This window comes from Globicephala melas, chromosome 10, assembly GCF_963455315.2.
Source record: "Globicephala melas chromosome 10, mGloMel1.2, whole genome shotgun sequence".
Classification (NCBI taxonomy): domain Eukaryota; kingdom Metazoa; phylum Chordata; class Mammalia; order Artiodactyla; family Delphinidae; genus Globicephala; species Globicephala melas.
The window spans coordinates 17,951,811-18,205,725 of NC_083323.1; the positions used below are offsets into that span (position 1 = coordinate 17,951,811).

Below are 253,915 nucleotides of genomic sequence, written 5' to 3' on the forward strand. Positions count from 1 at the left end.
GGAAAAGAATCTAAAAAAGAGTGGATAAATGTATTTGTATGACAGATTCACTTTGCTGTACACCTGAAAGTAACACAAAATTGTAAATCAAATCTACCCCAATAAAAATTAAAAAAAAAAAAAGCAATTGAAGCCAGTGCAAGGTTTTTGCAAAGTGAGGGAGTGTTAGGAATATAGGGTCCTTCATTCCTCTAGCATCATCATCACAAGAGATTTCTCACACAGCATGCTAAAATCATCTTGTATATCCAGAGTCATGAAGGAGCTCAAAGAACCCTTTTTTTTTTTTTTTTTTTTTGCAGTACGCGGGCCTCTCACTGTTGTGGCCTCTCCCGTTGCGGAGCACAGGCTCTGGACGCGCAGGCTCAGCGGCCATGGCTCACAGGCCCAGCTGCTCCGCGGCATGCAGGATCTTCCCGGACCGGGGCACGAACCCATGTCCCCTGCACCGGCAGGTGGACTCTCAACCACTGCGCCACCAGGGAAGCCCTCAAAGAACCCTTTTTTGACTTCATTTCTATTTCTTTTTACTGTATTTTGAGCTCTCAAACGGACTGTGAACTCCCAGGGGCAGGGGACTTATTTATTCTTTGTATCTTCAAAGCATCACAAAGAGTGCTAGCTGTGCATAAGTGCTCTGTCAATGCAGGAAGGGTGAGGAAAGTGGATAAACAGTTTCTTTCTGGGGGGTTACACAATTTGCCTGGCTTTCCAACAGAAGTGATGGCTCTGGTCCAGGCTAACAACATTAAAAGAAGTGACCTAAATTGTATTTTAGCCTATTGAGAACAGTAATTTTTAGGTCACTTTATTTATTTATTTATTTATTTATTAGGCTGCATTGGGTCTCCGTTGCTGCGCATGGGCTTTCTCTGGTTGTGGCAAGCAGGGGCTACTCTTCGTTTTGGTGTGCAGGCTTCTCATTGCGGTGGCTTCTCTTGTTGCCAAGAACGGGCTCTAGGCGGCACAAGCTTCAATAGTTGCGACGCGTGGGCTCTAGGGTGCAGGGGCTTCAGTAGTTGTGGCGCGCGGGCTCAGTAGTTGTGGCGCACGGGCTTTGTTGCTCCGTGGCATGTGGGATCTTCCCGGACCAGGGATCGAACCCATGTCCCCTGCATTGGCAGGCGGATTCTTAACCACTGCGCCACAAGGGAAGTCCCTAGGTGACTTTTTAGATATCAGTTTGGATTACAGATTAATGACATTAATTGCTAGCTTGAAAATTTTGGCACCTGCACCTTCCTTAGTCTTTTATTATTACATTTAATCAATGTATAGAATACAGTATAATCTTCCAAGGGGTATAAAAATAGTGGGCTTCCAGCAATGATCATTCAGATTTTAATTATACTCACAACATTTTAATGCATGAGATTATACTAAGCACATATGAAAATGGTGGATTTGTGAGAGGGTGATAATCCTAAAGTTTGTTTCTCCTTCTGATCACATTTTCATGAGGCATTTATTCAAAAGTGAAATCTCTTTCTGTTCAATATTTCCTTGAAATATTTCCTCATCTCCTTTCAGCTTCTTTGATCCAGTTTCAAGAACAAATCTTAACCTCCTGAAACTGCTAATTCTAGAGATTTTAGTACTAATCCTGACATGAACAGAGGGTTTTTGTGATGTATATTCCCTACTACCTCTGACAAAGACCAATCTTTTTTTTTCTTCTCCTTCTCTGATAAATGCTTAGATCCGCCTACTGGGAAATCATTACAGTGGGAGGAAAAGGCAGAAATGTGGCTTTTCATATTCTCTTCTATCAGCTGAGGGTTCTATACGGAATTGTTTATTTTGGATGAAGTATGGTAGATGAACATTATTTTACTTCCCTCTCCCTGGGATTCTTTCATAGAAGACATATCAAGCATTTCAGTCACATGTAGAAGGAAGAAATTAAACAAAGGCTCTACAGGGTGACTTTCAGTGGGGGGAGTCAGTCCTTTTCTCCTCATTTGGTTTTAAAATGCTTGTCTCAGCCAGAGTCCTCTTCTCTATAGCAGGGGGTTCCTTAATCCAAAAAGTCAGCTAAGTGATACGGACAAACTTCACATTTTCATTTTAACTTAAGCATATATATGTAATTCTTTACCTAAACTTAAAAATTTGGAGTTAAGATCTTTGCTTTTAATGGGTCCTCTGATTGGAATTGGATGTCACCTTTCTCAAAATGCATCACACACAATTTCTAGTTTTGGTTTCTGTAAGGTAAGAACTTAGACAATTGTGATGCTTCTGGGCAGGATACTTTTTTTTTTTAACATCTTTATTGGAGTATAATTGCTTTACAATGTTGTGTTAGTTTCTGCTGTATAACAAAGTGAATCAGCTATATGTATACATATATCCCCATATCCCCTCCCTCTTACGTCTTTCTCCCACCCTCCCTATCCCACCCCTCTAGGTGGTCACAAAGCACCGAGCTGATCTCCCTGTGCTATACAGCTGCTTCCCACTAGCTATCTATTTGGTAGTGTATATATGTCCATGCTACTCTCTCACTTTGTCACAGCTTACCCTTCCGCCCTCCCCATATCTTCAAGTCCATTCTCTAGTAGGTCTGTGTCTTTATTCCTGTCTTACCCCTAAGTTCTTCATGACCTTTTTTTTTTTTCCCTTAGATTCCATATATATGTGTTAGCATATGGTATTTGTTTTTCTCTTTCTGACTTACTTCACTCTGTATGACAGACTCTAGGTCCATCCACCTCACTACAAATAACTCAATTTCGTTTCTTTTTATGGCTGAGTAATATTCCATTGTATATATGTGCCACATCTTCTTTATCCATTCATCCAATGATGGACACTTAGGTTGCTTCCATCTCCTGGCTATTATAAATAGAGCTACAGTGAACATTTTGGTACATGACTCTTTTTGAATTATGGTTTTCTCAGGGTATATGCCCAGTAGTGGGATTGCTGGGTCATATGGTAGTTCTATTTTTAGTTTTTTAAGGAACCTCCATACTGTTTTCCATAGTGGCTGTATCAATTTACATTCCCACCAGCAGTGTAAGAGTGTTCCCTTTTCTCCACACCCTCTCCAGCATTTATTGTTTCTAGATTTTTTGATAATGGCCATTCTGACTGGTGTGAGATGATATCTCATTGTAGTTTTGATTTGCATTTCTCTAATGATTAATGATGTTGAGCATTCTTTCATGTGTTTGTTGGCAATCTGTATATCTTCTTTGGAGAAATGTCTATTTAGGTCTTCTGCCCATTTTTGGATTGGGTTGTTTGTTTTTTTGTTATTGAGCTGCGTGAGCTGCTTGTAAATTTTGGAGATTAATCTTTTTTCAGTTACTTCATTTGCAAATATTTTCTCCCATTCTGAGGGTTGTCTTTTGCTCTTGTTTATGGTTTCCTTTGCAGTGCAAAAGCTTTGAAGTTTCATTAGGTCCCATTTGTTTAGTTTTGTTTTTATTTCCGTTTCTCTAGGAGGGGGGTCAAAAAGGATCTTGCTGTGATTTATGTTATAGAATGTTCTACCTATGTTTTCCTCTAAGAGTTTGATAGTTTCTGGCCTTACATTTAGGTCTTTAATCCATTTTGAGCTTATTTTTGTGTATGGTGTTAGGGAGTGATCTAATCTCATACTTTTACATGTACCTGTCCAGTTTTCCCAGCACCACTTATTGAAGAGGCTGTCTTTTCTCCACTGTATATTCTTGCCTCCTTTATCAAAGATAAGGTGACCATATGTGCATGGGTTCATCTCTGGGCTTTCTATCCTCTTCCATTGATCTATATTTCTGTTTTTGTGCCAGTACCATACTGTCTTGATTACTGTAGCTTTGTAGTATAGTCTGAAGTCAGGGAGCCTGATTCCTCCAGCTCCACTTTTCGTTCTCAAGATTGCTTTGGCTATTCGGGGTCTTTTGTGTTTCCATACAAATTGTGAAATTTTTTGTTCTAGTTCTGTGAAAAATGCCAGTGGTAGTTTGATAGGGATTGCATTGAATCTGTAGATTGCTTTGGGTAGTATAGTCATTTTCACAGTGTCGATTCTTCCAATCCAAGAACATGGTATATGTCTCCATCTATTTGTATCATCTTTAATTTCTTTCATCAGTGTCTTATAATTTTCTGCATACAGGTCTTTTGTCTCCTTAGGTAGGTTTATTCCTAGATATTTTATTCTTTTTGTTGCAGTGGTAAATGGGAGTGTTTTCTTAATTTCATTTTCAGATTTTTCATCATTAGTGTATAGGAATGCCAGAAATTTCTGTGCATTAATTTTGTATCCTACTATTTTAACAAATTCATTGTTTAGCTCTAGTAGTTTTCTGGTAGCATCTTTGGGATTCTCTATGTATAGTATCATGTCATCTTGGGCAGGATACTTTTGATTGCTACCTTTTCCTGCCTTAAATCTTTTATGGTTTTCTTGTTTGCTCACCAGTTGAAAGAATTCCAAAGCATTCAGCCTGTTTTTCATAGAAAACAACTCTTTCATTTCACCCTCATATCTTCCTAGTTTGTACCATACTAAATTCAATTACCAAAATTAGACTAACAAATTCAGTTGACTCTTGGTCATGCTAGAACCAATGCTAGTTAGGAGCAGAAGTATGCCAGCACAGGAGGGATGAACCTGCTAGCTGCAGGCATTTAGTGTGCCCTGGGCATCAGGTAGAAAGTTTTGCAGAGGAAATAGCGGGCCCTATTTAATAAATAGAGGGTTAATCCAGCAGTCTATTTTATGGCTGTTAGCAGAGCTTACTTTTAACTTGTTGTGTGTGTTGGATAATTTTTAACAGGTTATGTATTTGTAAATTCTCTTGGTTGCAGGAAAATGTCAAATATCCCTTATAAGCTTAGAAAACTTTTAAACCTGGAAGGTTTAAAAGTAATCTAGAGATTACTCAGCTATCTTAAAGCTGAGGAAATAGCAGATATGTCTTATGACTTAGCCCAGTACAGGTGATCTGAGAATCCTATCAGTTAGATAATAGAATCATTGAGGCTCAGAAAGACCTAGTGACATTTCAGAACTTTGCAGTTAGTAAGTAGTAGACTTATGGCTTGGAACCCAGTCCTCTGACCCTAAATCCTGTGCTCTTTCTACCCTTCGTGGGCGCCAGGAGTCCGTGGTCTTGTTGGGATGATAAGCACTTAAAAGGGAACTGAAATCCAATGTGATATGCGTGGTGACGGACATTGGTAGAAGGTGTGGGGGGCATATAAAAGAGGCAACAAGTAAGCCTTTCCAGAGAAAGTGACCTGGCCTTGAGTCCTGACAGGAGTTTGTCTGGTAAAGAAGGTGAGGAAGAGCATTTCAAGCAAGAAACAATAGCATGAACAAAGGCGAGGGAGGTGAATCAGGGGGGTGTGAACCTCTGGAATGGGAGGGTTGGGAGGTGATATTGGAGAAGTCAGCAAGGTTTCGGGCATGGCAGATCTTGTCTGCCATGGTAAAGGGTTCATCAGAGGAGGTGCTGTAGAATTTCCAGCACTAAGGGTGGTAGATTAGCATGTTTTTTGTTTTTTTTTGTTTTTTTTTTTTTTTGGCCGAGCTGTGCGGCATGTAGGATCTTAGTTCCCTGACCAGGGATCGAACCCATGCCCCCAGCAGTGGAAGCACAGAGTCTTAACCACTGGACCACCAGGGAAGTCCGTAGATTTGCATTTTAGATCCAATACTCTCGTGGCTGAATAGAGGATGGAATTGGTCGAGAGGAGAATGGAGACTCTGCTGTGTTAACTAAGAGAGGACAAGACAGATGGAGAGAAAGTGGTGTATTTGCGATTTAGTCAGTAAATCCAGCAGTGCATGATTGGGTAGCAGGGGAGGGAAAGGGAACAGTCTGAGGTATTCCCCAGTTTATGGCTATACCCACTGCCGGTGCAACTGGGTGGATGGAGCTGTCGGCAGGAAGCACAAGGTTGAGAGGTGGGATGGGAGCCATGATGAGCTAATTTGGGGCCTGTTATCTGAGTGGAGGTGTTCAGTAGGTAGAAGAATATATGAGTCTAGTGCTTAGGAGCTAGAAGACTGAGCTGGAGAAAAACATTCGGGAGTCCTTAGTATACACATGGTGGCCAAACCCTGTAGAACAGTTGGAAGAGCCAAGAAGAATAAACGACAAGAAGATGGCAGGAGATAGAACTTGGGAGAATGCTGTGCAGTATTTAAGGGATGGGCAGTGGAAAAAGTTGTAGCAAGAGATGAGGAATGGCTCTAGAAGTAGGCAGAGCATCAGTAAAATCATGGAAGCTAAGAAAGGAGAGGGCTGCCCAGGGATAAACTCCATGTACCTATGGTCACCTCATCCATGACAGAGGAGGCCAGAATATACAATGGAGCAAAGACAGCCTCTTCAGTAAGTGGTGCTGGGAAAACTGGACAGCTACACGTAAAAGAACTCCTAACACCATACACAAAAATAAACTCAAAATGGATTAGAGACCTAAATGTAAGGCCAGACACTATAAAACTCTTAGAGGAAAACATAGGCAGAACACTCGTTGAGATAAATTGCAGTAAGATCTTTTTTGACCCACATCCTAGAGTAATGAAAATAAAACCAAAAATAAACAAATAGGGCCTAATTAAACTTAAAAGCTTTTGCACAGCAAAGGAAACCTTAAATAAGATGAAAAGACAACCCTCAGAATGGAGGAAGATATTTGCAAACGAAGCAACTGACAAAGGATTAATGTCCAGAATATACAAGCAGCTTATGCAGCTCAATATCAAAAAAACAAACAACCCAATCAAAAAATGGGCGGAAGACCTAAATAGACATTTCTCCAAAGAAGACATACAGATGGCCAACAAACACATGAAAAGATGCTCAACATCACTAATTATTAGAGAAATGCAAATCAAAACTACAATGAGGTGCCACCTCACACGATCAGAATGGCCATCATCAAAAAATCTTGGGACTTCCCTGGTGGTGCAGTGGTTAAGAATCCGCCTGCCAATGCAGGGGACACAGGTTTGAGCCCTGGTCTGGGAAGCCACATGCCATGGAGCACCAAAGCCCGTGCGCCACAACTATTGAGCCTGCGCTCTAGAGCCTGTGAGCCACAACTACTGAGCCTGTGTGCCACAACTACTGAAACCCGTGCACCTAGATCCCGTGCTCCGCAACAAGAGAAGCCATCACCATAAGAAGCGCGTGCACCGCAACAAAGAGTAGCCCCCGCTCGCCGCAACTAGAGAAAGCCCACACGCAGGAACAAAGACCCAACACAGCCAAAAAAAGAAAAAAAATCTACAAACGATAAATGCTGGAGATGGTGTGGAGAAAAGGGAACCCTCTTAACACTGGGATGTAAATTGATACAGCCACTATGGAAAACAGTATGGAGTTTCCTTAAAAAATTAAAGATAGGGCTTCCCTGGTGGCGCAGTGGTTGAGAGTCCGCCTGCCGATGCAGGGGACACGGGTTCGTGCCCCGGTCCGGGAAGATCCCACATGCTGCGGAGCGGCTGAGCCCGTGAGCCATGGCTGCTGAGCCTGCGCGTCCGGAGCCTGTGCTCCACAATGGGAGAGGCCACAACAGTGAGAGGCCCGTGTACCGCAAAAAAAAAAAAAAAAAAAAAAAAAAAATTAAAGATAGAACTACCATATGACACAGCATTCCCACTACTGGGCATATACCCAGGGAAAACCATAATTCAAAAAGACACATGCACCTCAGTGTTCATAACAGCACTATTTACAATAGCCAGGACATGGAAGCAACCTAAATGTCCATCAACGGAGTAATAAAGAATATGTGGTATATTTACAATGGACTATTACTCAGCCATGAAAAGGAACGAAACTGCGTCATTTGTAGAGACGTGGATGGACCCAGAGAGTGTCATACAGAGTGAAGTAAGTCAGAAAGAGAAAAACAAATATCGTATATTAATGCATATGTGTGGAATCTAGAAAAATGGTATAGATGACCTTATTTGCAAAGCAGAAATAGAGACGCAAGTGTAGAGAACAAATGTATGGATACCAAGGGGGAAAGGGGTGGGTTGGGAGGAAATGGGAGACTGGGATTGACACGTATACACTATTGATACTAGGTATAAATTAGGCAACTGAGGGGAACATACTGTATAGCACAAGGAGCTCTACTTCATGCACTGTAGTGTCCTAAATGAGAGGGAGATCCCAAAGGGAGGGGATATATGTATATGTATGGCTGATTCATTTTGTTGTGCAGTAAAAGCTAACACAACATTGTAAAGCAACTATACTCCAGTAAAAATTGATTAAAAAAAAAATGGAGAGGGCTGAGAGCTGACCACCAGATCCAGAACAGACGATTGCTTTTAGCAACAGAACGGTCACAGGGAACTATCGATTTTGGTGGAATGGTAGGGACAACAGCCTGTGTAAGAGAGAACAATGAATCTGTTCCCTCTACCCAAAGGTGGGGTCTGCAACGGCTCAGCCCCTTGAATTGGTAGAGTGAGCTCAGGCAGTACTGGGGGCGATGACAGAGGTCATCTGCAGCCAGGTCCCTCTGAGCAGACTAGCCGATGGTCTCAGTGAAGAGGGTGAAGGGAAAGAGCCATTCCTCACCCCCCCATAACCTTTTATTTTCTGTAGGGCAGAAGTTGAAGACGCATGGAAACATCCCACTGCAACCTTTTACTCCATTTGGGACAATGATTGACAACTTTCTCCCTCCCCAGTCTGTTTATAGACACACATTTATTGAAAGAACGAGGAAACAAGCTTAATTTCTCAAACTGAAGGACTTCTGACAAACTTTAGACATGGCGTATTTATCAAAGAAAAAGAAACTTGCAACAGAGAACCTTTAAATCCTGCATAATCCTCCTTCCTCATTACACATTGGCAGCCTGTCTTCTGGATGGAGAATATAGGCTGTGATTGTCTCCACTTCTTTACCCATTTACTCCCAGCACAGTGGGGAAGCTCATTGTTGGGCAGGGTCCACAGAGTCTGGACTCATTCAGGGACACTTCCTGAGGCTCTCCACCAACACCTGCGATTTTCCTTGTTACCTGGTGACAACAACCTGAATTATAGTTGTGGGCCCTGGGGAGGAAATGAACACAGGACTGGCATTGTAAAAATCTACCTGTTAGTTGACAGCAAATATAATACGAAGCAAGAGGAATAGGCTTACATTTCAGTAGAATAAAGATTAGACAAAGTTGTACTTTAGAAGATTACTTAAAAGGGCAGTGGACTGTCTTTGGATAAAATATCTTTCTTTTTCCAGAGGAAATAATAAAGATACTACTTTATTTTTTAATATTAAGCACTGAAAAAAAGGGGTAAACTAGGAAAACTTACCATTTAAAATCTGAGAACACATTTTTCAAGGAAGTTAGTTAGTGGGACCTTCCCTCATTCTCATCCCTGATTCACAGTACCTTGGAAATAGGGTAGGTGTGGCTGTCCAGATGTAGAAAATGGAAAAGATAACAGATGGTTCCTGTCTAGCTGTGGTTTTATAGAAAAATCTCCTAAGGAACCAACGTGAGAGGGAGAACAGTGTTCTCGTTTCCCACCTCTAGAACTTATGGTCCTTGGATCTAGGGACCTGGGTTTAAGTCCCAGTTCTGCTATTTTCTGGGCTTGTGGACATAAACTCTCTGAGTCTCAAGTTTCTTGGTAGCCAAAAGGGGATAATAATCTCTGCCTCTAGGGTTATTCTGAAGATTTAATGAGATGTTATATGCAAAACAACCAACAGACTCTGCAATTAAATATTAGGTTCCCTCCTCGTCCAGAATGAAGATTTGAAGTGGGAAGGAGGTTCAGTGACCTCTTTCCTGTGGAAATGAACTCATCCTGGACTTTCCTTTTCTCTGGGTTGAAAGGACTGACCTGGCTGGGTAGTGCTGTCCAGCTGGTACCGACCCTGAGGGAAGATGGGGTGGGCTGGGGTTGGCCTGAGCTAAGAATGTCCTTTCCTGGCAACTACTGTGCTTTTGCTGCCAGAAAGAGATAGGTTGTGTTCAAGAAAGTGCTGAGGTCAAAGCTATCAGTACAGGTCCAGATGGTTCATGAGGGTGCCAAGAGGTAGTGTGGGGAGCACAGGCATGAAATAGTGTCTGTGAAGGGCATCAGCAGCTGGTCTGGGTGACAGTCTCAATCTCCAGCAAGTCAGAGCCTCTTAAAGGGCCTTCAGGCAGAACGAACAGTCTGCGGGCCTGGTTATTGGCATCCAGAGGAACTCTGAGAATGAGTTCCTGCCTAGCCAGACCTGAGACATTCTGACTCTATTCTTCCCCACTTTACCTCTTAAAGCCTGTTAAGGCCAATGCTACGTGGTCATCCTGAGCTGGGTAATTCACAAGTGCTTTCTGCTGAGTTATGTTGGGGCAACTGAGAACCTCATAGAGAGTCATGAAAATAATTCACACAGAAGAAAAATAGCCCTTGATTGCTAAGTGGAGCCAACAGCTGGAACTCCCCTTCAGATTTTCAGCAGGTGCTGTGGGCAATGTGAGATCTGTGCTATGACCCATGAAGCAGAGCTACAAGAGAGAACATCTCTGCAAACAGAAGCCGTAGCGTGGATCCTCAGAAGGACAATCCAGTATGGGGTGAAGAGGCAGCCTAGCATAGCAGTAAAGGGCATGGGCTTGTGGATGAGGCTGACCCAGGATCGTTCTACCACAAACTGGAGTGACTTACTTGACCTCTTTCAGTTTTCTCATCTTTAAAAGTCAATGAACGTGCACAAAAAATTCTCTGGAAGGATACACGTTTTAGAAGAAGACTGCACAGATGAAGACCAAGATGGGAGAGACAGTTTTTACTTCATACCTTTATACATTTTCATTTTTGAATCATGTGGATATGCATCCTATTAAAAAGAATAAATGACAAAAATAAAAGACAAGTGATGATAGTTTATACCTTTCAGGATAACACAAGCCTGATAGATAGTACTCAGCTAATTTGCAGTGTTTATTATTATTAATATTAATACAGGGATGCTGGGTCACCTGCCAGTGTTTTTTACCTTTAAATACCCAGCAGTCTCTTATCATGTATCCAGATTGATGCCCTACATGCACGGGGCTTACATTATGTTTATAATCAATGGTATAAATTTAGCCCCTTAAAAGTCATGTACGGACTTCCCTGGCGGTCCAGTGGTTAAGACTCCACGCTCCCAATGCAGGGGACCCGAGTTTGATCCCTGGTCAGGGAACTAGATCCGCATGTGGCAACTAAAGGTCCAGAAACTAAAAGATCCCGCAACTAAAAGATCCGGCACGTGGCAGTGAAGAATGAATGAATGAATGAATAAATAAATAAATATTTTTTTAAAAAGCAGTCTTGTAAATGGGTAAAATGAGTAAATGAGTGCCACTTGCAAATTGACTAATTTTTTTTTTTTACTTTTCACACATTTTAGAGAATTACATTAAATTATTGACAATGGCACATGGCACTGTATAATGAACACCTATATACCCTTTATCTTTAGTCACCAGCTGTTAACACTTTGGTCATACTTATGTTTTCTTTCATATACGCACACATACACATGCATACATATATATTTGTTTTCTGGACTATTTGAAAGTTAGTTGCAGATGTGACACTTTTATCTCTAAATACTTCAGCATGTGTCTTCTGAGAACAGGACATTCCCCTACATAACCACAGTACAATGATCAAACCCAGGAAATTTAACCATTACATAAGAGTATTATCTAATGTACAGTCCATATGCAAATGTTCCCAAGTGTCCCTCCCAGTAAATGTTCTTTATAGCTGTTTGCTTTTTGATCCAGAATTCTGTTGAGGATCTTCCACTGCATTTGGTCGTCTCCTTTAGTCTAGAACATTTAAGTAGGGCTTGTTTTGCCTTTCATGACACAGTTTTGAAGAGCCTAAGTCAGTTTCTACCCTACCCTCCCTGCCCCAATGTGCTTCAGTTTGTATCTGTTTTTTTTTTTTTTTTTTTTTTTTTTTGCGGTACGCGGGCCTCTCACTGCTGTGGCCTCTCCCGCTGCGGAGCACAGGCTCCGGACGCGCAGGCTCAGCGGCCATGGTTCACGGGCCCAGCCGCTCCGCGGCATGTGGGATCTTCCCGGACCAGGGCACGAACCCGTGTCCCCTGCATCGGCAAGCGGACTCTCAACCACTGCGCCACCAGGGAAGCCCTGTATCTGTTTTTTGATAATTAGACTCAGGTTAATTGTTTTTGGCAGGAATACTACAACAGGTGATGTTCCAATGCCACTTTTATAAATGTTTTTTATCCTTTTAAATGTGTGAAGCCAGGAGTCATTTAAAAATTTCTAATATTCTTATTTTCAAATATCCAGCAGGTCAATTATTGATAAGTGACTCTTCAAGTCGTGATGGAGGCTGTGGGCTATTTGTACAGATCACTTGATTTAAGGGCCACCTACCTGGGATCTTCTCATTCATCGATCAGTGGGATCCTGCAGTGAGTTTCTATTCTATGTCTCAACAAGAAATAGGCTTCAGGTTATTCATGTTCTATAAATGACCTCTTGACAACTTTTGATCCTTTGCAGCCTCCTGAGGGACACTGAGTGGATCCGGGGTAGGAGATGTTGGCCTCAAGGCATGAGCCAGCAATATTCTGAGGGTCCCAGGAATGGCGCCTCATTATGGGAGGACTTGATTAAGTTAAACTATCACAGCGCTCAGAGTTCTGACACGGTGAGCTCGGCAGTGTGCACCAGGGCAGATAAGCTACAGGGGGCTAAAAGCTTGGACTTGGTGCCTCATACAATTTCAGATAAATCAAAATATGCTTCAGGACAAGGGAAAAAGTTCTTGAGACCCATTATTTCCGTTTCTGCTGAGGAAAAGACATGACTGAAGACACAAAGTAATGTTGCAATATGGCATGAAAGATTGTTCCTCTAAGATTTTATCTTTGGGTAAAATGGATGGTGCAGTAAAGCTTTCACGGCAAAGGATTTTGTCAGCTAAAAGCGAGAGTGAAAAATGCCAAATTACCGCAGTTTACCAGCATCCCCTGCTAGGGTCTCTTAGCACAAATAATCCCTGGGAATCCTTATATGAGCTCATCTCAGAGAAGTGGCTTTTTCATAGCCCAGATTACAGTTCAATTTCTCAGAAGTGTTTTTTGCAGAGAAGATCTCAGTTTGAAACAAAATTGATGAAGTCCTCAAATGATACTAATAAAGAATAAAAATTATCACGGGCTCTTCTGTGTCAGTAATTTTTTTCTACTTGTCTTTATTTAGAACTCTTTTTTTTTTTTTTCGGTACGCGGGCCTCTCACTGTTGTGGCCTCTCCTGTTGCAGAGCACAGGCTCCAGAGGCGCAGGCTCAGCGGCCATGGCTCACGGGCCCAGCCGCTCCGCGGAATGTGGGATCTTCCCGGACCGGGGCACGAACCCGTGTCCCCTGCATCGGCAGGCGGACTCTCAACCACTGCGCCACCAGGGAAGCCCTATTTAGAACTCTTTGATGAGATATTTTCTAATCAAGAAAATAATCAAGGTGATAATCAAGGTTATTGGGATTTTATTTTTTAGCCACTTAAAATATTTTAACCGATTATAGCTAAAAAGAACAATTTTTAAGTGATTCATATTTCTGTGGTACTAAAACATAAAGTAAGTTTAAAGTACTAGAGTCCATGGATTTGATACCATATCTGTTTTAAACATTGTAATTGCCTCTCTTTTATCAGTGATTTGTAACATATTACCTATTAACTGTTGAGGATTACTTACTGGCTTCTTTCTTATCACCCAACTAAATCCTACCTATTACTTTAGGAATCCAAGTGGAAGAATGGACTCAGCTGTGTGACTTTAAGAATGCTATGTTGGGCTTCCCTGGTGGCACAGTGGTCAAGAATCTGCCTGTCAATGCAGGGGACACGGGTTTAAGCCCTGGTCTGGGAAGATCCCACATGCCACATCTCACGTGGAGCAACTAAGCCCGTGAGCCACAACTACTGAGCCCACGTGCCACAACTACTGAAGCCTGCGCGCCTAGAGCCTGGGATCTGCAACAAGAGAAGCCACCGCAATAAGAAGCCTGCGCAAAACAACGAAGAGTAGTCCCTGCTCGCCGCAACTAGAGAAAGCCCCCGCGCAGCAACGAAGGCCCAATGCGGCCAAAAATAAATAATAAAATAAAATAAATAAATAAATATATATATATATGAATGCTATGTCACTTCTCTTAGCTTTAGTTCCATCACTTATAAAATGGGAGAAATTATGGTGCTTACTTTTTAGGATTACTGAGAGGACTGCATGAGAAAATGCACATTGCAAGCCTTCAATAAATAGTAGTTACTGTCTGTCATGGTCTAACCCAGAGCCCATCTTTTTCCATGAAAACATCTCCTGATCCCTCCAGCCCACAACTTAAGCATACAGTAATGCTTTGGGTTATTTGTCTTAAATCGTGCCCCACCTATTTCACAGATGGCAGTGTGGTCTCCCAGGCAGACAACCAGCCTTGAGGGTTATTCATTGCAGTCCACCAGCGCCCTGCTCCACCGTAACCACGGGGTAGCTCGGCAAGCTCTCGCAGTCCAATGATTCCCAGACGGGTTCTGGGTGGGCCGCATCAGACTTTCCCGCAGGAGCCAAGTCTGACTTAGTCCATGCAGAAATGTCGCGTGGTGGGGTTTGCTGTTTATTTGGCTTTGGTGGAATCATAACGCTCAGAACGGGTGCAGCCTCTCAGGTCTGAGAGAAGACAGGTGCACCGTGCTGGTCAGCTTGGGCATGAGCAGGGGGAGTGGTGTCCCGAGGGCCTCCCTCGCGAGGCAGAAATCTCGGGAGGGGCACTGGCCTTCCAGGCTGTGCAGTCGGGGTGCCCTTCAGGCACATCAGACCACATGTGGGTCCTGGTCCTAGCTGCTGGCTCATCCGTGGGACTGGAAGGATCCAAGTCAGGGGCCGGGGGACGTCCCAGACCCGCCCCCGCGATCAAGGGGAGGTGCAGACTGCTGAGGCCATTAATGCGGAGAGGTCGCCTCCTGGAGCCGGAGTCACAAACACCATGTCAGTACAGCCAGGGTGGGGGGACGGTCACAGACGGCGGGAGGAAGGTGCTGCGGAGCTCGGCGGGCGGCCCCAGGGTCAAGTCTCGTGGTCCAGGGCCAGCAGAGTCATCCTATTCCATGTGACCTCTGCTGACGGGGCGTTCGCGCCACCGCACAGCCTCCTTGGCGCGCCACACGGTCAAGAAGCGGCTGTAGCAGGCTCCGCGCGTGGCCGCGAGTGCCTGGGGTGCCCAGGCCCTTGCTGCCCCGCCCACACCGGGCCCGGCCTAGGCCCCGCCCCTCCAAGGCCCCGCCCCACCAAGACTCCTCCCCACCAAGACCCCGCCCCGCCAGGACCCCGCCCCGCCAAGGCCCCGCCCCCGAGGCGGCCGGAGGGGGGCGGGCCGCGCCGCCACGTGCTCCTACGTAGGGACGTCCCGCCGAGCGGGCAGAACGCTGGCAGAGCACCTACCGGCAGGCGCCTCTCGCGGCGGGCGGCGGCAGGCATGGCTACGGCGGCGGCGGCGGCGGCGGCTCGTGGGACTGGTGCAAGGGCGGTGGCGGCCCTGCGGAGCGGCTGCCGGACTGCGGCTCGGGGGCGGTCGCGCGCGGGCCCCGCACGGTCCTTATGCACAGCACCTGGGACCGCCCCGGACATGAAGCGCTACCTTTGGGAGCGCTACCGGGAGGCGAAGAGGAGCACGGCAGGTGAGTGAGGCTGCGCCCTCTCGCACCCTTGGTACGTGGGGAGGCCCCTCCCCGCCGGGCTGGGGCTCCAGGTCCCGTCCCATATGGCCATCGAGGAAGCCGGCACCCTCGGACCCGCGTGGGTCCGCTGCTGACCTCCAGAGCCCCCCATCGTGACCCGCGGTTGTCCCCAACCACGGGCGACATCGCCTCTGCAGTGCGATTTCCGGGAAACGCGGAAAAATGCGCTTCCAGAAACTTTACAACTCTTGCCTTTCTCCTGTCGGGAAAGCCGTTTTATAAATTCCTGGGATTTTTAGCCAGAAATCTGCATCGGAAGCGCTTTGGGCTCTCCTGGGGGTTCCACGGACATCACTTGGGAGACGGTCACCCCCAGGCACCGTTCGGTATTGTTATTAATAAACAACAATAATAGTAACCGCCGGAGTCCGGCAGGCGGCGGGTTACCGTGGATTCCGCTGCTGGGCAGGTGGCAGTGTCCGGAGGCTGATTTATTTTCCTTCTTTGTTTTAGGGGATGGGGTAGGATTTGCTGCTCTTGAAATTGGAGGGGTTCGGTTGAGAGTGTTCTGAGTTATCTACTAACCTCAGCGAGGAGGTGATTCCAGGGAGTGACCACTTAGTGGTCAGATGAACATAAAATGAGTTGGTTTGATTGTTGGTTAGGGAAACAGGGAGGGACGCAAAGAGGACCCAGTACATACTAATGTCAGACACATAAATTGTCTCCCTGAATTCTTCCCCATATCTAGGAGGGAAGTGCCACATGCCCATCTTAGAGATGAGACAGGCCAGACTCAAGTTTAAGAAGCCTGGCCAAGGTCACACTTTGACCTCGGGTCTGTCTCAGCCCCTAACCCATCGTCCTGTTTCCTGCACTGCCTTGTAGTAGCAGCTGACTGTTTGGGAACTGGTGTAAAGGGCCAGTGATAGTCCCTTGGTGCTGCTTTTTTCAGGGAAGATTTAGAATAGAAATTTTTATACTGATATATTTTTTGGGGGGGTGGTGGTGGTAGAGGTGGCGTGGAGAGATAGGGAGAGAATATTTGGTGGAGAGAACATTTGGTAGAATCACATTTTACAGACAAGGTTTGCTGCTGCAGGTTGTGAGACTCTGGGAACATCACAGAGCTCCAGTTTACTCATCTGTAAAATGGGAATGGATGCTGGTGATACCAACATCATAGGGTTGTGGCGAGGAATGAGCGAGTCCATCCATGAAAGGTGTTTAGAACAGTGCCTGGCAAAGGAGACAGTTGAAGGGTTGGGTGATAAAGATCAGCTTCAGGCCAGAGTTGGCCTTTGGTGTGGGATAATCCCAGGGGGATTTTGGAGAAGGACAGCTTGAGGGAGATTTTGAGGTTTGTTAGCTCTGTGACTTTGGTGGCAAGTTACTCTTCTCTGACCTGAGTTTTCCAACTGTAATGTGGGGATAAATTGAGGATTTTTAGTGTGGGCTTAGCATCCAGCAGATGCTCAGGAGATAGTAGCTATTGCGGCTGGTTATTCAATAGAGACACGCTTAGTAACGGTGGAGGTGAGTTAGCACTAGGGTCTAGGTCTCCTTTAGCTTGGGGCAGTGCCACATGTGGTGCTGAGCAAGCCACCTAATCTCTTCAGTCTTCTTTCTGTAGAGTGAAGCCACTGAACTAAATAATATGTGAGCCTTTTCAAGTGTTACAGGTCTGAGAATCAGTATGCCAGGGTGCCGCATCCTGTCTCCACGCCCCCAGCCCATGCCCACGCCCACGTAGTCCCTGTTTCACCCCTGAGAACTCAGGGACTTTTTTCCTTCACCCTATCTGGGGCTGCACCACCCCTCCCCTCCTTTAGCTGAAGTCTGTACACATGCCCAGCTTGCATTCATTCACCAAGCATTTATTAAGCACGTACCAGTGGGCTTAAAAGCTGTTGATTCACAGATGGACGCATGTGAGAGGGAGGGGCCCACAGTGGCTGAGCGCCTGCCCGGGCCAAGCAAGAGGGGCCCGAGCTGCACAGATGGGGAGGCTGGTAAACAGATAAGTGACAGTCCAGCTTGGGGAAGATAAATAACGGTCCCAGGGGATGCAGGAAATGCTTGACACTGTGTTCGTAGGAGTGAGGGCTCAGAAGTACTGATGCGCATAAAAAAAATACACAGGTTTTTTTCGGTTTACTAGAGGACAAAAGAATCTTGTTTTCTCCCTTCCTGATTATTGCTTTCTGGTGTTTGATCTCTTGCCTTAATCTAAACAATCCCTTCAGGTGTCTTCTCTTTGAAGAGGTTCCCAGAATGAAGCCTGCTCAGGAAAGAGATGATTTTTACTCTTTGTTTTACCCTTTCTCTCCCACCCTCTTTTTATGTTTATTTTTCAAAATTAAAAAATTTTTTTTAAAATAAACTGTATTTTTTAGATCAGTTTTAGATTTACAGGAAAATTGCATGTTTCTCTAAACCCCATATGCAGTTTTTCCTCTCTCATGACTATGGGACTGTGATATTGAGATTTATAATCAGAAATACTGCAGAGAGCTCCTAAAACCCTTGGAATTTCCTAAGTACAGTACAGAGATGATAAAGGTGTCTTTTGTTATTTTAATTGGGTGACTTTCGGAATACCTCAGGGCAACCACAGGGTGGGGCCTGGGTGCCGGGGAGCCCAGCCCTGTGATGAGAGAGTTGGCACTTTGTGTCTTCTGACCCGCACCCCTCGGGGAGGGGAGGGGGGCTGGAGATTGAATCGACTGCCGATGGCCAATGATTTAGTCTTTCCCTGTGTAATGAAGATTCCGTAAATGCCTCCATAAAAACCCAGAAGGATGGGGTTCTGAGGGCTTCTGTGTTGGTGAACACATGGAGATTGATTTGGAGAGAGTGGTACACCCACAGAGGGCATGGAAATTCCTTGCCCTGTCCATGTACTGTGCCCTCTGCATCTCTTCCATCTGGCTCTTCCTGAGTTGTGTCCTTTTATAGTAAACCAGTGATCTAGAAAGTAAAATGTTTCCCCGAGTTCTGTGAGCCACTCTAGTAAATTAATTGACCCCGTGGAGGGGGGTCAGTGGAACCTCCAGTCTGTAGCCGGTCTGTCAGAGGCACAGGTGACCAGCTGGACTTGGAACTGAAGTTGGGCAGGGGGCAGTCTTGTGGGACTGAGCCTGTAGCCTGTAGGATCTGATGTTCTCCCCAGGAGGTGTCAGAAGTGAGTTGTGTTGTAGGACACCCTGCTGTGTCGAAGCATTGGTGGCCTGGGGAAAACACTCTCGTTGGAATTGGGTGCTGAACCCTTTAGGTACATTTGTCCCAGTTAACCAATATTGATACATTGTTGGTATGTATCAGTATTAACCAAAGTCCATATTTAATTCAGAATTCCTTAGTGTTTAACCTAGTGTCCTTTTCTACTCCAAGGTCCCATCCAGAATAGCACACTGCATTTAGTTACCATGTCTCCTTGGGCTTCTCTTGGCTGTGACAGTGTCTTAGAGTTTCCCTGTTTTCCATGACCTTGACAGTTTTTTCCTTTTTTAAAACAATTCTTTTTTTAATTTTTAAATTTTATTTATTTATTTTTGGCTGCATTGGGTCTTTGTTGCTGCATGTGGGCTTTCTATAGTTGCGGCGAGCGGGGGCTACTCTTCGTTGCATTGCGCAGGCTTCTCATCGCGGTGGCTTCTCGTTGCAGAGCATAGCCTCTGGGTGCTCGGGCTTCAGTAGTTGTGGCACGCAGGCTCAGTAGTTGTGGCTCGAAGGCTCTAGAACGCAGCCTCAGTAGTTGTGGTGCACGGGCTTAGTTGCTCTGCGGCATGTGGGATCTTCCTGGACCAGGGCCCAAACCCATGTCCCCTGCATTGGCAGGCAGATTCTCAACCACTGCACCACCAGGGAAGCCCACCTTGACAGTTTTGAGGTGTACTGCTCACATACTACGTAGAATACCCCTCACTTGGAATTTGTTCCTTTTTTTTTTTTTAACTTGAGATTTCATGTAATATTTATGTATCTGGTGATAGCATCCAGGGATTCCTGATAGAAGCAAATGCAAACTCTTCCTGGATGAATAGACCTTCAACCTAGCCCCAAAGGGAGAGCAAAGAAATTGGTAGACCTGTGAGTAAATCTAAACATACATTGACAGTATAGAAATCAGTCCGAAAGAGAGCAGGAGAGGAGGTAAAAGAAACTGAGAAAAAGCAGGAAATACCATGAAGGATGATGGTGGAAATAATTCCAAATATATCAGTGATCATGATAAACTCAGATTAAAAGATCGTCAGATCAGATATAAGAAACACAGTCTAGCTAGGTGCTGTTTAAAGAGATACACCCCAAAACAAAGATGTAGAAAAGGTTGAAGTTAACAGAATGGGAGAAGGCGTCTCGGGCAAATGCAAACCAAAGAAAACCAGCAAGTATGAGTATCAGACAAGTACCGAAATGGCATTGAAAGGAAATAATGTTTACTATGGGAAGAGTTGCAAATTACAGTCCACGGACCAAATCTAGCCTCTAGTTAGGTTTTATCGGAACACAGCCACGCTCATTCGTTTCCATGTATATATTTTTTGGCTCCTTTTGTGCTATGATGTCAGAGTTGAGCAGGTGCAACAGAGACTGTATGGCTCGCACAGCCCACAGTGTTTACTAACTGGGCCTTCCTAGAGGATGTATGTTGACTCCTGAACTTAAGCTGTGCTTATATATCAATCAACATGGCTGAGTCTCACAAAAGCAAGACTGAGTGGAGAAAAGCAAGTTGCAGACATATACTAATTATAAAAGATTTGAAAACACAAAACATACTGTAGATCACTTGTAGGGATACACATGCATGTGGTCAAAGTCTAAAGAAATGCAGGAAGAATGTTATACACCCAAATCAGGGTAGTGGTTACCCCCTCTGCAGGAGGAGAATGCAGGTGACATCTTAGAGGGTTTAGTTCCTCAGCTGCATGGTGGGGCTGTGGGTGTTGTTTGTATTATATTTATACCTTTCTGTGTATCTTAGAACAGTAGCCTGACACATTCTTTAGAAACCTTTTGTTTAGGTGTGTGATATTGATGATCCATGGCTATAGGAAAAAATAGCAAAAGGGCTTAAGGGAGAAACATGCCACATAATAATTTTCACGTAGGACAGACGTTCCTAAAATGGAGAACCAGAGGGGCCGCTAGAGGTCATGGAGTCCAGTCCTCTGCTTGGAGAAGGAATCCCTTTTCCATAGCCCTAGCTAGTGGCCACCTGGCATCTGCTTGAGTTTGCCATGTGATCACAAGGCTGCCAGTTTTTATTTTGGATGGCCTGAGTCACAGAGTAGGTAATTCCAAGAAGATGGTGACGGTGTGTCATCCCAGCTCTCCCCTTTGACTTCATTATTTTTGGAAGCTCGCTTTCACATTCACTCGTGTTTGTTGATATCCCTTGTTGGTACTTGGTCCTGACCACAGGAGGCCACATGTGATTCTACTGGTTCAAAGTGGAGGGAAGCAGTGCATGGCATATGGAAGGCACTGATGTTTATTCTTCTCTATTTCCTCTATGCTTTGATGAAAAATTGTGATAGTTTTGCCTAGTATTTGATCTTTTGATATGACTAAATTTTCTAAGATTTTCCCTTGAAACAAATGTACTTTTCTTTTGAACAGTTGTTTGTTTTTTATTAAAATGACTTAAGGGCTTCCCTGGTGGCGCAGTGGCTGAGAGTCCGCCTGCCGATGCAGGGGACGCGGGTTCGTGCCCCAGTCCGGGAGGATCCCACATGCCGCGGAGCGGCTGGGCCCGTGAGCCATGGCCGCTGAGCCTGCGCGTCCGGAGCCTGTGCTCCGCAACGGGAGAGGCCACAACAGTGAGAGGCCCGCGTAGCGCAAAAAAAAAAAAAAAAAAAAAAAGATAAAATGACTTAAGATTATGATGTCATTAAACCATTACTGTATATAATTTTATTTCAAGTGCAGGTGCATATAATTTTATGTTTGGAACTTTAGGAAGCCTGATGGATTTTTATGCAGCAGTCAGAATTACAGATATTACAAAGTAATAAGATAGAAGTTTAACTTTTAGTGGGAGTAGTATAAATGTCATGTGTATTATTATTTGGATGACTAATTCTATTTGTCACGGATTGCTTTTCCCTGGAGACGGTGCAAAATATCTAAAGTCTGGGAAAAATGAAAACTTCTTTTGAGATGAATAAACGCAGTAGAATGACTTCCGCCCAGCCCGGTGTTAAGTTCCTCTTATTTCTTGGTCTTCCCCACTGCCTGCCTTTGCCTTATTATTATTATTTTGTAATAATCCCTCTACAAGCCTCTGTACAGTGTCTGGCACATGGTGGGTGCTTATTGAAAAAATTCCTGAGGGTTTAGTAAGTGGGAAAATCAATGTACAAACATATTACACATTGTATGATTCCCATTTATATAAAGTTCTAGAAAATGCAAAAGAATCTGACTGAAAGAAGAACAGCGGTTGCCTGGGGATGGGTGGGGATCGAGGGACTGAGGGAGAGGTGGGATTCAAAAAAGGTGTGAGGAAATGTTTGGAGATGTTAGATGTACGCTTATTGTCTTTATTTTGATGATGGCTTTGTAGGTGTGTATGTATGTCGAACCTCATCAGACTGTATGCTCTGTGTGCAATTTATTATGTATCATTTGTACCTCAATAAAGCTATATAGTAAAGACAAAGCAATGAGGGAAGGACTGTGGTTTATCCTGGCTTGAGGTGGGACCCTGGAAGTGGCCCAGTGCAAGTCAGGTGTTCTAGTCTGAACAGCTGTGGCTGGAGGGGTGGGGCAGTGTCCTGGAAGAGCCCAGAATGTGTGTGTTCAGAGGTGGGGGAGGGTCATTGCTTATCCGAGGGTTGGGGCGTGCTGGGCAGGGAACGCTGTAGATGTTCACCTTCGTGGAGGAAAGGGTAGGATGCCTTAGATACTTGCTTTCATCTTGGCATCTTTCATTGGGCTGTTGCAGAAGTAAAAGTGGGTAACAACTGAACGGGTTTTGGAGATACTGGGGAAAACAGTTTCTGGCTAAAAATAGTTGCTTTTATTTTAGTAAAAAATTCTTTTTAATTGAAGTATAGTTGTTTTACAATGTTATGTTAATTTCTGCTGTACAGCAAAGCGATTCAATTATCTATCTATATATCCATCTCTCTCTCTCTATATACACACACACACATTGTTTTTTTCAACATTCTTTTCCATCATGGTTTATTACAGGATAATGAATATGGTTCCCTGTGCTGTACAGTAGGACCTTGTTGCTCATCCATTCTATGTATAGTTGCTTACATCTGCTCACCCCAGCCTCCCACTCCATCCCTCCCCCACCTCTCTCCCTCTTTGGCAACCAGGGGTCTGTTCTCTATCTGTGTGAATCTGTTTCTGTTTCATAGATAAGTTCATTTGTGTCGTATTTTAGATTCCTCATATAAGTGATATCATATAAGTGGTATTTATCTTTGTCTGACTCACTTCACTTAGTATGATCATCTCTAGTTGCATCATGTTGCTGCAGATGACATTATTTCATTCTTTTTTATGGCTGAGTAGCATTTCCTTGTATATATGTACCACATCTTTATCACTCATCTCTTGATGGACCTTTAGGTTTTTTTCATGTCTTGGCTATTGTAAATAGTGCTGCAGTGAACATTGGGGTGCATGTATCTGTTTGAATTATGGTTTTCTCCTGATATATGCCTAAGAGTGGGATTGCTGGGTCATATGGTAATTCTATTTTTAGTTTTTTAAGGAACCTCTGTACTGTTCTGCATAGTGGCTGCACCAATTTACATTCCCACCAACAGTGCAAGAGGGTTCCCTTTTCTCCACACCCTCTCCAGCATTTATTATTTGTAGACTTTTTGATGATGGCCATTCTGACTGTTGTAAGGTGGTACCTCATTGTAATTTTGATTTGCATTTCTCTAATACTTAGCGACGTTGAGCATCTTTTCGTGTGCCTATTGGCCATCTGTATAAAAAGAGCTGTATTAAAATCTGTAAGGTCTGATAGTAATATGCTCTTATGAATTGTCTGATCCCAAGTCACACTTGCTCCTCAGTTTTCTTTCCCTGGCTGTAACTAATTATCAGCAGAAAGAGTATTACGTGGACATAATCATATCCAATAACATTTGTTGGCACGAAACAACAGTCTAAATATACATGTGAAACTTGTGTTATGGTCAGATCGTTCCCTAACATATCAGTTGCGCCAAAACAAATTCACATTTTTCAGAGAATGTGAAATTGTCAGTGGCAGAACTGACTGGCCTTTGCCCAAGTGTTACTTCACAGAAGGAAGTTGTAACGTGGTGAAGTTTGCTAAGAGAGAAATCGCCTATAGTGGGGTTTGTCTTTTTCTCATTATTTTTTAATTGACAGTTATAGATGAGAAGTTTAAGGGTTTAAAATTTGGCTGTGGAATCTTGAGTTCACTTGTGGAAACAGTCGGGGAGATGTAAATACTGCTTCACCTTACATACGAGTCCCTACACTTTTATTTTTCATGTATTTTCAGTCTATATGTATACTTTTTTAAAAAAAATTATTTTATTTATTTATTTTTGGCTGCGTTGGGTCTTCGTTGCTGCATGGGCTGTCTCTGGTTGCAGCGAGCTGGGGCCACTCTTTGTTGAGGTGTGTGGGCTTCTCATTGCGGTGGCTTCTCTTGTTGCAGAGCACGGGCTCTAGGCATGCAGGCTTCAGTAGTTGTGGCACAGGGCTCAGTAGTTATGGCTCGCGGGCTCTAGAGTGCAGGCTCAGTAGTTGTGGCACATGGGCTTAGTTGCTCCATGGCATGTGGGATCTTCCCGGACCAGGGCTTTAACCCATGTCCCGTGCCTTGGCAGGCGGATTCTTAACCACTGCTCCACCAGGGAAGCCCCTATATGTATACTTCTAAAAGAAATTTTGAACCTTGTTTTCAATCTACATGTGACCTTTAAAAAGAGAATTTGAATCTGTGTTAAGTGAATATGAACTAATTCATAAAATATTTTGAATATTAATATTCATGAAATAGAGGAGGGTTATGAAATATAAGCAGAAGTTAAGATTTGATCAAATTAGGGAAAATAAATATTTGAAATCTGCTCTAACTTTTGTTGATGTAGGAATGTAGAAATATGTCACGAGCTAAGAAATGTGACCTTGAGCTGGTAACCTTGTCTCATCTTCATTTTTCTCCTGTAAAGTGGGGATAATAACTAGTGTCTCATGCTAAGTGGGGTCCATTCACATTGCTTCATATGGTGCCTGGCACATTGCAGATGCACATAATTACTAGCCACTAGGATAACTTGCTGGTCCATTGAGACCTGGGAAGATTCAAAGAAGGCTTTGTGGTAGTATAGTCATTCCTAGGACCCCGAGGACACCAAAATCCACGGGTGCTCAAGTCCCTTATATAAAATGGCATAGTATTTGCTTAGAACCTAAGCATATCCTCCCATATACATTAAATCATCCCTAGATTACTTATAATACTTAATAAATGTAAATGCTGTGTGAATAGTTGTAAATACAGTGTAAAGGCTGTGTAAATAGTTGCTGGCATGTGGGAAAGTTTTACTTTTTGGAACTTTCTGGAAAAAAAATTTGGGGGGGAATGTTTTCATTCTGCAGTTGGTTGAATTCGTGAATGTGGAACCCAAGGATATGGAGGGCTGACTGTAAACGGGGCAAAAAGGAGGCTTTTCTTCTGTTTTTTGAAGCTCTAAAATTCTCTGGGAAAAAGTTTTTTTCCCCATTTTTCTCTTCTTCCTTTTCTTCTTCAGGGGCTTCATATCTTTATATTCTTTTTCTAGGAGAACAGCTTGATGTCTACAGCATATTCCAAAAAGAAAAAGTCTACTTAATTAAAGAAAAATGACATCTTAATGTCTCTGAGACTGTGGCTTTTCCATTACCAAAAAATTAAACTTCAAGGATTTTCAAGTGCATTTCAGCTTTTCTGTTCGAACATTTTCCTGTTAACATGTTTGGTTCCTGAGTTCAGATATCTGAGATGTGTATGTTTGGGCCTCCACATGGAGCATGTTTTCACCCAGGTTTTGCTTTCTAATATAACTGCAGTGAAATCTTTGGGTATAAATCTTTATCTGCATCTCTTGGTACTTATTGCCACCCTGCTTTCCGGAAAGTTCAAACTGATTTATACTCTTATTAAACATCAAGGAGTGAGGCTGCCCATTTCCAGCACCAGCACCCACTCTATGTTCTATCATTAAAAACAAAAAGGGTAGAAACCCCACCCCCCCCAAAGAAAACCGCATACAAATAACAGCAACAACAGCAACGAAGACACCACTGTAGTCTCATTGGAAAAAAATGGTGTGTAACTTTTCTTAGCCAAGTGACACAAGCTTATAATAGAAAAAAGTGTAACTGAAATAAAAAACAGTAAAACCATTGATAATCCCACCTTTCAGAGAGAGCTACTCTTAACTGTCTAATTGTCTTGTTTTTTAAAAAATGAATTTATTTATTTATTTGCTTTTGGCTGCATTGGGTCTTTGTTGCTGCACGCGGGCTTTTCTGTAGTTGCGGCGAGCGGGGGCTACTCTTCGTTGCGGTGCGTGGGCTTCTCATCGCGGTGGCTTCTCTTGTTGCGGAGCATGGGATCTAGGCGTGCGGGCTGCAGTAGTTGTGGCGCGCGGGCTCTAAAGCACAGGCTCAGTAATTGTGGTGCACGGGCTTAGTTGCTCCATGGCTTGTGGGATCTTCCCGGACCAGGGATAGAACCCATTTTCCCCTGCATTGGCAGGTGGATTCTTAACCACTGTGCAACCAGGGAAGTCCCTAATTGTTTTAGTTTGATTTTTTAAAAAATAATTGGAATGGTTGAACGTTTATTAGCCATTTAATTTCCTTTCTTGTGAGATATAGTCTTTATCTTTTTGTTTATTGGGTTTGTATGGCTTTTTCTGTTTTTTTTTGCGGTACGCAGGCCTCTCACTGTTGTGGCCCCTCCCGTTGCGGAGCACAGGCTCCGGACGCGCAGGCTCAGCGGCCATGGCTCACGGGCCCAGCCGCTCCGCGGCATGTGGGATCTTCCCGGACCGGGGCACGAACCCGTGTCCCCCGCATCGGCAGGCAGACTCTCAACCACTGCGCCACCAGGGAAGCCCCGGCTTTTTCTTTTTTTACATTAAGGATATTAGTCTTTGCTGTTTATCTTTTAATTTTGTCTAATATAACCCTTCCCCCCCAAATTTGTGATACTTTTTGATACACAGATGTTTAAAATTTTTATATTGTAAATCTGTTGATATTTTTGTTTTGATTTATTCTATTGCTTTTACATTTGGAAAGTTATGTTCTATCCTGAGATGAAGTAAATAGTAGTCTATATTTTCCCACCTTTTTAATATTTAGAAATAAAACTTAAGTCTTTGATTCACATGGTGTTTGTTTTGCAGCATAGTGTGAAGGAACATCTTACTTGACACCCTTTCCATATAGCTAAGCAGTGTTTATTTAGTTAGAGAGATAGACTATTCCAGGTGAATTTTATTCATCAGTATTCAATTACAGTATGTTCTGGAGAACACAGAGTAGTAGATTGCCCACCTTGTTGAAAATAGGGCATATGAAGGAGGATTTAAGATTGGGAAGACAGACTGAAGTCTACGTGGGGACTGCCTTTGATGCCATGTTAAAAGTTGAAATTTGTAGGCAGTGAGAATTTTGAGTGGCTGAATATCCTTGAAATGAACTTTTAGTTAGGAGTCCTTCAGCTGCAAGCAATAAAAATAAAAAAGCCTGAGTCAAACTGATTTAATTTAAGCAAAAAATTGAAAAGATATTTTATGGGCTTGTGCAGTTGAAAAATCCAGAGGTAGTACCAGCTTCAAGCTTGCCTTGATCCAAGTTCAGTTGATGTCGTTGGGTGGCTTCTTTCCGTCTCTTGACCTTGCCCTCCTCCCCACTGGCCTCTTTTTTAGGTTGCTAGAGGTGGTCCTTCATATCTCCAGATTTATATCCTCTTAGGTCCATGTTCGGAAGAAACGAATGTCTCTTGCTTGAAATTCCCTTATAAATCCAGAAATTTCCTTGATTGGCCTCATTGGTTCTCTGTGGCTACAGGGGACATATGAGGATAATTGGCTGGAGGTACCTGCCCCAGATGAATCGTGTTGGTGAGGGAATTCAGGGGTTCTCGTTGGCCAGGTTTGGGTCACATGATCTCCTCCCAGAGTCAGGAACAGAACCTCGCCAGGACCACATAGTCCGAATGTTAGGGAGGGGCGGTTTCCCAGAGCAGTTGAGCATACTGGAGAAACAGGTGTGTCAGTCAGGTTAGGCTAGCTTATGCTGCAGTGACAAGCGACACCAAAAATCTCAGCGGTTTAGGATTAACAGCTATAACCACAGTTTATTTCTCACTCCTGCAGTTTCCTGGGGCCTCAGGCACTTCTCCAGGACAGCTGCCCTCAATGTGGTGGCCTAGCCTTCCAGGCTTCTCCATCTCGTGGTGTCTCCATAGCACATGTGTCCATGATTGATACAGCAGGGGAGGGAGTGTGCTCTGGTCTGGAAGTGACTCGTGTCACTTCTGCCCACAATCTGTTGGCCAGAGCTGGCCAGAGCGGGACTGGGGGTGGTTAGGGGTGAAGGGGGGGGGGTTGTAGTCTTCCCCATGTGCCTGGAAGGAGAGAATGTGAGTCAGCACGAGGTGGCCCAGCCACACTGGGTAGCACACACGCCCAGGGCCCACAGTCACTGCCTACCACAGGCTCCCTCGAGGACCTCAGTTGGTCTGACTCACCCCTTATGCCTCTCCTCCTGACTTTATCTGACCTGTTCCTGGGACGGTGCTGAGAGTAGGGCATGTATCCCTTTAGAGCTCCCCAGTGTGGTGTCCCCAAGGGCCGAGGGACAGTCATGTTGCCTTTCTGAGGACATTAGGAGTATTTCTTGACATGACTCAGGCCATGGATTTCTACTCGGCACTGTCCCCACACACTGCTCCATTAGTCTGGGGGCCTTTATTAAGGGAGAGTCATTGTGCATTTCTGAACGTTACGGGGAACACAGTACTTATCAAAAATTGTATTTCCCAAACTCAGATCTTTACACGGTTTAAAAATCTTTCCTTGAATAGGTGGAAAAATGTCTGACTTCTATACCTAAGTTCTGATTTCATTCATACTCAGAAGTAAAGATAAAGTTAAGGCAAGGAAGGAATTCTTCTGTGATGACCTTACAAAAACAAAAACAAACTCACCAAAAAACCAACATAACAGAAAATGGTGTAGTGGCTATGGAAAACAGTATGGTGGGTCCTCAAAAAATTAAAAATCAGGGGCTTCCCTGGTGGTGCAGTGGTTGAAAGTCCGCCTGCCGATGCAGGGGACACGGGTTCGTGCCCCGGTCTGGGAGGATCGCACATGCCGCGGAGCGGCTGGGCCTGTGAGCCATGGCTGCTGAGCCTGCGCGTCTGGAGCCTGTGCTCTGCAACGGGAGAGGCCACAACAGTGAGAGGCCCGTGTACCGCAAAAAAAAAAAAAAAAAATTAAATTAAAAATCAGGTTACTGTATGATCTAGCAAGTCCACTTCTGGGTATATACCCTGAAGAAGTGAAAGCAGGGGCTCAAAGAGGTATTTGTCCATCCACGTGCATAGCAGTTTTATTCACAATAGCCAACAGGTGAGAGCAACCCAAGTGTCCATGTGTCATCACAGATGAATGGATAAACAAAATGTGGATATACATGCAGTGGAATATTCTTTAGCCTTTAGAAGGAGTGAGCTTCTGACACGTGCTCCGACATGAATGAATCTTGAAGATGCTCTGCTAAACAAAATGAGCCACTCACAGAAGACCAGTACTGTGTGATTCTCCTTATGTGAGGTCCCTAGAGGAGTCCCATTCCTAGAGACGGAACATAGAAGGGTGGTTGCCAGGGCCTGGGGGAGGAGGAATGGGGAGCTGGCGTTTAATGGAATGGGTGTGGAGTTGCACTTTCGCAGGATGGAAAGAGTTCTGAAGCTGGACGGTGGGGATGGTCGCACAGCAGTGTGAATCACCTTAATACCACTGCACCGTACACTTAAAATGGTTAAGATGGTAAATTTTGTGTTATGCGTATTTTCCCACAATAAAAATAAGCAAGCACAGAACCCCAGGAAGCTTACAGATGTTTCCTGTAAGGGGTCCACTGCGTGTCCTAGTGCTCTGTGGGATGAGCAGGTAACCGGAAGCTGGTGCGAGTGCAGGGGGCGCCCAGTCTGCCGCCTGATCTCAGGAAAGGCGCTCACCTCCCAGCTCAGGGTGGCCGCCTTGGAACCCAGCTCTGGTCGGAGCTCTGGGCAGAGCGGCAGAGCTGTCTCTCCATGTCTTTGTCCTCGTTGTGTAGTCTTGCTGTCATCATCCGTTAGGAGCAAAAGGAATTCGCTCTCTAAATTCGTACCCAGTCTTGTGCCTGCTTTGGGGAAGTACATAACTGACTAGTCAAGGGCCCTTCTGTTTATACTTGGAGTCCTCAGTTTAGACAGACCGTATTTCCCTGAATGGTTGGCGTTCTTTCCTTTTGCCTTGTAATGACTCGCGTTTATCCTTAGCACTTTTTTGAAGTGATTGCGTAGGATGTTGAGATCCTTTTAAGCTGCTGGTGCTCCTTGTGTTTATTTCGAGTGGTGACAAATTAAACATGCAAGCTTCCCGGTGATGATGTTCACGTGACTGACACACCTTGAGCTTTCCCTCCAGTGGGGCGTACGCTCCTGGGCAGCTTCTGGAGATGTGCTGATCGTCAGCACCATGTTCCAGCACAGTCGTGTTTCTTGAGGGCTTCACAACTTCTTCTCAGGTAGCAGAAAGGGACGTAGACTTCACTGTCAGCACCTTTCTAAATAGAAACTTCTAAGGTCAACAGGCCATGAGAGCTTCCTTGGAAAGGTCATTTGTGAAAGAAGAGCTTTTGGTCACTCTGTAAGCGATCCCGCTTTACTTCATACAGACAATGCCATGTGGTCCTGTTTGGAAAATGACATCCTCTGCGGTGGCCCGTTGATGATGTAAGGCCAGATGGTCTTCAGTGTTGGATGCTGAAGAGCTTAGGACCACTGGCTTCTCCCTTCCTGAGGACTGGTTCTTGTGAACTGTCTGCCTTCAAGTTTCTTGAAATGTTACTGTCTTTCTTATCCTCAGATGGATCTTAGTTGCAAAAAAAAAAAAAGAAAGGCCAAGGTTACCATCTCGTTGATTTTGACAAAGGGAACTAAGAAGAAATGGAATTGTTGGTGAATCTTGGCTATTTGGATTTTCAGTAGACTTGGTCATATCTAGGTTGTCAGTGGGAGAGAAACTTGGCATCTTACCTGGTGACCATGAATAGGCTTCAGGGGTCAACCTTCCTGAAGTTTTCCACAAAATTTTGTTTGTGTTTTTCTGTGGGGAGAGGATTCTATGGCTTCTGTTAGGTTCTCAAAGGGATCCAAGCCCCACAGCTATAAGGAGCCTTCTGAAAGGCTCAGAATACGTCATTGTGGCTGGCACGGTGCCCCGATTGGAGTTGTCACCCTGTGAAAGTACTTTTTGGGTATTTCAGGTGGCCCCTGAGAAGTGAATAATGTGAGAAAGAAGTGAGCAGAAGGGAAGGAGGAAGCATTGTAGACTCTATGGTAAGCATTGAAATGAGGAAGGATTGACTCCATTGTATTGCGAAAATAAGTGCACCCTTCTCAAATGCTTGTTGATTCCCATAGTCCTGGAGAAGAGCATTAAGAGCGCAGATTCTGAAGCCAGACTTACCAGGTTCAGATCCCAGCTCTGCTGTTTAGCGGTTGTGTGTCCTTCAGCCAATTGTGTAATTTCTGTGTGCTTCTAGTGTCCTCATACATCACGTGGGGATAGTAGAGCCTTCGCCTCATGAGGTTGTCGTAAGGATTAAATGAGGTGATAGAAAGCGCTTCTGAGCATATAGTACGTGGTAAGTGCTTAATAAATATTAGCTCTTACGACAGAGCCAGGAGGTGGCCCTTAGTAACGTCAAGAGTGGTAAAATACAGATAGTTCCATTTTAGTAGTAAGATGTGGACAGTTCACTTTTCGTGTGTGTGCGTTACAGGTGGTTTTGTACCTATATCTCCAGGAAGTCACCTGCCTTCAGCATTCGTTTACTGATGAGTTGTTTCAGGTAAATTTTGGTGCACAAACATCATAAAAGGTGAGAGAATGCTGTTACGTATCCTCTTAGCAAAATGGGACGGTCTGTGTTCTTGTTGCAAAATGTTGCACGATGAGATTCTTTGTGTTAAATGACTACCTGTGAAATGACTGGATGAGAATATTGTACTTCCTTTTTGTCTTTAGAAATATATTGTGCAATCTCTGTCATTACCCGACTCTAGAGAGCTGCTTTCTGTCCCTTTGCATTTATCTTCTGACTCACCTAATAATTGTGAAATGTCTTCTTCTGTCAGTTTTATGCTGGAAAATAGAAAATTATGAATTCTCAACTGTGTTCCATGAAAGCTAAAAAAATGACTTCAGAGATGGTATCTTCAGACTTCTTTGATATACCTTCCTGAAAATGATGTGATAGTTCGGGCAGGGCAATGAGGAAGCTGAAGGATGACGTAGCGATGATTTGCTTCACTATTGCAACATCTCGGGCAATCTCCTGTCATACCCTGCTTTCTTTATTTAGTCTTTTTTTAAAATCATAGGTGAGAATAATTGCTAGATAATGATGAAATAATGCCTGCAATGATAAAATAGCAAAATGTTTCAAGATGTTGGAAACTAAGGTCACTAACCTCCCATACTGCATCTTAGATTTTTAAAAGGATCCAGTGGGCTCATGGAAGTTGTAAGGTAGGATGAGTTTTTGGAAAACCTCCAAGAAAGAATAAAGATCATGAAAATAGCAATCCTCACAAATAGTCAGAACTGTTCAAAAAAGAAGCTCAAAACTAACATAGGATCCAGGGGACCCTGATGGTATCCTGGGGATAATCACATTTCTAACAAATCATCTGAAAGGCAAAGATGAACATCTGAAGGTACTTAATGCTGTTTTTCTTAAACAGGAAAAATACCTAAGTGTGTAACATAGAGTAAAAGGTTGATGTGGCACAATATACCAGAATCTTATATAATGGGTTTTTTTAAAAAATTAGTTTATTTATTTATTTTTGGCGGCGTCGGGTCTTCGTTGCTCTGCATGGGCTTTCTCTAGTTGCGGCGAGCGGGGGCTACTCTTCGTTGCGGTGCACGGGCTTCTCATTGCGGTGGCTTCTCTTGTGGAACACGGGCTCTAGGCACGCGGGCTCAGTAGTTGTGGCTTGCGGGCTCTAGAGTGCAGGCTCAGTAGTTGTGGTGCACGGGCTCAGTTGCTCCACGGCATGTGGGATCTTCCCGGACCATGGCTCAAACCCACGTCCCCAGCATTGGCAGGTGGATTCTTAACCACGGTGCCACCAGGGAAGCCCTATATAATGATTTAAATTTATATTCTTAGAAAGTCTGTAATGATAGAACACGTTATGATAGGATATTAAATTTAGAGTGGAGCACAAAGCTGTGTATATCGTGTGAGGTCAACTATGTAGACTACATACACAGAACAATATGGGCGGCAAATACAGGAAATGTTAATAGTTTTTTTCTGGGTGATGTTACAGTGGGTGATATTTAATTATCTACATGTTTCTCTATCTTCTAAAATCTCTAACTGGCATGTATTCTTTTTTAAACAAAAACAAATCTTTTCGTGATGTCGAAGCAAATTTTTTTTTATAACAGTCTTATTAGGATGTTATGTACATACCATACAAGTCACCCACTTAAAGTTTCCCATTCAGTGGGTTTTAGTGTAATCAAAACAGCTGTTCAGCATCACCACAATCAATTTTAGAACATTTTCATCACCCCCAAAAGAAATTCTGTGCCCATTAGCAGTCATTCCCTTTCTCCCCATCCGCCAGTTCTAGGCAACCACCAGTCTATTGATACTTTCTGACTCTGGATTTGCCTAGTCTAGACATATCATATAAATTGAATCATACAATATGTGGTCCTTTGTGACTGGCTTCTTTCACTTAGCATAATGTTTTCAAGGGAAGGCTAATCCCACTTGCACTTTAATTTACTCATTTTGTTTCGAAATCATACTAACCTTTATTTATCATAGGGTATAATGTATTTTTTCCCTTTACTTCTAGAATTGGTTCCTTCAATTATGAGCAACTTGTTGAATCCAGATGCCATCTTCTCAAACAATGAGATGAGTCTGTCGGACATTGAAATCTATGGCTTTGATTATGATTACACCTTGGTGTTTTATTCCAAGCACCTCCACACACTGATATTTAATGCCGCTCGGGACCTTCTCATCAACGAACACAGGGTAAGAGCATGGGGACATCACAGACCTCCTCCCCTTCCCCTTTGGCGTTTGAAGACTAGCAGTGAGCTGACCTGGCCTCGTGCATGGTACCATAGACATCCCTTAGTAAATTGTTGCTGAATGAATGAGTAGATTTGGTTCCGTTCCAAATGACTCCATCTGGAAGATAGTTTTTTTAAAAAACCACTTTATTGAGGTATGATTGACACGTGAAAGGCTATATGTATTTAATGTATGTAACTCACTGAGGTTCAGGATAAGTGTGTGAAACATCATCAAGGTCATAAACTATCCATCGCCTCCCAAAGTTTCCTCCTGCCCCCTTTATTATCATTATTGTTATTTGTGTGTGTGTGTGTGTGTGTGTGTGTGGTAAGAACGCTTAACATAAGATCTACCCACTTAGCAAATTTTGGGTATACAATATTGTTAGCTATAGGTACTATGCTATATAATAGGTCTCCAGAACTCATTTATCTTGTGTAACTGAAACTCTGTACCTGGAAGATAGTTGTTTGTTTAATAAAGAATCTTTAGATGTCTCTGACAAAGAGACTGTCCCAAGTTACTCATTAGTGGAGATTCAGCCGCGGACGTTTGCCCTCTCCTTTCTCATGGAGCAGTGACATAGGTTCTCCCAAAGCCTGATGCAGCGGCAGACTGTTGAGTTCTGGTTGGAAGGAATTCTTGAAATCATGGGCAATGTTTTCCTCTCATCACTGAACGGAATCGCGTTCTTAAAGAATATTTGACTGTCTTTTGATGTGTGGTGTTGTTGAAAGCTTATAATAAGGAAGGAAGAAAAACACTCAAAACCAAACGTGGTTTTCTCTAGTCTAGTTTGAGTACATATTTCAGGGACCAGGATGAGAAGCATCCTCAGAGGTCGTCTGGACCAGTCCCCTTTGAGAACCCCTGACAGCATCCCGAGGAGTGTGCCTGGGGTGCAGGTGTTCTGAATTTGGGGAGATTCTTCCATGGGTTGAACAGTTCTGCCTTCATGCAGCTTTTACCACTGATCCCTCCTCTTCATTCATCCCTTCACACGTTCATTCTCCCTTTACTCAGTCCTCTTCTGTGCTAAGCTCTGTCATAGAAGCAGGGAGGATGAAGGTGAGTAGGATACAGGTGCTGCCCTTGGAGAACCAACAGTCTAGTGGGGGAGTCCATCCTGTAGGCAGGTAAATTAGGAAGCCTCTGCCTGGTGGAGCCCTACAGACATCTGAACAGAGAGCTAGGCGTGTGCAGAGGATGGTTGGAACGACTTTCTCTGCCCGAGGGAATTGGGGAAACAACGAAGGAGGTGATATTTCAGTGGAATCTGGAAGGAGTTTATCCACAGAGGTGGGCTGGGGGTGGGGGAGGTTGGGTGTGAGTAACCTAGAAACCTAAATCATGAAAACTGATGCTTTATACTTGACTATTTGAGTAATGGGCTGGGTGTAATAGGGACCATTATGCCCTCTAAGACTTCTTTTACCTGTTGGATCATTCTTAGTTTTTCCAGCCATTCTCATTTGGCGTCTTTTCTCATCTTTTCGTCGTCTTGGTCACCGTCCTTTGTGTGTGCTCTGGTTTATCCCTCTCAAACGTGAGGCTCTGAACTGAAGATGTTACTGCAGATGGGGTCTGACCAGTGTGGAGCAGAGGGAGCCCATCACCTTCCTGGTTCTGCGTGTCGTACCTTTATAAATGCTGTTTGGATCCTCACCGTTTGGTGCAGTGTATTTCCTGATCCCCTCAGCTTTTGGTTATCAGTGGATTTAATAAGGAACTCATTTGTCCTTATTCAAAATGCAGAAATGGTACTTGCCAAAAATAACATTCCCTTCAGCCACCGAGCTTTCTTTAGTTATGGCCACTTGATCAGATGCAAACCCATCTAGCCACTTGCCATCCAGCTGCATTTCTCCATTTGTTCAAGAGACTCTTCTCTTCGGTCTAACCCACGGTCCTTTCCCTTCACTTTGAGGATGGAAGCAGGATGAGGGCAAGGTGGTCCTGCTCTTGCCCTCCTGTATGTCGGCTTATCCCATCTCCCCACCACCCCATTGGAGAGCGAGCGGAAGGGCTCTTGCACTGGTGCTGGCATTCTAATCCCAGGTCATCTGCAACGTTTGCTGTGACTGATGCCACTTACAAAACGAAGGTCATTATACTAACACACCAACTGTTGGTGGTCTGCTTAGTGCCGAAAGCACGGGTTCTGGAGCCTGACTGCTGGAGTTTGAATCCTGGCTTTTACCACTTACTTCTTAGGTGATCTCGAGTAACTGACCTAATGTCTCTGAGCCTCAGTTTCCTCCTCTATGAAATGGGCACAGTACTTTTCTCACATGTTATTGTGATAATTAAAGGAGTTAATTTCTGTAAAATGCCTGGCACATAGAATACACTCAGTACAGGTTAGCTATTACTGCTATTATTTCTGATCTGCGTGACAGCCCTGCAAATGGCTATTCACTCTGTATTACAGAGGCTTACGGAGTTCAGCTAGTAGTTCAAGGCCACAAGACCACTGGAGGCAAAACCAGAATTTGAACTTAGATTTGTGTATTTCCAAGGCAGAGATGCTCTCTTGTTTGTTCACGTTGCCTTTTGTGGGATTAATAACACCTTTTCTTTTACCCTGTGGGTTTGTTGTTCATATGAAAATAAAATATTCATGAAGATTAAAAATTTATGAACTTTGGAGAGAAAAGGGAGATGAAATAGATGGGAAAAAGGGACAATCATTATGATTAGAAAAGCCTCTAGATTTAAGATATTTCATTCCCATTATGTCTGTTTGTTGCTTTGATAAAAGAACTATGTCCTAACACTAATTATATCAAGCATATTAATAGAGGCAGTTATGCTAATGCAGGTTTTTCTCTTGTTTTGGATTGGAAAATAATTCTTCCAAGATGCTGTTGGAAGCATTGAGTTTGGTGCCATTTTTTCCTGCCAAAGGCTAAAAGTACTTGTGGAGATGAAAGACATCTGCTTTCGAGACGCATAGTAATAGAGCATCTTCCCCAAAAGCAAATGTAAATATCCCTTTCGTAATTACCCTTTCTCTTTTTTTTTCACGAGAATAAGTTTTTACAAAAATTGAAATAAATGTTGGGTAATAACTGTATCTATATTTTCATTCGGTACGTCTGCCCCAAGGGATAGAAGGACAGTGTTAGAAGAGTTCTTAATTTCACTTCCCAGATTTGCACCCTCATCAGTGTTCCTGATTATTAATGGTTACCGACGTTCACCCGGTTTTTCAAATCCAAAGCCTAACGCCAGCCTCTGCTCCTCAGTTCGCCTCTGCTCCCCCTCTGATCTCTCAGCACATGCTGTCTCTTTTTTATAATAAACTTTTCCGTTTAGAAGAGTATTAGGGTTACAGAAAAGTTGCAAGGTAATACAGAGAGCACACCCCATGACTGGTTTCCCCTAATGTTAACATTTTACATTACTCGATGCATTTATCACGGCTGAGGAACTGATATTAATGAATTGTTATTGATGAAAGTCTGTACTTGCTTCAGGTTTCCTTAGTTTTTACCTCACGTCCTTTTCCTGGTCTAGGATCCCGTCCAGGACACCACATTGCATTTAGGTGTCACGTCTCCTTAGGCTTCTCTTGGCTCTGACAGTTTCTTACAAGTTCCTTATTTTTGGTGACCCGTCGATGACTTTGATGGTTGTGAAGAGTCCTGGTCAGTACATTTTAGCATGCCCCTCTCTTGGGCGTTGTCCCCTGTTTCCTCATGGTTAGACTGGGCTTGTGGATTTGGGGAGGAAGACCATGGAGGTAGAGTTCCATTCTCATCACATCCTCTCAACGTGACTCACTACCGACGACGCTGGCCTTGACCATCCGGCTGAGGCAGTGTTTACCAGGTCTCTCCACTACAAAATTACTCTTATCTCCCTTCGCATACTGTACCGTTTGGGAGGAAGTCAGTCTCTACAGCCGTGAGCTCTCTTTTCACTCCTTCAGAATATGTCCTGCCTGCCTCTATCCACTTCTCCCCTCCCCCGCTGCCTGCACCCTGGTCCAAGCCGCCATCACCTCCCGCCCGATGGTGCGGTAGCCCCCTGACTGGTCCCCTGGCTTCTGTTCTTGCCCCTTAGTCTGTTCTCCATTCGGCAGCGAGAGTGAACCTTCAGACGTTAGTCATCTCGGTCCTGGACCCAAGGCCCCCTCGAGCCTTCCCATCACACTTGGAGTGACAGCAGAGGCCTCTAGTGCTCCTGGGCTCCAGGCTTCCTCACCAGCCTCCTCTCCTCTCCCCCTGCCCTCGCTCTGCTCCAGCTGCCTCGCTGCTCCTTGAACCGCCAAACACGCTCCTACCTTCGGGCCTTTGCACCTGCCAGTTCCTCTGGTGGGACCTCCTGCCTGACTCCGGGCAACCCGAAGCCATGCTCCGCATTTTTTTTTTCCCCCTAGATCTCTGAACCCTTGTACTGCATTCTTTCTGTAGTACTTATCACTATGAGGCACTGTACCATGTGTTGGTATGTTTATGGTTCGCCTGCCCACCACAGAATGGAAACTTCTTAGGGGCAGAGGCGGTGTCAGTTGTTTTTTTTGGTTTTTCAGCTGCGCCCCGTGGCATGCGGGATCTTAGTTCTCCAACCAGGGATCGAACCCGGGCCCCCTGCAGTGGAAACGTGGAGTCTTAACCACTGGTCCGCCAGGGAAGTCCTGACAGTGTCAGTTTTGTTCACTGCCGCACTCCTAGGCCCTGGCACAAAGTACGCGCTCAGTAAATACTTGACGTGTTCATTGGATTCCACCGTTAAGTGAGAGTGTATAGTGCTCGGTGTAGAGTCGCCTGATGCAGGTCCTTTTGCCTTGGCTTCATGTTTCGTGTGGATTTTGGAGAACTTTGTTTCTATACCCTTCTGCGCAGGAGGGAAATAGCACTGAGTGATTCCTTGGCACACGTGGCAGGTGTTAGATAAATGAGCCCGAATGTGACATTTGACTCAGCGCTTTGTGCAGCTTGGCCGGGAAACTTGCCGCGTGAGGGTCAGCCTGGTGGTTCCAGGAGATGTTCTTGCACACGCGTGACCCTGGCCGTGCACTGGGAGGTAGCTGTGCAGCCATGTAGAGGGGTTTCCTGTGCCCGTTGACAGTTGTGTAGGTTTTTTACGTAAGCAGTTCACATCATGATTGGGAGATCCTGGGGACACAGCCTCCCTAGTCTCAGAAGTCGATATTCTGGCCCGCAGGTGCACGCTCTGCGGGCAGGGGCAGTGGGGAGAGCCTGACCCCCCGCCTCACCACGCTCCGTGCTGTGTGGCCCAGGCCAGGTTGTTTCATCCGGAGCCTCTGAGGTCCCATCTGTCAAATGGGCATGGTGGGGCCAGCTGTGCAGAGCAGCAGACAGTGTGCTCGGTACGTCGGTGCTGCCAGCGAGGTAAATGGTGTTCCAATTCTGAGATCTCGGGAGAGAGGGAAGGACTTGGATGCCGGGTGCAGTGGATAAGGAGGGGATTGGGACTTTTGTGTAGTAGGAGGGACAGGTTAATGATTAGGAAATAGCAGGGGAGCCAGGCCGTGTGTTCTGAACCAAAGTTGGAGCTGTACCCGGGAGCCGGGTGCTGAGAGAGGGTGTCTCTGGCCCGAGTGGGAGGAAGGCTGTACCGACGGCTGAGGGGTCCCTGCAGCTGAGGACAGGGGAGAGTTAAGGCCAGAGAAGCCGGGGGGCTGAAGAAGCTGGGGGGCTGAGGCCTCTCCTGTGTGTGGGCAGATAAACACGGAGTAGGGCGGAAGGGGTGCTCTGTGGCCTGGCAGCGCTTGGTCTGGAAGCAGAGGGCAAGCTGTGGCCTGTCCCTTCTGACCCCAGCTTCCCACCCAAGTGCACGAGCCGTCTCAGCCTTCGTACAGGGGCCATGTGTGGATGCTGTCTTGAACTTAGTACGTTGCTAGCTAAAACCGGTTCCTTTCTTCCTTCTTAGTATCCCGTGGAAATCAGGAAGTATGAATATGACCCAAACTTTGCAATCCGTGGACTGCATTATGACGTGCAGCGGGTAGGTTGAATTCTCATCCTTGTTTACAGTTACGCATGCTCGGGAGTCAAATGTACTCTTGATGCTTTTCTTTGCTGAACGTGTAAATTGATTTTAAATTTTGTTCTTTGGGGCTGAAGAACTAAATTATCCAAAACATCTTTGGATGAAGTCTTTTTCCAGAGACTGTATTGGAAGAGCATGAATGCATTTAGCCACTGGGAGATACTTGCTTATTTCCAATAGTCATTCATTTTCAACATAATGAGGACAAGGTGGTTGTCATATCTTTTTTTGCAGACAGGCCGTTTCCTTAATGAGGAACTCGGCAAGCAAAGCTTTCAGAAACATACAGGATGCTTCTTTGTTTAAGACAACTTGATGTTGATAGGATTTATCATGACACCTGGCATTTTCATTAAATATGCAAATTCCTCTGCATCATTTACCTGTGTGTGTGCTTGTGTTTTTGAAGGCAGTCTTGATGAAGATCGATGCTTTTCATTACATACAGCTGGGAACCGTCTACAGGTAAGCGTGAGAGGAAGTAAATTTAATGTACCCGAAGTAACCGTGTGGCTTTGGGTTTCAAGACCCCCTGAGTGTTTAGTGATGGGAGGGCTGCAGTGTGTGTATCTGGGAACCATTCACTCATTCCCCCACTCCCTCCCTCATTCAGGAACATTGATCAGGCCACTACCATGTTAAGATGCTAATGGTTTGGCTTGCGAGGATGTCTTCAAGGAGCTCGGTACGTAGGTTGGAAGCCACACAGGTAGACCAATGAGTGCAGTCCACGGTGACCCAGGTGATGATGGACGTGTGCTCAGCCATTATGGAGCACTTTGGAGGACTCTGGGGAGGACGGGCTCTCCAAAGGCGATGGTGGCCACCTGAGTGAGGGTCCTGCAGAGGAGGTGTGGATGGGGAGGGATGGTGGGGGCAGGTTGTTGTTCCCACCATGGTAATTGAGTAGTTTGGATATTAAGACTCTTTTCCTCCTGTTTGTTTATTTATTTATTTATTTATTTTTTGCGGTACGCGGGCCTCTCACTGTTGTGGCCTCTCCCGTTGCGGAGCACAGGCTCCGGACGCGCAGGCCCAGCGGCCATGGCTCACGGGCCCAGCCGCTCCGCGGCATGTGGGATCTTCCCAAACCGGGGCATGAACCCATGTCCCCTGCATCGGCAGGCGGACTCTCAACCACTGCACCACCAGGGAAGCCCTCCTGTTTATTATTGATAGAATTAGTAGAAGTACTGAGCTCAGTGAGAAATCTTTGTAACTTTGAAATGAAGGGTTTTGCCTTTTCTAATTCTTAAATTTGTGGGTGGGATTTAGGAGTGTGGTTTGTATTTACATATATATTTGGTATTTGTCTTTCTGCTTCTAAATGTGCTTACACTTCTGTTTCCTAATTTATTAGTTCTGGACATTGTCCCTGCTGTGAGGGCTGAGGCTTTGGCTCTCCTGCGCACGCACCCCCTTCTCCAGCCTCATCCTCCTAACCCTGTTGAGATCTCTCTCGGATTGTTTCGCCGTTTGCAGTATGGCTCTAGGTCTTGTTCATTCTGAAGCCAAGTAGTGCACTGAGGTCGTTTTCTTTTACAGTGCTTGGTTTTTAGGTTTAATAATAACCTCATTTTTTATTTGCTTAGTTTTCTAGTTAGGTATCTCTAGTTTTTTCCTTAATGTTCCATCACAGATATCCAGCATCTATTTATTTCCTCACAATTCAAGTGTGTTACATAATGTCTCAGTTACTTTTCTTTTTGACTACCTCCTCCTGCTCTCATCTACTCTGATTGTTCATTCTGGGACTTCCATTTGCTACTTTCCCTGTTTCCTGGTTCCCATCTCTTCCTCTTTCTGGCTTTACTCCCTCATTTTGCTGGAGCACATCCTCCAGTAGCTTCTTGGCGCTGGATACGGCTGATTCTGGGGATCTGTGGTCGTTCATCAGTTCCTCTCGTTGGTGTCCCCATGCAGGCCCTGTTCTCAATGTTGCTCAGTCAGGTGCCTCCTTCTCACCAACTGTTTGTTTTCCAAAACCATGTAGAAATGTCTTATCTGCTGATGTCTTTGCACTCATTTCCTTTGATTTTGAGCAATTTGTCCTTTTGCTGTCACTTTAATGGTGTTTCAAGAGGGAGAAGAGGTGGTGGTGGTGACGAGAAAAATAATATTAGTAATAATAAATAGCAACTAACAAATATTGAGTTTTGCAGTGAGACAGATACTGCCATAAAGGTTTTGAGTTAACTCATATGATCTTCCAAATAATTTTATAAGGTAGGTACTATTATTGGTCCCAGAGATGTTAATAGGTAACTTGCCCAAGGCCACACAGAAGTAGAATTCAGACCCAGACAGTCTGGCTCCAGAGTCTGTGCTCTTGGCCTGTGTACAGCAGGCATTTCTGAATGTGTGAGGGTTAACTGGAAGTCCCCGGCAGATCTTTCAAACCTGTCCCTCCAATTATGTTTCTACCCTCTGCTCCTGGACTCAGTCGCTTAGCCCATCTCTCCAGGCTCTGTGGTGTTCTGCAGTGCAGTCCATCCTGGACGTAGTTGCTAGACTGACCTACCTAAAGCATTGCCTTCAACAACCCCTCTCTCTTCTGAAATCCTGGATGGCTCCCCACTGTCTGAAGGATAGAGCCCAGATCTCTTAAATTTTCCATCAACCTTCTCTAAAACCCTTAGCTTCCTCTTCTGCCGTACACACCTCCTTTACTTCCCGGATGGGTTAAGACTCTTGGTTGCAGGTGACTGAGACCCAACTCAAACTGGCTTTAAAAAAACCCCAGTTTGGGCTCACTAGTTGTGTAGTCTAGGGACAGAGCTTGTTGCAGGTGTAGCTGGCTCCAGGGGGCCAGGTAGTTGTTGTCAGTCCTCTTTCCGTCTCTTGGCATTCCTTCTCTCCGGCTTAGCTCACAGCAGGCCCCTCCGCGTGGTGACCCCTGGCAGTACCTGGCTTCCAGCCCCAGCTCCAGGTCAAGGGGAGAAGGGGAGTTTCTCTTCCCAGCAGTTTCAGCCAGTCTCAGGGAGCGGATGCCGCGCAGGTGCAACAACACAAATATTCCTTTCCTCCGAGTTCTCCTTTCGCACTGCTCGGCATCTGTTCAGGCTGGTGTTCTCCCAGGATGTGGTTTTCCTTCTCCTCTGCTTCTTGAAATCTCACCCGTCCTTCTGCCTGGCTGACTGGTGTTGAGGCCTCTCCTCGCCCTCTCAGCCTGACAGGCTCTTCCTCTCCTGTGGTCCGTCCCATCCTGTGGCTCCTAATTATCTCGTTCCTTGTTTTGTGGATAAATCATCCATCGTTTTAGGGGTGTGGACAGGGCTAGGCTGGAGGAGCTGCTGAGACATTTAAAGGGGAAGGAGTGCTCAGGCTGAGGTCCTGGGAAGGTCGCTGGGGCCTCGGGGCTGAGAGGGGGTGTGGTAGCCAAAGCAGCAGGGGTGCATGTGTGGCTCTGGAGTCCCACTTCCTGAGTGTGAACCCCAGCCCCACTGCTCACGTGTGTGCGACCTGCTCAAAGCCTTGGTGTTTACTCCTCTGTAAAATGGGCATGATTCCAGCACCCACCTCCAGGGCGGCCGGTCATTTGGACTAGAGCATGCTTGGGACAGCCTAGGCAGGCAGAAATGTCACTTGTCTCCTCTCTCCCCTCCAAAGGGGTAACGAATGAGCAGCTGGCGGGGAAGAAGGCTTGTGTCTCAGCCTCGTCCCTCTCTGATCCCCGCAGGGTCACTGTGTGTGGGCTGTGTGCCTGAGCACCGCTGGGCCGAGGGGCGGGCTGGCTCCCCGCCGCAGTCCTGTTTCATACCCATGTTTTCAGATCTTAACTGGGAACCTTGCGAAAAGCTAGGATTGTTCCCATCGTAGTCACAGCAGCAGGACTTGGAGAGCACTCACCGCATACCGGGCGCCGTTCTGTTTATAGCAACTCGTTTAATCTTCTCAGGAGGTACCACCAGGAGGTGGGCACTGCTATTGCCCTGCCCCCCATTTAAAAAATGACACTGACACCCAAAGAGGTTAAATTACTTGTTGCTGCTCTAGGTCATCCCCCCAGCAGGTGAGGGAGCTGGGACTTGAACCCAGGGCAGGCTCTTTCAGGTCTGTGCTCCTACCCTTTCTATCTCTCTGACGCACACAGGGCCACGTAAAGTTTTATTCTGATTTCAGTGCGGTTTAGGCCGCATTCGGGTGCGGCAGGTCTGTGTGCTGCTCTGTCTGCATGTTTTGAGCTGGCATTTGGCTACGTGGGCCTTAAAGATGCAGCTTTTGTGGCCACGGGCCCGTGAATGTGTCTTAGAGGTGGCAGTGGCTTCCGAAGGACCAGGCAGCCCCTAGGGTGGGGACAGAAAAATAACTCCCCCGGCAGAATCCCTTTACTTTGTCTATTCCCTCTCTAGGTGTCAGAGCCTTAGGGGTGTTCACTGCTGACTGCCGCTGCGGTAGCCAGAGCTGTCTTCCAAGGTCACTGTCTAGAACGATCTGGTTTAGTCCCAGTGTCTTATCTGATTTCTGGAGCAAAGATAAAGGGAAGTCCAGTGCTCTTTTGTTTTCAAAGGCCAGTAGTTGTTTCAAGTTAATCAAGATCAGAGGCAAAATATCAATGAATCCCCTTGGCTAGTTTTAAAATTAAGATAAGGGTAGAGAATGGAGGAAAGAGGCTGAAGTGATATTTTCATTAAAGTTACACGTCACATGTAAATTATGTTTTATACGTAGTTTAATATCGGCCAAGTGTGATAAGCAACCTGTGTGTATTAGTAACCGGTGTTTCCATCATTCACTCTGTGGTTTCCTCACCATTGGTGTCTGTTTCCCAGGTGCCTTCTCCTCTAGAGCAGGGGGTGGGGACAGATATTTCCCTTCACAGTTCTCTAGAGGGGCTGTTCCAGGGGAGGAAGTCTGAGACCATTAAATCCCACGTGAAACCACCTGCTCACAGCATGGGCACCAGAGACAGGGGTGGCATCCCGGCCAGTCAGACTCCACAATCCTTTTTTCCCTCTCTTTGGAGGAGTTGGATTCATTTACAGATTCTGTTGCAGCTCCTGGAAGCAGGCAGATGGGGGACGTTACCTTGACTTTTTACACATGGGGAAACTGGCCTTCAGTGTGTTGCAGCATTTGGGGTCATTCCTCCCAGAGGTGGTGTCAGGCATCCTGATGTGGCGTATAGTCCACTGGAGCCTGGTGTACGACTTTTTCTGCCTCAGCGCTCACCTTCTTAAGGTAGAGTATCAGAGGGCAGGAGGATGATGGGGACAGACCAGCCTCTCTCTCCCTAATGTATTAAAAACATTAAAAAAAAAAAACCCAAAACTCACCCCAAAGCAGGTCATTAGGAGGCCATGTACCTTGTTGAGGGAAGCCGTGTGATGTGGCGGTTGAAGAGCCTGGGACCCAGTCCTGACCCACCACTTTCTACTTTGGTGACCTTGGGCAAGGTCTGTGACCTTTCTGTGCCTTGGTGGCTTCTGCTGGAAAATGGGAAGAATAATAGTGCCTCCCTCCTAAGATTGCTGAGAATTAAGTGAGTGACTACGTGGAATTCATTTCTGGCATTCAGCAGGGGCCATGTGGTATTAGCTATTATTTTTCCTGCTCTCGTTACCAGTAGAATGGTAGTAGTAACAGTAGCAGCATCATGCCTGGTATTTACAGCAGCTAGCGGTGGTACCTCCTGCCTCTTTATGACAGCAGCGTCTTGCATCCCAGTTCAAAAATGCCAGCAGTTGTCAGAGGTCTGAAAACTGTTGCTGTCTCTAGCTGATGCTAACTGCCTGTGTTACAGTCAGTTAAGTGTGCGTGTAAATGTGTGACAGTTTTTTCTGAACACAGGTTCCATAATCTTTTGTGTTAACTCCCTAGTCTTAATGCCACAAAGTCATCTGTTTTACCATGGCTGTATTTTTATTATTGAGAGTGCTATATGCTTACTGAGCCAGTTATTCTCCAGTAACTTTGTGAATGCAAAAACATTGAGAGAATTAAGAACAAATAATGGAGTCATTATTTCACTGATCAAAATCACTGCCGCCTGTGATTTTCCCAGAGGCCTCAGCGTGGTCCCTGATGAGGAAGTCATTGAAATGTACGAGGGCTCCCACGTGCCTTTGGAACAGATGAGCGACTTTTATGGGAAGGTAACGAGAAATTATTTATTTAATTCAAGCAACCTGTCTTTTTCCTTTTCGAAACATGGCCTGGTAACTTTAGGATCTTGACCTACTAGACTCTCTGCTTATAGGGAATCAGCAAGGACATTTGGGGTTGTGTTTTGAGAGACCCTCGATTTGAGAGAGATGGGTATGTTAGGGTCTCTCCTGGGTTCTTCCATGCTTCTCCTTTCTCAGCCCTTTCCCCCCTACCTGGCGAAGGCTCTGTATACCTTCCTTGTACCCCCTCGCTTGCCACTGTCTCCTCGTGTGTGTCCCCACTTTCTGGATTAAGTCACTGGGGGCTATTGTACAGCAGCTGTTGCCTCCCCTGAGATTAAGGGCAGCACGTCACTTTGTGCCAAAGGGAAACCTCTGCTTTTCTAACTTTTGTGGTCCTCTTTGCTCTCTGAATTTCTGCTTCTTGTACTATTAGATGCGCTCTTATTTGCATGATCAAAATGCAGGGAAGATGCCCAATCAGCTGGTAAACTTAGTCTTATAAATCACAGGTGTTCAGAGAAAGGCTCTTTTCCAAACTCCCATGTGGGCTGTGGGTGCTCAAATTTAGGAGAGTTAGTGGCTTTTTATGCCATTCCATGGGTAAGAATCAATTTGCTGGCTTTCCTCTGTGTGTGATGAAAGCGTGTGAGCTTTAAGATGTATGGAGCCAAAGGAGAGGAAAGGGAAGGGTGGTTAGACTTTTGGGGGGAAATCAGGGCATTTCCTTAGAAATCCCGAGTGAGACGTCGGCTCTGCCGTGAATGACAAGAAACAAGGTGAATGTTTTTACTTTTCCATTATTAGAATTTTCCTTTCCTTGTGGGGAGGGAGCCAGATGTTGACGACCAGAATCCCCTGGGTGAGTGTAAAGTCTACTGTGGTGTTGGCTCCCTTGCTGAAGCCTTCCTCCCTGCCTGCAGAGTTCCCACGGAAACACCATGAAGCAGTTCATGGACATCTTCTCCCTGCCCGAGATGACCCTGCTGTCCTGCGTGAACGAGTACTTTCTGAAGAACAACATTGACTATGAGCCTGTGCACCTGTACAAAGACGTCAAGGTGGTGTGGACGTGGGTTGCCATGACGCCGCACCTCTTCTAGCTGCTCAGCAGAAGTAACAGAATCCCTGGCCTCCCTTGTCGGCTGGGTCTTTGAAATCATCCTTTGCTTGGGATCTCTTTTATTCGTGGTTTAACCCTGAAAAATCCTAAGAAAGATGTTATGTTAGGAGAATTGGAAGTGAGTCAAATTGGTTGTTAAAAGAAGAGGGTACTTGCTATCTGGATTTCCATGTGCGTACATACACACATCATTTACATGACTTTGTGTTTATGTATTTTAATTTACATCCATATTCACATTGTCTATAGATATATTCTTTAAGCTGTCTGAACTTTTTTCAGTACTTAAAAATATGTTTATATATTGCTTATTTAATATATATTTTTAATACATATTTCTAAGCATCTATTATTTAAATATCTGTATTTTTAAAAGATCCATATGTACATACTACAGTGTTTTTATTATGTATTCATGACTAATTTTAAGTATTGACTGCCCTGAATCATGGGTTTTAAGAAGATATAGGATGAATGAACAGTTTCTCAGTATCAGTCTGGTGTTATTTGAACTAAATTTAAATATTTAGTTTTGGTTCTCTGTTTTGCTCACACAAATACTTCATCTTTAAGAATCACTGGTAGTTATGTAACCCTTAGCATTCATGAGGAAAGATGTTTACTAGAAAGTTCAGTTTTTACTGTGAAGTATTACTACCACTAATAGTGAACACACGTGTAGAGTTTACTGTGTTCCAGGCACTATTTTTCTGAATGCTTTATGCATATTAACTAATTAAATCCTCAGAAGAATGCCCTGAGCTCTTATCACCTCCCTTTTACAGAGAGAGAAATTGAGGCATAGAGAGGTTGAGTAACTTGCCCAAGGACATCCAGCTAGTAAGTAGCAGAGCCTGCATTTCAGGCCAGGAGGTTGGGCTCCAGCTTACTCTTAACCACTGCCTTCTGCCGATGCGCAGTTGAAACAGGCCTGTGGTGGAAGATAAGTGAGGTTGAGTTTACAGTCCGGAGGTGCTCATTCCCGACGATAAGCACCTACCAATTTTCTAAGGCTTTTGGCCCAGTTTTTCTGCAGCCCAGTCCCCTGCTACAGACTCCAGAAAGTTTCCATGTGCCTCCAGGAGTGCCCGTCTATGTAGTAGACCTGCTTAGAGCTACCTGAGAGCGGGGCTGTGCTCTGAGACCTGCCAGGCATGACACCTGCCAGTGGCTTTTCCTCACGTCTGCCGGCTGGACCACATCTCTGCCCGAGTTCCGAGATCCTTGACAGTTCCTTGCCTCTTCGGTAGCACTGAAGAGAGGAGGATCCTATCATTGTTCTCTGCCCAACAGAACCTGCTGCTGGGGTCCAGGGAAGGGAGCAAAGATGAAAAGACCAGTAATTCCCTTTTGTTCAGATGACCTGGAATTATTTGATCATGATACTGCATATAAATGACTGTTTATCCTGTGGGACTTTATTCAGAATTGTTCATACAAATTACCTCCTCCAAGTGGCTTTTTTGAAAATTGCACTGGAAACTGCTGCTATCACCATGGCAACTTAAGTTTCTTCCCAGGGGCCACCTGTGATAAATGGACCAGAATTTAGATTTCATTTAGTGCTTGGGTTGCCAGGCTTCTGCAGACAGACATTATCCTGAAGGCCATTTCGCTTGTCCTCTTACTCAGACTGTCTCAGTTATACTCTGACTGATTAAAAACGTATCTTTTGACAGGATTCAATTCGGGACGTGCACACCAAAGGAATCATGTACAGAGCAATTGAAGCAGATATTGGTATGTACTGGATGTTATCGTGAAGATCAGCCTTTCCCTTTGCTATGTAATTACGCAGGTATTTTACTCTCACTCCAGGTGCTGAGCAGGGGCTGTAGTACCTCTTCTGAGTGCAGTGCAGGGACCTTGCATCCTGACGCCTTAGATGTCTCCCTCCCCTTTGTCTCAGAACTTGACATAATCCTGACTGGAAAGGAGAGGAGCTGGTAGCTGCAGCCACTTAGGTTTTTCCACTTAGACTGAAGAGGCAGGGTGTTGGTTACTGATGCACCAGGTACCGATATACTGCCTCGAACCAAGCTTCCTGAAGGCTTTTCTCCCCTCAAGTGCCCTAGACAGTGCTGGACCCCATTTAGGAAGTGCTTGCAGATTGACTGACTTCACCCTGAAACTCTGTGTGCATTTTTCTCTTGCTCTTTAGAAAAGTACATCTGCTACCCTGAGCAGACCCGTGCAGTGTTGGCCAAACTGGCTGATCACGGCAAGAAGATGTTTCTCATCACCAATAGCCCCAGTAGCTTTGTGTAAGTTCTTCTGTGATTCCTGGCTAATTTCTGGCTCACTTCCTGTATTCCATGTATTTTGATAGTTGGAAATTCGAAAGAAAAAGTTGCAAGAATAGTTAATCCCTGCAGTGTTAGACTAACCTGGCTGAAATATTGTTCTAGGGACAAAGGGATGAGGTATATTGTTGGAAAAGACTGGAGGGACCTGTTTGATGTGGTCATTGTTCAGGCGGAGAAGCCAAACTTCTTTAATGATAAGCGGAGGTAAGTGTCTGTCTTTTTAGGGACTAGATTTTATTCATTTGCTGCTGCGAATACTTACATAATGTGTCTTGGTGAAATCCAGTTGGAAAATCACAAGCATCTAACATCATAGCTTTTGATTTTTAACCCTCTAGCAAGTAATTGCAAGGAAGGTGGGATGAGTACATAGCAGACAGCTGACACCTCTTGAAACGGTTGTTCGGGCTACTTCAGTCCCATGAGTCAGGCTTTAAGAGAACAATTGACAACAATGAAAATTCCAAACTTAGCATCACCTAGTAAATTAGATCTCTCGATGCAGATGCCTTGTGAAGCATAACAAAACAGCAACAGCAAACCACCTGGTGGGTATCTCTTTAAATAGAGCTCTAAATGGTCCACTGACAATTGCACTTAGATTTTGCAGAACTTCTCTGCAATACAGGTTTTGCATCAAGTGGAGTAAATCTAGACCAAAACTTAAAGTCTTTCTGCCGTATCCTTGAGCAATAGAGGAATGGGAAAGTTTGGTTTGTGAAGGTGACAGGGGTGTGCTCTTCGCGTTTTGTGACAGAGGGTCGGGGGTCCTAAAAGGTGATTTAACGTGCGGGGCAGACCGGTTCACCAAGAGTCATCCCCCACAAATGTCAGTAGTGTTGAGAGTAACCGCACTAGGATTATAAAAATAATTCGTATTTGTATAACAGTGACCTATTTTTGAAACACTTTTACCCACATTTCTCTGTTCCGCAGTGGGTAACCATGCAGCCTTTCCCTCTCTGCTAGGTGATTTAAAGCATAATAATTCGGTGCCCTGTAGTGATCAAAAACAGCTGTAGGGCTTCCCTGGTGGTGCAGTGGTTGGGAGTCCACCTGCCGATGCAGGGGACGCGGGTTCATGCCCCGGTCCGGGAAGATCCCACATGCCGTGAAGCGGCTGGGCCCGTGAGCCATGGCCGCTGAGCCTGCGCGTCCGGAGCCTGTGCTCCGCAACGGGAGAGGCCGCACCAGTGAGAGGCCCACTTACCGCACAAAACAAAAACAAAAACAAAAAACAAAAAACAAAACAGCTGTAAACACTGGCTTGCTGTTTGGTCAGTGATAAAACGCTCTCCTGCATTTTCTTATTAGATCCCAGCGGGGTGGAGTGGTCAGGGGAAGGGCCCCATATCTCCTTTCACCTCCCTCCTTTTTCATGTTTATACTCAGTGGCAGGACCCTGTCTTGGATTAGATTTTCCCAGCACAGCGCTCTTCCTTACTCTGGGTGCCTGGATTAAGAATTCTCTACCCCTGTTCATCCCCATGTTATTTACAATGTTGAAGGTTAGAAACAACCTAAAGGAACGTCCATATGAGGGGATATTATGCAGCCATTAAAAATGAGGTTTTTTTTTTTTTTTAAATGGCAGTGAACATGTTTTACAACTGAAAAAAATGATGTATGAAGGTTACATAATCACATGGGAAATTGCTCACAGCCTTGGAGAGAAAAAGATACGTATTAGTATCCTCAAATGATGCTCATTTTATGTTCATAAAAAAGAGAAAGATAACAGATACATAAAGACTGAAGGATATCCACTGAAATGGTGTGTTTCTACCTGGGTACTGGCATTATGATTTTCCTTTTCTTCATTGTATTTTTCTGCATTTTTCCAGATTTTGTTGCAGTGAGTTTGTATTTTTATAACCAGGAAAGCAATCCAAATAAGTGTTACCTAAAAAAAAAGAAAAAGGACAAACAAACCTTGTGTTTTTTGGACTAGCACCCCCAGGGTGAGGAATGAGGCCTTTATTCTTTTTTTCCTATTTTTCCATCATAAAATAATATGCCCAGTTCTCTGATCCCTGATGTATATTGTATCTAGAGTGGTTGCATTTCAGGTACAAAGCTGGATAAATATACTAAGCAGTATTTCTATAAGCTTTTTTTGTGTGTGTGAAAAGTTTTCTACACGGTTGAATATGTTTAGAAAATCTGGGCTAAAGAGAGTTTCTTTATAGGAGGGCTTTTCAGAGCCATCGGTAACTTTTAAGGAGGAACGGGGATAGTGGATAGTGGATAGTGTGTTCCAAATATATTTGACCCTGGAGTTCTTTTTTCTCACTAACCTTTGGATACCGGTGTCCGAAGTTTGGGGTGTATTGCACGAGGCCCGGGAACGTGATGGTGGGGTCTTGGTTTCGGCTGGCTCCTTTCTGTTCTCAGGGGCTAACCGTGGAGTTTCTCATATAGCACACAGCCTGCACTGCTACCACACATCATAATGTTTCCTGTTTCTGTTGTTAGACCTTTCCGGAAGGTGAATGAGAAAGGCGTCTTACTCTGGGATAAAATCTACAAGTTGCAGAAAGGCCAGATTTATAAACAGGTATCTCGTGACCCATCTGTCCTTTTTGTTGCTGTGCTTTGTGATCGGTTATAATGATAACAGCTGACATTCGCTGAGGCTTGCCATGTGCCAGGCGCAGTCCCAAGGGCTCTGCTTCAATGGACTGTTTATAACTTAGTGGCAGAATTTAATCTTAAGTCCATACATTTTCAATGTGCTGTGTGTAAATTAGCTCAGAATTGAACAGTTTTTGAAAAAAAAATTTTAAAGCATTTTTTCCATAGGATATGAAATTTAAGATGCCAGTAGTAAACCTTGGAAATTTCTCTTTAGTAAGTGTTTAATCACATGACATCGCACCCAAATTGGTAATTATTTCCTGATGAACTGTGTTTTGTGTACAGTTTTGATGTATTTCAGTATCATATAAAGCTCTCTCGTGTTTGAATAAATGATTGAATTGCTGTCCAGTTTTGTGTTACTGAAATTAGGTTTTTTTATCTTATCTTTAAACGTTTTTATATGTGTGTAATATTTATAACATAAAATTACAGAACAGTACTATACAGTACTATACAGGTTTTTTTTTTTTAAAGTACTGATACATTCCTGTTGGATATGTAACAAACTGCTGTATGTGGCCCTAAGTATATTTTTTAGGCCTGAAAGATCAGCTTTGAACAGCCCTCAAAGTCTAGGAAGTGAGCCTAAGAAAATCATTAAGATGTAGCTAAAGCTTTGCTACAAGCAAAGTATCATGAAGTTACTTACAAAATAGATAACAAGGTAAATGTCCAGCCTCAGATAATTGGTAAAACGAATCATGGTAGGTCTCAGCTGCTAAAACTACATGGCAGGCAAATATTTATTGACATGGTCACAGAACGTTAAGCGTGAAAAAAAAGATCATTACAAAGATATTTAGTATGAAGCCCTTCTGAAAAGTACATTTGACTTAGAAGAAAGGTCTAATAGATTTCACATAAAAATGTTTTTTATCTTTATATTTAAAATAAATTGTAAAAGCGAAAACATTTTTTTAAGTTTTAAAAGGTAGATATCGGGACTTTCCCTAGCAGTCCAGTGGTTAAGACGCCGTGCTCCCAATGCTGAGGGCACGTGTTTGATCCCTGGTTGGGGAACTAAGATCCTGCATGCCGCATGGCGCGGCCTAAAAAATAAATAAATAAATAAATAAATAAATAAATAAATACTATAAATAGAAATTAAAAAACAAAAGTAGGTATATTGGGCCATGGGTTATACAGGTCTCTTGTTTGTCATACAATATAACACCTATATTTTTCTGTTATTGCAGGGTAATTTATATGAATTTTTGAAGCTTACTGGATGGAGGGGATCCAAAGTGTTATATTTTGGTGACCATATATACAGTGACCTGGCGGTGAGGAACCTTTTTTCCTGTTTCTTTGTTGGGGACAGTGTTAGGCCCACTTATTGAGGAATTTATCTTTTGTTTAAGACCATTTTCATACTTTCATAAAAGTGAGGAGTGGGCCACATTTTCTTTTTTTTTAAAAGTCCCATATTTTATGCAACAGGGTGGATCAGAGTCATGAAATAGATTATTTTTTTTGGAAAATGATGGAAATTAGCAGTTTACTCAGTTTATCAGAAAAACATCTTTCCATTTAGGTAATGGTAAGAAATAAATGTCCGTGTTCTTTCCTTTCCCTTTTATTATTAAGCATCAGAAACATACAAATGCTTCGTAAAATCTCATAAACATCAGTCAGGGTTTCTTTTTTTGGGGGGGGAGCTCACGGGCCCAGCCGCTCTGCGGCATGTGGGATCTTCCTGGACCGGGGCACGAACCCGTGTCCCCTGCCTCGGCAGGCAGACTCTCAACCACTGCGCCACCAGGGAAGCCCAGTCAGGGTTTCTTTTGCCAGCCAGTCATTTTGAAAGAGTACAAAACTGGCATTTCCAGGAAATAGCTATTATGTGAAAATGAGGCTTTTCGTGCCCCTCGAATGACTAGAGTGTCTCAGGACTTGAATTATGATTTAATGTATAATTAGCGCAGGATTGAGTGAATCACATCTGTTACCACACTTGGTTCCTTGTGGAATGAATTTATGTTTGTTAAGTGATTCCAGGCGAGGTTGCACAGCGCACATTTTGCAAAGTCTGAATGAAGCTTGGTGTCCAGGAGGTAACAAGAGTAGGTCATGGCCGGCTGTCAAACTCCTCTGATATTTCTGAGTATTTTGATATTTCTGAGTATTTTGGCCCACACTGGATTGGCCTCACATGTGTGCACGTCTGTGTCGCTCTTGTACTATCGAAACGGTGACCTTTAATGGCTGAGCAGTAGGACCATCTGAGAAGCATTTCAGAGCACACGTGCCTGAGCCCCACTGAGGTGTATGGAGTCAAACTTCCTAGAGGTGGTGGAGGTAGAGGGTTGATTCCAGTGTCTGTGTGTAGTGACACCCTTCCCAGGTGACTCCAGTACACGTGCTGCATAATCATGTCTGTCCAGTGGGTTGAGGTCTAGTGGCAGGAATCGTGGGAGAATTGGAAAACTGAGGTTTTCATCCCATCTCTGCTCTTTATTAGCTGTGTGACCATGGGCACATCCCTCAAGCCTGGATGTCTCCATTTGTAAGAAGAGTGAGATAAGCTAATATATACAAAAGTGCTTAGTAAAGTAGAAACAAAGTGCTCCCTTCAGGATGTTGGCACTCCCAGAATGTCCGGCCAGGTGACGTGGCATCACAGCATGTACCTCTTGCCGTGTGGCCTGTGGGCCTTGAGGATATAACTAACTGTGTGCTACCCCGGAGGCATGTAGGTACATGGCCCCATGAGGTGACACACACACAGACAGGCCTTAGCACTGTGAGAAGTAGTTTGTCAGGAATGCAGTAGTTTGTCAAATGTGGTCCCCATGACATCGGCATCACCTGGGAACTTGCTGGAACTGCAGATTCTCAGCTTCACCCCAGACCTCCTGAGTTAAAAACTCTTGGGGTGGGGCCCAGCCATCTGTGTTCTACACAGCTTCCCACACTCAAATTTGATATCAAGATAATGCTGGCCCATAGAATGAGTTAGGCAGTGTTTCCTCTTCTTCAGTTTCTGGAAGAGTTTGAGAAGGATTGGTGTTAATTCTTCTTTACATGTTTGGTAGTGGAGCCATCTGGTCCTGGGCTTTTCACTGTTGGAAGGTTTTTGATTCTCGATTCAATCTCCTTCCTAGTTAGAGGTCTATTCAGATTTACTGTTTCTTCATAATTCAGTCTTGGTAGGTTGTGTGTTTCTAGGAGTTTGTCGGTTTCATCTAGGTTGTCCAGGTTGTTGGCATACAGTACTCAGTTCGCAGTACTCTTTTATAGTCCTTCCCCCGCCCCCCGTAGAATTGCTGCTAATGTCACCACTTAGATTTCTGATTTTAGTAATTTGAGTCCTCTTTTTATCTTATTAAAGGTTTGGCAATTTTGGGATTTTTTGCTTTTTTTTTGAAGAACCAATTCTTGGTTTTGTTGATCTTTCTCTGTTGTTTTTCTATTCTATTTATCTCTGCTCTCATCTTTATTATTTCCTTTGTCCTGCTAGCTTTCAGTTTAGTTTGTTCTTTTTCTAGTTCCTTTAAGGTATATAGTTAAGTTGTTTTGACATCTTTTTTTAATGTAAATGGCATTGCTATTAATTTTCCTTTTTAGTATTGCATTTGTTGCATCCCATAAATTTGAGTATGTTGTGTTTGCATTTTGTTTCAAGGTATTTTCTAATTTCCCTTGTGACTTCTTTGACCCATTGGTTGTTGAAGAGTGTGTTGTTTAATTTCCACGTATTGTGGAATTTTTCACTTTTTCCTTTTGCTGTTGATGTCTGGTTTCATTCCTAGTGATCAGAAAAGATACTTTGTATGATTTCAGTCTTTTAAAATTAATTAAGACTTGTTTTGTGGTCTGAAATACCGTTGCTCCTGGAGAATTCTCCATGTACACTTGAGAAAAATGTGTATTCTGCTTTTGTTGGGTGGAGTGTTCTGTATTTGTCTGTTAGGTCTAATCGATCTCTAGTGTTGTTCAGGTCCTCTGTTTCCTGTTTGATCTTCTGTCTGCTTGTTTTATCCATTGTAGAAAGTGAGCTATTGAGTTTCCTGCTATTATCGTAAAGCTGTCTTTTGTTCCCTTCAGTTCTGTTAATGTTTCCTTCATATATTTTGGACCTCTGATGTTTGGTTGATATGTGCTTAGAATTGTTATATATTTTTGGTGAATTGACCCTTTTATCATGACATAATGTCATTCTTTGTGTCTTGTAACAGTTTTTGATCTAAAGTCTATTTTGCCTGACATGAGGATAGCCACTCCTGTTGCCTTTTGGTTACTATTTGCTTGGAATATCTTTTTTAATCTTTTCACTTTCAACCTATGTGTGTCCTTAGATCAAAAATAAATGTCTTGTAGACAACATATAGTTGGATTCATGCTAAAGTTGGAAAACCACTGTTTTAACGTGATCAGACCAATTCATTAACATGTCAGAAGTTATGTGGGCAATGAACATTACCCTTCAAAGGAATCTCTTGAGAATGTAGATCCTTTAATATTGCTGCCGTTTTTCAAAATACATTTAGATGCCCCTTTTGGATTATATTTGAGAGCCAATTTGAGGCATAGGAGAAAATTAGTTTCATTATTATTAATTTATTTTCATGTACTTTAGTCTTAGGAATGTTCCAAATGATTTTTTAACCTATTTTCAGAAATAAGATCCACCTTCAAAAGTTTGTCACCACTGGGAATATTTAAAAGAATGTGATGTATGTAGTGTCTCATATATTATAGGAGAAAGAGAACTATTGAAAGGTTTAAAGAAATTCAACCATTGAAGAAGGTAGGCATCCTTAGGACAATACAGAACAGAGATTCTAGCTTTAGGTGAATCGCAGAGTGAATTTTCAAAACAGTAAGCCACATACCACTTCTCTCCTTAAAACCCTTAAAAGCTCTCTCCTTAAAAGCGCCTCTTTCTTCCTCAGAGTAAAAGCCTGATTTCCTATAATTGCCCTCAAGGCCCTGCTTGATCTCTCCTTCCCCAGCCTCCCTCTATGAAGGCATCTCCTGCCTCTGCCCTCTCTCCTACTCTGCTCTAAGCTACCTGCCTTGCTGTTTCTTAACACACCTTCCTCCCAGCCTGTTCCTGCCCCAGAGCCTTTGCACTTGCTCTTTTTCCAGGCAGAATTTTTCTTCTCCCACATATTTGCATACTTTGACTCTCCTTACCTTCAGATGTATTAGCCTTGTCTTCCTAATCACTCTATATAAAATGGTAACTCCTTTTCCCTCTTATTCTGCTTGATTTTTGTCCATTGTATTTCTCACCAGCTGCCACTGTGTATTTACTTGCTTATTTTTTGTCTCTATTTCCCATGAGAGCAGGGAATTGTTAGTTTTGTTCATTACTTTATTGTCAGTATCTAGAACAGGGCCTGGCAAACTAATATTTAGTAACTGTCAAATGAGAAAATTAACAGCCATGCATTATGGTGATTGTGTATCTTAGATTTTCCAGGACATAACTTAGATATTCTGGCTTATTAATGTCATATCATGGGATTACAGTATTTGGAATGAAAACGTGATCATATATGTTGGTATTGTGTGATCATTCCAAGTCTGAGATTCCCCATAACCCAGGAGGCTTGGTATGCGGTGGGTGTTCCCCAGTGGTCTGTGGATGAATTGAACGAAGACCTTCAGTAGCATTTCAGTTGACCCTCTTTCTGCCCCTGACCTAAATGTGGTTTTATAGACCATGGTTAATGATTCCAGATCCTGTGTTTCTGTGGGGTCTGTGATTCACCGCAATTATTTCCGGAACAGAAACTTTCTTGGGGTGAAATGGTCAAAGCCTGAGGCTAAATTTGTTTTAATTAAGTGTAATTCATTGAATTTAGCTTGGTTAATAACTAACATTACACAGTTTCTCCTGGCGGTACAGTGACTTCAAGTATGAGGTCCTAGAAATAATGCAAAGCAGAGGGATTTTCTCAGTGCAGCTCAGACAAGGGCAGTGAGGCAGAAAGAAGTCCATGGCATGCTGCATTGGCCAGAACTGTGTTCCGGAAGCTGCTGGAGAGCTGCAAGCTCTCCCAAATTAAAACGTAATTCAATGAATGTCTGTTGCGTCGGGGAAAGGTCATGAAATGGTTTAAATTCTGTTGAGATTAATGTTGACTTCTTGTGATCTTTGCATTCAGGACTTGACCCTGAAGCATGGCTGGCGAACGGGTGCAATTATCCCAGAGTTACGATCTGAGCTCAGAATTATGAACACGGAGCAGTACATTCAAACTATGACCTGGCTACAGACCTTGACTGGGTTATTGGAGCAGATGCAGGTTTGGGATTTTTTTTCTCTCCTACTTTTTATTTAAGGCTGAGGTTAGTCCACTGGTCAAAGTTATTTTCAGGTATTTTTATATTGAACTGTGGTCCTGAAGTATGAGGCATAAATTATCCTGCAGAATAACCACTGGGGTGATTTTGCCCCTAAAAGAGTCTTGCCATTTTCCCTAAAGAGAATTTTTAAGATGGCTCCCAAAGCCATTTGGAGAAAAGTTTTGTGGGGCCCGTGTGGGAAATCTGGTGTCCTTACTTCCCCACTAAAGCCCCACTGGGAGACCAGTGGGATTCAGGAACCTCTGCCAGTGTTTGGGTCCAGTCCTGCTTCTGTCTTTAGCCTGCGGTGGGACTTCTCCGTTCGGGGCCTCCATTTCCCATCTGTAAAATGGAATGAACGCTTCAGGCTGGGCACCACGGCTTGCTGGGAAGAGTCTCAAAGCAAGAGTCGAGATCCCTGTGTGCAGCCTCCCTCTGATTTTGAAGATAACACCTACAGTTGGCTGGCTCACTGGAGTTCAGTGGTGTGTTTTTCTTTCTGTAAGTTACATAGCCAGTTTGGGGCGGTTAGTGAGGAAAGTTGTTTCAGCAGTGATTTCCTGGCCCGTGGAAGCTGCCCTGTGTTGCAGCTGCGACCCCTCCCCAGTCTCACGACGCACCTTGCTTTCCCCCCTGGTTCAGCTGGCCTGGCCCGCAGCTTCTCGGGGTGAGTGAGTGCCGACTCCTGTAGGTTAAGGGGCATGGATGCTTGCTCTCCTGGCTGCGGGCTCCGGCCATGGCCTGGTGCCCACGGCCTACCGGCCTGCTTTGTAAATGGGCCGGGAGCCGCCTTCCCTGGCCCAGCTGGCAGCAGACCCGGGCAGGGCTGCGGGGAGTGGCAGGTCCTCACTCCAGGGTGCACCCTTGCAGGGCGTGGGGCCTCACACGTCGCCCAGGCCTCGCTTCCAGCGCGCTCTGGCTGCGTTGCTCCTTGGCTCGTCTCTCATGAGGACCGGTTCTGTTTTCCTTCCTGTGCTTGTCTGTGAGGTGACCGTCCAAAAATAAAAGGCATCAGTTCTGGGTTAACGTAGCTTTAAGTCTGCGCATAGGTCATACGGTAATAATAGCTGCTCTTCAGATGCCGGGCATTGTGCTGAATGCTTGCTCTGCAACATTACTTATAACTCGTCCCAGCTGTCCAGTGTATGCTTTTCCACCTTAGAATAAGGAAACTGAGTGTTTGAGAGGTTGGGTAATATGTCAAAGGTCATAAAATGACAGAGCAAGAACTTGAACCTAGGCTGCGTGGTGCCCAAGTCCCTGCTTTCAAGTGCTGCACTGAAGTGCTTCTTTGCTGTGCGGTTTAGAGCTCTTGGGTGTAGCCAGACCCCTTGCCTTAGGTGCGGTCTCTCTGTGATGCAGGTAGCTGGTCAGCTACACAGATGCAGCCTGCAGGTAGATGGTGTCGCTGCATTTTAGCTTTGAGGACAAATTTATTTCTTGTTTTCCTGTCTCTGACCTGTATAAAAAGTTTAATGAATAAGGAGTGTATGTTTTAGAGAAAGGAAGTGCTGGGAAGATTTCTGTGATTTATAGAATTAATTGTATAAGGCGTCGGGTTAGGGAAGGAAGAAAAGGGAATTGACATTTATGCTGCTGCCCCATTTTACAGGTGAGGAAACAGGCTGAGAGATAAGTAACTTTTCCAGAATCTCAAAGTTAGTGACAGCGGAATCAAGTGATACAGAAGCAAGGACTTACTATGCTCCAGACGCCAAGGGCTTTACGGGCCTTTCATTCAACAACAGCTCTTGGAAGCAGGCACTGACATCACCCCCACTTTACAGATGAAGAACCGGAGGCAGAGAGGAGAAACTAACTTGCTGGGCTTAGACCGGGCTGTCTGGCCCCAGAGCCCTCATCTCTGTGCTGTGTCACCTCGGTGTCTGGAACACTTCCGTCAGGGTGGATTCACTAGGACATAGAGGAGGGTGGCTGATAATTAAAACAGTATCCAAATGAGCATCACTTCTCCCTGTTCCCTATCTACTCTCTCCTCTGCCTCTGTGCTCACCTGGAAAACGATACATTATTCCAGTGATCCCGTGTCAAATGTTTCTGTAGCTCCCCTTTTTCCGATGGTACGCACATAGCATATTATCTGGACTGTTTTCTGAGGAGAGAAATTTGTCCTCTGAGGTTGGCTGTGATTTTTTTTTTTTTTTTTTTGAAGCCAGCCGTGTTGTTTGGAGCCCAGTCTGATGAATTCAATGCCGGTGTTGAAATTTTGGTTTTAAAAAAGTAGCTATGAAGAATAATTTTTGTTCGCTAGCCTTGAAGTGCCCTCTCCAGTGGTATGGCTCGTGGCGGTAGTACCGGTGGATGGTGTGGTATATAGTGTAGAGGCTTCCCAGGTAACCCCGTCGGAGCCACGATTAACCCCGGGTGGACAGGCTTCTGCGAAGAGCCAGCCAGTCACCGTGTTAGGCTGTGCGGGTCCTCCGGTCTCTGTTGCAGCTACTCAGCTGTGCTTGTAGCACCAAAGCAGCCTTAGGCAGTATGTAAACCACCGGTTGTAGCTGTATCCCTGTAAGTGTATTGGTGGACACTGAAATTTGAATTTCATATCATTTTCACGCATCATGAAATTATTTTTCTTTTGATTTTTTTCCAACAGTTTCAAGAGGAAAATCCTTTCTTAAGCTCATTAGGCCAATAGAAGAGTGGGTGCTGGGCTGGGTTTGGCCTCCCCTGGCACAGGCTGTAAGGCTGCTGGCTAGACTGCGATATCGTGCTCTCACAGGGCTGGGCCGGCCCGTACAGCACATTTGTGTAGATTGAAGTCATGAAGGGCTGAGATGCTAACTAACGAGTGAGGCTAAAGATGGCTGAGGTGACTGTAGGATGAGCCTCTGGTGTGGGCTTCTGCTGAGTCTTTTCCCGTGCTAACTACCCACCCTTGAGGACATGGTATCCCTTAAGGGTTAATTATAACTAATGAATACCCAGTCTTTGAAGTCTTTTCAAGTAGATTGCAGACACCTGAGATCACTGTTGTACAGAGTTTGGCCTTGTAGGGGGGTCAGAGCTGGAGAAAGGTGTGCCTCAGGAGAAATTGTTTTCTTCTAATGGGAGAGCCTTGGGCGTGATGGGAAGGCGCTGATGGGAAGGGTCCATTGCTGATGGGTCCATCCAAGGAGGTGGATCACATGGGAGAGACGATAAATGCTAGAGAAAGGGCAGGTGGGGGGGGGTGCGGGGAGGCCTTGGATGGGAGGGAGCGAGGGGAGGCTGGGTTAAGGTGCACACCCCCCGAGCTCATATGCCCTCTCCTCTGGGCATGCTCCTGGCTCCGATCTCTGGGGCGTTCCTCCTTAGCATGTCCCTCTGGCAACCTTGGGCTTCGCTGGAGATGATCTGCCATCCTTGGCTGCCCCCCATGCTGGAAAAGCTGTGCTGGAGAAAGTGCCTTGGACTTGGAGACTCTTCATGTCTGCGGGGGCGCCCACCTGAGGGGAGAGTGGAGAGAAGCGTTCACATGGCCTGTGGCAGCTGGTTTCCAAAAGGAGGGAGCAAGTAGATTCACTCTGGTCATTTTTCTTCTGGTCACTAGTCAGAGAATTCTCCCGTCCTGCAAGTACGGGAGAAGCTTCTCCTTCATACTGGACACAAGTGCAGTTCGTGGGCCAAGAAGGGCATATGGGCAGAGGTGGGAGGGAAACTTCCCGCCCACAGGCTGATAGCCCATCCTGTGTGCTGTCGCATTGTTTTGTCCTGATCTGTGTACCCCCCGCCAGGGCTCCCTCTTTTCCTCGCTTACATCTTCAGTAGATAGCACAGTGCTTGCCACACAGTCGGTGCTGAATATGTATATGGCCACGTGTGTGTACGTGTATGCGTGTATATCTGTGTGCATGTGTGTATATCTGCATGTATCTATCTATATAAATAAATTCCTTGTGGCACCCTACAGAGTCTTGACCTAGTCTCATGCTTTGTAGTGCCTGCGTTCTATAGTGAGTCATTTGTTGATCTAAAATGTGAGCGCTGATTGAAACCACACTCGTAGGACCTACCTCAACACCTCCAGATGTGCTGGACCAGTCTTCCGGTGCTCCAGTCACACACGGCCAGTGGTCATTCAGCGGTGGCTGCTTCCGGCTGGTGTAGGCAGCGGTGCTGGGCCGGAAGTCCAGATGACAAGCTCAGGGTTTTGTCTGAGTGGCAGAGGCCTGTAGCAGGTGACTCAGTCAAGCTGTTGACCCGGGCATACGTGATAAACAGAAGGGCCTTGGCCGCCACGTCAGAAGCAGATGGTTTGCGTGTTCGGTGTTTTCCTCCGGGTCCTGAGGCTGCCCCTGTGACCATGGTCTCCAGGGAGCCCCATCTGGCCCCCGTGGTCCCGTGTGCCTCTGGCTGCGCTCGAGAGTCCCCGTTCAGCCTCAGGAGCCTTGGAGAGAGACTTGTGGGAATCCGTGCGTTAGGGTGCGCACGGTCGTCATTTTCTTTCTGCCTTTTGCTCACGTTTCAGCCCACCCAGAGAATTCTCTGCTTCTCTGTCTGGGTGAGGTGCTCTGCCTTCTTGCCTTTTATAAAAACAATTTTTTCTTCCTTAAACACTTTAAAAGATAATATTAAGGAAAAAGATTAAAGCCAATTATAATTCAACTACCCTTGCACAAATTAAGGAAAAATTTCCCTGTCAATTTCCAGATATATGCACATGTTTTTTACATGCTTGTAACTTGTGGATGTAGTTACACCTGCTATTTCCACTTAACTGCCGTTTGTGTGTGTGTGTATAATACGTATATTTATGATATATATCAATGTGTATTAGGTAGCCTGTATTAAGTGTATGTTTGTGTGTGTAGTGGATAATCCATGTGTAATGGATACATTACGCACGTATAATACACGTATATTTTATGTGGATGCATATGCATTGTGCTTATACAAAGCCTTTAATAATACTTTAATATCTCTAGTTTAATGGGAGCCTTGCTTAACGGCATCATAATATGCCACGTGCACTTGGTGGAGAAGGGCAGATGGCAGCTGGGAAGTCTGACAATGTATTATGTCCTGCAGGTGCCTGCCTCTTAGACCTGAATAAAATTCCTCCCAGAAGAGCTGCCCATTAGAAAATTCTCATGACCTAATAGGTTTATTCATACCCAGAACCTTCTCAATAATTGGCTTGTGTCCTGCAGGTTCACAGAGATGCGGAGTCACAGCTGGTTTTGCAGGAGTGGAAGAAGGAGAGGAAGGAGATGAGGTAAGAGCGGCCTGTTTTGAATAGAGTAAATCCCCCACCCTGGCCACGCTCACTCAGCCCACATGCCTGGCGCAAGGCCTGCCTGAAGCAGGCTTCGAAACAGTCTTTCTCAGCTGCCAGGGGTGACTGTGACCCCCCAGCATCGAGAACGAGCCAGCTGCCATTAGTGATGAGTGACATTTCCTCGAGGCAGCAGTGAGCTCCCTCACACCTGCTGCCTGCCCTCGAGTTTGTTGTCTGTCCATCCCTCCTCCCATCCATCCCTCCTTCCAGCCCACTTAACTTCCCCGTTTGGGCAGCCACTGGTCCAGTTGCTGGCAATGCCGGTGGCCCAGCGTGGCTAGTGGGACAGTAGCCACCGAGCCACAATTAATTCTTGGGGCTTCTACAACCCTGGTGCTTGTTTGTAACACTGCTGTTTTAGGAATGTGCAGTCACTCAGTATCATGATGTCTATTGGTGAAGAAAACCCATCTGCTGTCAGAAAGTTTGGTGGGTGTGTGTCTTAAGGGAACGGTTATTCTTGATTTTTTTTTTTTTTATTAAACTTGTTGATTTACAGTATTGTGTTAGCTTCAGGTGTACAGCTTCAGATTCTTTTCCATTATAGGTTATTACAAGATACTGAATATAGTTCCATGTGCTCTCCATCCTTGTTGTTTATGTTTTATATATAGTAGTGTGTATCCATTAACCCCACACTCCTAATTTATCCCCTCCCCTCTCCTTTTCGCTTGTTTTCTCTGTCTGTGAGTCTGTTTCTGTTTTGTAAATAAGTTCATTTGTATTATCTTTTTAGATTCCACATATAAGTGATGCCATATAATATTTGTCTTTCTCTGTCTGACCTACTTCACTTAGTATGATAATCTCTAGTTGCATCCATGTTGCCGCAGATGGCATTATTTCATTCTTTTTTATGGCTGAGTAATACTCCACTGTATATATGTACCACATCTTCTTCATCCATTCATCTGTCAATGGACATTTAGGTTGGTTTTAAGGGAACGATTATTCTTAAGAGACCCTGTGGACAGTTGTGCTCTCCTGTAGAAGAGGATGGATGCTGTGCATGTAAACACTGTTGATGTGACCATTTCTGCTCTTGTGGTTCCCCCCACACCCCCCTCCCGGGCACAGCTGTCCCTAAGGTTTGTTAGTAGTGCTCACTTCCTGGGTTCTGGCCTCTGAGCAGTGGGCAGCCTCGGGGGGGGGGGCTGTGGTGTGTGTGGAGAGGGGCAGAGTCCATCCCTCTGGGCAGCAGAAGCCACGGCTGTATTGAATCCTTCCTCTTCCCTCTCAGCGTGCTGGCTGTTGGGGGCTTATTCCAACGTGATTATTGGTCTAAAATGTTGGGTGAGAGGGTGATGGGCATATAATGTCATTTGACTCTGGGCCCCTTGCCCCTGAAGGCCAGATCTGAGTCCTACACTCCAGGGACCTCAAATTAAAGAATCGTTTCACCCGGCAGATTTTGTTTTGAATTCGCATCTCTAACAACCTCACATCTCAATGAGATTTTTCAGTAAACGTTTGAAAACCATTTATGTTGCTCCACCTGCAGACCTAATTGAGGTCTTCCAATTTTCTTCTTTTTATTGTTGTAGCATCTGCTGTCACCATATGACGAAAGAAGGCCTCTACCAACTAGTGGCTTTTATCACACAGTTGTGTAAAGGATTATGGGTTTTGCTGTGTTTATAACTGATTTTTTAACAGTCAAATGGCATTGATCCAGTTTGCTGGAGCAGTCTGTGTGTAGGGGTCCTGGCCATTGGATTGGATGGTGTGCATATCCCGTGTATGTGTGACGGGGTGTTGTTTTACACACAGACACGTGTCTGCACACCTGCAGGGGCTTAGAGCCGGGGGTAGGGTGAACAGTCTTGCAAGATGCCTGTAATCCAGGCTTTGAGGAGGTGCCTGAAGCTCTGTAATGGATGGTAGAGATGTGTTTACATCACTATAAAATAATCCTTAATCTCTCAGACATAAAGTACTTTTGAGTTTATGATATGCTTTTATTTCTCTTTCCTCACTTAGTTCTCAATATAACCTGATGAAAAGGGGGCCTTTGTCCCATTCTGTAGACAAAGGAAGTTTGGAGGCTCTGAGAACATTGTGTGTCTCTGTGGACCTTCAGAAGCAGCTCCCGCACCCTCTGTTTTTGTTTGGGAAACGGGGTGTGCAGGTTTAGAGGCTCACGCGTTGCCGCTGGAGCCTTCGGCAGTGTTCTCTCTGGCTGGCCTAAGTGGGGAATGTGATCAGAGCCAGTTGATGGATGAATGGACAGACTGTTTTCTCGATTAGAAATCGGAGCTGCTCTAGGCTAATTTGAGTCCTGTACGTGTGAAAGAGTGATCTAAAAAAAAAATCTTTTTACTGACGTATGGTTGATGTACAATATTACATCAGTTTCAGGTATACAACATAGGGATTCACATTTTTTATAGATTGTACTCCATTTATAGTTATTATAAAATACTAGCTATATTTCCCGTGCTGTGCAATATATCCTTGTAGCTTATTTATTTATTTTAAACTTTTTATTTTACATTGGGGTAGAGTTGATTAACAATGTTGTGTTGGTTTCAGGTGTACAGCAGAGTGATTCAGTTATACGTATACATGTGTCTGTTCTTTGGGAAACGGTGATTTTGATTTTATTTGATTTCGGTAGCTAAAAGCAGACCTTTTGCGAATCACTGTCTCTTGCCTCTTCAGAGAAATGACCAAAGGTTCCTTCAACACCCAGTTCGGAAGCTTGTTCCGCACAGACCAGAACCCCACGTACTTCCTGCGGCGCCTGTCGCGGTTTGCCGACATCTACATGGCGTCCCTGAGCTGCCTCCTGAGCTATGATGTCAGCCACACGTTCTACCCCCGGAGAACCCCGCTGCAGCACGAGCTTCCTGCCTGGTCTGACAGGTCCCCGGCCACCAGGCTGCCGCTCCTGCAGGAGGCCCAGGCCAAGTAGCCAGCGGCCCAGGCACCCTGGGCACGAAAAGCCAGGACCGGCGGCGGCCCCGCACCGGGCAGACTTTGCATGGACGTGACTGTGCTTACGGACATGCCTTGTGATACCTATTTTGTACATTACGGAGGATACCCCCCAGCTCGTGAAGACAGGAGCTCGCAGCCCAGGGGGACTGCCTTCCTGTACATGTGGGGACAGCGGCTGGCTTCCTGTCAACACCCTGTGATCGCCCTTCTTGTTTACTAAGGTACCGCGACCGGCGTCAGATTTTCTGGGACGGGGAGGCTTCTTGATACCATCTCTGGATTCCAGCAGGTGACGTTTTGAAACTCTTCTTGACTCTTCCATGCAAAACGCACGGAAAAAGTGAACATTCACAGGCAGTGAAGGGGACCAGTGGTGTGCACCGGTGAACTTCTCACAGAAAGTTGATGTTTGAGCGAGCGCTGCGGTAGCATACCACTGTGTCAGCGGCAGAGATGGTCCCCAGACGGCAGCCGGTTCCCAGATATCTTCTGGTACTAGGGCTTTGGCACTCTGGTGCCTCACTTGAAAGCAGACTCAGCCTCTCTGGAAGTCTTTCGTGAGAAAGAACAAGGGGAGTTGCAAGTCCTTGGCCTTGATTGTCCTCAGTATCCGTGTCCCGTGTCCTGCCCCCTGCTGGGGAAGGACCATTGTGCCCCAAGTGATGGGCAGGTTCACTCTTTTCCCCAGAAGAGGTGGGCAAAGAGAGAAGAGCTTCTGGTTAAATTTCCAGCCAGCAGAACAGACTTTGTAGAATGAGGCTGTGAGAAATAAACAGGTCAGAAGACAAATGCCAGTGCATTTGTGTTGGGTCTCCCAGGAATTTATTTTAGCTGAAACTGCTACCTGTACATTGCTTGAATGTGATCGTTGGAGGACGGAAAATGAAACAAAAAAAAGTCCTCGTAATGAAGAGCCACGCCGTGACCCCTGCTGGCTGTGTTGTAGTCTTATTAACATGTGTATTACCAGAAACCGTCCTTGTTGGAGGGAAACGAGCAGATGCCTGTCTCTCCTGACTTGTCAGCCGAGGAGAGGGGCTTGAATCTAGCAGGAGGGGAGGGAGGTGGCCCTCTCCTCTTAGCCATCTTCCACCCTCTCCTCCTCTTAGATTGCTTTCCTGCCATGTTTGTATGTCTATTTGGGGAGTTTGGGTGGTTTTCTTTAGGTGTCTGTGTTAAAGGTGGGAGAGGATAAAGGACACTGAAGCTAAGAGAAACAGAGTTGGAAATGACCTAGCTGGCTGAGTGTTCCCATTTCCTTCTGAGGACAAGGCAAGGGACACGCATCCTTAAACCTAAAGGATGCAGGTACAGGAGGAAGGGGGCTTGTGGAGAGAGGGCTCGCGTATTCAGCGTTTTTAATGGATTCGTGTACGGAGTCAGTTGTTGATGAAATGCTCGCTTGGCCTTCCACAGGATACCTGCCGCAGTGTGGAAATTAGGTGAGTCCCATAGCACGCATTGTAATGCTGCTTGTTATAATGGGAGTGTGCTTGTGATATTTTCTTGTATTTAACTAAAATAGTGAAGGTGATTCTCTAGACCCAGTAGGCCCAATTAGCCCCCTTTTTCCTTCTAAATTTTATTTGAAACACAGCAGTCCGTTCCTTTTTCAGACAGCAGGAGGCATTTCGTTTGCTGTTTGTTAGCGCTCAGGGGTTTTACGCATCCGAGTGCATTGGAAGACTGGCGTTTCGGGGGTGCAGGTGGTGCCCAGAAATGTTCAGTGTTGGGGTCCTCAGAGGATACACTGGTGCTTTGGGCTGCTAGTTTCTGCTTTGGAGAAGCTGAGTGAGGAAGTAGGTATTATTTTAAAACATTTTCTTAGTTTTTATCAGGTATTCATTAGATATCTCCTAGGTGCCAGTGATAGGGTGTCTTGTTTACTCAAGAATGAAGTACAACTATTTTTGCAACCTGCTTTCATGTACATCTAGGTTAGGTGACCCAAGCCTGGGGGGAAGAAATAGATTTTCTGGGTGTGAATAATGAATTTTACGACTTATTACCGATGAAGGTTTCGGTCTGTGGGCCATGGTACGTGGCGGTATTGAGATCTCTCTGCGCAGGGCCCAACCGAGCACGTGCCCGGCAGATGTGAACCCGCGCTGGGGCCAGGACAGAGGCATTCTTGTCTGTGCTCAGTCTTAACTTGTCACTGTTGTGACTCAGCTGGTTTTCAGCACGATGCACTGCATTCTGTTCTTCCCGGTTTGTCCTCTGGTGCACACGCTTACAAAGGCATGTGGGTACAAGGGAAGGGAGTCTATTTTCTACCACTTAAAACATCAGTTTGGAAAGTGAACGGAATAAAATTAGTTTGCACATTAAAAAAATATTTTCCATTTTTAGCATCAGTTAGACTGATTTTCTCTGAATGATGTGAGCAAAAATTCCCAGCCCAGGGGCAGTCCTTGCCCCGCAAGGCTCACGTACCTGTAGCTGGTGGCCCTGGAAGGAACCTGCACAACTCGTTTTTCCAGGGTTGTTTTTAATAGATGAAACCTGGCTTTTAATATATTTTAGGAGTTTGTCTTAGAGCTCCCACTTTCCTCCTAACATGGCCTCTTTTTTTCTTCCCCCTTTTAAAAATTCTCTTCAGCTCCGTTAATGCCATCCAACGTAAACCACATGTTACTGATGCAGGCACATCTCAGACTGAATTCCTAGTCGCTTTGAAGGCATTGGTCCTCTTAGTGCAAAGGAGAAATGAAAAGTAATCTTTCTTCCTCGCTAATTTAGCTTTGGGTGACCTCAATAGCTTTCCCTCTCTTTTTGTCCCCAAAGGCCTCTAAAGTGGTAGAGTGTGTGCTAAATACTGGAACTGGATTCCACTCAGCGGAATGTTCACCTGCTGCACGCACTTGGGAGCCCTTGTCTCGAATGTGCTCTCAGACTACATTTGGCCAGAGGCAGGGTTCCTTGATTGCTCTCTTCAACTACTAGGGAGCCAACCCATGATCTGCCCTCTTAGTATTGATTTCCTTTTGTACCAGTTTTCTGCGTTAGCCTATGGGAGCTTGGTTCCAAGTTCAGCTAACCTTTAATACCCTAGTGGATTGAAGAAAAGAAAGGAAGTGAAGTTTCCCTAATGCAAGGTTCAGCAGACTTTTCCTGTAAAGGGCCAGGCAGTAAATACTTTCAGCTTTGCGGGCCATTTTCTGCGGCCCCTCTCTAGGACTGGGCCTGCCTGTGGTCCAGTACAGCATGGCTTATGAAAACAGGCTGCAGGCTGGATTTGGCCTTTGGGCCGTGGTCTGCCGAGCCCTGCTCTGATGGATCGTGTTGGTGGCAATGGCGAGATGACCTTGCTGAAAGCACGCAGATGAAGCAGCCCACAGTTGGGTGCAGCCAGTAGAAAGAAGTTCTGTAGGTAAGTGCGCCATGTTCCCCTACGAGCTACTCTCTGGGCATATTTACTTTTATGGCCAGTGGTAAAATACTGTGTTTCCAGCACACGGAACGACTGTCGTCGTGTAATTGAGCTGCCAGACTCGGCATTCATTGAATATACCTCTCACTGCCCTCATCTGTGATTGTGCTAGTAGCGTGTGATGGGCTTGGATGCCCAGAAGACCCTTCAGGACCGAAGGGCTTAATCCCCGCAGCTGCTGGGTGTGCTGCTGGCTTACCGTCTGCAGCTGTCAGTCCTCCTTGGGAGCTTCCCCTGCTGAAAAGTCCTGCCTCGGATGAGGATGTGGTCAAGCTCCCTCCCTGGAGCAACTCTGAAGGCCTTTCAGCTCCAGAGCTGTTGGGAGGGCACACAGCTGAGGCCTCTCTGTCTGCACTGCAGCCCAGCTTCCTTCCCATCCCCTCTCCCCTTCCCGGGTGTTGATCCCAAGGACAGTCCCTATCTCAGTGTCTGCTCTCCAAGGAACCAACCCACAGCAGTGCTCTGTACTTTTCTATACTGCAGGCTTGAACTCTGACTTAGGAAACTGTTTTTTTTAGTAGAATGACAGATTGTGCCTGTTTAATTAATTTCAGGCACAATGAATGCAAATTAGATAGACTTACTGTTTATTCTGAATGTGAATTTGCTATTTATTCTAAATGTTGATTTTACGTCACATGACTTTGAACTTGTTGCCAAATAAAAGTTTGAATTGTATTGTCCAGTTTATTCTAAGTCATCTGTTTTGTGTGCTTCAGTCAGTGGCAAAGCTGTATCACATTCTAATGTACCCCAGAAAGAGTATCCCTGAGAGCAAGGGTGAAAGATTTATGGTTCATTTCTCACCACCCTTGTTCTCCCACCCCCAGCAAAGCACACTTGCTTGTTTTCAGAGCTTGAGGACCATGTAACTAAGCCACGGAAGGAACATTGGTATGCGTTTGGCCTCAGGTGGGCAGCAGGTAAGCCACCTGGAATTTCTGTCTCTCACAGACTGTTCCCTCCTTGAGAACAAGGAGATGACAGTGAGCCACCTGTTTGTCTGCAGTCAAATTACCAGGGAAGCTGGAAATTGGAAGCAATGTTTTTAAGGGAAGAAAATACTGCATAATACTGAATTAGGAGTGCACGCTGTGAAGTCAGTTCACTGCTGGGTTTTGGATAAATTTATATTTTGAAGAGCCTTCTAAAAAACCTGAATTGTGTGTGTGTTTCAGCTTAATGTCCTTGACCTCTCCTTGTGCCAGGAACTTCATCTCATTCACTCCTCCCACGGATACCTGCTGTTTCTCCTCTTAATCACGTGCCTCTCTGTCCCTCTGATGGTGGAGTTGGTGGACTCACTAGTGAATCGGTCCCACGTTCCTTCGGAGAGCGAGTTTCTGGAAACCTGGCGTTGCCCTCATCACGGCACGTTGTCCGAGAGGAGGTGGTGAGTTGTTCCTGTGCCGGCCACGGGGGCTTCTTCCCTTTCCTAGAGTTGTGAGAAAGCTTCTGAGACCCTGGGGCTTCTGGACTTTGGACTTGGCTCAGCAGAAACCCTGATGATGTGGAACAAAGTCGTTTGGGTTGCGAGGGCGACGGAGAGGAGGGTCTGAGGTCTGCTCAGCCTAGAGCAGGGCTTCTCCATCCCCAGCACTGGCTCCTGAGCATGGCCAGTGCTACCTCCAGGGACAGCTTGGAAATGGGTGGTGGGTGGGCTGGAGGGTGCCCGGTTGTCACGGTGATGGCGAGGCCACTTGGGGCCTTTTGAGGGTGTGGTGGACATCCTGCCTTGCAGAGTCCTGCACGGTGCAGGCCTGAGCCTACACATCACTTGTGTAAAATTCCAGAACGTTTTCATACCCCCAGAAGAAACCCCGTACCTCTTAGCAGTTACCCCAGTCCCTAGCTGGCAACCACTCACTCACCTTTCTGTCTCTCTGAATTTGCCGATTCTGGACATTTCCATGTAGATAGAATCATACGGCATGTGGTCTTTTGTGTCTGGTTTCTTTCACTGAGCGTCATGTTTTCAAGGTTCATCCGTGGTGTTGCATGTGTCAGTACTTAGTTCCCTTTTAGGGTGAAATGCTATTTCATGGTGTGGCTAGACACACTGGTTATCCATTCATAAGTTGGTAGACATTTGGGTTGTTTCCACGTTTTGGCTGTTATGAATAATGCTGCTGTGTACCTACCTCTGTCATTTGTTGTGTGGACATGTTTTCACTTCTCTTGGGTCTGTACCTAGGAGTGGAGTTTCTGGATCACACGGTAGTTCTGTGTTTAACTTTTTGAGGAGCTGGGGGCCCCATTTTACATTCCCACCAGCAAATCAGGAGGGATCCAGTTTCTCCACATCCTTGCCAATACTCGTTATTGGCTGTGGTTTTGAGGATGGCCATCCTAGTGGGTGTGAAGTGGTATCTCAATGTGGCTCTCATGTCTTCTTCACACAAGCAAACAAAACAGAGTTAAGAAGCGTTCCTAAGGCAGATGGTGGCCAACTGAAAAGGCCCTAAGAGGCCGCAACAAGTTGGTTTTACCTTCAAAGTCTGACCCCTCCTGTGGCGAACAGTCGCTTTGTTTCCCAAAACACTGGATCTGTTTCATTGACTTTATTCTGTAACCAATACGTCAGCACATTTCACGTGCCAGACACTGTGCTGGGTGCTGAGATATAAAGACGAATAGGGAGGTCCCTGCCTTGGGGAGCTTACAGTCTAATAGGGAAATAAGACAAGGTCACTAGAGTGTTGGTCACTAAAGGGACACGGGAAGGACAGAAGAGAGTCAGGGAGGGAGCAGTCTCCGTGGGTTGGTGGGTGGATTTAACATGGTCCCTCACCCACAGAAACAGAATAATCCCCCAGATCAACCAAAGAGATGAGGTACGGCTTGAGTGTTTCATACTCTGAAATGTTAAAGGACCTTACTTTTCCCACAGGCAACTGGGGCTGAGGATTCACAGTTGACGGCCTTTCTGAGGCAGCGCCAGGGGCCCAGGCGGCGGCAGGTGATGTCTGGCTGGGGCAGGTCCGGCCCTCACAGTGCCCCCAGGGGGTCAGTGCTGTCCAGCTGCTGGTCTTCAGGGTCCTGGAAATGAGAGGTCTGTGAGCCACGCAGAGGGTGCAGGCCTTCTGTTTGTGAATCCTCCCGGGTCGAGCATTCTTATGGCTACTGGTCTGAGGCCTTGATGGGGTTCGGGACACGCCACCCCCAAACAAAGCACCTTGGCACATTAAATGTCTTAAACTGAAGGAATTTTTTAAAAATGGCAGAAGCAGGAAGGTCACTCCGACTCCCCTGCCCTACCCCCTTGCCTTTCTTTCCTGAAACAGGTGATAGAATTCCCACGTGAAAGATGCCCTCCCTGTACCAGGAGGAAAGAAGACACCACCACAGATGGGGAATCAGGGGACTAAAATCTGTACAAACAAACCTTGTTCACTAACCCTTATCTTCCCAGTGACTTCACCATTCACTACCCCTAGCGCCAAACCTCTTTCCCTTGTCAATTCCTCACACATCATCTATTGTCTAAAAGGTACAAAAGCTTCCTCTTCTGGTCCCTCCTTTGGGTCTTTGGTTTCTCCTGAAGGCTCCCAATGTACATGCTTTTGTCCTGTGAGTCTGTCTTTACCAGTTTACTTTTCAGGCCCAGCTAGGGAACTTAGGAGGGTCAAGGAAAACTTCTTCCTCCCCTACAGCCTAAAATATGATTCTTCCCTCAGTGCCTCGTGGACACACGTGTTGGGAGCGAGCACGGCTTCACACTGCTGTCCCACGGCTCATGGCATGGAGGTGAGGGCCCCGTTCCGGGTGCAGTCTCTGCTGTTTGAAGGTGTGTGGCCCTGGACAAATCATTTGAACTGTGCTGTAGTTTCCTCAGCTATAAAGAATCCTAGTAATATTTACCTGACAGGGAGGTGTGAGGATTAAATTAGATACTACATTAAGGAAGATTAAAAAAGCACCCCACAAAAGGTGGCTGTTACTCTGATTACAAAAAAAACTTTCCAGTTGAAAATTCATCCTGAACTAGGGTCTAATCAGAAGCCACAGTCCAGAGGCAGCCACTCTGAACCGTCTGCTGTCTGTGGCTCTGATCAGCACTGAAGTTTTATTAATTCGCATCATGGATGTTCATGCTGTCTAGATTGACGCCAGATAGTCTATAGGCAATGCCCGCTCCCTCAGTATAAAAGGCATGAGAATCAAGCACACTTGGGGCTGGTATCCTCAGCTTGGGATTCCCATAACTGGAACATTTTTGCCACCTGGTTGAATGAGAAGGGTTGAGCTGAACCCTGCATCTGGGATACTCTCTCACCTGCCTCCGGCGGGTCTTTCATGCACGGGGCTCATGGAGAGCATTGAACAGGATGTGTAATTTTTTCCCCCTTGCTTTTAAAATGAGGTTGATTTCAATATCACAAGGCTTACAGAAACAGACTATCAGTAGATGCAGTTTAGCTGAACTTGCCCTTGCAATTTGGACTGGAAACTTTTAACATGGGTTTGATTGAAAAAACAGAATTTATGATCTGGTTATTTTTCAATATTGCAGACATATTAAATCTACCACAGGCACTAAGAACCATGGGATATTTGCATTTGGTTCACTGCAGAAAAATAGTAACAAATGTTGCACTCTACATGCTTACAGTGGTGCAATAAAGTACTGTAATGTTTCAGTGCCAACTTACAGAAATTCAATACAGCTCCTGCCCCGTGGAGTTGGGGTGCGTCACCCTCCCAACGTGGATGTGTTCACCACCGTGTAAGCTCCCTGAATCCCCTACTATTGGGACTTTATGGATGAAGATGGGAGTAGAAGGATGTGAGCTCACCTCTTCTTATGAAAACACCAAAATCGCAACTAACTGCTGAACAACCATTGACAAAAAAACACTGGAACCTACCAAAAAAGATATCCTACATCCAAAGACAAAGAAGAAGCCACGATGAGATGGTAGGAGGGGCACAATTGCGATAAAATCAAATCCCATACCTGCTGGGTGGGTGAACCACAAACTGGAATATAATTATATAGCAGAGATTCTCTCATAGGAGTGAAAGTTCTGAGCCCCACATCAGGCTCCCCAGCCTGGGGGTCTGGCAATGGGAGGAGGAGCCCCCAGAGAAACTGGCTTTGAAGCCCTGCAGGGTTTGATCGCAGGAATTCCACAGGACTGGGGGAAACCAACTTCACGCTTGGAGGGTGCACACAGGACCCAGGGGAAAAAGCCGTGACCTCATAGGAGCCTGGGCCAGACCTACCTTCTGGTATTGGAGGGTCTCCTGAGGAGGTGGGAGGCGGCTGTGGCTCACTGCGGGGACAAGATACTGGCGGTGGTAGTTCTAGGGAGTATTCATTGGTGGGAGCCCTCTTGGAGGCCGCCATTTTCTCAACCAAGACGTGACGCCACCCAACAGCCCGTAAGCTCAGCGCCTCTGGCCCGACAACCCAGAGGGTGGGGATACAGCCCCACCCATCAGCAGACAGCCTGCTTAAAGCCTTCCTGAGTGATAAACACACCCTCTGACATGGCTGCGGCCACCAGTGGGACAAGACCCAGCTCCACCCACCAGTAGGCAGGAACCAGTCCCTCCCACCAGGAAGCCTGCACAGCCTCACCCAGGGGGCAGACAGCAGAAGCAAGAACTACAACCCTGCAGCCTGCGGAATGGAAACAGCAATCACCCAAAGTAAGACAAAATGAGACAGCAGAGGAATATGTCCCAGATGAAGGAACAAGATAAAACCCCAGAAGAACAATTAAGTGGAGAGAGGCAATCTACCTGAAAAAGAATTCAGAATAATAATAGTAAAGATGATCCAAGACCTCAGAGAAAGAATGGCGGCACAGATTGAGAAGATACAAGAAATGTTTAACAAGAACCTAGAAGAACTAAAGAACAAACAGAGATAAACAATACAATAACTGCAATGAAATATACACTAGGAGGAATCAATAGCAGAATAACTGAGGCAGAAGAACGGATAAGTGACCTGGAAAACAGAATGGTGGAATTCACTGCTGCAGAACAAAAGAAAGAAAGAAAAATGAAAAGAAATGAGGACAGTCTAAGAGACCTCTGGGACAACATTAAATGCACCAACATTTGCATTATGGGGTCCCAGAAGAAGAAGAGAGAGAGAGAAAGGACCTGAGAAAATATTGGAAGAGATAATAGCTGAAAAATTCCCTAACATGGGAAAGGAAACAGTCACCCAAGTCCAGGAAGTGCAGAGAGTTCCATACAGGATAAACCCAAGGAGGAACATGCCGAGACACATAGTAATCAAATTGACAAAAATTAAAGACCAAGAAAAACATATTAAAAGCAACAAATAACATACAAGGGAACTCCCATAAGGTTGACAGCTGATTTCTCAGCAGAAACTCTTCAGGCCAGAAGGGAGTGGCATGATATATATAAAGGGTTGAAAGGGAAGAACCTACAACCAAGATTACTCTACCCAGCGAGGGTCTCATTCAGATTCGATGGAGAAATCAAAAGCTTTACAGACAGGCAAAAGCTAAGAGTATTCAGCACCACCAGACCAGCTTTGCAACAAATGCTAAAGGAACTTCTCTAAATGGAAAAGAGAAGGCCACAACTAGAAACAAGAAAATTATGAATGGAAAAGCTCACCGGTAAAGGCAAACATACAGTAAAGGTAGGAAATCATCTGCATACAAATATGATTATCAAAACCAGCAATTATGAGGAGAGGAGAGTGCAAATGCAGGATACGGGAAATGCATTTAAATTAAAAGATCAGCAACTTAAAACAATCTTGTTTATATATAGACTGCTGTATCAAAACCTCATGGTAACCACAAACCAAAAATCTACAATACACACACACACACACACACACACACACACACACACACGGATTTTTTGGAGGCTTCCTCACGTGGGTATGATTGATTATTAGCTGTTTCTAGCCCCTCTCTCCTCGTATAAGGGTGAAGGGTAGGGCTGAGAATTCCAACCTTCTAATCATGGCTTGTCTTTCTGGTGACCAGCCCCCATCCAGGAGCCCACCCAGAAGATCGTCATCACAACAGAAGATGCCCCTAGTGTTCTTATCACTTCGGAAATTACAAGGGTTTATGAGCTCTGGGGCAGAGACCAATATACATTTTCTCTTATCTCCCTCCTAGCTTCTCAGTCCAGACCCGGTGATAAATTACAGGCAGGGCAGTATCTTCCACATTCAGCGTGAATGGGGTGCCCTGCCATGGGGTTAACGTCGGTGGAGGTTCCGTCTAAGCTCAGGCGTCACTAACTCTAGAAACAAGTGGTCCTTTCCTGGAAGACCAGAGCAGAATATGCTCCCCGAGATATAAAAGACCTTATCAAAGAAGCGTAGCTCCTAAAGCAAGCCGCAGCTCTGACAACAGGCAAGAGTCCTGGGCAACATTGTAAATGTTGAAGCAGTTTATGTCTTAACTTTGCGCCTGCTGCCTCGTCAATGTTTGTGGCAGAATTTGGCCCAGGATTTCTTCTCCTTGTGACCTCTCACCTGGTCACGAGGTAGGGGTTGGGCAACCCCTAGTTCTCCCCTGCCTCTAACTGTTGGACGCCTCTGCCGTCCACCCAAGAGAGCTCAGAATGCTACACAACTACACGGCTTCACCCAGCTCACAACACTCGATTTTAGGCTTGTTGCCGGGAGACACGTTCTAGTAGTGAGAGAGATTTCTTGGTGCAGAGCTTTCCACTGAGATGTGCTGAAAGACATCGTTCCCCTGCCCCCCAGCTGAACCTGTTCCTAGATAAAAACACACACTCACCATGAAGGGGTCGTAGGAAGGTTCTGGGGTTGCTGAGGCTGTGTTCTCGTACATGGGGTTCGAGATATTCTCGGGCTGCTGCTTGCCGAGAGCTGCCACGTCGATATCCTCTTCCGACTGCTCGGAAAGACAAGCACAGGGCTGAGCACCACCGAGTCCCCGAGGCAGGAGTGTCTCTTCAAAATTGGGGGGTAAAGCAAGCCACCCCCCGCCCACCTCCGGGAGCTTTTTCCTTTTCCTTTTATTGAGATCTGACTTACATATAATATCATGCACCAATCTTAAATGTTCAGTTCAATGACTTCTTAATACGTCCCCCCAGGTATGACCACCACCCAAGTCAGCATATAGGGCATCTCCATCCCCCCCAGGAGGTATCCTCATGCCCCTCGCCCGCCAATATCCGGTCCCACCCAGGGTAACTGCTATTCTGACTCCTGTCACCTGGAGTGGTTTTGCCTGTCCTTGAACTTAGCATAAAAGGAGTCATACAGCACGTGCACTTTTGCTAGATGTGATGTTTTATAAATCATGTATATGGTGCTGATAAATACACAGGCTGTCTGCCAGAAGGAAGTGACCTGCTGCCTGGGGGCTGCTGGTAACCCTGGTCCCCAGTGTCTCCCCAGGGTCACCCCACCATCAGCCGAGACCCGCTGACCTGGATGTGGGCTCAACAGTTCAAAGAGGGCCAATGCGTTTCCCTGGCTGTGGCGTGAGGCCTCTGGCTGTGTAGGTCCCTACCCTGTCCCCACCCTCAGAGTCAGCCTCGAAGCTCAGATCAATCCCGGTGGGTGCCTGTCTTGTGAATCCTCCAAGGTGAGTGGCCTCCTGGGCCCCTGGTGAATTTGCCTCCAAGCCAGACCCCTGGCACGAAGGGCCATTGGCAGCGCATCACCCTCCTCCGTGTCCTGTCTCGGCCAGGGAGCGGGCCTTGGAGCTGCCACTGCTGCTCTCTTAGGGGCAGAGGCCCCACCCAGGAGACGGGGAGTGTGTGCCAGGCGCCCAGCTGCCGGTGAGCTCTCTGAAGCAGCCCAGAGCCAGGGGCTGGGTTTCAGAGAGGACCCCCGTGCCCATGTTCCCGTTTTTCTCCGTCTTACCTCAAAATGCTGAAAGCCAATTGTTCTCCGGTTTAATCGAAAGTAAGAATATGCAGCCAGAGCGATGGCTCCAATGACCAGGATGATGGCAAAGAACATCCCCGTTCCCAAGCCAGCGTGGCCTGAAGTCTGAACACAGAAAGGGGAGCGGTTGTTACTCAAAACTGTGACTTCCCCAAAGAGGTGTGCTTTCTGGAGCCTACCCCATTCTGGCTGGCCTGAGGCATCTTGGTACCAGTCGGGATAAAAATAACGATAAAATTGTTAACATGTATCTAGCCCTTACTATTTCCAGGGTCTGTTCTAAGCCCCCTTACACAAAATAATCCATTTAAATGTATAATAACACAAAGAGATAAAAACAATTTTTATTGTTTCCGCTTTCATACGGGAGAATGGAGACACAGCGGGTAAGCACTTGCCCAATATCACACAGCCTGTGAGTGGTAGAGGTGGGCTTTGGAAGCCAGCCTGGCTTTGGAACTTATGTGCTTAACCACTAGGCTGTGGAACTTCCCAGCAGCCAGCTGTGCTCGCCCCTCCCTCATACTTTTAGAACAAAGTTAGAATACTAACATCACCACCACCAACCAACCACAGCCGACCAACTCTTATATAGCATGTACTATGTGCCAGGGACTGTCTTCATTATTTTATATTAACTCGCCCTCCCAAGAACCCAGGGAGGAAGGCATTACGACCTCGATTTTGCAGATAAGAAAAATGGGGCTCAGTGATGTTCTGGGACTTGTCTAAGGTCACACGGTTACGAAGTGGAGATGCTCAGGATTTTCACTCCCTTTCCAGTGGTTTCTCCATTGGCCCATCCTGCCCTTTTCATTCAGCAGATATTGATGGTGACAGGTGTTATGTTGCTAACACACCGGGCGGGGGGGGGTGGGATGCAACAGGGCCGGCATCCCTGAGGCCAGCTGCCGTGGATGGGGGAGGCGCCTCCAGTATCCGGAGGCGGGGTGGACAGGGCTTCCGGGAGTAGTTTGCTTCTTGGGGAGTGGACATTGGGATTCCCCCTGGCCCCTCACCAGGAACCCTGGATACTCACCACTGGGGTGGGAGGTGCTTTTAAAGGCCTGGAAATGACATGAATAATCCCATTGGAGGCAAAGATGTCCCACTGCAGAATGGCTCTTCCATCAACGAACCTGGTCTCCTAGGGGAGATGAGAAGAGGCTGGTGGAGATCTCTGACCACCTGACTCTTACTCTCCATGTGGGCAGCCCTTTCATGGAGGAAAGTTGTCCAGTTTTCCCTGAGGTCGTGGCACCTGGGCTTCAGGCCAGTCCTCACTGACAGGTAGCTTAGGACTTGCGCTCACCCTCTGGACAGCCCAAAACACATTAGTAGCTCTTGTGCCAATAAGCTGATCTAAGAGCTGCAGAGACCCCAGGAGGTCATTCTGTCCAGCCCACTCGTTTAACAGATGAGAGTTCAGAAGGAAAATGGTATGTCCAAGATCACCCAGGTCGTAGGTGGCAAATCCCATGCCTCTGGATTCCAGATCCACTGCTGTGAACATCACACCACACTGTTAGAAAGGGATTTTAAGTGATCTAATTCCTTGCTAATCAAAGTGTGCTCCACTGGCTTGTGGCGTGGACAGTCACCTGAGAGTGCTTAGAAGTGCAGAACCTGAGGCCTCACAACCCACCCACTGAATCACAACATGCATTTGCACAAACCTGTAGGTGATTAAAATGCATAGTAAAGTTTGAGAAGCACTGGTCTAAACTACTGATCGTCGGTAATAAAGATCATTTATTAGGTAAAAATTAAAAGTAATTCATTTAGCCCTTGCTACATGTCAGACACTATTATCACACGTCGAAAGACTTGAATCACTGAATCTCCATAAAAGCCTATGATCTGACAAAACTGCAATGAGGTATCACCTCACACCAGTCAGAATGGCCGTCATCAGAAAGTCTACAAATAATAATTGCTGGAGAGGGTCTATCCAGCAATCCCACTCCTGGGCGTATATCTGGAGAAAACCATAATTCGAAAAGATACACGCACCCCAATGTTCATAGCAGCACTATTTACAATAGCCAAGACATGGAAGCAACCTAAATTTCCATTGACAGATGAATGGATAAAGAAGATGTGGTACATATATACAATGGAATATTACTCATCCATAGAAAAATGAAATAATGCCATTTGCAGCAACATGGATGGACCTAGAGATTATCACACTAAGTCAGGCAGAAAGACAAATTTTATCATATGTATCACTTATATGTGGAATCTAAAAAAATGATACAAACCAATTTATTTACAGAACAGAAACAGACTCACAGACAAAAAACAAACTTATGGTTAACGCAGGGGAAAGGTAGGGAGGAGGGATATATTAGGAGTATAGGATTAACAGATATACTCTACTATATATAAAATAGATAATTAACAAGGACCTACTATATAGCACAGGGAACTATAGTCAATATTTTGTAATAACCTATATGGGAAAAGAATCTGAAAAAGTATATATATAATTGAATATATATATAACTGAATCATTTTGCTGTACTCCTAAAACTAACACAACATTGTAAATCAACTATACTTCGATTAAAAAATATATTTTTAAAAAAGCCTATGATTTGAACATCATGGTTGTCATGGTCACATTACCACCACCACTATCACTACCTCTAATATCACTACCACCACTATCATCCCCACCGTCATCCATCATCATCATCAGAATAATCATCACCACCACCATCATCAACATCAACACACCACCATCATCAAAATAATATCGCTATTATTACCATCATAATTATCATCATTACCAACATCATTAACACCACCATTATCAAAATATCACTATTACCACCATCATAATCATCATCACCGTTACCACCACCACCATCATCATCATCATTAACACATCACCAACATCCCTGCTTTTCAGATGAGGAAATTGGGACACTTAGAAGTGAGATAACTTGTCTAAGTTCCTAGAGCTAGTGAGTGGCAGAACTGGTTTTCATACGAGGGTCATTTGACTTGAAGGCTCACATGTTAACACCTAGGATAGGCTGGCAATCTGACAGAAATAAGGGCAGAGAATCAGACTGCTTTAAAATGGTTTCATTTAAAGCTGGTTCACCAGCTTCTGGGGCTGGCGGTCACCAATGGCTTATTTCCCAAAGGGTAGGGGTGTGTTCTGGTGCGCAGCTAGTACCGCTAACTGCAGCTTTGGAGTTTACTTTCACATTATAAGAGTTGCCATCTATTAAGCACCTACTCTCTGCTAGGAGCTTGGCATATATTATCCCCACTTCCCCCTATAAGCCCAGAAGACTTTTCATACCAGTTGGCGCTGGTCCTGGCTGGAGGTGATGAGCAGCTGGCTTCCCAGCCTAGTGTGCAGGACGGTACCGTTGACAAGGTCATTGTAAAAAAAGATGCTGACGTTGGCGAGATGGTGCTCGATGTCCCGCCCAGACAGAGTCTGAGAGCAAAGAAGAGACACGAAAACGGTCTTTAAAGGCCAAGCAATATCTTCTCCTTTTAATGACGAGGATGACCCAGGGAAAAAAAATCACTTCGCAAAGCCTTGGTTTTTCTGCCTCCACTTTGAAAGTCATTTTTATGGACAAAGCAGAGCTTCCCAGTGGTGTCCTGGGAGGAATGGGTCTTGAGTGGGTAACAAGTGAGCAGAGCTATTGCTTCTCTCAGCCCTCAGTGGGGTCTGGGCTGTCAGAGCCCGTGGGTGGGCTGAATAAACACTGCCAGTTCCTCTGTGTGCCGTGACATGAAAAAGGTTGATGTAGTAGATCAGTTGCCCCCATGGCCCTGGTTCTTCACCCCTCCCCGTATCCCTGCTCTTTACCACATCATCTGAGGGCCTCCCACTCTGACTTTGGGCTCAGCCACATGACCTGTTGGGCCAGTGGCATATTAGCAAATGTGACCAGACGGGGGCTTAGAAAGCACTGGCAGGACTGGGCTTGCTCTCACCACAAGCCCGGGCTAGCCTGCTGGAGGATGAGAGCCCTGCGGAGCACAGCCCCAGACAAGCCAGCCTAGGTAACCTGACGGCCAGCCCGGCTTAGACACACGAGCACGCCTGGCCTGGCCCGGAAGAACTGCCAGCCGGTCTACAGCTGTTGGAGCTACATAAATGTGAAGCCACTGCGTTCTGGGGTCGTTTGTAGCCTTGCACTATGGTGGTGATAGGCCGCTGATACTGTCTAGAAGCGCTAGCCCAAAGCACAGACGTCAGGAGCCCAACTCACCTCATTTTCCCCCAGCCCGCTGTTCTGTGGCACAAAGAGGGTGCTTCGGATCGACAGGTCAGTCAGGTGTTTCAGAAACGCCCGGCCTCTGGCTGAGCTGTTGGAATAGGCCAGCACCTCCTGGGGAGAGGAAGGAGGTGGTCAGACGGGTCAGCCTGGTGTGCAGGGACCGGGGTGGCTGGAGAGGGTAGCATCACCCCTCTGGGAATATTCCTGCTGGTCGTCCCAACTCAGGCTGCCACTCGTCCGCTCTTCTGTCTGACTGCCCCTTGAGAAGACTGTAGGAGGATATTTCCTTTCCTCAATAAATCCTATGGTCCCAAGTCACGGCCAGATCACAGGCCATTCTCAACACGACAGCCCGTGTGGTCTTTGAAACATTAAGTGAAGTCTTGAGTCTCCTTTTGTCAAAACCCTGCAAGGGCCCCCACTTCTCCCAGAGGAAAAGCCAAAGTCCTTACAGTGGCCCGTGAGGCCCAAACCATCTGGACTGTTGCTCCTCTGACCCCGTGCCCGGCTGTCCTCTCGCTCACTCTGTTCCAGCCACGCTGGCCTCCCTGACGTTCCTCAAGCTTGCCCAGCACTCTCCTGCCTTTCATCCTTTGCCTGGTTGTTTCTTCTGTCTGGCAGATTCTTCCTCCAAATCTGCACGGTTAACTTCCTCTCTTCTGTTCACACTTTACTCACGTGTCGCCTTCTCACTAAGGCCTTTCCTCATCACTCTATGCAAAATGGGAACCCTGGGCTTCCCTGGTGGCGCAGTGGTTGAGAGTCCGCCTACCGATGCAGGGGACATGGGTTCGTGCCCCTGGCCGGGAAGATCCCACGTGCTGCTGAGCGGCTGCGCCCGTGAGCCATGGCCGCTGAGCCTGCGCGTCCGGAGCCTGTGCTCCACAACGGGAGAGGCCACAGTGGTGAGAGGCCCGTGTAACGCAAAAAAAAAAAAAAAAAAAAAAAATGGGAACCGTGTGGTTCCCCTTACCCTCCCCACCCCACCCCCCATGGCCTAGATCATCTTCTAGCTTTCAATACTATTTATTGTTTATTGTTTGTCTATTTTGTTCACTGATATATCTGAAGCACTTTGTAAGTACTCAATAAATACTCACTGAACAGATTTTAAAAAGTCACACTACCCAGTTCAGCTTTGTCATTGTGCAGAGAGTACCGCTGACACCCAGAGAAGATAATTTGCTGAAGGGCACGTAGCCAGTGAGTTTTGTTCTACACCGTCTTTTCTCTGAGATGCTGTCACAAGCCAGGCTCCCATGCAGCACAAGTATTGGTTTGGGTGTTTACCTTTAGAGTATTTACGGTAACGCTGAAGTTTTAGACGAGTTAGGTGGATACCTTTGGTCTGTGGAAAAAGGCTCGCCATTGTGGGGTCCTTGGTTTAGCTTCTGCCCTGCTCCTACAAGCCCTATACTTATGCTCAGTCCCCTCGCCTTGGCTATGTCCTTGACCTTGCTAAGCCTCAGTTTCTTTATCTGCAAAATGGGAATAACAGCAGAAGTGACTTCATAAGGTTGCATGAGGATTTATTCCTTCTAGCAAGTATTTATTGAGCACCTACTATATGCCAGCCACAAGGCAGAGAAAATCCTTCCCCTTATGGAGCTTATGTTCTATGAACCAAGTGAAAAGGGCCCTGAAAGGGCTCAGTACAATGCCCCGTGCGAAGGAAGTGCGTAAGAAATTTTAGCTATTGTTATTAAAATTATTAGCTCAGTTCTTTCATCAGTCAACACCAATTCCTTCTCTAACAGGGGCTTTCTCTTCATTGGATGTGACTTGTAGAATATTAAAGTGACTTTAAGTGCAGTGCAGGAATTCCCTGGTGGTCCAGTGGTTAGGACTCTGCGCTTTCACTGCCGAGGGTGTGGGTTCGATCCCTGGTTGGGGTAGTAAGATCCCGCAAGCCGCATGGTGCAGCCGAAAAGAAAAAAAAAAAAAGTGCAGTGCAAAATGCAAGCTGACCCCGTGTGGAGAATCTGGCTCACTGGGTGACCACCAGGTAGACTTAGCTAACTGTGCCCTACCCTGTCCACAAAGATAAAAGAGCACCTTACTCCTCCAGGGCCGACGCTGAAGCTGCTGTAGTTGCACACAGAGATAAGAATACCAGCTAATACCAGTACAGCATTTTGCATCTGCTGGCCACAGGGCTAAGCACTTTATAAATATTAGGTCATCTATTTATCACAGTGCCCCTATGAGACTGGTGCTATCATCATCTCCATTTTACAAATGAGCAAACTGAGGCTCAGAAGGGAAAGTAACTCATGTAAGGTGATGCACCAAGTGGCAAACCTAAGCTTCAGACTCGGGCAGTGAGGCTCAGTGTCCACGCCCTTTCGGGACTTTTTTTTTTTTTTTTTTTGGCTGCGCCACACGTCATGTGGGATCTTAGTTCCCTGACTAGGGATTGAACCCGCGGCCCCTGCATTGGAAGCGTGGGGTCTTAACTACTGGACTGCCAGGAAGTCCCTTTTTTTTTTTTTTTTGGTCAGTGTCCATGCTCTTAACTATGACTGTGAACCTCTGTCTTCTTTGAAGGACTCACCTCTCTAATACCTGCTTTGAGGCGACCCCTCCACCCCGAGGCGAAAGCAAACAGACATGGCACATACATACCGTCAGGAAGTTTGTGAGCGAGGGGAAGGACATCAGGACCTGCAACAGATTTCCACTGCACGAGAAGCCATCTCCCACGTAGCCTGCCTTGCAGGTGCAGTTCACATCTGGAAGGCAGGAGCACACGGGGGCCCGCCCCAGTGAGGCAGGGGCCTGGGCTGCCCCATCTCACCCTGGGAGGTCGGCTGGCCAGGCTGAGGATTGCTCAGCAGCTGCATGGCCTGGAATCTAAAGGGGCGTGTGGGCCGTTACCTTTCATCCGGTAGCAGAAGACATCCCACATTTCACTCTTGTTGTTTCTTGTTCCGTAGTCCACTATCCCAATGATACCAGAGCCACAGTTCTGGGAGGAGTAGGATGTGGGGTAGGCTACTCGCCCACTGTCCAGCCAGCCTGCTGAGCAGAGGTGGTACTTGGCCTGTAGGGACACAGATGTGGCCATGGGTCAGCTGTGATTTCATATTTGTTGTGGAGTTCTTTGGGTAACGTCTGACTCCCCCATCAGACTGAAAACTCCATGGAGTTTGGAATTATGGCTCATTTTGCCTATTGTACCCCGTGCCTGGAACATAGTAGGTGTTCATTAAATTTTTGTTGATTGAGCCATTGGATGGATGAAAGTGGTGCCTTCTCTTTCCTGTAGGTGCCCGGGTCCTTCACACTCATTTTTCTTCCCTCTGCTCTCGAGAAAGGATTTGCAATCAGCTATTTTTTCCCTGGGTGCAAATTCTTCTGCTTATGCGTTGATAGAACTGTAACCGATCATCAGTCATCATCCTCACCATCACCATTCACTGTAACACTTATTGAGAGCTTATTCTGGGCCAGGTTCTGTTGCAAGGGCTTTTCATGTGTCAGCACCTTTAACACTTATATCAACCCTTTGAGATAGAAACTTAAAAAAAACCTCTATCATATAATTGAGAAAATAGAGGCAAAAAGGGTTAAGTAACTTGCTCAAAGTCATACAGCCAGCGAGTAGCGGAGTTGAGATTCACACCCATGCAGTCTACTCCAGAGCTCTTAATCTTAAAAACTGAGTTCCTACTGTGTGCCAGTCACTGTACCATATTACCTTTAGTCCTTATACAAACATGCCCGGTGGGACAGAGGTTTCAATGGCTTGATCAAGGCCATACAACCAGCAAGCAGGAGAAACAAGAAATTCTGACCCTCCAAGATGCTGGGTCCTGGCATCAAAGGCTTTGCTCCTTGGTAAAGAAACGTCAGGTCTGAGGATCTGGTAGTGATGGAGGTTGGAGGGCAGTAACATCATCCTGATGGACAGTGGTCTCCTCTACTCCCAGTGAGCAGTCACTAGCAGGTCACTCAAAGTCGCTGACGTTTCCTAATTGGCTTCTGGTTTTAGAGGCTAAGAGAGTAGCCCTGACCAGAGCTCCATTTCCTCCCTGGCTGTGGCTGAGAGCTGGAGCACTTCCCATGTCCTCCTTTCACAGCCCCTCCAGACAAAGAGAGCCCCAGCTATTCCAGAAAACTCAGCTGCTTTGTGGGTTCAGGGAGACCCTAGGCTTGTGGTTAACTGATCTCTTTCTGGTTTCCATCTATGAGGTACACACTCCCAGTCTGTGCCTCTGCCTTGGTGGTTGAATGTCATGATCGAGAGAAGACTTTTGGAGTCAGGGGTACATGGAATGCTGGACCTGCCACTTCTTGGCTGGGTGACATTGGGCACATTACCTTTCAGAGCCTCAGTTGCCCTCTCTGTAAAAAGATAGGAATACCTACCTCCAGGGATGTTGTAAGAATGGACAGCAATGTCAGGGAAGCACCCCACACTGTGCCTGACACACGGTAGACTCCCGGTGGACATGACGAATCGTTATTGCTCCAGGAGCTCCCTGAACTCCCCGCTCCAGGAAGGCAACAGCCTGAGTCTCCCCTGTGTCCAGAGGAAGCTGCATCTCCTCCCCTGAAGACCCTGCCTGCACAGTGCCCGCCAACTGGGCCCCACCTTCTGGGCGTAGGAGAGCTGGTTGTAGGTTGCCATGGTTGCAGCTTCCTTGGTACAGGCCTCTCTGGCTTTGTCAAAGGTCAGCTTGTACTGGCCCAGCGGGGAGCGTAGATGGAACACTCCAGCGGTGGTATCTAGAAGGGGGAGGAGAGGAATCGTCCAGGCCAGCCCCCCTGGCTGGCAGTGCTTTCATCAGAGGTTTTCAAAGTGGAAGGCTGACCGTATCCCAGGGTTTCTTGGGATGCCACTCCCCTTTGAGATGTCATTTAAAATACTTATTTCTTTTCTAACTATGAAAGTAGCACGTGTCTGGTAGAAATCTGGGCCGTACGGAAAAGAAAAGAGAGGAACAAAAATCACCTACAGTCCCGCTCTCTGGAAATAATCATTACTCCATGGCTAACATTCTGATGTACTTCCGTACAGAATTTTTATTTTTGTAACTTTTAATTTTGATGTAATTTCACCCTTCCAGTCTTTTTCCCTGTCCGTTTACATGTCATATATACCACAAGTGTGGCAGTATGCTGCATATTTAGTTTTTAGAAATCTTTCTTATAACGTGAAATCACGATTATTTCCCAATATTATAAATTTTCTCTGGCAACATAATTTCCCCTTGACACTTTTAGTTGAACACTTTTTGTGAACTTCACAGCCATGAAAAAAAAATACATAAAAATGAATTTCTGCCAAGGACCCCATGTGTTTTCTGATTGCCACTATGCCTTTACAAAAGCTTTCTAGCCATTTTCCCCCTAAGATACTAGAAGATTTTAATCCTTTTTAAATAGTTGGTATCTTTTTTTTAACCAGTTAATGCAGAGACCAATGCATGTGACTTCAAGAAACAAGTCAAATTTTTATATTGTCAAGTTCTTTATCAAATGCCACTAAAACGGTACTTTCTACCCCCAAAAGAGCGAAGTTTAAGATTTTTTTTCTTTCTTTCTTTCTTTCTTTTTTTTTTTTGGCTGCCCGGCTTGCAGGATCTTAGTTCCCTGACCAGGGATCGAACCTGTGCCCCCTGCAGGGGTCCTAACCACTGGACCACCAGGGAATTCCCAAGATTTTCTTCTTTGACCGCAGACAATAGTATATTCATCCACAGGCCATGTAATCTTGTCAGCCACACCTGAAATATAAACACTTACCAATATAACAGCTTGGGGAAGGACGGAAAGGTGTTTAGCCTTGTCTCCTTCCCAAGTCAACACGATTCTTTTTTTAAAATTAATTATTTTTTGGCTGCGCTGGGTCTTTGTTGCTGTGCACAGGCTTTCTCTAGTTGCAGCGAGCGGGGGCTGCTCTTCGCTGCAGTGCGCAGGCTTCCCTTGTTGCGGAACACGGGCTCTAGGCATGTGGGCTTCAGTAGTTGCAGCACGTGGGCTCAGTAGTTGCAGCACATGGGCTCAGTAGTTGCAGCGTGCGGGCTCTAGGGTGTGTGGGCTTCAGTAGTTGTGGTGCGCGGGCTCAGTAGTTGTGGCTCGCGGGCTGTAGAGCACAGGCTCAGTAGTTGGGGCACATGGGTTTAGTGGCTACGCGGCATGTGGGATCTTCCCGGACCAGGGCTCGAACCCGTGTCCCCTGCACTGGCAGGCGGATTCTTAACCACTGCGCCACCAGGGAAGTCCCCACAATTCTTAATAGTGCCCTTGAGTGGATATAACAGTATATTTGATCATCCTTTACTGTTAGATATTTGTTATTTCTAATTTTTTGTGATGTTAGGTAATGCTGGGATGGTATGTTTCCCGTTATTCAATTCTTAGATTATTTCAATAGGATGTGTCCCTTGAATGTCATGAGGCTCTCTGCACACGTTGCCGAATTGGATGCCACAGAGGCTGTGTGAGTTTGCCCTCCTCGGAACTGTGTGAGAGTAGGCACTTCCTCCTGAGTGTGGGATGCCTCCGTAGCCTGCCCACCGGGACAGCTGAGGCATCCCAATGCCATCTCGTCTTCTTAAGGGTAACCACTCAGCCACAACAGAAGGTGGGTCCAGTGTGACGCTCAGTCACTTAATATCACTACCATCACTGTCTCAGTATTCATAAAAAGTAGAAGAGAAAACCCCCCTGGAGAAGATGGGCGATGTTCCACGAACTGAATAGATTCAGTGAGTTGTGGGAACAGGCAGGACTGGCTGAATGAATCGTGCCCTAAAGAAAAAAGCCAAGCACCTCTTGACTCCACACTCCTCCTGGCAAATGACTCATGAATCAACGTCCCTGGTCCCAACTGCTCATTCTTGACCCCATCCTAAATAACAACCGCCTACAGAATCTCCCTGCTTTGAAGTCCCACCATCACCTTGAAATAGAACTTGGAAGATCCATCATCACCTTGAACATAGACTGTCCCGAGCAAAGCTTTCAAAATTCTTGGGCCCCCCACTCCCAGACTGCTTTAACACCACCACTGGGTTGGTCTCTCGAGATGGAAACCTTACATTATGGTTGACCCTTTCCTTTTCTTCACTCTCCATGTCCACGGTGTGCCCTTTTCTCCCTCATCTTACTCCTCTTCCCCGCAGAGATCCTGTTACCTTGGGGTCATAGCCTTGATACTATGCTGTCCCTCCCACCATCGCCTCGTCCTTCTCAGCTGACCCCTGATAACTGCTGTCCCTGAGTCCTCCCAGCAGAAAGTCTTGCCAGCTCTTCTGTGCATAGCTCAACTCCAGCATCTTTCAAGCGTCTACTGTAGCCCCAGGCCTCTATTCAGCTCCCTGGGATTCCCTCTCTCATCCCACCCAGAGATCCTTCCCTTCTCTATTCTTTTTTAAAAAAAATTTACTGCGGTAAAATACACATAACATAAAATTCGCCTCTTGACCACTTTAAGTGTACAATTCCGTGGCATTAAGTACATTTACATGTGCAACCATGACCACTATCCATTTCTAGAATGTTTCCATCATCCCAAACAGAAACTTTGTACCCATTAAAGAATGAGCCCCTCTCCCCACCCTTCAGTAACCTCTATCCTTCCTTCTGTCTCTCTGAATTTGCCTATTATAGGTACCTTCTGTCTGTGGAAGAGTACAATGTTTGTCCTTTTGTGTCTGGCTTATTTCGTGGCGCATGTTTTCAAGGTTCATGGACGCTGTGGCATGCACAGAATTTCATTCCTTTTATAGGGTGAGTAATGTCCCACCGTATACTGCATTTTATCTATCCGTCCATAGGTTGAACATTTCAGTTGTTTCTGCCTTTTGGCTGTTGTGAATAATGCTGCTGTGAACGTGGGTGTACAAATATCTGCTTGAGTCCCTGCTTCCAATTTTTCTCTAACCAGCTTGCTCTCTCCCTTCAGTTGTACCATCAGCATGAGATAAATCGCTATCTTCTGTCTTATTACCTTTCTTCCCCCGGTCTTATTGATTAAAAAATGTCCTCAACTCCATTGGGAATCTCCTTGCAAGAAGAGACAGTGTCATATATTTGTCGTATCTCCTGTGTATTTCTCCTGCTTATATTTCCTCCACTTCATCCCCAAAATGGACTTGAGGTGTCTTAGGACTTGATGCGTGATAGGGACTGAATGTCTGTGTCCCCCACAAATTTGTATGTTGAAATCCGAACCCTCGATGTGCTTGATGTCAGCCTCCACTGGGTCCTGGGCAATGCATGGGCTGTTCGGTCCCAGTTTGTTTTTTAAGATTTTTTTTTCCTGATGTGGACCACTTTTGAAGTCTTTATTGGATTTGTTACAACATTTCTTCTGCTTTACGTTTTGCTTTTTTGGCCTTGAGGCATGTGGGATCCTAGCTCCCCTACCAGGGATCGAACTCACCCCCCTGCACTGGAAGGCGAAGTCCCAACCACTGCACCACTAGGGAAGTCCCTGACCCTTTGCTCTTGCAGAGGTCCCTTCCCCATGCCTGAGGCCAGGTGCTTCGGGCCACTGACCTTGGAAGTGGAGGTCAGCACAGTCAGCGTCGGCGTGGCACTGCCCATTGTCCTGCAGGCAGCGGTCGATGGGCAGCTGCTCCAGTTCACAGTCCAGCCCGTCTCCCACGTAATGACGTTTACATTCACACTTGTGCTTGCCCTGGGAGGGAAGAGTGGGAAAGATGAAAAAGGCCCTTCTCTGGGCCCCCAGAACCCCATGTGCTCCGCGGGCCACCATCCAGCACAGGAGGTGCTCAGAAGGGTAAGAAACATGCCTGTCCAGTCCGGTGGGGACTGAGTTACTGCTCCGTCTTGCTTTTGCACAGGCTCAGGATGGAATGTCCTCCTTTACATCTCAGCTCAGATGTCGCTTCCCTGACTCCCGGTCCCTTTTTATCACACTGGCCTGATTTTTGTTCCTCCTGACTCTTGGCCCTCTCTGAAGGTATCTTGTACACTCATTTCTGTACTGAAGATGCCCCCTCCCCCTACTCGTGTATAAGCTTTTGATCGCTACATCCTTGGCAGCTACAACAGCACAAAGTAGGTGCTTGATGACCGTTTGTTGAGTCAATGAATGATCCCATTTAACGTCCACAACAATCCTGTGAGGTTCGCAGTATTATGAGGCCCACTTTGTGAATGAGGAAACTGAGGTTCAGAGAGGTTAAGCAGCCAGCCCCAGACCACACAGCGTGTCAGGCCAGGAACAAAGACTCAAAGGCTGCCTGACTCAGAGTTCATGTCTATAACTATAATATAATTGACATCATCTCCCACCATCTTTCCTTCCCACCAGAGAAATGGGGCAACAGGGCACTGATTCCATTCTAGAAAGACCTGAGTGAGTGCCCAAACTGCACTTTTCCTGCCACCTCTTACCAACTTTTTTGGTTTTAATTAATTTTTATTTGGAATAATTTTAGATTTAGAGAAAAGTTGCAGAGAGAGAGTCTCCTTATATCCTCCACTCAGTTTCTCCTAACGTTAACATCTTCCAAAACCATAGTTCATTGTCAAAACTAAAAAGTTAGTGTTGGTGTATTATGATTAACTAAACAACAGACTTTATGTGGACTTCACCAGCTTTTCCAGTAAGGTCCTTTTTCTACCACTTCGTATTTAGCCTGCCGACTTAACAAGAAATAGACTCACGTGGGAAGAAGGCTTAGGAAGAGGCCAACGGTAACCCGAGTAGAGAAGCAAGGCTGAGCGAGGCACAAGGGCTCCCCACCCCCAATTTCCCCGGGGAGATGAGACTCACCGGGCCGGTCATCTGGCACGTGGCATGCTCATGACACCCGCCATTGAGGCCGTCCGCACAGGGGTCTATCTCCGTGCAGCTGTGGCCATCTCCCTGGTAGCCCTTCTGACAGCTGCAGGAGACCTTCGTGCCCTTCTGGGAGCACTTGGCGACCTTTGCACACCCCCCGTTGTTCTGTTTGCAGAAATCCACAACTGCAAGAGCAGAGGACAAGGGCTCAATGAACCACGCTCTGTGTAACACAGGCTTCAGATGGAGGTGTGGGTCACCCCAGGACCAGTGGCGCTGGGCGAGACAACGGGCTCCAACATTGCAGTGCCTTCTCTCCCTGTGCCTGGTGGCCTCTGTGCTGCATTTGCCAACACTAGTGTCCTGTGGCGAACACCCTCATAGACCAGGCCTGGTGACATCTGTCTACCTCTGCTCTTTTTTTTAATCACATACTTTACTTTGGTAGTAGTTTTCTAATGAGTTTGGGTTTTTAGTGTTAGGACATAGTCGCGTGCGCACGCGCGCGTGTGTGTGTAGGGTTAGTGCACTAGTGAGCACCTTGTGACATAGACATTGTTACCCCCATTCTGCAGATTAACAAATGGAAACTCAGAGCTTAACTGACCTGACAAAGGCAAACCAGCTACAACGTGGAGGGGCTGGGATTTAAAGCCAGGTTGGTTTGACTCCAAAGCCTGCACTTTCCCCACTGTTTTGTGTGCCCCTTAACCTTTGTTTTCTTGATCCCCCAAATTTCAACCTAATAGTAGATTAGCTCCAGCCTCAGGAGTAGCTGGAAAGCGCTCTGATTTCTCTCGTCTGACTTTTTGGCTAGAGTGGTGGCAGCCACTTGAGACCCTGAGAGCATGAACATGAGGACAAAAGGCCTCGGCCTAAGGCTGGCAGAGCAGAAAGACAGAACGTGGGTCTTTGCTGCCACTGCTGTTGCTGAGCTACTTCTAGACTGCCTCGTAGCAGATCACAGAACAACAGGTATAGCAAGATCTCAGTTCTGTAAAGAAAGTATATATCTCTATATGAAGATCTACTCATGAGAGCAGTTAGAAAGTATGCGTGCCCAGGACTAGTAGCTTCCCCCCAGTACCTATTGTCTTCTTTTTCTATAGTAGTAGATTTTCAGCTGGGCTTCATGGTTGTCCAACTGAAGACTACATTTCCCAGGCTGCCCTGTCCTAGGTGTGACAGATGATGAGGTTCCAGCCAATGGGGTGGAAGCAGACAGGATTTTAGCCTCTTCTAGGTGTGTCCTTAAAGGGAGGAGGTTTGCCTCCTCTCTCTCCCCCTCTATCCTGCTGCCTGGGATGTGCTTTGGTAGTGACCATCTTGGGCCAGGCAAGTGAACGATGGCAGAGCAACAAGATAGAAGGAGTCTGGGCCCCCAGGTGACCTTTCAGAGTGAAACCCTATGTTAGCCCTGGATGCCTCCATGCAAACTGCTATAAGAGATAAAAATAAACATTTAAACATCTGCCTTGTTTGTGCCACTGTTCATTTGGGTCTCTGTGTGGCTGAACCTATATTGTAACTACTAGAGACAGAGACATTTCAGTGTTCAAAGTGGTTCTCACCGAGTGGTGAGAGCACGTGTAGGTTTCACTGTTGTTTTTTAAATACTGTAGTATAGTTTCTCAATTTTTTTGAAGTAAGACTGGATTATCTGTAAAGTCACAGAAATACCATAAAACAAAGTGCATCACAGTTGGCAAAGCAGTTTCAAAGTCATGACCTGGGAAGTGGGCAGGTCAGGCATGAGCAAACCCATCGAGGAAAACTGAGTCGCAGAGAGGGTGGGTATTGCCGAAGCAGTCCGAGCAGGAAGCAGAAGGGCCGGGATGGAGCCCAGGCACCCTGACCAAGAGCCGCTCTGCTCCTAGCACCTCGCTGCTATTCCACCCATGCACGGATGGGACCTACCTGTACACGTTATTCCGTCCCCTTCATAATTCAGGTTACACTCACACGTGTTGTTCTCCTTACAGGTGGCATGAGCAGAACAAGGAGGCATGCACACGAGGGGCAGAACTGCAAAGAAAGAGGTCACCATTCATTCCACACCATGATGTGAAGGGTTGGGACCCACCTAAGGCATCTTCCTGAGACCCCATCTGGCCTGCCACTGTGTTTCAAAAGTGGCCCCTTATGGCAGGTGGACGGGGTGATTTGCTAAGGTCCCTCCCAGCCTGGAGATTCTGAGATTCCGGAATCACTCCTTTGTATTATTAAGACATTACTTCTGAAATGTTATCCAGATTAAAATGCAAATATGTTACCATTAGGGGCAACCAATGAACACTTTATACCTCAAAGTCCGCTAGCAAGGGTGAACTTAGCAGATTAGCTCTTTGGCCCTAAGGGCATGGGGTTCCAGAGGAGATGGTTAAATTGGAGGAGAAATTCCAAGGCCTTCTGTGGGCGCTGCAGAGCCTGGGAGAAGTCTGGGGCTTTGGTGGCTGGAAGGGGCTGCAGTATCAGGAGGCAGCATGAAGCCACGGGAGGAGGACAGGGGAGAGAAGAGGGCGAAGAACTGAAGTTAAGGGGACTGCTGGGCTGCTGGAGCTTCAGGTTGCTGATGCCCACAGGAAGAGCTTGGTCCTGCCCTTCTGCCCCCAGGGAGGATGAAGTGACAGTGCTTTACATTGGAGGATTCAACCTTTGACCGGAACACGAGGCTTGGGCTTCAAGGGAGGCCTCAGAAAACTGACAGCTCGGTAAGGACCAAGGTCATGACAAGGATGACAATGACGGATGGTGATAATGGAAGCTACTGTTTCTGAGTGCCCCACATGCACCGGACACCCCGAAGCCATGACCCCGACCCTCACAACAATCCTCCCCCGAAAGCCGTGCAACAGGCTCTCTTTCTTCGGACGAGCATCAAGCCTCGGAGAGGGTGGCTTAGCTGCGGCCGTTTGTCTAATACGCAGCTGAATCAGGGGTCATATCCTGGACTCCAGGGAACAGCACGTTTGCTGTGAAACCCTTCACCTCTGTGTCTGCACACATCTGGGCCTGGACCACGATCCCGAGGGACCCTTCCTGCCCAATCCCGTATACTTTGCTTGAGGTGGGTCCTTCCATGATTGACAGGACTGCATGCTGGTTTCATGGGTTTGAGTTAAATCGTGTCATCTAGTTTCCTTCACGTCACCAGATCTCTGGACCCTGGGGCCACACAGCCAAGTCATCTATTCCTCGTGGAAAAGGGAACCCCGGCTTTGTTGTTTCTTTCCGATGTCGCTAAGACCCCCACCCTCAGTCGGCCGCTCTCCGGCAGGGTCCGCTGCAGCACAGGGCTGCCGGCAGGTGGCCGCCCCCAGGACAGACCTGTCTGCGTGTCACAGAAGCGGCCCGTCCACCCCGTTTCACAGACGCACTGCCCAGAGCCCGTGATCCCGTCGTGGCACTGTCCGTGGTCCGAGCAGCCACAGGCTGTGGAGCGAGTTGGAGTGTGATCAGTCGGCAGAGGTCAGGGATTGAAACGCAGTCAACCAAGCCCACCGACCACATGCTGGCTGTGCTGCTGGTTCGGAAGGCACCGTGTTTATCCACGTCCATTCACTCATTCATTCAGACTTTCAAAAAATAACCAATTCAGGGGCTGTCATGAGGCAGACACTCCCAGGCAATGAGGTTACAGCAGAAAACCCAAGACATAAGGTCCCTGTTCTCAGGGAGCTTACAGTCTAGCAGTACCTGGTTATCGAACACGTAATTATAAATACAGTGATTGTTGTAAACACAGAAGTAGAGGGTATCATGGGGTATGTAACTGAACAGTAGGGGGAGGGAACATCATCTGGGCCTCCTAACAGAGAAAGGGACTGAATGGTCAAACCTTCAAGAAATATACCAATCCTTCTGCTTCTTACCACCTCCAGCAGCACCACTCTAGCCCACGGCATCACCGGCTCTCACCCAGAACGTGGCATTAGCCTCCCCAAAGCTGGCCCTGCTTCTGCTCGTGCGCTCCCATGGTGCACTCTCCACGGGGCAGCTGGGGTGGTCCTTTCCAATCTGCTCAGGACAACCCCCCCGCCCCCCATTCACAATCCTTTACTGGCCGCCATCACACTTAGATTAGACGCTGAAGACCTGTCTCTGGGCAAGAAGCTCCTATGTTATCTGGCCCCTGGCGACCTTCAGATTCCTTCTTCTCCCTTTCTCCCTCTTCTTTGCCCACCCTGCTCAGCCACCTTGGCCGCTCTGCTGTTCCTTGCAAGCCAAGCCCATGCCTGCCTCAGGGCCTTTGCACTTGCTTGTCTCTCTTCCAGGAAAGCCATTCCTCTAGCCTGCACTGTCCATCAGAGCAGCCGCTCATCACACGTGGCTATCTAAATGTAAACTAATTAAAAAAACCAAAACTCAGTTCCTTAGTCACAGGTTTTGAGTACTCAACATCCACTTGTGGCTAGCGGCTACCACTCCTCGTGGCGGAGTCACAGAGCATTTCCATCGTCACTGAAATTGGACCGGACAGAGCTGCTATTGACAGTCCCACTCCTGGCCCCCTCACCTCTGTTAGGTCTCTACTCAAATATTTCATGAGATGTCTTCTGGACCAGTGCCTCCTTTCTATCTCGACTCCCTTCATCTGCTTCATCTTCTTTATGCCTTTCTATCTATTTTTGTTTCTGTCATCTTTGTTTCCTCCCTTTGAATGTACACTCCTTGAAAGCTGGGATTTTGAAAGCTAAGTTCTATAACTTAGAACCATTCCTGGCTTTTGGTCAAGTCACTAAGCCTCTTTGTGCCTCAGCTTCTTCATCTGCTAAGTGGGGATGATAAAGAGTACCCACCTCAGAGGCTTGTTGTGAGGATTAGATGGTACAACATACCTGCCTGGCACATAGCAGGCACTCCACACACATTAGCTGTCAACATTAGTAAGGACTCAGCATATATGTGATAGTTGAATGACTGAATGAGTGTTGGTCGGCCACAGCTTGCCTTGGTGGCTGCAGGGGTTGTGAGTTTCACTTCTAGAGGGGAGGCTCTTTCAGTGGATGGAAACTGGGAATATATCCAAGGAGGAAAAAAGCATGTGAGGGCAGGCAGATGGGAGGTGGGTGGCCAGGAAAGAGAGGAAGAAGGATGCTTCCAGCTCAGGTGGATGGTGTGCATTGGGGCAGGGAGCACAGAGCCGAATGACAGGCAGGAGCTCAGGGGAGTGGGTGCCACATACGCTGACAGTCAGGCCCGAATCTCCCTGGCCAGCACAGCTCACACGCTGTCCCGTTGAAGCCGGTGTTGCATTTACACTGTCCCGCGGGTGAGTACTGATCGAGGCAGACACCCCGGTTGCTACATGGGGTATCTGGTCCTCCAGGGCAGGCTGGAAGAGATGAAACAGCAGTGACTCAACAGCCTCCCCAGACCCAGAGCAGCTCAGCGCCTTTGTGAACATGCTGCTAAACCGTCCTCAGCTGTGGGTTCTGTCCTCTGTGGCCCCGGGGACATAGCCACATAGTGTCACTGGATGTTCAGAGCAACCCACTGGCCTATGGCTTAACTATATCTGATAGGGGGGCTTCCCTGGTAGCGCAGTGGTTGAGAGTCTGCCTGCCGATGCAGGGGACACGGGTTCGTGCCGCGGTCCGGGAAGATCCCACATGCCGCGGAGTGGCTGGGCCCGTGAGCCATGGCTGCTGAGCCTGCGCGTCCGGAGCCTGTGCTCCGCGACGGGAGAGGCCACAACAGAGAAAGGCCCACGTACCGCAAAAAAAAAAAAAAAAAAAATCTATCTATCTATCTATCTATCTATCTATCTATCTATCTATCTATCTAATAGGACTGGCAGAGCAATATACTGAACTGTGCACTGTATTTGGGGGTCAGGAGACCTGGATTTGTGTTGATCTGGGCTGAATAATGAACTTGCTCTGAGCTTCGGTTCTCTTAGCTCTAGAGGAGGAGGGGGAGGGTGATGACAGAGTACCCACTCTAAGGATCAGATGAGACACTGTAACCAAGAGCATTTGAAAATATAAAGCGCTGAACAAATGTAAGGGATGACACTGACTTTTATCAATGGTCTGTGCTTTAGTGATGGACAGTGGAGTGGAGGCTGAGTGATTGCGTGGACTCCCAGCCCAGAATTTTCTCAACTGGACCATGATGAATGGAGTATGCATGGTACTTAAAACCATGGCTTCTGGAGACATACTATGGGACCTTAAACGTGCTTCTTATCCAATCTGTGCCTGATTTCATCATCTGTAAAATGGGGATGACAATGGAACCTACTGCTTAGGGGTTGCTGTGAGGTTCAGATGTTCCCATATATGGGAAGTAGCACTCAATACATGTGCCCACTTAAATCAATGCATGGTGGATGAGAAGTTCTATGGCATTTGTTATGCTTTTGCTGCTGCGTTATTGGCTAGAAGTCGTATCTAGACAAAGGGGTTTCAGGAGCCCTTTCCTGAAAGGGTGAGATGAGGGAGGGAGGGCGATGTTACACATAACGGGAGATTTCAGGAAATAATGGCCCATTCATATCACATTGGTATAGCAACCTGCCAAGGTAGATGTCTTTAGACGCGTTTAAACTAGCATGCTTGTCAGTATCATAGACTGGTGTCAGAAGTGAAATACGGTGTTTCTAACCCCATGGGAAATGTCTTATGCTATAACGTCAAGCAGAAAAGCATGACACGTGATTTACAATCTATGCACAGTAGAATCTCAACTCTGTAAAAACCAAATATGACAAGAAAAAAAAAAAAAAGGAGAAGGAAAGCTGCACAGCTCTTCAGAATAATTGCTTTTGGATCTTTTCTTAGCAGAATCATGAAGAGTGATATACTCCCCTGCTCCCCGTGCCCCACCGCCCCCGGTCCCCCATACAGTACTTTCAAATGCTCCACAGTGATTGTACAATCATTTCAGAATTGCAAGGCAGTAAGAGGCTCCCTTACCCTGACAGTCTGGCCAGAAGTAGCCCTTGCAGCACTTGGGGAGCTGTATCACCAGGGTGCACTGCTGCTTGCAGCCTTCCAGGTTCCTCCTGAAGGGCAAGTCGTACAGACACTTCCGCTTCTCACCCTAAAGGAAGAGATTGAACCATCCCTCCACCTTCCATCCCCTTGGGCTCTTGGGCTCTAGTGCGCCCCCAGTGGGAAATCCCGGGTACTGCCCAAGTAGAAAATGGGACTCAACGGTCATGAGCCCCGTACAGGGAATTCTCTTCTTAGGGGTGCAGAGAGACAAATGAATGGGGGAGGGGGCAGAGGTGGAGTCCACAGAAAGAAGATTTCTCCCCATCTTAACCCTTAGAGCTGTTTGCAGAAGGTGTGATTGCCTGAGAAGGGAGTGGGGAAGAGGTGGCTTTCTATCAGAAGAGGGGTCTGGCCTGGCTCCAGGAACATCAGTAGAGAGGGTATGGGGCTACAGTTCATTTTGTAGGGGTGTTTCTGTGAGAGGGGTTACTGGTAGGGTAGAAAGAGCTTGGCTTTGGAGTAAGTACTAAAACTAATACTTAATGAGCACTTGCTCTGTGCCAGGCTCTGTACCCACATTTAAAAACTTACTTTTCCTAATAATCACACACAGAACTGTTATTAGCTCCATTTTGCAGAGGCAAAAACATATAAAATGACTTGCCAAAGATTACCCACGAGAATTTGACCCCATAACTGTGGACCCCAAATTTCATTGGCTTAACCATTACTCTTACATTGCATGCTGGGCTCTAATCCTAGCTTTGCTCCTTACTAGCTGTGTGGCCTCAGGCTGATTGCTTATCCTCTCTGAGGCTCATCTGTTGTAAGTGGAGGTAATATATTTTTCTATAGATATTATAATGGGGAATAGGGATAATGTCAAAGGGGCCAGCACAGAGCCGGGGACATGAACAGCAACTAACAAAATACAACTATTATTTTTATAATTATAATTATCTTTGCAACCCCTTCTAGGTCTGTAATCCCATGACTCTCCTAGACAGTTTCTTAAAAGATGGATAGTGGGTTGACAGGCTGCCTGGGCTAAGAATGTTCATCTCTAATCCCACTGGCCTGACTGTTGAAAGAAAGACATAAACTAATTACACACAGTTATAACACACTTGCAGATGCACACGCATGCACACGCATAGCTACCAGGAGACTGGGGTCTGATAGGGAAACAAACCTATCACTCTCCAAACGTTATCACTGTGTTCATAATTACCTTTGGTTTAGTCCACCTGGGGCAGCTGGGAGTATGAACACAGCTCCCACAGTTCCCCTAGTACGCAAGAAAAGAAACACTTAAAAATCCAGAATATTGGGAAACACAAGGAATGCCCCAGGTTAATGCCTTGATTATGTGACTAAGAACTTAATGAATCTTAAGATTCTGGCTATGATCAAGAATATAAAAGCAAACACTCTGTAACTTTGCCATAGAGAATTCTGAAGGTATGTCGTGGACCTCAATTCCTTAGTCTAGTTCTTTGAGGTAAAAATTCCCTGTTAGATGGTGGTGGACCAGGGCGGGGTCACACAGGCACACGGTATAGCAGCAGTGGGAAACGTGGATGCAGGTGTCAGTTCCATTATAAATCAGCTGTAATTGTTCTAGCTAATCACATTCTTTGATGCTTAGTCTTCTGATCTATAAAACAGGGATAATAATTCTTGTTGCTATTTGATTTTCAGGGGATTGATGGGTGAGGAAAAATGATTAACTGAAAAAACTGTCTGTATATATACTTTGAAAGTGAAGAAATTAACAACTGGTTTTTCATCTCCTACTCTGGCTGTTATCCTAGTAATTTGGGATATTTATTGAATGATTACAAGTTGCCCGGTACAGAAATCAACTGGTGACAGACTTTGCCATGTAAGTCACTTCACCTCTTTGAGACTCAATTTACAAGTTTGCATAATAGAGCAGATGATAACTGCTTCTACTATTGGATAGGGGTAAGATGAGCATTGGATGGATGAATGTGTGTGAGATGTACACACGCCTCATACAGTGCAGGACCCGGGACGGAAGTTCAGCCAGTGTTAATGAATGAGCAAATGAATGGAGGGATGGTGGCATGTATTAGATCGAACCATATGAAACTGCCACTTTTGTAGTCATACCCTGTCAAGTACAGCACTTCTCATGGTTTTTTCTGGCAGAGGCTCAAAAAGTGCTTGTAGAATGGTTAAGGGAATGACTGTGGGTGGGCGGGCTTGAAAATGGCTGGTAGAACAGCGGCACACAGTTGCTTCCCAACAACTGTTTCCTTAATGGCCGGGGGATGGATGGATGGGTGTGTGGGTGGATAAATGAGCGCGGGCGAGGCTCGTACGGGACTAAGGAGACGTTAATCTGAAGAGCACTGTCGGGCTTCCCTGGTGGCGCAGTGGTTGAGAGTCCGCCTGCCAATGCAGGGGAAACGGGTTCGAGCCTTGGTCTGGGAAGATCCCACATGCCGCGGAGCAACTAAGCCCGTGCGCCACAACTACTGAGCCTGCGCTCTAGAGCACGCGAGCCACAACTACTAACGCCACGTGCTACAACTACTGAAGCCCACGCGCCTAGAGCCCGTGCTCTGCAACAAGAGAAGCCACTGCAATGAGAAGCCCGTGCCCCGTGACGAAGAGTAGCCCCCGCTCGCCGCAACTAGAGAAAGCCCGCACACAGCAACAAAGACCCAATGCAGCCAAAAATAAATAAATAAAATAAATTTATGAAGAGCACTGTCATGTGGTGCTCTGATCCCTTGGGTCCTGTGTTCACTGGGGACCAGCCCTCTGTGGCTTCACAGCAGGGTCCCACAACCCATGAGGGCTGTTCCTTGACCCAAGGTTCCCTTACTACAGTAGTGTTTTTAGGACTGACCGAGACATCGAACGTGGTAAAAGTGTCACAGCGGCCCCCCAGGGTGGGGTCGATCAGTAGACAGTCAATGCCGTAGGCCACGCCCAGGTCAAATAAGAGCTCCCGCTGCACAATTCTGCACATTTGGCCGTTCAGGAAGAGCTCGCCCTGTGACAGAGGGAGAGAGAGCAGGGGAATAGTCAACAATCCTCAGACTTCTCCTCTTCCCAGGCCATGGAATGTGGCCAGCACCTGCTAGAGTCACAAAGAACTGCTACGTATCGACGGCCAACATCTTCATCTCAGACACGCAGTACGTATTACATCCGAGTACTGTCCTTCGTGCTTTACCTGTGCAAATTCTTTCAATCCTGACAACATCCCGAGGATGTGGCTACTCTTGCTGGTATCCCCATTCACGGATGAAGAAACTGAGGCAGGGAGTGGTTAGATAACTCACGAAGGTGACGCAGTCGGTAAGTGGTGGTGCAGGCGTTCACGCCCAGGCTGGCAGCCTCAGCCCACACCCCTGGCCACTCGGCAACACTGCCTCTACCAAAGTAGAAACGCTGGCAGTGGGGGTAACAGGGTGGGGTAGGGATGGCCTGGCCGTGGCCCAGGATAAACCTGGTTGACATGGCCACTTCGCGTGCAGTTACCCGGTTTTCATATTTAGTGCCAGCACCTAGCACAGCTACCGGTACAACTTCCTTTCCAAAATATACACTGATGGGCTTTACCCTTTTAACGATAACTTTTTCACGTATACTAGGCATTGTCTAAACTGTGCTCTAGATACATGATTTTGTTTCATGCTTGCAACAGTCCTCAGGCTTTCTTTCCTAAGGTCCACCCAGCTAGTAAATTGATGGATATATTTCCCTCCCAGGAAGCAAATGCTTTTAGAAAGTTCCACGAAAAGAAAAAGATAAATCTCTCTCTAGTGTTTGATGGGATGTACACTGTGTAACTCAGTGGAAAGGACACTGGAAAACTGCAGTTGAGTCCCCCCACTTCTACTTATACACTGTGTGAACAAGTCCCTGAACTTTCCTGAGGTTTAATTGTTTTTACCAGGTAAATAGGATTAATGATTCCATTGCATAGAGTTGTTATAAAGTTCCAACTAAATAGTACTCTGGGGACTTCCCTGGTGGTCCAGTGGTAAAGAATCCGCCTTCCAATGCAGGGGACGCGGATTCCATCCTTGGTCAGGGAACTAAAATGTCACATGCCGTGGAGCAACTAAGCCCGTGTGCCACAACTACTGAGCTCGCTCGCCTCAACTAGAGAGCCTGCATGCTGCAAACTACAGAGCCCATGCGCTCTGGAAGCCACACACCACAACTAGAGAAGAGAAAACCCGCACGCCACAACTAGACAGAAGCCTGCGTACCAAAACGAAGAGCCCGCACGCCGCAACGAAAGATCCCGTGTGCTGCAACTAAGACCCGATGCAGCCAAAAAACTAAATAAATAAAAAATAAAAAAAAATAGTACTCTGAGTACAAAGTGCCTGAAAGTTCTATTAGCACTCAGGATGAGCAGTGAACATTTGTCTTCTTCTTCTTTGATAAATGTCCAGTTTGGTCTATGGAGACAGTATAGTTGATCTCAAGAGAGTACGTACATTAGGATAACTTTCCAGAAGTTGGGATGTAAAGATGCTAACACTCTTCACATTCGGTAACAAATTCAATGCAATTCCAATCCAATCACCAAAGGGATTCTGGCTTGTCAGAAGATGTAAACAGAATGTTATCTGGGACTTCTCAGAAGGCTCCTTGAAGGTCATCAACTCAGCTTGGAGCTGCATCCCTTTTGCCCTTTCTCCTTTCTACTGCCTGGAAAGTGGACATGATGGCTGGAGCTCCAACAGTTATGTTGGACCTTGAGGTGACTGTGAGGCTGGAAACATGTGCTGCAGAGCAGGAAGACAGAAGGAGCTCCCCCAGTGAGCTATCATACTAGCTCTGGATTGGCTACTTCCAGATTTTTTTTTTATAAGAGAGAGAAACCCTTACATATTTAAGCCACTGCCATTTTCCATTAAATAAAAGATAGAGGATGTAGCTACTATTATCCCATCAGACCCATTCATCACATGGAATTACAGGAAGGTAATATTGTTAAGGAGCTAGCCAAGGAAGGTGAAAATTGCAAATTTTCTCTTTGTTGGCCTATCTAGGTAGATGTAACCCAGAGCTGGCTCTGACATGCTCTGAGAGGGCTGGAGGGGAAGCTGCAGTAGGGCTGGGAAGGAAGGAAAAGGAATGACAGTGTACTTTCTTGCTTCAGGGAAGCGTCTCACACTGGAAAATAAATCTTCCCCAAAAATCAACCAAAAGCTGCTCTCTGCAAGTGTCAAGGGAGGCTCCCTGACACCTGGTGAGGGCTTGGGCTGGACAGGACTTTTCAGGTTTTTCATATCCACTTACTCAGGGGAGATAGCCCTGAAGGCAGTGAGAGAAAAGAGCTTGCTGTCAACGTGGGAAAAAATGAACAACTCCTGGAAGGGGCAGTGGTTGGAGAATGCACTCCCAACTTCCACTGGGTGACGATACTCACGATGTCACTGCCAGCTCCGCACTTCACACTCAGCTCGGAACCTTGCAGGGTCTTCCAGGTAGCAGACCTGGGGAGATCTACTGCCAAAACCTGTAGGAGTGATGATGCCACATTAACACCCCAAATCTGGGCTGAAGAATGGCCCCAAGGAGCTTCCCCAACAAACCAAATTCAGACACAATTTTTCTAAGAGTTCTAATAATTCCAGCTTTAAAATGACAGTAGATATAATCAAATGCAAGAATAAGTGTGGGCTCTCTAGGAAGTTGGACATTTTTTCTGTGGGGAAAGTCTCCTCTAGCTGGTTTCAATCAGCCTTCCATCCCCATCTATGCTCGGGAGTCCATGGAAGATGGTGCGTTGGTGTATGAAGCCTGTGGCAGGATCGGAGTTAGGGAGATGGCATAGGGCGCTGTGATGGGTTAAATTGTGTCCCCTCAAAAGTTTTACTGAAGTCTTGGTCCCCATTACCTCAAAATGTGACCTTGCTTGGAAATAAGATCATTGCAGATGTAATTAGTTGAGATGAGGTCATACCAGAGTAGAGTGGACCCTTAATCCAATATGACTGGTGCCTTTTTAAGAAGAGAGGAGAGTGCCACGTGAAGACACAGAAACACACAGGGAGAAGATAGAGAGCCATGTGGCAACAGGGCCAGAGACTGGAGGGACGCACTACAAGGCAGCGTTGCCAAGGATGTCTGGCAACCACCAGAAGCTAAGAGAGAGGCAGGGAGCAGACCCTCCCCCAGAGCTTTCAGCAGGAACAGCCTTGTCAACACCGTGATTTCAGGCCTCTGGCCTCCAGAGCTCCGAGGGAATACATTTCTGTTGTTTCAAGCCACCCAGTTTGTGGTAATCGGTTATGGCAGCCCTAGGAAACCACTACAGGTCCTACGAATTCACCAGAGGGAGGGCATTTGGCCTTCCTGGATTAGGTGTCTCATTCCTGGAGGGAAACAGGGTCCCGGCTGAGGACCCAAAGAGACAGGGTTTTAGCAAGAGCTGCCATGTTCCCACAAGATCCTGCTTCCCTGATCACAGAGGATCGGCTCAGGAGCCAACAGCTGGCCACAGCTGGATGAATCAGACCTTTGCCTAGAAACTCTGGAATTGGGAGAGATAGAGTCATTCTGGGAGAAACCTGGGGACTGTCGTCAACGGCCACTTTGCCATGTGAACTAGGGCAGGGAGGAAGCTGGTCTGCAGTACAAGAGGGGAGGGATGCTCTTGGGTGTTGGTTAAAGTTGGGACAAAAACAGTGGCCAGTGGGAGAAACAGAACGAGATGTGCTACACTGCAGGGGTCAATTCACCACAGGCAGTCAGAGGAGGACACAGTGGGGCAGGGGATGCTCAGGCCACCTTCGTACCATGGGGGGGGGGGGCGGGAGATGCATGGACAATTCCTGGATTTGATCACCCCAGGGGCACCCCTGCAACTCCCGTCTGTGTGAAAACAAAATACCTTGGAATCTCGGATCACGTGGAACTTCAAATATTCCTTCAACTTGTCCTTGTTGTCTTGGTTGAACAGGAAGTCCTGTTGTTCAGGGGGCAGGGCTTGGAGGGCTTGGTCGCTGGGCCAGAAGAGAGTGACCGGGGTGTGGATAGGGTCAGTGATGACACTCAGCAAGCCCGAGTCCTGAAACGCAGGGAGCTGGTCACATGCGCAGCAGAGCCCAGCCAAGAGGCACAGGCTCTCCTTGAGGACCAGAGCCAGCCAGCCTGGGGTCCCCTCCGTGCCTGCCCTGGGGCTTCTGGGGACTCTGGCTGGTCCCTAAAACTAGGGGCCCATCAGACTCCAGTCATCCTGAGCTTCATTTTCTTAGAAAGTAAAACAGAAAGTCAAATTCTGGGCTTTTGTTAATAGGGAAACACTTTAGCAAGTATCTCTCCTTCTCTCTTTTTTTGCCACTACTCTCGTCCAAATATTTTAATTTCTGGAAGACCCACTTGGCACTTTTCTCATATTTCATTAAAAAAACGTGAAACCTATGCAATATTGAGATACTCCTGTATATTTAGAAGACTTCTAGATCACACAGAGTCAAAAAAAGAACTTGCCAGATGAATGGGTAAGAATCATTTTGAGAACCTTCTCTAGCAGGGGTGCAGCATACCTTTGTTTTCTTATAATTTTCCCAACAACATTATGAAGTAGGCTTTATTATTCCCTTTCTTTGAGCCCCAGAGAAGCTTGCTACCTTGCAATAAAAGCCTGTGTTCAAGCAGACCTGATGTCCAGGTATGGGGGGTAGTATAAGGTTTAGGGGCTGGGTGCGTGGGCAAAGATACTGGTCTGTAACACCCCTGGAGAGTCTCATTAAGAACACCTTCAAATCTCCATTTCTAAAAAGCTCCCCAGAGAACCCGAGCCCCAGGCCATTTTGGAAATCACTACACCAGGTTTGTTGACTGCGCCGTGGGAGCCCCAGGGTTCTTAGAGCCCTCCTGGGACTGCTGGGGTTAGGTGGCGGAGAGGGGTCTTGGAGAACCCCGCTCCTTCCTGATTCTCCTCCGAAATCTTTGAACAAGAAGTTTCTCTACTCAATTCGTGGGAGTCACCTCTGAAGTCAGAAAAATGTGGTTTGAAATGTAATTTCTGCCCGTCTCATCAGCACAGACTTCCCATCTCTGTGTCTCAGTTTCCCCATCTTGGTAACAGGGGTGATAATTCCAGATGTGAAGCACCTATTTCAGGAACGGGCACATCCTAATTCCTTTCCCTCGCTCCAGCCTCAAATACCTCAATTTCTAACTCAGCCAGGGAACAAACCCTACAACATTTGGGGAATGGAGTGGCAGAGAATGACTTTGTTCTTCAGAAAAGTAGGACTTTCCCAAAGATCCCACAACAGCTGGCTAGTGCCGCAGACAAAAACCACACAACAAACAAAAAACCCTCCAAACACCAAACCTCTTTAGGTAGGTTATATCCCCTGAGGTAACTTTCCTGCTAGGTTTTTACCTGTATCAAGTTGCTAAATTTGATGTAGCCATGGTTTATTGCCACTGTTGTAAGATTTTGCTGCAAAAACAATAAGAATGGGAATGAAACTTTTCTGCCTACAGTTCACAAAGCACTTTAACAAAAGCTCAACTGAATAAAACGAGGGGAAGATAGCGTGGCAGGTACTGTAGGTTGGCTCGTCAGCACCCACCCCAGCTCCACTGTACCCATGCCTTCCTGCTTTACAGAGGCTGGATGGCCAAACACTGCATTTTCCCAGACTGCCTTGCAGCTAGAGTCCCATATGTGATATGGGATACCCCAGGCGGAGGTGCTTGTGCAAGACTTAGAGGTGAAAAGAAACAACATGAGGTGGTGGCGGCTGCTAGCAGGAATATCAGATCTTCTGACAAGCACAGGGTGGAGGCATCTGGTATCCGGACTCTCATGTCCTAGTGATGAGGCTGGAGACAGGTGGCATGGGCGTAGCTGGTATAGGACAGCCCTACGGTGAAGTCAGGTGTCCTCCCTTTGTAGGTGTCCCTGGGCTGCTTTGTTCCCAGCTGTGTAGCATCTGAATTAGGCTCTTTGGTTTTCTAAGAGATTTAGTGATATACTTAATATCTTTAGAAACTCTTCTTTATTTAAGTGAGATATAGTGGGTTCTGCTGTCTGCAATGAAGAACCCAATACTAATAAATAACAAAAAAGTTGAAATTGTCTTTTCTGTCAATTGAGAAGACATTTTACTCCTGGTTCAGTTTTAGTGGTATCTGTCTATCTACCTACCTATCACCTATCTATCTATCTATCATCTATCAATCACCTGTCATCTGTCTCTCTCACACATCATCATCATCAACCATCTATGTAATTTCTCCATCTTCCAAATCTATACAAGACCACCTGCCCTTGTGGACACTAAAGAAAAACGTATAAAATCCATTCACTTATTTAAAATAGCCTTTTGCCTATTTACTTCTTACTAAGAATGGTATTTATGAGGTTTTTAATAGTAGCTTGAGATTGAAGCAGCGAAATTAAAACGTCTTGAAACAATGCCTCAAAATCAGAACTGAGGTAATAAATGATGAGTATTGTGAGTCATTCCACGCTGAGAGCCTGACAATGAGTTCACCCACCAGAATCCTTCCAGAGGCATCTTTAGGGGTGACAAGCAAGTTTTGGGGAGATAGCAACTTGTCTATGATGTGGATGATTCCGTTGGTACTGATGATATCACTGGATATGATCTTAGCTTTATTATTTATCAACACTGTGTCCTGAAATCAATCAAAAAAGAAAAGAAAAAGGAAATGAGCACGAGGAGAAACAGACACAAAATCACTTTTTTCAAAACGTTTCACGAACATGTTACATCATCGTGAAAGTGAGCACTTGCGTAGAGCCGCGGGAAAAATCTGAAGATACAAATTACTTGAGCACGTTTTTTATTATGATTATATTAAAAAAAACTGAGACAAGAATGTAATTTTCACCTGGAGAAGTTAATAGCAAATAACCAAAACAGTCACTTCACTGTGATCCTCAGCTATGAAATAAAAAGCAGATCAAAATTGGCTTCTCTTTCACATGTGTTCTCTACACCACCAGCCCCCCTGCTGACCCCACTACACACTTTTTTCCCTTTGTAATGGATTCCACAGCCACCATTCCTTTCTCTTTGTGGGAGGGAAGGGATCAGCAGGGTCAAATGCTTTGAACAAAAGCTTTCATCCCTCTCCAGCTTCTGACCAGTGCTACCAAAAGCAGATCTCTTGACCACCTGAGGCTGCCTTGCCTCTGAGTTTCAATTCCAGCTCTAATATTTACTTGCTGTGTGACCTTGGAAAAGTTGCTTAACCTCTCTAAGCTCAGTTTCCTAATTTGTAAATTGGGGAAGATAGTAGTGTTTTCATGAGGGGAAATCCCCTACATGATGGGATTATTTTGAGGATTAAATCAGTTAGTACACATAAGATACTTAGGGTAGTACCTGGCATATAGCAATCACTCCACATGCGTTAGTTGTTATTGTTATTATTCCTCTTACTACCCTAAGGAAGAGGAAAGAGAGAGGGCCCAAGGAAAACGGGCACCTTCCAGAGGTGGCCTCTCTTACCTGAGAGACGGAGATGACAATCGACTCCCCTTGGAGGGAAGTAGCGTTGGGGGTCAATTTCAGGTTTTCCAGAAGCAGCTGGTGGCAGGCGATCACATGATACCGAAGAACCTGGGGCATCAGGCCCTGTTTGTCCCAGTCCTTAATCTGCCGTAGATCAGAGGGTTCCAGCCAGTGTCAGAAGCCTTCTGCTCCAACTTTCCCTTTCGCTGTCCTCTCCTCCAGACTCTCCCCCATACCTCTGTCCCCACCCAGACCCCGGGAAGTCGGCAGTCGGGGTTGGCTTGTAGTCAGGGTTACGGTAGAGATTATTCAGGCAAGAGGGAGAAGGCAGCCCTAGTTCCTTTCCTGCTTCCATTGTAGAATCTCAGAGTAAAAGGGAACTTGGAGTTCCTCTGGTCCAGCATTTCACAGCACATGTGCCAAGGACCCCAAGTCCCGTGAGACACTACTCGAAAAACAAGCGCTCTTGTGAAAAAATGCCGGGTAATACCACGTAGTACAGCTCCCTGTTGCGGAGATGCCTGGGCCAGATTTACACCGTTAGCATGGAGAAGCCCACCATGCTTCGTCATTCGTAAATCAAACGACAAACAATATTAACCATAAAGTCAGTGTGATAATAAAGCCCACGAGGTTATCAACGTTTCATGATAACTCTTTGGTGCTTAAAAAAAATCAAATGTCAAATTTTTTCCAAAAACTATTTCTGTGTCCCTGCTTCACTGGTGTCCAAAATATATGCATACAGAAGCAGTGTGGGCGGGAACGCAGGTTCTAGAGTCATGTCTGAGTCCTTGCTCCACATTTTGCTAGTCGTGTGACCTGGGGAAAGTTACTTCTCTCAATGTCCTCAACTGTTAAACGGGGATGATAATAGCATGCAGCTTACTGTGTTGTCATGAAGACTCATGAGTTAATCCATGCCAGGTACTAGAAACAGTGTCTGGCACAATCAATAAATGTTTGCCACATTATTATATATTAATAGGTAATCCAGCATGAAGAGTCCAAGTGAATGTTAAACAGTAAAGGCTCTGATAAGTCCTGCAAGAAAAGAACCTATTTATATCCCATTAATATAGCATTTCTTTTCATTCCTTTTTTTTTTCGGGGGGGGGGTGGTCGCTGGGAGCTTTGAATTATTTAAGAATTGTTGGTCTTCTCTAACCTCCTACCCTATTCAGGAATGTCCTTTAGAAAGTCTCTGGCCAGTGTTTACCCCAAATCCACTTGAATGCTTCCCCTGAGAGGGGTCCCTACACTGAGAGGCAGCCCCTTCCATTACTGGTCAGCTCCAGCCGATCCTAGATCTACTGTCCAGAAATGTCTTCAGTGTTGTCTCCAGGGTAATGCCCAGAGACTGTGTTCCAATCTCAAACCTCTTTCACCTGTCTCTAGCTTCATGCTTACCTGGGGTTCCTCGTCAAAGGCTGCAGATAAAGGTGCCAGAACAGTGAAGGGGCCAGGACCAACCAGGTCTCGTACAGAATGCTCCTGTAGGAAGGAAGGTGGGGGCCACGTGCCATGTACTTAACATAAGTACAGGCAGGGGCTCAAACAACTAGCAGAGAGTACATGATGGCAGAGGGGAGAGAAAACTGGATAGGGAGACCGGTGTTTTATTTAGTCTTAGATTCAGAGTCATTCAGATTCTGAGATGTTGAAATAATGTTTATTTTTATCTGGGTATAAAAATAACATATGCTGACTGTATTAAAGATTTGAAAATACAGTATAAAGAAGAAAATAACTACCCATAATCCCACCATCTAGAAGGATCTCTGTTATTTCCAGATAATTTTTTCCAGTGTCTTTTCCACATACTAAATGTTTTCTGTTTGGGATAACAATACAAATATAAGCAATAAGATGACTTACTGTTCTAACTGTCTTCTTGCCAATGCTAAGATCCTACCGTTACTTATATTTTCTTCTAGGTTTTATGATTTTACTCTTCTAGATTTTTATCCTTTATTCTTCAATATATCTGGAATGTATTCTGATGTAAGAGGTGCAGAAAGATCTAACTTAATACTTTCACCGGGAGAATTAGTCAATTGCCCCAGTAATGCTTCTTGTCTCCACAGGTATGATGGCAGGTTTTTTTTATAAACTACATTCTCACGTGTGCAGTGGGCTAGTGCAACATTTATTCCACTCTTTTACGCTGCCCACCTGGGGCCTGAGAAGTTCACAAATGACCAACACAGAGCCTATTCCAGAAATGCAGTTTCCCAGATTTATTCTAGTCTCACCTACTCTGGAGGTTACAGATTTATCCCATATCTGGCTTGAGACCCAACTCTTCTAGTTAGACAGACACACACATTCTTACCAGCAACTGGAAGTAATACTGGGATGTTTTGGGGTTCTTGGGAAGCTCCTGGAAACAAAGACAAGGAAGGTTCACTTAACATCTGTGAATTACATACCAGAATGTCATTGGAGGACAAATTCTGTAAGATTGAGAGTATCTACCATCATTTCAACTGGAAATCTGCCTCATCTATAGGCTCACAGTTGATGTTCAGAACGACTCATTTTTAAAAGTTCAATATTAAAAAACTCAGTTATAGGTTTATGGCAGATTTAGTTTCTTTATCAACAAGAATATTTGATCAGCCAGAATGCTCTAGTCCCTCTTTAAACCAAATAACAGGATGTTCACGTTGTAATAGGTAGAACTTTACAAGTATCCCAAGGCTTCACCCTCTCCGCCCGAGGGCGTTCACACACACACTCCAACAACAATCCACATCACGGCGATGCCTTTGAGGTACTGTGTGCTCTGTGCCCACTACACACATTATCTCATTGAAATCTTATAACAACCTGCTGGGGCTGGTACCATGGTTATTTTCTTTTACACGTTAGAAAACAGATACACAAAGAGGTGATATAATCTGCCCAAAGCCACGTTACTGACCGGCAGAGCTGAATTCAAACCCCGGTGTTTCTGCCTCTAGAACTGTTGATCTGAATCACTGAATTCCCACTGCGAGAGAAAATTTCTTTTCATTGTCCATTTATATGAAAATAGTCTTTTGTATTTTATAGTTTTATAGGTAACAAAACCCTTGCACCCTCCTTAGCTCCCTGGATTCTTGGCACGGGGAGGAAGGTGGAGTTTACTCTATGGAAACATGCCTCGTGTTACCTGATGGATGTTGCCACGGCAGGTAAGCCCATCCCCAATGTAGTTAGGTTTGCAAGTACAAGTCCTTTCGTCTTCTCCGGTGTGATTGCAGAGAGCAAATTCACTACAGCCGCCATTTTTCTGGTAGAATTTCCAAGGAGTGGGGGATAGGAATGAGACCAGTTAGTTTGCCAGCTCTGCCAATGTTCACGCAGCGATTCTGTATTGAAATTTACTTTTTGTCTCACTCTGTAACTGACCGGCTTGCCTTAGTTGCCCTTTTCCTGAACTTGCCTTCCAACTCTCTACAGTTATAAGGGCCATCCCACTCCTGCAGCCTTACACAGGCGCACCTTCTGTTACTGCACTTCGCAGATAATGTGGTTTTTACAAATTGGAGGTTTGTGGCGATGTCAGATGATGGTTAGCAAGTTTTAGCAATGAAATATTTTTAAATTAAGGTATGTACCTTGTTTATTTATTTATTTTAACTCCTAATGTCTTTTGTTTTTAACTGAAGTATAGTTGGTTTACATACATTGGTCTTTTAGACATAATGTTATTGCACACTTAATAGACTTCAGTATAGTGTAAATATAACTTTTATATGTATTGGGAAACCAAACATTTTTGTGACTTGCTTTATTGCGACGTTCATTTTATTTTGGTGGTCTGGAACCGAACCCGCAATATCGCTGAGGTATGCCCATATCTCAGGATGGCAGCCCATCCCAGCAGATCTCCAGCCCTGAATAGCTCAGCCCAGAGCTGCCAAATGGGAAATTTCTCAGCACCTGGGGGTTAACTAGAAAGGCAGCAAGCATGTTGGATACTTCTCAGCTTTAGGCTGAACTCTAATCCATCATAGCAAAGGGAAAAGTCATCAGCTGGAAGGCAGTCAGTATGAAACAGGCCAGCACGGGGGACAGTAGGGACCTCGACTGGAGAGGAAGGGCTTTAATTACGGGCTGTCTGTGCTGTACTCACGCCCACAGCGGGAGGCTCTCAGGTGGGCAGTGACATGAACGAGGAAGGAAGGTGTATGAACCGGGCCCCGCGGGGGATCGGTGCCTCGCGGGAGGAACAAGCACCACGCGCCACGAGAAGTGGTCAAGGGTGTGGCCTCTGAGTCAGACAGGCGTGCGCTGAAGTTCTGGCTGTGCCGGGCGCTCGCTCTGTGAGCTGGGGCAGAGACCTCTGTTCTTCCTGCTCTGCGGTGGGTTGAATCGTGGCCCCCTGCAAAGCTACGTCCATGGCCTAAGCCCTGGTATCTGTGAATGTGACCTTGTTTAGAAAAGGAGTCTTTGCAGATGCAGTGGAGGATCTCGAGATGAGATCGTCCTAGATTAACCAGGGAGTCTTAAGACCACAAGCGTCCTCACTAGAAGAGGAGACACAGACACAGAGGGGAAGCCATGTGAAGATGGAGGCAGAGCCTGGAGTTTCTCCAACACTGCAACTGGGACACGAGGGAGAAATGGCCCAGAAGCAGCTCTGACAGGGCCCACCTCAATGCCCTGCCCCTAGACGCGGAGAAGGGGGCACCGCAGGCCAGACCTCGCGGTGGGGGGCCGTACTCACGGTTAAGCAGACGTTGATGAGTGTGCAGACCTTCCCATCTCCAGTATATTTTGACAAACAGTTACAGGCGGCCTGTCCAGGAGGAAGGGGAAATGGGTCATTTCACAGAGAGGTTCTGCTGGCTGTCAGCTCTGGTCATCATCCAGTTTCTGACGTATGCAATTTCCTGCTCATTCACAACATGACATGGACTGAGGGAGGCACAGCCTGGGTCCCCGAGCCTCCAGCTTCCCCGCCTGAGTCTTCTCACCCCTCGACCTCCCCCTCCTTTGTGCTGGAGCCCTCACATTTCCCCACGTCCCCAAACCTGCTCCCGCGGAAGGCGCAACGGGCACAGTGTTGGGGAATATGTGGCTGACAGAGGCCTTAACACCGTGATCTTCTGCTGTGGCACATGCATTTCAGAGCCTCAAGACAGAGAAAAATGGTAAGATTCTGGGCATCAGAAAGCTGAACGAAAGGAGAGCATTGCTGGAGACCTTCTAGGTGCTTCTGGAACCATGTGGTGTTTGCAAATGCCACTTCTTCCCACTCTAGGGAAGGCCCTTCTCCCTGTGCACGCTTTGTCCCCTGCCCCTCTCCCCTTTTCTCCTGCTTCCCAAAGAATGGCCTCCCGGGGAATTCTTCCAGAACCTCCTCTAATGTATTTATTTCATGCTGCTGCTCCCTAGAGGTCTGTCCTCAGCCCTTGTCCCTCAGGCCTGGGTCTAACTACCCAGGAATTTGCTCCTAGGAAAACGCAGGCCCCCGCGGAGACACAGCTCACCTGGTTGGGTCCTGTTTGCGTGCACTCTGCATGCTGGTGACAGCCACCATGGTTCTCCAAGCACGGGTTGATCTCTTTAAAACAAAAAGCGACACCTGGCATGAGAGTCAAGCCTCATTTTTTTTTTTTTTTTTTTTTTTTGCAGTACGCGGGCCTCTCACTGTTGTGGCCTCTCCCGTTGAGGAGCACAGGCTCCGGACGCGCAGGCTCAGCGGCCATGGCTCACGGGCCAAGGCGCTCCGCGGCATGTGGGATCCTCCCGGACCAGGGCACGAACCCGTGACCCCTGCATCGGCAGGCGGACTCTCAACCACTGCGCCACCAGGGAAGCCCAAGCCTCATTTTTTAAGTAAAAAAATGCCTTGAGGTACCAGCCAGGATGGCTAACTGACCGAGGGGAGCAAGTGTCAAGGCGTGATTCGGTTTTCTGACAACGCTGAGGCAGAAGTCACCCAACAGGGAGGGCACCAGCTGTGGTTTCTCAAAACCAGCTCCTCAGGCATGTCTGCGGGCTTGACGCAGTCCCTCTATTGACTGAATATGAGTATTTGCAGCCAGGGACTCAAAATAATAAAATTTCGGAGTGCCACTTAACGTGCTGTGAATGAAGAGATGTAGGAATTTAAAACATATACCACTTGTCACCATCACCGTATAATTGGTTCAGAGAAGAACCATCAGTAGGTGCTAAATTCAGGAGGACTTTTTGGGGTGGAGCAGGATATGTGCTTGGTGTTAAGCGTTTCCTAGACGATTGCTTATGGGCAGCAAAGGGGAAACAAGTCAATGTACGGTGGAGCAATCAGACAGCACCTGGACCGAGGGGTCAAAATTAAAGGCAGCTGGAAATCGCGGGTGAGGGATGGTACCTACCTATGCACACGATGCCATCGCCAGTATAGCCTGCCTTGCACACACACGCCCGGCTTCCTGGGGTGGTTCTTTTACAGACAGCCCTGCGAGAACAACCTCCATTGCCGATCTCGCAGGCGTTGATTGCTACAGAAGAGAAAGAGGACACAGAGCAGGGCGGGGGGGGGGGGGGGGTGGGGGAAATCGATGCGCTTTTACTTGAATCATTGAGAAATGGAAAATACTCCAAAACGGTAGGCACTGGATTAAATATGGATGGCTCAAAAGGATGCAAAGCACCAGATGCCATTGGTGAATTCTACCAAACGTTGAATAAATGCCAAAATTTCACATACTCTTCTAAAAACTGAAGGAGGAGGGAAGACTTCTCAATTCATTCGGAGACCAGTATTACTGATACCAAAACCAGACAAAGCCATCACTAGAAAAGAAAACTACAGACTGATATCCTTTATGAATATAGATAGAAAAACCTCAAGAAAATACTTGCAAATCAAATTCAGCAATATATAAATAGGATTATACACCATAACCAAGTGGGACTTATGTAGGAATAGAAGATGGTTTAACATCCCTAAATCAATTAATGTAATATAGCACATCAGTAGAATTAAAGACAAAAACATGATCATCTCAGAATGAGCAAAAACATTTGTCAAAATTCGATACCATTAATGATAAAAACACTCAACAGACTAGGAATAGAAGGGAACTTCCTTAACCTGATAAACGACATTTTTCATTGATGAAAAAACCCACCACTAAAATCATGCTTAATGATCAAAGACCAAATGCTTTCTCCCATGATCAGGAGTAAGACAAGGTCTGCTTTTGCCACTTCTGTTCAATACTGTACTGAAGGTTCTGGCCAGGGCAATTAGGCAAGAAAGAAAGAAGAGACATCCGGATTGGAAAAGAAGTAAAACCACTTCTATTTGCAGATGCCATGATCTTGCTATGGAAAATCCTGAGGAATCCACTAAAAACAATTAGAACTAATAAATGATCCTGGGTAGGACACAGGAACAGTAGGCAAAAATCGTATTTCTGTACAGTTGCAATGAGCAAACTGAAAATGAAATGAAGAAAACAATTCCACTTACAATAGCATTAGAAGATGGACTCCATTTAACAAACTATAAAACACTCTGAAAACTACAAACATTGTTGCAAGGAATAAAAGATGACCTAAATAATGGAAGGACATTCCATGTTCATTGATGGGAAGAATTAATATTGTTAAGAAGGCACTACTCCCCAAACCTGATCTACAGATTCAAGGCAATCTCTGTCAAAATCCTGGCCGACTCCTTTGCATAAATTGACAAGATTATCCTAAAACTCATTTGTAAATTCAAAGGACCCAGAATAGTCAAAACAATCTCGAAAAAGAAGGACAAGGTTGGAGGACTCACGCTCCCTAATTTCAAAATTTACTACAAAGCTTCAGTGATAAAGACAGTGTGGAACTGGCATAAGGATCTATGTGGAATTGAATTAAGAGTCCAGAAATAAACCCATACACCTAGGGTCAATTGATTTTCCACAAAGAGGCCAAGATGTTATTTCAATGGGGGAAAGAATAATTTTTTCAACAAATGCTACCGAGACAACTAGATATCCATATGGGAAAGAATGAATTTGGACCTCACAATATATACAGAAATTAATGCAAAGTGGATCAAAGACCTAGATCCATTTGGAGACCCCAAGATGTGCGTTTGAGTGTTGGCTTGGCCTTTGTTCACCGTGTGACTTTGGACAAATCACTCAATTAATAAGAACTTTGGGATCCACCTGTATAGGTTTACTTACAGGTTTGGATAATGTATATGAAAATGTTACAGAAATGTTGGTTGTTATATTGTGTCCTCTGCTTTTGTTATTTTTCCCCAAAGCAGGGGGCAAGAGAAACATTACAGTTATTTGCCTTTCCAGCTGTTTTCACTGGCGTGCTGTACACATCCTACTGCAGGGTACATCGGGGACAAATTGGTGCGGTCATTGTCTAGCTCCACCACAATCTGCACTGAAGCCCGCCTGGACACAGTGCTAAGTGTTTCCATTTTTCTAGCACCAAATACGTGTTGGGCACCATGAGAGTATTAGCTCACATTTATCGAGTGCTCTGTGCCAGGGATGTTCTAAGCACTTCACAGGTATTATTTAATTCAGGTTATCATCCAACAATCCAGTGAGGGAGATTCTCTTATAAGCTACAACTTACAGATGACAAAATGATGCAAAGAGCAGTCAAGCCACTTGCCCAAGGTGACACGAACTATAAGAACATAGATTCGAACCCAGGGAGTGTAACGCTGGGGCTGTTTTTAACAGCTGCCTCATTCTGTTGTTGTACGTGGAGAGGTCATTTCATCCCCAAACTACTCTGCGAGGGGAGAGAGTTTTACGTTTACTTTACAAATGAGCTAAGGGAGCCCAGGGTAGTTTAGAGACCCACCCAAGGCCATGTGGGGATTGGGGGGAAGAACCAGGGCTCAAGCCTCTTTCTATCCCCACTCCGGAGTCCCCCCACACAGGCCACATCCTAGGTCAGCCACATCAGTGGTTTCTAAAGCTCTCCAGATGATTCCAATTGTGGCCAAGGCTGGGAGAAAAGAACAGGGGCGGTTGCCCCACACATTCCAAAACCAACACGCCCTATCCGTGAACAGGTGTCCTGCTCCCCGGGCACGATCAGCTGCCCTGTTACGTCCAGTTCACCAGCAATGGTTGGCAGCAGCTGCCCGTTTAGTCTGCAGGAACACAGATCCCTCAACAGCTCATGCTATTCTCCTCCTAGCAAATTCCTTCTTGACTTGCCTGTGCAGACCGTCCCGTTCCCTTGGAACCCTGCTGCACATTTGCATGAGGCGGCGACATCCGGACTGAGAAGGCAGCTGCAACAAGAAAGGGCAAGTGGTGTCCGTAGAAAAACGCACAGCACCCCACCACGGGACTCACAATACGCTTCACCCCTAGCATCCCAGCTCTTACCCCCATGAGGCACTCTGAGGTCCCCGCCCAAGGCTTGGGTGGAGAGTCCATCCCTAGCATGGCGCTGCCACAAGCAGCTAAAACTGGAGTCAGTTATCAGGCAAACTACAGAGTGTGTATATGTAGGCATTGGCCCAAGGATAAGGAGGGTAGCTGCCCATCTTTAGAGAGCATCCTATGTGCTGGGAGCTGTGCTTCACACATTATTTTATGTAACCTACACAATATCCAATAGCCCTAACAGGTAGGTATTATCATTATTCCCATTTTACAGATGAGAAAACCAAGGCTTGGAGGCATTAAATAAGTGACTCAAGGTCACACAGTCAATGGAAATGACAGACGCTGATTTGAACTCAGGTCTAACTCCAGCTAATGGGCTCTTAATTAATTAACCCATTAAACCCCTCTGGGAGTTAGGAGTATGAAGTTCCATTATAAAGAAGGAAGGCTTGGCTGTGAATTGCAAGTAAGGTTTGATGAAATTGAGGCCCACCGGCCTCCCTCTGCTTCTGTGGAAGAGTCCCTGTGGCTTGAATGGGGGTAACAACGGGCACTCTGCCAGCATGTCAGGTAACTCAGGTGGCAGCGTGTTCAAAAGGCTGGACCTGCAAGCTGATGGTGGCCTCATTTTTAGTTTCGTACTTAAATTAATCATAAATCCTCAGAAATGGTCTCAGGAAACTATTTCCCTAAAGATAAGGCCTGGGTGGACACATGCTACTAGGAAAAAAAGCCCCTTGCATTTTCTCTTTCTGACTATTCTTAAGAACCTAGGGGCAGGACAGGAATAAAGACGCAGACGTAGAGAATGGACTTGAGGACACGGGGAGGGGGAAGGGTAAGCTGGGACGAAGTGAGAGAGTGGCATGGACATATATACACTACCAAATGTAAAACAGCTAGTGGGAAGCAGCCGCATGGCACAGGGAGATCAGCTCGGTGCTTTGTGACCACCCAGAGGGGTGGGATAGGGAGGGTGGGAGGGAGACGTAAGAGGGAGGGGATATGGGGATATATGTATACATATAGCTGATTCACCTTGTTATAAAGCAGAAACTAACACACCATTGTAAAGCAATTATACTCCAATAAAGATGTTTAAAAAAAAAACCCCAAAAAACCCTTGCATCGCCTCCAAAGGAGGCTAAAGGGGACGTACTTGGCACTGGTGTGGCAGGTCCCATTGCATTCATCTTTTGTGATCTCTGAAAAAGAGAACCAAATGCTGTGTCAGCCCTTCTTTACTAAATCTCACTCAAGAACTTTCTTTTAGTACTTGATGCTAGGAAAAGATTTACTTCCTCACAAGTAACTGGTATGCATCACGTGAACTATGTAAAACTATGTGACCATGTAAATCTTTTTTTACCTTGGCGTCTAGGAAGCTCAGAGCCAAATCTGAAGGTCAGTTACACCAATGGAGTGTCTCCTGTGTGCCGGTCCCCATGCTAGGTGGTGAGGATGCACATCCCTCCCCGGAGCTTAATTTTCTATTTTATTTATACTTCCTATGTTCCTTATTCTTTCTAATTTTTCATCACCTTGTTACAGAGTGATATAAATAAGAAATACTAATTCTAATTAAGATGAAGTTGTTGTTATTGTTTTGCATGTGCAGAAATAGTGCAGAGCCTGGCATGCGGCAGGTACTCACCACCTATTTGCCAAATTAGTTCCTAAATTTCCTGGAACAGCATAATGTTTTTACCCTGGATGCCCAGCTAACAGATACTTCCTGGCAGGGGAAGATCCAGAAAGAAATTGTTAGAGATGAGAAAAAGGACCCACAGGGTTGCTTGCTCAGGCTAAGAGCTTTTGAGAAAGAAATCTCATTAGGCCTGGCCAAGAGAAATCTCATTAGGCCTGGCCTGGTTGTATAGAAGGTCCTGAAACAGAGACCTGGCTGCGAAAGTGGTCTGTCTTGTGTCAGAGGGAACATTTACAGGCTCCAGTGGGCTAGAGTAGATGCAATGCAGTTCTGTGCCTTTATGTGTGCTTTTCCTTGAGCCTGAAAATCTCTTTCTCTCCATTCTTTATCTCTGAAATCCCAATCACCTTTTAGGTCCTCCTCTCTGATACCTGCTCTAAACCTTTGAGCCAACTTCACTTAATTGGAAGTGACTACATGGTGTGCTCTTTTGAAAAGGATGTGGTGCCCCTATCTGACCTCAGAGGAAGGAATGCAATGATCGATGAATGATGTCTGACATGGCTTGGGAGTGGGGAGTTTGCATGCGAACAAAGAACAGTCTAGTCTGGTCTAGAGGCGCTTTACTCTGCACTCTCATATCGCAATTTTCTGAACACGATTGAACATTTATTTCCATTACTAGACTGAAGCCCCTTAAGCAGAGTGTGCAGTGGAGACCAGGCTGGAAAACTGAGTGAGTGCCAATTGGTGAACAGCTCTGTACCACACCTTGCTAAGGTGTGTCTCCTATAGGCAGTGAAGTTCCTCCTACTGGAGGCTATAGAGAATCAGAGCAGGTTGTCAGGTACTGGGGAGGGTGGGTAACAGTGCTGCTATAGTCCAAATGTTTATGTCCCCACTCCCCAACCCATATTTTGAAACCTAATCTGCAACGTGTTGGTACTTAGAGGTCGGGCCTTAGAGAGGTGATTAGGTCATGAGGGTGGAATCCTCACAAACGAAATTAGTGCCCTTATAAAAGAGACCCTGGAGAGCTCCCTTGCCCCTTCTGCCATAACATGAGAAGACGGCCATCTGCAACCCAGAAGAGGGCCATCACTAGAACCCAACCATGCTGGCACCTTGATCCTGAACTTCTAGCCTCCAGAACTATGAGAAATAACTTTCTGCTGTTTATAAGCCGCCCAATCTACGACGCTTTGTTACAGTAGCCAGAACAGACTAAGATATCTATGTTTTAGAAAGTTCTGTCTGGCAGCAATGTGGAGTATGGAACGGAGGGAAAGAGGACAGGAGGCAAAGAGATGAATCACAAGGCTGCTGGTGAGAGGAGCAGCAGGGGGACGGGCTTGAAAACTTGTCACAGCCTCCAGACTGTTCCCTGTCCCTTTAAATGTGGCTGGTCCTCCCATACACCATGCTCTTATAAGCATATAAATGACAGTCAAGGGTAAACCCCCAGATTAACCCTGGCTGCCACTTATGTCTTGATCTAGGGATTCCCCCAGGCTGTCTTCCTGTTTATGTGATCCTGTTGCTCCCTGCTTCCCTCTCCCAGGTCCTCTGAACCCTGGCTTCACACACCAGCATTTGATATCTGCTCTAGGATGTCTTTTTGGCTCGAGACCACTCACACTTCCGACTTTAGCTTTTCAACAAAATCTGAGTTCTCTTGATTTTAACATAACCTGGAGCTTTGGGCAAAGACACTCCTTCTGACAACCCCACATCCCTGGAGCCCTCACTGGGCTGGCAGGCACCTGTGACTCCTCCCCAGCCCCTGCCCCAGGTGAGGGGGACTCTCTGATACCTGCTTCCAGGGGTATTCTCTCCAACCCAGTGTCAGGGTGATCTTTGTAAAATGCACATCTCATCACATTGCCGCCCTGCTCAAAACCCTTGAATGGCTTCCTGTTGGCTTCAGCAGAAGGTCCGCTCTCCTTAGCCTTTCACGAGCTGACTCCTGCCTACACCTCTAGCCTGTTCTCATCCCACTTTCCTCGTTGCCTCTACATCCCTCCCATTCTGCAGTCCTTTGGTCCTGTAGATGTGCAGAGCCTTCCCACATCTTTGGGCTGGGCCACGAGCTTCTTTCTGCCTGAAATTCTCTCCCCTCTCATCACTCTCATGGGGGCACATTAGGAGTCATCAGTGCAGCGTGGGGGGCTGGGGAAAATGAGCCTGCTCAGACCCTACTTGGGGGAAAATAAATTGATACAGTCCCTGGAGGACAACTTGGCAGTAAGCAGCAAAACTTCCCCCAAACTGCCAACTTCTAACTCACCATCTCAAGGAATTTAACCAAATAAATTAATAAGACAAATGCAAATATATATATGAATATATATACGAATATATATATATATGAATGAGATACTCATTGCAGTATTGTTTATGATAGCAGAAAATTGACTTTAAGAGACATGGTACAATCAGATAATGGGATACTATATAGAAATTAAGAAAAATGATATTTACCTATATTTATTCACATGAAAAGATACTGATTATATATATTGTGAAGTGAAAGAGTAGGTTACAAAACTGTGTGAAGAGTACAGTCCCATACACACATGTATATACCTAGAACAAGGCTGGAAGGCCAATACAAAACACTAATGATTGTTTTGTCCCTGTCTTGGGAGTATGAGTAATTTTAATTTTCTTTTTAATGCTTTTCTTTATTTTACAATCTTTTTGGCTGCAAGTAGGAATTACCTTATCGCCAAAGGAAGAAATAAAGATGCCATTTCTATTTTAGAAGGAGAAAAACATGTAGCTGCTGAGAAGTGAGGCTAAGAACAGATCATAAGTACCGAAAGGCTGGCTCTTACCATCGTCACATCTCACTCCTCGCCAGCCCACATTGCAGTCGCAGGAGCCGTCACCCGCGGGTCCTTGACTGCATCTCCCATGGACACAAGTACACGCTAAGTGGAAAAACACCCACACATTGTTAGACTTCTGACCCGTGTTCAACAATTCACTTTACATCTAATACTAAGGTTCGCTTCGGTGCACGTAATTCTACTGTCTGGTTCTAGATGATCGTTGTTGCTCATGGGTTTGGGGGGTGGATTCCCAGGAAGGGCGGGGGCATAGGAGGGAGCTAACAGGTGAATTAGGTCATGCTTCAACAAAGACCACCGTCTGGGGACCGTGTAGCACCGTGGGCCAGTGACCCAAGCAGTGTGAGAGTGTTTTTGGCTGAGGTTATCTGAGGAATCGTGGTTATACGGGACGCATTTGGGACGCAGCCATGTTTGTCCCCTGAGAGTAGACTTCAGAGAGAAGCCCACCCGGTTCCTATAAAGCCGGTGCACCACCGCCTTCTTGGACAACACAGAAATGCCGATTCCTTGGTTACGCAGCAACACTGTGAACCTCTTTGAGAACTGGATGAAAGTTAAGGATGCCTTCCTCAGAAGAAAGCATTCAGCCTTGGGGGTGTGCTGGACCCCATGAGGGTCATCTGTGGATCCTAGGTTAGGAAATCCTGCATAAATGCAAGCAGATAATTCTTCCATATAACACAGAAAAAAATCAGCACTATAATGCCAATTATATATTATACGGTCCGATTATAATGACTCAATTATATATTGATTTTGTTTGGCTTGGACTAGCTGTTGAGAAACCAGCGATAGCCAGGTCAAATATGTAGTTTTTAATACAAAGTAGAAAAAAATGCTTTGTTTTCCCATCATGGATTAGGAAACCCCTTCTCCACGTCAGCCCGCTCAGAGGTGTGTGTCCCTGGGCACGAGCAAGTCAGGTGAGAGAATGCAGATGACTCGGCTAAAACAGATCATGATTTTTGTGAAGACAACGTAAAGCATGTGTCCGGCAGAGGATGAATCAATAGAGTGACCTTCACGTAAGGGACAGGATTCAAGAACGAAGCTTTGGAGGGAAGCAGGGTGTGCATTCCAATCTCATCAGGTGTGACCTTGGGGGAAGTCATTCAACCTCTTTGCCTTAAGTCCTCATTTGTAAAACGGGGATACAAATACTCAACTATACATGGCTCCTGTATGGGTTAAATGAGATGATGTGCACAGATCTGCTTTTCAAACGATCAAGCAATGTCCAAAACAGAGCGTACCCACAGAGCACCAGCACACGCAGGCAAATACAGAAATGTGGCTGAGTTGGAGAATGTCAGTGAGCGATTGGGGAGGGTTGATAAGTCCAGGTTAGTAACTGAACATGTTTGGAATCACTGCCCATTGCAAATTACACAACACAGAAGTTCTTGTAATTCACATGATAATGGGCAGACAGGCTGGTGAGGGAGCACGTGCCGAATCACTCTTTTCTCCTGCATTTCCGGCTGGTTTCGGGCAGCCTGCCTGGGTCAGGGAGGGTGCGCACCTTGGTCGCAGTGGATGCCGTACTTGCCCTCCATGCAGGTCTCACAGGCTGTCCCGCTGAAGCCCTCGCCACACACACACGTGCCCGTGCCGTTGACTCCGTCCAAACAGATCCCGTTCCCAAAGCAGACGTTCTCGGCTTTTCCTGGGCAGGGCTGGCACTGGGGACCAAAGTAGCCCGCACAGCATTCTCTCGTCTGAAACAGAAGGACCAGGCTGGGCTTGGACAAGGCCACACATCCATCCTTTGGTTTTGTCCAGCCATGGTGTGGACATCCTGCAGGTGGGACTGGATGTGTGTCCGTAGCTTTGACCCCTCATGGAGGGGTTGGGAGGGATGGGAAGAGCAGCCCCTGAGAACCAGGTGAGGCTATGCAATTTCCAGGCGTGCCAGGAGCAGCGTGGAGGCTTCTGCCGAGGAGGCAGGAAGGAAGGGAAGGAAAAAGGCAAGCAGGGGGAGAGGACGAAGAAAAGTGAGAAAGAAGGAGGGGCAGCAGGAACAAAGTAAAACAATGCAAGTGATGCCAGAGGGGCCCTCGCCATCCCCAAACCTGGCACCTTTGCGTTGTGTGTTATTTCACCTGGTACTGAAGGTTGGGAGGTGGGTGAGACCTTTGACATTCTATGAATGACTCTCTTTGAGTTCAGGGAAGCCCTGCAGGATATCTGCTCGCTTGCGCCTGCCTTTATTCTTGAGTGCGTTAAAACACAAGATCTGCAGCTGCAAGCTCCGCAACTTAAGGGCCAAATCAGCCGCCTCTGCAGGACAGGCAGAGGCTGCGTCTAGTCTTCGGCGAAAGCAGCAGGACAGGACATTATAAAGACTTTTCCTGCAGATTCCAAAGTTACAGGTCAGAGGTGCCTAGCTCTGGGGTCCCGCTTTCTAAATGACCAGGTGCACCTGTTCTTTCCCTGGAGAGCTGCCCATTTCCTGTCTCTTTCGCTCACGGGGCGTTTCCTCTGTTGTGAGAACAGGGAGATCCTCTTAGCCTCTCAGTCCCTCTATTTCTTTCTTTTTTTTTTTTTTGCGGTATGCGGGCCTCTCACTGTTGTGGCCTCTCCCGTCGCGGAGCACAGGCTCCAGACGCGCAGGCTCAGCGGCCATGGCTCATGGGCCCAGCCGCTCCGCGGCATGTGGAATCTTCCCGGACCGGGGCATGAACCCGCGTCCCCTGCATCGGCAGGTGGACTCTCAACCACTGTGCCACCAGGGAAGCCCCCCTCTATTTCTTCATCATGCAAAAGAATATTGCAGCTTTCACCAATGGGCTGACTTGCAGGGCTGTCCTGAATTTTAGTGCTACCGCTACTACTCTGAATGACAGTGGTAATGAAGATGATAAGGAGGAAGGGGAGGTGGCAGAAAGAATACATGCAAAGGGGGACTTCCCTGGTGGCACAGCGGTTAAGAATCCACCTGCCAATGCAGGGGACATAGGTTTGATCCCTGGTCCGGGAAGATCCCACATGCCGTGGAGCAACTAAGCCCGTCCGTCACAACTACTGAGCCCACGTGCCACAACTACTGAAGCCCGCATGCCTAGAGCCCGTGCTCCACAACAGGAGAAGCCACCGCAATGAGAACCTGCACGCTGCAACGAAGAGTAGCCCCCGCTCGCTGTAACTAGAGAAACCCTGTGTGCAGCAACGAGCGGCCAAAAAAAAAAAAACATGGAAAGGCACTTTGAAAAGTATAACACATGATTCCATTTCTCAATGCTGCTGCAATAGTTAGAAGGCTTATTAAATCATTATACTCACAATGACAGTTTTCACACACTTTGGCTGGCAGCCAATGAACAGGGATCGCTTGCCCATGAAATAAATGGTATAGAGACATCTCTTCGTCTCTGCGCCCTATGAAATAATAATGATTATATCAGCTTTTCAGTTAGAACAAAGCTTTCCAATCTCTAAAAGCAAGTAGGTGGGTGGCACGTTGCTGTCTCTCTAACTGAAATGTTCTGGAAAAGGAGGGGGCTGGCTTCTTGGAGCTGTTTCATAAGAAAGAAAATGCAAAATCACAATGTTGGCTGCCAGAATACCAGGTGGCAAAATTCGGATAATTATCCCTTGTGGTAGTACGATGTAAAAAGAACTTTTCTTTAGAACCAGCTCAAGTTAGAAAGAATCACAGAGTCAATCAGATGAAAACATCCTTCCAACATTCCACGTTGAGATGGGGCTTGGTTTCTGTTTATTTATTGGTTGATATTCTGCCTTGGTCTGAGACAAGATTAAGGCTGCTTACAAAGACTTCTAATATACAAGATTAAATGCAAACTCAAGTGAGAAGAGTCAGCATTGTTAGCTATAAATTACTATTATGCAACGGAAGGTACATGAGAGTTGATCCTTTGTAATGGCTGGAGCATCATCAGAGCTAGCTCTTGCAATAAACAGCTATAAGAAATACAGATGGGTAGTTAATTCAAAGACATGTCTACCTCCCCGCAGGTCTGTCATGTGTTTCTTAGAGAAAGTTAGTTGTAACTTCAACTGCAAAGGGAATCGGGAAGGTGGGACTCCTCCAGGTTGGATACCGAGTTGGATATGGAGTTTGCCTCCTTTGATAAGCTTTCTTGCTCCTGTCTTTAACCAGCTACTGGAATATGAAAGATGTAGAAAGTGAAAAATCCCTTCCTGCACTGGGCGTTGGTTGACATGAACCCTTGTTTCTATTTATGTATTAATTAAATTTTTGCTTTGGTCCAAAAAAATGGATTTAAGACTTTAGAAAGATGCATATAAGGTAAGAAGGTAAGATTAAATTAAAATCAAGTGAAGGAATGAAAGCAGTGAAATGAGTCGTGCTTGAGACGCATTTTCTAATTTGGACCTCCCTGGGATCCAGAAACAGTTTTATCAAAGCAGACAAAATACTTACTAGTGGCTTAGTTCCAAACGGGCAGATCGGCTGCTGGGGACACTTCCCACACTTTCCCTTAGTAAAACACAACCAAAGTGAGTATCTCATGGTTATTACATTTAGTGCAAAATGAGGCTACAAATATTTTCCAGACATGGCGCTGGAGGTTTTAGGCTATAAAACTGAAAACCAGAAGCTCGTCTGGTCAACCTCTTTCATGTCCTTTGAGACAAACACTTCAACTACTTCAGGTTGTGGACACTGGAGCATCACTTTCTCTACTATACACTCCAGATGCTCATCATCTTGTAACCTGTGGGGGGGTCTTAACTCACTTAAATCCTAATTCCTTTAACAACAACTCTCATTTATTGAAAACCCACTACTCAGTGAATTGGGCTGGATTCAGAGACTAAAGGATGCATCACGCCCAGCGCCCAGCCATGGGGTCCGCGTGGAGATGATATTCACTATCGTAAATAAAAGAGCACGAGGTAAGAATGACAAGCATTTTTAAGTGCAGCCTGTTCCTAAAACAGAAGGAGACCAATGTGACTAGTTCTTAACTTGGCACCTACTGGACGGTATTGTGTGGTCGTTCACAGTTCTGGCTCTAGGGCCAGACTGCCTGGATTTGAACGCCTTCCCTGACACTTGCTAGCTCTGTGACACTGCGGGTGTTACTCAACCTCTCTGGGGCTCATTTTTCCCCATCTGAAAAATGGGCGGAGTAATAGTACCTGCGTTGAAGGGTGTTGTGAGGGTTACCTGAGTTAATACATGTAGAATGTTTAGAGCAGTGCCTGGCACATAAAAAGTGCCCAGTAAATTTCAGCAGTTATTACTATTATTGAGAGACCCTACACCATCTCATGGACTAAAATGTCTCCATTACTGCATCCTATATTATACTGAAATGACCCATTTCCATATTGTCTCTCCCGCTAGATCAGGCTTGGCCAAAACCTGTCATGGGTGCACCATATCCTGCCTCCCCTGCTCCCGTGCCTATGCTGGGTGTGGCACGTTTTCCCTTTGAGGAAGGCTGGTGGCTCCAGAAGCCTCCTCCCTCCACAACATAACCCTCCAGGCAGCCTTTCAAGGCGCTAGACTGTGAGCCCACTGAGGGCAGGGGTCATGTCTTATTTATCTTTGTGGAGCCACAGCCAAGTATGCTCCTTGGCATTTAGAGATGTTCATGCAGTGTTGTTTGTTTGTTTTTTTGCGGCACGTGGGCCTCTCACTGTTGTGGCCTCTCCCGTTGCGGAGCACAGGCTCTGGACGCGCAGGCTCAGCGGCCGTGGCTCACGGGCCCAGCTGCTCCGCGGCATGTGGGATCTTCCCGGACCAGGGCACGAACCCGTGTCCCCTGCATCGGCAGGCGGACTCTCAACCACTGCGCCACCAGGGAAGCCCTCATGCAGTGTGTTCTGAACTGAATTGAGATACTCTGATAGATGAGTCCTATGCTCAAAATTATAAAAAATAAGCCAACACTCTTTAGCTCATCATTGGCCTCGGATAGAACTTACTCGTAGGATAGTAGTGTCATTAATATCACATCTATTCTTCTGAATTTCCAGAACTTTCCCCAAGCCATGGATCACTCCCTTGTCAGTGGCTACATTGGTGTAGTTTATCGGAGCCTCATTTACGTAGAGCTGTGAACAGAGGGTTAACTGTAAGTTTTTACTACCGTGATTTTAAGGGAAATAAGGACGATGGGGATTGGAGGATATCAATATGACAATGGCCTAGGAGATATTCCAAAATTCACCTGGCAGGCAGCACAGTGTAGTGGAGAGAGCTCTGCCCTAGGAGAGGGGAGTCTGAGTGACAGTCGTGCATCTGACACCTTCCAGCTGTGTGACCTTGGGCTAGTTGCTTTTCCTCTGTGACTCTCAATTTCCCCTTTTGTAAAAGGAAGAGGTTGTTCTAGATGATCTCTAAGGTTTCTCTCCACCCTTCAAATGATCGGTTTTTATTGTTTAAAAATTCTGAGTCATGATCGTTATGTTAGTGCCCCTGATAAATCGGCTCCATGGACGATGGATGTGCTTGGCTGTGCTGGATATTGGTGGTCCAGGAAGTGTGGATGCCTTCCAAAGCCAAGACATGGAGAACGAAACTCAGTGTCCTTTTAGCATATCTCTACTTCCTGGTTCATTTGCAAGCACCCCTAAGTAAGGCTAAGTGGCTGTTATATAAGAATAAAAACAACTAGCATATTTGAGTGTTTTAGAGTTTGTAAAAAGTGTTCCACCAGATAGCATTACTTCCCGGTGTGAGGAGACTGCTCTGAGGTCTGCATTACCATACCACGTTTCCCTTGGGGCTTCTTAGGAGTTCATGGTATGTTTGTATTGTCTTTGCCTTGTGTGTCCCTAAGCACCCAAGACACGGGAACGAAATTTCTAAATGTTGCCAAATTAAATTCAACTTTGAGTTGTAACTTGTTTTGTTTCGATTTTTTTAAATGGGAGCATACCTTAATGACTGCTTAGCAAAATAAGTAAAGCCATTCATTCATTCATTAATATAACTAATATAACTGAAAACAAATGGTTGTTTGAAAAATTGGGGGGTGGTGTGTGTGTGTGGGGTGTGTAGCAGGGCTGAGGTTGGGAGAAGAGGGAATTCTTTATTGTACTAAACAGATGTCAACTTCATATCTCATAAGGGTTTAAAAATGATTAACATCTCTCAAACTCCCCACTGCGTCACGATTAAAATGACTCTGCTAAGTGTTTAAATTTGAACTTCCACTGACTGTTAAAGTCCCTGATGATTTACTTGGAGTCAAGTGAATTTCCACTGGATGTTGGGACAAATCACGGCTAAGGTCCACAGAAGTGGTCCAGGGTCTGTGTAGACTCGGAAAAGAAGCAGGGGGCCTTACTTGTGGCGTCAAACGGTTATTGCAAAACAAATTTGTAGAATTCCAAGACGTTGAGCTATTTTAAAATACCAAAATGGCAGAACTTTGGATGCTGTAATACTGTTGATTTGGCATTAGAAAAAGTCTGAATCGTTTTTATTGTGAGATGTGTTCGAAGAATTACGGGTTGCATTAAAATTTTGAGCTGAACACAAGTTTACTCAGAGAGCATTTTTCTACATCTTCTTCGTCCTGAGAGTAAATGAGTTATCAATAAAAGCAAAGCCTCTACTGTAAGATCGAACTATTTGTTTACTGTAAGATAAAGCCTCTATTGTAGAAAGGAAAAAAAAAAAAAAAGCTCTAGATCAAAGACTTTCCAAACACATGAAAAATAAATGTGACAGAATCAAAACTGATTCAACTAACTGCACTGGAATATTCAGCTCTACATGATGAAATAAAAGATGACATAGATTAAAAACAAAAATGTAAGGTCTTTACCGACAAAAATTGCCTTACCTGCAAAAAAAAGAAAATGTATTTGAAAGGATCTCCTCAAAATTATTGCACAATAGGTAGGATTATTTATAGGAGTCAGAGGGAAATATTTGGAGTTAGATTATTCCCTAAGTAATGAAGAACCATGAAGACTTTGTTTTTTTAACCCAAGCATGTTGAAAGAAAAACTGTACACAAAATTCACTTGTACTTCAATGATGATAACACTTTTCAAAACTGCACTTTTTTACAGGGACCAATTATTATTGCTTAAAAATTTGCAATTAAACCTTCTTTACTTTAATATAGTACTTAGTTTATCCTAAATAATCATTTGTTTTTATTAATTTTTCTTATGAGAATGTATACTAGAGTTATGCAGTGAATTTCCTGTTGAATTTTCAGATTGATTGATGTTTGAAGTAGGTACAAAGAATTTTATATTGAAATACTTAAAATATGTATTTAGTCTCAATTCTTTCTACGAATTCTAAACACTTTAAGTACTTAGGGGTTGTGTGAGATTAATACTGGAATACTGGTATGGGGGTCAGTTGGTCCGAGGTCTGCAGTCTGTATGATCAAGCAATGATAATAATGTTTATTCATTTAGCTGCTGGAGTCCGTGAGGCTCCTTATACCCTGGGGCCAGTGCCACTTCCTGGGCGTCAGGTTTTGCTGCCGGGTTCCCTTCCCTCTTGGAGGTGGCTTGGGGGGCTGTTTGTTTGTTAGGAATCAGAACTGAAGGGCACCTGTGACTGCTGGGATTCAATCCCATCGTCAGCCAGGCCACACTGATGATTTGGTGACGGGGAAGGGGAAGGGGAGCTTCCCAGTCTGGCTGAGTCATTACTTTACGGTGAAACACAGACAACCGTCTTCTGTAGAGAAGGCTTAGGAAGTGCTGGGGAGATTATGCAACGCAAAGGTGATGACGGACATGGAGCTAGGACACCCGCCTGTGGGTTTTAAGGGAAAGGATCGCACCTGGTCATCGCGGAGGAAGAAGCCAAGGAGGTAGGAGAAGCCCAGCATGGTCTCCCGATGCATGCCGTTGTGCAAGTCATTTTTCAGCAGTTTCTCCTCCAAGACCACGTGATACTTGAGTACGTCCTCCTCCTGGACAACACACAGAAGGGAAAGTCAACCCACAAATCAGCCGGTCCCTGGGCACTTACTGGGCGACCCTGATGTCCAGGCACCGTGGGGTTTAAGAGCAATAGCTTGTTGAACTGGAAATTTCACCCGAGGCATCAGGGCACAGTAGATAATAAATACCAAACCCGAGACAGATCACCTTGGGGAACCTGCAGACTTTCCATGTAGGATGGTCAGGAACTCACTACGGGACCCTAAAACCCAGAGTGAGGGCAGAAAAGGTTGGGGGGGATTTTAAAGTTGATTTCTTTGGTGAGAACAGCTGTGAAGAGAGTCCTCACACCCCAGCCTGCCTTTCACCTCAGGGGTCATGAGAGGAGGCTCAATGGGGTATTTCAAAGGGCTTGATCTGTGTCCTCTGCAGACAGGGTAGCCTGTGGGGTGTCACTCAGGCCTGAGCAATCTTGTGCCAGGGACTGTTGGCAGGTTGACCCCCAGCGGAGGGGGCAGGCTGTCACCGCACGGAGACAGGCCTGCATTCCCAGCACTGACGTGGGACAAGAGAGTACAGGTGTCCTGTGGACCAGGGGGTTGGCCGTGTCTGAGAGAGCTGGTGCCTTAGGTCCTATCCTAGATGGCTTTCTGGAAGGGCAGACGGGCCTCCCCAAGGGAAAGGCTGGAGGTGGCCTCTGGACGCTGAGGGTCCACTGGGAAAAAAAGTGGCTGTAGGAAGAGACGCATGCACACAGGTGGGGGGAACTGCAGTCAGAGACCACCAGGGATGGGTGGGGTCTCCAAAGAACCCATCAGAGAGCGAGAGAGCAATGGCATCTCAAGACGGTACCAGTTAGATAAGAACTTTCTACCCTCTTAACATCTCTTCCCGACCATCAACAGGTCCTAACTGCAAACCCGGTGAGACCAAAGCTGAATTCAGTAAGATCAGGAAAGGAAATAGAAGCATCATATGGGGAAGGAGAGATGGTGAATTACTGTCTCAGCTCCAAATCACCCTCTACACTGTTTCTGCGGTGGAGCTGGGACCACAGCCCACGCTTCTCCTCTGCCAGGTCTCCTGTTTGGCGCCACCAGTGGAAAGTGCTCGAGGGAGACCGTGAGGCCTGTTAGAGGGATCTCCTCTTCCTGCATGCTTCCTGGTCCTGGGGGCATCACCCCAGCTGCACTTCATCGCCCTGCCAGCGGCAGCTGGATCCGAGCGGCAGAGGCCTGTCACTCCCAGACTGGCCTTATCATGTCCCCCTCCCCACAAGACGCCAGCACCAGCTGGGCAATGGCATCTCCGAGACGCCTGGGTCTTGGACCCCAGGGACCCTCCTCCAATGTCAGAGCCACAAGCCTCAAGCCTCAGAGGTCTGCGTTACAGCTCCTCCAGATTTCTGACTTTTAGTTGTTCTGACCTCTTTCCTCTGTTCTCCCAGCCTTTGGGGTTATAGATGCTTCTATGCTATCTCTTTTTTACCTTTCAATTATATTTATATACCTTTATATACCTTATATATATTTATATACCTTTATATACCTTTATATTTTTTACCTTTCAATTATATTTATATAATTTTATACCCAATAAACAATTCATAACATTGAATTCTCTCTGGTATGGTTTCCGTCTCCTGATGGACCTTGATTTTTTTTTTTTTTTTTTTAGCAATCATTTTTACCTTTCCATACTGATTTTTTTTTCATGGAAAGGCATTTTATTTTAAATACAGCAGTGTGTACATATCAATCCCAAACTCCCAGTCTATCCCTCCTGCCACCCTCTGATGGACCTTGATTGATTCAAGGACCAAACCCCCTCCTCTAGTTTCCTTTCTGGACAAAGCCCAGCATGGAGCAGTGAGGAAAGAAGATTTAATTCTAAATTCAATTCAAAATGTCGATTTTTACAAGGAGCTGGATTTTTTTTTTTTTTACTTAATTGAGACTGTGTTTGTGACTTACAGTGATGATAGGACTTTCTGGGGAAGCAGAAAGGCTAAGACCAAAAGACAACCCTCAGAATGGGAGAAAATATTTGCAAATGAAGCAACTGACAAAGGATTAATTTCCAAAATTCACAAGCAGCTCGTGAAGCTCAATAACAAAAAAGCAAACAACCCAATCCAAAAATGGGCAGAAGACCTAAATAGACATTTCTCCAAAGAAGATATACAGACTGCCAACAAACACATGAAAGAATGCTCAACATCATTAATCATTAGAGAAATGCAAATCAAAACTACAATGAGATATCATCTCACACCAGTCAGAATGGCCATCACCAAAAAATCTAGAAACAATAAATGCTGGATAGGGTGTGGAGAAAAGGGAACACTCTTGCACTGCTGGTGGGAATGTGAATTGGTACAGCCACTATGGAGAACAGTATGGAGGTTCCTTAAAAAAACTACAAATAGAACTACCATATGACCCAGCAATCCCACTACTGGGCACATACCCTGAGAAAACCATAATTCAAAAAGAGTCATGTACCAAAATGTTCATTGCAGCTCTATATACAATAGCCCGGAGATGGAAACACCTAAGTGCCCATCATCCGATGAATAGATAAAGAAGATGTGGCACATATATAAAATGGAATATTACTCAGCCATAAAAGGAAACGAAATTGAGCTATTTGTAATGAGGTGGATAGATCTAGAGTCTGTCATACAGAGTGAAGTAAGTCAGAAAGAGAAAGACAAATACCATATGCTAACACATATATATGGAATTTAAGAAAAAAAAATGTCATGAAGAACCTAGGGGTAAGAGAGGAATAAAGACAAAGACCTACTAGAGAATGGACTTGAGGATGTGGGGAGAGGGAAGGGTGAGCTGTGACAAAACAAGAGAGTGGCATGGACATATATATCCACTACCAAACGTAAGGTAGATAGCTAGTGGGAAGCAGCCGCATAGCACACGGAGATCAGCTCCGTGCTTTGTGACCACCTAGAGGGGTGGGATAGGGAGGGTGGGAGGGAGGGAGACACAAGAGGGAAGAGATATGGGAACATATGTATATGTATAACTGATTCACTTTGTTATAAAGCAGAAACTAACACACCATTGTAAAGCAATTATATCCCAATACAGATGTTAAAAAAAAAAAAAAAAAGGCTGTGGGATTGCCTGAGGGTTTATCCCAGGGCAGGAGAAGAATATTCCTCACTGAACAGGTTCAAAGGGCTGGGGTAGGGCTGGGGGTGAGGAGACACAGTAAAGAGGGCTTCCACTTCCATCCCAGGAGTCCTGCTTGCTCAACACGGCAGTTACAGAAGTCTAACACACGGTTCCTCCCTTCACAGGGTTTTCATCCAATTGGAGAGCTAAGACACACCCACCTGAAAAGACAGTTCCTTATACCAGGTGTGTAAGTGCTGAAGGGCGTACTAATGGTCTGAATTCAGAGGCAGGAGAGATTTTCTGCAGCTCAGGGGCCAGAGCCAGCTTGTCTGAGGAGGTGAGACTGGACTTGAAGAATGGGTATATGTATAGCTGATTCACTTTGTTATAAAGCAGAAACTAACACACTATCATAAAGCAATTATACTCCAATAAAGATGTTAAAAAAAAAAAGAATGGGTGGGGAGGTTTCAGGAGGCATCGAAGGAGGAAGGGCAGCCTTCCTGACTGAGGGGGCGGGTGTGTGTGTGTGTGTGTGTGTGTGTTTGTTTGTGTAGATAGGAGCAAGGTACTGAACATGCCTTTGCTTTCTTTAGGGGCTGTATGACATCACTCTGGTTAGACCACATGGTATCTGCAGAGAATGGATGGGAGACAGCAGTGGGCCCAAGGGTGGCTTAGCGGGACTTCAAGTATCAGCCCCCATCTCCTTAGCATCCTCATCTCAGTCACCCTATATAAAGAGAGAAGTGAAAACAGCGTGCTTGCTGTGCAGTTACAGCTTTAAACTTGGGGCTGGGTGCAGGGCACCCCTGGGATCCTTCTAAATGGAAATTCTGGCGCCAGCACTGAATAGAAGGTACTCGTGGCCAGTTTATGGAGACCCTAAGAACCTGGGGAGGTAGCTCGGACTTAGTCATTCAGGAAATGGAGATCCACCCAAGGGTTTTGAGCCAGAGAGTGACAGGACTGGAGCTTTTTATTATTTCACGAAGTCTTTTGACAAGTTCTGACTGTTCACCCCAGATGTTAGGAATCAGGGAAGACAGAGACGGGGAGAATAGGAGGAAGACAGAGACAGTGCACTCCCTCTAGGTCCCAGCTGCTGACAGCTCACTGCATGGGACCAGGGAGAAGCCAGGGAGGGGAGGAGGGGTGGCCATGAAGATGTTTCCAGGTTCCTGGGATGCCTTCATCCTTGTGTATGTGAGCCTGAGTGTGTGCTTCCAGGGGTACGAACTCAATATATGAGTAGCTCTGGCTTGGAGGAGGTTCGGGTATGAGAGAGTCTCTGCTCAAGTTTACGTTAAATATCTGGATATCGACAAGGAAGTTTTGATGAAAGAGTGAAATGGTACATGGTTGATGGACTGAAAAACTTTAAGTGTTTGAATTTCCAGGAAATAATTTCCCAGGTTATTATTGCTGATACTACCAGAGTTGTGACCTTCTTCTCCCGGATGTAACTCTCAATGGCGTCGTTGTTTGGAGCAAACACCGTGTAAGTGTCAGCAGCCTCGATCGAACTTGCCAGATTATGTTGCTGTGATGGAAAGAGACAGGAGCGCGTGAGGGACTTCTGTTCCCAGGTAACCCGAGCAGAGGGTCATGCAGAGGACGTGGTACTTGCAATGATGTAGCCCCGGAAGATGGAATAGTCAGGCATCTGGTCCAGCCGGGTGAGTAGGTTTGGTAAGGAGCCAGTTAGACCTCTTTGGGGAACCAGAACCTGGGAAAGGAAGCCCCCAAATTCTGTTAGCCTGCCTTGGTAGGACTTGCTGCTCTCCAGTACATAGGTTCATGTCACATAACAATATGTGATCATGAAGCCTCTGCAAATAGAGAACAAGGTACCTTTTCCTTTGATCGTTTGCAAGACCAAAGGGGTGCATAGTTTGGGAAGTGAAGTGGGTTTGATTTCAGCCCTACTCCACCACCAGACCAGGTACCTCTAGGCAGGGAACAACCTGCACAACTGTTCATGGTGGCCCTAACAAAGGGGACCACAGCGTCCAATGAACAGGTAGAAAAGGAGCCCCTTAATGAGCCACTGCAGAGGCTAAGCAGTGAACTTGAATCAGTTGATGCGCAGCCATGGATCTCTGCGCCCACATAAACTTCTTCCTCAATCCAGCTACCCAGCCGTGAGGACCCTCAGTGGCCTCCTTTGAGAAGTGAGGAGAATGGCACACACTTTCTGAGGGTTGTTATAAACATCAAATGAGATAATGCAATACATGACACCTGGCACCTAGAGGGCTGGCCATCATTCCAATATTACTGCACACAAGGTGGGGTGGTGATGCTGATGAGGGACAGAGAAGAGAGGCAGCTCCGCCCCTCCGGGACACGCCATTATATGGGGGCTCACGACCTATTCCATAAAGAACTATCAAAACAAGGGGGCACAGTTATGCCAAATGAGTTCTATACTGAGAAATCCCACGGGATTTCAGAGGAAGGAAAAGGGAATAAAAATGACATTTATCGAGGTCTCCCTAGGCAGCAGTGAGAGAGGAGGTGTTGTTTAATACTCATAGGGAAGAAAAATGGGCCTCAGAGAGGTTATGTAACTTGCCCAGGGTTACACAGTTAGTTAAGCGCCTGAACGAGATGCTGTATGATTCTAGAACTTACCCTCTTGACACTATGTCAGCCTCGGTGATATGGGCTGCAGGGATCAGGGATGGCTTCACAGAGGAGGTGGGACTCGACCTGGCCCCCGTGATAATAACGCTCAGTGCAGGACATGGGTTGAGATGCCATTTTACTAATGAGGTTTTGTTAATCAAAAATGTAAATGAGAAGAAGAGGTAATTTTACACTTAAAAAAAATTTTTTTTTTAGTACTTTGAAAAGCCAGTATTGGAGAAGAAAAATACTCTTAGTAATACTGCTTTCTGATAAATGAAGCCATAAGCCCAGTATAGTTCCCTGCAAATGACCTATCACTTGCTCAAAATATGGTGTATTTTTTAATGCCTCTTGGTAATACAAGAGAATTGCAAGGTCTTTGCAAAGTGTTGCACTCAGAAGTCTTATAAGAAGCCTCTCTTTTCTGAACAGAAACAGTTAATGTGTTCTGTAACTTGAAATAGAAAAGTATGTAAGTGCCAAGTGAGAATAATTTTAGTTAAAATGCAATTAGTTAATTGTCTTTTCTAATCTTCCGCTTTTCAAAATTTCCCAATATACCCTAAATTCGAACTTTAATTTTAAATGAAGATATTAATATAGTAACTGAAAATTACAGGATAGTTTAAAAGCTTGTTTCCCATTAAACTTTTTTTTTCTATTTCATACCTTTGAATACTGTTGAATTGCATCTTAGAAGAAAATAAAAATTCTACAATACCCTTCCTACCCTTTTCCATTTTTTTTTCCAGGGCACAATAATGCAGAGGGGAGAGGACCAGTGACACACAGCCAGTTGCGTCTCCTCCAGTTCTTGATTACATCCAATCTGGGCATATGGACTTCCCAATACTAAGGTTCCCGTGTACCTTGTAAGATGTTCTGATAACTAAGAAATATGATATATGTGGCCACACATTATACGGGACCCACTGCAGGATATAGGCTGAGTATATAGTAACTGAGTCTTACTGAATGAGTAGAGCCTCGAAATGGTTTTAAAATAAAAATAATGAAGCCCAATACAGGTTGTTTTTATATTAAGGCTAAGTATTTTTTCCCAAAAAAGATCCTGCACAGGAGGATAAATAACAAAAGAAGAGATTCAACGTGTGCGGGAGGAAGCGATTTGGTACCTTGTTGATGATGTGTATCACTCCGTTTGTGGCTGCGTTGTCACCATCAATGACGCTCGCTCCTTCGATTGTGATATTCTGTAAACGCACCACAGTGAGAAGGTGAGTCCCTACAGAGTACACCCAGGGATTGAATTATTTGTGGGTTTCCCACTTTTTGAGTAGTAGTGACCTCCTCACTTTTGGACCATGACACAAAGTCAGAAATATTTTTAAACTGTGAGCCTTTTGACATTACACACACACACACACAATTGAAACGAAATAATACTTTCCTCTATTATGTGGGAGGCACCTGATCATCGATTCTACTCTATTTCATTCTATTTCATTCAAAAAGTGCTGGGGACTTCCCTGGTGGCACAGTGGTTAAGAACCCTCCTGCCAACGCAGGGGACACGGGTTCCATCCCTGGTCCGGGAAGATCCCACATGCCGCAGAGCAACTAAGCCGGTGTGCCACAACTACTAAGCCTGCGCTCTAGAGCCCACGAGCCACAACTCCTGAGCCTGCGTGCCACAACTGCTGAAGTCCATGCACCCCAACTACTGAGGCTCGCGCCGCCTATAGCCTGTACTCCACAACAAGAGAAGTCCCCACTCGCTGCAACTAGAGAAAGCCCGTGTGCTGCAAAGAAGAACCAATGCTGCCAAAAAAAAAAAAAAAAAATTGCTGGCTGAGGCTCACTAAAGTGACCCTGCAGTTGGAAAAACACCGCAGATAGTGTCGTGGGTTGAACTGCGTCTCCAAACTTCGTATGCTGAAGTGCTAACCACCAGTGTCTCAGAATGTGACCCTATTTGGAGACAGGGTCTTTACAGAGGTAATCAAGTTAAAATGAGGTCATTAGGGTGGGCCCTAATCCAATATGACCAGTGTCCTTATAAGAAGAGGATATTTGGGCACAGACAGCTATGGAGGGAGAAGACCATGTGAACGTGAGGACGGTCATCTACGAGCCAAGGAGAGAGCCTGACGTCAGTCCTCAGAGAGAACCAACCCTGCCCACACCTTGACCTTGGACTTCGAGCCTCCAGAACTCTGAGACAAAAATTTCTGTTGTTTAAGCCACCCAGTCTGTGTTTCTTTGTTATAGTAGGCCTAGCAAACTAATACAGATAGTTACTGACTTTTCAAGAATATTAATTACACGGGGAAAGGAGCTAAGTAAACCCAAATGCCTGCTCACGCAGCCACCGACCAAGCATGACACATCTGGGCTCCGCTCTCTCTGGTTTCCTCTCCTCTTCTCCCACCACTGCCCTCTGTCTGAAATTCCTCCTGGGAACCCTGGGTGCAGAGGGGACTTGCCTCACCCTGAGCACATCAGCAGAGGTCCTGAAACAAACGTTCCTGGCTACTTTGCACATCTCTTCTGGTTACAGGGAGACATTTATATCAGGCGTAAGAAAGAACCCATTACAACTGTGTCTTTGATGGTTGGCTGCTCTAGCAAACAGGTCTTGACTGATTTACCTCTGAATCTACGGAACCTGGGATGAACCTTCCCAGGGTGGGTGTTCGACTAATGCTTGCTCAGAGCATCAGTGATTTCAAACACCAATGGAAAACCACCCATTGTCTGACATATGCATGTAACGTTCTAGAATTATTGTAATAAAATGTAAAGAGTCCATGGGACCGTATGTAACTCTTTTCTGCTTTCTAAAAGGAATGACCTGAGGAAGCACATATATTTAGGTAATACTAGGCATAGAGCCTTTTCACAGCGCCATCACTGATGGGTAGATAGGCAGAAATGCTTTAGAGCTGCAATTCTAGAATATTCTGACCCTGGCCCATGCTCCATTGATGGGGCAGTTCTCATTTCCCAGTAGAGTCTCCATTTTCATCTTGCTCAGTTCACAGAAACAACTTTAAAACACTGCCGCATTCAGCAGGGCAGCCGGACTTCCGCACAGAAAACTGAATCCAAGTCCTTGAAACATTATAGAAAAAGCCAGAAGGTGAGCTTCTACAGGGCTCTGCTCTCCTGTGCACTGTCCTGTCTCCAACACTCAGATCAGTTCCTGGAGCACAGGAGGTGTTCAGTAAGTATCTGTTTATTTATTTTTTGGCTGCATCGGGTCTTCGTTGCGGCACGCGGGGTCTTCGTTGAGGCATGCGAGATATTTCGTTGTGGCGCGTGGGCTTTTCTCTAGCTGTGGTGTGCAGGTTTTTTCTCTCTCTAGTTGCAGTGCTTGGGTTTTAGGGTGTATCGGCTCTGTAGTTGTGGAGTGCGGGTTCCAGAGCTTGTGGGCTCTGTAGTTTGAGGCACGTGGGCTCTCTAGTTATGGCGTGCAGGCTTAGTTGCCCCGCGGCATGTGGGATCTTAGATCCCCAACCAGGGATCGAACCCACATCCCCAGCATTGGAAGGTGGATTCTTTACCACTGGATCACCAGAGAAGTCCCAATAAATATCTGTTGACTGACCCTAGCTTAATACAAAATTGTAGTAATCTCAAATGACTCAATTAGTAGGTTTCCAATAACCAGCTCTTAACCACACATAAAAATCAAAGTTGTGAAACTGCGCGGCCTTCACCCAGAAGAAATGAAAGGATTGCCTTTCCGGATCAGTCTGTTGTCTGTCAGGAAGAGCCTGTGGCCAACCAGTGGGCAGAGAGCTTCATTTTATACTATCCCTGCTACAGAGAGAGAGAGAGAGAGAGAGAAAGAGAGAGAGAGAGAGAGAGAGAGAGAGAGAGAGAGAGAGAGAGAGAGAGAGAGAGAGTGTGTGTGTGTGTGTGTGTGTGTGTGTGTGTGTGTGTGTGTGAATACAGGTTGCTAAGTGTTGAAGCTGGGTGATACCTACATGGAGGTTTTATTCTCCATTTATTTTTGCTCACGTTTGGAAATTTCCCTAACAGAAAAAAACTAAAAGTACACTATGAACGTAGGTCACAAGTTTCCACTAAACAGACACAACACGACGCTCTCTTACCCCATCCGCCTTCGCCAGGTGGAGGAAGCTACCCTGCAAAGACGTTGCCAGCGTGTCAGAAGGTGGCAGGGCCTGCAGATCGGCCACTCCATACGTGCCCAGGAGCGTATGGTACCTACAACAACAGTCCATAAGGGCTGTAATGAGGTAGCAATGCTTGAGGCAGTGGCATTGTGAGGAGTTAAGACAGTAGGTTCTGGAGCCAGACTACCGGGTTCAAAATCTCCCGCTGCAACTTCAGCCATGGTACCTGGGGTTAGTTAATTAACCACCCTGTGCCTCGGTTTCCGCATCTATAAAATGGGAATAATTCTGTCTGTTTCACAGGGTCCTTGGGAGGATTAACTAGGTTGTACATAAAGCAGTTAGCACAGAATTGGCTGTCAGTCATGTTGACGACTTCCATCGTGGGGTAAGGAGGTGAGGGGGTCCTGGGACATGGTCAGTTGCATGGATCTGAAGGACCACGTGGCCTCCCTTCACTGAACTTCATTCACACTGATGCCAGTAAGATACCATGAAGAATAAAACACACATAATACCTACTTTATGAGGGTGGGAATATTGCTCTTGGTCAACCAAAAGGCTTTCTCATCTTGGTCCATGTCCTCAATAGCTTGTTGGGAAGGCACGAGGATGGTGAGGTTTGAGGCGGCTGACAGCATGGGTTGTAGGGAAGCATTCTGAATCGCAGAAGGAAAAGAAACTGGCCTGACTCATGTCAGAGGACAAATGCTGACTTAATGCTTGGCAGAGATGACAATTTCCCATGTGATATAATTTCAGAGATACTGGGAAGGTCCTAGGGACCCCTTTCCCAAATCGATCCCACCTACTGGCTGACGCCTCCTCTTCCCTCTGAGACTCATCCCTTTTATTTAAACGTGTGAACCCTGACAAAAGGCAAATTTTCCTGATCAGGTCACACTTGAGTCATTATCAGTCATTCACCCTTTAGTCTAAATGAAGAGGCAGAGAACACTCTTGAGAGTGTCATGCGTGTGTGTGCACACGTGTGTACAGAGAACCTTGAGAATCCTTGGAGGCCTTTGGAATAAGGATGGTGGCAAGATTACAGGAACAGTTTCAGCATGAGAGAGGGAGACTGGAGGCCTGAAATCAAACTTTATCTACTCACCTAGAGCTACTTCTGGGTAGAAGCAGTGGTGGGCTTATGTTTCACAACCGGCTCTCCAGGAAAAACAAACAAACAAAAGCCCCGCTTCGTAGTGTTTGCTGATTTCTGTGGTGTAAGTTCTCCCATCATAGCTGATTCCAAGCTACCGTCATAACAGCATAGAAAGTGGAGTTGGGAAAGCTGTGCTCTTGTGAGCTAGGACGAGTGGGTCTAGCCCACCACAGGGCAAGCTTATGAGTGTGGGGTGGGTCTGTATGAAAATCAGCACCTGCTATAGGACCCTCAGTCCCTGCTGTCCCGTGTGATGGGGGTCAGAGGGACCCCACATGGAAGCAACAGGAAGGCGTCCTGGAGTGGCTGCTGACCAGACACTGCGTATCTTGGCATCTGTCTTCTTAAAAGGGACAAACCACTTGTCACGATGGCTGGCTGAACCTGCCACCTTGGGCCACTCAGGCAAAGATGACAGAGACTCAGACAACTGGGGATGGTGGGGCTTAGACTCTCTGTTATAGAACTTTCCAAAGGAGAGGGAAAAGCTCCTCTGGGCATGTTGGGCTGAGGGCTAAACACACATGAAATAAGACAGTACTGCGACTATAAATGCCAAATATAATTTGGTGAATTACCGTGATGAATTATGCTGACTTTTCAAAAATACCTCTTTTGATGAATGAAGTTATACATATATATTTGGATTGGTTGAAAAGTCGACCACCCCAGCTTATCTTAGACCAGAAGCTCTTGGCCCTGGTTGCATGTTAGAATCACCTGGGAAAGTGTTAAAATACACTGATGCCCAGGTCAAACCTCTACCCAATCAAATCAGAGAGTCTGGGGGTGGGAGCCTAGGCATGGCTATTGAAAATCATCTGTTCCATGTGGTTCTAAAGTGCAATCAAAGCTGAGAACCACTGTTCTAGACAATTTCCCTCCCTCCCCCTCACCAGCTGCATTTTCAGTTTTCTGTTACATGTAGTCCAAATATCTAAAATTATTATATATTCCCAATCCTAATTCCAACCAAGGTACTCACATTTATCCACTGGTTAAATATAGCTGCGGCAGAGAGAAAGGACAATTCCTTATTCATTTCGTTGCAAGAGAGGGAGGAGAGAGGAGAGAGAACACAGAGGAGGATCAACGAGAGGCATAATCCCAGGGCATCTCTGGGCATCGTCCTTGCCAGCCTTGTCGATGCCGACGTGAATGACGCCCAGGCTGGATGAATCCCCATGTTGCCAGAGGCATGCATTTCTTTCATGTTTAATGGCTTAAATTATCTTCTATATTCGAGGGAAAGGAGTAATTCCAGAAACGTTAAATGAAACGACAACGTCGAATTCGTCCCAATCAGAATTTATGTTGTAAGAACACGGCCACCCAGCCCTACAGGAGGGCCACAGAACTCAGTACACTGCCCCCTTCCAGAGCTAGCATTGAGCAGGGGCTTGGGACACAGTGTCAAACCACTCGGGTTTTCTTTCTGGTTTGGCCATTTCCTAGTTCCTTAGGCAAGTTCCTTCATCTCTCTGGGCTTCAACGTTCCCAGCTGTGAAACGGGGATGATAAAAGCTCCAGCTGATAGTGTTGATGTGGAAACCGGAAGAGTTAACGTTTCTAAAGTGCTTAGAACAGAGGATGGCATGCAGGACACAGTCAGTAGGTTTTAGCCACTATTATTTTTAACTTATCCGCCATGGGGTTTGTTAATGAACATATATGCTGAACCATCACAACTGGCACCAGGTTGGAGTGAGGGAGGATATAAGATATGAAAGAGAAAAGATGGCCCCTGACCTTATGCAACTTACAGTTGTTTTGGGGATGTTAGGGTGTGAAAAAATAACACAGAGGGCTGGTAGATCAGTGATGTTTGAAGGTGTGATAGCTTAAAGAAAGCTCTAGACTTTGAGTTTAAAAAGTCTGGGTTCAATTCCTGGGTCTGCCATTTACCAGCTGTGGGATCTTGGGCAAGTCACTTAACCTCTCTGAGAACTCAGGTGCCTCACCTGAAAAATGAAAATGATGATGCCTTGCTCCTGGGATTATGAACATTACATGCATTAATGTATGTGAAAACATTTTAAAAATTAGTAAACACCACGAAAGTGGCAACAACAATTATTATGTGCAAATTTACCAAAAGGCAATACATCTCAGAGCTGTCTTAATTCCTCTTTGAAAGTGGCTGAGGTTACGGAATAAGTTAGTAAATACCGGTTGAAAAGTAAATCAGTTAGTAAATAGGTAAGTACGAGAGCTGAGATGCTCTGGTAATCCCTTCAAGGAGAGGAGGGCATGAGCTGGACCTGAACTGCTGGCAGAAAGACCTGAGGCTGGGTCCATGGGGGCGGGGAACGGAGCCAGGAAGGTGACAGCTGGATAGGCGACAGCTCAGCTAAGCGGGTTGAAGTGAGTTGAGTCCATGTGAAGTCCTCAGAGTTACCAGGCCGAGCATTTGGACTTGATCTTGTTTTCCGTGGGAGGTGAGGGGCATTGTGAAAGCAGGGTGTTAGGGTTTTAAGGTTTTAGGAAATGTGGCCCATGGACAGTGCAGAGAAAATGTTGGGTCCACGCTCCACGGTCGGAATGTCAGGAGACAGGCCTGATGGGATGAGTAGGAGAAACAGGTTTAGTAAAGAGCAGGAAGGACCCTGATAGGCAGGGAGGCCAAGGTCAGATGCTGCAGCTGCCAGGGAGCACATTAGGGCAGGTGCAGCCCTGGGCACTGTTACGCCAGTGGTTTCCATTGAGAGGAGGGGTAGGAACCAAACTCCAGTGAGTTAAACAAAAAGTGAGTGATGAGAAAATTCACCAATTTACTTTCTCATTTCAACAAATCTTTATGAACAGTAGGAGTGAAGTAGGAAACAAGGACAAAGACCTGCCCTCAAGAGTTGACAGTCCAGTGGGGAGACAGACAATTAGGTGGGACGTGCCCTACGCTGATAGAACATACTAACGGTTAAGTGCTTGGGCTCTGCACGGAGACAGCTGAGCGACCTTAGGCAAGTTTGCTTAGGCTCTCAGTTTCCTCATCTATGAAATGGGCATAATAATAGCATAAGCCCAGAGGCTGTGGTTTAAAGGGGGTGCTGCAGCATGTTAAGGATTTAGTAAGATGCCTGGTACACAGAAGGTGCGCGTGCATGCGTGCGCGTGTGCACACATGCACCCCCCCCCCCCCAGACAGGGGTAAGCACAAGGTGCTCTGGGTGCCTATAGGAGGCACACAGCCCGGACAGGAGTGCCCAAGAGCTCAGCAGGGACCAGTTATTTGCTCATTTGGGAAGTCTGGGACTAGCAAGAGGCAGAATGACAAGAAAGGGAAGGCAGGACTGCTTGGTACACAGAAGGTGCCTAATAAAAGTTACCTCCCTTCAACTTGTAGAAAATTTGTGACCCACAGAGCACATATGCCATTTATGAGAAGCAGTCTGCTTCAGATAAAATCTGGAGCAAATGATTCGTAGAGCACTTTAAAGCCATCCTAGCCAAGAGAGCTTTTTTTTTCTTTTAAATTTGAAGACTTCTGTCTTTATTATTCTGTACTGGAGTTGATCTCAGAGGACTTACCACTGCAGCGTTTCCATAGCAGAGAAGGCCATCTCCTTCGTAGCCCTCTTGGCAAACACAACTCCAGACACCAGAAGAGGTAAACTGACAGGTTGCCTGATACAAAGAAAATGAGAGAAACGATTTGCTTTCCCAACTAAAGCATTAGATATGAGGTACACCTGTGAATCCTCAGGCTCCGTCTACAGTGAGAAGTGCAAATTCGGGGCTGAAAGATGGTGGAAGTAACCCACAGGCCCTCAGCCCTTTCTGCAGGTTTGGTGCACTTCTTACGGAATCACAATTAGATTCTTTCTTTTCATCCCTGCCAAGATTTAGCAAGCAGAAATCAGGACACACAGTTAATGTGAATTTCAGATAAACCAAGAGGTTTTTGTATAAGTATGTCCCATATAGTATTTGGGGGCACGCTTGTGCCAGAGAAGAATTCACTGTGTACCTGAAATTCAATTCTAACTGGGTGTTCTGCATTTTATCTGGCAACCCTATGCTGGTTCTTCCACGCTTTGGAATGAAGTGGAAGTTCCAATAACCTCTCACGTGTCGAACGTCAGGGCTTGGTTGGGCTTAAATTAAGCAAGAGTGTTGGAGCTTCTTCAGTTTTATGAAGTGCTTTCATGATTCCTGGGTAACGGATACGTTAGAGGCATCTCCTCCCATTGTTTCTGTCTTTGAATATCACCCACCTGCCCACACTACTAGGCGTGGGTCTGGCAGTCCTGTTCATGATATGTCACCCCACTCCCTGGCCATCATTGAGTGTCTCATATGTGGACACCTGGACCCAGCTGGGCTGGTCAGATCCTTTCTCCTATGAGTTAGAATGGGGACACAGAGGGCTGCTAAGTTAGTGGGCATCTCTGGTAGTGGGCTAGACGTTCCTCTAAGAACAGGGAGTCACCTACCCCAAGATGCACAGAATGCACTTAAAGTTGGGAGAGAGAGAGAGAGGGAGACAAAGACAAAGAGAAAGTAAAGGCACAGGGAGTGGCAAAATGAGAAACTGCATGGTCTCAGAGGACCGAGGGAAGAAGCTGCCTTGATGTTGATGCTAAGCCCTTGGGAGGTTTTGGAACTCCTTACTACGGAGCTACCCTGGCGGCATCTGTCCAACAAATTCCTTTTTAGCTTAAGTGGATTTGCGTGGACTCTGTTACTTGCAAGCAAAAGCACTGTGGCTAAGGTGTCGTCTTCATTGGTTCTGACGCTGGGTGCTTAGTGATGTTCTTTTAAAAACATGAACACGACCAGCTCTAACATCTCTGCCTGCTCTTCCCTAATTTAGACACAAGGCTCAACCTACCCTTGAATGGGCATTTTCACTAATAATTTGGGTAAAACTTTGTCATGACATTCAAAATGGGAGTCTAGTTACCCTTTAAATTATCCTGGTGATTTAGAATTGCCAGATGTAGCAAATAAAAACACCAAGTACGAATTTTAGCTAAGTTATGAAGAATTTTTTGTTTAAATTTGTCCTATCTAACATTTGGGTCATAGTTGTGCTGGAGGATTATTTGTCATTTACTAGAAGTTCAGATTTAACCGGGATCTTATCTGGCAATCGTATGTTGGTTCTTCCAAGCTTTAGAATGGAGTGAAGGCTGAAATAATTACTCACATTCTGCTCAGGGACTCCCTTTGGGAGTAAGAGAGATTTTGTTCATTACTGGGCCCAGATAAAAAAATAACCCAACCTTCTTTCTTTCTCAAGTCATTTTTTTAAGGATTAATGAAAAAAATCAAGTCACTCACCAGTGGATGACATTTCCCAGTTTGTTCCAAGCATGACGTTACTGGTTCACAGTCAATCCCGTTGCCTCGAAATCCTTTCTTGCACTCACACTCATTCTGTAATTCCAAGAGCAAAGTCAAACGGATTATTGAAAACAACTGCCTTGCATGCCCTGCCCTCACACTGTACCACAAAATGAAGTATGGAAGCCATCGCTGTTTGGCTCTTTTAGAGAACACCATTAACGTCTTTCGTTTACTACACTTCAGCTTCCGGAGCTATTGGGCTCCACGTTCTACGTTACATTTCCCAGTCTGACAGTCCTTTGGTGCGTTCTGAATTCATTACCCTAGAGGGGCCATGTGGAGTTTGTCTCAGAGAGAACTTAGATCCTAAAGAGCGTCACATTGGAAAAATTGGCCCCTCCACCTAAGAGGGAAAGATGAAGCAAGTCATGGAGCAACCACTTGGTGGAGATCCATGCACACGGCCACTGTGAGTCTGGAAGGCACGTTGTGTAATTTAGAACATGCATTCCCTCTGAGCAGGCAAATCTCTACATGGACAACCCATGGCTAGTGGCTCAGCAGGTAGACAGGGTCATCATGCAACAAAAAAGTCCCCCTTCCATCTGGGAAGCTTTAGGTCCACACCAGGGTACATACCTTGGTGAGCAGGGTGCAGGCTGGGTTTCAGCCCGTTTGCCCCATAGGCTGGGTACTTTGTGTAGTACACAAACTACACCACAGGAGCAATGGCCCTGATCATGCAGCTATTAAATATGATGATGAAGACGATGATGATGATGATGACGACGATGATGATGATGATGATGATGATGATAGTGGTGGGTTGTATGATAAAATGGGGGAATGTCTGTGCTAAGTACAGAATAGGAACCAAACAAAACTGTAGTGGATCGCAACAAGGTAGAGAAAAATAAAAACCTGTGCATTAAGAAGACCAGAAAGAAAAAATACATCAGCACACAAATGGTGATTGTGGGAGTGCTGTGAATGGTTTTCATTTTTCTCCACTCTTTTACTTTCCCAAATGTCTTCCATTATTAAACATTATCTTGCATTTAAAACACAATTTAGGGGGCTTCCCTGGCGGCGCAGTGGTTAAGAATCTGCCTGGCAGTGCAGTGGACTCGGGTTCAAGCCCTGGTCCGGGAAGATCCCACATGCCGTGGAGCAACGAAGCCCATGCGCCACAACTATTGAGCCTGTGCTCTAGAGCCTGCGAGCCACAACTACTGAACCTGCAACTACTGAAGCCCACGCGCCTAGAGTCCGTGCTCCACAACAAGAGAAGCCACCACAGTGAGAGGCCCGTGCACCGCAATGAAGAGCAGCCCTCACTCGCCGCAACTAGAGAAAACCCGCGAGCAGCAACAAAGACGCAACGCAGCCAAAAATAAATAATAAATTAATTAATTAATTTAAAAAACCCTATTAATTTAAACAGGAGTAATCTCTTCAACAGATGACAAACACAGGTTATGGAACCAGCAATGAACCTCAAAGCTGCTTTCACTAAAGAGAAGAAGATAAAGCATACAACGTAAATAAGAATAGTCCAATCTTAACTGGAAAACAAGAGATGCTCTAAGTCTTATGGATGAACTGGCACATGAGATGCTTCTGTGATGAGGACCACTGCTCTTCAGAGGAGGGAGGATGAGCTGGGAAGTTTCTTCTGGGAAGTGGGGCATGGCTGGACCTTGGGAGAGGGTGGGAGGAGTGGGGAGTCCATGAAAGCTGAGGGTACATGTCAGAAAAATAAACAGAGGTGGGAAACTAGGAACATTTGATTGGTGAAGCGTTATTGAGGTGATACAAGACAACCCATTAAGTTGTGGGAAGAAAGGAATAGAACTCCTATTTATGAATTTTTATCTTTAAGGGTATAAGTATTATTTGCTATATATGCTTTATAAGGTAAATTGGGTGTGTGTATATATATATATATATATATATATATTTTTTTTTTTTTTTGCGGTTTGCGGGCCTCTCACTGTTGTGACCTCTCCCGTTGCGGAGCACAGGCTCCAGACGCGCAGGCTCAGTGGCCATGGCTCATGGGCCCAGCCGCTCCACGGCATGTGGGATCTTCCCGGACCAGGGCACGAACCAGCGTCCCCTGCATCGGCAGGCGGACTCTCAAACACGGCGCCACGAGGGAAGCAAATATATCCACGTGTATACAACTTTACACGAGAGGGCAAGACCTTGTAAGCAAGAGTGTTTAATCTTCTGTACTTGGTATTGGGGTAGCACCTCCCTGCACCCCCAGCCCTGACATATTGACATGGTCTGTCTTTTAAAATAAAAATTCATGGTAGTTAGGATTTGTGCCTATTTGGAATATATCTACAAGCTTTTGAGCCAACTAATAACATGACTGAGGGCAATCCTAGATATGGCCTATTTTATTTCTCATGTAACACTACAAAAAGTCGTTTCTCTTCCTCTATCTCCCCCATCAGAATGCTTTTCAAATTTGTCTGCAGAAAGGATGATAGAGCAGAAGGGAATAGCTACTCTTATGGGTTGAACTGTGCTCCCCCAATCCCACCCCCGCACTCATATGTTGAAGTCCTGACCCCCAGTACCTCAGAATGTAACCTTATTTGGAAAAAGGATTGTTAATATGTAATGAGTTAAGATGAGGTCCTACTGGAGTAGGGTGGGTCCCTAGTCTAATATGACTGGTGTCCTTATAAAAAGGGGAGATTTGGACATAGACATGCACGTGGCAGAATGCCACGTGAACACGAAGGCAGAGATTAGGGTGATGCGTGTATAAGCCAAGGAACACCAAAGCCTGTCAGCGAACCACCCAGGGCTGGGAGAGAGGCATGGAACAGATCTGTCATCATAGCTCTTAGAAGGAACCAAAGCTGCTGATACCTTGATCCTGACCTCTAGCCTCCAATCCCATGAGACACACATTTCTGTTGTTCTGTGATACCCAGTTAGTGATGCTTTGCTACAGCAGCCTTAGCAAACTGATACCGACACCAAGAAATTGTTTTTCTCTCTCAAATGCGACGTGGCGACTCAGGTGAGTCAAAAACTAATTGAATTGTTGGTACTTGCTTGGCAAGACGTAAGAATGCAGTGAGTTCTTTCACGACTAGGACTTTTTCATGGCTACAATCCTAGGACAGTTGTCATCACCTCCCCTGGGGCTGATTAACTCCTAAGAAGTAGCTTTCTCTGCCTCTGTCTCCCTTAAATGAGGTTAAGTGAAAGTGACCCACCACTGAGTATTACACAGTGTTATAGAGAAATAGAGTGTGGTCAAGGGTGGCGACCGAGAGGGCAATTCTGGAGTCAGACTGTCTGGGTGTGAATCTCACACTGTAATTTGGTTTCTGTGTGATATGAGCAAAGTATTTAACCTCTCCATGCTTCAGTTTCCTCTTTTATAAGATGGAATGATAATAGTACCTATGTGGCAACAAAAGCAAAAATAAGCAAGTAGGACTACATCAAATTAAAAAGCTTCTGGGGGCTTCCCTGGTGGTGCAGTGGTTGAGAGTCCGCCTGCCGATGCAGGGGACATGGGTTCGTGCCCCGGTCCGGGAAGATCCCACATGCCGCGGAGCGTCTGGGCCCGTGAGCCATGGCCGCTGAGCCTGCGCGTCCGGAGCCTGTGCTCCGCAATGGGAGAGGCCACAACAGTGAGAGGCCCGTGTACCGCAAAAAAAAATAAAATAAAAAAATTAATAAAGCTTCTATATGGCAAAGGCGACCATCAACAAAATGAAAAGGTAACCTATGGAATGGGAGAAAATATTTACAAGTCATAATCTGATAAGGGGTTAATATCTAAAATATATAAAGAACTCATACAACTCAACAGCAAAAAACCAAACAATCCAATTAAAAAAATGGGCAGAAGATCTGAGTGGACATTTTTCCGAAGAAGACATACAGATAATCAACAGGTACTTGAAAAGCTGCTCAACATGACTAATCATCAGAGGAACACAAATCAAAACCACAGTGAGATAAAGACAAGAAATAATAAAGTGTTGGAGAGGAAGTGGAGGAAAAGGAACGCTTGTGCACTGTTGGTGGGAATGTAAATTGGTACAGCCACTGTGGAAAACTGTTATGGCAGTTCTTCAAAAAACTAAAAATAGAACTACCATATGTTCTAGCAATTCCACTTCTGGGTATTTACCTGAATAAAAAAAAAAAACAACTCGAAAAGGTATATGCACCCCCATGTTCATTGCAGCATTATTTACAATAGTCAAGACACGGAAGCAACCAAACTGCTCATCAACAGATGAATGGATAAAGAATATGTGGCCTACTATACATTAGAATATTATTTGGCCAAAGGAAGAATGAAATCTTTCCATTTGCAACATAATGGATGGACTTTGAGGGCATTATGCTAAGTGAAATAGGTAAGAAAAAGACCAATGCCATCTGATCTCACTTATATGTGGAATCTAAAACAAAACAAAACAAAACAAAACCAAGCTCATAGATATGGAGAACAGACTGGTGGTTGCCAGAGGCTGGGTGGGGTGGGGTGTGGTGAGGGTAAATGGGGTCAAAAGGTGAAAAAAAAATAGTACCTACATCATAGGTTTGTTGCGACAATTAACCCTTTCCCACTGCTACAAATGATAAAAGAGCTGCAGTAAATTCTAGCCAAAGTACTTCTGTGTCTAGGGGAGAAAACCATCTACTCCAGGAATCCTGCTTCCTCTTGGCTCTCCACTCATCACACCTACCTGCCCGGGGCCGACGTACAAACAGGTTGCATTGTGGTGGCAGCTGCCAGCACTGGGCAGCAGGCAGGTGTTGATCTCTGAGCAATCCCTTCCGTCCCCCGTCCAGCCCTGATGGCATACGCAGACGTGGGTTCCCCTGCCAGTTCTGATGCATTCTGCCTACAGGAGGAAGCAGCAGCAACACCTCTGAAACCCCAGTCCAGCTGCAAGATTCCAAGTGCAAAGCAAGGACTTCCAGAGGTACACTGAAGAAGCTTATATTTACATGGAGTGCAAAGGAAATGATTAAAACACACATTTGCGTTAAGATCAACGAAAAAGATAAGATGACTTAAAGAACAAATTTGCTTGTTTTTGGCCAGCTAATGGCCACCGTCACTAACCAACGTCACTGCCATTTATTGAGCCAGGGATTGTTCTGAATGTCTTGTAGGTGTAAGCCATCATCTTGAGGAAGGTACTGTGATTATCTCTATTTTACAGATAAGGAAACTGAGGCTCAGAGGAGGTAAGTGACTTGCCCAAGGTCACACAGCTGTAAAGAGGCACGAACCCAGGTCTGTATGATGCTTTAGCCCAAGCTCCTACCTGTACCAAGTCCAGGCCTTTCAGGATGACCACACCAGGAAGCTGAAGGACAGAGTGAGAGGTGCAAGGTAAGCTGTCCAGATGAGGCTGAGTGGGTGGGGCTTGCCCAGGCCCAGTCTGGAGGGTTGGGCAAGGCGTTTGTACCTGATTTCATCCTCAGAGCCAGGAGAAATTCCCGAAGGGGGAAACATGATCTGATCCACTCTGGCTGTGGCTATAGCCAAGAGGAGCATCAGGGAGAACAGTTATTAAACTGTGGGTAAGGAATGAAGGTGACCTTGGCCGGGTGGTGGTGGTGATATTCAGAAGGTATTAATGAAAGCAACAGTCAGTTTGGGCTATACCCCTGACACTAACAGAACTTAAGGCAAGTCACTTAAGGTCTCTGAGCCTCAGTTTCCTGATCAGTAAAACGGGGATAAACAACATCTGCTTCAATGGGTTGGTGGGAAGAGCAAATGAGATCACTTACATGAAAGTCACTTGTAAGCTGTAATGTCTGAATCAGAAGTTTATTACTAATGATCTCCAGTATCTGATCCTTTGGTTGTGTTTTTAGAAGCCCAATACCCCTGCACATGTGAACCTGGGGCTCCCCCAGCACACGTGGACTTAGGAAGTGGAGGCTCACAGAAGGTACCTGGCACCATCTTTAAAATGCAGGGTTCAAGAAAATGTGCCTCATGCAATGAAGTCATCGGACACTGCCTTTTGGAAGGTCTTCCCTCAGGATTTCCTAAAAAACCTGGCAGCTTGGAAATAAAGACCAACACTCACATTGCGGCTGCAGCCCCCTCGGGTTAATCCCGAACAAGGGTCCATCTCTGAACAGAGGCTTCCGTCCCCTTCATACCCTGCTTTGCAAACACAGCTGCAAAGAAGAGTGAGCGCACAAAGTCAGCCCTAGAAATATAAGCACCAACTATCCCACCGCTCCCCAAGAAGACCAGCCAGCCAGGGGTGAACGTGTTCACGGCCAGGTGGCCTGACACTTTGCCCTTGTCGGGGGAGCCATGTACCATGATGGCCACCAGCACTCCCGGGTCTGCAGTCAGATACACCTGGGTGGGTATCCAGGCCCCACCTCTTAGCAGTTATGTGACCTTGAGCGAGTCCCTTAACCTCTGGGAGACTGTTTCCTCACCTGGAAAATGGGTCTAACATCTCCCTCATAAAGCTGTGGTATAGAGTGAATGCACATGGGGCGTTCAGCAGGGCACTTGCTCACACTTGCACCTTCTCAGGCTCGACACTGGGCGGCTCTTCTGTTCTTATGGGGCTGGAATCTGTCTCTTTATACCTCAAGTCATTACCTCTGGTTCAGCAGAGAACAACGCTCTCTTCTGTGTGACAGTTCAGTGATTTGAACATGACAATCAGGTGAGACCTTCCCTCTCTCCCTTCTCTGATCTCTCAGATGTTCTTTTTTTTGGAGCACAACATTCTCAGGTGCCTGATTCCATGATCCACCACGCCCTCAGGCACTCCTCTCAAAATGCTCCACCTTGAAACTTTAGCTATTAGATAGGACCATTCATTCATTCGTTTGTTTGGTCAACCAGTATTTACTGAGTGCCCTGTGATAGGTGCTGGGACGCCTATCACACGCGCACGTCACTATTGCAGCTTCAGTCATACGTGCTTCACCAAACTCTAAATAAAATTATTTTTCATGCATCGAGAATCCTAGAAGAACTAAATACTTTAGGTGGTCCCCAAATGAAGAAATAGATTGATCTGTTTCAACACTGATTTACCTAAGTTTATATAGGAAATACAGACCCATGTTGATGATCCCCTGTGGGTGATTAGAGGTTTTTAAATTTATTTATTGTTTACTTATTTACTTTTTTTTTTTTTCTGGCCGTGCCTCACGGCTTGCAGTATCTTAGTTTCTGACCAGGGATTGAACCCAGGCCCCAGCAGTGAGAGCGCCGAGTCCTAGCCACTGGACGGCCAGGGAATTCCCTTAAGAGGTTTTAAGGGCAATTGTGGTGACTTGTGACTTTCGCCTTATGCACTGATGTATATACGAGCTCCTTAGGAGGATGCATTTCTATTGTACCACCACGGAAGAGCAAAGTCAGTCTCTGCCCCATGCTTCCTACAGACTGGTGGGGGAGACAGATCACAAACAGGTAAGCAAATGATTAGGTAATTACAAATTAAGAAAAGTGCTGCAAAAATAAGGCTAAGAATTCTACATGTTGTCTGCATTTCCCAGGATATTTTTTGCATGGTTACTGCCTTTGAACCAGATATTCCCAGAGAGGAAAATTTCCTCTGACATGTTCCCCCCATGCCCACTTCATATGTTAGATAGCATTAAGAAAACAAATGGCGATCCAGTGACCAACGATCCAATTTTGTAAGATGCCTTTAACAGGGGCGTAGTTACTAATGACCTTAGGAAGTAAAGGCGTTTTTAAAGGGTTGGAAAGTTGGTGGGCAAATCTTCATTTCCTTCACATGAGTGATGGTAATAACTGCAGTTTCCATGACTGAACACCTATGATGTACTAGCCCTGGGGCTGGATGATTTGGCATTCAGTTCTTCGAATCTCCACAACTGCCCTGCTAGGTAGGCAACATCACCCTTATTGTACTGATGACAAAAGTGAGGCTCAGACAGGTTAAGTAACTGCCCAAGGTCACACAGCTGGTAAGTTTCAAAGCAGGGAATGCTGCAAACTTTGAACCCAGCTCAGTCTGAGGTTTTCTCCACAAAAGCCATACTGGCAGCTGAAGAGAACAGGGCTTAGTTTATGAAGAGTTTAGATATGGGTTGGGTGTGTCTACAGGTAACACAGTGGCCATGGGCCGTTAAGGATGGCAATCCCCACTCCCCGACCGGCCTACCTTGCTGTCCCATTGCTGTATTCGCAGGTGGCATGGATGTGACAGAACTGCAGGTAGGGCCCACAGGCTGAGGTCTGCTTGTGACAGAATCTCCCGGCGGAGCCGTCCCTGCAGGTGCCGGGGAGACAGGCGCCGTCACTGTCAATTCTGTTGTCACACGTTCCGAAACTGCACAGACACCCTGGAAGGGAAGGAAGAGGGCCGTTCAGGGCTTGGGGACAAGCTTAGCAATGGGCACATGGGTCATGGAGGACAGGGCCCCCTCCCCTCACCCCCCACTCACTCCTGTAGGCGCAGAACCCGGGGCTGAGATGCGGAAGGCTCTGGACGCTATTTCTCAGCGTCTTTCTCGTGTGCCAGGACAGCTCTCGGTGAGAAGAGCTTGGTCTTCGGGATGCTTTGTGTGTCTGTGTGTGGGGTGCAGGGGGAGGGTGGGTTGTGATGGTGTGAAAGAGGCCAAGGAGCTCCATTTTCACCTACTTCACGGTAGGAGAGTTTAGTCTGGAAATTTCTCACCTTTTCCTGAAGACATTCTGGAAGTGATTTCGCCTGCCGGCACAGCCTCTGACGTGTGGCTTATATATTTGCACTTCACCCTCCATCACAGCAAACCAATGCTAACTCATGCCCAATATTTGCACACTGACCTTGTTCTAGGCATCGGGCCAGCCTTTAACCTGTACCCTCTCATTCATAGTCACCAGCCTCAGGAGTTAGGTATCAATACTTTTACCAGCCCCATTTTCCAGACGAGGAAACTGAGGCCCAGAGAGGTAAAACAAATTGCCTGACTTGCTGGCAAGTTCCCAAACAGGGACTTGAACTCAGACCTTCAAATTCCATTTCCGTTAGTGACCATGAGTAACCAGGCGATCAGTGTATCGACTGGCATTTCCACTGTCTGTTATCATCTTAAACTTTAGCTGCTAACTTTGCTTTTGATTACAGGTATTTAAAAGTTGCAACGTGAGCCAGCGCATCAGACTCAGGCTCCTCTGCATGTGGAAGTGAAAAGAACATTCTGGAGACTCTCAAAGGCAGGTGGCAAGGATTTGGGGGCTTAAATGTGATCAGAAATGAAGGAATGCGTGGTTTTGCCCCAGAAGGGACTGATGGGAAAGGGATTTGTGTCGGGGCTTGGAGCCAGCGTCCAGGAAAGAGAAACACAGTGAGGGCTGGCAAAGCACAGCTGGTTTTAAAACAAAGAAAACTTTTCATAAACTTTTAAGGACGTCAGGGCTTGGTTAGCAAGGAACAAGACCCCAGAATGAAGAGGAAGCTCCCCTGCATGAGGCGGTGGGCGGCAACAGACCTGGACAAGAGGCTTTGGGGCGGGAAGCCACCACTGCCGCCCCGGCCTCGGCATCGTGACTACTGGCCTCATAAAAATGCCTATGTCAACAGGCTTTGGAATAAACCCCTATTTTTTTCCCCTCAGAAACCTTATTTGGCAAAAAGAGCATCAGACTAGGATCAGCAGCCACAAATCTGCTGGGCTCTGGTGTCCCGTCCTTCTTGAGAGGTAGCCGTGAAGATCAGACAAAGTAAGAGAGGAGAGGGGTGGTGTGTTTTGTAACGGATGCGTGGAGTTAGTAGTGACAGTAATAAGAATGGCTTCATTTATTGATTATTTGCTAGGTGCACGCTCTGGGCTAAAGTCCTAAATTATGATCTAACTTAATCAACAACCTATGAAGTGGGTACCAATACTGTCTTCATTTTATAAATGGGGAAGTTAAGCTTCAATGAGAGATTTCTTCCAAGGTCGTAGAGCCAGTAAGTTGCAGAGTGAAGACTGAACTTCAGGTTGGTTTGACTCCACAGCAAGCTCTGATCTATTCATTTTTTTTTTTCTATAGCTTAGATAGATAGCTTAGATAGATAGATGTATATTTCTATCTATGTACTTAAATATTCACATGGTGTTATTTTTAAGAACATAATGTGTTTTCTAAGATTACATAACTGCATTTTTTTTTCCAATGCCTAGTGTTGTGGAACTTCCTGCATGTTCTATGAGCTTCCGGACATTCATATCACTGAACTTAGCATAACAGTAACAGTACCAACAATAATAGATAATAGTAACAATAACAGATAATAATATTGGTAGTGCATACTAGGCACTAGGCATTGTTCTAAGGCAAGTGCTTTCCATTTATAACTTGTGCTAACCTTACGAGGTAGTTACTATTATTATCCCCATTTTATAGATGAGGAAATTGAGGCCTAGAGCGGAGTAGTAACTAACCCAAGGTCGCACACTTAGCAAAGGGAGGAGCTGATGGAGGAGGACTGCTTGAAAGGTGGGGAGTCTGTTTTCTGATACGGAGCCCACAATCACTTCAGGTATGTGGGGAAACCCTAAAAGACTGGTTTTCAAAGTGTGGTCTTGGGCCAGCAGTGTTGACATCTCAGGGAACTTGTCAGAGATGCAAATCCCCAGGTACCACCCAGGCCTCCTATCTCAAAGCTCTGTGAGTGGGGCCCAGCAACCTGGCATGTGCACTGTTTGGGACCCAAGTGCTTAAGAAATACCCTGTGATAAGGGTATCAACCAAGCCGAGGGGCACCTGATATCAGGACTGCACTGCAGCGCTGCAGGGACCCCGGGTGAGGAGCAGAAGGCAGCTCAGGAAGCGACACTTACTTTTGTCACACCGAGGTCCGTATTTATTGGGGTCCGAGCAGAACTGACACTGGGAGCCCTGGAAGCCATCCTGGCAAACGCACGTCCCATTGCCGTCGAGGCCGTCGGCACACTGCAAACAAAGGCAGGGCCCCTGGCCGTCAGGACAACACGCCCCGGGCGAGGAGTCCCAGACGCTTTCGTTTCCTGGCCTGCTTCTCTGACTCAGATTCAATTCTGCTTGAAATGACTCTTTGGGGCCCCCTGTGGAAAGTGGAGTCATGGATATCGGGTAGGAAGCTAAGACAGTGACATATGGGTGTCCCGAGCCAGGATTCAGAACTTCACAGGAAGTCATTTGGTCGGGGAGGGGAGGGTATCACAGTGGTGAAATGGAACCTCTAAACAATGCTTAAGGGGCAGCCCCATAAGCCACTGACCTTCAGAATGAAGGCAGGCCTTTCTCTCCAGATGCTCACACGCTCAGCTGTGTGACTCCAAACGGCAGTGTCTTCCCCTTCAGTGTGAGCATTTTACCCCTCATCTCCCCAGCTATTTCAAGGTTAGATTTGTACTGACTGACACGTATCAGAATTGGGCTTGGGTCCCGGACCACCCAGGTACAGTAGTTAATTTGTAGCAGCTTCGCCCTATCCCCCTGGCCTGTGTGGCGTCCCCACTTGGTGGTCATGCAGTTTTTCCTTCCCCTTGAAAGAGGCATGTTTTCGAGGTGGATTTCTTATATGTGCAGATCCATAATTTCCCCATATGGACCACAGCTACTATTACCTTTGTATGTTTAGCCCTGGCCTCCACGCTAGGCGAGTTCAGTTTTGGCTTTTACATTTCATAGGTTTTGCAGATGGGCTAAAAAAAGCATTCAGGACTTCCCTGGGGGTCCAGTGGTAAAGAATCCGCCTTCCAATGCAGGGGACATGGGTTCGATCCCTGGTCCAGGAACTAAGATCCCACACGCGGTGGGGCAACTAAGCCTGCGCACCACAACTACTGAGCTCGCGCACCTCAGCTAGAGAGCCTGCGTGCCACAAACTAGAGCCCACGCGCCAGGGAGCCTGAGTGCCACAACTAGAGAGAGAAAACCTGCACGCCACAGCTAGAGAGAAGCCCATGCGCTGCAATGAAGATCCCGAGTGTCGCAACTAAGACCCGAGGCAGCCAAAAAAAAAAAAAAAAAAAATCTTAAAGAAAGCATTCACTGGGCAGTGTTTTTTTTTTTTTCCCTTAAGAACAGTAAAATCTCGGCCCTAAAAAGACTTGGCGATCAATGCAGGCCAATCCTGCTATCTCCCACACGGGGAAACTGGGGTCCAGAGAGCCTTGCTGAGTTGCTCAAAGTCACGCCGTCAGCAGTAGGAAAGCAGACCAGAAGCGACATCACTGGACACCCTGCCCCCTGCCACTTCCCCAGGCAAAATTCCTTCTCCTGCAGACACCCTCTCTTCTTTCAGCAACTGATCTGTTTCTTTTACTCCCTGGGAACAGTGACTGGCATTGTACCATTTCTTGGTTTAGTGGTTTTAAAAATTACTTTTCGACTTAACACAGGTCAACCTCAGCATTTGTGAAAAAGCAAGCCTCAGTCTTTATCACCTGCCCATTCCCGGAGCATGGATTCGAGAAGCCTCCTGGACACTGGTTGCAGTCGGGCCCGTAGAAGCCGTGGCAGCACTTTGGTACCTGAGAAACAAAATGTGTGTTGCCTTTTGGAATCCCAGGCAGAGCGCCCGTTCCTCAAAGGAAACATCAATACATTTTAATTTCCGTGACGATCTCAAGCAGTGTCAGCCCCCTCCCACCCTTAGGAGCACGACTTCTTCTCTTGCAGATGATGGCGTGGCCTGTGCTCAGCCACCTGTTCACCACCAATCTCCTGAGGGCCGCCCCGGGCTGCTGGCTCGGCTCTGGTACTGTGACAGCAAGACAGACAAAGGCTTGGGCTCACGGAGCCCGTGTTCCATCTAGTCAGGGAAGAGACGATACATTTAAAAAGAAAAAAAAGACGATTTCAGATAGCAGTAAGTGCCGGGAAATCAAAGTGCCGTTACCAAGTGGTGGCAGGTGGGAGCAGAGGTGTGGGGAGATTGGCGGGGGCACTGTGGACTGGGCGGTGACAGAGGAGATGAGGGTCGGATGGAGACTTGAGAGGTCAGTCAGCCCCAAGAAAACCTGGAAGAACATTCTTCCAGGAGGGAATGGCAAAGGCACACCCGCTGAGGTAGAAATGAGGGTGAGAGACAGGCCAGGGACACTGCAGAGGGTGGGCCGTGCAGGGTAGTGTCAAGGGCGTGGGCTCCATATTAAGAGTGATAGGGGGCTTCCCTGGTGGCGCAGTGGTTGAGAGTCCGCCTGCCGATGCAAGGGACACGGGTTCGTGCCCCGGTCCGGGAAGATCCCACATGTCGCGGAGCGGCTGGGCCCGTGAGCCATGGCCGCTGAGCCTGTGAGTCCAGAGCCTGTGCTCCGCAACGGGAGAGGCCACAACAGTGAGAGGCCCGCGTACCGCAAAAAAAAAAAAAAAAAAAAAGAGTGATAGGAATCATGGGATGAATGGATGCAGGGAGGGGGTGACCTGGCCGCTGTGTGGGGACTCTGCCCTTCCCTTCCTTTGCAAGAAGACATGGTCAACCTGTGGGTCAACCCAAGGGCAACCTGTGACTCACAGACCCTGGGGCCCAAGAGCCGCCCAGCCCTGCGGGCTTCTGTGCAGGCCCTGGTGGCCTGGCTAAGGGCCCCGGCCACACACAAGCCTCACCTTCACGGTGGCATTACAGTATCTGGCACAGCCATTCTTCAGGCTCCTGACTCGGCCAGTGTAGACACATTTGCGTATGAAGAGTGTCTGGAAGAAAGCCAACGAGGAAGAGCATCGCAGTCTGCATTTTGAGGTCCTCTGGGCATGACTCGGCTTCTGCAGACACTAGACAATCTACTTCTGTTTTACTGTCAGCGCTAGGGAAGAGTGCCAGAGCACAGAGCACACACAGGGCCCAGGCAGAGCTGCCACCCTGTTAAGCCTCTGTTTCCTTGTTGGAAGAATACAGGCCAGGGTTTGCACGACGCAGGGCATACGTACCCTTCCGTCCCTTCTCATGCCCTGGAAGACGTTGTTAATCAATCAGGGAACATGTTCCTGTGCATCCAGGATGTGGCTTAGCCTCCCCTTCCAAGTAATAACCATCCCTAACCACTTCCTATATAGACATTTTGGAGCCATTAGAGATTTTCCTCCTAATTTGTACAAAGCTCCACCACAAAAACAGTGAGAGTCTGAGTTTTCCTCTTAGGAATTGTGGGGTGTAGGGGCAGATTTCTTTCTATGCTCTAACCTCTGATACCCACTCAGAATTACGGAGAACTACCATTTATTGAGAACCTACTAGGGTCAGACGCATGGCCTGTAGGAGGTCATCAATCTTCAACTCCATGTGGATCTTCCTCATCCCTTTTTTATAGATGAGGAAACTGAGGCCTGGACGGGTTAAATCCCTTTTCTTAAGAACACGGATAGTAAGTGGCAGGTCGAGAGAATGGATCTTACCACCTCCTAACTTTAGGATCTCAGAGGCAAGTCATGCTGTCTCGTGAGCCTCAGCTGCCTCATCTGTGAAACAGGACGAAAGGCTGAGCTCAAGGTTTGTGCTGAGCATTTAGTCCTTGGCTCAACTTTTATGTTAGACAAAAATGGATATGGAGGTACTCCTTCATCTCAGGCTCCTACTTAAGAAGAGAGCAGCGAAAACCATGGGCAGTAAAATCCTAAAATCTTAAATGTCCAAAGGAATTCTGAGGTCGATGAGGAAGGACTCTTCAACCCCCTTGTTGGCTGTCAGGAAAATTAGCCAAGTATAGACCACGGGAGCACGGGAGGGGCAGCTCAGGTGTTCTGTTGGCTCTGACCCATGTGTCTCATTTTTTCCTTTCCTCTCTCCCTCCTCCTTTGGGCCGAGGCAATGTAGGATCGTGGTGTGCGTGTACCAGCTGTGTGACCTTGTGGGAGGGCTTTTATGTTTCCTCGCCTTAGTTCCCAGGTGACGCTCTGGTTATAACGTGCCCCCCTCGTAGGTTTGCTGCGCGATGCACTTAGGACAATGTCTGGCACACAGCACTCACTGGGATGCCAGTCACCACAGTTTCCTCTTCCCCCCTCCCTGTCCCTATTCCCTGGTCGACAGCATCCTGCAGGACTCAGGGGTGAAGGCTTCCCTGAGCAAAATAAATATCTGAGCACCTGTGCCTATTTAATGTTAATGTTATTCTTTATGAAATGCCCCACAGTAGGATGGCGTTAAAAAAACTCTTCACCTTCTTCATAATAGCAATCTATGCTAGTGTGGAATGAACTGGCTGGTTGGGAAGTCCTTTCTTAGGATGAAGTTAGAGGCAGGAATTTCTATCACCAATCTTACCTTAGAACACGTTGCTTTTGCTACCAGTGGAGTATTTACTTGGCATATAAATTATGCCAAGAAAAATTACCTGTTTTCCTTTTCAGATTAGAGCTTCTCAAGACCAAGACAAAACAAAGCAATATCTTATTCATCTCTATGCTCCCTGAACCAGATCTATAATCCTCAATAGACGTGTGCAGAATTCTATCAAGCTTGGCAAGGTTTTGATGGTCCTAGTGTCATTTTTCTTGATATGTCTTGTATTTCTCTCCAGAATGATGCTTGGGAAGAGCAGATACAAATGAAGGGTAGCAGAACATGCCACACCCACACGTGCCACTTTGTGCTAGAGGCACTTGAAATATAGCAGATACAAAAAACCAAAAAACTTGTATACGTTTAAGATGTACAACATAGTAATAATGACTTGATGTAGGTATCTATTGTGAAATATATTTCACATTTTAGTTACTTTTCCACAGTTACCTGTCTTTGCTCAACATACTATATAAACACTTGGGTTTTGCTGTTTCTCCAGGTCTTCATTCTCCTATGGAAGCTCTTAGGTACGTGTAAAAACCTGTGCTTTTCTCCTGTTAATTTGTCTTATGTCAACTTAATTCTCAGGCCCAGCCAGAGACCGCAAGAGGGTGAGGGTAGAGCTTTGCCTCTCTTATGCAAACACTGGGTTTTATTTCATAGGGCAAGTAGAGAGGGAACATTTACTGAGTGGCTATGTGATTCAGGCATTGCACTTGGAGTTTTACCTGTGCTGCTGCTGCTGCTGCTACCGTTGTTGTTGTTATTATTATTATTACCATTTGTGGATAAGAAAATTAGCGTAAATATGTGAAGCAACTTACCTTGGATAAATGAGCAAGGACTCAAACACAGATCTGTGGGCTGTCTTTCTACCATCCCCCCAGACAGAGCAGGCTAAGAGCTAACCTTACGTTATCCCAGTTGGAACGAATATCTTTTAAGAGGGGAAGATGGAAAGGATGAGAAACCACACCAGCGGGGTTGCTTGGGTGACGTGTGCTTCCCTGAAGCTGTCACACTCACTGTGGGCTCAGAGTCGGCAGGGCATTTGCTCCAATACACCAGGGAACAGCTCACACAAGTGCCCTGGAAGGAAAGACTGCAGGTCAGTACAGGCGTGTCTGTAAGAAGGAGGGGCAGGCCACGTGTCTGGCCTCATGCATCCTCCCTGTGAAGGGGTCCCACTAGTGTACCACTCTTGGCCTCTCTCCCCGCCCCTACTGCCTCCTCACCAGAGAGAAGGAACCTGGGAGAAGGAAGTGGGCCCTCTCAGAGCAGCCCCTTCCTCATCCTCTTTCAGGGTCTGACAGGCCTCAGGCTTCTGGTCTGAGGGGACACTGCAGTTGCCCACCTGTGCCAGGTGGCATTGGCCACACACTCAAGTCCCTGTTCTCCAATTAGCTTAGCAGTAACGAGGCTGAACATTGACTCTCTGCCTTTCAGTCTCCTGGGCTTCTTCCTCCATTGGTTCTGAATTCAGGAGGAAGAAAAGGGGTGCGTGTCTCCAAATTGCTCCAGATCTATTCTCTGACCTTCTCTACTGTGCTCTGTGCTCCAGCAGGTAAACCTTGAAGGATGGTCACTTGGGGCCCTTGCCAGTTTCCAACTGGTGTCGGTGAGGTACCGGCAGTATATTGGTGGGTAGGGGGAGAACGAGGTCAAGGTATTTCTCTCCTGCTCCCTCTCTGCTCGAGCACCGTTCCTACAGCTGCTGATGGATACCTCTTCTTCCATTCTCCCCACTCTCACTGGGTTCAGGTAACTCCACCCGCTCCCCACCACTGACTCTCTGGTGGTAATGGTTTCCTGCCAGAGCTTCTCCTTGGATGCCCCGGCATCATGTGTTTGCTTCCTCAGCCCTGCCCACCCCTCTGTAGCAGCTTCTTCATTGAAGTCTCCTAATTTGAACCCTTGGTATAAATTCTGCTTCCTTCAGGGACCCTAACTAGTACAGAGACTTATTAAGGAAGCCTCTAAGATTCAAACATACATGCCCAAAGGCAGCTATGGGTTCAGTCTGCTGAAAACTGAGACTTCTAGAAGAGACTGGCTGCTTCTACTGTTTACTAGTTATCAATACTTTCCAGAGAATACATTTGTCCTTTTTTTTTTTTTTTTTTTTTTGCGGTACGCGGGCCTCTCACTGCTGCAGCCTCTCCCGTTGAGGAGCACAGGCTCCGGACGCGCAGGCTCAGCGGCCATGGCTCACGGGCCCAGCCGCTCCGCGGCATGCGGGATCTTCCCGGACTGGGGCACGAACCCGTGTCCCCTGCATCGGCAGGCGAACTCTCAACCACTGCGCCACCAGGGAAGCCCCATTTGTACTTTTAATAGACCTAATGGAAAACACCCTAAACCACACAGAGCAGACTCATTTAACTTTAAACCCAGAGAAAACAGTAAAAGAAGACCTCAGTCTAAGGCAGCTATTGGGAAGCCCTTCTTATTTAACCAAAGTTTTTTTGGTTGTGGCTCAAACCCACATCTTAATTCTTTTCTTTGGGGAGATGGAGAACAAGTTCTTGAACGACCTGCAGAAAAGACTCACTAGGAGTCAATAATTAGACTTGCTCAGAGCTCCCCGCCCCACCCCTCCCTGAGCAGCTGCCGTTCAAGCTCAGGGAAGGCAGTCTGGAGGACAAGGGCAGCCCTAACTCCCTGCCTTGTTGCAGGGTTGCTCTGTTCCTGGTTGTTCAAAATCTTGTTGAGTTTTAGTTGCTCTGATTAAAACCAGCTGAGCCAAAAAGTTGCAATGGAAACAGGAAACCTTGATTTTGGACTTCTAGCTTCCAGAACCGCGAGAGAATACATTTTTTGTTGCCTTAAGCCACTTGGTCTGTGGTAACTTGTTATGGCAGCTCTAGAAAACGAATATACCAGGGTAGCAACTATCAGTTTGGAAATTCCCCCAGGAACTTTGGTTCACGTTTGAGGAGATATGACCTCCGACCCTCCTGCCTCTTCACAAAGACGGAAAGGCCTCCCGAACGAGGCTCAAGTGTGAAACTATCCTCGTCAGCTCCCTCAGAATTGTGAGGAGAGAACGGTCTGCTCTGTGGGGCTGTTCAGGGTCCTCGTGGAGCTTCCTAGTTTTCTTACCAGTTTCATCTCTCTCTTTGTTTCATCACATCGGTGGGGCAGGATTGGGACGATGGAGGGAGGAATGAGGACTCCAGTCAGTGTGTAAATCCGGCCGTTTTTGGCGACGACCTCCATTTCTTCCATTGCCACATCATTTGCCAGAATCTGTCCCTGGAAGGAAGCAACGGCATCTTTCATCCTTCTGTACTGAGGAGCGCCAGGGGTCCCTGCGCAGGGCTGAATGGCGGCGACCTCTCGAAAGAGGCTTCAACTTCACTTAACCTTCCACTGAGTGGAAGATGGTGATTAGAAGGGCTTGGCTGACAGGGAAAGATGAACCTGCTGAATGAATTCTTGACTGACTCCAAGCAAGGATGTCCTTGCGGATATGGTCCTTGCCGGTGCCGGACTGGGGAAGAGGCATAACTATTCCAGCTCTGCAATATGTTTGCTAGGAGACCTTGGGCAAACTGCTTTATCCCTGTGGTGAAATGGGGATCCGTTCATTCAGATACATTTAGTGGCCTTGTACTAGACTCTGCTTTAGGGTCTGGGGAGATATCAGGGAACGAGCCCAGACAGGTTCCTGCTCATGCTGTAGGCGAGGGAGCAGAAAATGAACCAATCAGCAAAGAGTTCTGATCTCTACTTTCCTCCCAGATCTGCTCCCCCAGCAATATTAATGGCAGCACCATCCTTCCGGTGGCTCCAATCAGAAGCTCAGGAGTCATCTTTGGCTTCCTCCTTCCTCATCCCCCACCCAATCCATCAGCACCTTCTGTTGGTCTGCCTTTCAAAATATCTTCAGAATTCAACCACTTCTTACCGTGTCTCTGCTACTACCCTGCTCTGAGTCACCATCATTCTTATTTTATACGTTAAAAAATTTTTTATGCCATTTCTAAAGGTTACTTTCTATTTACAGTTATTAGAAAATATTGGCTCTATGCCCCGTGTTGCACAATACTTCCCTGAGCCTACCTCACACCTCGGCCTGTCTCCCCACTAGTCACCATCATTCTTCTCTGAGTTATTATGTTCACCTCCCAACCAGTCTCCCAAAACGTATGTCTGATCACGTCATTCCACTGCTCAAAATCCTCTAATGGCTTTTTATCTCATTCAGAGTAAGAACCTACATCCTGACCCCAAGTTCTTAGGCCATGTGTGACCTGACCCCACCTCTCCTCCCTCCTACCGCCTTGTCCTCCTCCTACCTCTCTCCTTTCCTCCCTCTGTTCTGGCCCCGGGGACCTTGCTGTTCCCCAGCCCGATCAGCACGCGCCTTGCTTCGTACTTTTTCACTTTCTGTTTCCTGTCTCTGGAATGCTCTTTCCCCAGCTATTCACATTGCCTTTTCCATCATTTCCATCAGGTCTTTGCTCACATATTTTCTTCTCCATGAGGATTTCTTAGACACTTTATCTCAAACATCAGCCCCACTCCCACTTTCTAGTTCCCATCCTTGCTTTGCTGTTTTTTGCCTCAGCACATACTACTCTCTGATATATGATATATTTAACTCATTTATTATCTATTGTCCTATGTACTAGAACGAAAGTTCCACGCAACCAGGGACTTTTATCTGTTTGCTTATTGGTCCAACCTTGAGGGCCTAGAATGGTGTCTGACACATCTGAGGCACTCAACAGAAACTTGCTGAGAGAATTCCCTGGTAGTCCAGTGGTTAGGACTCAGTGCTTTCATGGTCGTGGGCCTGGGTTCAATCCCTGGTTGGGGAACTAAGATCCCACAAGCTGTGCAGCTTGGCCAAAAAAACAAAACAAAACAAACAAATAAAACCAAAACAAACAGGAACTTGCTGAAAGGACGACAGGGCATCATCATCACAATCCAAAGTGAATCAACAGGAGACATAATCTCTATGCTGCCATATTTCTGCTGATATTACAACCCTGAGAAGTTAGCAGAATAATACTTTGAGTTTCTTACATAAACTCAAAGTTTGAGTTTCTTATATAAATCATGTTCCCTCCCACCTCAGGGCCTTTGCACCTGCTCTCCCTTCTGCCTGGAACTCTCTTCTACTCATCTCTGCCCAAGTTCACATTACTCATCCTTTGAAGCTTGGCCAAAGCATCCTCTCCTGACTGAGGACTTCTAGATTCCCAGATCTGCTTGGTCTCCTTCCGCTGTGAGCTCCCACAGCCCTCTTAACTTCCTCTTGGGGCCCCTGTTTATAATTGTAATTAAATAATTAACTGGTCACTAATTAGTTGCTTAAAGTTGTTTTCCTTGCTGGGATGTAAGCCTGTTTTTTTCACTGCTTTATTCTTGGCTTCTAGTTCAGACTCACACATGGAGTCGCTCAGTAGGTATTTGCTGAAAGACATAACAAATGAATGAAATAATCATAAAGAGTCGAAGCCTGTGAATTAGCGTCGAGGTAGGATAACCCAATGAACAATCATAAGCAGAGAAAAATGCGTTTGAGCAATGACGTCAGCAGTAGAGTTTTCACCTACGTTGTTGGTTGTGTTAAACCGTATGATCTGGTTGGCCATGCTCCTAACGTGAGGGGTCGAAATGAGGGCAGCCACTTCTAGCTGCAAGAACAAGAGAACAATAGAGACATGAGAGCGGCACCCAAATCCTCGCTGGAAAAAATAGCTTGAAAGCTTATGAAATAAGTGACAGGAGCTTTGAGGTCATGCGTTTTGGTGGCTTGGAAGATTTCTTTGATGACAGGCTCATTATTCACTGTTCAGCGTGTGCTCAGAGCACCAGATAAAGAACAACTGTCACACGTTCTAAAATATTGGAATTTAAGGTCAGATATCTTGAAAGCAAGGAAAAAATACCAGAGAAAAGTGGGGCTGACCTGAGTAAAAGGGACAACATGGTATCTGACGAGCTCCAGAAGCTTCCGAGATCCCTGCAATGGAATCAAAATACTTCTTTAGTCACTGAGGAAAACACAGATTTCCCTCTCTTGTTCAAACTTCCTCAAATGACGTTGGACACTTGGTCAAGAAAAACAAATGACCCATAATCTCTCTACTGGGAAGTCCAGGGTGAGAACAGCCCCATCCCCCAAACAGCTAACATTCACCAAATATTTTTTTTTTTTTTTTTTTTTGCGGTACGCGGGCCTCTCACTGCTGTGGCCTCTCCCGTTGCGGAGCCCAGGCTCCGGACGCGCAGGCTCAGCGGCCATGGCTCACGGGCCCAGCCGCTCCGCGGCATGTGGGATCTTCCCGGACCGGGGCACGAACCCATGTCCCCCGCATTGGCAGGCGGACTCTCAACCGCTGCGCCATCAGGGAAGCCCTCAAATTTTTACTTTATGGCAGGGGCTATTCTGAAAACATTATATGCACATCTCATTTAAGCCTCCCAACAGCCCTGTGAGGTGGGGATACTATTGACTCAGTACATGTGTGAGAACACTGAGTTTTAAAGCCATGTCCAAGGTCACAAAGCTAACTTAGGATACAAGCCGAAGAAGTCACTCAAGCTCTCAGTCACCTTGCTCCATCACCTCTCTCCACGTCTAAGGCTACATTCCAGGTTTTCTAAGACAGCCTCAGTTTATGATTCTGTTTCACTCTCTCTACATAACCATGTGCTTGTTAGACCATGTACTGGTTATTTAGGAACATACAGTCCTTGTTAGGAATATCTGGCCAGGGCTCTTTCTCCTTCTGTGTTCTCATGGTACATGTTCATCTCGCCATCGAGGCCCTTTCGAGGGTTTCTCATGCTTCAGGAAACAGAAGCAGCAGTGGAGAAAAAAAGAGAGTCTTGGGACTCTAAGCAGGATGAACAGTCCCCGTACGGGTGCCCTGGAGACAGTGTATGGAACTGAGGAACACAGGGCCTCTCTCTCTGGTAGAAGACGGCAGCAGCAGTGGCGGTCGGCTGTGGTATGTCTGTAATCTCCCAGCTGGATCAGAGCTGGGTTACAAGCTTCGAAGCGCTGAATTCTGCTACTTCAGTGGCACTGCCACGGTTACTCTATCTCGGAAAGGTGAAGGATTACAAATCAAGATCACCATAACCTCCAAGAGGCTGACCATGCTAGGGACATGTTCCAACAGCATGAGGTCCCAGGTGGAGAGAAAGCCCTGCCGAACCTGAGTTCCATTCACTCAGACCCCTCTCTGCATTCCCCCTTGGCCCCTATGCCAGGGGAATTACCTGTAAGTAGAGCGACCACGCATCCTGGTTTGTCTAGTACAACCCTGGCTTTTATACCTGTCATCCTGGCAGCCCCATTCACTCTCAGAAGTGTCCTGGTGTGGACGCTCGTCAGGCCACCATATCTATACATCACTAGCATTATGTACAGGGCAGGGTTACCAATAAGAATGCTGAAGTTGACCACCAGTTGGCCAGCCCTGGAAGTGATGGTTTCTGTAGCCCTGGTTCTGTTACTGTGAGAGTCTGAGCAAATCACTTAGCCTCTGTGTCTTAACTTCCCCTTACAGCTACTTTAGGGTACCCAGAACTGAGGACTTGCAGGCAGAAGCAATCCCACTACACGTTTGGATGCTAAGTGGCAGAAAGGGTGGGAAAAAGTAGGGACCGCTGGAAAATATCAGACAGAAGTAGACTGCAAACTCCCAGAAGGCAGGGACTGGGTCTGTAACTGTGTCCCCGGCCAGCATAGTAGAGGGCACACGACAGGACCTACATAAACATTTGTGTCAATAAGTAAAAACGAGGAGGGGAAGAGTCCTGAGAAGGGCACTGAACTGGACCTCAAGAACCTGAGTTTAATTGTGGTTCTGCTTCTGTGTGACCTTGAGCAAGCCACTCAGCACCTGTAGTCTGCAAAACAACAGGGTTTGTATGGACCCCTTCCACCCTCTAATTCTATACAAAGACCTGATAAACTGGATAATCCACTTCGAAGGCCTCAAGAATTAATTGGCGTTGGATCCTTTTTACAAGAAACGGGAGAATGAAAGGGACAAAGGAATTGACCAGCATCACTGTGCCACCGTGTGTGCCTGCCACCTTATCTGGCCAGGGGCCATATCGTTCAGAGAGTTTAGTCCAGTTAGGCTCAGGGCAACAGGCTGTGCTTTCAGGTGCTGTCGCTGGAGAGCCTTTTGGAGCAGTGCATTCTTTCCTTTACGAGGACATTCATTTCCTACTTGCTGTTTTAGATGCAAACGAACAACAACAACAACAAAAACCAAGCCTTTCGGTGCCAGAGACAGAAAGGGAAAGGTTTTCTACCAAACTGTGACTATGACTTTGAACTCTGTAAATTCACCTCTTTTTGTCCCATTTAGCTTGCAAGGTTTTGTGAATTGGCAAGGGCTGGTCTCTTGCTCCCTTTGCTCTTATTTCTGTCTAGATGAAGTCATAAGCTGGGGTTTGTGATTGATAGCCATGGTCTCTGCAGGGATGGGATGGTTCAGAACTGAAATTTTGCTTCAGAGAGAAGCAGAAAGATACACTGGAAAGGAAACGATGCATTCCCAAAGCAGAATTAGAAAGTATTCTTCTGAGGAAATCATTTTTTTTCCATTTCATTGGCACATAACTGATGGGGATCTTCTTGTCTCCAGCTAAGGTTCCTCCCTGAAGATAAAGCTAAAGGATGCTCTTAAGATGGGTGGAGAGACAAGGAGCTTCCCATAGGTTGAGGAATTTTAACCCACACTGACTCTGGACCAGAGAAACTGGTAGAAATGATTGTTCTATTCCTCACCTAGAAGTTGAAGTGGAAAAACTGTTTTAGACTCAGGATAAAGAGACTTGGGGTTTTATATTCTTTGCGAGCAGAAAGATACTGCCTTTGAGAGAAATGAGATTGAGAGCCAGGGGCAATGGTGTGCTGGTAAATCCCTTCTATGGGGAAGAAAATAAGCCCCGATTTATAGTGCTGGCCAATTTCCATGGTGTCAATATTCCTACCAGAGGCTGATTTCAAGCTACCGATGGGATCTCACTGAACGAGAAGAGACATATCTACTCTCGAGAGCCTGAGTGAGGCAGCTCCAGTCACCACTGGAAGGAGCTACAAGGAGAAAGAGGGGAGCTTCCCGAGCCAAGGTACTTGACAGAAAAGCAGGGAGGCTGATCTTTTCTGTCCTAGTCTAAAGGCTTTGTTTTAATTTTAAATGTACCCGATTAGGTGTCTGAGAACTCCTTTATTATTATCAAAAATATATGTATCAAATTAGAAGCTATGCATTCAGAGAAGCCATATAATCTCAGAATTTTAATACCTTCCCAGGGGAGAAATGATTACTTCTTGGATTTAAAATTAAATATGAATGTGAGTTCTAAAGAGAAGAATGTTAGTTTTCCTGTAATAGCTAGGTTTCAGGAAACTTGAGTGTGAATCATATTTTTAAAATAACACCCTAGTTTAAAGGCACTGGGAAATCTGGCTTTTTAAATGGAAACCTGTAGCAAATCTTCACATATCAATACGTTTAACATCTGTTTGTAATGTAAGAGATTACCTTCTGACTTAGCTCCTTGATACCTATTTTTTTTTTAATCCAAAGTATTCTGAATGCAAGATATCCTGTAGGTACCTGAAAGTATCCCAGAAAGGGAATGTGAGCCTCTACATCATTCACGCAACAAGTTTCTGAGTGCCAAAAAACAGTGTGGGGCTTCCCTGGTGGCGCAGTGGTTGAGAGTCCGCCTGCCGATGCAGGGGACGTGGGTTCGTGCCCTGGTCCGGGGGGATCCCACGTGCCACGGAGCGGCTGGGCCCGTGGGCCATGGCCACTGGGCCTGCGCGTCCGGAGCCTGTGCTCCGCCACGGGAGAGGCCGCGGCAGTGAGAGGCCTGCGTACCGCAAAAAAAAAAACCAAAACAAAAAAAACCCGAAAAAACAAAACAAAACAAAAAAACCAGTGTGACCTGGGATACCTGAGTTAGAAAGTTGGTGCTTACCAAAATGTCTATTTCTGGACCTCATTCCACTGCCATGATATCAGAACGCTTGAGGTGAGCTTCTGCAATCAGCTTATTTAACAAGCTCCATGGGTAATTTTTAAGCATACTAAAGTTTGGGGATCACTACTCTAAAAGATTCAGACCCCCTCATTCTATATAGTCAACACTGATCTATATGAGGTCATAAGTAGTTTTGCCCCATTGCCAAGATGGTAGCAGGGCCTCAGGGTACTGAAAGAAAGCCTGTGGTCCTTCCTGTAATTCCACTATTTGACATTCTAATGAAAAAAAATTCCATAATTAGCTAACCTTCTTTTCAGTTTAAGGCTGATATTTCTGGAAGAGGAAACACTTTAAATGGTATCAGTCATTTATACCCTAGAGTGAAAAAGTAAAAAATCTCCTTTCTTGAGGAGGACGTGAGAGAATTGAAGGTTTATGGTGTATAAGGAGAGGGTTATTGTGGAGAGAACTGAAAACAACAGAAAGGAGAGTCGGGAGCCCCTAAAAATAACATTTATTCCTTTTAAGTTTAGCCTAGACCTGGCCCAGAATGCCCTACATTAGGCTTCATTTTCTAGATGATTTTAGAGTTATAGGGAACTTAAAATTATGATTTTGCTATTAAGAAATATTAGAAGAGCCAGGACAAATCAAACCAACCATTCAGAGCTGGGGTTGCATATAGATTCTATTTCCTGTGCCCAGCCTGATCGACTGGTCTTTTAGCTACTTGGAACTCTACTGAGGAGACTGTAGCCACATCTAGGCTTAGCTCCAGAGTACAGTGATTGATTAATGATGTCTGCCTTTGTTTTGCAGAAGGATAGATGGTGATACATGTGCTACTTGTCATCCTTAATTTAGAAAAAGCCTGTATGGACAGAGACTGAAGCAGTGATCCTGACATGACACCATTACAGTCAGTAGGATACAATACCTCTGAAGAAAGGAGATAATCGAGAGTGCCATCCTTCATGCTATTCAATGCTTCATCACTTGGAACAAAAACGGTATATTGTCCACCAATCCCATCCTCATCTAAGACATGTCCCACACTGGTTTCCTGCATTTGAGAAATGGAAATGTATATCTGCAACCTATCTCAGATAAATATCTGAATTCCCCAGCAAGTATTTATAATTGATACCCCCTGCTAATTTTACAAAGGACTGGACATAAAACACTTTCTAGAAATTCATGAAAAGTACATACCTCTAACAAAGATCTGAACTTGCTGTATCTTGGTTGTAGCATTGTCATTATGGTTTGCTAAAAAGAGACATCTTGCTTAAAATTTAGTGAAAAAAAATAAGGTGGTTTAGGAAATATTTAGATGCTCTAACATGAAAAGACTGATGACAGAGTTTACACGTAACTGTGGATCTCCTCCATAAAGCACAAGGAAGGGGTAAATTTCACGACAGCTGGTCTGAGTTGTCAGGTGTGACTATGAAAAAGGTCACAAAATCAACATCTTTCCTACACTTCCGATATGCCTTTCTCTCTCTCTCAGAGGTGCCCAGAATTCTACTAAAAACAGAAATTATCCAATTTTCCCCATGGTTGGGGTCCTAGTACAAGCACATAGTGCTGGCATTCATTTTCTTTTTGGGAGTGACTCTCCAGGGAGCAAAGGGAGATGGGTTTGAGGTGACGTCACTTTTACCTGAAATATCTCACCTCAATATTGCTCTCAAACGTGGGCGCCACCTTGTCCATGGCTCTGTCGAGGATGTGCAGGAGCCCGTTGGAAGCAATTATGTTCCCTTGTATAATTTTTACCTTCTTTTTGCCTCCATAGAGTTTAAGCTTCAGGTGTCTGTCCTAAAACACCAAGGAAAAATAAAAATTAATGTGTGCCCTTGAAAAATCGAGCACTGGATTAGAAGAAGCCTTAAATCCTTGGGTTCTGCCACTTATTGGCTGTGTGACCTTGGATGAGTCACTTATCCGCAAAATGGGAATGATGGTTTCTGCTCAGTTGAGTTCACAGGTCTTTCATTAAGATCAAATGAGATAGCATATGAAATCACTTCTGCCTACCAGTGATTGCTAAATGAGAATAAGGCATTATAGTCTCCCTGCCATAGATGGCAAGCTACAAAAAGGCCCCAAACTATTCAATTTATTGCAAATTCATTACCTACTTTAGTGTCTTGGACAGAAGAGGCACACAATAAAACATATTTGTTGAATGAATAAAGGAATGAATGCATGTCCTTGTGAGAAAGGAAACCACATCTTCCTCTGTCTGTCTGTCCGTCCATCCATCCATCCATCCATCCATCCATCCTCACACACACACAGTACAACCCACTGGTGAAGGATTCAGGCTTTGGGGTCAGGCAGACCTGCTTTTGAATCGTGGCTCTGGCCCTTACTGTGCTATCTCTCAGTTTTCCCATTGGAAAAGCTTTCACAGGGCTGTTGTGAGCCTTATGTAACACAAATCCAGATTTACCCCTGTACCTTGCACGTAGTAAGTGCTCATTAATCTATCAACTATTGATGTTTGGTGAAATGCAACAGGATAGGTCATAACCCCTCCCCCCATACACTCTCTCTGTTGACTGACCATGTGCCCTTCAGCTCAGTAAAATCACAAAAAGAGTTATTTGTGAAAGAGAAGGAAGATATTTTAAAAACAAAATGGAACTGATGGCATTAGGAGAGATGCAGTGTTGAGTTGGAGAGGATGGATAAACCCTGGTAATCTAAAACAAACAATCCATTTCCTTTCGTAAGAGGAGTGCTGATCTGCTGATGCTTCCAGGAAAAAGGTTTACTGTAAATTTCTCCTTCCTGCTGGTAGTTGAATGATGGTTGTCTTGAAAACTAATTCAGACCAGAGCAAAATCACTTTACAATTCCCTTCCCGTAACAGCCCACCCCTCTCCCACCTGACCCTTTCCAGTGCTGTTCTCCATTTCTTTCCTGTGTAGGGAAGTGCTCTGACAAATAAGGAACAAGGAAAGAAGTTCTTTGGAACCTTTCATGACCCCCGGACACCAAGAGAGAGCTGGCTATGGCCATCGACTCAGTGAGCGGCTTCATTCTGGGAGTGAAAATCAGAGAGACCCTCACCTACCTTATCATCACTGAAGACTTCCCCTGACTTTCCAGTCAAAGTATAAAATGTGTCTGTATTATTCATTTGCTCGGTGCTCATCTGTCCAGCAATTATGTGGAGTTTCACAAAGTACTGAGCAGCTTCGTTATTCAGCAAAAGCTCTTTTACCTGAGAAAAGCAAGCCGATTCCTTCAGTCTCTACTGTGGTTTGAAGGGAAAAATGAGGTTTGTGATTCAGGTTATGACTTGTTTAGCATCAAAAACATCCAAGCTAGTTCACCCTGACTTGAGTTTGGGCTCTTTCAGATACAGATGACTTTCCCAGAGATAAGCTGCCCTAAGCCAGGCCTTAAAGGGAGCAGAAATCTAGAGGTGAGGCACGGTATGCTCTCAAACCATGGGGGGTGCTCGGGGAGGGAACCGGACATCATGGGGAGAGCATAGCGCTGGGGCGGGGAGGACCAACGTGGTTGGCAGGTGCTGAGAGGTCAGTCATCTTGAGCCCAGGAAGCAGCTGGGAATGAAATGTGAAATTGTGTGAAAAGACCCAGTAGAGTGGACCGATGGAGCTTTTGAAGAGCAAAATTAAGATTTTCGAAATCCTTTGGATCAAACTGACGTTTTGTCAATATTAGATTGTCAACAATCACTCAGAGACCTTTTCTCAACTGTGGAAATTCAATCTGTATATTAAACAAGAGACCACATGCAAAGGGTCTAGCCCAGATGCCTTCAATATTCACTAGTTCTCCTTCCCCACAGGAGACATGTGAGTGCATCTCTGAAGATTAATGACAGATTCATCTTGGACGGATGAATGGTGGTGGCATATTAGGAGGAGAGAGTCTGAAACTCGCTGGGTGTTAACTGACTGCAGCACAAATTATGATCACAAAGTATCTTGGATATTTTTGTGATCGTATATAAACCAATATAAACCAATTTCACACAAATCAGTGTGTTCATTACCTACATTAAACCAAATCTAACTATGGCACTGATACCATGGGAAACCTACACTGGGCACTATGGGTTTCATTCCCACTGGTTGACATTATCTGAGACAGCAGCTGCTCATACTGAAGACTACAATTCTCTTCTAGTTTCCCCTACCACTGTTACCACTTACGATGATTTTAAAGAAACAAATACCTAGCTGGTATGTTAATTTAATTCTTTCTGTGGGAAGTGAGCAGTTTTGCATTATGCAAATCTTATTTATCACGTGACTACAGTTAAGAACCTTTAGTGGTTACCCTTGAGGGGTGATGACTGGAAGGGGGCATTGGGGGAGTCTTGCTGGACACATCGACATGCACTTTGTGACAGTTCATTGAGTTGTGCACTTACTGTTTGTATACTATCCGTAAGGACGTTTTATTTTGCTCAAAGAATTTTATAAAAAAATTTGCATCTCATGATCAGTAGGTTTAATTTTAATGGGGTTTCCCACTTTAAATAAAGAGGGTACTGTCTGCTAAGGTTTTTTTTTTTTTTTTTACATTAGTCCTTATTTATAAAACAAGGTTATTTAAAATACTTACATTGAATCCTTTTAATCCTTTGTCTGTCGGCAACAGCACGGTAAATGGTCCCAGGTTACTCAGTGGCCAAGCATAGGCTTTGTCTTAGGAGTTGAAATACACAAAGAAAGAAAACACTAAATGCGTCAGTAGCTCATGAGGAGTAAAATCAGGCAATGCCCCTTGTGGTCCACTTAGACCCTCTGACTCCTGAGCTTCTCCATTCTAATTGGTTTTATGCAGGCCCTAGGTGAACTGGGAAGCTAAGAATGTGAGGCCCCCAAGTGTTCCTCACAACTGTGTGATTTTTCCTATAGCCACAGTCTTGACTCAAAGATACCCTGGGATGAGAGGGTCCGTGAGGGTCATGTGACAACATCCTTGGACAACCTCTGCCTCTGTGCCTGACTTTCTGAGCTGTTGCCATCTCAGTGAGTGAAGATGCAGCCCTTGCTCCATCAGGGCCAGCTCAGAAGAGCCTCATTCTTGGGACTTCCCTGGTGGCTCAGTGGTTAAGAATCTGCCTGCCAATGCAGGGGACACAGGTTCGAGCCCTGGTCCGGGAGGATCCCACATGCCATGGAGCAACTAAGCCTGTGCGCCACAACTACTGAGCCCGTGTGCCACAACTACTGAAGCCTGCGGGTATAGAGCTCGCGCTCTGCAACACGAGAAGTCACTGCAATGAGAAGCCCGCTCGCCACAACTAGAGAAAGCCTGTGCGCAGCAACGAAGACCCAACGCAGCCAAACATAAATACTTAAAAAAAAAAAAAGCGCCTCATTCTTGGTTCAATGCTTTGTCATTGCCATCGTGAAATGCTCAATACTTTGTGAACAAAGAAGCCCTGGTCTTTTCATTTTGTACTGGGCTCTAGAAATTTTATAGCTGGTCCTGTTCCATGCCCCTGGGGAGGCGTGGACAGCAGGATGGGCTCTGTGCTCTCACACAGGAGGCAGTGTGCCCCGCACCTCATCAACCGGGCAGGTGACAGGGTGACTGGACTTTGTCCAGAGAAATGTCTAAAGGACACTGTCCCCCTTGTCTGCTCTGATATTCTAAGAGTGTGTAGAGGAAGGCAGGAGAGCCCTGAGGTCTGCCAGTAATGCCTGACTCCCTGGGGGGTGTCCTGCAAAGAGCGGGTCATTTGTGTAGGAGGCACATTATTTGCGCTGAGAACACAGCACTGACCAGTGCAGAACACTTCCTCCTCCGCCCGTGCTCTTTCTGGGAAATCATGCTTGGTGACTGGTCAGTTCTAGATGATAATATTTTAAGGATTCTGTTGATTGCTCAAGCCTGTGTTTTATTTCCTGTCGACTGGCAAAATTTGTGTTTTATTGGAAATCTTGTCTAACGCTGTGATCAGCTATATTTCATTCTTATGGGAGTGTGAGGTCATGACCTCTAGAGGGTGTTCGGAAAGGCAGGAGGGTGTTTTAGGCTGTCACCCTGCCTGGGGGCTGGCGGAGAATGTGTCACTATAGACTGTTAGTGGTTGGGGGACCAAGGATGCTAAACACCCAGCGATATGTGAGATGGTCGGTCGCACACCGTCAAGACTCTGCCCCACATTCAAATGGCACCTTCACTGAGGAGCATGGATAGTGCCTCCCAGTACTACCTGCCAACATTGTTTCCCATCTGGAGGACCCATAAGGTCAAGGGAAAGAGGATGGTTTCCATCCTCACATCGGTAGCTGCCTATCTCATTGTTGTTGCAGACTTGTTAATCGACAGTGACCCCAGGACCTTGTCCTTAGCTGCTGCATTGCTGGATCTCTTGGCACTAACTCTCATCTCCTTGGAACGGCTGCGTGTCCTTTTCCTCCCACTTGCCCTTCCTAGAAAGGGCTGATCCCAATAGACAAGACTTGCCTATCCTGCACACCCCTTGCTGAGTGATTGTGTGTCTGGCAGATGTCCTTGCCCATCAGAGGACTGCGCTTTCTGTGCAAATGTGCACCCATGGCTGTGTACCCAGGAGTGAGATGAAAGAGGTCAGCCTTCCTTGCCATTCTCCTCTGGGTTCAGTGTTTAATTCTCTGAGTCGCTCCATGATGTTTCCATAACACGTCGAGCCATCGCCAACGTAACCTTTGCGGCAAGTGCATCTACAGAGAGGGGGAAAACACACTTTCAGGGTCTCAAAGCCATTGGATGTTGAGGTCATACAGTCCAAACCCCTCACTGTGCAGATGGGGAAGACTGGGACAGTCAGACTGGATGCTCAGAGCGGGACAGAGACAAGGCCAGAAGAGTGGGACAAATACAAGTGAGCATTCCTAGTGTACTGGCTGACACAGAGCAGCCCCACAAGAAACGGATATTTAATAAATTATGTGTGTATATGTAAACACTAGATAACTCTGTATATTCTTTTTTTTTTTTTTTTTTGCAGTACGCAGGCCTCTCACTGTTGTGGCCTCTCCCGTTGCAGAGCACAGGCTCCAGACGTGCAGGCTTAGCGGCCATGGCTCGCCGGCCCAGCTGCTCCGCAGCATGTGGGATCTTCCCCGACTGGGGCACGAACCCACGTCCCCTGCATCGGCAGGCGGACTCCCAACCACTGCGCCACCAGGGAAGCCCTCTGTATATTCTTTGCCTCAGTATTTTTTCAAAGCATAAGCAAGAGCCCATGTATATCAGAAGCACTAGGAGTACTTACTATAAATGTAGAGTCTAGGTCCCCACTGCAGAACCACGAAATCAAAATAAGCTGCTGAAGCCAGCCTCAAGAGTCAGAGATGTGGATCTGCTTGGAAGACTCTTCCCCTCCCTTTCCTTCCTGAGGTCTCTGCTCAACTGTGCCTTCCTAGGGAAACCTTCCTTGATTTTCCATCCCCTTCCCCATCCCTTTGTAGACTGTGTCACCCTTAGTGTGCCACGTAGCTCCCAGTGCCATGTAGCTCTTTTCTGCAGCACCAGTCCCAGTTGTAATTTCAACCTAACCTGTGTGGTTTTTTGATTAAGATCTGCTTCCCCATCTAATTTGAGAAAAGAGTAAGGACAAGGGCTATGTGTGTAATTGTTCACTCTCGTAACCCCAAGATCTAGTACAGGGCTTGGTCCATAGTAGGTATTTAATTAATAGTTGTAAAATAAGTAGTAATTGAATTAAAAGAAATATGTAAACAATGGAAGTCACAGAATCGTATATGATAGTTTAGGTTCACCAAAGAGAAATGGAGTTAAAGATGCAGTTAAAAAGGCACTAGCAAAGACACAGACTGGCTGAATGGATACAAAAACAAGACCCATATATATGCTGTCTACAAGAGACCCACTTCAGACCTAGAGACACATACAGACTGAAAGTGAGGGGATGGAAAAAGATATTCCATGCAAATGGAAACCAAAAAAAGCTGGAGTAGCAATACTCATATCACACAAAATAGACTTTAAAATAAAGACTATTACAAGAGACAAAGAAGGACACTACATAACGATCAAGGGATCGATCCAAGAAGAAGATATAACAATTGTAAATATTTATGCACCCAACATAGGAGCACCTCAATACATAAGGGAAATACTAACAGCCATAAAAGGGGAAATCGACAGCAACACATTCATAGTAAGGGACTTTAACACCCCACTTTCACCAATGGACAGATCATCCAAAATGAAAATAAATAAGGAAACACAAGCTTTAAATGATACATTAAACAAGATGGACTTAATGGATATTTATAGGACATTCCATCCAAAAACAACAGAATACACATTTTCTCAAGTGCTCATGGAACATTCTCCAGGATGGATCATATCTTGGGTCACAGATCAAGCCTTGACAAATTTAAGAAAACTGAAATTGTATCAAGTATCTTTTCTGACCACAATGCTATGAGACTAGATATCAATTACAGGAAAAGATCTGTAAAAAATACAAACACATGGAGGCTAAACAATACACTACTTAATAACGAAGTGATCACTGAAGAAATCAAAGAGGAAATCAAAAAATACCTAGAAACAAATGACAATGGAGACACGATGACCCAAAACCTATGGGATGCAGCAAAAGCAGTTCTAAGAGGGAAGTTTATAGCAATACAATCCTACTTAAGAAACAGGAAACATCTCGAATAAACAACCTAACCTTGCACCTAAAGCAATTAGAGAAAGAAGAACAAAAAACCTCAAAGTTAGCAGAAGGAAAGAAATCATAAAGGTCAGATTAGAAATAAATGAAAAAGAAATGAAGGAAATGATAGCAAACATCAGTAAAACTAAAAGCTGGTTCTTTGAGAAGATAAACAAAATTGATAAACCATTAGCCAGACTCATCAAGAAAAAAAGGGAGAGGACTCAAATCAATAGAATTAGAAATGAAAAAGGAGAAGTAACAACTGACACTGCAGAAATACAAAGGATCATGAGACATTACTACAAGCAACTCTATGCCAATAAAATGGACAACCTGGAAGAAATGGACAAATTCTTAGAAAGGCACAACCTGCCAAGACTGAACCAGGAAGAAACAGAAAATATGAACAGACCAATCACAAGCACTGAAATTGAAACTGTGATTAAAAATCTTCCAACAAACAAAAGGCCAGGACCAGATGGATTCACTGGCAAATTCTATCAAACATTCAGAGAAGAGCTAACACCTATCCTTCTCAAACTCTTCCAGAATATAGCAGAAGGAGGAACACTCCCAAACTCATTCTACGAGGCCACCATCACCCTGATACCAAAATCAGACAAAGATGTCACAAAGAAAGAAAACTACAGGCCAATATCACTGATGAACATAGATGCAAAAATCCTCAACAAAATACTAGCAAACAGAATCCAACAGCACATTAAAAGGATCAGACACCATGATCAAGTGGGGTTTACTCCAGGAATGCAAGGATTCTTCAATATACACAAATCAATCAATGTGATAAACCACATTAACAAATTGAAGGAGAAAAACCTTATGATCATCTCAATAGATGCAGAGAAAGCTTTTGACAAAATTCACCCATTTATGATAAAACCCTGCAGAAAGTAGGCATAGAGGGAACTTTCCTCAACATAATAAAGGCCATAAATGACAAACCCACAGCCAACATTGTCCTCGATGCTGAAAAACTGAAACCATTTCCACTAAGATCAGGAACAAGACAAGGTTGCCCACTCTCACCACTCTTATTCAATATGGTTTTGGAAGTTTTAGCCACAGCAACCACAGAAGAAAAGGAAATAAAAGGAATCCAAATAGGAAAAGAAGAAGTAAAACTGTCACTGTTTGCAGATGACATGATACTATACATAGAGAATCCTAAAGATGCTACCAGAAAACTACTAGAGCTAAACAATGAATTTGGTAAAGTAGCAGGATACAAAATTAATGCACAGAAATTTCTGGCATTCCTATACACTAATGATGAAAAATCTGAAAGTGAAATCAAGAAAACACTCCCATTTACCACTGCAACAAAAAGAATAAAATACCTAGGAATAAACCTACCTAAGGAGACAAAAGACCTCTATGCAGAAAATTATAAGACACTGATGAAAGAAATTAAAGATGATACAAATAGATGGAGAGATATACCATGTTCTTGGATTGGAAGAATCAACATTGTGAAAATGACTCTACCACCCAAAGCAATCTACAGATTCAGTGCAATCCCTATCAAACCACCACTGGCATTTTTCAAAGGACTAGAACAAAAAATTTCACAATTTGTATGGAAACACAAAAGACCCCGAATAGCCAAAGCAATCTTGAGAACGAAAAACGGAGCTGGAGGAATCAGGCTCCCCGACTTCAAAGCTACAGTAATCAAGACAGTATGGTACTGGCAAAAAAACAGAAAGATAGATCAATGGAACAGGATAGAAAGCCCAGAGATAAAACCATGCGCATATGGTCACCTTATCTTTGATAAAAGAGGTAGGAATGTACAGTAGAGAAAGGACAGCCTCTTCAATAAGTGGTGCTGGGAAAACTGGACAGCTACATGTAAAAGAATGAAATCAGAACACTCCCTAACACCATATACAAAAATAAGCTCAAAATGGATTAAAGACCTAAATGTAAGGCCAGAAACTATCAAACTCTTAGAGGAAAACATAGGCAGAACACTCTATGACATAAATCACAGCAAGATCCTTTTTGACCCTCCTCCTAGAGAAATGGAAATAAAAACAAAAATAAACAAATGGGACTTAATGAAACTTCAAAGCTTTTGCACAGCAAAGGAAACCATAAACAAGACCAAAAGACAACCCTCAGAATGGGAGAAAATATTTGCAAATGAAGCAACTGACAAAGGATTGATTAATCTCCAAAATATACAAACAGCTCATGCAGCTCAATAACAAAAAAAAACCAAACAACCCAATCCAAAAATGGGCAGAAGACCTAAATAGACATTTCTCCAAAGCAGATATACAGACTGCCAACAAACATATGAAAGAATGCTCAACATCATTAATCATTAGAGAAATGCAAATCAAAACTACAATGAGATTATCATCTCACACCAGTCAGAATGGTCATCATCAAAAAATCTAGAAACAGTAAATGCTGGACAGGGTGTGGAAAAAAGGGAACACTCTTGCACTGCTGGTGGGAATGTGAATTGGTGCAGCCACTATGGAGAACAGTATGGAGGTTCCTTAAAAAACTACAAATAGAACTACCATATGACCCAGCAATCCCACTACTGGGCATATACCCTGAGAAAACCATAATTCAAAAAGAGTCATGTACCAAAATGTTCATTGCAGTTCTATTTACAATAGCCAGGACATGGAAGCAACCTAAGTGCCCATCATCGGATGAATGGATAAAGAAGATGTGGCACATATATACAATGGAATATTACTCAGCCATAAAAAGAAATGAAATTGAGCTATTTGTAATGAGGTGGATGGACCTAGAGTCTGTCATACAGAGTGAAGTAAGTCAGAAAGAGAAAGACAAATACTGTATGCTAACACATATATATGGAATTTAAGAAAAAAAAATGTCATGAAGAACCTAGGGGTAAGACAGGAATAAAGACACAGACCTACTAGAGAATGGACTTGAGGATATGGGGAGGGGGAAGGGTAAGCTGTGACAAAGTGAGAGAGTGTCATGGACATATATACACTACCAAACGTAAAATAGATAGCTAGTGGGAAGCAGCCGCATAGCACAGGGAGATCAGCTCGGTGCTTTGTGACCACCTAGAGGGGTGGGATAGGGAGGGTGGGAGGGAGGGAGACGCAAGAGGGAAGAGATATGGGAACATATGTATATATATAACTGATTCACTTTGTTATAAAGCAAAAACTAACACATCATTGTAAAGCAATTATACTCCAATAAAGCTGTAAAAAAAAAAAAAAAGGCACTAGCAGTGGTGTGCTGGTAGATGTTAGACATCCAGCTCTCCAGGGGGAACAAATAGCCCTGCCTTGCAGCATTTGCCTATTTCCCATGGTTCACACTCCCACCTTGGCCAATCTCAAACTACTGTGACACTAACCAGCAGGCACATCCCTGAAAACTTAATCATTGGCTCTTGTGACCCATAAGCCCTGGCTCTAGCAAACCACTGCTACCTGGCAAAGACTGGCTGACAGCTGGCTGAAACTGGCAAGGTGCTTAGGACGGTGACATTCTCCAAAATCTTGGAGATAAGTCAGGAACCAAACAGGAGACAGGGGAAGAACATTTCAGAGAGGAGACAGGCAGGGATGCTGTGGGCATGCATTCCACAGAGGTGGCTCATGCTTAGGAGAGGATTCCAAAGAACAGTTATACACTCGCTAATCCATTTGTGTTTCTAAATTGGTACCATTGCACACAGATATATTTCCAACAAGTTTGCTGAACAAACATTTCTGAGTCTTATCACCCCTGCTTGGATTGCTGCAATGACTCCCTACGTGGTCTTTCTGCCCTTAGTTTTCCTCTCGTCAAATCAGTCTTTCACACAAGCCCTGAGGGGTCTGTCCCAAAGGGAAATCTGGCATCTGTGTGCTTAACACTCTCAGGGACTCCTTTTGTCTACAGGATGCAGTGTAAACGCTTAGCACGCATGCAAGGCTACAAAGGGTGGGGTGGAGGGATCTTGTTTATGTGTCCTTCCTGCCTTCATGCAAATCCCAGCAACACCAAATCGCTTTTTTTTCTAGACTGTTATACCCTTCTCAGGCTGTGTGTCCTGCCGGGAGTGCTCTCACCCACTCCTCATAGCTCAGGTGTGACCTAGGCAGCCCTACCCGGCCTCCCTACTCACTCCCCCACCACAACTCATCGTACCAAAATGACCTCTTCAGGGTTTCTCGCCTCTGCCAGCTGGCACGCTCTCCTAGAACCTGGATCCCACCTTATTTCTCTCACCTTATTTCTCTCCCTTGTATTCCAGCACCTGGGACAGTGCCTCATTGTTGAACTGATTTTCTATCTATCTACCTATCTACCTATCTACCTATCTATCTATCTATCTATCTATGGCTGCGTTGGGTCTTCACTGCTGCACGCAGGCTTTCACTCTAGCTGCTGCAAGCAGGGGCTACTCTCTTGTGCTGCGCAGGCTTCTCATTGCAGTGGCTTCTCTTGTCGCACAGCATGGGTTCTAGATGCGTGGGCTTCAGTAGTTATGGCACACGGGCTTAGTTGCTCCATAGCATGTGTGTTCTTCCCAGACCAGGGCTTGAACCTGTGTCTCCTGTATTGGCAGGAGGATTCTTAACCACTGCGCCACCAGGGAAGCCCGAACTGATTATTTTCTAGGTACCTACTTAATTCTATAAACTGAGCTAGGCAAGAGAGCTATAAAGATGATAACAACAGATACCTTGCTCTTCTAGCATCTCACATGCTGGAGATGAACCTGAAAACAAATCACTTATGGCAACATGATGAGGTTACTTAACATCTTTGAGTCCCAGTTTCCTCATCTACGAAATGGGTTTACTAGCACCTTTAGGGCTGTAGATAGAAGAGACAATGCATGAAAACAGCTGACACAGTGATGGACACATAGAAAAAGCTCAGTACTTGGCAGATGATGAGAGCGATGGAGACGGTGGCGATAATGACAATGACGGGGCTGGGATGCAGCAGGACAAGTCCATAAACAGATGACTCGAGTTCCATAGGAAGTGCTGTGATAGATTGAATAGGATGCGGTGGGGCATGGAGGAGGAAGTGACTAATTCTGCCTGAAGAAATATGGAACAAGTTCTAGGAGGAAGTAAGTTTTAAGCTAATTCTAAAAGGATGCATATGTGATTCCCAGCCAGACAAATGACTGGGAGATCATTTACTGATTGAGTCTTAGGGGCTTTTATAGAGCACTTGCTCTAACCAGGGACAATTTTGCTCCCCCCCCCCCCGCCCCGGGGACATTTGGCAGTGTCTGGAGACATTTTTGGTCATCACAACAGGGGTGAAGGTGCTACTGGCATCTAGTGGATAGAGGTGACGGATGCGGCTCAACACGCTACAAGGCACAGGACAGTACCTACAACAAAGAGTTATCTGGCCCCAAAGGTCAATAGTGCCGAGGCTGAGAAAACTTGTTATGAAGAATCACTAAGGTAGATATAACCATGAAACAATAGCTTATTTAATACAATCAAATGACAGTTTCCTACTTAAACATCAACCTTCTCTGTAAGTACTGAGCTTCAGGATGGGGAATGTAAGGTGACAAAGAGGGAGACTGGCAACTCTTGGAAGTGATACAGTAGTCACTATTGAAAACCAATCCTGGGGGCTTCCCTGGTGGCGCAGTGGTTGAGAGTCCGCCTGCCGATGCAGGGGACATAGGTTCGTGCCCTGGTCCGGGAGGATACCACATGCCGCAGAGCGGCTGGGCCCGTGAGCCATGGCCGCTGAACCTGTGTGTCCGGAGCCTGTGCTCCGCAACGGGAGAGGCCACAATGGTGAGAGGCCCGCGTACCGCAAAAAAAAAAAAGAAAAAAGGAAAACCAATCATGCTGTACGTTATGTAAGTTCTATATGAAGTCAATAGAAAGACAAGTAACTTTTATAAGTTACTTTTTATATTTCTCTCTGAAAGTTCCCTAAGTTGTTATGAGGCCAGTGATCCATTTTGTCTAAAGACACTTAACTTGTCTTTCCTAAGGATGGCAGGAGAATTATATTTTAATGGTCTCTGTGCTGAATGGAATGTATGAGACATAAATATTCTTTCAATTTTTATTTAAAATCTCGGTCCACAAGTCTGAGACTTTATGAGACCATTTTCTGACTCAGCTGGGCTACGGCCCATTCATAGCATCACCTCTTTTATAAATTGGTTCTTTACTAGGTATAAAGTTCTTACCTGCTGTCCCAAGGCTTTCAAAACACCCACAAGCCACCTGCATTTTATGTTATGAGATGGAATTATTTATATTCAATGTTGGATAAAATTTAGTTAAATTATGAGGTGCCCCCAAAGTTTACGGTGATAAATATTATAACAGAAGCATTCCAGGGTTCTCTGGGAGCCCAGAGGGAGGGGCACCTGAGTGGACCAGGAAGACAGGGGAGGCATCAGAGAGGTGAAGATACTCAAGTTGGCACTGCAGGATCAGCGTGTTGGTCTGACTCAGAGGAGGTGGGGAGGCAAGGACGGTCTAAGCTGGGGGAATATGTTTGAAGAACAATAAACAGCTCAATGGCACTAGAGCCAAGGGTGCGTTGACGGCAGTGGTGGAGGTAAAGCTGGCCCATGCACACCCTCTGCAAACAGCCATCTTCGGCCATCCCCTGGGGGGAGTGGTCCCAGGAAGAGCCCGTGCAGGTTCCGGAGGCTGGTTTCAAGCCCTCTGAGCAGAGAATGAGGTCCTGGTTACTTGAGTGGGGTCTCTGGTGTGCCTTCCGGCTCTGGGAGATCACGGCCCCTTCGTCCTTCAGATTCCTTGCCCCGGTGTAGTCAGTGGAGGGCCAGAATGGGGTCCTCTAAAATGCAGTGCCCAGGGCAGGGGCCCCTGTTGCCCAGGTCTGAGGGTCACACTGCTGGGAACACATCTGGAAGCGGCTGAGCTGGGGTTTGAAGCTGGGTCTGTCTGGGAAAGCCCATGATCCTGCTGCATGGTGCCGAGGCACCGTATTGCTTCGGACAGGATTCTTGGGAAGATGGTTCACACTAAGGAATCCTAACCTGCACACGTCGCATATAAACCCTGTCATTAGTGTCACTAATGTCCCCATTTTCCGGTATGCCTTCTCTGTCACGTCCAGGCTTTGCAGATTCAAATAAGACAGGAATGCCTTTCTCTTCTGTCATGCCTTAATTCCCACCTCTGCCACGTAAAAATAGAAAGGCACAATTTTAACTGACAGGAAGTAATGGTTCTTCTTAGTAATACTGAAAGTGGAGTGTAGAGTTTAAAGCAGGCTTATACACATTAACTTGTCAGCTCTGCCCAGGGAAATAGCTCCACCTGTCAGGGGAGGGAACTGTGGTTCCAGAAAGTTATGTGACTTGTCCAAGTTCACCCCAGTTGTGAGTGGGGGAGCCCACACTGGAACTCATTCTTCTTTATTATTGGGTGGTCTTCTCTGACTAATGCTGCATGACTTTGAATACTCTGCATAGACTGATTGCCACATTGAGGAGGCATAAACAAGATAAATCCCTCTCCGGGGTGAACTAAATTATTGGCAGCCCCATATTTTATCAGTGTCACTCAGCCAGCCTTAACACAGGCCTCTTCCCAGCTGAAGACAGTCAGGTTTTGGAGGGGGGCGGATGTCGAGAAGTTTGTGAGTGACACACAGACCCCTAAAATCGACGGTTAGTTCCACTGACATTCTAGGCACAAGTTTTAATGCAACTTCTATTATTCTGATGTTCCAGTTTCATTTTTCGATTTTATCTTCTCAAACACAAAAGAAAGTGTTTAAAGTGTTCTACTCAAGCTTTCTCAGAGGATGGTACCAAGTGTGCAAGCTGGCTGGTTCGGTTGTCAGTGTCAGAACCTGGGTTTCAGGAGAGGACGTGCCTGTATGCATAGCTGTGTAGGTGTGTACGTGCCTGTACAGACGTCTGGGAGGGGTTTGCGTGTGCAGGGTGTGTATGGAGTGATTTCTGTGTGCCAGGTTCCACTCAGAGACTGATGAATGTAACCTTATTTAATCCTCATCACAGCCCTGGTTGGAGGCACAATTGTCCCCCTTTTACGACAGAGGAAATAGAAATCACAGAGTAAGGGAAGCCGCAGAGCTGGGGCTTGCATCCAGGGGTTCTGACACTCAAGCTCTTTCCACTCCACCCACAGTGCATACAGATACACTTATTTGCCCAGAGAGAACATAGTGATCATAAAACCTATCTGGGCGAATCTACACATTCAAGACCCAGCTATAAAAGGAATGACAGAGGCGGGCTCTGGAAGCACAGAAACTGTTCCATGTCTACCGTGGCTTTGAGCTCACTACAGGAGAACAGGTTCTTTGCTGATGCTGGTGACAATGAGACCTGAAAGCGGCACCAAGATGCAAGCCTCCGTCTGGGAGTCAAAAGGCTAGGGTTCCAGGTTTGGTTCACCCACTGATAAAAACCAAAACACAGCTGGAGAGGAGTTTCCAGAACACTCTCTCATGAATCTTCACAGCAACAGTATGAAGTAGACGCCACTGTGCTCATTTTATACATAGAGAAACTGGGGCCAGAGAGACCTTGTCACATTCCCAAGGTCATGAATCTGATAGATACCAGTGTGGAGACTCAAACCCAGGTCTTTAAACTCTGAACAGCATCTTCCCACTAGGCAAGCTGCCTCTGCCTTGGGAATTTTCACACAAATATTTTAACTCACAGTAAACCCCTTCTTTTGAAACCTGGAGTCTGGGAAACACCACTCGTGTGTATTCACTTTCCCTAGTTTTCCCTTTCCCATTGTTTTGCACCACTAACAAGCAATATTTCATAGATTGCGGACACAGGCATATACATTAGAGGTCAAACCTCTGTCATCACAATAGACATCTGTTTTCCCAGTGACGGTGGATTCTTTCTCCCACGCTCTGATCACTTCATACCATGTTTTCAGGCCAGGTCAATATTTCAGGGTGTTGGCACGGTCATTACCAAGGAAGCCATTACTGAATGATTCACTGATTATACAAAGGTATCGAGTCCCTACTGTGCTCCTTGCATTGTGCTACGTGAGGATGGTGCAAGGCTGAATAAGACACATTTCCTAACCTCCCGAGAAGTTTCCGCATTGACTGGCCACCACCTTCACTGCTTGGAAAGATGGTGGTGGAATTGGAAAGCCTTACTTGGTGAGACCTGGCGCGATGGTGGTGCAGTTCGCATCCCTGTGGCAGGGGTTCTTAGACTCACAGACGTCGGTCACGCTGCACCCCACTCCAGGGACAAAGTTGCGGTAGTGTTCCGCACACTCGCAGTGAGCCTTCAGTCGATGGGAAGAGAAGAGCAAAGAGTGTTCTCGTTAGTCACTTAGGCTGACATTCTTCTTAAATTCCTATCTTTATTCTGCCATAAAAGCTGACTTGGGGTAGGTCTAAAGTGTGGGCTGAAACTAAAATTTGTCAGCAGATCCAGAATTGGAAATCATGTTCACATCTCAGCTGTTTGGAAACTCATACATCTTGCTTGTAGTTCACACTTTCAGTTCTTTGGTTTGCTAACCCTGGGCCTCCCTGGCACCGTACTTCCCGCTTTCAGATTTAGGTGAGTAGAGACTGAGGCTCAGATGGGAGGTATTATTTCTCTAGAATAGTGGTTTTCAACCGGGAGTCTCAACCCAAGGGACACTGGGCTTGTAGACATTTTTGATTGTGACAACAGGGTGGGGGGACAGCGCCACAAGAGGCCAGGGATGCTGTTAAACATCATACAATGCACAGGATACTTCCTACAACAAAGAATTCTCAGGTCCAAAACGCTACTCATGCCGAGGATGAGGAACCCTGTTCTGGAATAATGAATGCACTGCTTCTGTGTGAACGATGGAGGGTTTCTAAGACTTGAAAATATGCCTTGGGACCCATTTTTAAAGTGACAAAGTATATGTTTTAATCTCACTCCCAAGGTCCTGGGGCTTTGGTTCATGATGTAACATGACTTTTCCCATAAGGGACCTCATTTAGAGGATGAGAATTTAGCCCTTTGAATTTCTTACAAGCTAGCCTCAGAAATTGATAGCAGAAATGTCACATGATGTGTTCTTTTTCTCGGACACGAGATCAGGTAGATTCTCTGCAGGGGACTCCAGGAGCATCCCCATGGGGTGCAGATTAGACTGCTGGGGACCATGACTGGGTTTGGTCAGACACTGAAGGCTTTCCATTCACCCAGGCAGCAGTAGTCTCTTGTGTGGATGGGTTTCCTCCACTGGACACTTGACATGCAGTTGTGGCTGCAGTGGGCACCCACTAAAATTTGGTGGGTGAATGAGATATTGAGGAAAGGGCTCTTTGATCTGGACTCTGGAGCAAAGGTCTCCCGGCTAGGCTGAATGTTACCAGTTAAGGTCATGACGTGATTTAGAGAATCACCTATGTCTCACTCCAGAGTATCTTCATTGCTCCCTACAAATCTGTCTGTGCTGCCTGACATTTTATTAGCATTCATCCCTTTGGGACAGAGTTTTTTGGTCCTAAGAGTCCCCTCTCACCTTGAAAAGACATTAGAGAGACTGGAGGAATGCAGGGGAAAGTCAATCACATATTTTCCCAAGACTTCATTAACAGTTAATTTGTTAATAGAATTTGAGCTATGTGTATATATGTTGTCAATCATCAAACAGGACTGGGATGGAGGAGACAGTGAGGTTTTGACTGGAGAGCTGGGAAAGTGCGCGTTCAGAGGGTAGATCATGGCTCCCTGAGGTTGACCCCAGGAAGCCCGACCTGAGCATGGAAAGGGAGAACTGAGACGGCACAGTTTTACCTTCAGCGGGTGGTCCTACTTCTATTCTCATCAGTTCCAACATCATTAGCTCACCTGTCCGGGCCCATCATATCTGCACACCGTGGACTCTGTAGGGCAGTTTCCAAAGTTAACTTGGCAGGGGTCCACTGGTAAGCACACCTGGCCGTCCCCGTGGTAGCCCTCATGGCACGTGCAACTGTGCTGATTTGGTCCTAGGTAGGTGCACCGAGCGTGAGGGTGGCAGATGTTTTGTGAACATGGGTTGATGGCTGGAGAAGCAATGACAAAATAAGGTGGTTACCACACTCAGGGAAGGAGAAGGAAAACTGAACTGTGAAGGGATTGCAAATCACAGCTTATCCAAGCTGCAAAGGCAATTCAACAGTTTCAAGAGAGAGAGTAAAAAACATTTCATCTTACCCTCCTGATCACCCCCATTGACCAAAAAGATTTACATATGGCCATTAGAAATTATAATTACAAGTACTGTGATGATGTATTATTATGCCATGTTATGTGTGGATTTAAATATAAAATCGCATGAAAGAAAGCACTGATATTAATAGAATTTATAATACGTACTGGGCCCTTTTCTAAGCATTTGCCATATGTGAATTCAGTTAATCCTTACAACCGTCTAGCGTAGTTACTATTATTATCCCCATTTCATAGATAGGAAAATGGAGGCACAGGTAGGTTAAAGCATTTGTCCAAGGTCATATTGTTAGTAACAGGCAGACCTGGGATTTATACCTGGGCAGCCGGGCTCCAATAGCATGTTCATAACCAACACACAACCACTCATGAAGTGAAACAGCATGAAAGGAAGTAAGGGGACTTCCCTGGTGGCGCAGTGGTTAAGAATCCGCCTGCCAAGGCAGGGGACACGGGTTCGATCCCTGGTCCGGGAAGATCCCACATGCCGCAGAGCAACTAAGCCCGTGCACCACAACTACTGAGCCTGTGCTCTAGAGCCCACGAGCCACAACTACTGAGCCCACGTACAACAACTACAGAAGCCCGCACACCTAGAGCCCGTGCTCCGCTACAAGAGAAGCCACAGCAATGAGAAGCCCACGCACTGCAACGAAGAGTAGCCCCCGCTCACCACAACCAGAGAAAAGCCCGCGCACAGCAGTGAAGACCCAATGCAGCCAAAAATAAATAAAATAAATTTATTTAAAAAAAAAAAGGAAGGGAGGAAGGAAGAAGGAAGTAAGAAACTACATTCTATCTTAACATTGATTTAGGTGATATAGAAGAAGAAAAACGTACAGTTACTAGGGGGGAAGTGGAGGGGGAAGGGATAAATTGGGAGGCTGGGACTGACACACACACACTACTATACATAAAAGAGATAACTAATAAGAACCTATTGTAGAGCACAGGGAATTCTATTCAATACTCTATAATGACCTATATGGGTATAGAATCTAAAAGAAAGAGTGGATATATGTATAACTGATTCACTTCGCTGTACAGCAGAAACTAACACAACATTGTAGATCAATTATATTCCAATAAAAATTAATTAAAAAAGTGTAAAAATCTATATATGTGCTTTGATAACATGAGAACTTGCCATTTACTGAAGAGCTACCACATGATGAGATTTTGCTTAGAATTTTTAATATATGTCATGCAACTACACAGAGAGAAACGGAAGTGGTCGTTGCGTTAATATTAAGAAGGTTGTGAGGTTTTTTCTGTTGAGGAATCTAACCGTCTCAATGGATAAACCAGTAGGATCGAAGTTCTACTCACGCTCACAGTGTCTGCCATCGCCTTTGTAACTGGGGATGCATTTGCATTCTAGTTTTGTTTCATCTTCACTGGAAGGTGAGCACCTGGAATTTTCTGGGCAGAGCAAGGCTGCACATTCTGGGATGGCTGGAAAGGAAGATTGTTGAGGTAATGGCCTTAGTAGAACAACCAGTTCTAAAAAATCTCAACAAATGCAATATTCCCTATTATTACAAAAGTGACACAGATTCACTGTAACAATTGAAAAAGTACAGAACGAGTAAAGCAAAAATTAGCTGTCTTCTTATTCTCATTCTCCCATCCCATTCCCACAATAACCAACGTTAACAACCAATATAATACATTTGTGTGTAAGATTTTCAAAAGATGAAATGGGATCCTGTTAAAATATTTAGGAACTTGATTTTTAATTTAAGAATATATTATGGAGGTATGTAAGGGTGCACCTTAATCTCTAATGACTGCATAGTATTTTATAAGATAGACGGGGCTTAGATGGCTGTTAAATACTGTAGAGTTTGGCATAATTAGCCAACTTGCAAAGTTGGGCTGACACGGTCCCATGGTTGCTGCTAGAAGATATGAGATGCCAGGGTCAGAGCTAAAGGACCATTTATCACTCACATCAGGAGCAGTAGTCAGAATGTCAGCAGTTTTGGACCAGTTCTTCCAAGCCCCGGGTCCCACAGGGCAATGCAGAGAGGGCCATACAAGACCTGAGCATGCAGTGGATTTCATTACGGAAGAGGAGCCCTGAGCTTAGGGAACTGAAATGATTTTTAGTTTGTTTTTAAATAATAGGCAGTGCATTACTTAGGGCCCAGGCAAGAGAGAGAAACCATGCAATTGTTTGAACAGTGAAAATTTTAGTGTAAAGATTCATGAACAGAGTGGAATAACAGGGAATTGGCTCCTGACAGCTAAAAAGAGTTCAGAAGCATAAAGGAATGGAAGAAAAATAAAGAGCAACCACTCCTCTCGGGTTAAGATAAGGGTAAGTCCTCCCCTTCCAGAGCTGAGACCCGGATGTCACCGGCAAGGACATGGCCTTGGTCACTCTACAGCAGAGAGGTTGCTGACGTGTCCGCTGGTGACACTTGCTGGAGGCCACCCCTCTGGGGCCCCAAGGAAGGTCATCCACAGGGAGCTGCCAAGCCTGGGCAAGCGGCTTGCCTCTGGATGCTACTGGAAGCAGGAGCTGAGAAGCCCACCTTCTCAGAAGCACGGTGTACTCCTGTGCGTGACCGGGACGGGGTGGTCTCAGGGGCCAGCTGTGTGGCATGGAGGTGGGTGGTCAGCTCTCTGGATGGCTGGTCCTGCGGGGCCCTTGCTGTGCATGGGGCTGAGGCGAGGGTGTGCAGAACAGCTCCTGAACTGGGCCACCAGCCTGCACTGTCTAGGGCTCCTGGCTATGCTCTGCCGCCCGAGCCAAGCACTAGACAATGTATGCAGTGGTCAAATACTGGAGGATGCTAAGCCTTGCCGGAACCTAGTGCTGGAGAAACTGTGCAGGGCTGAGCAGCGGAGCAGAGCCGTGTTCTTCAGGAGCCTGGTGAGTGAGCTAACCCAGACACAAGAAGAGAAAACTCTTGCTTCTTCGGTGTCCCTTTAGCACCCTCTATTGGTAAGGCTTCACATCTTACTGGCTGACAAATGAGAGCTATTCCAAAGCCCATCTCCATATTCACAGAGCAGGCAAAAAGGGTGAATTTGGAGCTGAGAGGCAATCCACTGATAACTGGCACAGGCAGTAAGCGTGCCCGCACTTGTTCCCGAGGGAGGTCCTGTATCTGCCAAGGCTGGTCGCGCTACAAACATCCTTGTAAAGATGTTGGAACAAAGGGCAGTCAGTGTGCTGCTCTCAAGATGTGCACAAATGTGACGTATGCGTTTGTCTTCCAACAGTGGCTAGTTGAATCAAAACTTCATAGAGAATATCCCCTCACCTCTTCCATAAAGTAGAATTGTTGCTGAGAAGGGGCTGCCCTTTCAGGATCACGTTTTCCACCCCTCTTTGCATCCAGGTGGGGTTATATGACTAGTCTACGTTGATGGAATATTGGAAGTTCTATGTATTATTCTGAACTTTATAAGCAGATGCTTCTCTACACTCTCTCCTTCCTTCTGTGGCTCAAAGCAGAGCACTTGGAGGTGCTACAGAATGGCAGACGCATGCAATGGAAGGCTCTGGATCCCTAAACACCATGTGGTGGGGAGCTGGTGGAGGCCAGGAACACCCACATTGGACTGTTACATTAGTAAGAAATATACCTCTGTTGTGTTAGGCCAGAGGTTGCCCAAATTCCCAGGTCACGGTGCCCTTAGTGTTTCAGTATTTTTTTCACGGGACCCCAATACAAAAGGAATATCTACAGGTTCATTTACTAAGTTGTTAGAACCAAAGAATTCAGTGACTATTTATGTCATGATAACGTAGCAGCCATCTGAAAAAGTAATATGGTTAATAGGAAGATTAAATATTTTATTCTTAAACAACCACATTTACTTCCTAACGGGACCCGTGAGCTTGTTGGAGATGGCACAACTTCTGCAGCCTTGGAATCAGATTGGAAACTACCACCCTCCTTCCAGTTGAAACGATTTTTGCATGGTACTTACTTTTTACCACAGTGACCACTGGAAATGCAGCTTTGTAAAGAAATGACACCACCGGACAAAATGTAGTGCTACCTAATGTTGAAATTGTGTACTAACTCAGGTTAACATTTCATACGATAATCTACAGATGTATCACCGTTTCCCTCAGAAATTAAAAATATCCCATAGCAGCCCTGTGAGTTTGACGGGGTACTTTGGGATGCCTTGGTGCAGTTATGGAACCGTAGTGTTAAGCCATTGGGTTTTTGTGTTGATTTCTTTCAGCAGCCAGCATTCTTCTAACTAGAATAGAATGTACCACACTTCACTCAACCAATTCCTACTCATGGACGTTCAAGTTGTTTCCAGCTTGCTTTGTTCTTAAAAACAATACTATCATGAGTTTCTCTGTACATATATTCTCACCTACCCACCCCTCCAGTCCTCTAGGTAAATTCCTAGAATTGGGGCTGTAGCCTCAAACTGTAAGCATCCTTTAAAATTTAATAGATACATATCTCTCATAGATTGTAGCAATTCACACCCCCACTGACAGTAGCGTAATTTTTCTCACACCCACAGATAGATATTACCTAGCTTTGCAACCTGTGTAACACGGTGGGCAAAAAACCAGAACCAAACCAAAACAAAACCTCCCAAACTCCAAAGTACTACTTCATTATGGTTTTAATTTGCATTTCTGTGACTCCTAGTGGGGTTAAGCACCTCTTCTATGTTTGTTGGCCAGTTTTCATTTCTTCCTGAGAATTAGCTGCTCCTTGGCCGATATTAAAGGTGGGCTCATGGACTTTCTATTATAAAAACGTTTCTGCTGCGTGGATTGCAAATATTTTTGTCCCAGTCTATATTTATCTTCTGACTCAACAGAATTATTTTGTCATTTGGAAGCAAATCTTTTCACGCTGTCTATTAGGCTGGATCTCTGGTCTTATTAAAAAGGGTTTTTTGTTTGTTTGTGTTTTTTCCTCATGAGTCCACTGGGCAGTACAGGAGTAGCTGGGGAAGGAGGCTGATTGAGGGCTATGGAAGGGGTCCACCCTAACCACCTGAGTTTCATTCTGCCGTTGATTCATATTGGTTGTTTGACTGTCTGTCTCTTCCATAGGAAGAAGGCAGAGGCTGTCTTTTATTCACCCTCCTTTCTACCACTGCTCATATCTTCTCAACGACTTTCAATAAAGCGAGTTTGAAGTTGCTGAATTTGATTCTTGTCTAATCCTTTTATTTTACAGACCAGGAGAATAAAATCCAGAGGATAACTTAAGTGAAGCTATTGTCGCAGGCAGCATGTCCAATTTCCTAATGGCTAAGCTCCAAATTCACCCTTCACCACCTGCTCTGTGATAATGGGTTGAACTCTGAACATTTCTCCTTTGCAGGGATATGTTAATCTTGGCCAGTAGAGGGCGCTGGAGGGCCACTGCAGGAGGAAGGGGCTCCACTGGCCGGTTCTGCTGTGCAGTGTTGTGCTTCTGCTGTGTTTGCTGCTGCTGCACAGCCTGCCAGTGGTGTGGGTGTGTGAGGACATCCAGGGATGCCCTGTCCCAACTGTGCACTCAGAGTGCACAGTTCATTGGTGACCTTGCATCCCTGGCCTGGACCCAGTGGCTACCTTCCCACAGCCCGCCCCACGCACAGACATTGAAGGTTCCAGGATTAGCACCCATGGTGCCCCAACTCCTTCTGTCCACTTGTCCCCCAGCCTCGGCTCATCAGTGCCCTGAAGGGTTGTTGCCTGCCTTTTGGGTGACTGTACTCCCATGCTGGCTTGGGCAAACCAGCAAACTTCTCCCCTACTAAGTGGGCTGCCACCACCCCTTCTCCAGCAAGATTTGAGCCAAGCCTTGGGGATGGCTGTCCCCTTCCAAGTTTGCCCTTCTTTGTTATGCCCCATCAGCCCTACAGTTCATTTTGCATTTTTATAGCCACTCTCCTAACATAGTTTACTAATTCTTTATATTAAACTTCCCTTGCTGCAATCACCCTGTGGTCTCTATCTTTTGATTAAACCCAGTGTGATCGACTGTATAGAGAATTTCAATGACTTGAGTCCCAGCTCACTTATTGGCTATTCTGTGAACTTTGGTGAATCATTTAGCCTTGGTAAGCCTCCATTTCCTGTTGATGTGCTCTTTCAGACCTATAATGGAGAACATGCCTTATCTCCCTTTTCAGGTACCTAACTCGTTGCAATGGCCCCAATGTCTTCCTCTCCAGTCTATCCTCACACTGCCACAAGCTTGGCCTTCCTAAAACATAGCTACAGCCAGGTCACTGCATTGTTCCCAAGTCTTCCGTGACTTCCAATATTCTATACGATCTCTTCCCTCTCCTCCCTTCCCCTCCCCTCCCCTCCCCTTCTCTCCCTTCCTCTCCTTTTGTCCCCTTTCTTTTAAAATTGTTGCCTATCTTCCAGCAAAACATTTGATGACACGTCACACATGTAGAGCCCCAGTACACGCATGCACAACTGAAATGCATATGTCTGTGCCCATCTGATCTGGTGTGGTATTAAGGGAACTAGCAGTACTTACGCTTGTCACAGTTGGGGCCGGTGTACCCAGAGTAGCACTCACAGGTCCCATCGCCACGTATTCCACTGTTGCATACTCCATGCACACAGCTGCACACTGCAGACAGAAAATGGGAATTTTTCGTTACCTGATGTACACTTCCTCCAAAGATTCTGGAGGTATACTGTTTCAGGTAGTGTTTATTGAGATTCTGCTTGATGAAGTGGGGAAAACCATGGGTTTGAAGCCCTAGAGACCCTAGTTTGAACCCTGGCTTTTTCTTAGCTTCAGTTTACAGTAAGTCCCCACATACGAACAAGTTTCATTCTGATAGTGGGTTCGTAAGACCAACTTGTTTGTAAGTCCAACAAAGTTAGCCTAGGTACATAACTAACACAATTAGCTATATAGTACTGTACTGTAATAGGTTATAATGATTTTCACACAAATAATACATAAAAACAAACAAAAAATAAAGAAAACGTTTTTAATCTTATAGTACAGTACCTTGAAAAGTACAGTAGTACAGTACAACAGCTGGCATACAGGGGCTGGCATCGAGTGAACAGGCGAGAAGAGTGACTGACTGGAGGAGGTGGGGGATGGTAGGGCTGAAGGATCGCCAGCAACAGGAGACGGAGGGCGAGCTGCAATTCCACTCACGCCTGACGTTAATGGCACAGGTTCTGGTTCCTTGCTGCCACCAGATGCATGCTCACATCTTTGAAAGTTTGCAACTTGAAGGTTCGAACTCTAAGGTTGTTACATGTCCCACCTCAATCCCCTGTCCTTCATCCCCACAGGAACTGTCCTCCTTCAGGTCCTTATCTTGTTTTGCCTGGACTATTGCAGTAGCACTTTACCTGGACTCATTATTCGATTTCTCACCTCTCCCTTTTATCCATTTCATTTGATCAGTAATGGTATCAAGGTGATGTTCCTCCAGATATCTCAGTGACTCCCAATTGCTAACCAAATGAAATCTAAATTCCTCTGTTTGGCACACAAGGCCCTCTCCAAGCTGACTCCAACCTTTAAAAATTTTCATTTTCATCTTTCGCCACTTCATTTTATGCGTCTTAGGATCGAAGTGCACGGGATGACTCACTAGAGTTCATCTTCCTTCAAAACACATGTTGAACATCTACTACTTACAGGGCGCTGTGCTTGGGATTAATGACCCAAAGTCCCTGCCCCCAAAGAGCTCACAGTCTGAAGGCAGAAGAAAGCAGCCCATCATAATGAGGTGTGATAGATGCTAAGATGTGACAGGTCAATAGCCATGGGGGCTGGCCAGGAAGAGATGGGGGGAGCTGGTCTAGGAAAGAGCACGCCCTGTGGAGGCCCGCACTCTGCTCCCTTCCGCGTTCAGCTGAAATCCTCCTTATCCTTCTAGGCCAGCTAAAGCCCCTCTCCTCGGTGGTGCCGTCTCAGAGGTGCCAAAGCAGAGTCTGTGCTCCTCTGGGCAGCACTTCCTTTGTACCTCAACCACTATCACCTCCTGCTGCAACTACTACTTTTGTCACGCCAGCCAGCCAAGTACCACCAGGAACACAACAGTGGTCAAAGTCGGCAGCAGGGGCGAGGGGTCACGAAGAAGCAGCAGTAGCCACTCGTGTTAACCGGGAGAGGTGGCCATTGGGTTGCCCACTGTCACTGTTTATTTCTCTATTCGGACAGGATAAGGCAGTGGCCTAGTTTTCGTCTTGTTCCAGCACAGATAGAGCGAGCCATTGATGGTGACATTCTATGAAATTGCAGGCCAGCGACCAGCCGATAGCTGTCAGGGCTGCCGTTTTCTCTCTCAATCTGGTGAGGCACTACATATGGAAAATGGGAGACAACTAGCTCCAGCGCTCATTCAAATTACTGAAGAATTAAACTGGATTTGCAATTGTCATCCTCCCTTTAAAAACTGATTTGCTGTTGTTTCTATGTTAGCAGAGCACTTTGATGTCCACCCATGGCTGTAGCTTTTGGAACAGATGAGTTTCAGAGGGAAGTCAAATTCATCATGGAGATAATAGGGGTGAGGAGGGGGTGTACTACGGGCTCAGTAGAGAAGACGCGAATTAATTCAGTTAAAAAATATCTACCTAGGGCTTCCCTGGTGGCGCAGTGGTTGAGAGTCCGCCTGCCGATGCAGGGGACACAGGTTCGTGCCCCGGTCCGGGAAGATCCCACATGCCGTGGAGCGGCTGGGCCCGTGAGCCATGGCTGCTGAGCCTGTGCGTCCGGAGCCTGTGCTCCGCAACGGGAGAGGCCACAGCAGTGAGAGGCCCGTGTACCGCAAAAAAAAAAAAAAAACTACCCAGCTCCTACCTAGGGGCGGGCACTGGATTAGGCACTGGGTGTACAAATAAGAGTAACTCACAATATCTAAATTCAAGCGGCTCACAGTATAGTGGGGCAGCTGAACTCTAAGAGACACACTGCTTCTGCACGTCCTAAATGCTGTCATGCAGCCCATGGAGAGGCTGTGGGGGCGGAAGCAGGGAGTCGAATGTGACTCAGCCCCTGCTCCCAACTTAGATGCTAACTACAAGGGCCGTCCTTGCCACTGAGCCTTCCTTCTAGGCACGAGCCTCTCCCCAAGTCCTGTCTTCCAGCACAGCCCATGTACTGGATTAACTGACCTGGCATGGGTAGCTTTCGGGAGCCTCTGACACACACTGCAGGGCCGCCAGCCACCGCCAAGAAAGCGTCCTTGGGAAGGAGACGTGAGTGGCAGAGGGATTCCCAAAGGTCATTTAAAGAGCCCTGAGTATTTGTTAAACCTGCTTCAGCAAATCTCTAGAGACATGTGAAACCTGGGGTGTATGACTTTAAAGTAGCCAAAGCCAGGGCCGTTGGGGTCAGAGGGACAGAGCTCAGAGCCCCTGTGCCGTGCCCCTGGCAGACTGAGCTGCCCTCTCTCATGTTCCCATAGCATCCCATGTGTACCGTGCACACAGGCTCATAAGCGTCTCCCACATTTCCAGCTCCTTGGGAGTAGGGACCTAATCTCTCCCCTCTTTGGATGCCCATCACCTGTCACGGGTCTAATGCGTGGCGGGTGCCTGCCAGGGCTGAATGGTGCAGTGGTTTTGTGCCCAGGTTCTGGAGTCAGACGCTTGGGGTCAAACCCTGCCCCTGTCCCTGTAATAGCTGCGTGACCTTGAGCAACCTCTCTGCTTCTTCATCCATAAAATGAGGAACCCAGCTTGCAGAGTTTTTCCAAAGAGATCCTGCGTGCCAAACCTTGTGCACTGCCTGGTGCCCGGCAGACACTCAGCAAATGCTAGCTACTGTTATTAACAAGACACGATTGTGGGATTGATTCGGGCCATATCAGAGAAAGTGGGCTTTGCCTTCTGCCCTCACCTGGGGTGAGGCACTGAGCAGGCGAGGGCCTTGGGAGCTGAGATGAACACCCCTGGCTGATGCAGCCTGAAATCATCTCTAAGCAAATCGAGAGTCAGGTAGGAGAACGCTCTGGCAGCAGGTTAAAGTCAGCGTTAAAAATAAACTGTAATTCATAGCGCTGTCCTACTTACGGGCAGAACTGCCACCGCCAACGACCACTGCCTCACGGGTGAAACAACACTGGCACCCAGTGGATGCCTGGCTGAAAAGGTTTCCAGGTTCCTCTATGGGAACCTGCCAATGGGAAATGACCAGCCATCACTCATTCGTTCATAGGTGAATGAATGTTCAGCTGACTGTGGGATTGCTCTTGTCCTTGCTTAATTCTTGCTTCTCTTGTGTGCTTATGACTTGCTGCTGGGAGCTTTTCTACGAGTCAATCCCACGAGGCAGGTATTATTATTCCTGTTTTGTAGATGAGGAGGGCTTAGAGAGGTTAAATAGCTTGCCCCAGGTCCCACAGCAACTGGGCTTAGTTTCAAACACAGACCGGCTGACTTGAAGCCTGCTCTCTTAGCCATCATGTTCTAGAGCTGCGCTATCCAATATGGTAGCCACTAGCCACGTGAGGCTATTTGAATTTAAACTGAGTCACATGGGCTAAAATTTAACCTTCAGTTCCTCAGCTGCACTAGCCACATGTCAGGTACTCAATGGCCACACGTGCCTTGCGGCTACCATGTTGGAGAGCGTAGGTCAGGACACGTTATCATCTCACGAAGTTCTGTCGGAACCCAGAAGTGGGAGTCTTATCTCCCGAGTCTCAGTTTAGGTTTCCAATTTTCTTACTTAAAAACGGGTTTCCAAACCCTTTCGCTTGCCCTTTCTCCATGGCACAAACAAGTGGAAAGGGAAGCCATTTTTAAATTTAGGGATGTTTGGAATCTCCATGTACATCTGTGCTCACTGGCAACCAACACCAGTTTCTTGGAGGCAACATGAGCTCATCTTCTTTATAAATTTTCATCCACAAACAATTACTTGGCTTTCTTGGTGAGTAAGCAGTGTTGGTTGCTGTCTTTCTTCCTATTTCAATATTTATTTAAAATACGTGATTTAAATTCTATTACGGTAGGGAAGGGTCAATTTGAAAGACATGTTCTTTATAAATGACTGATTATACTTAATAGTTTACTGTCCTTTAATAGAATGTAATGTTAAAAAAACCCACTCAGAATGCTAACATCTGTTTTAAATTTGCTTTTGCTAACACTCTTATGAAATAATCTTTTATAAAGTTGTGGATGAAGAAAAAACTAAGATTGGGGGACACTAGGGAATAGTAGGTATTAATAATAATAATTGCTATCATTTGTTGTGCAGTGGTTATCTCATGAGTTCCTCATAATAATTCTAAAGGAGGCGATGTTATTTCTATTTTTACAGATGAAGAGGCACAGAGTATGCTTAGTAAACTTACGGTTCCCACAATTTACAGCAGCCCTGGGGCTGAAACCCAGTCTGAGTCTAAAGCTGGAGCTCTAATCACCTCTACATGACGCCTCCCAATAACATGTTTCTTGGTCAGGACAAGAGGGCTGGAGCAAATTACATCATTCATTCACTCACTCGTTTGTTTATTCATCCAGCCAAGAGTGTAGTGTGTGTCTACCACGCAGGCAGCGCTGTGGCAGGTACTGGAGATAAAGAGGTATGACAACACCTGCTTTCAAGGATCCCATGTCTTTGCTATTGCAGATGAAACTTATTACAGAGTGAGCTAACTTAGGGGGGGGCTGGGATGTCTGTGTATTTTTCTTGCCCAAAATATTTGAATCAATGCAGCGTCTACCAAATATGATTTTTCTATAAAAGCCAAACTGAGGTGGTGTTGGACAAAGGCCACTTGACTTGTCCTTTTTGGGAGACTATGAATGTGGCAGACACTGACCCTACTACGCCCACATTCTCTAGGCCTTCCTTACCAAGCCCACACATCCAGCTGCCTTCCAGTAGCCTGTGAACACTTCCTAGGAAGCCTGCTCTGCCTGGGTGCCCACTGGGGGTTGGAAGTGCCAGGGAATGAACAACTCCCCTCTAACGACCGCATGGATTAGTTTCCTATTGCTGCTGTAACAAATTACCACAAACCTAGCATCTTAAAACAACACACATCTATTGTCTTACAGTTCCAGAGGTCAGAAATCCAAAGTAATTGCTCTAAAATCAAGGTGTTGGTGGTTGTGTTCCTTTCTTGAGGGGAGCATCCCTCTCCCTGCCTTTCCCAGCTTCTAGAGGCTGCCCACATTGCCTGGCTCGTGAGCCGCTTCCGCCTACAAAGCCAGCAAGGGCTGGTGGAGTCCTCCTCACGTCTCCTCACTCTGACACCGCATCTTCTGCCTCTGCCTTCCTCGTCCACATTTAAGGACCTTTGTCATTACGCTGGGTCCACTCAGATGATCCAGGATAGTCTCTTTATGGTAAGGTCAGACGATTAGCAACCATAATACCATCTGCTACCTTAATTCTCCCTTGCCACGGAAGGCAACATATTCCCAGGTCCATGGGATTAGAATGTGGACATTCTGGGGAGTGGTCATTATTCTGCCTACGACACCATGGCTCCCTCCCCCCTCAGGTAAAGTAACCCCAAGGTGAGTGTTCTACACGGACTCCGGAGTTCCCCAGGGGATTAAGCTCTGGTCATCCACACTGGCCTCTGTCTTGACAACACACCCCTTTATTTCCTCTGTGTCACTTTCTCAGTGTTTCCCTGGGTCACCTCTCAAATATGCGACTTGTACTAGAATGCTTGCAGAATGCTTCCGGGTCAACTTCTGGGGAGAACCAGAAATAAGAGAGTGGACAAACCCATGTCAGGAACAAAGCCATAATCTGCAAAGTGGGACAATTTTGATCACCTCTGATCACCCTCAGGTATTTATCTGTGAACTGCCCAAAGAAGGACAGATTAGATGTGCTGGGATATAGAGGTCCCTGACGAGAAGGTCAGTGCTGAGACCATGGTCTGGAAAGACCTCATGGAGAAGCTGGGCAGGCAAGGAACTGGTGGATGTTGGATCCTGGAGCCTGCAGAGAGGGAACCTATGCCCCAGAGTTTGCCAGGAAGCATTCCTGGTGAGTAGCTGCCTGCAAGCACTGAAAACCACAGACACACTGTCTCTCCTTATCAGATTTCTTGTCAACTCTCTGTTTTGCCTGTGTAGACTTGGTTATAGAGAACTGTTCTGTGTTTTTCCCCCAAGGAACTTTATTTCTGGGGTCTTGAGCTGTATAAGCCATGTCTGACTTTCAACCTTCACAATTGCATTCGATGACACAAAAGCGAGACATACTTGCTGAACAGCTGGGTCCAAATACGTTGTCATCAGTGCACGTTTCACAGGCTGTCCCGCCAAATCCTTCCTGCAGGACACCCCAGGGAGAGGATGTTAGACCCAAGCGATCTGCGCTGCCCACAAAGCCCTTGGATTTCTCACTGACTTGTCTGGTCAGCGTTTGTTTCTCAAGTGTTATCTTCCCTCTGTGCCTGTCCTGAAACTCCTTCTTTCTCTTTCTTCCTTCATTGCTCTTTTTGTGTTATAATTTGTACATCCAGCCCTGCATCAGTTATTACTAAGAGTCTGGAGCTCTTCAGAAGAAAGCTGCTTTGTCAGTCCAAAGATACAGAGAACAAGTACTGACGGCTAAACCATAACTCCACCCAAGGGGGAAATGAAAACGCTTTCAGTTCTGCATTTCTGAAGACACTTGAGCTCAATCCTTTTCAGAAGGATTTCTTTGTATTTCCATTGTCTAAGGCTTGAAGCTTGCAAAAGTCCCTTTCGTGGGACAGCAAAGAAATGCCTCAATGGGCAGGCGCAGTGCTCAAGCATGGGTGCGGAGGACAGCTCCGAAGACTCGTCTGTTAATAACGGTGGTTTTTAACAGTAACAATGACAAATTTCTGTAGCCCTGCATGGTTTCACAAAGTATCTTCATATACATGATCTCATCTCACTTTTTCAACAAGTCTAATCGCGTAGGTATTATTATTAGACTCATTTTACAGGTGAATACACCTAAGGCTTAAACTCATTTTACAGATGGATACACTCAAAGGTCCCCCAGCCTCTAACACGTCATTTTGTTGTACACTGCATCTTTTTTTAAAAATTTTTTAACTAATATCGCTACTTCTTAGAGTCTCCACCCAGTGTGTGTTTACAGAGGGACCCCACAGGTAAGGAGAAAGCAGAGTCAGGGAGGAGAAGAACAAGGTTTTGAACTCACTTGGCAGGAGCAGCTTCCGTTTCCTTCCATGCCGTCAGCACAACTGCCCCGGCCACTGCAGGGCGCCCTCGCTCCTCCCGGGCACTCTGGGGAATCAAAGGGCAGATTCATTGGTTTGTGACTGCACAGAACATGCTGCAAGGACGCATCAAGCATCTACTACATGCCGGGTAGTGTGCTAGTTGCCAGGGATAAGAAATAACTGAAGACCTTGCCTGCTTCATCTAGGGTTACATAGGGGAGGCAAGTGAATCACAGAGTAGTCAGGTGCTGTACTAGGACGCATCAGATTGGCTGCCATTTCTTGAGCATTCGCTGTACACTTTACAATCATCTAATTAAATCATCCCCTTTACAACCCTCAGGGGTTCCTACTGGTGCTAGTTAGCAGACGAGGAGACTGAAGTTCAGAGAGGTCACATAACTCGCCCAAAGTCTCACGCTTTGTAAGTCGCAAAGCCAGGGATTTAGCTCAGCCCTTAGTATGACTCTAAAGCCAGGCCAATTAGTCAGTGTGCTAGACAGGGAATTGAGGGAGCCCAGGGAAGGGAGCTACTGATACTGCCTTGGGGAGTCAAGGAGACATCCCTGAGGAGGAGTCATTTAAGCTGGGGTTTTGAAGGCTCAGTAGGAGTTGGCCATGCTTAAAAGAGAAGAGCATTTCAGGAAGGGGGAACAGCAAGTACAAAGTCTTAGAGTTGTAAAAGGGCATGACCTGTTCTGGGAATGCTATAAAGTTTGGCAGGTTTGGAACTTGGGAGTTGGGGGGAGGGTATGGGGAAATGGTAGTCGATGAGGAATAATAGATTGGCTGGGGCCAATTAATGAAGTACTTTGTGTGGCAAGCAAAGGAATTTAGTTTTTACTCAGAAGCTAATTCCAAAAAAACATCAGTTTGCACGTTTGGGCTGTGCGAGACCTGAATCAGTGTTTATAGACATTTATTAGAGGATTTCACAGTCATTCACTAAACATTCAGGGAATACCTACCACGTGCCAGGCATTATATTACACATTGGGGTGGAGGGACATTTAGCTAGAAAGTCAGATAGTAAATGTCCAAAATTAAATACAAGATTTAAAGTAATGGTAAGAGACAGAAGTTTAAGGTACTGCTGTGATGAGGATGAACAAAAGGTTTTTTTTTTTTTTTCTTTCTACACTTGCTGTTGTTCTACACTTTGAGTGCTGAGTTGACATGGGTTTAATGCTGGTTTGGTTGAGTTCTGATTGTTAAAATGAGGGATCTGGACTAGCAAACACCAAGCAGAAATGGTGCAATGCTCATGAATTTTGTCTGTGTGAACGAGACAGGATCAAATGGTATCCCAAATTAAAGTTAGCAAGGCAAATGCTTTCCAAAAAGTAGCTAATGATATGGAGTTCTAGATAATAATAAAGGGTTCAAAGCAATACCCTGAAGTTAAGCCCCATTTTTAGCCCCATTTTCTAGATGAGGCAACTAAGGCACAGTGTAGTAGAGTGACTCGGCCAAAGTCAGCCAGCTGGTAAGCTTAATGAGAGACTCGCTTACCAGAAGCACCCAACCTTCCTGCCCTCCCTCCCCTTCTACCACCACGGACAAAGACCTTTGTCCAAAGCTCTCCTGTGCCATGAACTTACTGTCATACATCTCCCGAGACATGCAGAATCTGAGTCAACCACAGGGCTAGATCACACCGTTTGAGCCTGTGGTCCTTCTTTCCACAACGGTGGCAGAGCCAGGCTTCCAACCCTGGTAGATACTCCAGAGTCGACTACATTGTTCATCGCTGTTCATCCTCACCCAGCACCGCTCCAGCCCAGAATCACAGCACAGATGCAGACGCGGTTATGAAGTGAGTAAAGGAGAAGACACGCTGAGGTGTAGCTCCCGTTTATAAATCACTTAGAAAGCGAGTACGTTGGTTTGGGCTGTTCTCACCAGCTATAGGGCAGTGACTACACAAGACGAAATGCTGTCAGGAAAAAACCCAGATTTTTCAATCCGAGTGTTCTGGGTTTGAATCCCAGCACAACTCTTTGCTAGCTGTACCTCTTTGGGAAAGTCGATGCCTGGCTCTGAGATTTGGTTCAAGTATGTTCCTGGCAGGTTGTGGTAGGGACTGGAAATATTAGGTGCCCAAGAAATGCTGGTAGTTAGTACTTAGAGTGGATACTCTCCATCCTCTCCAGGTTCTGTTCTTTCAGGCTGGCCTTGTAGCAGATAACACCACTCAGGAAAAAAATGATTGGGCACCTGTTTGAATCAGGACCATGGAAGGTCCTGGGTATAGAGGGTGAGCACACAAACCTGGTCCCTGTTTCCACGGTCCTGCCAGTCCAGTGTGGGAAGAGTCATGGATTAACAGACAATCAGATAAGTACTGGTTTACAAACCAGGAGAGAGGTTGTCCAGGGAAGAGACCTAGAGCTCTGATCACTCTACTGGAGGGCACCAACACTGACCTCAAACCACTAATCCTGCATGGCCCGGGTCCCTGAGATTTGGGTTCAACAGAGGGCAACAGCTGGATCACTAAGGAAGGGCCTGGTTAAAGAGCGTGGTCTTTAGTAGGGAGGGTGGGAGAGAGGGAGACGCAAGAGGGAGGAGATATGGGGACATACGTATATGTGTAACTGATTCACTTTGTTATAGAGCAGAAACTAACACACCATTGTAAAGCAATTATACTTCAATAAAGATGTTTAAAAAAAAATAAGGCATCAGGAGGTGAGGATGAAGAGGGCCTAATCAGGCAGGTGCCAGGTCCACCTTTGAAGCTCATCTGAAAACCAACTGAACCACTTGAATTCATGATACTGAGCAAGGGGTGCTAAGAGAGGGTTTCCATAGACAATGGGCTATCAAACAGTTCTTCTCCCATTGCCTGGTGCTATGGGACCCTTCTTGGGATAAGATGGTACTTTGGGAACCAGGCCCAGCTCTGGGCAGAGCCAGGACAGAGGTGACAGCTCTGCCACTGTTGCTCTCTCTTGACCCCCGTGCCTCTCCCTAGGGCTAGGTGTTCAAGGTGCTCTCTGGATGACCCCCAGCTTGCCTTCAGGGCTGGCTCAGAAGAGCACAGGGCCTCCGCCACCCCGAGACGCAGTCATCAGTGCCACCTTGCAGAAATGCTCTCCCAGGCCTTCTCACTTTTGTAGGCAATGATGCCTGAACCCCAGGCTCCCCCCAACACATTCCATCCAATAGTCTCCTCCAGGCCTTGAGCCAGCTCCCCTCCCTTCCCTTCTGTCCAGCCCAAGCAGACCACCATGTGCTACCCCCCAGTGCCCTCCCCTCCACACTCTGCCTGTGCCTGTCCGCCCTCAAAGTGGTTCTCCCTGACCCCGTCTCTGAGGCAGATTCAACTTTTCCATCCTCTGGGTGTCCCTTCTACTCGGCTCATCCCTTGTTACCACATACAGAGCAGAAAATGGGGGCAGAGTCATCCACTGTGGATATAACCAGATTCTAGGCTACAGGCTGATTGCAGAGGAATTGGGGAGTTTCCCCTCATCCCAGCCCCCAAGACTGTGACATTGTATCCAGGAAGTCTGGGCCTTCCTTTTTCCTTAGGGGATGGTTAGCAATCCTTTCTTTTTAAAAATGTAGGCAAGTGTTCCTCTAAGTGTGATTGTGATGGAGTGGTTACAAAGGCAGATTCTGAAGACCCTCCTCTCTCCAGGAACAGTAGCTGTGAAAGTGCACCTCTCAGGGCATAATTTCCCTGAAATCCACCACCCTCTTCACGAAGCCACACTTTCCACTTCCAGCCAGTGACTGAGCACAGCAGGGACACCAGGGTAGGTCCATGCTCACAAGACAGAGGACCCCTTCTGTTGAGTGACTGTGGCTGATGGAGGACTCCCCATCAGCTTTACCAAGTTTTCTTAGAACTCCATGTAGTCTAAGACTCTTCCATCCAGCCTTTCTTTGTTCTCTCTCTTACAAGGGTTAGCGCTCCATCCTTGACTGATGGCTCTCCCCACTTCTCCTGGCTTCTTTCTCACCTTCCCTTGCAGGCGCTCCTTTTAATTAATCTCACGCACCTCTAGCCCTACCTTGGCATGTGCTTTGAGAGGATGTAGGCTAATACACCAGGGCGTAGAGAGGCTTTGTGCAAATTGGAAAAAGCCTTCCCTACCCCAACTGCCCTTGTGGATATATCCCCACAGACACTAGACTTGGCAAGCAGATGAAACTCAAATCAAGACGTGGCCCTACCTGAGGGTGGACCAGGCCCACACCAGAGTGCGTGGCTTGGTGAGCCAAGCATGGGCTGGATTTCAGTCTAGACTCGCTCGCCCTGTTGGCCAATAATAACCTGTTGCCACTTTGCAAAGTCTGGCACCTCACACCCACTGAATGAGGATCTCTGGGTGTAAGACCCAGGAATATGCATTTTAACAGGCTTGACAGTAATTCTACTGCACAGCGTTGTTTGAGAACTGCCGGCTATGCTGTAGAAGTTAATGTGAATGGTCCCCGACAGGGAGGCTGTGAAGGTGCTGCTTAGGCTGCTGGGAGGTGATGAGCTGATGGGCCTGCCTTTGCATGGGGATGGTTGTGTGATGCCTGGGCTGGGCACCAGGCAGGGCCCTTGGTTCTTCAGCAAGGTTCTGCTGTGAATGAGCTTACTGAGGAGGGAGTGCCTGGACACTCAAGTGGACCAAGACTTACTTCAGAGGAAAGTGCAGCACCGAGTAGCTGGTGGAAGGCCAGCGTCCTGCCCTCATGGAGCTTACATTCTAGGTTTCAATGAACACTGGGGACACGAGATCAAAAAGATATACTCTGTGACTTCAGGAAGATTACAGTCTAATTCCTTCATTTAGAATTATTTTTCATCAGGAAATAGCAGGAATGAGGGAGGGGACATCACTACAAATCTTAGAGACATGAAAAGGATAATAAGCGGATATTACGAACAACTTTATGCCAATAAACTTGATGAAGTAGATGAGGTGAATAAATTTATTGTTCCAAACTACCAAAGATCATTCAAGAGAAAATTGATAATCTGAATATCCTTGTATTTATTTAAGAAATTGAATTTGAAGTTAAAATCCTCCCCACAAAGAAAACTTCATGCCAGATGGCTTCACTGGTGAATACTACCTCACACTTAAGGAAGAAATTATATCAATTATATAAAAACTAGGAAACTGAAGAAGAGAGAACACTTCCCAGCTCCTCTATATGGAGAGCATTTTTACTGATTCTAAAACCTGACAAATACATTATAAGAGAAGAAAACTAAAGACCAACATCCCTAAGCAGCATAGATGTAAAATTCTTTAAAAATCTAAAACAACAATTAAAAATCAAAAAATTCTAAAACAAAATTTTGCCCACTGAATCCAACAATATACAAAACAGATAATACATCATGGTCAGTGCAAAAAGGTAAGAAAAAAGACTCAAAATGGATACAGATTGGAAAGGAAGAAATAAAAACTGTCTTGATTCTCAGACATGATTTTCTACACAGAAAATTCAAAAGAATCTCCAAAAATTCATTAGAACTAATACATGAATTTATAAGTTCTCAGGATACAAGGTCAGCATACAAAAATCAATTACATTTCTATAAACTAACAGGGAACAGCTGGTGACTGGAATAAAAATATATAATTAAACATAATACCAAAGCCATGAAGAGCTTAGGTGGGAATATTACAACAATTGTGCAAAACCTATAAGCTGAAATCTAGCAAACACTGACAAAAAAATAAAAGAAGTCCTAAGTGAATGGGGATATACTGTGGTTATAGATGAAAAGAGTCAATATTTTATGTGGTCCCTAAACTGGTCTATAGATTTACTGTAATTCCAGTTAAAATCCTAGCAGAATTTTGTGGGTAGAAATTGATAAACTGATGCTAAACTTTATATGGAAAAGTAAAAGAATTAGAGTAACCAAGATAATTTTGAAAATGACCAGGTTGGAAGACTTATACTACTTAATTTCAAGACTTACTGTAAAGCTATAGTAATCAAGACAGTGTGGTAAGGTGAAGGGATAGACATATCGATCAATGGAACAGAATAGAGAGTCCAGAAAGAGACCGCAAGCATTGATGGTCAGTTGATTGTCTACAATGGTCCAAAGGCAATTCAATGGAGAGAGCATAGCTTTTTCAAGAAATGATGCTGGAATTACTGGATATCTATATGTAAAGAAATGAACCTGATTCAGACCATGAGTCACATATTACAGTTAACTTAAAATGGATGGTAGACCTAAACGTAATGCCTAAAACTGTAAAGCTTCTAGAAGAAAATATAGAAGAAAGGCTTTGTGACATTAGATTAGGCAAAGATTTCTAGATGTGATACAAAAGGCAACGTCTAGAAAAGAAAAATGGAAATATTTGACCTCACTAAAATTAAGAATGTTTTGCTCTTCAAAAGGCACTCTTTAGAGAGTGAAAAGACAAGCCACAGACTTTGAGAAAATATTTACAAATCACATATCAAATAAAGGACTTGAATCTCAAATATTTAAAGAACTCTCAAAACTCAGTTGTAAGAAAACAACCTGAATGATGTATGAATAGCAAATAAGCACATGAGCCATGCAAATTAAAATGAGCTGCAATAAAATGCTACCATACACCTATCAGAATGGGTGAAATTGAAAAATAAATCTGATTATACCAAGTACTACCAAGGATACCGAACAACTGGAACTTTCATACGTTGGTAGGAATGAAAAAATGATGCACACACTTTGGAAAACATCTTGGCAGTTCTTATAAAGTTAAAGTACATTCACTATACAATCCAAGACTCTCACTTCTAAGTATTTACTCAAGTGAAATGAAAACGTATGTTCACATTAAAACCTGTACATGAATGTCCATAGCAGCTTTACTCTTGCACCAAATTGGAAACCCAAATGTCTTTCAGCTGGTGAATAGATAAACTGGGTAGAACCACATAATGGTGGACCATGAAACACTGTAAAGGAATGATCTGCTGATACATGTACCAACATGGAGAATCTCAGATGCATTATGCTATGGGAGAGAAGCCAGATTCACAAAGGTCCGTACTGTAGGAGTCTGATTACAGGACACAAAGGCATAATGATAGGCACAGAAAACAGATGAGTATTTGCCAGGGGTGGGGAGTTGGGGGAGGACTTGACCACAAAGGGAATTTTGGGGGATGACCTAACTGTTCTCTATCTTAATTGTGGTGCTTGTTACACAACTGTTTAGGGTTGTCAAAGCTCATATAACTGTCCACCAAAAAGCGTGAATTTCATTGTATGTAAATTATGACTTAAGAATAAATGAAAAAAATCCATTAGCAGATTGTGTGCTTCAATGATAGATTTGGAAAAGGTGGTCAATGTCCCTATAAATAATTAAACTTTACTTCTATGTAGACCTCAGGGGTGTCCATTTCCGTAGATTATACTCACTGGAAAGGAAAACACACTAGGACACTAGAATCAGAAACGGCTGGTTTTAAACACGTGGTAAGTTATACAATTTCCTACCTTCAATCTCTAAATCTTTTCATTTGAATACTTTAGTGTGGTTATAAGAAAATCAATGTACTGGAAGTATTTCTTCAGGTCCAAATAACCATTTAGCAAACCATTGGGCCAGATGTTGGTCTCAGAAAGACCAGTATGACTTGTTTTTCCTTTCTGTCCTGTCCTTGTTTGTTATTATTATTGTTATTGTTAGCAATCTAGACCCTGGGTGGAATGCCAAGAACATTACACTTATTATCTCAGTATATTTAATCTCCACAACTGTGAACTATTAATCTTCGCCCTGTGAAGTGGTTATTTTCACCATTTTACGTATGAGGACACTGCGGCATACATAGGTCACACAGGGCCATTGGGCTCAGAGATAACGATTCCCATTCAGCCCTGTCTGACTTTAAAGGCTTGTAACTGTGCTTCTCTGTATGGATAATTATTTTATATAATTATAACTATATATAATTATATATAAATTATATATTTATATATATAATTATTTTAAATGGCTCAAGTGTTTTACAAGCCATTCGTTTAATTAATGAATTCAACATTCATTAAGTGCCTAGAATCATCTTCAAAGCTGGCAACGTCTTCTCTGTTTATTCACAAGAAAGTGAAGGTTTAGCTGGGACAGAAAGGGGCCTGCCGGCCTCTCGCTGTGGGCAGGCAGGGGCTGATGAGGCAGCCTCTGGGCTTCGGGCTTATTTCTCGAGAGGTGCCCCAATGCCTCCTTCTCTGAAATGAGCAGCCTTCTCCACTCAGGGCCCATTGGGTGTCTGCCGGTTGTGAATTTGCTGTCTCCTGGGGCTTTCCTCAGCCTTAACATCACATATGCTGCAGGGGATGGGAGGCTTTCTCTGCAGCGTGTTCCTCGTTCTGGCCAGGGCTCTCTGCCAGTGGCTTGTGAGTCAGCAGGCTAAAGGGCAAAGTGAATGCTTACTGCTATGGACTGAATATCTATGCCCCCCAAATCCGTATGCTAATGCCCTGACGTCCAGTGTGATGACATTTGGAGGGGAGGCCTTTGGGACGTCATTAGGTTTAAACGAGATCATGAGGGTGGGGACCCCGCGATGGGACTAGAGCTCTTATGAGAAAAAGAGGGAGCAGAGCTCTCTCTCTGCCACTTGAGGGCATAGAGAGAAGGCAACTGTCGACAAGCCAGGAGGAGGGCCCGCAACAGGAACTGGACCTGCTGGCACCTTGATCTTGGACTTCCCAGTCCTCAGAACTATGAGAAATACATGTCTGTTGTTATGGTATTCTGTTATAGCAGCTCGAGCGGACTAAGCCCCTACTGTCCCCACGTTCCTGAAGGGGTAGGCCTTTGCTTTGACCTGAGGCATCAGGGTGACCCACGGGGTCCACGGAAAGGCAGACAATGGTGCAAAGAAAAGTAATAAACCCAAGGGATCATAAGCTACATAAAAAATGAGATGCACAGAAATGTCCTTACCAAACTGAGCAGGGAGATAGTTATCAGCTCAATAATAGACGGAGAGGATTTGTTGAGCATTTACTATTTCTAAGCAGTTTGCATGCACGGTCTCCTTCTGACAACAACCGTACGGGAAGCTACCATTCCCGTCCTCCTCCCCAGGTTATAGATAAGGAAACTGAGGCTCAGAGAGCAGAGGAACTTTCCCAAGATCACAGGGTTGGTGACGGTTGGAACTACCATTGTGATCAGGCCTGACTCAAGATTCTGAGTCCTTAACACTAAGCCAGGCTACATAAGATCAGTACCTTAGAATAAAAAACCAATCCAAGACACACCTCCTGAAGTCAAGAGGCCAGCCAGTGATCTGAGAACCACAAAAGACAGAAACGGTAAGTGGCATATTCTGAATGCCTACCACCTGCCAGGCGCATCCTACGTTCTTTACACGTACGAGTTCACTCAGTCCTCAGCACCGCCTTTGGAGGTAGTCGTATCAGCATCACCATCTCCATTGACACGTGAGAAAACCGAGACTGAGAGATTGGTTTACCAGATAAAATATAGGATGCCAGTGAAATTTCAATTGCAGATAAACAATGAATAAATGTTTAGAATAAGCATGTCCCCAATACTGTAGGCATATTTGTTGCTTATCTGCAGTTGATTTAACTGGGTATCCTTCATTGTTACTTGCTAAATCTGGCAACTGGGCGGGGAGGGGAAGTAACTTGCAAGGTCCCAGAAGGAGAATGTGGTAAAGCTGAGAGTGGAAGCCGGGCGATCTGACTTCAGGGTCTACAATCTTACAGTAAAACCACACTGCCCCTCAGGGCTAGATTGGAACTAGGGGGAACTCGGGTGTCATGGAATCAACTCCATGCAGGGACAGGCACCCAGCTAATGGAAGCAAGTTTGCCAGGAGCAGGCTCATGGCGGGAGGGCTGCCTTCCCAGCAGCTGACTTGGCCACACACCCAGGTGTTTGGGTAAGGAGACAGGGACAGGTTGGAGCTGGGGCTCTGCAGTGGGACGGCCCTTGTTTCCTACCCTGCTCTGCACTTATTAGCTGGCTCTCGTTGGGCGAGCTGCAAACCCCCTCAAAGTCCCAGAGTCCTCACCTGGACCCTCAAGTGTGACTGTTTCTCCTCATCTGCTTTTGTGTCCCTCTCCCTCATCAGTCTGTGAGCTCCTTGGGGTTACGGACTGGGCTTGTCATATAGGTGATTATGTGCAGCTAGCAGTAGGGGCTCAAGAAATGCTCGACCTTTATGAGTTGGCCAAGCCCGGAAGGAACTTTGGAAAAAAGACAGCAGGAATGTGAGAGTATACAGAGTCCTTCATGTGTTGTCCTAAACTGAATGCTTTAACAATTTATGAAAACAACTTGTTCGGGTTTAAAATAAAAAGTTTAAAGTAAAAGTGTACATTTCTTTCCTGCTTCTCAAATCACTTTCTATCACCTCAGGTCCCCATCAGGCAAAAAAAGATGGTAAAAACTGACATTCTCAGCAACCACACTTGAAAGAGCTCTTCCAGAATCTGTTCGAAGGGCACGTTTCTAAGGCCTGGTGGAGGGCTCAAGCGGCTGATAAGGCTGTTTTCAATAATTATCACACTTCCCTTTGGTCACTGCTACTCTGGGGGTCTCTTGCATCGTGACTTTGCTCACGCAGGAGGCTTACCCCTGACAAGCTGTCAGCAAATCATCAGCTGTTCTGTTCCTTTAAAGGCAGATAATGAACTTCCTGGCCAGGAAGAGGCCAGGGACCTCCCTGTAACTTTATCTCCCAGGAACTCCAGAAGTGGCTACTAGTGTCACCACCTTTGTTTCAAAGCCTGGTGCACAGTGCTAGGCAGAGACTATGTCCTGGTTTTTAAAAATGGTAAATATTCCATTGATAGCTCTGGTTGGAACTGTCTGCCTGGGAAACTGTTGTGAAAATAGGTTCCTCACGTGAACTCAGCATTATTTATGCCTCACAGACTGGTTTCAAATCCACGTAGTCCATTTTCTGCAACCCAGGCAGTGAACGGCAGGGAACATACAAGAGGAAAGAAAAAGAGGTCTGGAAATGCAAATAACATGATGCAAAAAAATAAATGTGCATAATTTGATGACACTGGCCTCACAGAGCATCAAGACCATTTTCCTCTGAAATAATCAGACTGCTTTGGCCAAAATCAAGTTTCTGTGTAACCCTCTGCCCACATTCTTTTTCCATTACTCTGAGTTTTTGCACAGATCTGTTACCGTTCACCATGGGATAATAAAGAACTGGGATGTTCAAATTTTAAAAAAGTATTTCCTCTGAAACAGAATATTGGTTGTTCAAATGTGATTTAAGTTTCAAGCTTAAAAATATGTTTCTCTGCTAATAACACACATATGAGACTCCCATATGCAGATCTGACAAAGCTGTAGAAGTTTCAATGAGGGAAAAGCAAGTTAAACCTGAGTAGAAACACCTTCCTTACATCAGGATGACATATTTTTTCCTCAGGTGAGAATTCATGCCTTATTCCTAACTTTAGAAGATAACTAATTTTTTTCATTGTGCTTCTCTTTGTTTTCTAAGTTTTCGGAATTGATCGTCGAGTTTTCTGGTTTTGAATAAGGTACTATTAAAATAATTTAAAAAGTAACCCAGGGCTTCCCTGGTGGCGCAGTGGTTGAGAGTCCGCCTGCCGATTCAGGGGACGCGGGTTCATTCCCCGGTCCGGGAAGATCCCACATGCCGCGGCGCGGCTGGGCCCGTGAGCCATGGCCGCTGAGCCTGCGCGTCCGGAGCCTGTGCTCCGCAACGGGAGAGGCCACAACAGTGAGAGGCCCGCGTACTGGAAAGAAAAAAAAATAAAAATAAATAACCCAGAGGTGTTAAGTGTGAATGTCTTTGTCAGTGCATCAGAAAGGAAGTGGGTTCTGCCCTTGACTTGGAAAGAAGGCTATTCCAGAGCTTGTGCTTCCTCAAAAAGGAAGATGAACATACGTCAGCAGCTCCAAAATGGGCTTATCCTTGCAGAGATGTACAGCGATAGCCAAGATCTCACTTGTCATCACCACAGAGTGGGAGACGCGAAATACGTGGCAGAGTAGAGCATTGATCTCTTTCCTGAGCCAAAGGAAGGAAGTCTTTTGAGACATTTAGTACGTTTGGCAGATGAAGATAAAGGGAAGTGCCCTTTTGCCCCAATGAGAGGACAGCCTTGGTTTTCGCGTTTTGCTTCTCTGGCCTCGAGACCTATCACAAGGAAAGACCTGAACATTCAAGGAACCCTGCAGACTCCTTTGACTGTAGGGGTGAGTAGTGCACAATTTTTGCATAGCCCAGAGCGATGCATGAAACCCACTGAAGATCCTGAATCCTGTTGGCTGCGCCTATGTTTTCGAGTAACCCACTGTTTAAGAAGGGCTCAGGGAAAGGGAGTCACTTTATTCGCCTCTCATGATCAGAGGTCTGTTTTGATTGTGATTCGCTCATTCATTTATTCATAAAATGTCTACAGAGTGCCTTCTTTATGTTATAGACTCCGCTAAGTACTTTCCTCTATATTGAGGTTTTAAAATCCCTCCTAGAGTTTTGTAGAGTAGGACTTTTTACCCGCATTTGACAGCTCAGGAGACTTGGAGAAGCAGCAAGTCATTCTGTCATTCACTACGCTGGATGTGCTCACTTTCATTACTGCATCTTAGACAAAGCCTTTTCTTGTCTACGGTGTGTCTAATTAACTTAAGATCACATTAGTTTCCATGGGTTAGAAAGAGAAAAGCAAATAAAAAATTCAATTTTATTCTGATGACTATATGAACTGGATGTGACCATGACCCTATCTGATGCTAAAAAAGTTCGTGAACTCTGGGTTAATCGCTTCATTCTGATGTGACAAATGCTTTGAAACATAAAGTGCCCGTGTGCTGGGGTGAAACAGAGCAGAGTGGTTAACACAGAAGGGCCAGGGTATCCTAAACCCCAAAACCTTGACCTTTCCAGGGTAAGGAGCATAATCCAGACATTGACTGGGAAGGCTGAAGGGACCTACCAATCAAAAGAGAAACTGCAATGCTCAACATCGCTCATCATCAGGGAAATGCAAATCAAAACCACAATGAGATGTCACCTCACACCTGCCAGAACGGCTATCACCAAAAAAACACAGATAACAAATGTTGGCGAGGATGTGGTGAAAAGGAAACCTTCGTACACTGTTGGTGGGGATGTAAATTTGTGTAGCCCCTGTGGAAAACTGTATGGAGGTTCCTCAAAAAAAATAAAAACAGAACTACCATATGATCCAGCAACTCCACTCCTGGGTATATGTCTGGGAAAAACAAAAACACTAATTCGAAAAAGACATGCACCCCAATATTCATAGCAGCATTATTTACAATTACCAAGATATGAAAGCAATCTAAGTATCCGTCAACAGACGACTGCATAAAGAAGATGAGGTGTATACACACACACACACACACACACACACACACACACAATGGAATATGACTCAGCCATAAAAAAAGAATGAAATTTTGCCATTTGCAACAACATGGATGAACTTGGAGGGTATTATGCTCAGCAAAATAAGTCAGACAGAGAAAAACAAATACTGTAAGATATCACTTATATGTGGAGTCTAAAAAATACAACAAACTAGTGAATATAAGCAACCTCACAGATATAGAGAATAAACTAGTGGTTACCAGTGGGGGAAAAGAAAGGGGGGAGGGGCAATACTGGGGTAGCAGATTCAGAGGTACAAACTATTAGGTATAAAATAAGTTACAATTATTGTACAACACAGGGAACATAGCCAGTATTTTATAACTCTAAGTGGAGTGTAACCTTTAAAGATTGTGAATCACTATATTGTATACCTGTAACATATAATATTGTACAGCAGCTATACCTCAATTTAAAAAAATGGGGGGCCTCCCGGGTGGCGCAGTAGTTAAGAATCCGCCTGCCAGTGCAGGGGACACAGGTTTGAGCCCTGGTCTGGGAAGATCCCACATGCTGCGGAGCAACTAAGCCCATGTGCCACAACTACGGAGCCTGTGCTCTAGAGCCCACGAGCCACAACTACTGAGCCCAAGCGCCACATCTACTGAAGCCCACGCACTCTAGAGCCTGTGTTCTGCAACAAGAGAAGCCACCGCGACGAGAAGCCCGCAAACCGCAACGAAGAGTAGCCCCCGCTCGCTGCGACTAGAGAAAGCCCACGCACAGCAACGAAGACCCAACACAGCCAAAAATAATAAATAAATAAAAATAAAAAAATTTATATAAAAAATAATAAAAAAATTAAAAAATGGGAAAAAATAAAATACAAAATACAGAACAAAAGAGAAATTAGAAACACGTTGGGGACTCTACCTCTCTCTTTTTCTTTTTTTAAGACAAGTTCTGCTCCAGGCAGTGGGACAGAGTAGAAAGAGAGCAGGCTTTGGTGCCAGGAAGCCCTGAACTTGAACTTGCTTCACTTACCAGCCCGAAGGAGACAGAGATCATCTTTAAATCAGATTCCTCATAGGAAAAATGGGGATAAAAAAGTCTAACTTAAAGTTTAGCTTTAAGAATGAAATGATTATATAGGCCAACTACTTCTCTATTACCTAATGTCAGCAATATGGAGTAAATGGATACTATTATTCATTTAATCATTAGTTAAGAAAATAGGAGGAAACATTATGCATATAATGTGGGCTCAACTATTTAGAAGCCATATGGAAAAAGAAAAACACCAAGGAAATAAGCCAAACTACTTATAGTTTTCTATGTGCGGCAGAATACAGGTCACTATTTTTTCTTTCTTTAAACCTTTCTAAACTTTACAAGCTGTGTACAATTTGCTTATGTTATTTCAACGAGAAAAACAAAGCAAAAGAGAAGTAATCTCTCCCTTTAAGTATTTACATCCTTAAGGAGATGTTTTCATTACATCTTAGAAGATGGAAAACAAATGGTAAATTCATGATTAAAACGCCTGATTTTTACTATCACTCCTGCCCCAAAAGGGATCTCACGTAATTTGCACGTCATATCAGGGACTTAGTCACTACTTGAGTGTTAACATCTTTAATCAGGATAGAAGTTCAATTTCAGCTGACAGATGCTATGCTTGACCAGAGGAGTCTAACTATACCATTGACTCAGGTTTGATTAGTGGTTTGATTAGTGGTTTTTCTTACAATGGAACCTGACCTTTACAGAGTTTGATATTGCATCCTAAGACAAAGTTTTAGAAGAGTTAATGATTATCTTGGTTGCTAAACAATAACTACAGTCTTTGAGGTATTGTAATCAAATATTTTCTTAAAGAAAATTGTATTGAGGTTATAATAGCCCAGCAGTCTTACTTCCTCTCTATGGTCAATAATCTTTTTTATAGAAATGGATATCCTTTCAATTGTCCCCTTTTCTGACTTGTAAAGGAATTGTCTTAAAGAGAGATCTCTAAATGGAGGAAAGCAGATATCGATATAAAAGCTGACAGGGCTAGAAAGATTTTCTACATATAGACGGAAATGGAAATTTCTAGAAAAAGATGCTAACATTCTCTTTTATCAGGCTTCCTTCCTCTTGATTTTCTGTAAAACAAGACATTGAGAACCAAATACCATCAAAGGAAAGTGTTGTGACACTTACCCATGCAGTCTGGGCCCCAGTGGCCTGGACAGCACTGAGGCTGGAGATAGTCCTTCCTACAGATATGGCGGCATCCAGGGAGAGACAGCGAGTATGTTCTGACCTCAAAGGTGTACCTTGGAGGGTAAAGAGAGGACATTAACCCATAATTAGGGCAACACAGTGAACTCTGGGCAGCGAGATTTCCATAGATTTTTATTTAGGCCTTTATACTTGCGTGTATTTTAAAATATGTAGATTGAGCACATTTTGCTTCCTAGGTAAAATAAAGCATGATCATGATTCATCTTTAATTGTAAGAAACGTGAAAAAATCAGGAAGGATGAAAGTAAGGGTGAGATATCTAAAATGTTAGAAGTGAGGTTAGTAGATGAAAGAAATGATGCTAGGTTCTAGGCACATACTAGAGGTGGGCTTCAGACTTGTCACTGAGTGTCCTAGCAGCCAATGCAAGAAGGGAAAGATCAAGAGTTTTGTGATGCACAGTACCTGGGGATTTAAAATAAACTGACCATTCAGGATTTGCACATGTTTTGCATATACCATAGATAGAAAATTTCTGTGAGAGGTGTTGTAATGTAGTGAGCAAAATTTGCCACGGTTTTCTTGCTATAATCGTGAGTTCCTTAGAACCGTTTTTGTACCACCAGCTGAGGAACAGTTCTGGAATAGCTAGTCTACAGAGGTTAAATGCTTGTCTATTTACAGGGATCTCTGTATGGATGACTTATTCTAGGACTTGACTTCAGTATATCTAGAGCCATGAATATCATTTCTTACTATGGGGCTGTTAAGAATAGTGTGATGGTGAGTTCAAGGTTGTGCTCCTAAACCAGTCCCTGGAATGTAGCTGATTCACCAAAGAGCTACTGGCTTTATGGGCAGTCGAGTTAGAGATAGAGTTGATGATTTCTTTGAAAGGTTGAGCATATTGGCAGGGACATCTCTTCACAAAGAAAGGGACAGGGGGAGCCCAAGAGAGAACCAAACTGTCCCCTCAAGAACAAGTCCTGGCATAGAAAACAAACCTATGGTTACCAAAGGGGAAAGTGGGAGGGGGGAGGATAAATTAGGAGTTTGGGATTAACAGATACACACTACTATATATAAAATAGATAAATAATAAGGACCTACTGTATAACACAGGGAACTGTATTCAGTATCTTGTAATAAACTATAAGGGAAAAGAATATGAAAAAGAATATATATATGTATATTTATAATTGAATCACTTTGCTGTACACCTGAAACTAACACAACATTGGAGTTCAACTACAATTTAAAAAATTTATATAAAAACACCAGTCTTGGGTTTGTTTCAGCATAGCTGAATGACAGATCAAAGTTCTCAATTCTAAAACAGACAGCCTGAATGCAATAATCTTATCTGCTGTGTGTGTGAGAAGTGGGGGGAAGGTGGGGTGGGATACACAACCAAATACGCACTTTGGCCGTGAAAATAAAAAAATCAGTATAAAGAGTTCTCAGTAAAGTCCCCATATAATTTTAACCTTGAACCCCAAAGCTTTCTGATGTACTTTCTCAGGGGATCTGGTTACAAATGTATGCCCACTTTGGTAACTAAGTGGTTAACTGCTGTGTATGCTTGCTAATTCCAGGCCAGGTAATGTTGGGAAACGTCTATTAAAAATGATGACTTGGGGTTTTAGGCTATAGCACAGTCGCATTAAGCAAATGTGAATTTAAAACAGTGTGATCTCACAGTGTTAATGGTTTCATTTTACACAAAATTCTTCTAATTCTTCACCCCTGAATTAAAAACAAACTCATTGAGTACTAATTTTTGAATTAGTAGACTGAGTAAATTAAAATTTGTGTTTGCGTTTGAGCTGCATGGCTGCATCCACGAGCTGGCAGGCAGAACTGCTTGTCATCCTTTGCAAGGATTAACCTTGAATTATGAGAGCTTTGAATCATAAGAGGGCTTCAAAAATGCTACACTCACATACAATGCAAGAAAGCTGTAATTCCTTTGTCTCCCTTCTTTGGGTTCTAATTAGTATCAGGGTGCATAGCTAGTTTGTAAGATGACTATCAGACCCAAGGCTTTTAACATGTTCTGACTAGAACCTTTTCCAAAGGAAACAAACCCCAGATTTTCAAAATAAAGAAGGGCAAGATGAAGGCAGAATATTTTGGTGCAATTTTGTATGAAAACATGAATTGTAATATATTTTTTAGACTCAAGGTCATAGTTGTAAGTTACTTAAGTTTGGGTTCAATATAACCTTAGAGTAAGAGAAAATCATGGAAATGCTTCGTAGTTTTGTTTTTTTTTTTTTTTTTCCCGGTACGCGGGCCTCTCACTGTTGTGGCCTCTCCCGTTGCGGAGCACAGGCTCCGGACGCGCAGGCTCAGTGGCCATGGCTCACAGGCCCAGCCGCTCCGCGGCATGTGGGATCCTCCCGGACTGGGGCACGAACCCGTGTCGCCTACATCGGCAGGCGGACTCTCAACCACTGCCCCACCAGGGAAGCCCGCTTCGTAGTTTTTGAATTGGGAGGTTTCAATTTGGATTCACAATCCTTTGAGTTCCAAGACTCCAGCACACATATTTTCTCATAATGGGTACCTGCAATCTCGGATCCCTATGGTGCCATTGGTAATCTTGGTGTAACCATCTGGGCATTTCATTCCAAAGTTGAATGAGCAGGATCGGCACTCAGTCCTAATTGTAAGGCGAGACTTCTTATCACATCTTTTTGCCTGTGAAAACATTACAAAAAAAATCAAGTCCCATTAGCAGAGCCTGGGTTGACCAATCTTCTCCATTAGCTTCATGTAAATGAAACGACAGGGATGGCAATGAGGTTGATTGGTAATGACTGGTGGGTCTTTCCCTCTTATCTGCAAGGAGTGTTGGAATCAACAAGCAATGTCTACCACGGCTGTGGGCAAGGGAAGGTGCTGCTTCTACCACCCACTTGCCATAACTGATCTCAAGTCTGGAGTCTAGCAAAGTAGAGCAATGTCGCTATTTACACATATCCAAATGCGAAACCGGAAGTATACGGCAGGGTACACTTTTCAAATGGGAAATTGTAAGCAGGTTATTCAAGATTAATTGATCACAGATCAATAGGTCTCAAGAATATTCTTTCAGCATTGATTCCACAGGAATAGTCTAGTTTGGGTGCTAAATGCTGTGAAGCATACAGTTCCTGCTCCAAAGATGTTTGCAATCTTTTGATGATAATCCAGCTAGAACGTGGGTTACGTAAGAGCAGAGATCTTTTCCTGTCTTGTTCTCTGCTGTACCTTAAGCACCTAGAGCAGCGTCTAGCACACAGTAGTGCTTAGTAAATATTTGACTTTTTTTTTAATAGATCTTTATTGGAGTTAATTGCTTCACAATACTGTGTTAGTTTCTGTTGTACAACAAAGTGAGTCAGCCATATGCATACATATGTCCCCACATCCCCTCCCTCTTGCGTCTCCCTCCCACCCTCCCTGTCCCACCCCTCTAGATCATCGCAAAGCACGGAGCTGATCTCCCTGTGCTATGTGGCTGCTTCCCACTAGCTAACTACTTTACATTCGGTAGTGTATATATGTTGATGCTACTCTCACTTCGCCCCAGTTTCCCCCTCCCACCCCGTGTCCTCAAGTCCATTCTCTATGTCTACAACTTTAATTCCTGCCCTGCAGCTAGGTTCATCAGTGCCCCCCCTTTTTTTTTTTAGATTCCATATATATGCATTAGCATGTCGTATTTGTTTTTCTCTTTCTTACTTACTTCACCCTGTATGACAGACTCTAGGTCCACCCACCTCATTACAAATAGCTCAATTTCGTTTCTTTTTAGGGCTGAGTAATATTCCATTGTATATATGTGCCACATCTTCTTGGTCCATTCGTCTGTCAATGGACATCTGAATGAATGACTTGTGGGAAATCACAGACACACTAGAAATAATCACTTGGCAACATCAGGTGGCAGAGAATTCACTGTTAAAATGAATGACACAGATACTCTTTGGCCTCGTCTTCAGGATCCCTTGTGCGCGATCCTGTTGCTGATCCTTCATGGATATGATCCTCTTTCTCAAGTTTCCTTCATCTCCCCATCAAGCTTAAGAAGCAGCAGCTTTGTAGGATGAAGAGACACTGAACTTGAGGCTCAGAAGACCTAAGTTTAGAATCAACTTTTGTATGTTGCTAAGCATACAGTCTTGAATGAATTCCTTACTTTTTGCCATCATCTGTAAAGGGGGGATATGAATAACCACCCTGCAGGTTACTGAGACCTGAGTGATATAACACGTGCAAATCACCTAGTCCAGTATCTAGAATATCATAGGCCATAAATGCTTGTTCCTGTGACATTTCTGTTCTTACCTGTGTTTGGCTTGTTGCCTCTCCTCATCGGAGTGTTCTTTCCCCTCCCCTTGGCTATCCACACCTCAACACCCTGTGTAACACCACGTCCACAAAACCACACTCATTTCTCTTCCTTTTCTCGACTTCTCCCTATGGCTGGACAGTGGAGCACATTCTGTTGTCTTTCTCTCCACTTAAAAACCCCTTGCTGGAGAGGACCACTTCTCCTATTTCTTTGTCATCCCACAGCTTATCCCCTGGGCCCAGCATTAGGTTACGGGTGGTGGGAAAATAACTACTTCTAAGTTCATTGAAATACGTAAAGGCTGCCTAAGAAGAAAGCTTACATTTACAGGGCAATATATGGTTATGCACGCTTCCAAAGGCATCATCTTATCTGATCTTGACCTAAAGACAAGTAGGGGAGGTATCATCATCCTCATTTTAGTGGGGAGAAAACTGAGGTGGGGGTAGGTCCAGTGACTTGCCCAAGGTCACACTGTCAGTTAGTGGCCTTATGATTCCTTGATCAGTCATTGCTCTTCCCCATACTGTACAGTGGTGTATAGAAAACAAAATCTGTTTTTACTGGCAGCTTTCATTTGGTGATCATTATGAACCAAAACAACACTAGAATGTTCTTTGTGAAATAATAAAAGCCGCTCTTAGATATTGTTTGAATTGATTCCCTTTAATGGTTAGGGCATACCTACGCTTCTTTTAAGTAGGATTTTCTTTACATTAGGGTTTCCCATTTGGACAAGTTTATGGGGTGACAGTACTTTCTCTTTTCTTAGTAAGCCAGAATACTCTCTCTTCAAGGAACCCCTCGATCTTCAGACTGTCCTTTTCCAATGGAAAGGCTCATTCTCTCTCTCACACAGTCCCGTCTAAAAAGTAAACTCAGCTTTAAAATCAGTCAAGGCCTGACTTGTATACTAAAGCAAGCACTCCACAATGATGATGATGGTGGTGACGTGGATGATAATGACTGCTGTCTGTGGAGCAATGATGGGGAGAAACTGAGGCTTAGAGGGACCAAGTAACATGCTCAGGGTTCAACAGCTAGTAAGCCATGGAGCAGTGACTGGTCCTCAAATAGCTGTTAAACAAAGAGAAGCCCCAGTTCAAACGTGCCCCTATCTAACCTCATAGCTGGAGCACTTAACCCTTATGCCATCTTCCAATGTTTCAGTGAAAAACCTCATCAGAGTATAGCCAACTGGAGTAAAACTGGTGTTGATAAAAATGTGTCTGGCACAAAACAGATTCACAGATACAGGGAACAGAATCGTGGTTGCGAAGGGGGTGGGGGGATAGGGGAGAGATGGACTGGGAGCCTGGGGTTGGCAGATGCAAACTATTCTATGGAGAATGGATAAATCACAAGGTCCTACTGTACGGCACAGAGACCTATGCTCAGTATCTTGTGATAAACCATAATGGAAAGGAATATGAAAGAAGAGTATATATGTATGTAAAACTAATTGCCTGGCACAGATGCAGAATCATGGTTATGTTTTATTATTAATAGAGCAGAAATCCTATCTCGTGAAATACATTTTAAATAAATCACTCAGACTGCCTCTCACATACCTCCGCTTTATTTATTTTTAGTTTTGTCTGTGCAGCATGCAGGATCTTAGTTCCCCACCCAGGGATTGAACCCATGCCCCCTGCTGTGGAAGCATGGAGTCCTAACCACTGGACTGCCAAGAGAGTCCCTCACATACCCTCCTTTAGCCTGGACTTGCTGCAGAACTGGTATTGAACCTGCTATAGGATGACAGCTCACACGAGCCTGCTGGGCAGGCAGGAGTGCTGGCGTCATTCACGAGGACTGGCTATTCGACTGCCCTGGGTACTTCCGCTCAACTCGCGGTAGGCAGATGGATGGATTCCTGACACACTTGCTGACACTGTGTTTCTCAATCAGTTATCACCCAACCTGGAATTCCCCAGAGCTCCTCTCTACTCAGCTCTCTACAGCCATTGTTATTTTCTACATTCAGAATGATGCAATGGGAGGTATTCAGTAAAGCAGACTGACAAAAAGGATAGCAAAATCCACAATAGATAGAGGGATGTTAGCACTTAAATCAGAGATCCCAACGATGGCATTTTAACGCAGGAATAGAACAGGGTTAGCACCCCTTCGGACAGATCCCCATTAGAATCCTATTCTCCACAAGCTTTCTATTTTGTGAAGTCCAGATAGTACCATTTACCTAGCACAACGTAGGAAAGCAAAAAAGCGTATGTACACAATCGTGAACGTAAACACATTTAAAAAAAACGCAAGTTTCATCTTACCTGCTCTGCAGTCTCAGGCAGGGAACAGAGAGTTTGTGCCGCCAATCCAAGAAAAAGAAGTATTAAAATTTGTAGCATGGTGAGGAAATATTTGCTTCTTCTCCACGTCAGGCACCTGTCAGGACTATTTAGCTACATTAACTTAGTCTGATGAACGCCCAGTGAATTCTTTCTCATTTCAGTGTTTGCTTTTAAATCTCTTCCTCTCCTTTTCCTGGATTGAAACAGATGATCTGTGAGAACTGCCTCTAGACAGGAAAAATGGCCAATCTAGGGGTCGTGGTGAAATCGGCCACTCTCAACTGTATACACGTCTGGCTCAGTGACAGGATATCCTCAAGGCGCTCAGGCAGAGACAGGGGCCGGAATTTTTGCTGCCTTATGAAACTCCCAAGAAAAAGCTCCTGCCTCCTACTGCCCTGCCCATCCGCCTCTGGTCCTGCCTACTTCTGGCCCCAGGCCCTGCCAACATTCACGCAGCCATACCATGGAAAACTGCAGGCCTCTCCCCCTGAATGCAAAGGTCTGAGCTTGCCATCAGGCAGTTTAAGCAGGGATGCCCATAAATGGGCACAGTTCCAGGCATGGAGGGGATGTTGCAGAAGGCCGGGTCCTTGACTTGGACGAGGATGGTGGCAAACTCTACCACAAAGAAATGTCTCTTTGCAGATGCCATTGGTTGGGTTTTTGACCCATCCTCTCCCCTATTCCAGGTCACTTCAGTAACAAATAACTGAGTCTACAGATCTCATCTTACCCTTCGAGGCCCGGATCTAATGGCATCTCTTCCAAGAAGGCTTCCTGTCCTGCTCCTCCAATATCATCTTGGAGACCTTCCCAGCATTTTGCGCATCATTCTACAAAAGCCCAGTCATATCCATCATAATTCTCTGGTTTATATGTCTGTCTCCTGTGCCCAGTTGTGAATTCCTTGCAGAGAGGGGCTAGCCTTCATCTTCTGTGTCCCCAGCAGCTTAGAGCAGAGACCTGCATTTGAAAGTAAGAAAAATAACAATAGCCAACATTTGTTGAAAACTTACTATGTGCTTCTCACTATGTTAGACTTCTCCATGGATTAACTATTTAATCCTCATGATTCTTGGTGAAATAGGATTGTTCTCCCCATTTTATAGATGTGGCAACTGAGGCAGAGAGGTTAGGCAACAACTTTTCCAAGGTCACACAGCTAGTAAGTGAGGATCCAGTTTTCAAACTGGGTGACGCTAGATCCAGTACTGTTAACCACTACCCTCTACTGCTTAAAACAATAGCTAATGAATAAATAGCAGGTGGTGCTCCGATCTCATTGACATGATAGAAAACTGTCAGGCCGAGTAACACAAAGGATAACGTCTGTGCTAATCAACAAGACAGGCTTATGAGGGTACATCTCATGACACTGAGTCGATTGGGAGACTGGCAGTTAGAGACTAGCTTTGGTTAAATAATCCTTACTCTGCAAAATCTTTCCCTCTGGATTTTTGAAATAACATTACATTATATTGATCAATAATCCAAGAAAATTCTGGTACAGATGAGCCCTTCAGAGGCTAACCCAAAGGTCTGAATGAGAAGACGCCAGATGAGGAAGTCCTTACAATCCCTTGGTTCGGTGGATTTCAACCTCATTTAGAATTTTGGAGAAGCTTAATTTTTTTTTTTTTTCCAATGTCTACCCTACTTCAGAACAATCAGATCAGTACGTCTGGGGGTGGGGCACAGAAATCGTATTTTTCAAAGCTTCCTAGGTGATTCCACTTTCATGGATGACTGCTGCTTAAGGAAAACATTTTATTGTGTGAAGTCAATGAGACTGAGGTTAATCTGTTATAGCAGCTGTGTTACCTTAACTAATACGTGAAGGAGAGAAATTGGAAGCTTTTTTCTGATTGTTTTCTCTCTGAAGAACATGGATAAGTGTCTGGGTCTTGGAATGGGTTAGATTCCTGGAGGGGGGAGAATGAACCATACTTGCATTTCCTAAATAGTTGTGGAAGATGCTGCAGGGGGTGCTGGGGAAGAATTCTATCAGATAATTTGGAAAACCCTGCCTCTGCCATCCCTTTCTTAGGGATTGACCATGCTGGTTAGCTCATTAAAGGTTCTGAGACATCCCTCAGTAAAACATAAGGTAACAAAACCAAACAAAAACAGTTCAACTTTGCTTAAGGCAGTATTTTCCAGAACTCTTAGACCAAGGGATGTTTTCTCTTTGCAAACTAACCTTAGCACCTCCAGATCTATGTTCTATTGCTCTTGCAATACTAGGGAAATACTATCCTAGATTTTAGCAGGTTGAATGTTGCATTTTTAAATTACCAGAATGTAGAAGTTTGCTTGCCAGGGGCCGTGGGGATTCCGCAGTTCAGGACCTGTTCATAGACTTTATCTACTAGTTGCATTAGAAACATTTCTAAACACGTGGATTTGTTTAGGAATTGAATAGTTTTATTTCTGTGAGGCTCATTCGATTGCTATGAACAGAGGTTCTTCAAGTTATTTCAAATCCCTACCACTGCCTCCCTGCAATGAACAAGTGCTTAAAATGGTGCCTAGCACATAGTGGGTGCTCAACCATTCTTAATATTATTATTAGAATATGCTAATGTCACAGACAACAGCTACACAAATCTACACCCTTAGCCCAGTGTAGCTGTGAGGTAGCTCTGGATTTCCTCTGTCCCGGGTTGACACAGTTCTGCTGATCTGTGTGTCCCTCACGGGGTGGCATGTCATTTTCTCTACTGCGGTCCATATTCCTTTTTGCTGATTGTTATAGTTTGTCTCTTAACCATTCAAAGTTGTTTTCAGACAAGGATTTTTTTTTTTCCCAAATGTGTTGGGTTTATTTTACTCTGATGCAAAACCAAAGATTCCACTATCGCACAGAGACCAATATATTACAAGGTCATGAAAAAGTGGTGCAGGACGTGTGGACAACTGGAGGGTCAGGTCATCTCCTTTGTAACATGACACTACACCGTCGCCGAGCAACACACTGAAAATAACACTGCGGGACTGAACTGAAATGTGGCACGAACATGACAACTTCCGGGCATGCCTTCAAGCACCTCCCTTAGGATGGACTCGATATCTGGGCTTCAGTGTGGGGAGGATTACAGTTCTTTGGAAGAATAAAAAGTTCACACTTTTGAAATTTCACAGAAGAATTTTAAGGCCAAAACATAGTGGGTTCATTTCTTACCACCTCCAGGGACAAAGCTGATACTTTATTCAAAACCACATTAAGCTTCTAGTTCAAATCCCAGCCCAACCTTGTGTCCTCCTGCACTGAAGTTCTTTCCATGGATGAGAGCTGACAGGGTCAGTTTCACTCCTGGTTGAAGGGCCTGAGTACAACCCAGTCCAATCAGGCTGGCATTATTTACTTTAGCAGATAGAGAAGTTCTACAATCCAGCTTGTACTTAGCAGCGATGCCGAAACGTGTGTTGTTCCTGCCTGCCGTCCACACGAGGTTTATTGATGTTTCAATCTTCTTGTTCACCTTCTGGGAGATCCACCCTCCAAATTCAATACCATCGTTCATGTGAGTATGCAGCTGGTAGTCTGCGGCCCTGTAACCCAGGGTGAAATTATTCTGTGACAGTTTCGATTTGGCTGTGTCTAAACTCATCTGAGAGCCAGCAAGCCAACCTTCAAAGGCCAACACAGCCCAGCCACAGATGGTTTGTCCAGAAAAATCTATATCAACATTATTGCCAAGACTGAAACAATCCTGTTTATAGGAGGCCTTCAATTTCCCACTCTTCTTTCCTGTGTTCGGGACAAATATGGTATCGAGTGTCAGTTTCAACCCTTGAGTTGAACTTATGCCTTGAGTTTAATGAACTTGAGTTGAGTTTCAATTTATTCTCCAAAGAGATTTCTGTCCCAAAAGTACTGTCTGTGTTCTACTTTGGGGTGAAGGTCAGCCCATAGTTACAAATCTTGTATTTGGTTTCTAGGTTGCCTAATGCTTTCCCTGTAACAGTGTAAGCATGACCAGAAGTAGAAAATTCCACTCCACTACATAGATCTATTTTGACCATGCTAAACCCATATCCTTTGCTGAAGACATCCTCGGCAGACTTTCCTAGGTCACAGTAAGACGGCGTGTTACACGTATCTCTGACGGGATGGCCCGTCCGCTCCGCCAGGGCACCGCTGAAGCCAGACGAGGATTTTAAATCAACAATACTACATAGGTAGTTTGTTCTCTCCAGTATCCCCTACTACGCTGCACTTAAGACCTGGGAATGGCTTTCTCCTGCCCAGGGCTGCCCTCCTGCTCTCTCATTGCTTCCTCCTTATGTCCCCCTCGACTAGTACTCACCTCCTCTGTCCCCGCGATCTGTCCTCAGCGGTGACAACATGAGAGGTGAGAGTTTCCTCTTGGGTGAGAGGATTAATTTCCTGATTGGAATGTGGAGGCTTTTCCCGTATTGGAAAAGGCAAAAGAGGGGCTGGGACGCTTCCTGGGTAATACTGTTGTGCATCCCCTATGGCTATAGCATTCTGAGTTGTCAGTGGTCCTTTCTCTACATCATGCCAGCTACCGAGACTTTAGTCCTTGGTCACTTGGACTAATAAAGCATTTCACGTGTGCCCTGACCAGCATTCCAAGGAGGGAGAATCACCATCCTCGCCATCACCAACATTAGCGTCCTCATCATCACCATCACAAACACACACATACCTTTCACACATGCCAGACATTCTAAACTTTTAACTCAGTCTTCACCGCAAGCCTAGGACAGAGGTATTAGTATCATATACTATCCCCATTTTGCAGTATGAGACAGAGGCAGACAAAGGTTTACTCACTTGTCCAAGGTCACAAGGCTAGTAAGTGGTGGAGCGGGGACTTGAACCCAGGCAGTGTGAAGCCACTGGTTGATGCCAAAACATCATCTCCAGGAACTGCTTTGGATCTTGAATCTTGAACAAGATATTTCTGGACCTTGTGAGACGGCCAACGGGTCAAAGCTTATGCTTCTGAAGTAGAACAAACCTGTTTACTGGGGAATCAATTGTATCTTTTGCTTTGCAGGGGAATAAAAAAGGCCAGAAATTGATATCTAAGGTGAGTTTTCTGGTCAAGATTTATTTTTCATTCTCCCTGCAATTTTTGCTAGACTAAGGAAGAAAGAGAGCTCAGAACAGCAGCTACCTGTTGGTCTCTCTTGAGCAGCTGTCTAGAAAATTGAAAAAGTTGCTTCACGTAGGTTCAACAAATCCAAGAACTCGTAGAATTTTTCCAAATGAAGATGGTGCCTTGGGAAGTAAAAACTTAGAAAAGGGAAAACAATACTACATCCCTGAAAACTTTCAGCATGAGAAATCGTTACCGAACCAGGTTCGACTTGCTCGCTGCACAGCAAGCCAAAAAACGCTAACGCTGAGGTTTGCAGCGAAGAGAGGGCTTACTCGCAAGGCAACCAAACGAAGAAACTGGAGAACAAACTTCAAATCCACCTCCGCGAAGGCAAGCGGCTCCGGGGCATCTACGGAACAACTAACAAAGAAGCAGGACTGTCTGAGGCGTGGGGAGCGTGGGGAAACTGATTGGAAAAGGGGTGGTAATTGACATTCTGCGCAGGTGTAACTAGGCTACAGGCCTCCGCAAGTTCGAAAGGTCACTGGGCGGACACTCGCGCATGCCCAGTTGGAGAGTCGGTGGTCTTAACAGGTCTTTACCAGCTCAGCTCGAACTAGACGCAGCTGACTTCAAGCTCCTGACGACGACTCAGGCAAACATCTTATCGTTTACGCTACATGCAGCTTGGAGGACTTGTGAGTATTTTGCAGCAACAATTAAAACGACCTTGATTAGTGAAGGCAGATAACAGGTGAAATGGATTTAACTAATGATTACCCACGGTTTCAAAATCAGAGAGAACTAGCTGGAAATGTGGTCCTTGATAAAATTTAAATTCAGGCCAAGGTGGAACAAACAGAACTAACAAAACAGACTTTCAGAATCTCAATTCATAATTTCAAGTAGCATTAAAGGTAGTCTCCCAGGAGAAGAGATGTATTTTTCTATCCTAGCTTGTGGATTTTATGCTGAGTAGGCATTTTCAGTGGAATCCAGTTTTATTATAGGAATAGCTTGCTGTTGATTCTCCTCGATATTCTTTTTGTGTACTAATTGGGTAGAATTCTTGGCACCTGAAACATCTTGGCCAGAGCACAATATAGTTTCTTCTCTCCTTCATATCTTATGTCAACATTGAAACAATTCGATAGTTGTTTATATTCCAGATATAGAAATTACTAAAAAGAAACCCACATTCTTCTGTTTTTTTTTTTTTTTTAAGCTGTTTCTTGTACCCGTCTGCTGAGCAATGTTGAATTCTTTTTTTTTCTTTGCCCTTCTCCTTTCTCTGCTTTGGGTAAGAATAGCTTCCACTTTTCTGAATCAAAGGACTTAACAAGCTAAACTGAGAGTAGCCTGTAGTTTAATATCATGGTTTGAAATAATCTCTTTAAAAAGTCTTCAAGTAAAAGTCTAAGTAATATTTTATTTGGCTTGATTTATATAGGTAGTTGTCCTGAATACTCCCTAATACCTTTGATTGTATAGACATATGTCGTGTTAGTAGGATGATTTTTTTTTTCTTTAGTTGCCATCACACTGTAAATTTCACTCATTCTTTCATTCATTCAGCAGACATTTATGGAATGCCAAACACTATACTGGGCTCTGAGGACACAGAAGTGGGTAAGTAACATTGCCTGGTGCATTATAACTTCCACCATACTTTTGCACATATTATCTTAAATTTTATTACAACCTTGGGAAATAGACTGGGTAAAAGGTGATATCTTGATTTGGTAGATATGAAAATGGAGGCCTAAAGGAGTTGAGTGATTTATTCAGTGTCAGTAAGTTAGCATGAGCTAGTAACAGATGCCCGGTAATCTTACTCTAATCGTGTGCTTTGCCTGTTATGATAGACCACCATTCTGATAGCTGATGCCTAAGCTGATGAATGGATTATCTGTGGTTCATCTAATTCAGTCATTAAAATGCTAAACTGAATTTAGTCCTGTCTACTTGTTGTCACATGAGACAAGGTCATGGCCACCAGAAGTCCTGAAGAGCAAATATAAAGGCATACGGTTGTGATTCATACAACTACAGGCATACTTGGGCCAGAACTGAAGTGTCACCGATTCCAGATGGTCCATTCCGTGATCTACTGGTCTTGTTGTCCATGGCATAGCATGACATGGGCAAATTGGATGGATTGAGGCTTCCTATTCTATGTAAAAGGACTTAGCCATGCTCCAGGACCAGTTACCACACCAGCTCTACAGAGCACGTGGTGGAGCACACACCCGCCACGCATGCCTCTCCCTTCATGACTTGTCTAGTCCGGGAAAAATCTTCCCCTAAAGAGCCACTTGATTAACTCCTTCATTTCCTTCAAGCCTTTGTTCAAATCCACCCTCTCCATGAGACCTATGCAGACTACTGTACCGAAAGCTCCCACCCCGCTACTCCTGCTTCTTCTTATCCTTATCTTTTTCTTTTTTGAAATTTTTTTTGCGGTATGCGGGCCTCTCACTGTTGTGGCCTCTCCCGTTGTGGAGCACAGGCTCCGGACACGCAGGCTCAGCGGCCATGGCTCACGGGCCCAGCCGCTCCGCGGCATGTGGGATCTTCCCGGACCGGGGCACGAACCCGCGTCCCCTGCATTGGCAGGCGGACTCTCAACCACTGCACCACCAGGGAAGCCCTTATCCTTATCTTTTTCTATCTCCCTGGCGTGTATCACTTTCTAAGTCACCATACAGTCCACAAGTTTATTGTATTTATTGTTTGCTGCCTCTCTCCCTAATTAGAATACATGCTCATTTAGGGCAGGGATTTTTGTCTGTTTACTTAACTGATAGATCTCAAATATCTGGAAGAGTGCTTGGTATACAGCAGGGGCTCAATACAGATGATTGACAGAATAACTCACAGAAGTGAAAATTTCTCAGCTATATAGATAAACAGGTTGGATAATTTAAGTAAAATACCACCATCACCCCCCCCAAACATTATTGAAACATACTCTTCTTTTTTCTTTAAATTCCCTGAGCCCAAGATCAGTTCTTTCTGTTCTTGATGCCACTCAGCTCTGCCACAGCAATCTCCTCTAAATGACTCATTCTAAAGTGTCCTTGTTTCTTGGTGAGTTTTTTCCACATCGTTTTCTTTTGGATTATTATTTTGATACCTGGGAAATCAAATTCTTGTAACTTGTGTTAAATATTTTTCTATTTCTTACAAAATGGTTTTAATCCACAAGTCCCAGACTCTTTCCATCTGTGATGCATATTGGTTCAGAAAAGAGAGTTGGTTCAATACATACAAGGGTCAGGCTCCAGTTGTGCCCCAAACCACTGACCCTGACCTCAAGCAAGCCCTTCAACCTCTATGATAAAATAAGGGGGTTGAGTGACATGATATCCACTCTGCTTCTCCACATTTACAGGATATCATAAACCATTTCTTTTCACGTTTCTCACCCTAAGATTTCTCTCCCTCCAAATTTCGTTAAGCCTTGAACACCTTTGGTGGTTGGCTTGAAATCTGGGTGCATCCTAGAGGACTATAGGTAAATTATTTTCTCCCCCAAGTCATCTGAATTGGCTTAAATCCCTGAAAATGACTTTCTCAAAGGAAACCAACATTCTAAGATTTTGAGGAGAGTGTAGTGGGGCTATACTTAAGCTAGGATTTATTGTCATGGCGGTGTTTTGCCTAAACTATTTCATCAGCCTGCAGAGGTAAATATCAGGCCGAACCATGCGAAATATCACTCTTTTAAGTCAAAAATGGACTAAACTTCACATGGTGCACCCCACATGTACCTGTGCAGCACTGTTCACGATTTGGAAATAGTTTAAACTTTTAATCTTCAAGGAGAGGCATCCTCTTAGTACCCTGCCATTTCTCAGGGGCTGAATTTATAGGAAGGTTATTATTGCGAGTATAAGATACCAGGGCTTGGGCTTTCCTGGTGGCGCAGTGGTTGAGAATCTGCCTGCCAATGCAGGGGACACGGGTTCGAGCCCTGGTCTGGGAAGATCCCACATGCCACGGAGCAACTAGGCCCGTGAGCCACAACTACTGAGTCTGCGCGTCTGGAGCCTGTGCTCCGCAACAAGAGAGGCCACGATAGTGAGAGGCCCGCGCACCACGATGAAGAGTGGCCTCCGCTTGCCACGACTAGAGAAAGCCCTCGCACAGAAATGAAGACCCAACACAGCCCTAAATAAATAAAAAAAAAAAAAAAAAAAAAAAAAGATACCAGGGCTCAAGAGACTATTGGTTTGGGTTGAAGTGCTATGTCTCCAGGTAGCAGTACATTGGGGTCATGGCATCGCTTCTCCTTTATGCTTCCCAACCGACGGAAAGTGCTGAATGCACAGATGGATAAATAAATGTCCATGCCTTCACCTGGCCCTGAACACCCCTCCTGGTTCCTCTGCATCGTGCTTTGAGAGAGTAAATAAATGCGCCCGGTTGTTACTAGGAACTGACAGGGCAAAAGGGTTTCCTGCACACTCATCAGATCCTGGCCCTTGCAGGAGTCAGCTTTCCCAGGCAGGGGATGTGTCCAAACACGTGTCTCCCTGTCCCCTTGGCCCTTTCCTTTTCCTTTGTTAGGGCAAATCTTTCCACGCAGCAAACTTTCTTTTTTTTGTGATTTTTGTTTTTCCTTTTTGTGAAGACCAGTCAGCAGGTCCTGCTTTAGGCAAAATTGTGAAGTAGGCAGTGTTTCTCTCCGGCCTCCCCCCTCTCCCTCCCTGTCAGCGGTCTCCCTCCCCCCAGTTCATTCATTCCATCAACTAATGTTTACTGGGCATTCACCATCCTCAGGGCACCTTTCTAATTAGGATGTTATTTCAAGATAACATCCTAGGGACTTCCCTGGTGGTCCAGTGGTTAAGACTGCCTTCCAATGCAGGGGGTGTGGGTTCGATCCCCGGTTGGGGAGCTAAGATCCCACATGCCTCATGGCCAAAAAACCAAAACATAAAAAACAGAAGCAATATTGTAACAAATTCAATAAAGACTTAAAAAAAAAAGATAGCATCATAATTCTTAATTAGGATTCATTACTAATCAACTATTAGTAGCTGTTTTTATTTGATATTTACATAATAATTTTTCATATTTACTTGATCATAGTGAACATTTATCCTCCCAATTACTCGAGTTATTTTTGTTTTTCTTCCTCTCCACCAAGAGTACCAGCAATTCCTATTGATTCTACCTTCAGTGGTTGGAATCCTGGCATGAATCTGACCACTTCTCTTCATCCCCACCACTCTCACCCTGGTTCAAGCTGCCATCATCTCTGACTTACATTATCACAGTAGCATTGTAACATTCTGCTTGACCTCCCTCCTTCCACCTTTGTCCCCCCAATCCATTTTTCAAATAGCAGTCAGAATTACCTTTTAAACATATAAGTAAGACCAAATGTTCCCAGCTTAAAACTCTTGAATGACTTGCCATCACACTTTTAATCAAGCAGCAACCGGTCGCTGTGGCTTTGGGTCCTACCTGATCTAGGCTCCGGTCTTCTCTCTGGCCTTGTCCTGAAGCCCTCTCTAATGCACTCTGCTGCCCCCATCCTGCCTTTGTTCTGTGTCCCCCACACCTCAAGTTAGTTCCCATCTTCAGCATTTTCAACTGCTGTTCCCTCTGCCTGGAATGCTCTTCCCTCTGATTTTTGCACAGTTGACTTTTTCTTGTCATCAGTTCTCATTTAAATGTCACTTCACAGAGAAGCTGCCCCTGATCACCTAAGCAAGAGTGGTCATCTAGCCACTGCATAACACCACTCCACTTTAGTTCTCCGCGTAGTACTTACCCCATGTGACAGTATCTTGTTTGTTACTGGCTTTCTTTCCCTCACTGGAATACAAGCTCCATGAAAGCCATTTTCTCTAGGCATTTCCCCAGTTCCTAGAACAGTGGCTGATGCACAGCAGACAAATAGTAAATTATTGTTGAATGAATTTATATATATTAGTATGCCTGGTTCTTAACATATATTACCTAATCCTCTCAAAATTCCTATGGAAAGGGTACTATTGTTTTCTTTCTTTTACAAATCAAAAAGACAGAGACAAGTAGAGATCTTTAAGGAAGGCCGGCTACATAACTTGTAGGGTCTAGTGCAAAATTAAAATGCAGGGCCCTTTGCTAAAAAATTATCAAGAATTTTAAGGCAGAGACAGCCGGGCTGGGTAAAGAATTTTTGGAGAGCTAGAAAAGGCATATTGAGTAGGGCAGGCAGGGTAATCCTCACTGAAAAGGTGAAAGGTGAGAAAGAACTGAAAGTTGGTGAGGGAATTTGCTGAGTGAATAATCAAGAGAAATATTCCAGTTGGGGTACAGCAGGAGCAAAGGCCCTTAGGTGGACATGGTGGTGGGAGGTGGAAGGTAGAGGGCCTCTGTGAGGGTTCTGGGAAATATTGGAGGGTTCTGAGTAGAGGAAAGACATGATCAGGCTTCTGTTAGGAAACCATCATTCCAGCTGCTGTACTGAGAATGGACCTTGGAGGAGCAAGTGAGAAGGCTTCTCAACAGGCACTGCAATAAACCAAGCAAGAGATGATGGTGGCTTGAACCATGGAGGAGCATGGAGGTGATGAGAAGGGGTCAGACTCTTGATACATTTCACAAGGAGGACCAAGGAGATTTGTCAGTAGTTTGCGTGGGGGGCAAGTAAGAAAGAGAGGAGTCAAAGATGATTCCAACGCTTTTGGCCTGAGTAATTCAAAGAATAAAGTTGCTATCCACTGGGATAGGAGGGTGTGAGTAAAGCAGGATTTTGTAGGGGATATTGAGGAATTCAGTTTGATGATACGTTTGAGATGGCTGTTAGGTACCCAAATGGAGACGCCAAGCAGTAGTTGAAGAAATGAGTCTGGAGTTACGTAGACATTTGAGAGTCACCAGCCCTGTAAATTTTATTTAAGGCTTTGGGACAGGGTACATCACCAAAGGAGTGGGAGTAGGTAGAGAGTAGATCCCAGCTCCAGGGACACTGATATGAAGAGGTGCAAGAGAATGGGTCAGGCAAGAGGGAGTGCTCACCTGTGTCCAATAACGATGAGAGGTGGAGAGGACTGATGCTGTCTCTGGACTTAGCCACATGGAGGCTTTGAGTGAACTTGTCAAGAGCAATTTCAGTGAAGAGGTAGGGAAGAAGACTTGGATGGAATAGGTTTAAGAAAGAGTGAGAGGAGAGAAATAGGATTTTTTTTAAATTGGGTTCTGCAGCAAATGGGGAGCAAAGGAATAAAGCAGTAACTGGTGAGGGTGGAAATGAGTCAAGGAAAGATTTTTGGAAGTTGTGAGAAATAACCGCATTTTTGTATGCTCGTGGGAATGTTCCAGCAGGGAAGGAAAATGGGATGATGATCATGATTAATTTCAATATTGAAAAACCATCCCTATCTGTATCATACTAAATTCACTACCTGGTGTTACTGTGATGCATAGATACTGAACTGGTGGTTACTTCTCGCCTCTAGGCTTCTGATGGAAGCTTTCAAATGTTAGCCAACTATTCCTTGTGTTTGTATTCCAGATGAAAGGGAGATAAGTTTTAAAAAGGCTCTGTGAAAAGAGTCTAGTATACACACACACACACACCCCCCCACATTGTCTGTCCTAAGTAACAATGTGACACCCATAAACCAGTGGTTTATGCCCTAACTCCACCCATCTCTCACTTTAACGTTCCCACCCCCCCACATTCCTCACTGGAGCCCCAGCCTAGGGTTGGTCCTCGAGATGTGTGGTCTTCAGTGGCTGGGGTGGCCTGTGCAGTTCTCCAGGACATCTTGCCCCTTTTCACTTTGCTGGAGTGAATACCTTTGTTGGGAATAGGGGGGGATGTGGAGCTGTCATAGACTCTTAGACAAGACCCCAAAACCATTTGAAATAGATCTTTCCCAACTTCTTACTCCAAGATGAGGAAATCACCAAACTGTCATACATTCTCCAGGGTTTAAATGTTAGCTCTCCCATTTATGAGCTGTGTAATCTTGGACAAGCCATGTAACTGTTAGGATTCTTGAGCTCCTCAAGAGCTCAAAACTTGAGTCCCTTCTGGTTTTGACTTATTGTTCTAGCTTCTCTGAGTCTTCCTGGAGATCTGCACCAGAACTTTTTTCTTCTTTCATTTTTCTTTTGCCTGCCTCTCTCTAGTTGAGGACCAGTGACCTAAGAAAAATACAGTTCGAGGGTACATAAGTTAAAAGGGAATTCATTTTCTTTTCTTTTTCTTATTGTGGTAAATATACATAACATGTAATTTACCATGTTAGCCATTCTTAAGTGTACAGTTCAGTGGCGTTAAGTATGTTCCCACTGTTGTGTAGACATAACCGTTACTCATCTCCAGAACTTTTTCATCATCCCAAAACAAAACTCCATACCCTTTAACTACTAACTCCCCATTTCCCGCCTCCCCTCAGCCCCTGGCAACCACCATTCTACTACCTGTCCCTGTGAATTTGACTACTATTCCAGGTGCCGAATATAAGTGGAACCATGATATTTGTCCTTTCGTGTCTGGCTTATTTCACTTAGCAGAATGTCTTCAAGGTTCATCCATACTGAATCGTGTGTCAGAGTTTCCTTCCTTTTTAAAGCTGAATAGTATTCCGCTGTATATGTATCCACGTTTTGTTGACCCATTCATCCTTTGATGGGCATGTGGGTTGATTCCACCTGTGGGCTATTGTGAATAATGCTACTGTGAAAATGGTTGTACAAATATCCGTTTGAGTCCCTGCTTTCAATTCTTTTGGGTCTAGACCTTTCAACCCAAATAAAGAGGTAAACTGGGGCAAGCTCAAATGAGCAGAAATTGAGTTTTTTTCAGGAATAGCAGAGGAATTGCAGTTTGGGAAACGCATGCCGTATAAGCCACAGGTGAGTCATTGAGGGTTTGGGGTGGGTTGTATCAATATTTACGAGCAAATAGTGCAAAGAGTGGGGAGTCCAGCCAGAGTCCAATCAGCGAGTTCACTGGCTTGAGGATGGGGAGAGATTCATGGCGGACGTTTATTGGTCAGGAGATAAGTCTCCGTCTTATGTGAATCAGGCGTTTATGGAAAATCAGTCTCAGTTGGTAAGTTTCATTCTTCCCAGGGCGCATGCCTGAGGGCCTCCATTTCCTGTCCTCCGGGTCCATTTTAGATTGAAATCCTCTCACGTTCCCGAGAGTGGAGTTGCCGGTGTCAGTTCATAAACTTGGGAGCTTCCCAGGTAAAATCTGAAACCGGCCCCTGTGAGCTGAAGGCTAGGAGAGACCCAAGAAAGAGGCACATGGTTCCAGATTGGTAAGTGCAGTTTTAACAAGCAAAGGGGCTTACTTACGAGGCTTGTCACGGGGGCTGCAAGATGAGCAGATCTCCGCACCCGCCTGCCAGAATCTTAAAAGTTTAGATAGAGGCTTTAACAGGGTTCAGTCACTTATACTGTCCAGATGGTCTCGACAACCCCTTGCTATCTCAAGGCTGTGTCCTTGGGGCAGCTACTAGTTCAGGGAAGGCAAGCGGAATGCACATTCCAAGCACAGGGGAGGGGTGAAGAGCTTCCGATGCCAGGGTCAATCGGTGGTCAGTGTCCTCTCCGTGACCTCCTCCAGCAGCTGGCTCATCTGATAGTTCTGTTTAATTTTTCGAGGAGCTGCTATATGTTTTCCACAGCGCCAGTAGCATTTTATATTACCAGGAAGAGTGACCAAGTGTTTCAGTTTCTCCGTATCCTTGCCAACACTTGTTATTTTAAATTTTTTCCTAGAAAACATCCTTATGGATGTGAAGTGGTATCTCACTGTGATTTTGATTTGCATTTCCTTAAAGATCCATGAAGTTGAACATCTCTTTATGTGCTTATGGAACATTTGTGTGTCTTTAGAGAAATGTCTATTTGAGTCCTTTACTTTGAAATTAGGTTGTTTGTTGTTGAGTTGTAGTTTTTTATATATTCTGGATATTAATCCCTTATCATGTATATAACTTATAAATATTTTCTCCCAATTCCATGGGTTGTCTTTTCACTTCACGCTTTTAGTTTTGATGAAGTCCAATTTGTCTGTTTTTTTTCTTTTGTTGATTCTGCTTTTGTGCCATGTCCAACAAATCATTGCCAAATCAATGTCATGAAACTTTTCCCCTATGACATTTTTAGAAGCTTTTTATAATTTTAGCCCTTACATTCTCATAATCCTGTGTATGCTTGTGTCTTTGATGTAAAAAAAAAGTTTCACTAAAGCTGTTTCTTAAAGAACAGGAATATTATATTTTCTTCAATAAATAATTGATTAAAACATTGCAGTTGGATATGGCCAACAATCAAGGGAGCAAAACAATGAAACCTCAAGAGGGTAAAAAGTGGGAGACAGTGAGGGAGGAAGACAGCAGGAGAAGAATGGGCAGAAGGAAAAACAGGGAGAAGAAACCTCAGGCAGTTGAAAAAGCAAAGATCTGATTTTTTAATCCTATTCTTAAAAAAATACACCTGCTGCCAGCATTTGTTATAATACAGTGTATATTTGTATAATGATTACCTAAATTTTGTATGCATTGAGGTTATTAAAAAATTATAGTGAAAAAAATCACTTACCGCATGCTTTGGGATGCAGATTAGGTAAAAAACAAGTTAAAAAAACATCTCATGTCCTTTAGTCATGGCTCGTTTTGTGGTCCTTTGTGGTCCTGCTCTAAAGGCATATGAGCCACCCCCTGATAGTCCACAGACTATCCGAAACAGTCCAAAAAGGACAGTCAATGGGATTTTAGCAAAAAGAAACACAAAATTTATATTTTCTTCCGTGTCCTGTAGATTTAATAAAAATAATGGAAGGAGTTGTATCAGCAGACGCAGGGCAAGCAATCTCTTGAAGTAAGAGCCCGCAAAAACCCGGACAGGGTGGCAGGCAGAGGTGAACTGCACAGACCTCAAGCTCCTTTCCTTCTCGCTTCCCTTCCCGCACACGAGGAATTAGCAAGAGACTGACTGGGTCCTGTCGCAGGATGGGCTGCCTGATTCTAAGTGTGTCGTGTGCCCTTTTCTGTCGAGAGAGAGGTGCCGCTTGGAATCACTGAGGGCAATTTCCCTTCCAAATGCACCACACCTCGGAGCCATGGAGGATGGTCTCCTCAGAAAGGAGGCGTAATGCAACCAATTTGAAAAAATGAAGCCTTGAGGAGGATGCTAGAAGGAATCCTGATTCTGGGAGTCTGGGGTTGGCTGATGTTCTAGAAGGCGGCTCAGCATGTGGACTGAAAGAGCCGATCCCTAAAAGTGGTCGCCCTGGGAGTGCCACAGGCCTGCTTGCTGCGCTTGGCACGGGGATCAGGGTGGACTTCCTTGGGGAGTCAGTTCAGGACAGCCTGCGCAGGTACCAGGACCCTCGCAAGCTATGGCAGCGAGGACCTACAGCGTCTGTTTTTAACAGTGGCCCCGTGTGGCGAAAAGGGGCCATGACAGGTCCCGAGGCTCCAATTTTCTCCCAGCCTGGGCGTGGGAGCCACGTGAGCCCCGCTTTTGGACTGTACAGTTCCTTGGGGTTTGTGGATTATGGGGAGATGGGGTGGGGAGGAATCTTCTAGAAAGAGATGCTAAATTTCATGTCAAGTAAGTTTCATGGGGCCTTGACAGGTGATTTGAGAAAATAAACAGTTGCCTCTGGTTCATGGAGCACCTCATGTCTCTTACTTTTTTTTTTTTAAACATTTTATCATAAAATATAAATTTTCAGACATATGAGATTAAAGAGTATGATGAACCCTCACGTACCCTTAAACCGGTTCCAACAATTATTAACATTTGCTAATGTTGTTAATACCTACCTTTCTTATATTTATGTCCCTTACATTTTAATAGAGTGAAAGTGGCATTTTGGACTGTGTACTTGGGTCCCCTCCTGCCACCTTCCAAGGGAGGATTTTCAGTCCCAATAGATGGAAAATACAGTTTTGCGTCTTGGACAGTTTTGGCTTGTGGGTATCAGTAGTTGCTAGTATATGACACCTGGAAGGTCCAAAAGTCCATTTCATGCAGGGTGAGCTCGTGGATCTGTTTTGGGTAGTAAAAGAATTTTTCCCCCACAATCCATGCCCATTAAGATAGTAGGAGAGGCAGGGGTGGAGAGGAGAGGGCTGTGGAGGGAAAGAGAGGAGAGACTGGGGAAGCATCAAGTAGCTGAAAAGGTGATGGAGTCTTGGAAGTGTCATCAGTGGGAGCAACAGAGGTCTGGCACAGCACTGCATAATAATGACAAGTATTTCTATAGTCTTACTCAGTGTTATGCTCTATTCTCAGCATTTACCTGTGATCTCACGAATCGTCAACAATCCTGTGCCACAGGTACTATTATTATTCCTCATCTATCAGTGAGGAAACTGAGGGACCAAGATGTCATGTGCCCAAGGGCAAGCTTGGGGTTCAAATCCAGGCAGTTCAGCTACAGATTCTGAACTCTTAACCTCTTTCTGTTGTCTCTTTGCCATCAATAGAACTGAGAGGAGAGGAGGGTGGAGTTTGATAGCCAACAGTAATGGTGTAACTTAGATAATTTTAGTAGCCAGTGAAAGAAAACCCAAGTCAAACTGGCTTAAACCAAAAAGGAATGTATATCTACTGTATAGCACAGGGAACCCTGCTCAGTATTCTGTAATAACCTAAATGGGAAAAGAATTTGAAAAAGAACGGATGCATGGGGACTTCGCTGGCAGTCCAGTGGTTAAGACTCTGCTCTTCTAATGCAGGGGGCACGAGTTTGATCCCTGGTCAGGGAACTAAGATCCTACATGCCTTGTGGTGTGGCCAAAAATTAAAAAAAAAAAAAAAAAAGAAAAGAAAAGAAAGGAAAAGAATAGTTGCATGTATATGTATAACTGAATCACTTCGCTGTACACCTGAAACTAACACGACATTGTTAATCAACTATGCTCCAATATAAAATTAAAAAAAAAAAAGAATGTATTGGTTCTCAATAGTGAAAACTCCCGAGATTGGCTTGGCTCAGGCATCGCTAGATTCAGGATTCGAATGATGACTTACCATCCTTGTCTCAGCTCTGCTTTTCCAGGCTAGCCCTATTCCCAGATTGCTTAATAGTCCCAGGATTTCAGGCACCCTCCCCCCACTCCCACCCAATCAATGGGAAAAGAGAATATCTTTTCTCCAGAATTCTCTTAAACCTATCTTCACACATTATTGGCTCTGATTAAGTTAAATGCATCTGTGGCAGAGACCAACTCAGTGTTTACCAAATCAAGCATCTCTTTCTTCTGTGTAAACAGCTCGGCATTTCCCAACCTCCCTTGTAGTTCGATGTGGCCCTGTGACAGAATTCTAGCTGATAAATATGGGTAGAAGTGACATGATCCTGATACTTTCTTTCCTTTCTGGATGACTGGAATGGAGATGACCCCCAGGGCGACCTTGGAGCCATGTGTATAAGGTGGGCAGATCAACCAAACAGAAAGAGCCGGGTCCCTAAATCACTGCATGGAGGAAAGTCACCCATCAGTTATGTGAGCAAGGAATAAACCCTATTATACTGAAGACATGGAGATTTTAGTGGTTTTCTTATAAAATAGCTTGCCAACATGGCTAGAGGGATGTGATACATGTAAATCAATTAGGAGCCATACCTGGGACTAGGAAAGGGGTCATCAGCTAAAGCACATGGCTGGGAATAGGGAAAGGATAGTTTCTTGGAGGAAATTCAGGTTACTGGTACTAGGAGGTGAGGGAGATACTGGGCCAAATTCTCAGGGCAAACTGTGGATCCAGGAATCCAGCTCCAGATCTCTTTGCCAAGGATGTCCTCAGGTGTCGATATTATTATCCAGTAGCCTTCTGGGACAGCTGGTTCACAATTTCTTTGAGACCTGCTTCAGTTCTTCATCTGGTCTTGCTCAGGCCCCGTATGTGAGGCCCCTTAGCACAGGGCAATGTGCTAAGCTCTGTGGGTGGAAACAGAGATCAAAGATGAGCCTGGGCCTGCACAGAGCCCTTATTCCGAGGAGGGAAGACCTGGCATTCACATTTCAGCTAGGAATTTTTAAAAAACTTTCAATTGAAATATAGTTGATTTACAATGTTGTGTTAATTTCTGCTGTACAGCAAAGTGATTCAGATATCTGTATATATATATTCTTTTTTTATGTTCTTTTCCATTATGGTTTATCATAGGATATTGAATATAGTTCCCTGTGCTATACAGTAGGACCTTGTTGTTTATCCATTCTCTATATAATAGTTTGCATCTGCTAACCCCAAATTCCCACTCCATCCCTTCCCCAACCCCGTCCCCCTTGGCGACCACCAGTCTGTTCTCTATGTTAGTGAGTCTGTTTCTGTTTCATAGGTAGGTTCATTTGTGCCATATTTTAGATTCTACGTGTGAGTGATACCATATGGTATTTGTCTTTCTCTTTCTGACTTACTTCACTTAGTATGATCATCTCTAGGTCCATCCGTGTTGCTGCAAATGGCATTATTTCATCCTTTCTTATGGCTGAGTAGTATTCCATTGTGTGTATGTATCGCATCTTCCTTATCCATTCATCTGTCGATGGACATTTCGGTTCTTTCCATGTCTTGCCTATTATGAGTAGTGCTGCTATGAACATAGGGGTGCATGTACCTTTTCGAATTAGAGTTTTCTCTGGATATACGCCCAGGAGTGGGATTGCTGGGTCATATGGCAGCTTTATTTTTAGTTTTTTGAGGAACCTCCATACTGTTTTCCATAGTGGCTACACCAACTTACCTTCCCACCAACAATGTAGGAGATTCCCTTTTCTCCACATCCTCTCTAGCATTTGTTATTTGTAGTCTTTTTAATGATGGCCATTCTGACAAGTGTGAGGTGGTACCTCATGGTAGTTTTGATTTGCATTTCTCTAATAATTAGTGATATTGAGCATCTTTTCATGTGCCTGTTGGCCATCTGTATGTCTTCTCTGGAGAAATGTCTATTTAGTTCTTCTGCCCATTTTTCGATTGGGTTTTTTGGGGTTTTTTTGTTGTTGAATTGCATGTGCTATTTGTATATTTTGGAAATTAAGCCCTTGTCAGTCACATCATTTGCAAATATTTTCTCCCATTCCGTAGGTTGTCTTTCTGTTTTGTTTATAGTTTCCTTTGCTGTGCAAAAGCTTGTAAGTTTGATTAGGCCCCTCAGCTAGGGATTTTGATACAAGTTTTAGCAGACAATTGTGTCCAAATAATTTTGTCCAACCCAAGCCTTAGCCAAATCTAAACTGAAGGTTTTATCTTGTTTTTGTTTTCAGAATGCCTGTACTCACTGATCTCTCTGATGTGGAGGTCTGCTTTACTTATTGCTCTCTGTAGAGTTTTGCAGGATTCGGAATAGGCCACATCCTTTTCCTTTGCTGCAACTAGAGACAAAATGCACATTTTAGAGTCTGCCCCCTTTCCTCTCTATTCCCTATATTATCTCAAAGTAAAGTTCAGGGTATTTTCCGCTATTCCCAGCTTCCTCTCTCCTTCTGCTTGAATGGAGGATGGGACCCTTGGAACCCACTGGCAGGGACCCAGTACTGTTGTGTCTGATTTACAGGTGATATATATGCCCTATTCATTCCCAACAATGGCTCAAACAATTCCCTGGGACAAGAATAGAGCTGACACATCAGTAGGAAGTGGTTGTGACTTCATGAAGTCCTTGATAGGTCAGGACCAGCAGTAAATCAGCTGCTTCCTGCCTTTTTATTTATTCAGTTCATTCATTTTTTCCAACAAATATTTACTGATGACCTACTATGTACCAAAGGCTGTTCTAGGCCCATTGCTTTCTTCTAGCCCAGAGGTCAGAAAATTTTTCTCTGTAAAAGGCCAGAGAGTAAATATTTTAGGTTTGTTGGTCATAAGATCTCTTTTGCAACTACTCACCTCTGCCATTGTACTGCAAAAGCAGCCATAGGCAATGTGTAAACAAGTGGGGTTGTATTTCAATAAAACTTTACTTACCAAAGTAGGCAGTGGCCGAGATTTGCCTTGTGGTCCTAGTTTTTTTGACCCCTATGCTGACCTAATTCTAACCATAGTTCATCTCCATCCCTTATAAGATTTCACTTTCCTTTTTCTCCCAGAATTGGAGAGCAAAGAAGCCCATTAGTTAATCAATTGGTCAAGTTAACTAAATTCCAGTTCCAGAGGTTCTAGAGTTTGTTTCTTTTTCAATAATGATAACAACAACGTGATCAAAAAGAATAAAGGTAATAGCCGACAATTATGTAGCACTTATTATTGCCTGTAATCATTCTGTAATCACTTTCCAAATGGTAACTCGTTTTCTCTGATTTGATAGAGAAGGGATTAAGACCTGGTAAAGAGGTTTATTTAATAGTGATACACACACACACACACACACTTAATTTTGGCTATTTTCCAGTATCACATATATTTTGGTAAGATAAACTACATATATAATATATATATATACACACACACTTATTTTATTTAAATTATATAGATATTTGTTGAGATCTTACAAAATACCAGATGTCAAGCTAAGTGTTGTCCACGCATGACCTCGCTCAGTCTCCCAGCAGCCCTTTGAGGAAGGTGGAATTTTGATATCCATTCCTAGCCAAGGAAATTGGAGGTCCAAGTGGTTTAACAACTTGTGCCATTCAGCAAGTGTGGAGTGGGACTTGTTTGTGTCTCCAAAGCTTATGCTTTTCACCACTTTGCTATAATGACTTGTCGGACTAGGGGAGAATTAATAAATTAATAAATTCCAGACAGTCATGTAGATTTTATTACGATCGTATTTTATTTTTAAGTGAAAAACATTTTCCTTTTATGGTGCAAGCTTGTGAGATGACAGCATACAAGATGGTTTGTGTCTCTGTGGCCTTGGCATTACGATGACTGTCATTTACAAACACAGTGCCCAAGAGGCCTCATTAAACCAACAGGACAGTGGGATGTATGAAAACCTAAGTGCAGCTGCTCTGTGGAGGAATGTTGCCTGTGGGATGGAGCCAGGCCTTTATCAGGCCGAGGGGGTGGCTCTGGGCAGAGGCTCTGGGCTGCTTCACCCTGGAACGTGGCCCCGCTTGCCTGGGGAGGTGTGGTCTTACCCATAGATTAGATCTTGAAAGCTGCCTCTTTGGGTGTCTTTTTGTTGTGTGGTTCAAAAGAGTTGCTCAGCTGGCGCAATTGCTGTCAGCAAAACGAAGCTGTATTTGAACAGGAGCTGGACAGGCCTGCCCTGGGGAGCGTGCTGAACCAAGTGGGCTAGATTTGAGTTGGATGCTGAGTGTGCATTTGAGAGCTCACCTTCTCCTGGATTTTGCAAGTTAGGGTTGCGCTAGGTCATGTGCATGTTTGGAGGAGATCCCTGTACTCTGTGGGAGCAAATTGCTTTGGGGATGCATTGCCTCTTTCTGGTAGAGCACACAGTTAGTGTTTATGTGGGATGAGAAGGATTTCTCTCTCAACTCAATTTAAAGTGCTACAATGTCAGCCCCAAATGCAAATGCTATGGCAGGGGTAATTGGAGAAATAGTAGAAGCTACAATGACTAGGTTTTAGAAAATCTGAACTTTAGACTCAGTTCTGTTCCAAAGAACTATGTAAACTTCAATTGGTCTTTTCAGCTGTTTGGGTCCCAGTACCTTTATCTGTTAAACGATGGGGTTGACAGGGATGACATCTCATAGGAATAAGAAATCATGAAAAATGCAAGAGGGTCTGCTTTCTTGTCTTGATTTGTTAAGCAAATTGTTCATAAACTCGAAACCCAGGGATTGAACCTCA

The 253,915-nt window shown here is 45.4% G+C and overlaps 2 protein-coding genes and 1 pseudogene across 4 annotated transcripts; 1 reads left to right on the forward strand and 2 right to left on the reverse strand.

Moving 5' to 3' along the window:
* The first annotated feature begins 15,458 nt into the window (after positions 1-15,458).
* On the forward strand, positions 15,459-70,915 carry NT5DC3 (5'-nucleotidase domain containing 3). Of its 3 annotated transcripts, XM_030856202.2 has the most exons (14): positions 15,459-15,681; positions 33,848-34,032; positions 39,979-40,053; positions 40,508-40,563; positions 46,103-46,193; positions 47,129-47,266; positions 49,008-49,068; positions 49,490-49,592; positions 49,737-49,838; positions 52,110-52,191; positions 53,471-53,557; positions 58,391-58,531; positions 63,725-63,789; positions 66,514-70,915. In XM_030856202.2, exons 1-14 carry the CDS (start codon positions 15,480-15,482, stop codon positions 66,764-66,766), a joined length of 1,641 nt encoding a protein of 546 aa, XP_030712062.1. In that variant the 5' UTR covers positions 15,459-15,479; the 3' UTR covers positions 66,767-70,915. The 3 variants fall into 3 exon arrangements, with proteins under 3 accessions (XP_030712062.1, XP_060163100.1, XP_060163101.1); XM_060307117.1 differs by lacking the exon at positions 53,471-53,557; XM_060307118.1 differs by lacking the exons at positions 15,459-15,681; positions 33,848-34,032 and adding an exon at positions 39,320-39,437.
* A 1,924-nt stretch (positions 70,916-72,839) lies between these two features.
* Positions 72,840-231,164, reverse strand: STAB2 (stabilin 2). Its single transcript, XM_030856195.2, has 69 exons — positions 231,075-231,164; positions 227,014-227,147; positions 224,421-224,536; positions 208,850-208,935; positions 207,913-207,982; positions 201,233-201,328; positions 196,080-196,205; positions 194,388-194,584; positions 192,698-192,831; positions 181,438-181,571; positions 179,479-179,561; positions 177,953-178,102; positions 176,545-176,688; positions 176,077-176,133; positions 175,802-175,927; positions 170,813-170,866; positions 170,457-170,537; positions 167,989-168,141; positions 165,913-165,975; positions 163,212-163,298; positions 162,050-162,136; positions 160,460-160,571; positions 157,810-157,990; positions 155,728-155,821; positions 154,363-154,521; positions 149,621-149,716; positions 147,866-147,961; positions 145,323-145,370; positions 143,695-143,831; positions 143,149-143,263; positions 140,203-140,280; positions 138,063-138,161; positions 137,868-137,975; positions 133,190-133,321; positions 130,356-130,484; positions 128,842-128,898; positions 127,716-127,811; positions 125,956-126,151; positions 124,416-124,511; positions 121,090-121,135; positions 119,754-119,830; positions 116,931-117,056; positions 116,058-116,131; positions 115,292-115,363; positions 113,732-113,851; positions 112,910-112,957; positions 111,985-112,068; positions 110,572-110,718; positions 109,592-109,732; positions 108,468-108,527; positions 106,965-107,141; positions 105,498-105,587; positions 102,951-103,097; positions 101,301-101,357; positions 100,049-100,175; positions 98,314-98,463; positions 96,456-96,560; positions 95,046-95,153; positions 93,120-93,313; positions 91,874-92,015; positions 87,960-88,093; positions 86,240-86,405; positions 85,988-86,094; positions 83,354-83,473; positions 82,426-82,566; positions 80,146-80,253; positions 79,083-79,211; positions 77,983-78,099; positions 72,840-73,264 (listed from the first exon to the last, which is right to left on the reverse strand). Exons 1-69 carry the CDS (start codon positions 231,150-231,152, stop codon positions 73,214-73,216), a joined length of 7,650 nt encoding a protein of 2,549 aa, XP_030712055.2. The 5' UTR covers positions 231,153-231,164; the 3' UTR covers positions 72,840-73,213.
* Positions 231,165-234,319: 3,155 nt separating this feature from the next.
* On the reverse strand, positions 234,320-235,124 carry LOC115852587 (voltage-dependent anion-selective channel protein 3-like; annotated as a pseudogene).
* Positions 235,125-253,915: the final 18,791 nt, after the last annotated feature.

What these genes read in the sequence shown, in the direction of transcription:
- NT5DC3 (XM_030856202.2), top strand. Translation starts at nt 15,480, where the DNA reads ATGGCTACGGCGGCGGCGGCGGCGGCGGCTCGTGGGACTGGTGCAAGG. An exon ending in AGCAATTGAAGCAGATATTG is followed by an intron (nt 49,069 to 49,489) that starts GTATGTACTGGA and finishes CTTGCTCTTTAG; the next exon opens with AAAAGTACATCTGCTACCCT. An exon ending in GGTTATTGGAGCAGATGCAG is followed by an intron (nt 58,532 to 63,724) that starts GTTTGGGATTTT and finishes TGTGTCCTGCAG; the next exon opens with GTTCACAGAGATGCGGAGTC.
- STAB2 (XM_030856195.2), bottom strand. Translation starts at nt 231,152, where the DNA reads ATGCTACAAATTTTAATACTTCTTTTTCTTGGATTGGCGGCACAAACT. An exon ending in CTGGGGCCCAGACTGCATGG is followed by an intron (nt 208,936 to 224,420) that starts GTAAGTGTCACA and finishes TTGATTCCCCAG; the next exon opens with AGTGCCCGGGAGGAGCGAGG. An exon ending in CTTCCTACGACCCCTTCATG is followed by an intron (nt 73,265 to 77,982) that starts GTGAGTGTGTGT and finishes TCTCATTTCCAG; the next exon opens with GACCCTGAAGACCAGCAGCT.